This window comes from Rhamphochromis longiceps, linkage group LG19, assembly GCF_057381845.1.
Source record: "Rhamphochromis longiceps isolate RC_006_pf linkage group LG19, R_longiceps_female_GT1.1, whole genome shotgun sequence".
Classification (NCBI taxonomy): domain Eukaryota; kingdom Metazoa; phylum Chordata; class Actinopteri; order Cichliformes; family Cichlidae; genus Rhamphochromis; species Rhamphochromis longiceps.
This window is the reverse complement of record NC_140575.1, coordinates 19,151,567-19,400,364: the sequence shown is the minus strand read 5'-3', so window position 1 is coordinate 19,400,364 and position 248,798 is coordinate 19,151,567. Positions and strand designations below refer to the sequence as shown.

At 40.8% G+C, this 248,798-nt stretch overlaps 15 protein-coding genes across 29 annotated transcripts in view; 6 read left to right on the top strand and 9 right to left on the bottom strand.

Annotated features, from left to right (window-relative positions):
- Positions 1 to 10,809: 10,809 nt before the first annotated feature.
- On the bottom strand, positions 10,810 to 27,818 carry dcaf5 (ddb1 and cul4 associated factor 5). Its single transcript, XM_085391456.1, has 9 exons — positions 27,405 to 27,818; positions 26,249 to 26,392; positions 24,592 to 24,628; positions 24,333 to 24,472; positions 23,694 to 23,823; positions 20,311 to 20,524; positions 16,324 to 16,390; positions 15,453 to 15,580; positions 10,810 to 13,307 (listed from the first exon to the last, which is right to left on the bottom strand). The coding sequence occupies exons 1-9, from the start codon at positions 27,610 to 27,612 to the stop codon at positions 11,970 to 11,972; spliced, it is 2,406 nt and encodes an 801-aa protein (XP_085247582.1). The 5' UTR covers positions 27,613 to 27,818; the 3' UTR covers positions 10,810 to 11,969.
- A 2,195-nt stretch (positions 27,819 to 30,013) lies between these two features.
- On the bottom strand, positions 30,014 to 102,259 carry pacs2 (phosphofurin acidic cluster sorting protein 2). Of its 4 annotated transcripts, none has more exons than XM_085390997.1 (25): positions 101,921 to 102,259; positions 55,894 to 55,981; positions 55,515 to 55,604; positions 52,956 to 53,081; positions 51,152 to 51,314; positions 50,788 to 50,861; positions 50,581 to 50,661; positions 49,758 to 49,817; positions 49,516 to 49,670; positions 48,027 to 48,117; positions 47,602 to 47,661; positions 47,226 to 47,350; positions 46,949 to 47,081; positions 46,377 to 46,481; positions 46,107 to 46,213; positions 45,861 to 46,015; positions 44,033 to 44,143; positions 43,068 to 43,176; positions 42,410 to 42,442; positions 39,142 to 39,184; positions 37,850 to 37,892; positions 37,228 to 37,363; positions 36,328 to 36,548; positions 35,351 to 35,464; positions 30,014 to 34,204 (listed from the first exon to the last, which is right to left on the bottom strand). In XM_085390997.1, the coding sequence occupies exons 1-25, from the start codon at positions 102,037 to 102,039 to the stop codon at positions 34,086 to 34,088; spliced, it is 2,661 nt and encodes an 886-aa protein (XP_085247123.1). In that variant the 5' UTR covers positions 102,040 to 102,259; the 3' UTR covers positions 30,014 to 34,085. The 4 variants fall into 4 exon arrangements, with proteins under 4 accessions (XP_085247123.1, XP_085247124.1, XP_085247126.1 ...); XM_085390998.1 differs by having other exon boundaries at positions 49,758 to 49,814; XM_085391000.1 differs by lacking the exon at positions 42,410 to 42,442.
- Positions 102,260 to 105,625: 3,366 nt separating this feature from the next.
- srsf5a (serine and arginine rich splicing factor 5a) lies at positions 105,626 to 111,455 on the bottom strand. The gene is made up of 8 exons (XM_085390984.1): positions 111,297 to 111,455; positions 110,041 to 110,180; positions 109,878 to 109,948; positions 109,228 to 109,359; positions 108,568 to 108,637; positions 107,074 to 107,147; positions 106,889 to 106,993; positions 105,626 to 106,721 (listed from the first exon to the last, which is right to left on the bottom strand). Exons 2-8 carry the CDS (start codon positions 110,164 to 110,166, stop codon positions 106,412 to 106,414), a joined length of 888 nt encoding a protein of 295 aa, XP_085247110.1. The 5' UTR covers positions 110,167 to 110,180; positions 111,297 to 111,455; the 3' UTR covers positions 105,626 to 106,411.
- Positions 111,456 to 113,326: 1,871 nt separating this feature from the next.
- LOC146646553 (deubiquitinase DESI2) lies at positions 113,327 to 124,937 on the bottom strand. The gene is made up of 5 exons (XM_085390985.1): positions 122,982 to 124,937; positions 119,474 to 119,546; positions 118,603 to 118,696; positions 118,369 to 118,510; positions 113,327 to 115,743 (listed from the first exon to the last, which is right to left on the bottom strand). The coding sequence occupies exons 1-5, from the start codon at positions 123,018 to 123,020 to the stop codon at positions 115,498 to 115,500; spliced, it is 594 nt and encodes a 197-aa protein (XP_085247111.1). The 5' UTR covers positions 123,021 to 124,937; the 3' UTR covers positions 113,327 to 115,497.
- Positions 124,938 to 125,020: 83 nt separating this feature from the next.
- synj2bp (synaptojanin 2 binding protein) lies at positions 125,021 to 128,570 on the bottom strand. The gene is made up of 4 exons (XM_085392203.1): positions 128,395 to 128,570; positions 127,732 to 127,868; positions 127,460 to 127,555; positions 125,021 to 126,776 (listed from the first exon to the last, which is right to left on the bottom strand). The coding sequence occupies exons 1-4, from the start codon at positions 128,456 to 128,458 to the stop codon at positions 126,645 to 126,647; spliced, it is 429 nt and encodes a 142-aa protein (XP_085248329.1). The 5' UTR covers positions 128,459 to 128,570; the 3' UTR covers positions 125,021 to 126,644.
- A 1,231-nt stretch (positions 128,571 to 129,801) lies between these two features.
- lgals3a (lectin, galactoside binding soluble 3a) lies at positions 129,802 to 134,596 on the bottom strand. The gene is made up of 6 exons (XM_085390614.1): positions 134,165 to 134,596; positions 133,784 to 133,801; positions 132,980 to 133,693; positions 131,913 to 132,001; positions 131,336 to 131,492; positions 129,802 to 130,904 (listed from the first exon to the last, which is right to left on the bottom strand). The coding sequence occupies exons 2-6, from the start codon at positions 133,796 to 133,798 to the stop codon at positions 130,749 to 130,751; spliced, it is 1,131 nt and encodes a 376-aa protein (XP_085246740.1). The 5' UTR covers positions 133,799 to 133,801; positions 134,165 to 134,596; the 3' UTR covers positions 129,802 to 130,748.
- A 36-nt stretch (positions 134,597 to 134,632) lies between these two features.
- Positions 134,633 to 148,384, top strand: gmfb (glia maturation factor, beta). Its single transcript, XM_085392243.1, is given in 9 exon segments — positions 134,633 to 134,674; positions 136,002 to 136,064; positions 136,066 to 136,092; positions 142,171 to 142,267; positions 142,877 to 142,926; positions 143,140 to 143,191; positions 143,353 to 143,433; positions 143,544 to 143,617; positions 145,084 to 148,384. Coding segments are annotated over 9 exon segments (558 nt in total). The 3' UTR covers positions 145,156 to 148,384.
- A 420-nt stretch (positions 148,385 to 148,804) lies between these two features.
- Positions 148,805 to 155,897, top strand: cnih1 (cornichon family member 1). The gene is made up of 5 exons (XM_085392522.1): positions 148,805 to 148,965; positions 151,655 to 151,723; positions 154,149 to 154,261; positions 154,377 to 154,520; positions 154,887 to 155,897. The coding sequence occupies exons 1-5, from the start codon at positions 148,885 to 148,887 to the stop codon at positions 154,912 to 154,914; spliced, it is 435 nt and encodes a 144-aa protein (XP_085248648.1). The 5' UTR covers positions 148,805 to 148,884; the 3' UTR covers positions 154,915 to 155,897.
- A 1,279-nt stretch (positions 155,898 to 157,176) lies between these two features.
- cdkn3 (cyclin dependent kinase inhibitor 3) lies at positions 157,177 to 163,064 on the bottom strand. Of its 2 annotated transcripts, none has more exons than XM_085391303.1 (8): positions 163,009 to 163,064; positions 161,971 to 162,071; positions 161,810 to 161,865; positions 161,658 to 161,702; positions 160,844 to 161,066; positions 159,679 to 159,710; positions 159,453 to 159,556; positions 157,177 to 157,822 (listed from the first exon to the last, which is right to left on the bottom strand). In XM_085391303.1, the coding sequence occupies exons 2-8, from the start codon at positions 162,045 to 162,047 to the stop codon at positions 157,733 to 157,735; spliced, it is 627 nt and encodes a 208-aa protein (XP_085247429.1). In that variant the 5' UTR covers positions 162,048 to 162,071; positions 163,009 to 163,064; the 3' UTR covers positions 157,177 to 157,732. The 2 variants fall into 2 exon arrangements, with proteins under 2 accessions (XP_085247429.1, XP_085247431.1); XM_085391305.1 differs by lacking the exon at positions 163,009 to 163,064 and adding an exon at positions 162,913 to 162,931.
- A 681-nt stretch (positions 163,065 to 163,745) lies between these two features.
- On the top strand, positions 163,746 to 171,468 carry LOC146646547 (uncharacterized). Of its 5 annotated transcripts, none has more exons than XM_085391675.1 (15): positions 163,746 to 163,930; positions 164,272 to 164,386; positions 164,596 to 164,640; positions 164,746 to 164,910; positions 165,018 to 165,172; positions 165,473 to 165,609; positions 165,701 to 165,821; positions 165,928 to 166,066; positions 166,167 to 166,271; positions 166,356 to 166,445; positions 166,560 to 166,705; positions 167,168 to 167,275; positions 169,781 to 170,447; positions 170,900 to 171,003; positions 171,157 to 171,468. In XM_085391675.1, exons 3-15 carry the CDS (start codon positions 164,599 to 164,601, stop codon positions 171,260 to 171,262), a joined length of 2,085 nt encoding a protein of 694 aa, XP_085247801.1. In that variant the 5' UTR covers positions 163,746 to 163,930; positions 164,272 to 164,386; positions 164,596 to 164,598; the 3' UTR covers positions 171,263 to 171,468. The 5 variants fall into 5 exon arrangements, with proteins under 5 accessions (XP_085247801.1, XP_085247802.1, XP_085247804.1 ...); XM_085391676.1 differs by having other exon boundaries at positions 164,269 to 164,386; XM_085391678.1 differs by having other exon boundaries at positions 163,747 to 163,930; positions 165,018 to 165,118; positions 171,157 to 171,466.
- A 1,767-nt stretch (positions 171,469 to 173,235) lies between these two features.
- On the top strand, positions 173,236 to 182,025 carry slc39a8 (solute carrier family 39 member 8). Its single transcript, XM_085391680.1, has 8 exons — positions 173,236 to 173,939; positions 174,484 to 174,646; positions 175,596 to 175,765; positions 175,912 to 176,034; positions 176,756 to 176,917; positions 178,415 to 178,622; positions 179,032 to 179,216; positions 181,118 to 182,025. The coding sequence occupies exons 1-8, from the start codon at positions 173,715 to 173,717 to the stop codon at positions 181,262 to 181,264; spliced, it is 1,383 nt and encodes a 460-aa protein (XP_085247806.1). The 5' UTR covers positions 173,236 to 173,714; the 3' UTR covers positions 181,265 to 182,025.
- A 600-nt stretch (positions 182,026 to 182,625) lies between these two features.
- On the top strand, positions 182,626 to 185,951 carry LOC146646545 (N-acetyltransferase 8F1-like). Its single transcript, XM_085392389.1, has 2 exons — positions 182,626 to 182,778; positions 183,946 to 185,951. Exon 2 carries the CDS (start codon positions 183,957 to 183,959, stop codon positions 184,617 to 184,619), a length of 663 nt encoding a protein of 220 aa, XP_085248515.1. The 5' UTR covers positions 182,626 to 182,778; positions 183,946 to 183,956; the 3' UTR covers positions 184,620 to 185,951.
- A 313-nt stretch (positions 185,952 to 186,264) lies between these two features.
- On the top strand, positions 186,265 to 223,365 carry LOC146646544 (dynactin subunit 1-like). 7 transcript variants are annotated; one of them, XM_085392388.1, is made up of 31 exons: positions 189,092 to 189,548; positions 196,290 to 196,541; positions 198,633 to 198,711; positions 202,539 to 202,570; positions 204,568 to 204,588; positions 208,449 to 208,466; positions 210,710 to 210,730; positions 211,982 to 212,152; positions 212,832 to 212,855; positions 213,335 to 213,532; positions 213,946 to 214,150; positions 214,353 to 214,431; positions 214,535 to 214,694; positions 214,813 to 214,917; positions 215,438 to 215,629; positions 215,740 to 215,856; positions 215,996 to 216,148; positions 216,236 to 216,396; positions 216,588 to 216,756; positions 217,011 to 217,079; positions 217,259 to 217,471; positions 217,621 to 217,782; positions 218,217 to 218,348; positions 218,452 to 218,580; positions 218,838 to 218,980; positions 219,050 to 219,216; positions 220,092 to 220,219; positions 220,503 to 220,686; positions 221,070 to 221,143; positions 221,286 to 221,375; positions 221,523 to 223,365. In XM_085392388.1, exons 1-31 carry the CDS (start codon positions 189,516 to 189,518, stop codon positions 221,658 to 221,660), a joined length of 3,819 nt encoding a protein of 1,272 aa, XP_085248514.1. In that variant the 5' UTR covers positions 189,092 to 189,515; the 3' UTR covers positions 221,661 to 223,365. The 7 variants fall into 7 exon arrangements, with proteins under 7 accessions (XP_085248513.1, XP_085248514.1, XP_085248508.1 ...); XM_085392387.1 differs by lacking the exons at positions 189,092 to 189,548; positions 204,568 to 204,588; positions 208,449 to 208,466 and adding an exon at positions 186,265 to 186,398; XM_085392382.1 differs by lacking the exons at positions 204,568 to 204,588; positions 208,449 to 208,466.
- An 83-nt stretch (positions 223,366 to 223,448) lies between these two features.
- alms1 (ALMS1 centrosome and basal body associated protein) lies at positions 223,449 to 236,629 on the bottom strand. Its single transcript, XM_085392381.1, has 18 exons — positions 236,520 to 236,629; positions 235,205 to 235,337; positions 234,759 to 234,870; positions 232,796 to 234,653; positions 232,522 to 232,681; positions 231,183 to 232,352; positions 230,843 to 230,958; positions 229,337 to 230,435; positions 229,121 to 229,240; positions 228,018 to 228,173; positions 226,825 to 227,786; positions 226,369 to 226,486; positions 225,893 to 226,072; positions 224,694 to 224,938; positions 224,351 to 224,516; positions 224,123 to 224,180; positions 223,915 to 224,014; positions 223,449 to 223,702 (listed from the first exon to the last, which is right to left on the bottom strand). Exons 1-18 carry the CDS (start codon positions 236,532 to 236,534, stop codon positions 223,658 to 223,660), a joined length of 6,813 nt encoding a protein of 2,270 aa, XP_085248507.1. The 5' UTR covers positions 236,535 to 236,629; the 3' UTR covers positions 223,449 to 223,657.
- A 9,091-nt stretch (positions 236,630 to 245,720) lies between these two features.
- Positions 245,721 to 248,798, bottom strand: part of LOC146646542 (potassium channel subfamily K member 5-like) — a 16,345-nt gene continuing 13,267 nt past the window's right edge. The window contains exons 3-5 of the mRNA XM_085390966.1: positions 248,780 to 248,798; positions 248,486 to 248,654; positions 245,721 to 248,377 (exon numbers count right to left, since the gene is read on the bottom strand). The exon at positions 248,780 to 248,798 is cut by the window's right edge and continues 148 nt beyond it. Of these exons, the coding sequence (XP_085247092.1) occupies positions 247,452 to 248,377; positions 248,486 to 248,654; positions 248,780 to 248,798 (1,114 nt within the window). The 3' untranslated portion in view covers positions 245,721 to 247,451. The remainder of the gene's footprint in view (positions 248,378 to 248,485; positions 248,655 to 248,779) is intronic.

Here is a 248,798-nt window from a genome sequence, read left to right as displayed (position 1 = left end):
TCAATTGTTTTATTTAAATAATTAGAGGTAATAATCTTTCCGCAAGTCAAAGTATCAAAAAGTAAAATTAAAAGCTGTGCATTCAAAGTGAAGTAGAGGAAAGTAACCTAGAAACAGGGGCGTTTCTAGATATTTTTCTTTTTCAGCGGTGGGGGCTCCCCAGAAAATATTGAAAACAGAAATAAAATTATGGTAGAAAACAGGCATAGTAAACATGATTTTCGTGCTCATGTGCAGCCCTGTTTCCTGTTTCAGACTTCTTATGTGAAGAGTGGAGCTTCACAAGAAGGCATGTTGGATAATTGTTCTGCTAGGGAGAATTTAATGCATTTAAACTTTAAATGCATTAATGCAAGTAAAACCTATAATCCTACTTCAGTAGCTTAATAATGCACAGGTTGTATAATCCAAATATATTCCCAATATTTAATGCACGTATTATGTCCAGTAACACTTTTCAAAATGATATTATTGGATTATGATAACAGATTCATTGATGCATGTATCTCTTTAATGTTCCAGCTGTTGATGATTTTAATCACTTATTTATTGTTCTGTAGCTTGATCTACAATAAGGCAATTAATCTGCAAAAACACTAACTAACAAGACCTTTAAAATAATGCAATGCGGTAAAAGCAGAAAGTAGCATAATATGGAAAAACCACGTGTCTAAGTAACAGTACTCCAGTCCAGTAGCTTTGGTGGATGGGGCACCAGGGGACCAGTCATATTTTGGTAGGTTGTTTTGCAGAGTGCATTGCAGTTATACCAAATGCCACACTTTGAATTTAAAAGGCTATATAGGTATTAAAAGTAAAGTAGTCCCCTCATTATGCAGAATATCATGTACTGGTACTGCTTTAAATGTTTTCATTATTGTTCAGGCAGTAACACATAAGCAGGATATCTTTAAAAATATTTACTACATTTATATTTTAAGCAAACTGGAATTATTTGTGTGACTGTAAAGCAAACATAAAGGAGTGGTTTCAAAGAGGGCTGCATTCATGTTGTGGTGTTGTGTTAAAAATTTCGGTCACTATTGAGATGCTTTCCAACAGTTTTGATATTATCCAGCAGGAACGAAGCTCCTCTTTCAATCTGTTTAGTCATAAGTTGGGATCCAATGACATGAACCAACTCCAACTAAAGTTTGGAGAAAATATTTGACATCCAAGAGGAGGTCATAAGATCGTACTGTCGCTTAAAAATGAAAAGAAGCACAATCCAAGAGAGATCATGCATAAATAATAAAATCATTGCCAAAACTGATGCCTGTTCACACATCACACTTGGCAAATGCAAAGAATGATGCAAAGTGTGGATGAATGAAACCAGTCTGACACTCCATGCAAACGTGTTGTAAATTAGTGAGTGTGGACAAAGAAAAAAATGGTCCTACTAAACAGGGACAATTCTGTGGCTCAGAAACACTTCAGAAATTAGCATCTGTGACACAGTTCACTTAGCCATCCACAACTGAGAGTTAAAGAAAGTTGATTTTAGTGACTTTGAATCTGGTATGGTTATTGGACCGAGTTTTTCAGAAACTGCTGATCTACTAAGAGCTGAGCTCACTGCATTCAAATGGCCTTCACAGTCACCAGATCTCAATCCAACAGATCACCTTTGGGAAGTGGCGGAACAGAAACTTCTCATCATGGATGTGCAGCTTACAAATCTGGAGCAACTGTGTGATGCTATCATGTTAACCAAAATTAGAAAGGTGCAGAATGTTTTCTGCACCTTTGTAATTCTATGCCACAAAGAATTAAGTCCATTCTTAAGTCCAACCTGGTATGAGCAAGGTTGGATAACAATGAGATGTAAAAACAACAAAATTAAATCCAACATCATGCTATAAAAATAATAGATTATTGGACAAGGTGGGTAAGGGGGTTCCTTTTGTCTGAGCCCCAGTGCTGCTAATCTCATAATCCATCCATTTACTACAGTATGAGAGCTGTGAGTAGAAAGATGAGTCACCACAAAGCTCCTGCAAACATGTGAAGAGATGGCCAAGTCTGTCTGCCTTGTAAGGTAAAACCGGCTATATCTTTCTCTGTCACACACACACACACACACACACACACACACACACACACACACACACACACACACACACACACACACACACACACACACACACACACACACACACACACACACACACACACACAGGCATACACAATGCAGGAAAGCGGGATAGACCTGACAGTCTGGAGAAAGTGGAGCTCTTCCATATATGGACAACCTTCCAGTGGTAAGTGTTTGGAAAAGTGATGTCACAGTCAGAGAGCAGGCTGCCAGCTCACTGCCTGCAGTCCCCAGCCAAAAGGAAGCTGCCTGCCACTGCTCTGCACCTACAAAGGAGCAGAAAGAGGCATGCAGCAGCAGCTCTGTGGCTCAAAGATGGAGGCAGTTGGCTGCAGCTTTTACTAAAGAGTTTGGACTCATACACACTCCCATTAGCTAATTAGCCTACAGCCATTTGAAGAGCAAAGCAATTCATTACATTTACTTTTAATATAATTCCAGAAACAGCTGGCTAAAAGGTGAAACAGTGGTTATTATCTATGTGAACTAACTCTGTTTGATAAGTCATTTGCAGACTAATGATTTAATTAAGAAAGCAGAGCCTGCAGCCACACCGTTTGCATCTTCAGGTCTTGAAGCTAACAGTTATATGCTATCCAATGTTAGTAAGCTGATACTTTATATTTAGCATGCCTGTGTAGGTTCTCAAAGTCAGGGCTAAAATTCAAAGCAACTGGACTTCTTCCCCCACTCCTAAATTTTGGATCACATGAGCCAAGATCTAAATCTTGGGGCATTCAATTTGAATTTAGAAATCCGAAATACCAAGTTCCCAATCAGAATTTTCAACTGGAAACCCCTCCCACTTGAGTTGGAGTTCCAACTCCAAAAGTCAGAGTAATGCTACCCCACCCCAGACTCCACAACCCAAGATGACAGCAGTGCACATAAACAGCAGTAAAATTCTACAAAGTCTGTACTACTACTGTTGTATATTACTCACAACACAGACCAGCTGCTATCCATGAGTGTGCTGAAGCACAAACAAGTGTTACACCATATTGTTAGTGAGCATGGCTCTAGTGGTGCAGTGGTTAACATGTTCATTTAGCAATCAAAAAGGCATCTACTTCAGTTTCACCCAGAGATGAAAATTCTCTTTAGGGTTGTGTCTGGAAGGGCATCTGGTGTAAAAAGCTACCTTTGTGGAAAGGAAGGAGCTGAAAGTAGCCATCAAGCTGTATTGCTAGTAATGCATAACTGGCTCTGCTTTGCTAAGGAGCAGTCAACGTGCGAATGATGGGGAAAGAGATTTCAAGAGTGCATTATAGGTGGCTGATATTTTGTGTCCTATAGGGCACCACCTCTTTTCAGCGATGGTGTCCTTTCTCCTTTAGGCGCAGATTTAAAGCTCAGTCTTGCTTTGAGGAGCTGTTTCTATGTAAAGGCCCAAACTCTCTTGCACAGCATATGTTTTATTGTTTAGCTTGTTTGTGTATTTTGTCCTTGGGATGAACCAGATTTTGTCTGAGGCTGTTGCTGGGTCTGAAGCACGCCGAATGTGATGTTTGGACAAAATTTTGAGTTTTTCCGACAAACCTGCCACATAAAGAACGCCAGTGTTGTTCCTCCTGCTGTTCTGCTTCTCCCTGGTTAATATCTTTTCCAAGGCCAAGTTTAATAACCACATATTTTAAGTGCTCTCTTAATGTGCTGTGTGTCCCTTTTCTGTCCCTCGTGCCTAAGAGGAAACACTCTCTGCTCAGCAGTGCGAGGTCATGATAACCAAGTTTTTGTTCCAGTGGGCGGTGGGAGTCAGAGAGTTTTTATATCTGAAGAAGTCTCTCAGATAAGACGTGAACTAAAAAAAGGAACTCTGGTTGCTTTCAATTAAAGGACCAGAACACACAATGCAGCCAAAATGATGGGAAAGTATATTTTGACCCTGAAGGGAAGTTGAGATTACTTATGACAAGCTTCTCAGTCTCTTTCCAGTTTTATGATGTCCTCCTCTTGTAACATGAACAAGCTTTCCAAACTTTGAGAATGATAGTGAAATCAGCTAAAGTGTGAAAAAAAATCCTACCTGGAAAAAAAAAAAAAAGAGCATTTAAGAGGACATTTGTTATTAATGGATGCTGCTGCTATCAAATTCATGGAAAAAAGAAAGTAGACATTCTTTAAATTCTATGATTTCACATTTCTCAACGTAATAAAACAAATCATCTTGTCCTTAGCAGGTTTTATAATAGATAAATACAGCCTCGCTGTGTCAATCAAATAAACTTCCTCAGAGAGTGTGAGCTCCTCTATAAAACACAGATGTTTTGGCAGCTTTCTAGTCTGGAGCATCCAGATATGTGTTGTTCTCAAGGTCTTTCCAAACAACTTGAAGTCCACCATTCCACAGCGAAAAAGAATATAAACAAGTGGAAAACATTCAAGACGGTTACCAGTCTTCACAGGAGTAGATGTCCCAATTTCACCCCAAGGTCAGACTATGCAACACTGCAAAAAAAACAAAAAAACAAACAAACAAAAACAAAAAAAAATCCAATCCAAGAGCTACATCTCAGACTCCCCAGGCCTAAGTCAGCATGTTAAATGCTAAACTCCACAAAAGCACAATTAGAAAAAGACTGAACAAGTATGGCTTGTTTGGACAGGATTACCAAGAGAAAGTGTCATCTGTCTAAAAAGAACTGCTTAGATTTGCAAAGCTGCAAGGGATGAAACCACAATACCTCTGCAACAAAATTTTAGACAGATGTGACTGATTTCTGTCCATAATGCACATCACCATGTTTAGTGAAAACCAAAAACATAGCATATTAGCACAAACACCTCAAACCAACTGTCAGCACGGCAGTGGTGGTGTGACGATTTGGGCTTTTTTTGCAGTCACATGACCCGGGCACCTTGAAGTCATCGACTTGACCATGAACTCCGCTATAGAGGAGAGAGTTTGTCTGGCAGCTATAGCTTGGCTGAAATTGGGTCATGCAACACGACAATGATCTCAAGTACAGCACTAAAGAAAAAAATGAAGGCGCTGCAATGGCCAGTCAAAGTCCAAACCTCAACATGATTAAAATGCTGTGGTGGGACCTTAAAAGTGCTGTGTATAAACAGATGCCTGCAAACCTCAATGAACTGAATCCCATTGAAAAGAAGCCAAAATTCCTCGAGAGTGACGTGAGAGACTGACAAAGTCTGCTGAAGGTGGTTTTACCAGCTGTGGCATTATGAGGTGTACTTTTCACACTCTGTTGCAGTATTTTGACTTAACTTTTCTTTGATAAATAATAACATCCAATATGCCGTATAGTGTTGTCCATCTAAAGTTGGATTTAAATCATTTTAGAATCTGGTAAGGACGAGACAATTTTTATTATGACCTGAAACCTTAGACTTGAAAGAGGGAGTATTTTTATTTTATTCTCCAAAAATCAGGACACTTTAAGTTGTTGAGCCATTTCAAACTAGTGAACTGACCAACATTGTGATCTCTACAGCTATACTGCTAGCAGGGCTAATAAGGTTTCTATTTTTATGCTTTAAAATACAGCCAAAACTAATAGAAGTCCACCCCAGAGAGCAGCAACAGGAGCTCTAATTGGCCGTCTGACAAAAGAGGCTCGTCCTCTCAGTGCTGCAAATGATGGCTTATTAAACGCATCAGTTAACCCATTCTAATTAACCGCTGAAATATGTATAATTACTCTGGTGGCACACTCCACGCCACACAGTTTGGGTGGGCAGACAAGGGGAATTTCTGTGCGGTCCGACTGCTTGACGTCAACATTCAGCAGAATCCCAGAATATCTTCTGAAGAGTTAGTGGTGCAAAGACGCTCAGGCCTGCTTTCTGAGGCACACGGGTCATGTGAAGAGCTGGTGCGTTTGGCTCAGTCTGGTCTCTGGCAAGTTCCCAAGGTATTCCAGTCATGTCGGGAGGGGAATTCTTAAATAGCTGTCCTTGCTGTTAAAGCTGAGCCATGTATGGGATACTGCAGCACAACCATGATAATCCTATTGAGTTGTACATGTGTTTGGGTTTGTGGTCAAACATCAGGAGCCAAAACACCATCTGGGATCAAAAGAAACATACTGCAGGAACAGGATAGAGAACAGCACGACTCGGTCCAAAACAAAAGGTTGGTGCTTTTAGCGTACAGATTTGCAGCAACTTGCAGGAGCTGATTTTAACTGAGAGCTCAGGATCAAAAAATACGACATTGGACAAAGCTCCTAAAAACATGGTTTAAAATCTGTACCTCTTAAACAAAGCAGGACCAGTGTCCTTGGATAATTATGCCTGCAATAGGCCAAGTTTTTAGGCAACTTATCTGAATAAATCTAAAAAGGCTTAGCAGCTCAATTAGATTGATGTTATGAATTAGAAAGTTGCCACCTTGAACAGTGGCTAATGCAGTTTGCAGATTTAAACCAGGGGAAAAAGTGTTTATTGCCTGTAATGTCAGACCTACAGAAATCTCATATTTCAAGCATTCAACAGCCTGATTATGCCATTGAGACTGAATTTAGTTGGTTTTAATTGGACTGAGTTTCCAATAAATATATATATGGAGATATTGCTAAATCCTTACTTGATGATGAGAAAGACAAAATATGCAAGATGCATTGAATATTTCTTTTTCAGTCACCTTTCTAAATCAACATGTGTTAATAAACCTCTCTGCATTGAATCACACTTGTTAATCTCTGTTTCTATTCCAAGGCATGTCTTTTATCCTGTTTTCCTTCTCTCACCCCAACTGGTTGCAGCAGATGGCCCCGCCCCTCCTTTAGCTGGGAGGTTTCTTCCTGTTAAAAGGGAGTTTTTCCTTCCCACTATCGCCAAAGTGCTTGCTCATACCGGGTCATATGATTTCTGTATTTTTTCTTTGTATATATTATTGTAGAGTCTACCTTACAATATAAAGCACCTTGAGGCAACTGTTGCTGTGATTTGGCGCAATATAAATAAAATTGAATTGAAAATATAGAAATCCCTCATCAGAAACGACCAAAACTGTCAGAAAAAGATGTTTTGTGTAAGAGCATAACACTCCACAAGGAGGCTAATGGGAAAATTAGATTTTCAAGACTTTTATGTAACTTAAACTGACACGGTGTCTCCTCCCAGGCCAGTACAATACATGTGATTAAACCCATTCCTGCTCCAGTGGAAGTCCTCAAAGGCTTTGGCTCGAGTGGCCCTCTATGAGGGAAGGAAAGGGAACAGAGAGCCAGTTAACCTTCCCTGAACAAATACAGATAAAGAGTTCACAAACAAGTGCAGTTCTCCTCCTAATGTGACCACCCAAGGACACTTGAGTTTTCTGTGACGTGTGTGACCTTTTTCGGGTTTCTTAACTGTCCACATAATTTAGATTGACATCAATGTGTGAAACAGTACAATTAGCTCATAAAACAGGGAAAGCCCCCGTGTGTGCCTGTAGTCTGTAATTAATCATTAAGCCACATGCACCCAGCAGGCGCACGCCTAGCAAAACAGAAACAGCTCCAAAGCATATAATATTGCAACTTGAATACTTGTACGAGGAGAAGCATGGGTTAAACGAGGGTGTCTACTTCCTGCAGATAAGTGACAGCCAGTAGTAAGAAGAAAAGGAAATTATTTTGACAAGAAAGCTGTGCAGGCAGCTCGATAAGCCTGCCCTCAGATTACCACTTCACCACCAGCCCGAGACTGTGATGCCTTGTGTTGTGCTTTCTTTTGTAATCTTTCTCGACAGCTGCCGGTGAGCCCTCTGTTAGTCTGCTTTCGCCTGGCAGAAGAGTCTCATCGTTCAAGCGGAGACAGGATGCCAGTTTCCTCAGAAAATAATGACGTTGCATGCTTCATGGACAATCGCTACACTGTTAGAAGAGCTGAGTGGTAGTCAGAGGGGGCGTGGTGTGGCTATCTGCTGAAAATATTTGGGCATATGCTAAAATAGACTCTCCTTTTTGTCTATTTCTGGCAAAAAAAAGCTCTAAAATCTACCTTAAAGTTCCTGCTCAGCACCAAACATCTGACTAACACAGCTGGGAGCTGCTTTAGACACAGTGAACCAACCAAGTCCATTTTTGGAGATGGTAGAGACCAAAAACAGAGCTACAGGAGTGTGACGAGACCATTTATATGAATGATAATGTTGTTCTGCAATGCTGGATATACAGAACTTTCTCATATCGGGTTAAAAATGTCATGCTTTACCTCCTGGGCTGCTGATTGATGTCTACATTACAGTTTAAAGAACACAAATATAATTTATTGTATGCGAAAAAATCTTGGTGTTTGAAAAACGGACAGTTTCTGTGTATAAAGAATGTGATTGTGGGGACACTGTGTTTAGGGAAAGATTCATTAAGTGGAGCTTAATACAAACAAGAAAATCTCAGGATCTGAGTCCATCTCTTGTCTACCTCATTTTGGTGGCATGTTGCTTGGCACTAAAGGGTACAAGCCAGATGGGTGACAGCTGTGGCAGAAACCACGACCTGTATCAGAAAGACAATCTAATTGTTTCTAAATGTGAATCCTCACAGTAGCCTGAAAGGCAGAAAACTGCATTACTCATCTTCTTCCGAGCATAAAAACATATTGTGGTAATTATCCAAGTCCATACAAAACTTCCAAAGCCATAATGAGTATCCCACATGGCTGTTTTAAACTTTCTAATGCTGGTTTCCCGGCTGGTATCTAAGCAGCACGAGGCTTAATGAGCCTACTGCTGTGAAACGATTTCAAAACTATTTCAAAAGACGATACAGGAACAAAAACAAATTGCCTATTAATTGCAGTACAGCTTTTTCAAAGTATCTTGATCATGTCCATGACTGAGCTGGCATTTTAGGTCTTGTAAATAATAAAAAAGGTCTAATTACTCAAATTATATATACCTGATATGGCTGTTTATATATAGCCAGATCCCTAGAAATCTGCATTTCTGATGTTTTTTGGGGGGGGTGGGGATTATGCTCCAATGGAAGCTATTGATGTAAAACTTACCATTTATGAAACACTACTGCCTTTAATGACTACTTTTATTACTTTTCCCCAAATCTTTCTGTTAGCACAGAGTTTGTCAAAATGTTGACCAGCTGGGAAAGCAACCTTTTAATTAAATATACTCAAAGGTAGACATGGCCAAAGTACAATAAATTGTCAATGATCAGTCATACAATAAAGTGTAAAGGTAAGCAACAAACAAGCTATTCTGAAGCTTTTGATTGGTCAATGTGTTGTACGCGGATAGTGGGAACAGCAGAGAAGATCATCGGGGTCTCTCTCCCCTCTATTGAGGACATCTACACCACATGATGCATTCGCAAAGCCACCAGCATTGTGGCTGATCGGACACACCCCTCTCACACACTCTTCACACTCCTGCCATCTGGAAAAAGGTACCGAAGCATTCGGGCACACACATCCAGACTGTGCAACAGCTTTTTTCCACAAGCCATCCGTCTCCTCAGCAAAAAGGGACTGACTGATAAACACGCACACATACACACACAAACATTATCACTCAGCTTAACTCAACTACCTCAAAACATTGAGACTGGACTGACTAATCAACACAAGCGCAAACATACTGACCTACACCACCAAACCATCGTACACACCAACCTGTAAATGCTCTTTTGCACAATATTATTACTGGACTTTCTGCACTAACTTCTGCACTTCCTAATTTTTGCTGCTACACTAAGGAATGTTTACTGTTCCTCCACTACCTCAATTCATCATCACAAAACCTTATTATTATGTTACGTTGTGTTTTTTTGTTTTTTTTGTCACACTGTCACTTGCTGCTCTTGTTTGCACATTTGCACGTGCACTTTGTTGTCTGCTGTCTGATAACAAAAAAAAGTCTTCCTTAGATAGTTAGATAGTTTTTTGTTAATTTATGTTGTAATTTATGTTAGGTCAGTCTGTCTTGTCTCTGCTAGCCAGCTAACTAGGCCTCTTAGTTAGCTAGTTTAGAGTTTTCTGTTAATTTATGTTGTAAATTTATGTTGCATGTAGCACCTTGGTTCCTGGAGGAACGTTGTTTCGCCTCACTGTGTACTGTATATGGTTGAAGTGACAATAAAGCCAACTTGACTTGGCTCTCTAATATCGCTTATATTAAAATTGATAACATTTTTAAGTCAAGGTGGATGAAAAGCCATTAAAACATTCAGAATACCGGAACGTATCCATGTGCCAAGTGGGTAACACATCATGTGACGTGAAATAAGAAACATGGAGCTTGTGGTGAATTTGTGTTGTTAGCTGTGTTAAATGCAGCTTTAATGCAGTTGTTTTAGGGGTGGTTTTGGCTCAGGTGGTTGAGTGGGTTGTCCACTAATTGCAGTATTTGCAATTGCCCCCCCCCCAGTGGAAGTCCTGGCTTTTTTTTTTTTTTTTTTTTTTTATCCCTCCCAGAATTTAAGTCAGACTTGCTGCAAATCTATTTTGAAGACAAATCAGAATTCTGAGAATAGTGTTTTGTGATAAAGTTGGACTTCTGTGGAAAAAAATTGTAAATAAAGTCAGAATTCTAAGAAAAAAGTCAAGTCTGTGAAACAAAGTCATATAATAAACTGTCTTCTGTGACTAAATTAGACTTCCACAGGAAAATATATAGATATTTAGAATTTGGCTAATAAATTCAGACTTGCGTGGAACAGAGTCAGACTTTCATGTGGGAAAAATTCTGGCTTTTTTTGTAGTTCTGTGAATTAAGAAGAAAAAAAAAGACTTTCTTCTGGCATTTTTCCTCTAAATTCTGGAAATTCGTGGACTGAAAATATAGTTTGTTTGTTTTTTATCCTTGATCCCAATCTAGTTCCTTAAGAGTGAAATCCAAGACTTCGGTCCTGTCCCACTCCAGTGTTTTTCAGAAATTAATCACTTGTGTTGACATGTAAATCTGCAGTATTAGCAGACTGATCATAATTGACTGAACTCACTCTCCTAAATAAATGCAGCTTTTTGGTTAAGTCAATAAAAGATTCTACTCGGACTGATACGGTTTGCACAGGGTCACGTTTCTTTCACGGGAGAGTTGAGGTTGCGTTGCCATGGCAACTCCGTAAGCTCACAGCAGTAGAGTAGCCGATATCTACAATAAAATGACTCGTTTTCCATTACCTCAGACAGACATGTGTCAGAAAGAGTAAATGTTTCACCCATCGGCGAGTCAGCCTTAGGAAGACGCTGTTGCTTTGTCACTAGAGAACAAATTATTCTTTAATTGCAAGAAAACAAAAGCGAGCTGGCTTGTAATGGTACCCATGGGCTGGATAATGAGACCAAGAACAGCTGGTTGAGACAATGAAAGCATCATTTCAATACACAGCTTATACAAACGGTGCTCCTCAGGATTTCTATGGAGGCAGTCAATTCTTCAGGCCCCCCTGAAGCAGTCTGAGCCGAGAATCACTTAAAAATGAGAATAAGCCTAACCAGATTTACACTCAGTGTGAAATCACAGAAATTAAAATTCCGCCAAGCTTCTTTCCTACAAAAGACTGTTTTGTTGTTATGGTTGGAAGAGCTCCAAATCCAGGGTGGAGTTTTGTGCAACAACCAGAGCTTGAGAAAGAAACACTGATGATGCATGAAAATAAATGCGTCTCACTTAAACACGTCTCACTGTTATCGACAATATTAAGCTTATGTTATACATCTCTTAATGTCATCTGTGGTTCGACCTGAAGAATGACGACAACGTCTGACTGATTTGTTCTCAAACAAAAAACGAATTACTGTCATTTTTTTTAGCTTCCTAGCGCCTTCTGCTCGTAAGCAGTTAGTGTGTGTCACATGACAAAAAAAACAGAGGAGAAAAGCTGAGTTGTAAAAACGCATAGAAAACCCACTTCCCAAATGAAGTCTCTTAACAGTTTCTTTCCAGGGCGAGAAAGCATCACTATGTTTTTAGCTTCTTTTCTGAGGGCGAGGAGGCCGACTCTGCTTCGTCTGATCCCACGTGAGTCCGCTTTAGAGCACTCAGTGCAGGGACTTTTTCTCTCTGTGGCCACTTGTCTTCAGGTGGAACGCCAGTCTCTTCCTCTGGATCTGAGGCAACATGTGGGCCCTCAGTCGTGTACTCTCCCATTGGTGCCACAGTCCGGTGCTGCCCGTTCACTCCGAGGGTGCATCGGCTCTGGGAGGTGCGGTCTACAGCCGGTGAGCTGCCACACGCTTCTCCGCTATCAGAGCTGTCTAAAACTGGCTCTGTAGCAGCCCTCCCTTCAGTCCTGCATCCATCCAGTGACTGAGGAGATGCAGCTGGATGTCTTTCCAGCTCAGTCCTGTCACTCCCTTCCTCATTCTCTTGGCTCTCAGGAGACATTACTGGGCTCAGACACACAAAGTCCGAAGGGCTCAGACATTTTTCCTCCTCTGTGGCGCCGCCGGTTCGGGGCTTGATTTCGAGGGCGTTTTGTTCCTCGCCTGACGAGGAGGAAGACAGGTCATCGATGGAGATTGATGGGTAACTGCAAGAGTCGATGGCGGAAAAGAGAGCTTGCACGGACTCGGGACGATCCCCAGCTCTGGAGACAACATGCATGCGTCTGCGCCTCATGACGTTACGCCGCCTCACGGCGCTACGGCGCTCCTCGTCGTCGCTGCTGGAACTGGAAGTGGATGTGGAGGAGCTAGAGGCTCCAGCGGGAAGCGAAGGAGAGGAGGTGGGACTGGAAATTGTGGAGTTGTCCCTGGGGCTTGGGGATCGAGGCCGGGGCATTGGGTCGAGCCAAAATTCGCTGGAGTCTGAGTCCTCATTCACCAGGAAGCCAGATTGATGGCGCTGATGTCTGCTTCGTCTCCTGGGTCGTTCCTCCCCCTCGTCTCCGGCTTGCTCTTCCGCTCCTGAAGCATCAGGTCCAGCCAGGGAGGAGGAGGAGGAGGAGTTATCAGAGTTGCTGTGGTGACCCACAGCAGAGGCAGCAGTAGGAGCGGTTGGTGTGGTTCGTGTGGAGCGGCGTCCCCGGGCGTGGAGCTGCATGATGGCCTCCTCACTTAGGTCAGTGTCAGAGTCTGAGCTCCAGCCCTCAATCTCCCGACGCACCAATGAGTCGAAGAAAGCCATCATGCGGGGGTCCTCCTGGATAGACTGGCTGACATAATCGTGGGACAGACCACTGCCGCTGTTGAGAACCAGGGTGATGTACTCCTCGTGAGTGTAGAGGCTGCGGGATTTGTCCTCCACACGACCCTCCAGATCTCCCAGACTGTCAGGCTGCTGGTAGGGACTCCACACCTAAGATGGGCAGAAACATAAAAGGGTAAAGGTGGGTGAGTGGAGGGTGAAGTAGAAGGAAGGAAAAGGGAAAGATGCAGTTAAAAAACACACAAAAACATATGAGATGACAGAGAGAAAGTGAGGAGTAGGAAGAGTGAGCCAGGATCAGGTTATAACACCTGTACCTGTATCGACTTCCACTCAGAGCAGTGACGTACAAGTTTGTGTAACCAAAATAACAAAAAAAGAGAAGCTGGCTTTTGTCACCATCAATGACAGAATTTCTTAAACCGAAGAAGCCATTTTTAATTTTTATATAATATATAAACTAATACAAAAAGTTTAGAGCTCAGCTAGGCTATGTTGTATGCTAGCAGTCTGCTTATTATCATGCACAGGTATAACTGTACTGTGCAAAAGTCTTGAGCCACTCCTCATTTCTTTATATTTTGCTTCAAAGCAGCCAAACGTTCCTGAATCATTCAAAGTGGTGCTGAGCAACAGTTTTCCAGGATATTGGAAGGCCTTACAAGGTTATGCCTGCTTTTTCACTGCAGCTCCGATACCCAACTATTTTGAGAGGATTTTTTTTGTTTGTTTGTTTTTGTCAAGCTACTTAACACTGACCTCTGAGTCATTCATGCAGAAATATTGCACAGAGCTCAAGAGATGACTCAGTATTGGGTCTGCACATAACAGACAACTTAGCGAGACGTCTGTTTTAAATTGAAATAATTGTATGTGCATTTGTATTGTTTGGGGTTACAGTGGTGTTGGGAGGTAGTGTCAAAAATAATGTAAAACATTTTACATCCAAAGAAGAGCGCTGAATGTCTTTCAAGAAGCCTGGAGAACTATTCCTGAAGATTCTTAAATTACAAGAAAGCTGCCAAAGAGAGTTCACACTGTGCTGAAGAATAAAAGGTTTCACTTTCTAATTTGCCTGATATGTTTGTTTCCATGAATGTTTGCACATGTTTAAATAAGATGATGCAACCATTTTCAAAACAAATTATAAAGAAATAAGGCGTAGCTCAAGATTATTGCAGAGTACTGCATGTTTACAACCCCACCTCCTCTACTTTCAGGATTTTTTGAGAAACACACATCCAAGGATGTGGACCACTTACACACACAAGCAAAGAGGATAAAACAACCGCTTCTATGGGGAGAAGCAAACTGATGATGCAAAGCTGTGTTATTAACTTTGAGACATGAAGCAAACTTCAAATACTGCTTGCCTGGTTTACTGAGAACATGAGCAGCATATTTTCTCATAAGATAATACAGAAACGCAGCTCTAATTCTAATATTATAAAATCATGCTGTACCAAATGATTCACTATCTGCAGACAACCAGATTCGATGTGATACACAGATGAAAACAAATGGCTTCAGCAGACTGAGAGAACTTAATGAGAAGCCTCAGTTTTTATTTTATTTTAACTACAATATTTAACTGATACTGCAGCTTAATCAAGCTTGAGCTCAAGTGAAGAGTTTAACAATAATACGTGTTTATTTCAACGCTTACACAACCTTTAGCTGCCTTAAACTGCAAAGATTTTAGAAAGCCTTGTTGTATTTCATAATATAGTCTAGCTCTGGTTTCAGAAATACTGTATGTGTAGAACCTCTCACATCTTTCATGACCCACTTTATGAACACCGCCCAACATCATCTGCTTCAGTCGACAATAGTGATCGGGGAAATCCATCCGTTTTCAATCCCCACTGCACAAGCGGGACGTTAGAGCTCAGTCAGTTACTCAGTGGTGTCATTGGAGACCAATGTCTCACTTAAGGGCACGTTTGCTGTCCAAGCAACAGATGATGCTGAGACTCGGATGTTGGGACAGTCCACTAACAGGATCATTTCTCTAACCGCTCGTCACCCTGAAGCTGCAGAAAATGGAAGAGACACATCTGTGCACCAACACGAAGCCCAAAAGAAGAGCTGACGCCAAAAACTGCAGTTCCTCAAACGTCCATTTGAGGTGGGCTCAAAGAGCGAGTCAATCCCAGGAGATTCCCTGTTAAACTGCCTGTTTTATTTTATATTTACAGCCTGGTCAGAATGTTTTAGTGTCTGCAGCAAACATTTCTTATATGCAGTTAGTAAAATCAGAAAACCAAATCACAGTATAAAGGTTCCTTTACTTACCTTGATGACTTTCTCCACACCGGAGGAGCAGATCATGTATGTGTGAGGGTTGAAGCGGACCTGGTTGACTATGGAGCGGTGACCCTTCAGGACCATGAAAGCTCCGTTAACAACACGACCAGGGCCTCCTTAAAAGAAAAGCTTTGTTAACATGTTACCGGCACACAAAACACATCGTTCAGAGCCACAGAAATGAAAGACTACAACAGGGACTCATTAAAGAAGAAAAACATTCGGTTATACAGCAATTCAGCCTGATTCTTGATCTCCTGAGACAGAAAATGCAGACTGTGAAATATAGCAGTTCTAATCTTTATAATATACCATTAGCCTGACAAACAAAAAGGCTCTGTGTGCATATTTCAAATGTGAGTAACTCCTTGAAAAGTCATAAATATGGCAGGTGGTGTTACAGAGCTACAAATACCACATTCTTGGATTGCTGCATTTCTGGGGATTTTCCTCCTGGAGTAATTATATCTGAGGCATTTTCACTGTAAGAATATATCGAGCAGTAATTTCTAAATTGTTTTTAGTTCGTGTGAGCAGGTGGAAACATTCAACGTTAATTTGACATTGCATTGAAGCTTAGCTACAGGTTATTCTGTAGTTACTCGTGCCTGGAAAGTCTATTATAACCAAATGAGCTGAGGGTAAACCACAGTCTGCCCTGATGATGTCTCCAAATGCAAAACGTTGTCAGGCTTAATGTGCTGACTAGACAGAAGACAATCTCACACTGGGATATAGATTATCAAATCATTTCACTTCTTTTGTTGCACCAAAATGTCAAAAATGCAATAAATCCTGCTCAACATAACAGCGCAAAGACATAAATATGCCATCGGTGCAGTTAGATCCAATAACTCACCTGCTTCTGGATCCTTTGGGATTTTCCACATGTAGAGGTTGAAGTCGTCTGACCCAGACAAGATGTACTGAAGGAGAAAGGGGAAAACAAAAGGATGTTTAGATTGCAATCTGCCCCAGTTTGTATGACTTAAACTTTCCATTTCAGCTATAAAGAGAAAATTGCTGACATGCGTATGTATGCTGGGAGTAATGAACCATGGGGAATTTGGGTGGTTGGGCAATACGTAGCACAAAAACAACCGATCTTATCGTGACACCGTGTCTCATAATGTGCGATCAAATGCCGCCTTCACACGACACGGCAGTCTGACCCCAACAGAGCTCCTGCTGCCCGTCTTGACTGTTGTTGGATTTTGGGAACAGATGGTTCCACTTGAACCTGTCGCTTAAGGTAGGCTTTGACAGAGTCGGGGTGGGGGTGCTCTATGTTCTTATACGTATGACTTAAAACAGCATGAAGAAGGAAAGACTAGAATGAAGAATTACTTTATGGTTAAAACCCATTTACAGCTAGCATATCCACTGCATTACATGTCCTGGTGATGTTAACCAGACTTTAGAGTTTTAGAAAAAAGAAAGGGATTTGTGTAGAGTAAGCTCTTTCTAATGTTCAAAAAACCTGTTTCAGATGATTTCAGCTATGTGACAAGTCACATTATCCTGCTGGAAAAAGCCTTCATAGAGGAATGGCTGTGATCCACAACAGTACTCAGGTAGGATGTGGCATTTAATCATCCTCACAACCAGCCTAAACCGATGATTCAAGGCAGGAGGGAAAGATGTTTTCATGTTGTTTATGCCAAATTCTGACCCTAACCTGTGAACAACGCAGCAGAAATTGAGCCTCAGACCAGGCAACATTGCTCCAATCTTCTCTTGTCCAATTGTGTTGAGTCAGTATGACTTAAATCCTCAGTTTCCTGTGCTGAGCTGAGAGGAGTGAAAACCAGTGCGGTCTTCTGCTGATGTAAGCCGTCTGCTTCAAGGTTTTATGGGATGTTGATTCAGAGATGCTCTTCTGCATATCTTGGTTGTAATTACTGGTTATTTGAGTTACTGTTGCCTTCAGCAGTTTGGCCATTCTCCTCTGACCTAAGGCATCAACAATGCGCTTTCATCCAGAGAACAGACGCTCACTGGATATTTCCTCTTTTTCAGAACGTTCTCTATAAATCCTGAAAATGGGTGTGTGGGAAAATCCCAGTACATCAGCAGTTTCTGAAGTATTCACACCAGTCTGGCACCAACAACTGCACCAAGTTCAGAGTTACTTAAATAACCTTTCTTCCCCATTTTGATGCTCAGTTTAAACTTCAGCGGGTCATCTTGACCATGGTTACAAGCCTAAATGCATTAACTTGCAGACATTAGATTTGGCTCATTTTTGCATGAACAAACAGCTTATAAAGCAGCCAGTGAATGCATATTTTGCATATGCAGATGTTACCCTATTCAGGTAACCAGCAGCAGTGTTCAAAGAATAAAAAAAAACAAAATCTACATCTTTGCATTTCTCTGTAGCAGATTTTTATTTAATGGGAATGGCTTTCAAGCCCCATTTTACAAGTGGAGGCAAATTCTTTTGTGATAAAATAATTCACATTCGCTTTAAGGCATCGTCATCTGCTCCTTACAGTCTGTCAAACTGTGGAATATTTTTGTGGTGTTTCATCAGCAAATTACTTTAAATGAATGTCTTCAATTTCCTTCTGTAAACATTCTGCCGGTCTGCGCCGGTGCATTTTTCTTCACAGGGTTTTACTGTCCACTGTTTTTACACAGTTCTTTTCCAACATTATATGCATGCTTTCAGAAAACCCATGTCTTCATCTAAGAGAAGTCCTACATAAAATGATCAACAGGGATGAAAAGTAATCATGCCTGAGGCTGAGACGGTGAGATTAGTTTAGCTGCTGGGCATGGACACATTTTTAGCTCAACACCTGTGTGCTTTGCCTCCCGTTCCCAGAGGACACATCAGGAAAGGAATTTTGTGCCCAAAACTAACTCCCCTCTTTCCTTTCTATCAGCTTCATGCAGCAAGTCACCACTCAGCTCTTCTGCTCTCACACCATTCTGAGAAAATCCTCTACTACAAGCAGAGCCTGCATGAAAAAAAGAGCTACTCGGTTACAGCTGCTACATTTGGTCAAACCTCCATCACATCCTGTCAGTTGCTTGGTTTCTTATACCACTTCTTCTCATTATCCTCCAACATCCATTGTGTAATTAGTACACCTAGTACAAGAAGCTGAGAGTATTCTACTTGGCTTAGGAAATTCTCAAACTGCACTCACACACCTGTAGCTCAGGTGGCAGAGCAGGTCAGCCACTAATCTGAAGGTCGGTGGTTCGATCCCAGGCTACCTCCTGGCTGCATGCCAAATATCCTTGGGCAAGATACTAACCCCATGTTTGCCTACTGGTGGTGGTCAGAGGGCCCGGTGGCGCCAGTGTCCGGCAGCCTCGCCTCTGTCAGTGCGCCCCAGGGCAGCTGTGGCTACAATGTAGCTTGCCATCGCCAGTGTATGAATGTGTGTGTGAATGGGTGAATGACTGAATGTAGTGTGAAGCGCTTTGGGGTCCTTAGGGACTAGAAAAGCGCTATACAAATGAGGGCATTTACCATTTACTCAGAGGCTCAGTAAACTCAGTTTTAAAATATCAATGTAATTATGATGCAGTGCTTTTCCTGGAAAAAAAAAAGATAAACTGATTATGGCAAAAAATAGCTACACAGATGGCTCACTGTGTATATAATAACCCTTTGCAAGATGCCTTCTGCTTTGTTTATGTCAAACAAGTCAGCAAGTAAGTTTTCATGAAAACCTGCTAAATATTAAACACAGGGAAATGATTTGTGATTAAACAGGCCCAGAACAGCTGCGGCACAAACAGGTTAGTACAGCTCAGGTCATGATTATGTGAATGTACACCTGACAATTTGAAAGTCGTTACATCCCTGATTACAAATTAAACATAGTTGGAACCTAATGCATGTTATTACTGCATATGTAATTGTTTTCCAATAAAGTGAAAGGTTGATTTTATCAGTAAATTTTGAGAATAGTTCAATAAAAATGAATCATCTTAAAATATTATCTGGAACTCTGCAAATTCTAGATTAATGAGTCCACTAATGAACTCTGGAAAATATCAGAAAGAGGCAGGAAGACTGTTCAAAGTCTGTTTTTCTTCTTGAATTTTGACACAGAGCAGGAAACAGTTCCTGTCAGATGCATTCTCGCTGGTCAAAAATCAAGCAATTTAGGCAACAGTGTTTTCTGAGTGGAGGGGGTTGAAGCAGGACACGAGAAATACACTTACAAGCTGTGATTTCATTGGACAACTACCTGCACTGATCTCACATCTGTGCAAATCAGAATTTACAGTCTTTGTATTAAGGAGCTAGCAGGTCAAAGACTTAGATATCGGACTTGGCTGGGTTGGAAATTTGCCTCCTCACATGTGCCTTCATCAATTAATGTCTAGAAAAGTTCGCGACTGCTGTGTAGGTATTAAAGAAATTCCATTCCATCAGCAGCTGAGGAAATTCAAACCTTATTGTGCTGTCCTGACCCGATTCTGCACTCTTTGAACTACCTTCAGATCTTTTTTAAGCCTTTCTGAGCCTAACTGACACCAAAGGCAAATGTTAACGTAATAAACATGACTAGAGGCTGATGTCATGTCTGAAGAGGACCAACAGGAGGATCAGTGACTGAGGCCAGGGGCTTCTGGTGCTCCTCCAGCACTCAAAAGTCCCAGTTTCACAGAAGGAACTAATATATTCTATTTTCATTGTGTCTCCAAATACCCTCCTTAAATTTCATTTGAGGTATCCACAAAGTCAGTTAAAACAATCACTGTTCTATGTTTCGTACGTGCTTATTGTTTTAGGAGCTAAATCCCACTCGAGAAAATCAGCTGTCCCGTGTATCATTTAAAACACGGGTCGGTAAACACATATGATCTGTTTACCGACCTGATCCTTGTCCCCGGCGAAGCAGCAGCTCTTCATGGTGCAGGAGTTGAAGTAGCCCTGGTTATCGAACTGGAAGCTGGGAAGCCGGGAGTGCAGCTCGTAGAGGACCGGCGGCAGGCGGCGCCGCAGAGCCAGCAGCTGGGTGCCGGTGCTGTTGAAGCGAACACTCATGGCGCTCTGCAGGGACATACTGCCTCCATAACGGAGCAGCGAGCTGAGAGGGCGAGAGGAGAGAAATGATAATACCCGTCTCATTGTTCACAGTACTACAATCACAGAAGACAGCAAGAATATGTAGGTAACCGCTTTTTTAAACAACCAGATGAGGATAAAACAAGGTGATTTTCACTACATAAGTAATCCCAAAATAAATATCTTGTAGTTCCAATAATGAGAGCCAAAATATTTAAGTATTTATTTAAGAGAAACAACAGTGCTGATGAGTCATTATTCAGACAGATGAATAGCACGACTTTTTCTTGTGGTTTAACTTTAACATGCTGTGAAAGTTTACTAAAACAGCATTACACAATTTCTAAATACTGATCTTCATACTTTTCCACATACTTTGGCACCTTTGAAAGAACTCCCCACGAGAAAACAGCGAGAGAAAGATACAATTCTGTGCAAGACTTGAGTAAATTCTTTATACTTTGCTAAGAAAATGGGAAATGGGTGCAGTGACTTACCCAAACATTTGCAAATATACATGAAAATACAGTATATAAATCAAAAACTGCATTTGTACAATTCTAATGAGCTTGAAAGTCCATATTTGGGATAAACACCTTTATTCAATACACCCTGAACTCTCATAGTCAAGCTTTCTTGTAATTCTTTATAGCCTTCGGGAAAAGCTCTCAAAGCTAGTCTGTGGATGTTTGGATGCCTTTAGATGATCCAAAACTTCAATAATGTTGAGGTTCAGTCTCTGGAAAGGCCACTGACTGATAATGTTCCACAGTGTGTTTTTGTATAAAAGAAAAAGTTAAACTTGGATCCCTCACTCCATAAGAACTGTTGCCACTGATTTTCAATCCAGTTCTTGTGTAATTTAGCAGATCTTAGCCTTTTGTCCTCATTTCCCTTCATTAAGAACGGCTTCTTGCCATCCATCCTTTCACTCACTCCATGTCTACTGGGGCTTTAAGCAAAAAGATCAATCAACTGAAGGGTCAGATACATGTCTCAGGTCTGGAGTCGTTCCTGAAAAGTTTCCTTTTTGTTAAGGACATAACATCCATATGTTATTCATCTGCTGTGGGTTTTTTTTCTTAAGGGCTACCACTGGACATACTGGACACAATGAAGACAAATTGAAAGTTTTCAGCTAGTAGCTCTTTGGAAATCACCTAGTTGGTGCAAACATACTTTTTTATGTCTCTCAAACTTTGTTATCTTTGGCAAATGGGAGCAACTGCTGTGTTTTTATGACAGGCTGCTAGTTAAAGATACAATTGAAAATTGGCTCATTGCTAAGTTGTCTGTGTACACAAAAAAAGATTCATCCCTGGAGTTAGGTGCTTTTTTAGATGGGTGAAAACATTATTCTGAAAATGGTCACATACAATGACTGGACTGAAAATGAGTGAAAAAGCAGCCAAAAAGAAAAACTTTGAAAAACTTCAGAAAGTCTGGAGATTACAGCTAAAAACCACTTTAGAAATTATAAGAAAGTCTAGCTGCAAAATAAAAAGAATGAGGGTGGCTCAGGACTTTTGCACATTACTGTACATCATAATCTCGATGAAAATGACATCATTAGAAAGCATGTCTGCCCTTTAGCCAAGAGGAGACTGTTAAATTACTCTGGCTAAGTAAATTAAATATTTCATGAAACACCTTTTAGCTGGAAGCTATTTTTAAACTTAATAGTGAACTGAGGACATTTCTAAGGAGCGTCTCTAAACATCCCCCTCGCTGCAGAGAAGCAGAGCCAACACCGGTGGGGGAGAAATGACTCAGTGTTTACTTTTACTGGCCATCATCTCTGCGCTAAAATCCCAAGTATGTCTAAACTCACACTCAGCGCCATTCAGTTCAGTGTTTTCACAGACACATTTTTATTGGTGCAAACATTTGTTTTTGTTTTGCAGTGGGAGGAGAGTCCTACGGTGGCCCTGAGAGGCCAAACGAACTGCAACTTGAAAACAAACAAACAAAAAAACACCAGCAAATAGAAAAATGCTGTAAAAGCACAATTTTATGGATAATTAATGCCAGTTAATCCACAAACAGAAGGTGCTGAAAAATGCAGACAGGTTGTGAATGCTAGCATTACTCGCTATATAAAACTCCTGTTCCTTTCAAATCTTTGTTATCCTCAGAGTCATTCTTTTATCTGGTGTCTGGCGAGCAATGAGCCCTGTGCTGTAGCTACATCCTAAGGTTTTAAAAACTGAGCTTTAAAACGTGCTGCAAATGAACAGCGGTAATAAAAACCCAGTGAGACCGACAGTGATCACTGACTTCACTTTTCGGTGCTTGTTCATATTAAACAGAATAAGATACAAAGCATTAAAACAAGTTAAAACAACAACATCCTTAATGACCACAGTGTAGTTTGGACCCATACCTAAAAATAAATGTCACTATTTCTTTTTCTTCAGTTATATGAATATGCCTGGATATGGATTAATAGTATAGCTGTTTGTTGCATGTTATTGCTGCAGATCTTAATATGCTTTATATATTTTGAGGCAAGTTTATCTATAGTGTTACACCATATATTGTAAGGATGTTATGTGTTTGTATCAACTGCCTTCTAAGCCCCATTTAGCAAAAATTAGCTTCTTTGAGCCTCTGATATCCATTCTATATGAATTAAGACACTTATGTTTACTGGTAGCTTTTCACTTCCAGATCTGATTCATCAACTCATTTTGTTTCCACAAACACTTCAGTTTTTGTCGCTTATTTTTTTATAACCTTTTGTTTTATATTTTTGCAGCATTTTTTTTTTTTTTTTAATTTGCTGGTGTTTTCTTAAGTTTGAGTCCGTTTGGCCTCTCAGGGCCACCATACAGTTGTGCTATTGGAAGAGGAAAAGCAGGTGTTAGTTTAATGGTGATGTTACAGTGCCATCTGGTGGAGATTGTCAGGTAAATCTGTTACTTAATAATTTTCTGGCTTAGACTGCTTTATGTGAAACCACAAAGATTTTTTTTTTTTTTTTTTTTAAAGCTAGATTCAGGTTTTTTCCATTTCAGTAAAAAAAGTTTTACTGCATGAAAGGCTCTTACTACAATGGACAAAATACAAGCAGACGCCATCTTATTTTTATGCTTCAACATCATAATAATTTCCACTGCTGAGTCAATTTATTCTTCGAGAAGAACAAATGTTAATCTCTTAAAGACAAAGAAAAGAGAAGCATGTCTGACCTGCGCGGCTTGCGGATGTCCCACAATCCAACACCCTCCTTGGAATTGGCCGTGGCGAGCAATCTGGGCTCCACGGGGTTAAACATTACACTGTGGAAGGCTGAGGGGTAGCTGGCCAAGCAGAAGGGCTCTACAGGGAGAGAAGATTTTCATATTCACAGCAGTTTTTAATAAAGGAATGTTACATTTCAAACAATCACACTCAATCATTCAAATAGCAGCACAGGGCTTTCTGCATACAGTGGAAATTATGATTGGATCCATCATGAGAGGAACGCAAAAACATTTTTTTGGACTACAGCAGGTGAAAAAAAAGCCTGCAGGCAGAAAAGGAAGCCCAATGTTGCTAAATGTATTATCAGGCCAACTTGGTCACAAGGAAGGCTTCTAAAATAGCAGGATGGAGACGTCATGCAAGATGATCCACTGCATTTGTAAAAATATCAACAAGTCTCACCAAGACCCATCACACACACGCACTTAAAATACACCGTGTGACTGGATATTAGCAGCTTTATCAATTACAACCATGACAGCAAACATAAGAGATCGGTGTCTGAAACGTCCAATGTGCGAAATGCATGGGATTTCGAACTGATCTATACAAACTTATTCATCATCTAATCCAACTGCTCTTACCTCCATGAGGCGGTTCGCGAGTGTCCCAAATAAGCACCCGTCCGTCATCGGATGAGCTGGCAAACACATTGTCATTGACCGGGCTGACGGACAAGCTGTACACAGCATCGATATGCAGGAACACGTTCAGAGTTTCCCTCCTGCAGGAAGTCAAGCGTTAATCATTTTGTTAGCGCGGTTAAATCGCTGACCTTTTCATGATGGCTATGAGCTCATCAAAACATTTTGATACTACAGTAACAAGGGTCATTTTACCCACCTCTCCACATCGTGAAGAATCACCTGTTCATCATTTCCTGTTCAACAACAAATACATAAAGCAGGTTACAAGGTGAAGGAAAAGAATACACTTTAAACTTCAAGCTACAGCTGTAGTCAGAAGTTAACATACAGTCACATGCATGAATGTCGTAGTAATTTTGAGCTTTAAGTCGTTTCTTTGAGCTGTTCTTTTTCCCAGGGTGGAATGATTGTATAGCAAATTTGAAAGTGATTTGAATGTTCTCCAGTCCACACAGGGTCAGAGTATACATACAGACTCAAATATGTACAAACACTGCTAAAAAATATTTGGTAAATGTTCGAGTTGCACCTCAACCACATGCTTTCTAAAGCCATGAAAAAGCTTTTGGTAGAATTCTGGCTGGATATTTAACCACTCTCCTTGGTAGAATTGGTAGAGTTCATTTTAACTGGTTGGATTCCTGGCACAGACACCTTGGAATGGTTATTCCAGAAGTTTAATGTTAGCATGTTTAATTTACTCCATAACCAGTTTTGATGCATGTTTAGGGATCATTATCCTGTTGGAACAACCAATTGTGCACAGATTTCAACCAACTAGCTGTTGATCTGAAGTGAAGTTGAAGGATTTGGAGGTGGCCCTCCTTCATTATTCAATCCACTTTGGCAATTTACTACCAGTAGGAGCAAAACAACCTCAGAGAATAATGCTACCACCATCATGCTTTAGAGCTGGTGTACTTTACACAGGTTTCAAAGCCTTACTTTTAATTATCCAAAAATAACTAGCTATTATTCTGTAGAAGGCATCTGGCTTGTCCATGTGGGCAGCTGGAAAGTTCACTCAAGCGTGAATAAGTCCATTTTGGAGTAGGGCCTTCTTTCTTAGTCGACACCCACCCATGACGATGTAAAACTCAGTTTTTGAACTGATGATTAGAGTCTTCAGTTGTTTAGAAATGACTGGAAGAGACCTTACCAATGTATAAATCTGCAGTTCTCCTTCTTAGATCAGCACAGAGTTCCTTGGACTTTAACATTGCTCTGAGTATTGGTCAGTCCAGTGAGTGCTGTGAAATAATTCCTTTTTTATGCTGCAAAGACAAACTACTAGTTGTAATCAATCTTGATCAGTGATTGTAGAACCTTCAGCACCACTTATTAAAAGATTTAAGTAAGTGTAAGATGTATGCTGTACAATCATTTCACTGAGGTAAAGAACAGTTCAAAGAAACCATTAAAAGCTCAAAATTACCATGAAGTTCATGCCCATAATGACTGGATGTAAACTTCTGACCACAACTGTAGTTTTCTTTTAAAGGGTGTGTTAAATACTATAGTTATTTTATTCTCAAATAATAGCTCAGTAAAGCCTGACAGAACTTTAGAGTCTCTGGACTCTTTTGCATAGCAGCCAGACTGAAATCAGCAACTCCTGCAGCTAATTTAATTTTTTCCCCCCATCTATTATTTATACTCAACATCGTTCATGTGCAGTGAATCAAGCTCAGCCTTTTCCACAGTGCACATCAAAGTCTCTATTAAACATTTTATCTGTCTGAATACTTTTTAAATTCTGTTTGCTGTACACGTCCCACAAACACTTCCAGCTCAAAGGTTAAAAAGAGTAGTTACGTCCAGCAGGGATCAGATAGTACTTGTCTTTTTCTTACCACCAGAGAAGACTTTTTTGTTGGTGCTGTCAAAGGCCAGACAGAAGATGTTAGAGAGGTGCTCCCCCTTCAGCTTCACAGGCTTGGAGCGGCCGTGGATGGCTTTCTCCATGTGCCACAGAAGCACCCGACGGTCATCTCCACCTGCAAGTAAAGATGGAGCATTACGACCAAACTTTTAAAAAACAACGCTTTCTCACGGGTTCCAGATAAATGAGCTTTCAGGAAAGAAACTCTTCGTGAAATCAGTGCAACAAGTAACAGAATAGTGACAGAACTTTGAGCAAAAATACTAGATAAAATAAAAATATTTTCTATATGTTGTTTAGCAGACCAAACAAAGTGCTTAGACATACATGGCAGTATTGTATGAATGTATTGAGACTTGCAACAGAAAGTGTTTGGGGTACTAAACTAAGTAGACATGAACTACATATTTACCCTTAACACTAATCACATTTTGCCAGAGAAAACCTGAATGCGACCCCAACAACATGACTGGACCTTGCTTGTCCTGGAACCACTGTTTCCCTGTTACAATATTTTCCTTATCCAAATTCACAGGATTGCAATGAGATACATTTGTCTCCCAACTCCCTTCAAGTCTCTATATCACCGCCTGCATACCAGCAAGACTAAAACACCAGTGATTTGCATTTCATGCAAGAACCTTACATACTAATTAACTCTAGCCAAGTTTGTGTTGTATGCATCTTTTACTTTTTATTGTGGCAGATAAACAGATGCGTGTCATAAGGCAGACTCATGCTAACATGCTGGAATCCCACGGTGCAATGTAAACTGTAGACTCAAAATGGCAAGCCACAGGCTGTCACGCTAGGCCAGATGATTGTTTTTAATCCTCTCAGGACACTAACAGCTTCCATGAGGTCGCCATGATTTGACTCATGAGAGGTAAAAATGTCCACTTCAGAGCCCACATGGGTCGTCTTCTGCACTGACAGAAGATGGGACCGGTCCGAGGTAGCTGCTGCTGCCCCCTCTGACTGTTTGACTCCCACTAGCCATCAAGAAAAGCTAGGCTAACTTAGCATCGGCTACGGTTACAGCTGACTGCCTGGCTAGCTAGCGTTAGCATGCTAACAAATTAAAACAGTGCAAGCTAGAGGAAGAAGAGGAGGGTTTGACAACTTACCAGACACCAGCCATTCCCCGCCGTTGTTGGAGAACTCAATGGCGTTGACACAGCCAAAATGTCCGAGCATATCCTTCTTGTAGAGGCTGGTGCAGCCTGCCAGCCTGCGCCTCTGGAATTCCTCCTTCAGGAGCGGCTGCCCAGTCAGCTCTCTGCGGGACAGAAAGCCCAGTGAGGAGCGCATAGCGCAGCCCTTCAGCTCCTTCATTTTCACCGTGCACGAATACGGCCCGCTCTGCTTTTGTTTTCACTACTGCACCCGGGACATCTGCTCACACTGTGGGGAAGATGTGGCGCACTGTTGGGTCTACATTATGGTGGATACCCCGCTGCCTGCTGATGTCGACGTTATTTCGCACCTCCTCTGTCTTCTCGCCAGTCCCAGCAGCAGCTTCCTGCTCCGGTGGAGGAGGACCTCTCTCTCCCCCTGGCTGTCACTCGGCACCACCAGCCAGCACTCCAGTCCCTTTAATTCACACCATTCAGCTCACATTTTACCATTGAACTACCCTCTGTCAAGTTTGTACCATTTTAATATTTTAGTTTGCTATCCATGTGACGCACAAATGCCGCTAATTATTCTTATTATTCTTATTACAGGTTAATAATTAATGCAAATGTTACACAAGAGAGTGGCAATTAATTAATTGAGATCTTTGTATTTACTTTTTAGTGCTTCTTATTCTGGTACTTACACTATAATGGTTTATCTATTCCCGTATAGGTATGAAGTATATTACTTTCTTCTTATTGCCAAATTGATCAGTATATTTATGTATCTATTTATTATGCAATACCTTGTTATAGATCAAAACTGTGTAGTTTTCTGTAGTTATATTCCAGCTAGACAAGCAGCTGCCGGCCAACCAGCAAGACGCAGTGGTGCTTGACAAGGAGCAGAAGACGTAACAATCCCAGCATACAGAAAGGAGGAGTAAATAGAGGGTTATAAAGAGAAGTACAGGAAACGGAACAACTGGCGTATGTGGAAGGTGAAGTCCAAAGTGATCTCAGTGGTAATAGGAGTGTTTGAAGCTGTAAACCCCAAGTTGGACAAATAGATCCAGCAGATTCCAGGTCTCTGTAAAGAACAGTACAGTCCTAGGGAAGGACTCCCAGGAGCTGAGCTTTAGAAACACATGCATATATCATTGGCATACCCCAGCTTTTCCTCCCTATTTTCCTTCCTTATGAATGGCTTCTTGACAGCCACCCTTCCACCCAGATCGTTTCTCATTTCCGATGAAGCTTCAGTGAACAGTAGATGGATCAACTAAAGGGTCAGATGTGCCAGGTCTTTCCTGGATTTGTTCCCAATTCTTATGCACACACTCCCTGTAGTTCTTTGTATTTGTATCACTTTGCACTTTTTCCACCATTGCTACTAACAGACTGGTGCAATAAAGATCACCAAATTTTTTCTTGCACTTTCATTCACATGGTCCTCACCAGATATGTAGATCTTCACATTTTTGAGAAGTATAATGAATTCTTGGTTTTGAGTTTATTATAGATGTTGAAAACAGCCCCTCAGTTTATTTGGTAGTTGGTCTGTTAATAAAAATTATCAGGTTTGATTAACAGGTAGATGCCTTTAAATAGTTGTTTTTATTAAATAAACAGTGACAAAAGTGTCATCTTTCCCACCTTAGATTTTGAAACACATTAGTAATATAGCTCTTTCTGCATTATTTCCACCTACGCAGGATTTGTTAGCTGTGCCCATTCTTTATAGCTAACAGTTGTGCTATTCTTGTACATGCTCTGGTTGCATCTCGTATTGATTATTATAATTCTGTCCTCTCCATCTAACCTTACCATACAAACTTCTTCATAGACTTCTTCTGCTCGTGGCATTACTAGAATCCCTTCCTTCCTTATTACTCCTGTCCTCCTCCTGTTCCTGTGTAATATCGCATTAATCTTAAGATTCCGCTCCTTGCTTTCAAGTCTCTCCACAATCTCACACCTATACATATCTATGATCTTCTACACATCACCGTCCCTGGCTGTACTCTCAGATCCACCTCCTCTACCCTCATTGTAGTATCTCCCCACCTGACCACCATGGGTTTAAGAGCTTTCAGCTGAGTGGCCCCCTATGCACCACATACAAAACGTAGATCGCCTCGCAAGGCCAGCCTTAAAACACAAGGTTTTCCTTTTCTGTCTAATTTTATTTTTATCTTCCATAGACTGGTTTCTATACCATGATTTTGTTTTTTAATGGCTTGTAAGGCATCCTTGAGTGTCATGAACAGCACCTAGAAATCAAATGTATTATGATTAGCTAGTTATTGTGAATGCAATGCTAAATCTGAAAAAAAAAAACCCTGCGTATTGTGTTGAAGATATCGAGGAAAGTTGAACTAGGGCTGGACGGTACTTTTGTTTAAAACCAGTTTGTACCACAAGATGGTGCAAAAAGTCCACGTAAGCTTTATCACATGGACATTTATATATACAGTCGCAGCCTTTTATAGGTCCTCTTAAGAAGTAGGGCGAACGAGATATATAAAGTTTGTAATCACATATTCTTATTTTAAATTTATCAGTTCTGGAGCACCAACCAAGTCAAGTAACCCACACATGAAAACTACATTTTAGTGTGTATAGTAGTTTTATTACTCCCAGTTGTTGGGATTACAGTGGTAGTCTTTAGGGAACTTTCAACAAGCCTTTTCTGAGACAACATGGGAAAAAAAACATCTAAAATATTCTCTAAACAGAGAAACAACAAATGTATGCTCGCCATGAATGGACCGTAGTGTTCTTTAAACTACTGATAATCAGCTGGTCAAGCGTGACTTTACTTCCCACCGATGCACACCGCACGTGTTTGTGTTGCGAAATCAATGTGCTGTACTGAGATATTTTGTTGTTGTCCGGGCTCGAATCAGCACCATTTCAGCCAGGGATATTTACTTCAGTTGATTTGTCAAAATTAAGCAATTTAGGCACTTATCAAGAAACTGGTAAAGGTTATGATGACACTGCTACTGAAAGAAATTTAAGCAAAATACTACTCAGTCTTAAAAGTGAATTAAAGATGGAGCAAAATCTACAGACGTAATCCACATACACTTTCTAGGCTAACCTCACAGAACATGTAACTAAAATCTAAAATAGTTTGACGAGGCCTCAAGCCGAGCATGAACTTTGCTTTTACAGCACTGAGGAGACACGGATGCTTGTTTTACTTTGCTCAGACATAACGGCAGACAGCCAACAGTACCTGCAGGTTCCCAGGGTGTAACATACTAATCTATACTGGACAAACATTTAAAAGTGCTTTACATTAAGGTACCGTCAATACATTCACCTCTACATTATGAAGTCATCTATAATACCACACAAGTAATGAGTGAGCTGCAGTTCTTGAGCGTTTCCTTTGGCAAAAGTAACATTTGCTTTTAGCGGAACATATGGAGTGTATGGAGGAGTGTGGGGCTCAAGGAGGAAGAATTCATGAATGTAATGTAATACACTCTCCGCTTTTGTTTCACCTTGTATGCTGATCTTAAAGGACAGTTTGGCATTTCGAGAGATATGCTGTTTTGCTTTCTTTGCCGAGTTAAATGAGAAGATCAGTACCACTGCCACAGCTCTACACCACACATTTTGAGATGAGGTGACATTAGTCTGCACCATGCCTAAATATGATTAATCATGAGCGTTGTGCACTGGTATTTGACCTGCCTGCAGATTATGGCTGCTGCATACACACCAAAGAACTGTGATGACTTCTGTTTAATTTAAGTAGGATTCTTGTGTCATACATGGCTTCATTAAGAGTCACATTTAAAAGAGTGATACCGGTTTCATTAAGGAGTCGTGTGTGAAAACATTTTTGCAAGACTGGATTTAATCATTTTTACACTGTTTTCTTAATGACTACTATAGAGTTTATTGACTTTTTCAGGGTTCATTCACAACCAAAATCTACCCTTAGGGTAGGGGTGTCGAACATGAGGCCCGGGGGCCAGAATCAGCCCAGCGAAGGCTCTAATTCGGGCCACTGGATGGCTCTGGAATGGGTGAAGAAGGGTATAAATGTAAAGGGCATATATGTATTTTTGTCCTGATAATGACCTCTCCCATGGCTTCAATAGATTATTTATTGATTTTATTATAGTAAAAAAACAAAAAAAAAACAGGAAGTGGTCAATTTTTTTCCAATAATCAGTGGGGCATTTCCTAATTTTGGCTGAGCTGATGTGTGCCACACTTGTGCAGAGTCTGATTCATTCAGATAACTCTTAGGAAACACAGTGGACATTGGGCTCCAACTTTCTCAAGTACAGTACTGTGCAAAAGTCTTGAACTACCCCTCGTGTCTTTATATTTTGCTTCCAAGGAGACAGATTTTCTTGGAATGTTTTTTAAGTGGTATTGAGAAATAGTTCTCCAGAATTTCTGAAGGGTTTTCAAAGTTTTTCTTTGGACATTGGGTGGTTTGTAACTCCTGTTCAGTTCAGCCCTTGCGCTTGATTATTTTCAGAGGAACGTTTTTTTGTGGTACCAAAAACTGAACTATGAATCATTCAAGCATGAAAAAAAATAAAATCAAAATTTAAGGGATGAACCAGTGTTGTGTCAGAACATAAAAACAAGAAGTTTTAAATTTTTTGAGGCCCTGTGTTACTGTCAGCCTGTCATAAACACATATTTTTTTCGAATTTTCTTTAGCTGAATCTATAAAAAGTGAGTTTATCCATCTGCTGTTTGCTTATCATCAGAAATGTTGGAACGGTGGTTGTCACGAAGTGATTTATAAAGAAGGGAAACAGGGAGAAAAGGCTGAAGTAAGTCAAATTACACAAGAACTACACAAAAAATCTGTGGCAACAGGTCATATGGAGTAATAAATACTCTCAAATATGTACAAAGAGAGAGCAAAGAGGTACAACTGTGAGTGTCTACAGCCATCTGTAAAACATAGTGGAGGCTCTGTCATGGTTTGGGGCTGCATTTCAGCCAGTTGTTGATGGAAAAATGGAGGGAATTATGAACACAGAAAAAGTACAGTCAGATTTTAATCCACCGTGCAATATCATCTGGAAAGCAATGTCTACATCTAGAGAAGAGCTATGAATGTCGTGGAGAACTATTCCTGAAAACTACTTAAATAAATGACAAGAAATCTTGCCTAACAGAGTTCAGGATGTGTTGAAGAACAAAGATAGTCATACCAAATATTGACTTTCAAGCTCATTAGAATGATGCATATTCTGTTTTGTGCTTCGTTTTTCAATAACTCACTGCACATATTTCTCATTTTCCTGCAAAGTATAAAGAAATGAGAGGTGTCTCAAAACCTTTGCACAGTACTGTAGTTGATACCAGATGTGTAAGCAGCCAATTAGCGTAGCTCAGCGCTGCAAACAGAGCAACAGCTACCCTGTCTCATTTTCTATGTGGATGTTTGATAGACGGTGAGATCTGGAGATGCTGGTAAGAAGATTTTGTTCCGTTTGTTTAGAGCCGGGTCAGTCATTAACCATTAGCTTAGCTTTATATAGAATGTATAAAACCTGATTTATTTATTTTGTGTGTGATGGAGGGAGGGTGCATTATGTGCCAGCCATAAAACCACAATGCCCCATTCTTACTCTACTAAACATAGAAACGGTTAGGTTGGCTCAGTTTCTATAGGGGTTAAACATACAAGATATAAGGTTTTAATTAAGTGAGGTTCAGAAGTGCTGGTAAGTAGTTATTCTTTTACTTTTCAAAAGAACAAGGGTACCTATTTACTCTACTGTAAACAACTATAGCTTCAAATTTACCATAAAAAATAAGAGGTATTAATCTTCTCATTCAATTCTCAACAAGATAGCATTTCCCAAAGTTTTTCCTGTAAGTTTGTGGTTAACTGCGCTCGTAATTCTAATATAAAAAGCTTCTCTTCAAACCTTGAACTAGTTTATCAGGAGGGTAAAGTAAAGAAGAGAAGGGATGCAAAGAGTGAAAATCACCACTAAGAGCAGTGTGAAATCTTCTAGCAGAATCGCATTCACACAATATTTCGTCTATTGCACATTACACTTCTTCACGGAGGCCGTTTATCCTTTCTCCCTCTGGCTTAAGACAATGAACTGCCAACAGTCACTGTGGCTGCAAATCCAAAATTTCTTCTCTGTAATTAGAAAATATGACCTTTATTATGAGGCAGATGGCTCTTTTTTATAATATAGCTGTGATTAATTGTGCTGGCCAAGTGTTTAAAACCATCCTCATCGAATTTGAAAAGGAAAGAAACAACAACGAAAAAACTGATGGCCAAGTGAAACCAGGGCACTCATTATGTTAAAGGTTAGAAGTCATTTCTAGTTGTTATTCAATTAATGTTTTTTCCTCAAAAGTCTATAAAACGTCAGCAGGATTTTTGTTTTAAAAAGCCAAGTAAAGAAATATTCTCATAGCAGCTCTGCCTTGAGATGTGTTTACATAAATAGAAAATTAAAAAACAAAACAAAACAAAACAAAAAACACGCAAAAGATTAAATAACGGGGACAATGCAAGTGTGGAAAGCAGGAGTTTAAATTAAGACAGCAGAATAGGAGGAACTGTGCAGGCGAAGGTAGGAGGAAGGGGGTTAAGAGCTCTTGGCACGAGGGAGGGAGGGAGGCAGGGAGGGTGGGTTTGCTGTCCTCCATGTTTCAGTCTCTTAGGTGCTGCTAATAAGGGCCTTTCGTGTGTCCAAAGATCCCAATGGGGAAATGTTTGACGTGTGAGGACCACTGAGCAGCCAGCTGGAAAAACTTGACATCGTTCCACTCGACGCCGTCGATCAGCACTGCGGAGGAAGAGACAAACGGTTACACGCCGAAGTATTTCTACCTGCAAATCTAGCAAGAGGTGACACACTTCACCCATTCATGGCACTTTAGGGTTTTGAGTTAGCAGCTGAGTGAATGTGTAAAAGCACATGGTCGTGGTCTTCTTTGGAGTTCATTATGAAATGGCTTTTTTTAAACTCTTAACGAGGGTCCTTGAATAACAAATATTCCTTCTAGGTATGTGCAAGGCATGCATTATTTTGCATTATCCAGTACTACTCTTCAAATAGCTCACAATTTTTATGGATTCATTTCCTGTTGATATGAGTGACGCTAAAGTTTGGGAATAAATGCTGAACAAGTATTCCTCTTGTCTTAAGATCTGAATCACCAGATATGAACGCCCCTCCCATAAAAATAAACATTGCTTTTCGCTGAAATTCACACGGTCCTCTTCATGATGTAACAGGTGTTACTGCTTTCAAATGTACATATTAACTGCCAAACTGCCACACCGCAGTACACGGAACAAAAAGTGCTCTCAGTATGAAAGTGGTTATTGGTCTCAGTTCCACGGCTCATGCAAATTTTAAACTTTAAACTTTGCAAAGTTGCTTATTGGAGCTACAACAGAAGTTAATAAAGTAGTTCCACAATAGACCAGATAGATTTTTGCATTGATTAGGTTCCCAGAGTTGGGGACACCCCCCTCCGCACACAAACATCCTCCAGCCACACACACCCATATTTTGTTGTAAAACTCCATTGCGGTTTATTTCACACCTCAAAAATTCAATCAGGTAGTAATACACTACTAACTCTTTTACGCTAAGTCCACACCTACACGGGCATCTTTGAAAACGCAGCTGTTTCTATGCGGATCAGTAGATCGGCAGCTTGTGGAATACTCAGACCAGCTTGTCCAGCACCGACAACCATGCCATCTTGTCATCTTGAACATGTCTACATGCCTAAATGCCACCATGTGATTGACTGATTAGATATTGATTAGTACGAAGTGGTCGGCGAGGAACAACTCCTGATCTGATCTTTTTAAAATGTGAGTAATCAGTCAAAATAGAAGCAGCTGTGGTCTGTCTGAGGATGTCTGGGCCGCTGAGCAAGAAGAGTAAACCGAGCAGGAGGTCTGTGCAGAAAATTACCTCTCAGCATGGTCTGCTGGTGCTTGGCAGTGCAGATGAGGCGGCTGATGCCCTCAATCACTTGACTCTTTGACTCCACCTCCTTGTCTTTGCTCTTTTTTGGCAGGAACATGACTGGTAGAAGGGAACAACAGAGATGCACACTGTGATCTCAGAATCTTTCTGGTCTCTCAGGAGTCGTATGTGAAAACATTTTTGCAAGACTGGATTTAATCATTTTACACTGTTTTCTTAATGACTACTATAGAGTTTATTGACTTTTTCAGGGTTCATTCACAACCAAAGTCTACCCTTAGGGTAGGGGTGTCAAACATGAGGCCCGGGGGCCAGAATTGGCCCAGTGAAGCCTCTAATTCGGGCCACTAGATGGCTCTGGAATGAGTGAAGAAGGGTATACATTTTGGACTTTTAAATGTATTTTCAACCTGATTAAGACCTCTCCCATGGCTTTTCATATTACACCAAAGTAATTAATCAATAGATAAACAATTAAATTATAGTAAAAAACAAAACAAAAAATGTGTTCTATCAACTACAGAAATTCATTTTCATACAAAGGGACTACAAAAAAGAATATGACTATGATTTTCTGTGAATTAACAAAATATTTCTGTTTTATAGTTACAAGGCGGTCTGAACAACGAGCTACTATTTTCTGTGATTTTGCACATTTATTTCTCAGTTTAAGCCCGAGGAGTCATGCTCACAGATCTCTTTCTTTGCCACAGCAGCTTTTTCTTTTTCATGTAGAAAACCCGAGATTTATGTTTGAAATTGTGCTTTTTTTATACTAAGATATTATGTAGTTAAACTTCTTTATACTGACAGAAAGGCGGAGTTTCACAGGACCGGCCCCCTTACTGTAAGATCAAAGTGGGCTGTTTGCAGCCCACGATGCAAAATTAGTTTGACACCCCTACCTTTGGGCTTCCCACGACTGCCTCAGCGCACTGTGACAACACAGTCATACAACATACCCTTCTTATTCTTCTCCTTGGTCACCACAGTCATAGACATGGTGGGCTGGGAGCTTGGCTCTGCGCCCCCCAGTGGCAGCCGGCTGACCTGCAGCGAGCGGAAATTGCACTTGAGAGTGTTTTTGGAGGAGGAGTCTCGCTTCTCCACATCTTTCTTCCTTTCTGTCGGAGCCACCCAGTAGTCCACCTGAAGCCCCATGAGCTCCACCTGACCACCAGAGCTGCAGGAAAACAGCAATGTTGATACTGTGAAAAGGCTTTAATTTTAAACTTTATTGCATAAATTACATAAAAACAATATGAGATAATATAGAGAATTGAGCAGTATCGTATAGAAGGAATTCACGCAGTCATTGTCTTTAGGAAAATGTACATAAATACAGCACTATATAAGTACACGAACATGGTATTCATTTTTAAAATAATTAATCTCTCTAGTTTATTCACACTGCTTCTCTCTTTTGATTCTTTGTTAAATAAACAATGACACACTCAAATATTTCTACATTTTAGAAGCTGCAAAAAACCAGATTTTTATATCCTGATATGTGAAACTTCAGACTTTAAAGGAAAGATGTGCTTAAATGAAACAAATGAAAGACAAATATACAGCTGTGGAATACACGTACAAGTCGTAAAACGTTACAGATTTTTGTAAAGAATTTGCATCAGTAGCTTTGAATCTGAAAGCTGGGACCCCTCAAAGAGACTGCGTTGCATAAAGCTTCTTGCAATGTGCCAGTTTTGCTCTTAGACTTTGTATAGAGTCTCAGAAGATGAAATATCTTCTGGCTCAAACATTTAATTTTAAACTTTGTGCAGAGACGTTGCTTTGATTTACAAGGACATTAGTAAAAAAGAACTTGATGTAATTTCCCTCCAGCAGGCAGCACATCTTACCTGTAAGCACAAAAGCTGGTGTTGACAGAGGGAGACGAGGGCGGCGTGGGCGATGCCTCTTTGAAAGCGGGTGATACCTGTGGAGGGGTGGAGGAGAGCAGCGAGGAGCCCAGAGGCGCTGCATCATCAGAGTCTCCTGAGAAAGGAAAAAGCAAAAAAGAGCTGTGAAAGGAGGCAAGCAGCATCAGGAATAACAATTTCTTGCAATTTCTTTTGAAATATTGTTAGATTGCATCATACCTACAATCAGTAAACTAGCCATCTCTCCATTTAAATGACTTTAAACACAAAAATGTCTTCTTGTTGACTTGCAACACTAACATGAAGCTTTTTATTTATTCAAAGTCTCAGCATAACAAAGATGATATAACATCAGGCTCACAGGATTAATTGCTACAGTATAAATCAACAAGTCCTTCTGGAATTGATTATTAATGCCTTGAGAATATATTTACATCTAATAAGCTCATAAGGATCAACAGGAATGTAGATATGGCAATGCTGCTCACTTCATTCAGTAAAGCTGTCTAATGAAGTCTTATATAAAGGTTTAACATGCAGCCTATGACAAAACATCTCTTTTAATATTCAACAACCACAAAGTGGCCAAACAGTGGTGTACCTGATGTTGCAGCTGTTTGCTCCACAATGCCAACTTTCACCATCTGAAGAACAGAATGGAAAAGCAAAGGTTTATCACTTTAAGCACCACTTCAAAGTGCCACAAAAACCCACAGATAAACTGAAAAGTGCAGCATTTGCATCAATCAGACATAACACTGTGACTGCCTGGTTAAAATTGTGCTTGTCACTCATTTACTGCTACAACAGCCCTGAGTACTCGAGGCATGGACTCCAGTAGACCCCTGGAGGCATGCTGTGGTATCTGTCACCTAGATGTTAGCAACAGATCCCTCACACCTACACTTATTTGTCCTGCACATCACACAGATGCTCACTTGGATTGACATCTGGGGAATCTGGACGTCAAGTCAACACCTTAAACTCGCTTCTGTGCTCCTCAAATCATCCCTGATCAAATTTTTTCTCTGTGGCAGGGCACATTATCCTGCTGAAAGAGGATGGGAATGCAATTTCCATGAAAGAGGGTGCATCCTCTGCAGCAATGCTAGGTGTGGTACCTGTCCAAGTAACATGCACATGAATGGGAGAAGCCAAGGTTTCCCAGCAAAACATTGCCCAAAGCATTGCATTGCCTTCGCCTGGTTACCTTCTATTCACAGAAAGATGTTCCCCAGGTAAGCGATGCATACACACCCGGTGATGCAAGCGAAACTGTGATTCATTAGACCAGACCTTCCTCCATTGCTCCGTGATCATCTTTTGTTATTCACTTGGCCATTGTTGGTGCTTTCACCGGTAGACGGGGTCAGCAAGGACACCCTGACTGGTCAGAAGCTATGCAGCCTCACGCATAACAAAAATACGATGCACTGTGTAATCTTTGACACCTTTCAATCAGAACCAGCATCAAGTTTTTCCACAACAGTAGCTCATTTGCGGTCTGTTGGACCACACGGGCCAGCCTTCACTCCCCATGTGCATCAGTGAGCCTTGGCCACCCATGACCCTGTTGCTGGTTCACCACTGTTCCTTCTTTGGATTGCTTTTGATAGACACTGACCACTGCAGACCAAGAAAACCCCACAAGAGCTGTAGTTTTGGAGACCCAGTCGTCTAGCTTTCACAATTTGACCTTTTGTCAAACTCGCACAAATCCTCAAGCCCTTTCCTGCTTCTAACACATCAACTTTTAGGACAACATGTTCACACGCTCCCTGATATATCCCACTGACTAACGTGTGTCACGATAAAGAGGTAAACGTCACCTGTCAGTGGTCATAATGCTATGCCTGATCAGTGTATTTAGGCAGAGAGAGAGATAATACTTACCCCGATAAAAGGAATGAATTTCTGACATGAATCCTCATCTGGGCTGTGACGAGTGCAGGTAACAAGAAGGCACAAGGAGAGAAATTAGAGTTTGATCAAAATAAAGTAGCCAGCTCTAAAGGGAATACATGCTACAAGCATTTCCTAAACTTGGCTACAAAGAGTACTAAAAGAAATTAAGATTATAATTTGAAGAAATGTAAATCTAAAGTTAGTAACATTGAAATCTAGTCATTAGTAGCTTGTGCATAATGACTTTGGGTGATGCTGATTTCCATTGTTTTACATCTGGAAATAACTGAGTCCTCTCTTGCATAGGGGACTATGCAAAGCTCAGCTGCACATGCTGCTTGGCTTTAACCTCCACTAAAACGGGTTCACTTCCTGACGGCAGGCCTCTGATTGGAGTTGGAGAAGCAGAGAGCAAAACATGCAAGCTTTTGGTCGATTTGGGGCCTCGAGCAAAGCCATCAAATCACTGCAGCACCAGACTGGATCGACCCAAACAGAGTCATGAGGGCGTTCAGCAAGGCAGCAAGTCCATCAGGGGAACAAGTCAACTAGAGTCATAAAGGAGTCAATGAAAAGGAAGAGCACCAACCTAAGTCCAAAACCTTTTGGCTCCATGCACTACCTGTCAGAGGTAGTGCATTACAACATTTAACAAGCCTTCTACTGTGTGAACTATTTTCCCGGAAATACCCAGAAAAATAGCCGGAATAAAGTTCTACTGTTCTGTAGGTCTACGTGTTCTGAATGTAAAGATGTTCAGCGACACGAAAGGTCGTTGCTCTTGCCTTGAAGAAACCTGCCATCGCCCCCCCAGGGAAGAAACAGAGAGACTAAAGAGGAGGGGGAGAGAGAGAGAGACAGCCTACAGTAGGTAACAGTTTGTTTTTCCAACACAAACACATCTCTGCTGTAATCACTTCAAAGCAGCCGGAGAGAGAGAGAGAGCCTGATGTCTGCCTGGTATGGACCACGACAGAGTACGTGAGTATTGTTTGAGCCACTTCATCCATTCATTAAATTTAATGTTTGATATCTGAAAGATGCACATGCACATCAACCCATGTAAACAGTTGAAGACAGCTGAATTATGAACATGCACTTTATAGAAGCATTTATACTCCTCTAATTAAAATAAGCTTTTTCCATGTCCAAGAGTGGCACTTCTCAATGATCTCAATAATCTCCAAATATTTTCTTAATAATTCTCACTGAAACAAATTTGCACAATTTCCAGTAAGTTATTAAAATTATTTATTGAACATCCAGCAGGATCGTCTAAAGATTTACCTCAAATTTGTGCATGGATATTTACCTACAGACAAGCGCATAGAAAGAGTGATGCTCTCCAAAATAAATGGATATATAGTTGTGCTTATTGAGCTATTCCATTAAATAAAATAAAAATAATCAAATCACCTGAACCTCTCCAAGACACAGCCTATTAAAATAATTTAGAAATAAATAATATTCATACAATAAAATGCCTGTTTAGCTATTAAAGCCCTACAGACTTGTATGTGTAATTTGTGTGTACATGTATAAATATGTTTGTCCGATATTAAACTGGATTCAACCAAACAATGTTGTTGGTGGTTGCAGCTCATAATTAAATAAAAGAAGAGTGCATCAACATAACACCCTATTTTTACTGACAGTATCCACATCTCATACATCTTAGTAGATAAATAACAGACAGACATGATTGGCCGGGAAGCATGAAACAGCAGGGAGGGAGAAACAAAAGAGGCTGATTGTAAATGTTCACCTGCCACTTTAACAGCACAATTGTTCCTTGAAAATTACGGCGGCTCAGCGCTGAGAATGAATTGTTCTGTTTCAGCAAACGCCTGCATACATGCAGCACTAAAAGCTCTTCAGTGGATGCTGATAAAATTTAATTATTAAAACATTGGTCCAATCAAAAGGAACCGAATCTACTTCCTGCACATTAAAAGTTCACTAATTAAAATATTAAATCATGGTTATTAAATCCATACCAAACCATGCCAATTCCTGGTTTGACAGAGGATTATGTGCAGGGTTATTACTGCTGTAACATCCATTTAAAACAGTTTTCGTTAGCTTTTAGCACATTTAGCACAGAGATGCGCTCAGCTCAGTTTACTAATCACCCAATAGTTGTTTCTTTATGAGCAGATAGAAATGATATATAAATCGTCCCCTCTCTATTACTACAAAATGACTTTTGACTGTTGTGTTAAACACTGCACTACGAAGCTATTACTCTCTCTACCACAACAGCCTTGTTTGCAAAAACAGTGGGCAACTAAAGAATGAGAAAGTAAACAGCTATTCCAACATCTACCACTAAAGTTGGTCAATTAATTAAAGAATTTAGGGTTTTTAAACATCTGATTCCAAGAATCAGGGGAAATATCAAGATGCAAGGCTAAAAAAATTATCTTCAGATGGCACTGCATTAAAAAGAAACATGCACAGCAGTGGAAATAACCACATGGTGTGAAAAGCAGTTCTGAAGAACCGTTAAACCTCTACATGTTAATAAAATACATGAGGCAGTGCTCATTTGATATATGTACCAGAAAGTCTTTTGGCCTGACCAATCAAAACTTGAATTCCTTTTTTAAATTGACGTCCTCTGGACCAAACAAGAGGGGGACCCATCTGGCTTTGTACGAGTTCAGAGCTCAAACGAGAGCATGCATATTAGTAGAGATGCTATCACATTAGTGCACCAGACATAGGGAAATATGCACATGTGTGGAAGCTCCAATGCTGAATGAGATACACATGTTTTTGAACAACCTATGCTGCCAGAAGGGAGAATTGCAACAAAGGAGGATCTGAACTGAGAAATGGGGAAACATTTAACTTTGAAACTTATAGAAAACACACACAGTGGTCACCGTGCTCCTGTTACATATATATTTTACACAACATCCTAACTAATGTGGTTATTTTATTTATTTTTAAATATCTTTATATGCTGAGAAATGTAATCAGTGTATAAAGCTCCTTTGCATCCCACTGGCTGATTTCATAAAAACGTCAAAATCAAAACTTCATCTGGTGCAGCTTCAAACATCTCATACTGCTTCTGTGTCGTTGCAGCTTTACTCTGGAAAGCTTACATTGAAACTTTTGATAATTTAGCCAGCTGTTAAAGCGACAAGATCCAAAAAACAATGAGAGGGTTCAAGGAGAAATGCGTGAACCACAGAGAAAGCGCATGAATCACCAGGCTACATGAGAAACAGACTATCGTTCACAATACCTTACTGCAAAATCAAAATGAAAGCTCTTTTTCCTTCAAAGAAAGAAAACATACAACACAAAGATAAATCATGTTATTCACTCACACAGTGATGGAAACACAGTGATGCTTAGAAGACACACTACCCACCCCCACACAAACAGACAAACCCTGCAACATTAGTGAAACTATTCACTCAGTATTTCTTTCAAAAAGGGGCTGAATGGAAACCAGAAGGTGCACCTCATTTCTGTGGCCTTTAATCTTCGCCTGAGCTAAGCTGGCTGTTTACTACTAGCAAATGTCTAATAATCTACTCTCCGTAGTTAATGTTTGCTTTAAAACCTTCTTGTGCGTGTGAGTAACTTGCACCACAGAAGCATACTTACAGCATATACGTAATAATATATGCAGTGCAGGTATTTTTAATTCAATTTGTAATGTTCAGGGAGATTCTAGTAACTTATCACTGTGGATTTCTCTTTAAATAAACATTTGAAACCCCGTTTAAAAATACTGAAAGCTCTGCATTAGAAGCATATGTTAGAGCAAACATAGACTCCGATTTTTTGACTGTAACGCCTAAAACAAAGGCTTCCATGCATCTCTGATAACAACTAGATTGTAACTTTATTTTGTCATTAAATGAGGGTGAAATCCTGAGAAAAAAAGCACGTACCTCTTCTGCTTGTAGGTGAGCATGGCCTCTGCGATAGGGAGCTGGTGAGCTCCGTTAGCTCCCACCATATACTGTGTTACCCTGGAAACTACATCTGGATTCTCCTGGACTGTAAAGGAGACGGTGATTAGTACCTGATTACAGAGTCAGCAACATACAGTATTCATTCACCAGCCATTTTATTAGGTATACTTTACTGGTACCGGTATGGGTCAACTGTTGCCTTCAGAATTACCATAATACTTGTTATAGATTCGACAAGGTGCTGGAGATTTTGATATGTGGGCTACACACCCCTGATGAGAAAGTCCAGTTCCCCCACATCTCATAGGTGCTTCACTGGACTATGATCCAGTGACTGTGGAAGCCATTTGACTATAGAAAACTTTCTGTCATGTTCAATAAACTCCTTTGAGATGATCTGAGCGAACGTAGGAGCTTAAATTGAGACCACCAGACACGCAGCATTCGTCTGTTGTCCAACTTTGGTGCAAACTGTAGCCTCGGTTTAATGTTCTGAGTTGACAGGAGAAGCATCTGGTGTGCTCTTCTTCAGTGTCTGGCGTGTTGTGCATTTAGAGATGCTCTTCAGTGTTACTGTCCAGGCAGCTCAAAGAAAATCTGCCACTCACTGGATGTTGTTTTTTCTTTTCCCTGACCATTCTCTGTAAAACCCTAGAGATGGTTGCATGGGAAGTAGATGGCATCATCGACCATGACACATTCAAAGTCCCTTAAATCCCCTTTCTCCCTCATTTTGAGTTTAAATTTTGAGCTTCAGCAGGTTAATGCCTTATTAGATATTTGTGTTAACAAGCAAATAGGTGTACCTAATAAAGTGGCTAGTGAGCATGTAACATCATAATTATGTTTCTGGTTAAAATAATTTCAGTGGCTCTTTAAGAGCTCTTTAAACTTTGAACAAATGAGTGTTATGTTGTTCAAAGAAAAGCGTGACAGCCCACCAACAACTGGAGCCTCTGATTTGTGAAACAGGTCCCTCCAGGCAGCATCTTGGAACAAACTGTTGTATCGATAGTCAATAGTGCCGAGATACTTGGAGACTGGATGTGCACCTAAAGCCAATGGAAAAGAGAGAGAGTCATGATTTAAAAAAAACAGTGCAGAGCTGCTGCAGTTTGACATCAATATCACCACCGCGTTTCCACTACAACAAGGTTAAAACTAATATTAACAAGCAGCACTGCAATTTACACAAATACAGCACTTTTAAATATTGAAAAATTAGTAGAGCACAAGACCTCTGAAAAAGCTGCTGGTCTGCTTTTCACAAATGTGCGAATATGAAAAAAAAACAAACAGAAAATTTGAAATATCCAGACGGCTCATGAAAGTTTTTAGCTTTAGTGGTCAAATCCCACAAAGTTGCTTTTGCTTCCTTACAGTGAGGCCCTGAGTGCACGTCGCTTTCTCATTTCTGTCATTTGTGCCTCCTTGTCTCCTCTGTCCTCAGTCCTCCTGCCTGTGCCTCTGTATGCCATGCTAAGAGACGTTACTGGATCCCAACATCTATCTGGAGGTCAGAGGTCGGAGGACAGAGGAGGCTTGCCTGAGGAGATATAATTGAGGATGCACACTTACATCCTCTGCAGAAGTATTTTTGCAGCGTATAACAGAGTTGCACACAGCTGGGATATATAAACCAGGGAAGGAGCAGAATAATTTATGTCTATTCATAAAGTGTTTGAGTTATTTATAAATTGGTCAACTATTTGATTTTTGTTAGAAGTAGCCTTAAAAATAAAAAAGTCACAAACACAGTTATATCAGGGATACAGCAGACTTTGAAGCAAGGATGTCTAAGGATTTTGATAAATGTGTGTCGCCTCAGCTCCTCTCTCCTTCTTTCTTCCCTGGTTGAAGGGACTAAGATGTGAGGAAAGGAATCGAGAAGGCACAAACTGAGAACTGAGAAAGGAGCCTTGTATGACTTCCTGTTTAGCAGCTTCACAGCTGATTCTGACTGACTGACAGAAAATGGGTCTGGAAAGCAAAACCCAATAAAATAACTTATGTGAGAAATCATATAAAGTAATTTTTTCCAAGTAAGTAGCAGTAGTTTCAGTTTGCAGTCACAAATGAATATATCTTTAAAAAGTGTTTACAGCTTATAGAAGGCAAAGATTTCAGCCGATTCTGCTCCAATCATATGGATATGAAGATAATAAATTACATCATTTTAGTATGTAATGCTTCTAGCACATAGGTCAGCATGTTGTTATAAAAACATAAAACATCAACGTTTTAGTATAGCCCTTCGAGGGAAGCTGCGCCTCCTCTTGAAGAAAAGTGGAAGCATTTAGGAACCACAGCAGCTCAGCTCAACTGCAGAGTGCTGAGGTGTAGAGTGTGTAAACGTCGCCCAAGCTCTGCTGAATCTCTAACTGCAGAGCTCTAAAGCAGCTCTGGCATTAACATCAGCACAAAAACTGTGTGCCGGGAGCTTCACAGTATAGCCTCGCAGTTCCTGTCGGTGTAATGTGTAGGTGGCCCAACGCTTCTGTCCATATAGCGTACGTGATGGTTACATGGATAATCTTGCTTAACAGTCTAGCTCCACCTCTAGCCCCCAGTCCTCCACCCATGCTAACCATTTGCTTCTGCTGTAAGCGCCACCTGAAGTTTAATGGGCCTCCGTTTGTCCGTGCTCGACCTCTGTACCAACTTTAAAGAAAATCATCAAAGTAGTTTTTGCCTAATCCCACTAAACAAAAACATGACCTCACTGGTGCACCTAACAACAGAAGAGACGAGAGCTACGCCGTCACAAACCTAGAGGGATGATGAGGAACCTCATGTAGCCGAGCCAGTCAGGAGTTTTGTGGGACAGGTGGTCCACAAAAAGCCTCAGAACTGCACTGAGGTAGTGCTGCGCTCCGGCCACCGCTATCTTTATAGGAACAGGCGTCTGGGAGTTACAGTTGCAGCTAGGGAGAAAAACGAGCAGCGCAGCTCTGCATTACTGCAACATTAATCCAGAGTGTGCGTGCTTTCATAAAGCATGGGAGGCAGACTTACAATCTCTGTATGCGGGAGACGATGGTGTTGAACGCAGCTTGGATGTCAGCCGTGGTGCAGGTGCAGACCACTGGCAGATGGTGGTTTTGCAGCATGTCTGAAAGATACTGAGAGAGGAGGGACTCCATTATAAACCAATAATTAATGCTCTGTAAATCTTTAAACACTTAAAAACTACTGGTCAAAGAAAATTTAATTAATTAAATGACCTAAATGAAAATTGTATACAAGTAAGTAAGACCTTTATCTTTGAAAAGGCCTGCTGCTTACCTGGCCCTGCCAGTCAGACGTGTTGATGAGGATGATACTATCAGGGAGGTGGTTATCAGATACCAGGATGTGGTTAAGTTGGTCATACACTGTCTTTCTGGGAATCTAGGGAAGTAAAATAGGTAAACCTTAATGTTAGGTTCATGTTAATGTAAGATCTCATACTTTTCTTTTCCGGCACAATCTATTAGACATGTCTATGAATACATTAACACACGGACGGTCATTACAATAAGCACCTCTGTCCTATACATATATGCTGCCAAAACAGTGACTCTCTTGCCTGAATTGAGAATTATCTTCATATTAACTGTTTTAACATTCCTGTGCACTGGCTTATGCTTTCTGGCTGAAATTAGGCGGCCTGGTTTTGAGTTCACCCTGCTACCCTTTGTTATGTGTCTTCCCTCGACACGTTTTCCCTCCTTTCTTGTCTATTTTTCCCCGCTGTCAAATAAAGGCTAAATGCCAAAATCTTTAATATTCAGAAAATCTTTCCCACGCCTGTGAATACAAGAAAACTCATAGTTTTTGGTTTGTTTTTGGTTTCCCCTGCACTTCTACCCTCCTACCTGTAGGTGGCATCTGGTATCCAGAGACCGCTCATTGTCCAGGCTGTTGGCCCTCTCATTCTGGGGCCTGCTGGGTTGGCGCTCCTTCAGCGATGTGCTCCTGCCTCGCCTCCCTGCCAACTTTGGTTCCTGCCTAAAAGCAAAAAAAGCAAAGGAAGAGAGAGACAAGTTAAACAATTCTTTGCATTCAGACATGAAGAATCATGCGTGCGCATTTACAGCGTTGCCTTTACAGGCTTGAAATAAGTGTGTTATCATTAAATTATGTATATTTTACCTGTTGGATGAAATGATAAGAGACTCTGTTTTGGTCATTTTGCCACTCGGTGGGAGTCTCTCTAAAAACGTGTCCATGTTGTCCATCTCCAGCTCTGTGGTTGGGGTCACCGCCTCTGGCTGCTCCTGAGGGGAAACAGAAGCAGAGAAAAACTGGAACAGTGTTTATGAGCTAAGAGCTGGCAGATGTGTTTCTGCATTCTTGCTCTTCAACACTTTTTCACATCTTAAATGCCTTAAGGATCGTCTTTGGATTACAGGTTTTATTGACAGTCTTACAGAGAACACAGGAGATCTTCTTTAGCCTTTCTTACATATAATAAAAATACAATATTGAGTCAGTGCATCAATCTGAAAAAGCTTAGATTCACACTCACAAAAGGGATGTTATCAGACACGCCGTCATCCCCGGTGCACTTGGTTTTATCTGGGTCAACCTGGAGTGAGGTTGTGGGAAGAATAATAAACATCACCTGGATTTGATGGACTCTGGGAAACTTTAATTTCAGAGAAAGTAAAGCATTGTCTGACTCGACATATCATCATGAATTGTTAGTTCAACTGAAGCCCTACAGTTTCGCAAACAGGCAACCAGAGGGATAAACCTGAAGGCTGAAGGAAAAACCTGAGCCGGAGAAGCCATCAGAGCAGCTCACCTGCCTCCAGCTGTTCACTCACATGTTACTTAACTCATTTGTTTAAGTGAAGGAGGAGATTTGAAATCAATTAATGTGGAAGATAAGCAGAAACTACTGGAGGCCATTTGGTGTTTCACAATGTACTCGTGTGTCGGGGGTCTCACCGGGCTGGGAGGCTCCCTGTGGCTCCGAGTGCTGTGGATGCTGCCAATCTCAGTCTGAGAGCTCGAGAGGGAGAGACCCTCGAAATATGGCCTGAAACAGAAGAAAAATACATTTGTTTCACATCATGTAAATATACCTGCTGAGGTTTATTGACTTGGCAGTCTCCTCTGAGTGAGGGGGTAAGTACACGGCCAGAAATGAGTTCAGTCTGTCAAGCATCCATTCCTAAGAAAGAGAAACAGGGCGAAACGGCTGATCTATGCCAAATTACACAAGAACTGGACTGAAAATCATTCTTATGGAGTGAGGAATCCAAATCTGAACGTTTGAGTTGTGCAAACTCTGTTTTGACTTGCATATTATATTTCCAAGTAAGTTTGCACATGTCCCAATAAACTCTGCACCTGTTTCCCACACATAAACACATGAGTCTTTTGGACCGTTTTATAAATCGTTTTTAAACATTTTCACTATTCAGAATATTTTTGGAAAAATATGGACCAACTGTAACAAATTAAAAAGAATTTCTGCCAACGTTACATTAGAGCAGGTAAAATAGACGCAGCTGCTGTGAACTGGTTTGCTGACTTACACAGAGAAGCCAGATTTGACTGATACACCAAGTAAATCGCAGATTCACACCTTGTCAGTCACAAAGAGGCCACATCCTAAAGCGCGCCCCTCCTTTGTTGTCTATTTTAAGGAATATTTGAGGGAATATCTTGTAAACGGGAAAACTATTTACAAAATAAACATTGTGCTGTATTAACAAAGAGCTGAAACTTGTAAAGGTACGGTGGCTCTGAGAGGCCAAACAGACTGCAACTTAAGAAAACTCCAGGGAAGTGTTTCTGGGGAGACAATAACCCGACGGACCAGTTGCAGGAACCCAAAACATAGTAGGTGTGTTTTATCACGATTCATATAATACTGATGACGGATTTTTAGGCTAATAGTTAGGCTAACACTAACTTACCTCTCATCTTTTCTTTCCTCACAAAACCAATAGATCCTCCACTTCTTTTAAGTGTCTCCCAGCGCAATTATTAGCATATTTTGGTTCCTGCAACCGGTCCGTCGGGTTATTGTCTCCCCAGAAACACTTCCCTTGTGCTTTTGGAAATCTGTTTTTTCCTATTTCTGTTTTGTTTTTTCCTATTTCCGTTGTCGTTTTTCCCATTTGCGTTGTGTTTTGTGTGCTTTTGCAGCATTTTTCTTATTGCTGGAGTTTTCTTAAGTTGCAGTCCTTTTGGCCTCTCAGGGCCACCGTACAAAGGAGAACATAAACTCAATTGAGGTCACAGATTAAAGTGAGCAAAAGGTGCTTTTCTTACAGATTTATATACAATAAAAGATATGTCTGCAACAAGAGGACTGCCCCCTGCTGGCGATTAGAAAGACCAGAAGCTACATACAGAAGCTATATACAGTCCATGTAGTCTAACCAGCAGGAAATCCATGAACACCATGGATAAGTATGTCACTCACTTGAGTTTAGGTTTCGGCGTGCTGAGGACGCTGTCGTCATCATCCATGTCTGGGCCGCTGTCGCTGGGGTTCTCAAACTCCACGCTGTCCAGGTCCACATCCTCCTCCTCCACATCGGGAGGTGGCTCTGCAGGATCTTGCTCCGAGTCCAACACCTTCACAAATACAAAAACATCACATATCCGATGGCTCTGCAGCTCCACAGTCAGACGACCAGACCAACGCAAGACAGTGACACTCACCTCATCTGAAACTCTGAACCTCTTCAGAAGAGCCACCACACGCTGCTTAAAGTTCTGCTGCTAAAACACAGGAGAACAAACGCAGAACCGCAAGTCAGATTGTGACCTAGTTCTGAATTACTTCGGCCAGTACAAAAAACAGCTGCAGCCACTGCTGAGCCCAACTTAGTAATTTTACCAGCAGTAGATACATTTGCAGTGTTGGCCGGGTATCGATTTTGCAGTGTGTGCTCATGTAAATCAATAATCAAGCAACATCATCCTCCATCTGCTTTCTGAGGCTTTCATCTGCTGCTCTGGCTTGCTGAGCCTTATAACATCCATCATCTGCTGTTTAGGTTTGTTGAAAAGCAGCTAATTATAGGTGTGGCGCTTTTTTTATAGCAGTTTTCTGCATCCAGAACCTTCTTGCACTATGTAGTAGTTTTACCTCAGGTATAAACAAATGAAAAGTAAAACCCATGAGTCAACTGGACTCCCAGGCCCAGTGCAGCAACAGAGCTTCAACAGAATCTGGAATAATTTTTTTGCGGTTCAGGACACGTGCCAAGATAAAGAAAGAAACTAAATTATCTTTACAAGAGAAGCCAATTAACCTTGGTTAAGCTGTTAGAGTGCAGAAAGGTGAAAATGGCGACAAAATTAATCTAAAGCTCTCTAATTAACACGGCTTTCTTCATCAGGCCAAACTCTTAAAATTTAAGTTGTCACGCTGTGGTTGGATGGAGAATTAACCACACATTCACTGTCACAGAGAAAGCTTTGTTTCCCTGCAGGCAGGATGTTCAGAGTAGATCTGCAGTTGCTGTTTCACATCTCTTACTCTGGTGATGGAGGGAGTCCTTACAATCGACCTCCTTTGCTTCTTTGGTTTTCTCACGTCATACTCGTCATCCTCGAGATCCTGAAAACATGAAGGACACATGTTTAAACCAATACAGAGAGAATACAGACTGACCTGAATAATGTAAAACATGTTATCCCCCCAAACTGCAAAAGCCTTTAAAAATAAACAAATAAATAAAATCACCTGTGGCTGCACGGCGTCATCGCTGGCCTCCTGCTCTGAGGAGAAGCTCTCGTACTCTTCTTCTGAGTAGTTATCTGGAGACAGCAGGCAGATTAAAGACTGAGTGTAGAAGATGCTTCATACATTTTTCGATGACCCCTTTAAAATTTGACAACCAGCCAGTTTCTAAATATATGCATGATGTTGCATGCTACCTGGATTTTATTGCTTTCATGGTGATTAGAGAAAGAGAAGTGGGGGAAAAAAACACTCTAAACCCTGTGAAACGCCACTCTGTTTAACTCATCAAGCATATTAGGTGATTGTGATGGCGTCACGCTGTTTTTGCCTCAGAGCATCAGGGGTAATGAGAAGCAAAGCATACCAGAGCATTTGATCTTCTGTCCCCCCTGCAGGGCTGCCTCCTCATGGTCTATTGGCTGACTGGACAGGGAAAAGATCCAGATCTCTGCCACTTTTCCAAGCATGTCTTTCTGGTTGCTGCAGAGAGGCAGAACCTGGCCTCCCTCTGTCGGGTGCTGCATCACCTGCGAGAGGCCAAACATCATGAGCGAGAGAGGAAATGCCCAGTTCAGTCACCTCCTGCAGGTACTACACTACCTAAGAGGCTTCACACAAACAGCTGAAGGTCAAATGCCTTCTTCCACAGCACCTAAGCAGAGAACAAACCCAGGTCACTTAAGGACAATACTGCTGAAAATCAGACCAATCCTTTCTGCTCCAACAGTCTCACGAGACTGCATACATCCCCTTGCAGCAGCTTACACTGTATCCTATGTGGTAGGTTTTGTTCACAGATTTAAATCCTTTAGCTGAAACTGTAGGGACTGTTTCTTTCTTTCGAGTCAGTACAGCTCTGTGCTTCTTCTTTTCCCCCCCCAATCTCAGCTGCATTAATGCTTTTTTTTATCCTTCTCTCAGCTGCCGAGATGTGACCTTAATAAGCTCCGCTGAGCTTTGTCAGCCAAATGGGAACTGCTTGGTGGATCAGCATCATGTGCAGTGAAATCAAGCCATTCATTTGTGTCTTCAAGGTTTTCTTAAAACACAAAAAGCCTGTTTCTATTTTTTCCTCCATTTTTAGCGTCTTTCTGATGCCGCTGTACATATGTTTGATGATTTTACAAATGCTTAATATCTTATGCAAAGATCATGGAACTGCACCTAAAACATAAAAGATTCATCTACTAAAAGTATAAGAGAATAAATGCATTAAACCTGTGTTATTGCTATTAAACTGTCAATTTTCTTCATGGTGGTTACAGAAAATTTTCAAAGAGAAGTTACCTTCTTTTTATTTGGATTTTGAAAAGATGGGGGGGAAAAAACAGGCCTGCTGGACAACATTCAGTACAGAGTCTGTGAAGCAGCTGTTCACTACCACAACGAGGTACAAGGCATGACAAAGATATGATATATTACTGTACTCAGCCTCAGCATAATTCAAAGCAGCAGCAAAGAAACTCAAAATTATTTAAAAAAAACTGCTAAGAAATCCAAAACTGACTATAAATTCTCACCATAAACACAAAAAGAAACTAAAAAATGCCTACAAACAACAACACAATGCACAAAATGACTTGCAAACAACAAAGACACAAAATTTATTAAAGTAAAAGCCAAACCACTGCAAAGAGAATGACCACAGACAACCAACGCAACAACACCAACAGCTTGACTTGTGGTTTGAGATTTGAGGTCGCTGTGTGTTTCTTTAAGTTTGAGAGTCTATATAGGACAGGATCTTTTACAAGTCTGTGCCAAGGGCTCATAATCAGTCACTTGGTTTTTGGATGAGCACAAAAAGCTGCCCAACATCTCTTTGGGTTATGAGCCCTAATTCAGAAGATACTTTTATTAGAACTTATAAGCCTCTAATTTGAACAACAATAAAATGTGTATTTATTTAATAAAAATCATAATCTGGGTTGAAACGGGGGAAAAAAAGAACTGTATCCACACAGAGGGACATGTTAAGGATAATTTAAGGCTTTCAATTATTACTTATTTTTAAGTGTTTTAAGTGTTTTGGCACGATGGTAGAAAAATGACCGGCACTTTTCTGCTATTAAAGAGAGTCTTCAGAACACAAGTGCAGCAGAGCTCCTGAACCCACTGTTAACACTTGAGGCGAAGAACATGAGCATATATGCAGGGCAAGACTGTACCTCTGACATATCGATAGATCCAATCGCGAGAGTCTTGTAGCCTAAAATGGTTCGGTTCTTGTATCTTTTCCGCCGCTGGAGCATGATCTGCAGCTTGTTTCCTTCCCGCTTTAAGAAGTGTGGGTACTGAGTGTGAGAGAAACAGGAAAACAAGGAGGAAAAAGTGTAAGTTACTCATTCATACTTGGACCCACAGCTTGGAGTATAGATTTGAGCAAAGGTCTGTTGATATTCTATATTTCACTCAAAGTCCATAAAAAGACAAAAAAACAAAAACAAATACATAGAAAAAGCCAGCACTGGTGTTCAAAACCATCAGCGAGGCAAACTGGAGCACTGCGGGACAGTTCCTTCATTAGAGAGGTGCTGTAGTTTTCCTTCGAGTCAGCTGCACATAATCATAAACTGATGAACTGTTCACTTAAAATGACAAATGCTAATTACTGCATTACGAGCAATTCAAACATCCTCAATTAAAAGTCGCCTAATCTGCCTCTTCATCACCCTGTGGGTTTGTTTTTGAAACCGAGCTGACTGAAAATAGTCCAGAGACACGCCATTAAAGTTTGCCTCAGCCTCCAGCTTGTAGTGAACGCGTGTGCGTGCACAAATTGATGCAGATTTTGTTGTTGCCAGGCTTTTTTTTTTTTTTTTTTTTTTTTTTTAAATGACATCAGAAACAGCAGTATGCGACATTACGTGATGGCAGACCTTCAGTTCATCCTTTGTCATTTTTTTTTTTTTTTTTTTTTTTTTTTTTTTAATAAATAGGACAGGGGGAATGAATGAGAGAAAGAGGGGGAGAGAAAGAAAGAAAACCAAAGGGGAGAAGAGACGGTGAGAAGGGGGGGGAAGAGAGAGAGAAAAAAAAAAGAACCCCTGGGTCACCTGTATGGAGAAAAAAAAACAAACAAACAAAAAAAACAAACAGAGGAGACAGCAAACAACAAAGAGTAACATAATAATAGAGAAAACAAAGCACCATCACAATAAACTAGCTAGTCATAGATATCAATATTTACTAAATAATAAACGATATTGTGCAGCACGCAAGATAGACAGCGCACAGTGTGCTTTGAGGCAGCAGCCAAGAAAGCTGTAGTCCGCGTCTGTGAATACCCGTGTGTACACCTGTGTGCATACCTGTGTGGATCAGCATGCTTGCATTCCAAAGGTTTCTCCATGTAATGATCTGCTAGGGAGTGTGGGGGGGCCACAGCCCCGTCCTCCAGGGTGTGAAGCGGGTATGGAGGAGATCAAAACTCCAGACATCCAGAGGCCCCCAGAACACAAGAGACCATGGAAGACCAACAGAGGGGCAGCCGCGCCACTGTCCCAGTAAGAGCTGAGGAGAGTCCCAGATGAGGGCTCGCCCAGCAGCCGCGGAGCAGAAGTCAGGGGGAGTTGCAGTGACGCGCCCGTGAGCTCCGCCGGCCCCCAGCTGTGCCTGAGTGACCGAGCCCCAGGCCGAGAGGCCGGGGGCACCCCACCTCCAAAGGGGCCCGAGCGAGCCCCAGGCCCCAGGCCCCGACAAGCGGCCGCCAAGGAGTGAGCCGGTGTGTACCCGGACGCCCACCCCCAGACACAAAGAACCACCAACACACCGACACCTGAGGGAGTCCGCCACCGGCAGGGGAAGTGGTGGTGGGTGGAGATAGGCCTCCAAACCTTGGAGGGCCTGAGGTGTCCCCAGAGAGGTGGCGTCTGATACCCAACCTGACATATAGACACAGACATACAGGCACACACAGACACAAACATCCATTCCCACCCTCATGCTCTCATATGCACTCACTCCACACTCAACCAACGTGGAGACAGACATAAAGAGACGCTGTACACACAATCACACTCCCCAAGCGTACTCTACAAACCGGGTCTAGGTACCCTTGCCCCTGGAGGGGGGAATTGCACCCAGACCCAGGTGGTGTTACCCTTTTCCCTGCGGTGGGGAGAGGCAGACCACCCCGACTCCGCAGCAGCAGGGAGGCCCCACACCCCAGACCGCAGTCGGACGGCCAACTCCTCCTACTAGCCCTCCCGCTCCAGCAGGCCGCAGAGAATGGGGGTGGGAGAAGACTCCAAACCTCCCTCCACCCGCTCATTGTAGTGTTGATGCATATGTGTTCTAAGGTGCAATTAAAACCCAGGAGGGCATGGAGCTACCTGCCAAGGAGCAGCAGGTAAGCGCATAGTCCCTCCTGCTAGCCCTCAATGACTAAGTGTATTTAAAATTGAGAGGTGGGCAACGACGTTGTTGTTGCCAGGCTTAATATCTGTGCACGCTCAAAGACTAATACATGCTTTCAGCACTGCGGAAAATACATTTCTTCATTTCTTACAATACTCAAAATGATCTATAATGGAACTGTGTTACCATGGCAACTATGGCAATAAACCTCATCCCACGCATAGTTAACAATGTCAGATGTTACCTCGGAGAAGAAGAACAAATGCAGAGTTAAGACCTGTTCCCATATGGTTTATTTGGGAACATATGTTTGAGTTTTCTCATTGTTGTTTTTTTTAAGGTGATGATTTTTTTTTTTTCTCCTTTACCTGCAGCGAGAAGGTGAGAGCCAGATCAGTCTCCACAGACCCACTGGGTGGCAGCACAATCTCATGGGACCTTAAAATCCGTTTGGAGCCCTGCAAAAACACACATGAATATTTAAATAATTTAAAAAATACTAACCCTTTGGTGTTTCATTTAATGAGCACTATATGCTGAAAGTATGCACTCTCTCTGAAAGCTGCTACTTACTTTGCAACACTTTATAGAGTGTGCATATGAAGGACCTAAAATGATGCGTACTACCATTTAAAACAAAACATTTCTTTAAATGACCAAAATGAGATCAATCAACATGACTACCTCAACCAGGACACACAAACCACATTCTGTTGTGTTGTGTTTATAACTGTATGTAGAGCGTACCTGGATTTTTACTGCTATGACCACAGAAATCAGCTCTTTATCAAGTTCCCTCATGACGACCAGCTTCTTCAGGGTCAGACTGCACAATCTAAACACAGACACGCAGAAAGAGATGAAGGCAGGAAAACATGTTTAGTTTAGTACTGCTGGGGTGTTTTTAATAAGCACAAACACATGAGTCATTCACAACAACCCAGATGGTGAGTTTACTAAACACGCTCAGGAAAAGAGATGACGGCCAACAATTGCACAGAACACGTACAGAACTGCGCAAAGGTCTCGAGCCACCCTTTACTTCTTCAGGTTTCCATCCATGGAGTCAGATTTTCTTGTAATTTATAGTTCCCCAGGCTTTCTGATGGTCTATCAAAGTTTTTCTTTGAACACCGGCTGCTTTTTATCTTATTTTCAGATCAGTCGTATAACCTGTGACTCATTCAAGCATAAAAACTGCACCTAACTATTAAAAAAAATGCAACACATAACACAGTTTGACAGGCATAAAAATAAGATTTTTGCACTAAGATGATTCCCAAAGAGCTATCTCCAGCAAATGAACAGTATCTAATATTCATGTCATTAAAGGAATAGGAAAAAATCCAGTAAAGACTTAACACAAGACGTGCAAGATTCATCCCGCCCTTCAGTTGATCCAGCTAGTGTTCAATAAAGCCTCATCAGAAATTGTCTCAGTGGCTTTCAAGTAGCTATTTTTATGGCTGACGTATGCCAGATTACACAAGAAGTGGACTCCAATGATGGAAACAGGTCTTTTGAATCCAAATTTTAACTCTCCTGACCTATTAATTGTTATCAATATGTGTGTGGAGGAGGTCAGGAGAGACCGTGAATGTCTGGTCGAAGCTCTGTCATTGTTTGGGGCTACATTGGACCCAGTGGTGTTGGGGATCGTGCCAAAACTAATAGGTTTATGAACACAGAAAAATAATGTCACACTGTTTTTCCATGTTTGTTTGAACACGTTTCAAAAATTTCCCATTTTCGAAACAGAAAGGATCCTCTGTATTTTGCCCAAAGATGCTGCCGGCGTGATCGAGCCACCGACCCACTCTACCTCCTGAGACTCTGTAGAAACGTTTGTGGGTTGTAGCATTGACACATTTAGTAGAAGAGAAGAAGAAAAAAAAAAACTGCCTTTAGGCCATGTTGCCAGAAAGACTTTCATTTAAACTTCTGTTGACATTTTTCTTTTAGAACTCTTTAACTGTGACTTTAATGGACATCTCCTGCATAATAGGCACTCCTGCAAATATTAATAAGTCTTCTTAGAGCTGTCGCTTTCTAGAGTGGGGGATTAGCTGCCATTATATACAGTGTACATAAGACACAAGTGTATGATCGTGTTGATTTTTACCACAGATTTAATGACATATCAGTACAGAAACTCGGGGATTCACAGATTATGCAGAGGGAGGTGATGCAAAAGTATGTCTTTGCTTTGGGTTTTCACTTCCAGTGCTGATGTGTAAAATTTGTCTGAAATCGAGACGTGCACGACCGGCAGACACGGCGGCTTATAACAGCTAATGTGATATTATTTTTATGTAAGCCGGATAGCGGGTATTATGAGCCCCTTACTCTTCTATTTGATCCAAGTGTCAACCAAATATTCACATTTAGGAACTTTGGCTTTTTAATTAATTTCGAGGTTGCAATCAAACATGTGACCAGAAGTGGCCCGTGAGCACCTAAAAGTGATCTCCGTTCAGAATAACGACAAAAGAAAATCCCATCTAACTGAAAGTGAAGTTCACACGAACATTTTCCTACACTTCTTAGTCTAACTTGAAGGGAACCAAGGGTTTTGCAGCAGGCTGAGCTAAATCCTCTTAGTCGTCATCAACCAGTAGAGCAGAAGAGCAACAGTGAAGGAGAACAGTGGCGGGGTAGCATTGTTAGGGTGGTGTGTGTTGAGGAGGGGGGGCTGCTTTAACAAGCCTGTCACGACTTTTTTCAGGCACTTCCTCAGAAAACGTAAGAAGAAGAAAAGTTTTGTGTGTGTGTGTCTGTGTTTTTTCCCCCTAAAGGAGCCATTCTTTCGAGGCACTTTGGCTGCTTTGACTAAATCATTCAGAGCAGGCTCAGTCTGGAGGTCAACCATTTATCATCTGGCTCTCCTTTTTACGGCAAAATTAAACAGTGTGTTCACAGTGCTGCTACTTCGAATGACATCACTCCTAAATTATTCGGGTGCATTCAGGAGTAAAAGTAGCTATTCACCAAGTTTTGTTGGTTAAAACAGCCATGGGAGGCACGGAAGAGAGAAATGTCTGAGTGAAAGTCCAAGGCGACTGCATTATTAAACCATCAACCATATTCAGTATCGTTTAGCAAGACAGCCTCATTGACCTTGTAAGTAATCTCAATCCTCTCTGACTTTCCTATTTTGAGAACAGGAAACGAAGAGGTGAGGCGGCACCGGTATCAGTCAGAAGCTTCCAAACCGCACAGTCTGCTGAGCGACAATTATAAAGTCGTGTCTCTGCAGCGGAGAGGTATCAATCATCCTCGAGGGAAAGGAAAACACTGCGACAGAGAGACGAGATGCCACGACAATGGCAGGTCTGAAGAAGCCCTAGCAGGCTGAATGAAGACTTTTCTGTTCTTCAGCTGAGACAGGACCCAAGAAATCCCAGGCACAATGGAAGCAAACCAAATGAAGGCTCGCATTGTGTGCGAGCTGCCTCACACACAGACAATATGCAGCATTCTTGTACTCCTGTTTTGTATTCTACCCTGTTCCCATTGGTCCCAAGCCAACAACAGCATCTGTCTGAGCTATGCTATAGGTGTCTAGATGTTGATTTGAGTAGGCACTGACAGCTGAATGATACCTGCTGCACAGACTGCACATTTGGCTTTTTTGTCCTATTTTGCAGCATTGGGGTCAAATCTACTTAATGGAACTAAAGTCAACCACTGATATCACACGACTGGTCAAACAACCCTCTGACGTTTGTTTGACTTTCTTCGCTGAGTAACAGTGGTCACATTTTTGGCCCTTTCACTAAGCAGTGGAGTGAAAATGTATAAGCTTTGCAAATGTAGAATCTATTGCACAGCTGTTGCATTGGATTGCATCGAATCTGAAAAAAGTGTACCAAATATACCCATCTATATACAGTACTATGCAAATACTTGGACAACCCCCATTTCTTTATATTTTGGGATAAAAACGGGAAATAGGTGCAATATGTATTAAAATGTGCTAACACATGTGGAAATACAGTATATAAGGCAAAAACTGTTCTGTTATAATTTGGCATTAATCGACCGTTCCCCCCCTTTCCCTACCTTAAGAATGGCTTCTTGTTGACAGCATCCCTTTTGAGTCCTGTGGTTTTTATTTTCTGTTTCTTAAGGACATGACTTTTAGATACCGTTCACCTGCTGCAGATAGTTTTTTTGTTTGTCTGCCACTTCTTTTTTCCTCCACTTGTCCAGTTTCATTAAAAATTTAAAGTCACCCTGCACACTCTACAAACATATGCCAAGCTTTTGACTAATACTTCTTTTGGAATCACCGTGCTTTTGAAATAATAATATTTTCTGTCTGTCAAGCTGTTATCTTTGATAGTTTTCAGAGATTCAATCAAAGAAATGATAAAAATGAGGGGTGGTTAATGACTTTTGCTCTATACGTTAGATACTATATGACAACATTGTGTTGTTCCTAAGAAAATGTATTGTATTTATTTTCGCATAATTCCCATCTCTGCCTGAGCAAACTCCATGTAGCCTGGTACGAGACATCTGTGGTACCGCCTACATATGTCTGATGTTCTGCTCATCCATGTTTTCCCCCCATCGCAGAACAAAACTAAACAAAAAGACAGAAAAGAAAGACTGGAGCGGGCATCTTCTTAGGCCTGAAACTGCAAACCTATTACTACAAAGCCAACAAAAATGCAGCACTTAAGATGTCAAGCAGTAAATCTAAATGCAGACGTAAACGTTACCATTCACTTTGTCCACTTTAGTGTTAATTGGGCCATTTTTACATTATGCAATCCCATTACCGCTCTGTGCTATAACACTGTGACGTATGGGCAGGAGAAACTGTCGTCAGCTCAGCCTTGAATGTTAAGTGCATAATTTCATTCAGTTGAGTATGAAGCCAGGACTAAAAAGGTTAATAGCTCTGTTTCTGTGCAGTGCACAGACTCTCAGGAAGCCTTTAACAGTGAAGCACTGTAACATATTGTAAATCATGATCTGATAATTGCCCTTTCAGAGGGAAGCTTCCAAGTGAAAAGTTACTGGTCATTGATGCTAACAAGGAAAAACGATAGACGTCATTTTTATAATTTCTGAATGTCATATGTTGTAAAGACATAAAGAAAATCGACAATTGCACCGGACTTAATAATGTTAATTGATAATTAATATTAATACAGTGGTTTTACCAATAACATAACTCCAGGAAGCTTCCATTAGTTTGCTTGAAGGCTGTAAAAGTTGGTGAGGCCGTGAGGAGTATCCGACTCAGCCTGAACAGCTTCACTGTTCCAAAGAACAATATATGACAACAATGCACAGTGCTGGCGTTTCACTCAGCAGCTGCTGCCTTTTTCACTCTGCATTGAACTCGAAGGCGTTCCCACCACTTCGCCATCTCCCGCAAGTGAGTGCACACATCGACACTCGTGCTCACACACAGCCGTGCTGCTGGCGCTGGAGCAAAGAAACCTGTTCCCTGTTCTGTCCCCTCTCTGTCACCCCAGGGGAGACTCCGGCCTTAAGAAACACACGGCCTGCTGCCTCGAGCGTTGCCTGCCAAATCCCGATCCAGTGGCCAAGCTCGGCACAGATGCTCTGGCAGAGGGCATGAGCATCGGGCCCAGTGTGGTGCTGTGATAGCACCATCACATTTGCTTCTTCTGCCAACAGCAACACTCCGACAGGAATTTGTTTTGGTGTCACTGAAAATAAACACCATTCACTGGATCACTGAACCTACCCTGTTAAAAAAAGAATAAAGGAGCAAAATAACAGGATAAAGACCCTGATACTGCATAGTGGACAGAAAATCACATTTTCAGATGGAAAGATGTTAAAACCACTTAGTGTAATACCATCGTTTTAGCTACATTGCTCAGTTTGCATCTATTGTTGCCATGACAATGTCTTATTCAAGATATGTGCAGTATCTATCTCAGTACTCTATAACTGCTCTGTTTGTATAGTTGTAAATCTTGTCCTTGAAGAAGGTTCTGGCTGATACGTATCTATGAACTTTATAACATTTAATTGAAAATTATTAAATATCCTGGAGGATCTTTCTGACTTCTGTGTGTGGATAGTACAGATGGATTTTACCACCCACTCCTCTAAGCATTAACATGTCATCCTAAAACAGAGTACCTATTTCCAGGTGCTGATCTTATACCCAATTTGCACACAGAATTAAAGTGTAGTCTATTTGATATTTATCTTTTATTGCTCTCAGGGCTGCAATCAAAAGAATAAAAACTAAAACTGTCCTTTAGACATTAGTTTAATGAAATCCTCAATTTATAATCCATCAGATTCTCCTGTCATTTAAAGATAAGGCTGTGATCTTGATAAGTCTGTTAACTTAGGCAGTTGGCATCTCTTCTCCAGTCTCACTGACCAAAGCACTTAAATTGCTCACTCATTCATTCAGCACTCTTAATGTCAAACTGTAGCATCCCTGGCTGAATGATGGTCTCTTATACTGATGCTTCACAGAGGTTTTATTGGAAATGTTTTTATTGAAACATTCAGTGAAGACACCGTAAGAGCTAGGAGCAAAACAAAACCAGCAATATTAATACCATAACATCAAAGGAAACAAATTTCTCCTGCTCACATATAGCATATACATCAAATTTACATCACTCAATTCATTATATCACCTCACTAACTTACAACTACACATAAAGGTCAAGGTCAAGGTTAACAACATAAACTCTATTAAACGACATTTTGATTGCATGTAACTTATTCCGTTAAAGAAAACATTAACAAACCTTGTGCCACTGTCAGCCAGGTACTAATTGGCAAAGTAAACGTACATATTTTTCACTTTAAGGCACACTATTTATCATATCCTAAAAGAAACGTTACTAACAGCCCTTTAACGGTTTTGTGCCAGTTTCCTGTTTCAAAATAAAAGCATGGATTTCAAAATAAAACCGAAGTGCCTTTCAAACAATCGTAAAAAATATTTACCAAATTTAAAGGTCATTTACACTCCCACCAAATCATGAGTGTTTTAACAAAAGGGAGAACCATAACACAAATGATTTTTAAAAACAAATGACCTGAACCACAAGGCCTTTTACATAACGAAAACAAAGAATTATCCATGCATGAGCCTGCAGGTAATGTCCACAAGTCTTCATACAATAAAGGATATAGTCATTGTCTTAGACAGCCTCTTAAAGCAAGATCAGTTTCTGAATGGGCCGTTCAACTATAGATGGCTTGCCAGAACATTGACCCTCCCTTTTCATTTTCTGGTCTCCAAGACGAATCTTAACTTTCCTCACAAGCCCATCTTTATCAGCGACTGTTTCTTCAACTCTGGCTAATCTCCACTCGTTCCGTGGCAGATCATCCATCCTTTCGATGACTATGTCACCAACTTTCAGATTCCTTCTAGAAATATGCCAACGTTGTCTAGTGGCAATATTAGAGAGATACTCTCTTCTCCAGCGGTTCCAGAATTGCTCTGCTAGATACTGGATATGGCGCCATCTTTTACGAGCATACATGTCTTCTCTGATGAACGTCCCAGGAGGCGGTAAGGCTCCAGTCGGTTTCACAGTGAGTAGGTGATTAGGAGTCAGCGGTTCTGGACCATTTGGATCATTCAGGTTATCCACAGTGAGTGGACGGCTGTTCACAATAGACATTGCTTCGTAAAACAATGTCCTCAAACAGGCATCATCTAATCTTCCAGGTGAGAGTGAAAGAGTGGACCGAAGTACATTTCTTACTGTTCTGATCTGTCTCTCCCAGACACCTCCAACATGGCTTGAATGGGGAGCATTCATAATGAAGTCGCACTGCCTCTCAGCCAAGAATGCAGTCAGATGATTGACATCCATCTGTTTCAGCGCATTATACATTTCATTCTTAGCTCCAACAAAATTGCTTCCTTGGTCACATCTTATTTGTCGTACTGCTCCTCTTATGGAGACAAAACATCGGAGGCCATTAATGAAAGCATCTGCTGACATATCATTCACCATTTCAATGTGAATTGCTCTACAACAAAGGCATGTGAAAAGCAGACCATAACGCTTATTCACCTTACGCCCTTGCTTTGTAAAAAATGGCCCAAAACAGTCCATTCCGCAATAAGTGAAAGGTGGAGATGGATCCACCCGCTCAGATGGCAGGTCTGCCATTCGTTGCTCTTCCACTGATCCCCTGAGTTTCCTGCATTTGACACACTGATGCACATAAGATGCAACAGCTCTGTTCATTCCTGGGATCCAGTATCCATTTGATCTGATCTCGTTGAGGGTTATACCCCTTCCTTGGTGTTTAACCTGTTCATGATGATGAGCTATTATCATCCTCGTTATGTGGTGGTCCTTTGGAATGATCATTGGATGTTTCTGAGAGGCAGGGAGAGATGCATTTTTCAGTCTTCCTCCCACCTTGAGGATTCCATCTTTGTCAAGAAAGGCATCCAATCGAAACAGTTTACTCTGCCGTGAAAGTTGTAAGCCATTACTAAGTAGCTGGATCTCATCTCGATACACTCGTTTCTGTAAATCTCTTATAATGATGCGCTGTGCATCCTCTCGCTCCTGAACTGTGCTGTGACTTGTTGACTTGTCACTCTTGGTTCGGCGAAGAAGTCGCGCAACAGCTTGTTTGACCTTACACCATGAAGAAAACTTTGACAAGCGGTCTGGAAGAGTCACTTGTTCTGCAGACTCCAAATTTAGTGCTTGAACCCTTTTAACTTCAGGGTCCCCAACTGGGATTTCTGGGATTACCTCTACCTCTGGTGATACCTCTTTCTCCCATAAGAACTTGGGTCCAGTAAACCAGTTCGATGTCAGAAGCTTGCTTGCACTAGAACCTCTCGAAGCAAGGTCTGCAGGATTCTTGTCAGTAGAAACATATCGCCACTGCTGAGGAGTTGTACTGAGATGTATTTTCTGAATCCTATTTGATACAAATGTGTGGAAGCGACGTGACTCGTTGTTAATGTACCCCAGTACAACCTTGGAGTCTGTCCAGAAGTATTCATCAATCCCTGAAATTCCCAGTTCTTCCTTTAGAGTATTGCTTGCTGCAACTGATACAACAGCAGCAGTCAGTTCTAACCTGGGGATGGTCACAGCTTTGATTGGAGCAACTCTGGACTTTGCCATAATCAGAGCACAATGAACAGTTCCATTTCCATTCACATGTCATTCACATGAGCACTGGCCATAACCATACGTGCTTGCGTCAGAGAAGTGATGTAGCTCTCTCTTTGTGACCTTTCCAAAGTCAGCTGGTACATAGCATCGGGGTATGGTGATTTTATCCAAATTTGCCAGATCACTCTTCCAGGATCTCCAGACTGGTTGCAGTTTACTGATGAGTGGGTCATCCCAACCTGTACCATGCCTACACATTTCTTGAAGAACCCTTTTCCCAGTTAGCAGGAAAGGAGCAATAAGCCCAAGTGGGTCATAAAGAGAGGCAACAGTGGATAGTATACCACGCCTGGTTTCTGGTTGGTCCTTCAAACGGGCATGAAACCTGAAACTGTCTGACTCAATGTGCCAGTGGATTCCTAAGGCTCTTTCCAGCGATGAATCACTAAAGGCAAGATCAAGAGCCTTTACTTCAGTGGCACGCTCAGGTGGTGCTATACTCTCAAGCACCTTCGCATTGTTACACACAAATTTGTGTAGTCGCAGACCACCCATAGCACAGAGCCTTTGGGCTTCTTTTGCAAGCTGAATAGCCTCATCTACATCTGCTATGCTTGTGACACCATCATCCACATAGAAGTCCCTCATAATGAATTGGGAGCCCAGAGGAAACAGGCTCTCGTTCTCCTTAGCGAGATGTTTCAACCCATAGTTGGCACATCCCGGTGAAGATGCAGCACCGAAAAGGTGAACTTTCATACGGAATTCCTGTGGCTCCACACTGAAGTTCCCATCCTTCCACCACAGGAAACGTAGGTAGTCTCTATCCGCTTCGCGCACATGAAACTGATGAAACATCCTTTCGATGTCGCACATCAGAGCAACATGGTTCTGTCGAAATCTGATAAGAACACCAGTTAGAGTATTTGTCAAATCTGGGCCCGACAGGAGATGATCATTTAGGCAAGTTCCCTTGTACTTAGCCGAGCAATCAAAAACCACTCTGAGCTTCTCTGGTTTTTTGGAATGATAAACTCCGTGGTGTGGAATATACCATGTTTCACCTTCCTTCTCTTCACAGAGAACTTCTTCAGCATCATTGTTTTTAATTACCTCATTCAAAAACGTTACGTAGTGAGTCTTGTAGTTCTTGTTGTTCAGCAGCTTTCGTTTGAGATGGTTGAGCCGGATGATAGCTAACTGCTTGTTGTTGGGAAGGTAGGGTCTCTCTTTAAAAGGGAGAGGCATCTCATAGTGACCATGGGCGTTCATGTAAATGCTTTCCTTTAGCATATTGAGGAAGAGGATGTCATCTTGAGACACTGTTCTGCTGTCCTTGCTGATGTCCTTAAAGTCAGACTCAAGTACTTTAATGGCATCGGATGGCGTCACTGGAGGAAGCTCTTTGACAGTTACTCTATGGCATATGTTGGCGACAGGAGGAGATTCAAGGTGAGGTGGTGAGCAGCCTATGATGCTCCATCCTAGGTCTGTGCGGACTGCATAAGGTTCATTATCTCTTCCTAGGATGACCTGTCTTGGTGCTAGTGCCTGTGAGCAGTTATAACCTATTAGAAGACCAACTTCACAGTCTAAATGTGGTGGAATATCATCTGCTATTGCTTTGAGATGATTCCAATGCCTCGCCGTTTCACTGGTAGGAATGTGCCTTCGATTCACTGGTATGCAGTCTTTGGTATAGGCAGGAGGGAGATCAATGTGATTTGTGGAGGTATAGCCACGCACTCTGAGACCTGAGACTCTTTCACTGTGTGTTACTGTGTCCTTTCCGATCATGGTGGTTAGCTTTAGCCTTACAGGATAGGTCTTGGTTGTCAAGCTACGACTAACATCTTCATCAATAAACACAGTGTCACTCTGGGTGTCAAGCAGAGCATAGACAAGCCTTTCTATTCCTGGGTTGTTGGAAGAGGAAACCCAGACTGGCAAAATCATGGATGTAGTTGTAGATGTGTGCTCAGTCTCTGTATTGAGAGACAATGTCGTAACTGCTTCGTCTGTATTCTGATTAGAGGCTAACACAGCATTCATGTTGGAATATCTGTCGTCATGAAGGCAAGTTGGGTGTCGTCCCTTACAGATATCACATAAGTGTCTGTGGCGGCAGTCTTTAACATTATGGCCTGGTTTCAGACAACCATAGCAGAGTTTGTTTTCCCTTACATACTTTCTTTTCTCTTCCAGAGGCGTTCCTTTAAACTCTGGACAACTATGTAGGCGGTGTTTGTTATCATGACAGAATGTACAAGGGGGCTTTAAGCTTGTCTTGGATGGTACATTCTTCTCATTCTCTGTAAGTGTCTATGTATGGAGAACAGTAGATTTATTTTTCCTTTCTTTCAGATGATGTTTCTCTGCAGGTAAGTCTGATAAACGTAATGCATGGAGGGAAGTTACTGGGTTACAGGCAATCTCTGCTTCTAATGACATGAAGTTGACAAAGTCCTGAAAGGCTGGAAATTCCTGTCTGTCCTTCATAAACTGGGTCACCTTGCGGTTCCACCTTGAAGCTGCCCAATCAGGTAACTTTTGGACCAGCTTTTGATTCTCTTCACAGTCATTCAGAATGTCCAGCCCTTTAATATGAGGCATGGCTTGCTGACATGCATGTAGGAAGTCGGCGAATGCTCTGAGTTGTTCTGCATCCTTTGAGTGGATCTTTGGCCAGCTAGCTAGTTTTTCTCTGAAAGCTCTCTGCAAGACGAATGGTTGACCGTACCTGCTATTAAGGCGATCCCATGCATCCTTATACGCTTCATCATCCTCCCTGTAAAAGATACCATCAAGTGTCTTTCGTGCAGGACCTCCCACATATCTTCTCAAGTAATGCAGTTTGTCAGCTGAACATATGTTCCTTTTATCTATGAGGGATATGAATGAAGATTTCCATTCAATGAACTGGATTGGGTCGCCGGTGAATACAGGTGGCTCTGGCATTGGAAGTCTGTTCATGGCTATGCTGTCTTGTACTGCTTGAGCTAAGTGGGACACATCTGTCTGTGGAGGTGAAGCTGGAAATCTTATGAGATGCTGAACTGGAGCCAGAGACACAGCTTGATGTGGGTGCATATGTTCCTGGTTCCTTAGTTTGCTGTTAGCAGAGCACAAGCTGCCCTCCTGCATTACATCTTGGTTGTAAATTGACAATCTTGCTCGTGCTGCTCTTATATCCTTTTCAGCCCTTAGTCTTTCTAGTTCATGTTTTTGAGCTTCAAGATCCCTTTTCTGTTGCTCTACTAAGAGCTGGATCCTTTCCTTTTATTTTCCTTCCGCCAATAACAACTCATATTCTGCTTCCTTTGCTGCTAATTCTGCTGCAGCATCTGCTCTTTTTACTGCGACAATGGAGTCTATAGTGTGTTGACTTGGAGGTGAAACTGTGGATCCATATATGGAATGAGCATAGTCTCTGTTAAGGAGCTCACGAAGGCGTTCTTTGACTGCTTCACTATCATAGTCTTCGTCTATGCCTGATATTCTTTCATATGCAATTTTAATAATGTCCTTTGTTACGGCCTCACATGCATCAACACGACGTCTCGTTTCACTGGATGGTGTGAGGTGATCTCTGATTTGTACATAAATGTCCGTAATATCATTCATGCATTTCTCTAAGATATCAATGAGAGCTGCGATTTCACTTTCTGGAATGTCTAGCTTTAGCTGATTTCTTGCCTTACGTGCCTGGATCTTCCATTGATCATAAAGGTGCATGAGCCGCTTCTCCCTTTTGTATGCCTCCTCTCTCTGAAATGTAAGCATCTTCTCCGTGGGATTTCTTGGGCGATCAGATCTGCGAAGTTCCTCATCCTTGCTTGCTTGACAGATGTCTTTTATTTGATCTGAGCCTTCTGCTTCTGCAGTTAATATCTGAGATGCTTCCATTTTGAGCGAGTGTCACATTTAGACCATCACAATGAATCCCTCTTCTTTCATCATAGACTTTGGCAGTCAGGTGAAACTCGTGAGGCTGAAGCTCTTACTGTAGCATCCCTGGCTGAATGATGGTCTCTTATACTGATGCTTCACAGAGGTTTTATTGGAAATGTTTTTATTGAAACATTCAGTGAAGACACCGTAAGAGCTAGGAGCAAAACAAAACCAGCAATATTAATACCATAACATCAAAGGAAACAAATTTCTCCTGCTCACATATAGCATATACATCAAATTTACATCACTCAATTCATTATATCACCTCACTAACTTACAACTACACATAAAGGTCAAGGTCAAGGTTAACAACATAAACTCTATTAAACGACATTTTGATTGCATGTAACTTATTCCGTTAAAGAAAACATTAACAAACCTTGTGCCACTGTCAGCCAGGTACTAATTGGCAAAGTAAACGTACATATTTTTCACTTTAAGGCACACTATTTATCATATCCTAAAAGAAACGTTACTAACAGCCCTTTAACGGTTTTGTGCCAGTTTCCTGTTTCAAAATAAAAGCATGGATTTCAAAATAAAACCGAAGTGCCTTTCAAACAATCGTAAAAAATATTTACCAAATTTAAAGGTCATTTACACAAACTACTGCGCACTCTTCCTCTCACCCCAGCTCTTCTTCATTGTCTGCAGCAGCTGTGTCGCTTTCAGTCTGTATTATGTGTTTAATCTCTTCGTATAGTTTTTTTTACTTCATTTGTAACATCAGCTGCTCTTCTGCCAGTGAACTTACACATAACTGTGATTGATCAGATGCTGCCAGCATGACTCCTTTCATGTGTACGCTCTGGGGAAATGCTCAGTTAATTTATGGAGGTGATTGCTAGTTTTCTGTGACTGCCACTCTGTGGTGGAATGAGTTTTGGCTGAACATCCTCCAGTAACTGGTCAGCACTTTATGGAAAGGGTGTGAAGGATTGTCCAATACTGTCTGTAATTTGCACAGCATGCTCCTTTCTGACTCTGCCATCACAGTCAAGCTCCACACCCACAACATTACTGGCACTGAGGATCAGTCTGCTGGTGTGTGCTGCTCTGACTGCTGGCCCAGCACTCCACAGCATAGAGGATCTCCACAGACTAATAAAACATCCAGAAAATCGCCCAGCAGATATTAAAAGACCTCAGTCATCTGAGAAAGGAATGACTTCAACCCTTCTCGCAGAGGGCTTCTACTTTTTCCAAATACTGGGGTATTTGTAATCCTTCATCTCACACAGACCCCTTGGATGGAAACAGGGGGTCACTGCTGTTCTGGTGCTCATCAACCAGCTTCTTCTCCTTAATCGAGACTATAAATAACTTAACAACAAGCCAGCAAACACTGAGGTTACTCAGAATTTTTACAAAATTCTCAAGCACAACTCTAACAAATACTATACAACTGAATATACAGCACTTTGCAACTTTCAAAAAGGAGCTAGGTTGCATTTTATTAATAGACGCAGCTGCATATTGGCATCTTTACACGGGAAAGCATTTAAATTTTACTGGAATTTAAATGAAAGCTGATGTTTTGTTTCTTTAGTCGAGCACAGCATTAGCTTAAACAGGCAAAAGACAAGTTAAGTACAAACGTGGCAGATCAGCTCAGAGAAGTATCTCTCCCTTTTTTTTTAAAGGCTCTGCAAGCCACTTTGCAAGCCGTCCTAACCCCAGCTGCTCCTTTCATAATGTATCTGACTTTTTCTGTGTCATTGCTTTCACCGAGTCCCGCTCTATTATGTGTTCAGAACCGCATCTCAAGATAGAAATAATTGTGTTATGGATTCAGTGAAATAAAATCTATAATTTCTTTTAAGGAATCATTTTAAAACTAAATTCTTTTAAAAAAAGCACACTCACGGAGGCAAGGGAAGAGCACAACAGCAGAGACTTGAGGTTCAGTTTCAACTCCTGGATTTTCACCTTCTGTTAATAGTGTGAATTGAGCAACTGGACACTGGGAGCTCTGCAGCATTGAGCAGCAAACTGCATCGATAATGAGATTTCCTATTTCACACTGTGACTTCCTGCCCTTTTGCCCCACATTCCACCCACACACCAAGGCACTTAAAATAGATGGTAGAGCATGATATAGGAATTAGGTAACAATATCAGATTTCTGATTTCATGAGTGAAACAATCTCAGGGGTCTGGTGGGTTCTACAAGACAGTGGGTACTCTGCCTTCGTGTAAGCTAATACAACGTGTAAGCTAATACAATACAATCCAGCTTCAACAATAATGTACCACATGCTGCTTTTGTAGAAACTGAGTCTTAGACCATGAAGCAAATGACAAAGTAAAGGGTTTACCATATAGCAGTATGCTTTTTTATTAAAAGCTTGGAGAGAACTCAATATTTTTCTTAGAGGAGCGGTGGAGAATCATTTTTCCCCATCAGTGCAGAAATTTTTTATGGTGAAACACAAATTCACTCTTAAATAACAAGCCAGTCAATCTCATCACACGACACAGGCCGTGTCATGCTTTCTGCATCTTTCAATCACTAAGAGAAAATCCAATTTCTGAATGTGTCGAACTGATAATGGACTTGAGCCAGCCTTGTAATGTTCACACTTCAGGGCTGAGCAGAAAGAAGGATTTCAAAGCTGCACAAAGCGCTATAGCTGCAGCTCTTCTACACCTTCAGCACTCCAACCTCAGGCTGGCTGAGCCAGCGAAGCAGACTGCACCAAATTGTACCACAAAACCTTTCCTTTCCAGTTCACAACGCAGTCTTTTCCTCAGAAACTGAAATCTGATCTGGGGTTATTCTCCAGGGTAGTATTTATTAATAAAAAATAATCTCATTACACTCTAATTCCATTAATTGTTCAGGTTTTATCATATTTGAGAATCTACAGGCGGCGGTGGAAGAAGAAGCCACACTTGTCAGCGGTCATTGCTCTTTCCTGTCTTTACTCAGCGTGTGGATTTGATCCGTGTTTGGGATTCTTTCCTCACTAATAAAATGAGTATTTAACTCACAGCTGGGAGCCAAAGGGAACGACTTGCCTCTGCAGCATAAAGCAGCATTTTTTTATTAGCAACACTTAAAAGCGTTTCACCTGCAGTTTGGCTGTTGTTCAATGTACTACTGAGCTCTCAAGACACAGAGGAAGCATGCTGTATCCGTTTGCTTGTATACAGGAGGGTAATTAATGATCTTTAGATGGAGATAAAGTGCATGGGTCTTAAATTTTCTGCCTGCAAAGTTGGTGCATTAGCCCGCTCCATGCAGGCAGACCGAGCCAAACATGCGACAGCTGCGCAAGCATGAACCCAGGACTGATGGGAAACAAACTGATGGCAGTGGCAGTTGGACAGTCTCTGATAATCCTTTTTAATTCAGACACTTTAGTTTGCAGCATGAATTTTCCGGCCTGCCAGGGAATTGTTTTGTTTCTCTGCGTCTAATGTAGGTTAACAGGCAGCCATTAGTTATGAATAAAGTAGAGTGCAGACCATGCGAGCGTGTGCGTAAGCAATGATTTTGAGTGCTCGCTGCTTTGCAGGCTGGAATGCATTAAGAGCCAGTTTGATGTGTGTCATACTGATGCACTTCTCCTGGTCTGACATTTCTATGAGTACAGCCAGCACTGTGAAAGGCTTAAGCGAACAGCTGATATCATATATTTCACTACAGCATTTATGTGTCCTATGTTGCATGTTTATCAAAGTAAATCTGTTTGGAAACTGACACATCCTGAAAGTACCAGTATCTACAAAAAACTTGGAAAAAACTAATATTGGACAAAGTGTGACCAGATGCTACACTGAGGTTTATCCTGTCTTGGTGCAGAATGTTATCCAAACATGTAACTCCCAACTATTTTTGTTAGATATGCTCCCACGGGCCTGTCTGATAAGCTCCAACACCCATCATGCTTCAAATGTATCCATCTGATTTCATATTAAACCAATGCTACCACAACTGAATCAGCTGAAAAGTCAAAGTTTGGATTTTTATTGCTGCAGTTTGGAGGGAGAACAGTACATTATATTTACAGAGTAATTCATGTAACTTTATGTACTGTTCAATAGGTTTTTGACTGTTTCAACCATTTATCTATTTATAGATAATTGGTATCCATTTATTTAATTTTTTAAGCACTTGCAGTTCTGTGCACAAATCCTTATATTTCACTTCCAGGGAGTCAGACTTTCTCATATTATACTAAAGTGGTCTTGATCAATAGTTCTCCAGGCTTCATGAAGGTCTTTCGAAGGTTTTCAGTCCTTGTGCCTGACGTTTTCAAAGGTCAAACGAAATCATTTAACCCTGACATGTGACTCATTAAAGCATAAAGACTACACCTAACTTGTGTTGTGTCAACACAAAATATTTTAAACTGCATGTTTAGATGTTAAATGTTTAGACACTTTGTTATTAGCAACCTTTTACCAAAATACACCACTTGTTTTCATTTTTTAGTATGAATATGTGTGAAGAAAATGCAAAATGTAACAGTTTGACAGGCATAAAAATTATATTTTTGCAGGAAAAAGATTCCCACAGAGCTTTTAGCTGAAGACACAATGTGCAGTATGAGGACAGTGTTCAAAACACAGAGGATATTATTCAATTCAATTTTTATCACAACAACAGACGCCTCAAGACACTTAATATTGCAAGATAAAGAGCCTACAATAATACAGACGACACCTATGAGCAACCACTTGGTGACAGTGGGAAGGAACCAGGCTCAGGGAGGGGCGCATAGACCTCACTGTTACACCTGCTAGTAAGAGAAAGTTTGCACACAAATAATTTTCTAGCAGCTTTTCCAAAATGATTCAGACATCACAGGCACAGAGGGGATGATTGCAAGAGTCCAAGCAATCAGATAAAAATAAAATAGAATTTAAATGTGTGAAATGATTAAAAAAAAAACTAAAAATGTTTATTTAAAGAAAAATGTGATCTATATTTCAGGCGTTGTAAAAAACGTTCTGACCTGACCTCCATTCTGCGTGCAAATAACATCCGTCTGTCTATGGTTCAGTTTTTGCTGTCGTATAATGACTTTTTTGACCGAGGAGATGATATCAGGGTTTCAGCCTTGTTTGTTTGCAATGGGCTAATGTGTCTAAGCCAGCTGGAGAAGTTTTAGGTGGTTATTAACCATGAACAGGAAAGGTTTCTACCCGCTGCGGTGGAACCCTGTTGTAAATTATAACTGTTCTGCGATGTGAGCTCAGCTGCATTGTGTTAATGTCTCACTCGTTTCACTGCCGCAGTGACTTTCCATGTTCAAACTTGCTGTATGTGTGTAGCAACAGTTAAAAAAAAACAACATTTTTTCTTATTTTTTTCCTCTTTTTCCCCTTTTTGGGTGTTTCATCCATGGTACCACCCTGGCTATGGATTTATGTATTATTTTCTGGTAATTACACAGCTTTCGAGAGAATACAAGAAGCAAGACAACGTGTAGGCCTACCGTAGTTTTCAGGTCACAAGCCGCTACTTTTCCCCACACTGTGAACACTGCGGCTTATACTGACGTGCGGCTAATGCATTTTTTTTTCATGCGGCCAAAAACATTTTGCCTGGTAACGACCAAGAAAATTGATAAGTAGTATATATACGGTATATATTTTTACCGGTTGTTAAGAGACATAATGTTTGTGCACTGTTCCGTAAAAAACCATAAGCTACGTAATTGTGTGTTACTGATACGTACGTATACTTAAAGGTAGCCGTGTTACAGGCGCTGTTCGAGGAAAAAAAGCATTTGCAGTATGTATTTTTGTATGTTACCATAACGTTTATGTTACCACGTTTATGTTACCTTACGGATTAAATTAAACGTTAAAAATCCTCACGTGTAACATTTCTGTGTAAATATCTCATATTACGAGTGAAACGCATACAGCTTAAAATCCGGTGCAAGTACAAAATTGATTTTCTTTCTAAAATTAGAGCATGCGGCTTTTAATCAGGTGCGCTCTGTAGTCCGATTACAGTAATTCTCCTGTTAATTCTCCAACCTACCAACCGGCCCTGGAGTGAGAGGGTCCCATGATCTCCGACTCATGTTTGCTGAAAGGGATGAAATGCGAGTTTATTTAGGAATATGAGCTATAACTAATATTTTATTGGTATTAAAATCTGGTTTTAATGTGGAAGCCCTCCAAAGATTTGATTCTGAAGTAGGGAGAAATGTCGCTCCCCTGTCCTTTCACTCGTTTGCCATCTACCTCTGCACAGTCCTTTCTGACCAAAGGTCCTGAACACTGTTTCAATGGCAGTTGTTTGGGGTTTTTTGCAGTCGGTACATTTTTCTTTGTGATTAGGAACAAATGGAAATCTGACTGTTTTCGATATTCTCCGGTCTGGCATAAATACGACCGTATGTGCTAGAGAACATCACGGCCAGGTCCCTGCCTGTCCCAGCCTCTCGTGCAGTGTTGATTTTCCTCCCTGTGTACAAATGCTGCATGTCACAGGGCTAGATTGACCTACATTCTCACGTCTCCCGGGATTCTGGAAAATCCACGTCCTCTTGTGTCAGCCCATCCTTCTTTCATTAAGGTAATCATGCTCTCCCTCTCTCGTTCAGTTAGTCACACTCAACCCATCTCCAGCTTTATGACTCATTGAGAAAGAAGTCTGCAATCACCAACACAACTCCTCAGCTGGAGAATGCTGTGTGCAGTTTAAGAAAGGCAACTGTCGGATGCACTAACCGCACACCTTTCACCTGTCAGAGACCAAAAATGTCACATGGGAGGGACCCACGGTTTACGCTTCATTTTTTTTAAGGGTACTGCCTCGTGTGGCTCTGTTGTTTTCTTCCCATTGTTAGTGTCTGATTAAGTTCACCTGTGGAACATTAAACCTCCCTGTGGCCCAATTCCAATCCAGCCCCTGGAGCCTCTCCCTCCACACACTCACTCTGTGCTTTGAGTGGAGGATCCACCAAATTAAGTGCTCTTTAAAACCAAGTAGTTCTGTGGAAGTGTTACTTAACCATCAAACAGCGAGTCTGCACCGACACAGGCTTAACAAGGCTTACCAACCACAGTCTGGGAAGGTGCAGCATCTGTTTTGTGTGTCTAATAATGCAGGAAACTACGCACTACACACAGAAAGAAATGCCTCATTAATTATTAAAAATTAAACAGGTTTTGAGAAATGTTCTACACGTGTCCATATGTAGTTTTTTTTAAGGTGCCAACAAATTAAATATATTATTATTATCATTATTATTAGAATTATTATTACTGGAAGTTCCTGCTCAGTGCAAGAGACTCACAGCTTGGTCATGACTATCTTCCAAGACAACTAACTGATTTTTATTGTTTACCATTTATTTTATTCAGTTTTTGTTTTGTTGCTTTCTTATCATTTCCACAAGGAAGACACTGACACCATTACTGTTGTCCAATCACCTTCTTGCCTTCCTTCTTAGAGCCAATCAGCCACCACTCTGTGTCGTTTAAATCTGTGCTCTTGGTCATTCTCCCTTTCAAACTCTCATCTCCACCTCACTTCTTTAAAGTGAACTCTCCTTATTTAACCGTTATTGTTTGAGAGCTACACTTGAATTTCCCTGACGGAATTATCTGGATCTATGGATGTTGTTCCATCTCATTTAACTCTACTTGAGTTGGTGTTAAATGAAGGTAAATCATGTTTTTCTCAAATGGCAAAGAGAGCCAAACCATTCAAGGGCTTGATCACTGCAGGCTTTTATTTTTACCATTATTTTTTTATTAAGAATTTATCAATCACCTCACCAGTCCCTAGAGAGTTTGGATGCTGCCCATCATTGTGCTTTACAAAAAAACCCCTGCTTTTAAATACGTGGACCCAATTTCTTGGAATAATCTACAGAAAGAGCTGAAATTGTCAGAACTGGTTACATTCGAGAATGTAACCAGTCTGTGCCTTTGGGTCGGTTTGACTACTTTTAATGTCTGGTTAATGCTCTTGTAATGATCTGTTACTGCACATGATTTGCATGTTTGCGGTCACTTGTCTGAACTGACTATCGGTTCAGGTGCTTTTCTTTTTTTGTTATGTTCTTATGTCCAAGGCCCTCTTGAAAGAGAGATTGTAATCTCAGCGAGACTCAAGGATAACGACCTATATATATAGTCTTTGTGTTAGGGCAGTGATGGGGGCAAAAACTAAAAAAAAAAAAAAATCATAGCTCATAGGTCAAATCCAACCCTACATCAAAAAAAGATGTGTTTTATTATTAATTTTTTTATTTGATATTCCAGAAAAATACTTTTTCCGACAGTGCAAATACATAACATTTCGATCCTAATAAATACAACCTCTTAAAGCATAATGACAGTCAATTCCTGACACACAAATACAGGGCAGCGTAATAAAAACAGTCTGCTGAAAATGCATTTTTTTAAAGTTAGTAACAACATTAAGAGCAGCACTTTCCATCAACGATGAAAGAAAATGGTTGAAGATCGCTCCAATTCGCTTTTCTTTCTCTGACACATAAGTACCACCTGTGCGACCGTATTAAAACTAAAATAATTTCGGAAGAAAAAAAAAACATCCACTCAAACCACTCAACAAGTCAATCTGCAGTCTAACAGGTAACAAAAGGAGCTTGTTTGGACTGAATAATCATGTTTAAGTGTATAAGAACCTCAGCAATGGACAGCTGTATGTTATTTGCAGGGAAAAAATGTAAACGGTGAACAAATCTGTGCAAAGAGTATTAATAAAGTAAAAACTTATGGGAAAAAAAACTATTTTTATGTTTTATTTTCTTTGAGTAGGTCGCAGATACTGTTCAGAACTTTTATCGACAGACTTTCGAGGTGCAGCTGTGGGGTGGAGGGCTTCAGATTTGGTGGTCTCAGCACCTCGTCTCTACTTTTTCGCTTAATCGAGTCATGGCCTCCAGCTCACACTGGAGCTCCGAGTCTGTGGTTGTGATTCTCAGCTGGGAAAAAAGTGGAGTGTCCACTCTGGGTCAGGATTCCCACGCTTGCTCATGAGTTGAGCGTGAGACTGAGGAATGAACTGGTCCACCGTTGGCAGTGTTGCGCACGCTCTAACAATCTTTTGTGATAAAGAGCTGAACGTGAAAGGTGGCGATTTGCCGGCCAATTTACATCCCTACCTTCACCTGGTCATGAACTCTGGATAATGACCAAAAGAGTGAGATCACAGATACAAACAAACAGATACAAGCTTCCTTTAAATGGGGTCTGGGTTCCCCCTTAGCGACAAGGAGAAGAGCTCCACTCTCCCCTGGTTCGGAAATCTGACAAGGAATGCCTCCTGTTTGTTTCAGCCATGTCCTACCGGGAAGAGGTCCTGGGGAAGACCCAGAAATTGCTGGAGTGATTACATCTCTCGTACTTAGCTGGAGGAGGTGACCCAGGAGAGGTAAGTCTGGGCCTTTCTGCTTAAACCTCTTGCCTCTGTGACCCAGATCTGGATGAGCAGCAGCAAATGGATTGAAGATGGATTCTCTGAATCCCTCGTCCGTATATTTTTTGATTTTTAACACATTTTGAGTCATTTTAAACTTTTATATGAAGTGGGTTAGAGATTTGAGTTGCTGACAAGTCGAACCTAAACCTTCATTAAAGTTATAGTTACAGTCTTTAATCTTAAGTGGTCCCACCTGCTTACAAAGTTGTTGTGAATGAGCTAATGTTTCTTCCAGCATCTTACAGAAAGAAAATCAATCCTTTATTATTAGCCACACATCTGTGAGAAAATGGCAGACTTCATAAGATGCAATCCTTTTTTAAATGCCTGTGTGCCTGAAATAAACATTTAGGGTGCGATTGTAATTGCTGCTTGTTCATCTCCCCAACAGCACGACTGGTCTGTTCACACATCTGCGTCTCCTCTCCGATGAGGCGAGGCGGCCACTTCATCACATCCTTTCAAAAGTTAAGCGTTAGATTTGACGAGGATGCGTCTCGCACCTGTCACACTCTGAAGTCAGACATGCAGCGGCTGATTGGTGGGTTACTGTCACTGAGGGCACTGGGATTATACATACTGCAGCATATGGTACATGCACAATACAGTGTAAATACTGAAAGCAGATCTGTTAGCGTGCTGTGAAATCAAAGAGAGAAGAAGCAGCAGCGGTCACAGGGGACACAGTGTCCTGCCTGTCTGCCAGGCTCACAACGAAATCTGAGACACATACGTCGCAGAGGAATACTGCATTCCAGCTATTTAGATTCCCTCTGTACACACACACACAGTTGGGTTTGGTGTCATCCTACTGTAAACATGCCACGCACAAGCTTCTGTAACACCACAGGCATCACCCCCCCCCCCCACTCCCAACCCCCGCATGCCTCACCCGCCTCTGTAGTCAGAAGCTGAAGCTGGTAAACAAGACTGGATGATTTGGATTTTCTAGACATTTCTGGTTGGTGAGCATTACAGACAGGAAAGATGAGTGAGAGTGGTGGATTTATGACAGGAATGATCGACCACGCTTGAAGTTGTGTGTATTCCCCCCCCAAAGAAAAACCCCCCACAAAATATCAAAAACTTTTGTTTATTCTCATCTAAACAGTGTTACGTGCAAAGACTCAGATTATTGACTTAACAACTGACTTAGCAAAAATATAATTTCAAAAAAGATGCTTTCGGTTTAAAGTACAATATTTGGAATATTTCTGCCTACCTCAGTTTTAAGTCAATGCTAAGAACTGAAAGTTCAATATCCATCCTTCATTCAAAAAAAAGAACAAACCTCCCTCCAACCATTTCTCATCACTACCAGCGAAGCTCTTATTGTGAAGTCATTTTAATTATAAATTAGTTGCAGCAGGTAGGTTCAGCTTTTCTGGCGTTTACATGTTGTAGCTGTTTACTGCCACCAGGGGGCAGTGTCACAGACAACTGGACTGTGGGCTACTCTTGCTTCCCTGTTGTTGGTCTATCAGCCAACCACAAAGAAGAGCTAAATTATTATGTACAAAGAGCTGAAGTGAAACAGAGAATTGAAAACAATCTCCAAAGCGGTGTCATCTGAGCTTCTCGTGTATTCTTTATGATTTTCATATAAATCTCCATACGATCAGACTCAGTTGGCCAGTTCACTGACCAGTCTATGAGTAAGGCTTTAGCAATAAATTTCACAGCAAGTACCCTCAATTCCCAGCAACCATTCACAACCAGTCGGGGAATACTGATTCTTCCCTCCACGACCACCAGTTGCCAAATGGTTGCAGACTGGTCTTTACCCCTGTGTAACTGGGACCTTATTCACTTGATCTTCTTCTTCAGATTTGACAGTTTCTTTCTCTATAATAAAGTTCACCACTATGGAAGCATGACATGAGTCATGTTTCAGGTTATGGACGACTGTATGTAAACTCTGACCTTTGTTAATTGCCATGTTAGTGTCTGTCTGCTGTTTCCCCTCAAAGATGAATCAGCTCCAGTTTTTAAATCACCCAAAGCAGCTGTGAGACCGAATGCTTAATTTGTAAAAGCTATAAACCAATTCAAGTCCAGAAAGAGAGTGGTTCAGACTGATGATCAGGCAATTTCTTCTTGTTTTTCTTCTCTCCTGTTGGATAGTATTATCCTGATAGAGTGAGGCACATGGTGAGACGCCAGGAAGCCTTAGGATGGAGGGAGGGAGTCCTCAGCTGGATCAGTGCCCAGGCTGCCCCCTAAAACACTGCTTTTACATCTCTGAGCTTTACAAATGTGCATGAGGCTGCAATTTTGGGAGAGAGGCAGGATGAATTTATACTCAGCGAGACCAGAGAAAGGAGAGAGAGAGAGGGAGAAGGGGGGGGAGAGTAAAGCTAGAAAAGAAAAGCTTTATAATGAGAGTGAAAGCACACCAAAGACAGAAAGAGAAGGAGGGCAGTGCTTGCACAGATGCAACAACTTATTTTAGATGGTGCAAAAACAGATTTGACAGCCAGATGCTCTTTCTCAGGGTTTTGGTTTCAAGCACTGACATCTGCCAGCCTATAACTCTCAATTACTGCACCTTCTTGAGGAAACTTAAAGCAGCAAGTCAAAAATAAAACTTTGCCAAGAAAAGGTTATTTTTCGCTCAGTCTGGGACTACTCTGGGATTTACTGCTAGGATAGCTTCTGTGGCACATGAGGCAGCGACAGGCGGTGAACTAAAGGCTGACCGCAGAACATAAAATACTATAAAGTTCGAAAACCTCCACTGACTCCTGTCCGTTATTAGCCTTGTTGAGTCCTTCTTCTTCTTTCAGCTGCTCCCTTTGGAGGTCACCATGCGGATCATCTTCCTCCACCTCACCCTATCCCTAGCATCCTCCTCCATCACGCCAACCCCCTGCACGTCCTTGTTGCATCCTTCAGTCAAACTATTTGTTCAGTAATTGTGAAAACAATGCATATATTCTAGGAAGTTACACTAAAAATCGAATATACACAAAACTAGATGTGCATACATGAAAACCTTGCACACTTTTGCATAAGTATTATCCAATGAAGAAGAGTGTGTTGCCCTGCAAGTGTGTGAGTTCATGGTTTCACTACCATTTGGTGATTAGTTTGGAAATAAGAGGCATCTTGGATGGGTGACAATGGCAGCCTGGTAGCGATCAAGATAGCCCAGCTTGTGTGACTGAGGTCTAAGGGAGATGAAGTGATCCACCATCCCAGAGAAGAGAGCCATGTAGTGGCTGATAAAGACTGTCAGATGGAGCTGAAGCTAAAGAGACAGAAGATCTAACGAACTATTCAAAGTCAGTGATTGTGTGTAGTCGACGACTATGTAAATTTTCTACCACAGGTCCAGTGGTTACCTAACTTCAGAAATAAAGCGCATACCAGCTTAAAATGAAATAAGTAAGTTATTATGTATTAAAAACTGCAAGTCCCTTTTAAAGTGTGTATTTGCTTTTAATGAGTGCACAAACAAGTTCTCACACAAACTGACATACAGCAAAGTTTCTGGCACATTGAGAAGCATCTGGCAGGTTGTTGGAGACACTAAAGCGAGTCTCACTGGACATGACAACCTTTTGGGTGCTTCAGGAATGAACTGGCAGTGACTAAACCCACAACATCATTAGTTCAGACATCAACCATCAACTGTACAAGCTTACAGCTGTCTCCGTTGACTACACATTCACTCAGAGAGTGTAATGTTAATCCCGGATGTCAGAATCAGAGCAGAGAGCAAACCCTGTGGGCTCCCACTCGGGCTCATAATAACATTTAGTCACACTTAAATGTATACAGTAAAGCATGAAAACATCAGTGCAGTGATTTAAGAAAGTCACTAGTTTTCATGCAATGACAAATGGTTAGGAAAGAAAACATCCTCCATCCCCGCATGAAGATTGACAGCCGCAGTCGGAGAGATAAGAGGGTAATGGATGTTGTCAAAACTTATTAGTAGGATTGAGGAAACCCCCAGCTTGTGCTGTACTAGCATGCTGCAAAGATGCAGCCTGTCACTTGTGCTGTGGAACGACTTGTAAAAAGAAAGTTTCTTTCCAATGTTTGCATGCCTTCCCACCAAAGAAATATGGATTTCTTGTTTTACCCACAGAGTGCAAAGTGTCTTATTTTATTTGGTATTTAATTGACCACAGATACAATTTTCATGCACCATTGAGTCCTTTGCTTCTGTCATGACATCTAAGAAATGCCTGGGAACATCATGGCGCTGCGTCAGCACATTTTCAGTTTGTTAGCCTGTTGGGGAATTTGTCCTTTCGACTTCTCTGAACTGTTAATTAGCAGCAGGCAAACACTGTGCAGAGCCCGCTTCAAGTCTGAGGCCAGCATCTTGGGCGTGGAAAAAGGTTAGAATATTACGAGTAGCCAATCAGGTTGGAGATGTTCATGTTATTCATCATGTTATTTTCTAAATGGAGAGCATACACACAAATGTACAGGATATAATACAAATACTGCTAGCTGCCCATGGACTGGCTTCCAGAAATTGACAAGACACATAATACAGAAGCTGTGTAAAGCTTAGGCCTCAGTTACTCAAAAACAGGTTCGCAATGCCCTGGTAACCTTTAGTTGCTAGGGAAAGATGAGCATTCCTCAACTGTAAGGTGAGATTGTTGCAAGTTTCTGACTGTTGCCGGGTTAAATCAGGTGCAAAGTCAGCAATCACTGAAAAGCGAAACAATCCCATTGCTTCGCTTTTCAGTGACTGCTGACTTTGCTTATGGTTTGCATCTAAGACGCTCAGCTGTTTGCAAACACTTGCCTTTTTGCTCCATTTAGCTGTAGTAAAACTTGAAAAAGTGTGATGCAAACCCGAACGGAGTTTAGACTTCACCTCAGTCGTCTGTTTATTATTCATGAGCAGCTTCAAATGCCTTTGAAGTAAAGTTTACACCAACACATTTCAAAAGGCCAGCTTTTACCCTGATGGCAAACGTTACTGGTTTCCAGTTTGTGTCCAAATTTCAGTGTTTGACTACTATTTCAATACCAGTCTGGACCAATGGTTACCACATGACAGAGCTCTTGGCCTGTGTGACTGAGGCCTAATCCAGTGAAGTCCCACAATAAATTCATATAGTGTATAAAGATAAAAATGAGTGCAGCAACAACTGAAATGATCAAAGTATCTGCCGACCAAGTAGGAGCTGAATCTTATCCACTGCAATGTTAGAGTACCTGATCAGGAGATACTAACACCCTCATTACAGAGTGTCACAGATACATATATGGAAGTTGTAAGTTTCTATACACAATAAAGGTCCAGAGTTTTGCCATGGTAGGCAGACCAAGCAGTCACACCACGCACGCTATAATCAATCTGCTGCGGTTCTTTGCCATTATTCAGGCGTGTGCCGGAGGCCCTCGAGCGCTCAGCTGCTCATGCAATATTCAGCTGCGGGGTTTACTGGCTGGCTAAGGAGAAGATGCAGTGAAGTGACAGAGCAAAGCCTAGTAGGTGTGTGGGTGTGTGCGCGTCTGTGTGTAAGTGTGTGTGTTGGTCATGAAGCTCAGGACAAACAGAGCTTAAAATAGATTTGACTTCAACCCTTCTGACAAGAGAAGACAGCTTTGACAACAAGAGTACAAGTCTGTGAATGAATGAGCGCTGAAGTGCACACGCACGCACACAAACACGCCAAGTTAAACATGTTGGCGATGAGTTAGTACAGAAGATGAACATCATCCTCATCTCTATCTGTTAAACATAAAACTAGCAGAGCCGGTCTAAGATCAGCCATGTTTTTAAGTATTCAGTAGTGACAGATGTGCAGGACACAAATGGAAACTGTGATCAGATCATTCCTCATACAAGCTGAACCCATACAGTCCACAACAAAAGCACACACGCATGTACTCATACACTCATACACATTCATCCCTTGTTTGAAGTCGCTCATGAATAATAAACAGACGACTGAGGCAAAGTCTAAACTCCATCCTGAACCTCCGCGCCCTCCCTCCATATAAATCACGCTCGTATTTGCTCAGTGAATCTGTGTCAGTAGATCATTAAGCTTTGAAGGCCAGCGCAGCGGCAGGAGATACATTCAGCTCCGCTCTGGCTTCTTCACACCTCCACTTCTGTCTGCACAACAGCATGCTTTTATCATGAAAGGTGGTGAGGAGGAAATGCTGGCTGAGGCTCTCCTCAACACTGCCAAACACAGGAATGCCATTACTTATTAGGTCGAGGAAAAAATAGCGAGAAAGAGCACTTCAGATTTTTATCTTTACATGGCAGTGGGGAAAAAACTGTATGCTAGGATTGTAGCTTGGTATTTCCTAATTGGCTCAAAGGGAGGACACGGCATAAAGGGAAGCCAGTAGGAGTGAATGGGTGCACATGAAAGATAAAGTAGAAAGAAAAACGAAAGCACGAAACCATAATTAAAGTAGTATTTCTGCATCTGGTTTGGACTAAATAAACTGGAGTTGTGTTAGTGATTGTGTGAGAGAGAATTTAAATTTTTAATTGCACAGCAGGGTAATAATGAGCACAAAAAGTAATTGCGTAACAACAGTTAAGTCACAGCACTCACAGCTAAACCGAATTAGACTGAAATGAAAGCAAAACTACTTTAAAAACGAACCAAAGCAGCAGCAGCAGTCGCAAGCAGTTTAAATGCAGTTTCATTCATTTTATACATGAAATATGAAGAGAAGAGGAAGAAGGCGGATTTAATTTGGGGACTAGTTTATGCAGAAAAAGGGGGAAAAATGTAAAAGAGGAAGGAGAAAGAAGGCAACAGAGTGCTAAAGGTGACAGTCTCTGAGGATAGACACTCCCTTTTCTACTTAAAACTCTGGCTCTTCGCCTCCCCTTAGCCCTCCAGCTCGTGTCGTCCCAAAAGTCATTTTGACAGCTCAATAATTGACTGCTTATCTTTTATTAATAGAGAGATCCATTAGGCCACGAGGCCACGTCGGCGCTTCACTGTGTGTGTGCTCCGAGACAAAGCACCGCCGGCCTTCACACGAGACACCTCTTTCTTATTGTCTCATATTCTGGCATCTGCTCAACGCTTCACTGTAACACGGCCTCTTAATTAGCCTCACGCACAACAGAGGAGTCTTCACCGTCACTGTGGTGGTACATGTTAGACAGTGCAGAAGCAAGGCTATCATCACAGAAGCAGGAGGGAATGAATGGGTTCATTTCATTTCCTGAAACGTCTCTTTTGAGGTTAAAAAAAAAAAAGAGCTGTAATCATATTTTGCAAAGGCTGCAGAGACTGAGGCAGGTTTGTGTATTCTTCAAAGGGGCTGTAGATATCAAACATATTCCTTCAGCAAAGTAAAGCCTGTGCCTCATTATCTCGAGATAACAAATTCGAGGTTTGCCAACACTCACGCTTGATTGCTTCACTGACGTTGTCCCAGTTCAAGCTGAAAGAAGGAGCAGAGACAAAGGGAGAGACGGCCATCGATCAAAGAGCAAACTCAATCACTCGTGAAGGCTGAAAGTCGACATTTAAGGAGGTGTGATGGGGGACAAAAGAAACAAAGATGTGCTTTTATTACATTTTATGTGTATATTGAGACAATTAAATGGGAATGACTGCGTCAATGACACAGTTATGCCTGCAATCATGCACAAACAATTCTTGCACTGTCCAAAGCAATACTAGCATCAGTGTGAGCACTGTATTAATAAACTCTTGAGACATTCTATGTTTGTTTGGATTTAACAAGTCTAAGCTGAAATCACCTCAAACAAGCATGACCGTTTGGTTTGATTTAGGTTTTAAATCATTTTAAATCAAACATCAGTGAGAAACCCCGGGGTGTGATCATTGAACATGTTAGGGGTCATCCTCTGGAGAACACGAATATCTTGAAAAAGCTTCACAGAAATCCTTCCACTGGTTTTTGAGATTTTTCATCCTGGATTGACAGACGCTGCCACCCTGACATACACACCATTTCTAAAACAGAACAGCAAAAATGGATCCTTACTAGGTGTAACCTCAAACGCATGATGCTATGAAACACTAAATGAGACTGACATGGAAGTTCAAAGTTGTAGTAACAGCCTCCTCGAATAAATAATGCATTACTTTCTATCAAAAAAGGCTTTGGATGCACATTAACTAGCTTCCCAACTGACCAGCAACAGCCAATAGTTGCACTGTAAATTTGTGAACTTAGAAGACAGTATTGAGCAGGCTAACCTTCCCTGCACCCTGAAGTAAAAAAGCCCCACAAAGTAATCAATAGCAGTCTCCCTCCCTATCTCCCAGTCTGTGTACACTGGACGTCAGGCTGATGGTGGTTTATGGCTTTTAGTACCTGCAGACACCAGAGCTGTTGAATGAAATCACAGTAAACCAGCGGGGAGAGGTTCATGCTCCCATAAAAGCATGGGAGAAAAGGTGCACTGAAACAAGAGCACACATTTAGCCATCAAGCTGGCCAGAAGACGTTTTTGGACAAAAGGAGGATCAGATATAGTGCGCAATAAATAGCTTTAATATAAATTTCAATATATCGCTCTTGAAAAACAGCCGCTGTGTAATACTCACTGTTGACTGCTCTTTTGTTATATATCATCAGACTTTCATTATGACAACGCAAGCAGCGGGCTCCAGAGAAGTCTGACGGAGAGTGAAAATCCCCGGAAACTCCAAAGTCAGACGATGTTTCGTAATTAATTTGCTCGACTCTTCTTTACAATGTTATTTCAGTTCATTGAGGTTTGCAGGCATCTATTTGTGCACAGCTGTCTCTACAGCATTTCAGTCAGATTGAAGTCTGGACTCAAAACACCTTGATTTTTTTAAATTTTTCAGTCATTCTGTTGTAGATTTGCACTTGGGATCATTGTCCTGTTGCATGACCCAGTTTTGGCCAAGCTGTAGCTGTCGGACAGATGGCCTCACATTACACTCTAGAACACGTTGGTATACAGAAGAGTTCATCGTCGACTCAATGACTGCGAGGTTCCCAGATTCTCTGGCTGCAAAACAAGCCCAAATCATCAACCCTCCACCACTGTGTTTGACAGCTGGTATGAGGTGTTAGTGCTGCATTGGTTTTCTCAAAACATGTTGTGTGTTAGGGCCAAACATTACTTTGGTCTAGTCTGTCCAAGAGGACTTTGTTCCAGGTGTCATGTGGTTTGTTCAGAAGCAACTTTCCAAACCTAAGCTGTGCTGCCATGTTTTTCTTGTTGGTGTGTTTTTGTTTTTTTGTTTTTTTTAAAGAGGCGATCCTTCAACACAATACACACTTCTTTAGTCTTTTTCTAATTATACTGTCATTAACTTTAACATTCAATATGCTAACTGAAGCCTGTAGAGTCTGAGATCCTGTTTTTATTGCAGTTTCTCTAAGCATCACACAGAAATAGCACACTATAACAGTGTGTTGCCTAATGAAGGGCCAGACAGACAGAAACGGCCCAATAATCAAATTTTCTCACATCTGCTATCTACCCCACGATATCCTCTACCATGAAATTTGATGGTCGAGTGAGAAAACACTGACCTATTAGAGCTATATTCACAATGTTAAAAAAAAAAAAATCTATAATAAATGTGCTCCATTAAATATGCAGGACAGGAAGATTTGAATTCTATGTTTTACATCAGCTCAGAGTCTGAATGACCTAGAAACAATTAAAAGCACGATGGATACGAAAACCGATTTATCTCCAGGGAGATGTGTCTGCTTTGTAAGGAAGAGTGTCTGGGGGAAAAAATGTGTATGTATAAAAGGATAAAGTATATAGGTTCTGAGTTGGCTTTGAGGTACAGAACAGCAGACAAACATGAAGCAGGCAGCCCAAAGCAAAGTCTTTGTTTCATGTTTTGCAGCCAAAGTGCAGAGAAACTGATGCACTAAAGAATAAAATGATCTGTGGCCTCTGGGAGCAGGAAAAAAAAAGATTTGTATGCAGCAACGTGCTGCACACACTCCTCTTATGATGCCAGCTTTCTGGACACCCACTTTAATCATCTCTAGGCTGTCAAATCCTGGTATTTACAGCATGTCTGAGACCAGTGTCCATATCCAGGACTTTTCAAAACAAGATGATCTCGTGAAGTCATTTTAATCCACACGAAACTTTCAGCTGCCACACTACCGCAAAACATTTGCATATGCTGTGTGAGTCTGGCCTGTGGGCTTATCTCTGATATGAAAATTTCGATTTTGGTACACTGAGACAACATATATTGCACAAGATTGTTGTCAGAGTCTCTGCTAGTCCAGAAGGACGAAGAAAAAGCAACTTTAAAAACAATCTGGCTGCTCACATTCAGCCACAGGAGCATTAGTGAGATCCATCACTGATGTCTGGCAGCAATGCCTGGCTCCCACTTGTCCAATTCCTCCCAAAGGTGTTGGATGTGTTTGAGGTCTGGAATCTGTACAGGCTAGTTAACGTCTTGCACAACAGGAAAAAGATCTCTTTAAGTACTTGGCTTTGCACAAACAGGAATGGCAATGCAGGAAAGGGGAAAAAAATCACAAATTTTTAGTTTTTGCAAAATATGACTGAGAATGATTCACTCAATCATTTTTAAAAAGCCTCAGATCTTGCCAGAACTTTCATTTCACCATGCTGGGGTTAAAAATCCAATCTAAAGATGCATTAAACAAACAGCAGACACTTCAGATTCCACTGCAGCCAGTCTGAAGTGTCCAACATAATGATTTTCATACCAGTCGAGAGTTTGGGAGCTCTTTCGCCTGTGTAATTATGGAGCAAATTAACTGCGCAGTCACAACAGAGAAGGCACATTTGCTGTATTCACCATGTTCTTCAGCTGAAGGGCGCTTTCGTGCAGATCTCATATTGTTGCTCTGACAGGTTTCTGCATTATAGGGGAGCTGAAAATGGACGAGCAGGGCGCTCTGTGCAATTATATGAATGTTTTTTGACTGAAGTGGCTGAAAGGGTCACACTGTGGCCACCTGGACCTCTGACTGTTTTAGTCAAATGGCCCGTGAGAGTGTATGAACTGCACGCGAGTGTGCGTTTTGTGGCTAAAGTGGATGTTGAACGTAACGCAGTATGTTCAGAACGCCATTTGAAAATGGATACTCCAAATAAAATAACTTCTGGATATAAATGAGAACGAAAGACTGCTTCATTTACAGAAAAAAAATCCAGCAAACATCAAAAAGAATTCATCTTATTAAAGCACAGAATGCACAAATTTAGTAATGATAAGAAATAGAAGTCTTCCTTTAGGGAAGCTCCTCCCTGCAGTAGCTGATAATAGCAGACGCACAACAGATCTCATGAATTCAGATGGCCAAATGTTCCAGTCAACATTTTAAAAGCATGCTTCACCCTTCTTCTCACCCTCTCATAAAGTCCTGTATTTTTTGAAGAAGAATCAAAAGCTGCAGAGTATTTTGTAGTAAACTAAAAATAGATATTTCAGAGTTGGCCGATAGTAAAAAAAAAAAAAAAAAAAAAGTACTTTAAAATCACACACAAGGAATAAAAGTATAACATATAACAACTTAAACAAAAGACTATCTGTATACAAATGTTTCAGCTGCTTTTTAACAGACTCAGTGGAGTCTATACAACATAAAGGCTGTCTGAAAAGCCCGATCCTCGCCAGGAAAGCAGCAACCTTTGAGCCAATGACGCAAGAGCTCAGGAAGAAGAACAAGGCTTCAGCAGGTCAGAAACATACTGGGAGGCTCGACCACGTAGGGCTCTAAAAGTTAAAACTAACATTTTAAAATGAATTCTAATAATTAACTGTCAACAAACGAAGAATAGCCAAAATATGTGAAGTAAAAAGCCCGTTAAAGGAGTTTGAATGAGAAAAGGTAAAAGCATGAGCAAGTTCATTTTCAAAGCTAGGAAACCTCTGGAATCCGTGCTAAGTGCTATTAACTCAAGCTCAGTGCAACTGTAGTTTTCTGTAACGCTTAAGACAGCTTGTGTTGCATCTAAATGTAGAGAAATTTTAAATGATAGAGGAAAATGGCAACTGAAGCCCACTGGGATCCAGTACTTTTATCTGGATATAAGTAGTCATCAAAATAAACAACCAGTGGTGCAAACTGTGCAGTGGATCACTGGAGAAGGTTAGCATCAAAATCTGCGAATCATTAAAAAAATTACCTTAAAATCTGACTTTATATTATTTGACAGCAGTTCTCATTCCTGCAGCCAATTATTTAGCAAGTTTTAAAACTTTTTTGCAATATAGTCACTTTTTTCTTCAATTTTCTGATTTTCCAAGACAGGAAAGCTATGAGTAAGACCTGCATTAAATGGCCTCGGGGTGGATTTGAACCTTATGGCATATGTGTCATCTGGTGTACCCGGTGAGCTAAACAGTCATCTCCGTTTCATTTTTATAGGTCACCCTCTGCACCATTTTTTTGGACAATCGGCTCTACATTTGTGACCTGCTTCAGCTTCACGGAGGCTCAGCTGCCTTTTGTCAGAGCACAATATTTCCTTTATGGGGTCACACATCACACGGTAACCCATTTCAAAGAACGAGCCTGTCTGAGCTGTAAGAGAAGCTTTTAATGTCGTCTGTCTGCTCAAACAAAAATGGATTAAAGAGGTGAAGCGCTATTTAACAGTCAGGTCAGAGACTAAAAATCCTCTCCTTCTGGACAAAACAAAGCTTTTTTTAAAAAAAAATATCATAGCAGACTTGATGAATAATTTGAATCACTGATCTCCGTTGTTAAAATCCCCACAACTTTATTGACCATCCGTACTGGAGCAGATTAACAGGGCTGCGCTGTCGAAGCTTGCTCAGCGTCCAGGAGGTCAAAAAGGTTATGTTCACAGGCTTGTCAAGCTACGCTTTACTTTTGACTGGCAGTGATAATGAACGTTCATTTCTACAGTTATCCAGGGACACATGAGAGGTTTTAGCTGCTAGTGCCAACCTCAGGATTTTCACCGTGTCCATCTGTCCAGCCATCAGGGAGGAGCTCGGTGGAAACACGAACGAGGTCATATGACTCAACCACCCAGGAGTGAGATGCCAGATGTGGCATAGCAGCTTTCCTAATTACTACAATATGTAAAACCTTCTAAGCTGTCCTCACGGCTGCAAGTTTTCCAGAGAAACCTGACCTACATTTCTCCTGCATGCTCTGAATTCAGAAAAAAAAGTTCTTTAAGTCTCTGTGAAGGGAGAACCGAAATAGCAACTGCTTCTCACGCCAAGTGCTGCAGGAGCCACGCTCACAATACAGCCTACAGGGTCCTCCTGCAAAACCGCAAGAATGAAAGGGCGCGCTCATGAGAGACCGCACAAAAATGCAGGGAAGGAAGGCACGAGGCACATATGACATTAATGATCAACAAACAACGTCAGATTTACCTGCTGCCAAAAGGAAACGCGACACAAACACTGCTGCTAAGGAAATCAGTGATTAATGTATTACGAGGATTTCCCTGGAAGCCACTGTTTGGACACACAAATCAAAAACCACACAGCTACACTGGAAATAAGGTCGTAGTAAGAAACAATAAGTCCGTTCAGCACAGAAATTCACTTTTCTGCAGGATAAAAAAAAACCGAAAACAAAAAACACTAGCATGAAAACGAGGGAACAAATCAAGTAAATCAAAGCTAGGTGCTCGATGAATACTAATGCCGCAAAGAAGCCAAAGTGTAAATATAAAACTTCTTCAGACAGCCAGTTGAGGTTACATCACTAGCGAGGCAGAAAATTTACTTTAAGCCTGAGACATCGATTCTTGTTGTTAATTTTCTGTACATTTTTGTGACAGTAATGATTAAATCTGCATTTCTGTTGTCTCGTTAACCAAACTTTATCACCCTGATTAGAGGAAATAGACTAATCAATATTTTTCCTCTGGGCTACAAAGACATCTTGAATCAGAGCGGGACGAGCTGAAATCTCATCTACATCTAGCACAAATTTTTGACATGTCTCTCGCTCTATTTTCAGCCTGTTAACCTCTTTTTTTATTCCTGCATTACACATAAAAAAATAATACTGGAACATGGGATAAAGTAAACAGGCCCCATGGTGGCCTGTGTAATCACGGAGCTATTTCAATAATTTGAGCCACATTTGGAAATAAGGTCACCTCCAGCAATCACAGAAAATCCAGTTTTACACAGTGATGTTCTTTAGAAATGGAACTCATCTATTAGCAGAATTGTGGATTTGGGTGCAGAAACGAAGCGGGCATTGTTGTAACAGAATGGAGCATTATCACACTTACATAACAGGGTATGAAAGTAATGAGCGCTGCGTAACAATGTTACCTTTTCAACAGAATTAATCAACTCAAGGCCCGGAAACAAGCGTCTTATAGGCTTAAAAACTATGCAAAGGCTAATGAAGACAAGGAGAAACTCTGCAAAAGCAAATGAAGCTACAGGAAACTGTTAGTTTAACCAAAGTACAAGAGCTTTAGTATTGTGAGCCACCCCAATTCTATACATTTTGTTGGGAAAATGGGAAATGGGTGCAGGAACAGATCTTCAGGCTTCCCGAGCCCTTTAAAATCTCTTCTTTGGAAGTCGCTGTCTTTTGTTCTATTCACTGTCAAGATGATCCCACACTGACTCAGTAATGTTGAAGTTCGGACTCTATCACTCTTGTGATAATTATCAAGCTGAAAAATGAAGCTGTTGCCAATCAGGCACTTCTCAGATGGTATTGCACGGTGGATCAAAATCTATTGGGATCTTTCTGCATTTATAATTTCATGAATTTTGACACAACTGGCTGAAATGTAGCCCGAAACTATGAGATAGCATCCACTGTATTTTGCAGATTACTGATGTTGAGTCCAGTTCTTGCGTAATTTGGCATACTTCAGCCTTTCTCCTCGTTTCCCTTCAGAAACTGCTCATATGTTGTAAACAACTTTTTTTTTAGGCCTGTCACTTCTTCTTTTATTCTCCACTGGTCCAGTTTCCTTAAATATTTTAGGACAAACAATGAAGAAAGATTTCAAGTATTCCTCTATTAACTCTTTGAGAATAATTTTTTTGGTGCAAAAATACTTTCTGTGATATGTTTCATAGATTCAGTAACAAAGCGCCAGAAGATATGTTTAAAACTGCTAACTTTGTCTGTTATGTGTAAAAACAACACTGGTTCATCTGTTGAGTCAGATGCATTTTTTAAGCTTGACTCATAGGCCAGTGTTAAGTGGTTCAACAGCAAACAAAAACATTCCTCTGAAAATGGTCAGGTACAATGATCGGACTGAAAATGGGTGAAAAAGCAGCCAGACTCTGAAAGACCTTCAGAAAACCTGCAGAACTATTGCTCAAGACCACCTTAAAAATGACAAGAAAGTCTGGCTCCTTGCAAGAAAATATAAAGTACTGTAAAAGTTCAAGAAGTTTAAAAAAATGTATTTACACCTTCAAGAAATATGAAAAAAGTCATTTATGGCTGTTCTCAATATAAAATCCACAAAGTCCACACTTACAGGAGAAAAGCCTCGTGTTACTAAAGATCAAGCACACACAACTTCAACCACAACACACTAGTTCCCAAAGGGGATATTGAACACACAGTCCACTACTTTAACAAACACTACTTCTAATCGCTTCTCACTTCCTTTCACAACATTAACCACATGTTGCAGGGCAATATTTCCCACCAGCAACAAGCTCCTCCTCCATCCTATCTAGGTTATCACTGCGGTGGGTGTTGCTGACACCATCATAGGATTTCAGAAATGAATGATGAGGGCGCTCACCTCACCGTCACCTACTCTGAAAAGAAAACTTTTGCGAAAGTTGCAAAAGATCAGTCTTTCAAATGATAAAAATGCCACATTCAGATACATTTATCAGTCTGTGTGGAAATCAGTAGTAGACGTAACATTTCCTGTGCCAGTTTTGCTGATATTGTCTTATTAAGACATTTTTATTATGTGTTGGGTTCAGCAGGACACCGTTTAGTCTTTAGACATCTTATTTAGACTAAAAGACCCGCTAAAGACAACGCTGTGTCCCTGGACTGAAGATTTCAAGAACATAGATGGCGGCGATGGTTGTTTTACATTTGTTTCATTGGGGCTCGCATTTTCTTGCAAGAAGAGCCCAAGAATTGTAGAAGAAATGTAATTTTCCATGTTCTGTTTCCCGGTTAGCATGAAATTCATTTGTGGCGCATATGTTAATGCGACATCAGTGCTGCGGGTGCATGCAGCATATTATAGCAGTTTTTTTCTCCTGAACTGTCTTTCATTTTTGAGCTACCCTACCAACCTGGGTTACATTGGGCCATTTAAAGTAATTTGATGTTTATGTCTGCACTTTATCATCTTTCTTCTGCAGGCCTTGACATTTAACTTGTTCTTTAACACAGGCTTGTTCTTCCACCATCTAGATTCAATGTAAGCAATCCCATATTGTGCAAACAGAACCTATACAGGCTGCCATGCAGCATTTTTTTCATGCTCGTAATCTCATTCTGCAGGAAAGCAAAACAGATATTATCAACGCAGGTTCATAGAAATCTAATATTGTCTGGGGAAATAAAAGAGGAGCACAAAAAGCAGGCAGTCAAGCATGGAGCTGGGCGCTGAGGCATGAGTGAAGTCAGCTGTAGGCAAAATTGATCGGCCTGCAGAGTCACAAAGCATCTCAAATGTGTGTTTGGAGGGTGTGTGTGTGTGTTGCAGTGAGGAGACAACTGCCCTTTCCTGTCCTGCCCTGTCTGTCCTACAGGATGCTCTGCATCAGCAAGATTCAGGGGGGATCTCTTACATAAGACCTTCTAAGTTAACATTCAAAGAGCATGGTAGGAGAATGACTCTACAAAGGTGTCTGTTTAAAGTGTGGAAATCATCAGAGCATTTGGGGCTCTGTGTATGGCAGTGTCAGTCCACTGGCGCTCCACATCTTTGCTTTTAAGATCCTTTAGCAGTAGAATCTGCTGCACATCAGTATTGCTGCACTTCTGTCTTCTTTGTTCCCTCAGGGCAGCTTCTCAGGCCTCAAACACAGCTCCTCTCTTTAATCCAGCCAACCAGTGCTACCAGCACAAGCTTTCCCAAACCTGCTCCCCAGCTTCCCATAACACTGCAATAAATACAGTTTCTAATTCCTGCCTCCTTTTCTGTGCCTGTGCGCCTGGCATAAACATAATCAACCAACTGCCAAGAAATTTAGTTCATGGTTTGCACAGGTCTGCCTGGCACCCATCCGCAGCTAGAGATTGTGTATTCCCCAAACAGTTTGGCAAATGTCTGCAGGAGGCTGCCTGCTGATGCTAGGTGAAACTAGATGTAAAGAGGTATGCGATGCTGCGCTGAGCAGCACCTGGTGATTGCTTTCGTCACTAATAGACATTTTAAAAGTTGTAAGGTTTAAAATGTTGATTTCTACAGTGAGGTACAGTAAGACTTTTATTTTGAAGGTGAACTTATGTCAAGTCTGTCAATTGTGTTGTTTAACTGCCGTTCTGTGGTTCAGTTAGCAAATATTTGCAAGCAAGTCGACATCTCCTGTGCAAACTATGGGTGACAGCAGCAATCTGCAAGTGACCATCGCAACCCAGAGATGATTCGTAGTGTAAAACCCTTTATGTGACTAATTTGTATCCAGTGACATCCAGTGATCTCCATACTTTCCCTAGCAACGAGTCTCTGGGGCTGCGTGACTGAGACCTAATCTACAACCACCACTGGGGTGAGATTTTGCTATTTTTTCTTTTAATGAAATGTCTCAATGACTGTTCACACTTTTGCCATGAAATTGGTTCATTCATGGTCCCAAGAGGATATATGAATGTATATACATCTTCTGAACATCTGGCATTTTATATATCACCACAAGAAACTTAAACCCTCTGACTTAACCAATAAAAAATGGCAACACTTGCAGGAAAGAAGGGACAAATGTGCTCCCAGATGATGAAACCTACTTTTTGTTGAAATGTTTTGAAGTTGTTATAATAAGAAAAAAATTCCAGTTGTTACCCTCAGAATAAAAACCATTTGCTAACCTCTGCTATTGATTTTATCACTCTTGCATGCAAAGCTAGGATGGTAAACACTATACTTGCTGGAGATCCGCACGCAAGCATTGTTATTCTAGGCACGTTATCATTTAGCTCAAAAAACTTCCTAAGCACAGCTTCACAGGGCTTCTGGCATAGTTGCAGCCTCTTAGCCTTGTTAAAACTCACAAACATTGGTACAGAACAAGCACCGAGTGCAGGACAACAAGAACAACAAAGGGAACAAAAAACAATGAGAGGCTTTAACTACCCCTCATTCATCCTACTCTAAATTCCCGCAGTGTGACCATCCCAGGCAGCCAGGGGACAAAAGAGCAAGTGTCTCGCTGCTGCTCAAAGCGACATCTCAGCAGTCTCGCCTCCAACAGGCCCAAATATGACTGCCTACTGGCTCCAGCTGCCATTCGAGGGCCCGTTCAATCCCTGCTCTGTCTCTGAGATTGGCCCCGTCTCTTGTAGCACTTAGCCACACGCCTGTGGGCTGATGTGCAGAAATGCAGCTGATGCCCACTTCAAAAATACCAAAATGAAACACAGCTCCTTGCCCTTGGCTCTTAAGAGCAGATGTAGCATCAGCAGCTGATTGATTTTACATGCATGATAGGGGTCTTAAGAGGCTCTTAGAAGACACAAGCATCTTTAGGAACAAGTGTGCAATTATAGCACAGCGTTCAGATGCCCTGAGCAATGAAACAGCGCATTTGGTGCTCATTCAAATGCCTCTCACGATGAGGTGACAGGACTTACCACTACATTTCACATTCAGAGTTGGGATCACTTAAGGAGGATGCTGAGAATATAAGAGGAGCCTTCATTGTACCTATCATGTTCTTTGCTTCCTTTCTTAGCATTATTAGTAAGCACGGATCAGAGCCTCATAACCACTTAGTGCTACCTCATAAAAACTGCGGCCACTTTTAGATCTCACATCTGGATTTTCACAACCCACCAACCTCTACGTTATGTGTTTAAGGCCCCCTACCTCTCCTGAGGTAGGTGATTATGAAGTATCTCAGCGTGGAGAGGCACGTGTCCTGAAGTGACTCTAGGAAACGTGAGATCAGTGCCGAGGCAGCACTTCTATAAGCCTCCCAGGCTAATAGCCTTTGGGCTTCAGAGACCTCCGAGCCACTGCGAGCAGTATTTGTGGAAGGATGAGGAAGGTACAGGATAAAATGATAAAAATCAGGAGAAGAGCACATATGCTAGTTCAAATTAAAAATGCTGCTTGGTCCCATGTTACAAACAGTAGCTTGGCTGATTTTTAGAAATGTAATGAACCCATGTGAGGTAAAGGGATGCCAGGATCTGATTAGCACTGTATACAAGTTTACTAATTTAAATCCTCATTCTGGCAACAGAACAGTATAATGAGTACAGCTCTGTGGAACCATGTTACCGACTCTCTTCACACCAAACCTGATTTCCCCATAAAAAATTAAACTCTGGCTCCTGAGGACTAAAAAGGAGATGTGTTTACAATTTTAAAAAATCACTTTTCATGCTAAGTACTCTTCCCTTCATAATACCTCTGTCTCGCATAGAGAATCCACTAACTTGTCATGGTCGCTGCTGACAAGAACTGCACTGTTTTTCTTATTACAATGCATAAGCTGAAGGCTTGCTTGTACAACTGCAAAAATTAGGATGACAGATGGCAGTTAATAAAACTTAACATGCATTCAGTTTTTATTGAGAGCTCACATTTTTGAGAAAGGAAGCAAATATGATAACAATTAGATTTCAGTCGTTTACCATAGACTGTATGTAAAAGATGTACACAGCTACCATCATCCACTAGTTTGCAGAGTTGCTCTTAACATTTTAGCTATCGACAAAAATATTTCTCAATTTTTGTCACGAACCGGCAGATACTAAGGTAAAGACCCTACAGCATTAGAGAAAAAAAAACCCCTCTAAATTTGATGATTCTCTAATAAGAGCTCTTTGAGAAGGTGGGAAGGAAAAACTCCCTTCTAAACAGGAATAGACCTCTGGGAGGGCTCGGGGAGGGGCAGTCACCTGGTTGGGAGTGGAAAATAGAAGATACAATGCTTGTAAGGGAATTTTTTAGAACAACCTGATAATAATGAATTAAATAGCCACACTAGAAGCAATTAATACATTAGCTAGAATCAAATAAAAGCAAGCAATCTTAAATAGTTGTTTAATGTGCATGGTGAAGGATATATCCTGATTAGAAATGACTGAAAGTTTCCTCACAGCGCTGCTGGAAGCCAAGGCCTATCTACAGTAAGTATCTGGTTAGACATAATGTTGCAAAGATTTTTAGTTGTGTCTATAGTAGGAAATTGGCAGTCATCAGAGGCTTTATAGCTTTAACTGAACTAATTTATTTTGGTCTTTCAACCTCATAGATAAATATAAATGGGTATCATCTGCATAGCAGTGAATGATGAACTCTAGACCCTGACTGATTTGTCACACATAAGGTGCCCATGCCCTAAAGCATACAATTTACAAAATGAGCATTAACACATTTCATGATCTGAAGCTACCGCTGAAGATTATTACATTTAATGCGAATGTATTTACTGGTCTTTTCTCAATCAGACTTCTTTTTGTAAGTGGAAAAAAAAAAAGACCTCCTGCTGACCATTAGGGGAAAGAAACGCAGGTTTAAAGGTCTTCTGCATTTCCCGATCCATCTTTTATATACAGTCTATGTTTTGGAATAATAGAAACAACCAAGTTCATTTTTCACACTATTTATCCAAAGCTAAATTTTTAATTATCATAACCATGAATTATACTACATGAAAAGAAAACTGAAAGAAGAGCCTCTCCATTGTTTCAGCAAAAAACAACTAAATACTAAAAGAAGTAGATAGTAGTGCAGGCAGTGAGGCGTTCAGTTTATTTAGTTCCCGTGTGAGACTGACAGAGGAAGACAGTTGATTTGACACCTGGTTAACAAGCTGAGTTCCTCCTGTCTAAACTCTGACAGACAGCAGTCAATAGAGAGCTACAGCCTTTAAAGGTCTTGAATTCACTTCACACTAGCAGGCGAGTTGCTGCAGTGTCTGAGCCCACGAACACATTAAGCGAAGTAAATCCACTCTGTAAAGCAGCTTCATACGCCAGCCCACGCTGCTCTTGTTGCTGACAGACGTGCAGGGTCGGTGCAGATTGAACCCGGGACTTTTTAGTTACAGGAACCTTTTTATCCACTTGTCCACTCAGCTGAATAACATCTCGACTATGCTATTCCTGGAAATGAATTAGTTTTATTTCAGCTAAAAGCCATGCAATTTAATGCCCACTGAAGGTATTAACTTAAGAGGATAGATCGAGGCTGAAGAGAGAGAGTTTTAAAAAAGTAAATAAACACACAAACATACTCCTCCATATTCAGTATCAGTTGCAGCGTTTTCCCTCTTCTCTGCAGCCTGACAGATGCTGACCGAAGTCTGACAGCAGGATTTTGTCTGTGTTGCATCCAAGTGCTGAATAGTTACCGTATTTTAATCTGATATACGACCATTAAAAAAAAAGATTTCTTTTCTGACCTCCTCTAATGAGGTTTTGGCTCTGATTTTATGGGGGGAAAAATACAACTTTATTTGATTATATGCCTGTAAACATAGATTTATTTACAGTTATACTCGTACTGAAATACCTCATATCTGTTTTTAATTCAAAAAAATATCTAACCACATTACATGCTTGTGCTGATAGTTACAACATTAAATATCGGAAGAGATCAGGTTTAAAGGATAGTTTGTAGAACTGCTGACCAAGGTTTTATACCAAGGCTGTGGTTTAATTCAATGCCACTTCATAATCAGACCGACTATTTTGTGCGATAACCCAGCGTTTGAGCTCAAGGTCTGACACTCAGAATTATTATTCTCAAACTGAACATTTGCATTAGGCTTTCAAACACAGAGTTATAGCAAAACGAAAGTAAACCCTCTTTCAATTATAAGGTTTTATGCATAACGCCACAGTGAACAATCAACTGCTCCTTAGCTGGTCTTAAAATTAGGTAACTACAAGCCAAGATGAATGACAACACATGACATATTACACTGTGTCTATTGAAACAGCATCTGAAAAACTAACAAAACTAAGTACACCCCATGATTCAGTAGCTTGTTGACTCACTTTTAGCAGCAGCAACTTCAAGTAATCAGTTTCCTGTCTGACTTTATCAATTTCTCTAATCATTGTGGGGGATTTTTGCCCACTATTTTTATGTCATTTCAGTTCATTGAGGTTTGTGGGCATTTGTTTATGAACAGCTTTTGTAACGGCCCATCAAAACAATTCAGTCATTCTGTTGCAGATTTGCTGCTGTGCTTGGGATCGTTGTCCTGTTGCATGAAGTTTTGCCCAAGCTGTAGCTGTTGGATAGATGGACTCACATTTGACTCCAGTATACTTTAATATACATCTGAGTTCATGGTTGATTCAGTGACTGTAAGGTCCCAAAGTCCTCTGGGAGCAAAACAAGCCCAAATCATCAACCCTCCACCACCGTGCTTGGTGTGATGTGCTTCTGCTGATGTTTCCCTTCTCTTTTCACTATAACCAGTCATAACTACTTTGGCCTAATTTGTCTTTTGGACGCTGCTGCCAAAGTCTTGTGGTTTGTTCTTTTTAGAAATGCTTTCTCCTGGAAATTTGTACCGTTAATAAGTTTAACATTTAACATAGTAACTAACTTCTTTTTTGTTGGGGTGAATTTGCTGGGATGCCCGTCCAAACGTCTTGTTTTCCACTTGTGAATAATCTTTCTCATTGTAGAATGATGGACTTCAAATCGTTTGGAAATGGCCTTTTAAACAACTTCCTGTCCATCAATCTGTCCACCCAGATTGATGAACAGGAAAGATTGGTTCAGTGGTGATGTAAATTCTCTTTTAAACCACACCTGAATGCTCCAGACCACCAAAACTTTAGCTTTTATAAAGGAGCTCACGTTTACTGATGATCAGTTATTCAAGTGCATGAGTCAAGCTGATAAATAAAAGCATGCGTTTCTGTTCACCTGAAGTTGTATTTACCAAATATTAAGACCTGTTAAGGGCCAGGATATTTTTGTTATGTCCTGATATGTTAGACATTAAAACTGTACTTTCTTTTTACCATGACTATATATGGAAAAGCCTAACAGACAAATATATTCAGAGGAGGAGGAAATCTCATATATTCCTGTATTTACTATAGCCTTAATTATATACCCATGTTCATTTGAATAATGAATGAACCGTTTACGCTACTGTAATTAACTCCAGCATCAGAAAAGTGAAAATTTGCTGGTTTTTTTCTCCCTTTTGAATCACCGTATAATTAGACATTGTTGGGTTTTAGGAGCGCAGTCCAGTAAAACCACAGTGACACTCCAGCTGAGAACAACTACACAAACACTGCTCTGTTCTGTTTGCAACCTGAGGGCAAGGCACAAGTTTAAAAGAACCAAACACACCTACACAGAGCTTTTTTTGTTTTGAGTATTGAAAAACAAATAGGCAACAAAGGAAAATTAAAATTGCTTGTTGCTTTTTCAGCAGCTGCACACACAAATTTAAAGAGAAGTTACAGAAATGACATTTTGAAGTTTCTTGGCTGTTTTTTGTTTTTTACAGTATGTTTACATAGTGGGAGATATGAGGCAGTAAACTAAAAACAATGCCAAAGCCTCCAGAGACTTTGAGATATTATTGTCTGTGAAGGTATTAAACTATACTTTCTGGCAGAAGACAATCAATAGTGAAAATTGTTGTGAGCTGCTCTCCTATCATGGGTGAAATGTTACCAGTGCTGAGATGAGGAACACTAGAAATCATAGAAATGCACCCAAATCGGGGCAACCTTGGAATGCACACTGCATTTAAGTCTCCTCGAGGGTGGAGGGTGGAGGATGGGGGGGGGGGGGGGGGGCTCACAAGAACCCAATGAACCCACTGGGTCTCCATGATGCATGAAGCGGGGCACAGTGATCTGGCACGGGGCTGGTTACCTTTCATTCTTCTGCAGAACACACACCTTCACGGTGGGATGTAACCTTGCACTGAACGTGTTTGTTTTTGTAGCCTACCAACAAGGCACAGTTTACCCTCCCTTTGCAATATTTACATTCAAACAGTGCTGCAGATGGATGGAGGATCCCGGTGCAGGGCCTGCCTGCATGGGCATCCACTTGGCATGATGATACAGCTAGCTGGTGCAAGCGTAACGTTAGCCAACTGACAACTGACAGCTTGCGCGTATGGCACGGTGCAAGCGTCGCATTTAAAGTTTAAAAGGACACCGAGATACGGCGCCAGCCGCGTTTTACCTCGGGATGCAGTTCGGGGACGATCCGTCTATCTCCCACGTTGCAAACAGGTTCATGGGAACCGGTCTGTTGAGAGCCCCGCTCCCGGGGAAACTCAGCCGGCCGCTTCTTTCCGCCATGGTCCGAGCTGCCGGTGGGACTATCCGACACCAAGCTGGGGGGGTTGGAAACAGCAGACCGGTGCAGGTCCTCTGTATACGCGTGTGTTTCCGTGAAAAAGAGCCGTTACGCACTCACGTTAATGCAGTGCAGACGGCGGGGGACGAGCTCATTTCTCCGGTGTGGTCCTCTGTGCCAGGGAGGGACTGCAGCGGAGCCACCGCTGAGCTTGTTGTGCCTACCACGCTGCTCTGAGTGTATGGAGGGCGATTCGTGCCGCCCTGTTGCGGGAGGGAGGGGAACGTTTTACCCACTCACACACTTATTCACAGCATTCATTGCATTGTGTTTTTGTTTTTGCACCAGATAATAAAATGTGTCTTGTAAAGGAAAAGCATGTATGATATGACATATGATGCCAGCTATATGATAAAACTGTGGTAAGAGAGCATGCACTTGTATAACTGCATGTTAATGTAAATATTTAATCAACCAATCAGATGGGAGTAACTCAGTGCTTTTACCAGGGGGCCCTAGTTGCTGAGGTGGGGTGGAGTGAGTGGGAGAGACTACCTAAGGACAGACAGTGGCAGGAGTCCTCCAAAGCCTGTTTTGTTTGCAGTTTTGCATTTCCATATTTAGAGATACAGATTTGAAATCCACCAGCCTGCTGGGCCTTTTCTCTGTGGAGTTGTATGTTAGGTTAACTAGATAAGTGGAAAAGGATGGATGGAAACAGATGGTAAAATGGTTTAGTCCACCCCACAGTTGGACTCATCTTTGCAGTACAGTAAATTTATTTTATCAAGCCGAGTCCTGCAAATATGCACCACGAGTCGTGTCTTTCTCCAAAAAAGCAAAATCAGTGTATCCATAAACAAAAGGAAATTAAATCTATCAGCAGCTGTTAAACCCAGTACACCAACTTCAGATAGAACACTATAACTATCACAACCTTACATCACGAAACCCTCCAACTGATGTGAAACCATAAAAGCTCAAATAGTGGCGTAGTGGCAGTTATTCCAGATAATCATTTCTACCGATTGCAGTTCAGCTAAAAGCTTAGCAACACTGACATCAAATAGCGTTAAGTTTTATTGTATGTTGGATCAGTGTCGCTGTGAGATAAACGAGGCATTTTGAGGAAGTTGGTGCGTTTCAGACTGATGAAACAGCATTTTGTAATACCACAGTGGCACTGTTTATTTAAAAAGGAAAGTGTTAGGATGTTACTTATACAGCAAGAGATGTGTGTTATTTAGTTTTTTTCAGTTCTAATGACACATTTGGATGGTAGGGCCAGAATTAGACATAAACAAGATGAATACCTAATAAAGTAAGTGTTTATTACCATATAACAAAGACCATTTCCTTGAAGGCAAAACGAGTGTCTGAGTATCATACTTCCTCCACTGAGAGACTCAAGGAGCTTTATTACTGCAAAGATACTGCAGTGGTAAGAAAGCATACAGCTTTTAGTATCTCACTAAGATTAAGTCATTATATGCAAAACCTTTGTTTTTGTTTTTAAAATATGGCATTAATTTCCTTCTATAACTCTGGCACTTAAATTTGACTGCCTTTGCATTCATTGCGCTTCAACAGGGCATTAATTATCCCTCATATATTTCTCTCCAGAACAAAACGTCACCGCAGGACTTCCTTCCCTGCAGTGGCAGGTAGAGTGATACCTGAGTGATACAACAATAACAACAACAAAGCTTTGCTGTGAGAGCAGCTGGGGGTGGAGCAACATTGAACTACAGATAGATAATCATATATGGATAGATAGATAGATAGATATGCAAAAACTCCATGTTAAATTCCATTTCAACGGCTCGAGTTGCGTGATTACATCTTTCACTCTTAAAATCACAGCAGTTTACCTGCGTAAATTATTTCCATTCATTCACCTGGAAAATCATGTCCTGATTATTGTCATCCCTAATGGTGGATCACTCATGTACAGCCATGCAGCGACTTTGCAATGCGAGTAGACACTGCCACCATGTGGTGACCACGATGAATGGGATTAAAGCCAAAGTAATAAAAACTGCTTGCATTTAACCAAGACCGCAACAAACATGTTTTACTCTTTAACGGTGAGTAACGTAAAGAGAAACCACTCATCTTTAAAGCACGTGGCCACTTTAAGGATTAGCATGAGCTCCTGGATAAGCTGTTACTATATCAATCCTCAGAAAGCTTGTCTATAATCATATTTGCTCAGTAATCGCCCCTCTGTCCCCTTGAACAAGCGAAAAAATGAACTTTAATTAATTTTTTACTGTTCAAAGTCAGGTTTTTCTCAGTATAAAGGCCGTCAGAGCCAAAGACTGTACAAAAAAGTGGATGTAGTCACCACTGGAGCCAGAAGTGATCATATGTGGATGAAAGGGAGGAGCAATAAGTTATAAACTGCAAAATGCACCAACAGCCCAAACATAGCAGAGAGGTCCAGTTAGCACACACCAGGTACAGATGTCTTTGTTGGAACACCTGTTAGTCAAATGTGTGCCCAGTATTCAGATGTATTCCAAATACATTTGGCCCCATGATGTCGTTATAGTTAGCTTTTATAATCCTGTAAAGTTGGGCCCTTTAACATGGAAGTCTATGGGGAGTGACTCGCTTTTGGGACCAGCCCCAAAAGTCAAAAACAAGTGCTTCTTAAAAAATAAGAGTTGGGTGCACAAGTTTGCATTTATTTAGGATTTGGCACTGCATAAAGCAGGTGGTATAATGTACACAGAAACTTCACCTCAAATCAAAAGCTAGATGGTTGAAACTTCGACACAATCTGGGGTTCCAAAAAAACAATGATCCCAAAGATACATTCAAAGATACTGGTTGTGTAAATGAATAGAGCAAGCTAACACTCTGGAATGGTCTTCCCAAATCCTGATCTCAACTCAAGTACCCTCAACAGGTCAGTAGCAGGAAATGCAATCAATTTAACAATTCTACCAAGAGTAGTGGTCAAATATCGAGCCAGAATTAAGCAAGAAGCTTGTTTGTGGCTACCAAAAGCATCTAATTGAGGTGTAACCTGCTAAGGGGGATTTAACCAAATATCTGAAATATGTTTATATAACTGAGCCAAAAATAAATTCAGAATTGTTTTTAAAGTCATTAAAGATATATTCTGTATCCACACCGAAAAAAGAACCGTTCAAAGAAATCATGGAAAGCAGCAAATTACCACATCCATGCCTATGTGTGTATGTAAACTTCGAACACAACTGCAGTTTTATTACACCTAAGAGCCATTGACTTTCACCCTGTGTGCCTCTTCATTGTACAATACATAGAATATCTAAACAAAAAGCCTTGAATTGTATCAGAGGACTTGAAATAAAGTCAAAATCTTAATACAACCCATAAATGTTTGCACTTTGCTATATCAGCTTCATTACAGCAAGGTTTGAGCCACACGTGTTCAAACAGGATCTTGTGGTAGTTATGAGCTTGGCTTAATCTTCACTCTCAAGCTTATCCACTACTGTATGTGCACACAAGAAAGCTGCAGCACCTGCACTGCAAACCCTCCAATTTTAATTAATGTTGCTCAATACTGACTTGAGAAACGACAAACGAACAGAATTAACAGTTGTGAAGCTTTATTGAGTTCAATCGCAGAAATTTTAATGCGTATGTGAATCTCTTGAACCACATTCACAAAGTATTTTAAAAAACTGACATAAAAAAAGGAAAGGAAATGCAGTGGGCATTTTATTAGTATCAAATTATAAACTTATTTAGAGACAAACGTGTTCAGGCCCTCAACACCCAATAGGGTGGAGATTAAGAAAACTCAGCAGGTGGAATAAGGCCGTGATTTAAAAACAAATCTAAATCCATTACAAAAATGAAAGAAAAAAAATCCAGACAAATAACTAGCTGAAGTCTTTGCAGATTCACATATCAGGGCAGTGAATGAAACGTGTACAAATACGTCATCACAAGCGTAATCACAGCAACAACCGGGAGCTCGCATTACCAAAACATACTCGTCAACATTTTGGAGAATCAATGACGTGACCAAAAGCCAGAGTGCTGGATGGAATCAAAACATGGCAGACAGCTTAGACTGTAACGGGCATCATCACCAACTGAGTATTTCGTATATATGAAATGCCTGTACAAAGATGGGATACATAAATCTCACAAAAACAAAACTTCCTTCTACGGAGACGCATCCAAAATTAAGATTTACAAATAATAAACACGAAAGTGTCATTAATGACAGTCTTTATTTCAAAAGAAGCCATATAAAAAGGCAATGCATCCCCTTCACTAAAACAAAGAAGGAAAAAAAAGAAAGGAAAAAGACTTAGACCCACACCGAGCAACTACAAGTCTATGTTACAACATACAGGTGTACCCATCTCAGTGTTTGCTGTCTGCTGAGGCGGAGCGGGAACGAGAGCGGGACTGGGAGCGAGAGCGAGAGCGGGAACGAGAGCGGGGAGACTGTTTGTCCTGAGCCGGTGCAGGTGAACGCGAGCGAGATCTGGAGCGCGACTTGGAGCGAGACTTGGAGCGGGACGGGGATCTGGCTGAGGCCTTGCCCCCTCCTGACGTCTTCTTCTCGGGAGTCCGGCTGGCGGATCTGGATCGGCTCCTGGAGCGGTTGCGGCTCCTGGAGCGACTCTTTGAGCGGGAGTAGCTGCGGGAGCGAGAGCGGCTCTTGCTGTGACTGCGGGGAGAGAGAGAGAGAGAGAGAGCGCGCAATTACAACACAATGTTTCGGCTTTTCAAAATAAAATATTAAATCTCTTAACAGTTTGTCAAACTGACTTGAAACCTCGCAAATTCCTGAACAATTTATGGATACAACCTAAAATAAATTAAAAAAAACCTTACTTTCTGCTGTCCTCAAACATCTTCAGCTTGCGACCATTCAGTTCTGTCCCATCAAGCTTGGATATGGCATTCTTCATGTCACTGCGGGATGCAAACTCAACCACCCTGCATGAAAAGAGAAATTAGTGGACAAACAGTTCACATTAGGAATACAGAAAGGCTCAACTCAAAAAACAGCAACTCACCCTTCGTTTTTGGTGGGTCTGTGAGCGTCCACAAAGGTAACTTCCCCTGCTTTCCTCATCAGGTCCTTCAGGTCCTATTTTTAAAAGCATAAAGGCGGGTTAGCAACGGGGAATGAAACCTGAGGTGTCAGTGAGAGCCTTCTCAGACCTGGAGGGAGAGAAATGAACAGGCAGCAAGAAACCACTGAAACTTGGGTCATCTAGTCCTGACGTTTGTCACTTAGTGATAAGCTTCCATTTCAGTGGAGGCCACGTAAACAAAAGAGCCACACAAATTGCATTTTGAGAGTGGACAAGTGTTGCTTTTTCATTTATTTATTCTTTTAAATTCCTTTTGTACCCTTAAATTATATTTTTAAGCACATCAAACAAAACCAGATTGAATTGTATTATAAAACGCCTGAAGGGTAACATAGAACTGTGTTTGGTTTTTTTGGGTGAACGGATGAATTTCTGTATGCCAACTATTTATACGATTGAGATAATGCTATGTACTTACAGGCAAAACTATGGGTAGGTGGAAAAAAACCCTAATGTGGACTTCCTTTTTGTTGATGTATTAGTTCTAAAGAGATTTGGCTCAACAGAGATACACTGTTTACGTGAGTCCCCTTTAGGACTGTAACTCTACACCCCGTTACCACCCGACCCTAAACAAACCCAATCACATGAGTTTTATGCTACTTACCGCTCCATACCCAGGAAGATATTAGCATAGAGCCACTTGTCCAAATAGCAAATGGGAACCAATGCAGTGTTAAGCCCTTGAGAAACGCCCTCGGCCTTGACTCAGCATCCGGCCTCCACAAGTAAGGAACCACCAGAGATCAAGGAGGAGGGGTGTGCGCCCGACCCAACACCCCCCACAGCTCCATCAGCAACAGAAAAAGACCCAAATGGGAGAGTGTAGGGACCGTGGATTTGAGGGGGGTTACATCAGTCGGGAGTGCCAGCCCACAGAACCTCCAGACTGTGGCTACGGACCTCCTAAGGCTACCGTATCCTGCGCTAGACCACTCTCACCCGTTACTGGGCCCAGCCAAGACTTTACATCAGCGGCAACTGCGTGTAAGGAAAGGCACCAAATGGACACTATTCAGAAAAACAACCAGCAGAGGGCGCTACACACTTGTGACACCCAGTGGAGGGTGTGCATTTACCTCTGATACAAAGGAAACCATATCAGAGCAGCTGTTTGAAAAAATAAATAAATAAATAAATAAAAACAGTTAAATGTTTTTGTTAGAATGCCTGGCATCAGTAATAACATGTGCTTTTGTGTGGAGAAAAAAAAAAAAAAAAAAAAAGAGTGTTTAAAAGGAAAAAGTATTTATAAACACTAGGGGGCTTCCTATAGTAAATAGAAAATTGCCTGGTATGTGTTGTTTTCTGTACCTTGTGTGTTTAAAGAAACTGACCCGGCCAATAAAATTAATTTTGCTCCTTTACAAAACTAGGTCATTTTTAAAAAGCTTGTGTCCTGTTGTCTCTTACCTGCCAGCTCGTCCGCGAAGACAAGTTCTCCACAACGAGTCTGTGGTCAGTCCGCACTGGAGGGCCATATCTGCAGAGGCAACAAACACCAGCACAGCTTTGATTACATTTTCTGTAAGGAGCACAGATCCGGTGAATGCATCCACATCCGGATCTGCCTTTGTGCCTGAAAACACGGCTGGTGTCTCGTCACGTTCACCGTCTACCTTAGGGTTCTGTAAATATTTGAGTTTGCTTCAGAGGTGAAACTCAACACTGGCCAATCCTATTTTAGTGTAGTCCATTAGAGACTCTCAATCCTACTTTCCTGCCACATGTATGCAAATTTGTATGTGTATCTTTCCAGCTTGTATAATATTGGTTGAGCTGTCACAGGACTGTATTTGACTTTGGACCAGATAAACTATTGTCACACCCAGTTTCCACGTAACAGGATCTGTTATCACGTGTCAGAGGTTTACAACCTAATATCAATATTTAATCTGCATCTGTCCATTTATTAGAATTTTATTTATTTAACATCATTATTTCTTTTTACATGAATATTATCTTTAAGTGCTTTTTAACATCATTATTTCTTTTTACATGAATATTATCTTTAAGTGCTTTTTATAAAATTATTACTTTGTTTTAAAGGAAGCTACTGAAAATGTGCTGTACCTGGATCCACTGCTGCGAGACTGACGATAGCCGCCGCCACCACCACCACCACCACCGCCGCCGCCTCCGAAACGTCCCATTCCAGGGCCGCCACCTCTTCCTCTTCTGGAGCGAGCATGCTCAATAGTGACCCTGATGGGCAAAAAAAGAGGTTCAATCAGTGTTATCAGATTATATACAAAGTAATTATATCTGATTAAATGTGTGTGCTCCATGTGACTCAGGCATGCGACAGCTCCACCACAGGGAGCCTGACGTCATTATTTTGCGATAAGCAAGACTGAGGAAAAAGAAGTTATCAGCTCAGAGAAATTATTCTTAATAACTAGGAACTAGTTCTCCTTTCCAGCCACTGTCTGAATGTTTACTTCTTGTTTTGAAGGGCCTCCTGAGTTGTGTCAAACACTCACAAATGAGCCTTTAAAAGGTCTGTGGCAGTCTAACAGCACAGAAAGAGGAACCGGGACCAGCCAAGGAAATTTACTTATAAAATGAAGAAGCTGCTCGGTCATAGAGTATAAACAGCTTGTAAGGTTCTCAAAAAATAAACTTAATAAGCTGCGATAAAGTAGCAATTATATCTTGCTGGAAAAAAGTCAAATGTAACCGACCCACACCCACCAAATAAGACATAAAGACAACATCATTACCGTTCACTACACAGTTCTTTGCCATTTAGCTCATACACAGCATCATCTGCATCTCTGTGGTCATCAAATTCCTGAAAGGAAGAGGAAAATGTGATTATGTATAAGCAAAAACACTTTGAAAACTCTCACTTTGCACAAAAAAAAAAAAAATGCTCAAACTCACCACAAAGCCAAAACCATTCTTCAAGTTGATCTCACGGATGCGACCATAGCCCTTGAAAAACTTCTCCACATCTCTCTCTCTGGCGTGAGGACTCAAGCGTCCAATGAAGACACGGCAGCCACTCATGATGATTTTATCAGCTGAGATGAAAGAGTAATTAGTTAACAGCATCTAGCTCAGCGCTTTTACCGCACAAAGTGTTTACTCGTTGCTTTTTATTTATGTGCTAGTCATGTGCTGCCTTTTATGGCCAAGATAAGCAGGCCACACCCCTTGAAACAAAGGTCACATCCGCTGCAAAAATACAAGTTAATCAACCATTTTCTAAATTAAATATTAACCACAAAAAGAAAAAAAAAGCAGATAGTTTAAACTACATGTATTTTATGAAACTTTAGCAAAATTAATTATGTTAATCCGTTTTAGATTTGCATGACAAATAACGTAAAGAGACTTGCAATACACTCAAGCTAGGGTGAAAAACAGGCCCCTGGCAAACTGAACAAAGCTCAACAGGATCGGAACACGCACCATGATCCCTCTCCGGTTTAAACGAGTGTAGTTTAGCTTGTAAGCAAAAAAAAAAAAAAACTGGGCTTAGCGTACCCCGACGGTTCGCAGGCTATTTGCATCATCGAGCTCAAAATGGAAAACGGTTTTGTATGGAGCTATTGACTGAAACCGTACAATCATTCTCACGGCTAAATTGTAATTTAAAGCGCGTTTATTAATATTTACAGGTATTTCCACACATTTTCTTCTTATGCGATATGAAATGTGCAGACAGCACAACAACGGCGATCAAGGGGCCCGTTAAAACAGCTCAATGGATCTGCATCAAAGGAGAAAAAAAAATAGTCCGATTGCATTGCAGGTAATCAGTAATGATTAAATAATCGATTCTCTCCGATTATGAGACACCAGAAAAATGACTTGGGGCCTTGCCAATCGGCCTCAGATAAACCATCGGCGTCGATTATTATTGCAATCCTACCTTAAATTAGAGGATCGCTGGTAAGGGGATGTAAAAGACTGCGGATCTGACAAATAATGTGCTATATTAGCTGGGTATCAGTAAGCACAAGCAGGCCTCATCACAATTTCGCTCTTGACGCTCGCCTCGAGGTCATCCCCAGCTAGCCGAAGCTAGCCTGTGACCTAACTTCGGTTTCAGCGCGAAGAACGCGCCAATTTAACGTTTGACAAAAATCGCAAAATCCTTGAAATAACACAAATACGCTTTAATAACCGCTCACCTGTTTCTTTGTTCCTAATAGAGCTGCTTGGGCCTTGTTGCTTTCGCTGCTGGCTCGCTCCTGCTCAAAGTAGGTCACCGACTGTGCTGAATCAAAATGGCGAGTGAGCATAAAAAGAGCAGAGACCGCAAAATGCGTTGCTGCCCTCACAGTGTCACGTGATTGCAGCAGGTAACGCTTAACTAGGTTTACGCTGTTAGAGCCATGGGCTTTACCCCCAGTAATATTTACAGCTAAAATAATAAACCATCCACATAAAATAACAAAGAATGTGTGCAAACGACAAACGAGTACATGCATTAAGGTTAGCGTCTTCGAATACTTGAAAGGAGGATAAGACACAGATTTGGCAACTCATATCAGCCTATTCTTGGGTACGCAGCGTTCTGCATGCCTTAATCTTAAGTAATTTTCATACTAGTTGCAATGATTTTACTCCTTTATGATATTATTTCCTTAAGGATTATTAAAATTTGTACATAATATATCACAAGTAGGGTTAGTTTTCAAGAAAATTAAAACATTTTTTCACATCCTGTATCGCAAGCCCTACAGGCCTCATTTCCTAACCGTGCTGAAGCACAAACCTAAGCGTAAACTTGCCACTCACAAAACTCTTACTCTGTTTATCAATATTGAATTTGTTCTTTATAAACCAATTTATAAGTACCTCTTACCATGGCATGAACAAATGAAAGCCTGGCTGTGTTAGGAAGTTAAAACGCAAGTCTTTAAAATAATTACTACTACTAATAATAATAATAATGTCAAACACGTTTTTCCAAAATACCAAAAGGCAATGCATACAATTGCAGTTAAAATAAAATAATAAGAGTAAAAAATAGAATTGCATGTAAAAATACAAAATACTGCATGTAAAGGCGTAGACTTTGACCTTTTAATTTAAATCTTTTTCTTGTATTCCTTATTTCATATCAAATCTTAAACTAGCACACCTTTCATTGAAAATGACTTTTTATTGCAATCCACGTTCTTTTTTTTCTTTAACTTTATCTGGCTTCCTGTTTATTACTTCCACCAAGGAGGCGATGCGTTCGATATTATTTGCATGAGTGCCTGTCATTCTGTCTGTAAACAAGACAGTTTGAAAAGTTTTGAATTAATTCTGATAAAACTTTGTAGGGGTGTAGAGTGAGTTCATGTTAATGATCCATTAAAATCTGTCTCACATCCACTGATGTCTTCAAGGTGAACTTAATGATTTATTGGTCAACAGCTGACAAAAAGTCTTGTAACCTGTTTCGTGTGTATTGTCGACATATAAAAAAAATACCTTAAAAGATTTGAAATATTATGTCACAATTGACCTCTGACCTCTTCTTCAAGGTCAAATATGGCCAGACTTACAAAAAATGACTTTTATCTTTAACACTATGCTTAAAATCCCACAGCCTTTCTTTGTATTGGCAACATTTAGGAAACAATACTGGTAAACTGGGATTCTAAGTATCACATGGATTGTCCCAATTGACCTCTGATCTCTCTTTTATTTTCACATATGCATTTCTTTCAAGTTGACCAAAAATGTGTTATTCTTACTGCACTGCAAACATTTTTAAATTATTTTTCTTTAACTATTAACACTCCCGTGGAAACATTTTGGAAAGCTGTGCCTTTTTTCTAACTTTCTCTTTGTTTGTTTCAGTTTCTTCAGTCAGACCTTCCTTCCTGTCTTTTCTTAATGGCTTCTTTCTTGCAACATTGTCATCAATTTCTCTGCTTCAACAAACTCATTAAAACTGTACAAACCCTGTTCTTGTATTTCCATGTATCTTTGCACATTTAAATAAATTGCTGCACCTCTTTCACCTTTTCCTATTAAAATATAAAGAAATGAGGGGTGGTTCAGGATTCTTTCACAGTACTGAACATCCAAAAGATAAAAGAATAAGTATTTTATACTAAAAATGTGAATGATAATTTGAAATATACAAATATATGTGTTATGGTCCTCCAGTGCCCATATTTTGGACTATAACAGAAGAAGCCAGGCATCACTTAGGATTCCATCTCTTTTATTCTAGCACTATCATCATTGTTAAAATTGTCCTGGGTTAGGAAAAACAAATACAAGGTTTAGGTTGACACAGTACAACAGAAAAAAAAAAAACCTGTCTGGTTTGCTTTGTAGAAAGTGTTGAAGACTTTTGAGCATGTAGTACTGATCACTGTACACTCCCTCTCCCTATCAACTCAAAATGAACCAAAAAGTTGATCACAGCACACTTCAAAAAAACTAAGAATATGCCAACATATAGGGAGATACGGTAACTTATTTATGAACAAGAAGAAAATAAAATGAAAAAGTTAATTTGCACTTTTGAGCCCATTTATGAACGGGATGACTGTCACTACTACAAGTATGTGATTTCCTTCCTGAGAAAAAGAAAGCTGTCCTTCAACGCACCACAGCAGGAGAGGTGGGGAACAAAGATTCAAACACGTGGCCTCGTCTTCTTCAAGCAAGGAGCAGGTCTTCATCGTTGTAACAGTTTCTTAATCAGGGTCCAAAGTCATTGATGTCGTCTTTTACTGACATGTATGCTAAACCTGCAGTGACTGGAACTAATTTTACGACATCACAATTCCCCCCCTCTGAGAACGTGAGCTTCTCTCTCTCTATCTCCTCATAATGACTCATTATTTTAAAAGGCTCAAATACTTTCTGTAAAAACATCACTGGGGAAATCAATCAATATAATATGTACTTAGTTAACAGTTTTATATTAGGAAAAATGCTCTTTTATACTGTTGCGATATTATCACCAGTCTAATGTTCATAGGATTCATATCTAAGAAACTGTCTACCTCAGTTTAGCATGACAGGAACTAGTTACAAGGACTAGCATGGTTCTGTAAAAAGGTCACATAATCCTCCGCTAACACCTCTAACATGTTGTATATGGCTTGTTTAATACTCACAAACACTGTGTGTCTCTCTGTGACTGGTCCCAGTCAAGAAAAAGACCCACAGGTCTTTTTTTCCAGTCCTACGCCTTAGTCTGATTAAACAAACACAATATAACTGTGAGCTTCAGTGATGTTTACCTGCTGGCTGTAACTCAATATTAACTGTAGAGGCATAACATGGACTTTATGTTGTATTTTAAATCTAGGCAAGAGAGCCAACGGGGGTATTTAAAAAGAACATTATCTTTAATGACTTCTGCAATTTAGAGGAAACACTGAATGTCTGACGTTCTTTCTCGTGGCAGCTCGGTCTCAAAGGTGAAAAAGATGTCATCCAGGGGAAATCTGTCTGTAAATGTCTATTTTCCCTTTCTGTAAGTTAACGCACCTTTATAATATAAAGATCACTTGGATATAAAAGTATAGACAAAATGTGTTCTGGGTCACAAAGTCAATATTTGTCAGAGTAGCAGCTTGACTTTCTTTGTGTTTGTGTCTCTGAGATGTTCACAGGTTGTGACTGGGCTGTCCGAGGCTGTGTGCACAGCGGCACTGTTTGCCCTTGATTGTTTCAAACCGTCTATGTTTAAAACAAGCTTGAACGAAGGTAATCGCTTTAAAAAATAGAAGAAGGAGCTTCTATCTGAAGTAAGTTAAGTGGGATCTTTTGTTAATTTCTTTCCACATGCAGGACTTTTACTCACTCAGATTGAACTCAGGGAACAATCAAATCTTTTTCCTTTTTTTTTTTACCCGTTAACCCTCTAAAATGGCCAAAGAAAAGTTCCAAACAAAGAAAGCCGAATCAACAACATCAGGCAAAGGCCACATAGAGGTTATCGAACGAGAACTTGTTGGAGTCGAGCAGATTCCTGCTGACGTAACCATCCAGTGTCTATGTGGTCATTCTACAAAAGCAGCTCTGAAGGCAGGGCAGGGAACAAGGCTGACAAAGATTTCAAAGTTTGTGGAAAAGACTAATAATAACATACTACAAACTTCAGATCTACAAGTAGTCACTGTCAAAATCAGACACGCACTTCAGGGCTCAGGGAAAAGCACGCCCTCGTCATGCTGTCGTCTGCTGAAAGGACAAACGGCTTCTCTGTAAGTCTGTAGGCCTGAAGTCTCTGGCAGCAGCTCTCTTTTCAAAAAGGAAACTCTTCTTTTCCTGCCTCTTTTACGCAGAGGACAAACAGTATGAGGTCAGGTGGTTGTTCAAGCCTACAAATGCCATCAGAAGCAGTGGTGAGAAGGTCCAGAGGTCACGTCACACTCTGGTGTGACGACAGCTGTGGGAGGAGCCCGAGCCAGCGGCTGTGGCTCCAGACGGCGACGAAGGGTCCTCGTCGCTCGACTCGTTATGCTCCTCTTTGTGAAGGCCGAGGCTGATGTGGCTCTGCAGGGCGGCCGGGGTTAACCACTCCTTGGGTAGGCAGCTCTGCAGGAAAGGGATGCAGGAGCTGAAGTACGCCAGTCTGTTGACCCAGCGGGGGATTTCCCGTCCACACAGCAACTGAAAAAAGTTTGAATAAGTGATGATAAGAGCTGTATCCCACATACTGTCTTTGTTTTAGCTGTTTTAGAGCATAAGGCATTTAAACATTAGAAGAAAATGTGGTTATAGACGGTTATGTGGATGTGTTCCTTATTTCTCTTTATGTATAATGAAGTTAAAGTCTAGCGGCTGACTAGCAGACCTCAGTAAATGGACCATGGCCCAAGACCTCAGTATGGCCTAATAATTATCCGTATTGCTGTTTTAGAGGAGCAGTGCTTCAAAGGATAGTTGCAGATTTCTGTCAGAATCTGCAGATTATACAGTACAAATAAAATGTTCACGTTTCTCCAACGTTGTCTTCCAAACAGTTTCACTATCTACACTGGATGGCCAGGAAGCGTTCACGTTGTCTTCTCCGGCACTGATAATTGGCGTCTGTCTTGTGTCAGTGACGTAAAAGACGGATTTAATGCGACATGACCGTTCAAACAACAGTCGCTTTCTAAAACATCAGATATGTATCGGATTCAGGACCACATGCGAAAGTGACCCAGGTCGGATTTGGACATATCAGATTTGTGCTGTTCACACTGACATACCATGATCGGATATGGGTCGCATAGGGACAAAAAAGTCGGATTTAATGTGCTTTCGCCTGCAGTTAGTATCCTACATTTTGTTTTGATGCACGCTCAATCATCCAGGTAAGGAAATCCCAATTTTTTTTTGAGATTTCCTTACAGCTTTTTGGGGTACATCCTACATTTCCCAAGATGCAGCTTGACCAAGTAATGCAATGCTACTGCAGGATGTTTTTTCTTTAATTGGGTTTTTATTGGTAAGCCACCAATAAAGAGGCAGAAAAAACGACTAAGACTAGTGCATTAGTGCCCTTAGCGATGCTCACATTCATACAGGGATTTCTTTATTTTGTCCACTTTAAGCACTTTATCTACTTCATACCTCGAAGCCAAAGGAGCTTGCAAAGAAAAGCGTCTGGACTTCTTTAAGTTACTTGAAGACGTTTCACCTCTCATCCAAGAAGCTTCTTCAGTTCTAAGGTCAAATGGTGGGGAGTCCCAGATTTAAACCTAGTGGGAGTATCCCCCCACAGAGGGACAAAAGGACCCCCTGATGATCCTCTAATCGCCCATGCCAAGGTGTGAAAATGGGTGTGGGTCCCAATCAGCCAGAGTTTCGGGTGAGTTCATTGTGAAACCTGGCCCCACCTTATCATGCGAATTCCTGAGATCAGATGGCCCAGGATGTGAGTGGGCGTTAAGGCGTCTGGGAAGGGATCTCAAAACTGGATTATAGATGGCAGAGAGTTGGTGTCGTAAACCACCGCCTCTGTTCAAAGATGGTCGCTCACAGTGGACTTCTTTCACTCCTCTTTCAAACCATCTGTCCTCTCTGTCCAAAATGTGAACATTGGCATCCTCGAAAGAGTGTCCTTTATCCTTCAGATGCAGATGGACTGCTGAGTCTTGTCCTGTGGAGGTGGCTCTTCTGTGTTGTGCCATGCGCTTGTGAAGTGGCTGTTTGGTCTCTCCAATGTAGAGGTCTGGGCATTCCTCGCTGCACTGTGCAGCATACACCACATTGCTAAGTCTGTGTTTTGGCGTTTTGTCTTTCGGGTGAACCAGTTTTTGTCTGAGCGTGTTGCTGGGTCGCTTTTCTTTGCAAGCTCCTTTGACTACGATGACCTGGATGACTGAGAACCTTCACAGACATATTTCATACCTCGTAGTTAACTTTGCAGGCACGTGTTTGAAAAGAACATTTGCATAATACTACACGAACCCCAAAACCCCAAATTGCTGACCTCATAATGGTGCCGGAGGAAAAGGACAGCAAGGGTTGTCTTCAAAAAGTTCCTACCTCAACAAATACCATTTCATTCATGACTGAAATTCCTAGTGTGGATTTTGGTGGTATGACTGCTTGACACGATGCTTACAAAGCATTACTAAAAAATTACAAACAGGCAATGTGTTGTTAAACAAAACATATTAAGTTATCTTAGCAAAGGTGATAACCTTCTATCTGTCATAATCCTAGGGTCTTTGCTATTTTTCGATTATTGTGACTCGGGACTTCTTGCATAGCTTTAATTTTGAGTTTCTGTTTTTCTTCCTTTATAGAATGCTTCTGTTTTTTAAATTATTCTTTTACAGACAGTGTTATAGTCTAGTTTCCATGGAATTACAGTTTCTACTTTGAGTTTATTGTTCTTCATGTGTTTACTTCCCTCAGGGTTTCCCTAATTTTTCCTTCCTCTGCCTCATCCTTCTCTTTTGTCTTTGACCTGCAGGCCTTCTTTGTCTGTGTCTTCGTGTTAACGTCTGAATATCTTTATCTAGATATAAAACCCCAAAGCTGGATGCTTTACAACTACTAAACTGTTTGTCCTTTTATTGTTCTTCTCCTGTGGTAGTTTGATGCTGAATGAACCTCCTGAACCACAGAAGGCACTTTTACAACTTTCACTAAGACTGCTTGTAATGACTTAACTGACCTTCGATGTGTAGCTCTAAATGTATTCCTGTGCACAAATTTTCGCTTGAAAAGGAAGATTTCTTTTGTCTTTTTTACAGGTTTTTACTTAGACCTAGAGGAACATAGTTGTATGAGACTGACCTCAGACAGCGAGGAGGAGAAGTGGTTGCAGTTTTTGTGCATTAGATGGTAGGCGTTCCCTTTGAACTCTTTACCGAGCTCCTCCATGATTTTATCTATGTCCTCCTCTGTGAAGTCAGTGGTGCCCAAAACAATGGCCTCCCTGTTTAAAAGCAGAAAGAGTTACGTGAGCACACTCACCTCCACCATTAACAGCATCACAGTGCACTGTATGCTAAAATGGAGCACGCTCACTTGAATTTGAATGTCTCTCCCAGTTCGGCAGCATTGCCGGGGTTGATTTCAAAGATGCCACTGAAAGGGTATGGATGGCCTCCATATGCAAATTCTGTGTGGCAGAGGACAAAGAGGCAAAACACAGGTTAGCGCTTTGAATGAAAGCACTGAGCAACTGTAATTACACAGAAGCACACAATTAATCACAGACACACTGTTCTTAAATCATTAGGCCTGTTTAATTGCAGGTCTCTCAGCCCTTTGTTTACAGCCTTCTTAGGAAAAACTGTGATCAACAAAGTATTGCATAGAGATGCTTAAACATGTAGCTAAATGCAAGTTAGTAAATACTAAGTTAACTAAACTACACCAATAAAACCTCCACCTGATTTTGTCCAAAAGATGGACTAAATGCAACCAAGTCTACGCGTTTTATACTTTATTATTAGGTCCAAAGTAGCGTTAGATCAGTGGCAGTATATTTAATTCATGGGTCATTAATTCAAACTCAGGTTATTATGAGTAAATTCCATTAATGGAGTCATTTCCTCTCCTAGTAAAGCCCATATTTTCGCTATCATCATATTTCTCTGTGCAGAGAGCCAATATTTCCAGTTGCAAGGATGTAATGGATTCCCAGTGATCTGGTTTCATGCTGGTTTCTGCCTCTATTTTAAAACCAAACACACACACACACACACACACAGTGAGTCAGTGATGACTCAACCCAGGGAAATGGGGTCATGATATTAGGAACATAACCCGTTATTCCATTTTTAAAACCAGACTTCATCTGTGCAGTGATGCACCGCTCCGAGTTTCCACTCGTAGTGTTATTCTGATGCCACTAACTTGGATTTCAGAGACATACAGGAAGCTCCATTCTTACCTCTCCCATAAATCTCAATGCCTGAGTGGAAGACACCAATGCCCAGATTGGACGTGTATTCGTTTATCCAATACTGCAGAGAAACACAGAGAGAAGGAAAGAGTCAGGAAGGAGAAACCATGCGGCTGCCCTGCAGAATCACACTGCGATCTATAATAGCACTGTCTTATACTTTATTACCAAATAAGAAGTGAACGGCTTTGACTGCACATGCATCTTTTAGTGCATTTTGGACATTTTTCAACTTTCTTGGCATTTTTAGAATACACTTACTCTCTGTACTGTTTGTATAGGCCTGTGCAGTAAAGCTATACCAGAAGCTTGCTCTGTACAAAGGTGACGAAGCCTTCCCGCCAGCGGCTCTAAAGTTCACTTTTTTATAATGTTCAATTAAACCAACAAATGTGCAGATTTAATTTGCGTGTCAGTGATGTGAGGATTCCTATTAGCACATGTCTATGTGCTTTATTTCTCCATGTTGTGTGCAGGTCATCTGACTGTTGCAAGGTTTTTAGTTTAGCATAAAATGCCTGTCCTGTAGCAGAATACTCCTCCTACTGTTGGTAGAAAGTATTTAATTTAATTTACCTGCACTTTAGAGCACGAATCAGTGCATTTGTTGGCTTTACCTACACATTTCTATTCAGATTGCAAAAGCATTGGCATACCAGCATCCACTGAGAATGCCCAGTGATGGATAGATTTGCCACAGAACAGCATTGCGATCAATCACAGACTGGACTACGGGAGGAAATTTTACCCATCATCCTTTGATGGTGGTGTTGTGAGCCAACCTGCTTGCCCTTCACTGCAGACAGTTATGAGATAATTCACTGAAGGTCCAAAGCTCCCTCACCCAACACCCACCGACACTCCCCTATCCTCAGACACCCCAGGGAAAACATGCTAAGAGCCATCTTTGCTACCCCAGCTGTCCCTTATTAATAATAAATCATGTTTCCGGACGTAGAATAATACAATAAAAGCATTTCCACCGCACTGCTTCGTGTCAGCAGGCTCTCCTCATGTTTTTGCAGTGACCTCCTGCCTTTTAGCTCTCACATGAGGGATGGAAGAATAATACAACCAGAAGGAAACAGTCTACAAGGACAAACATGTCCAATGACTTGACTTCCCCGAGAGTGCACAAACAACTGAGTCCCATTAGCGGAGCTTTCTTTTATTTCCTGCCTTTGCAGATAAAGCATGCATCGCTGCACACATCTACAAATCGCTTAGATTTCATTTCAGAGATGATTGATTCATCATCCTCGTCGATTTACTCTCATCCTGCTGCTTCCTCTTCTTGTCGTGCTGAATTCCCCACAAATTATTTAAGGCTGACTTTGGCTGTCACCGCCCTCGTGATCACTTTCTCCCAGTTTAACAACAACAACATGACCTGTTAAGTCCCAGCACAGTGGAGCCACCACCCTGGAATTTAATCAGCTGTTTAAGCAGCTGTTACTTCTGCTGTCACAATGAGATCCTCATCTGTGAGATAGTTTGAAGTTATCAGGAGGAAGCTGCCAGGTCCAAAGCTGCACCTGGCTTCGTTTGTGGTTGTACGCAAGTGCGTGCCAGTATACACTCTCAGTTCTGGTGTGAATCATGACTGTATTCCTTCTCCAAACAGTCTTAAAGCTTGGAGATGAAAGCACTTGTTGAAATATTTAACTTCACTAAGAATAGAAAAATGTGGGATTCAAATACCTAGTGGGGAAATTTCTTGCTTTAAATATAAGCTCTACAGTTTTATTTTACAAGTGAGAACCTTCTCTTTAAGAAATCTTCAGGAACAGTTCTCCAGGCTTTGTGGAGACCAGTCTATGACTCTTGCATGTTTTTTCTATCCAGGTTTTTACTGCATATACAGTGGGATTACTGTCATGCTGAAAAATGAAGGTGCTGTCAGATGCTTTCCACGTGGTATTACATGGTGTCTCACAATATGATGGTACTTTTCTCTGACCTGTGTCAGGTCTTTGTTGGATTCCCCCTAATTCTTAATAACTTTCACATACTTTTAATCTGCTGTAGATAGTTTTTAAGGCTGACACTTCTTTTGTCCTCCACTTGTCCACTTATCTTATTTTTTAAAGAACACATTGTACAGCATCCTGAGATATGACAAGGTTTTGACTGATAGCTGTTTTGGTGCCTTATTAGTACAAAAAATGTTATGCCTGTCAAATTGTTTTATATTTGCCATTTTTCATAGAGTCAACAAAAGAACAATTTTTTTCATGACAGGCTGTTAGTAACAAAAGTGCCTAAAGATACAGTTTAAAATGGGTTCTTTGCTAAGCTGTCCGTCTGGTTCATCCCTTGAGTTAAATGCTTTTTTTATGCTTGAATGATTCATAGGTCTGTGGTAAGTGGATTAAAAAAAACAAAAAACACTTCTGAAAACAGTCGTGTATAAAAAGTGGCCTGAAAATGAGTGAAAACGCACCAAATGTCTACAGAAAAACTCTGAAGGACCTTCAGAAAGCTTGGAGAACTATTGCTGATGACCACTTTAAAGTTTACAAGAAAGTCGGGATCCTCAAAATATAAAGAAATGACACATGCCTCAAGATTTCTGCAAATTACTTAATTACTCATGAATGTTTTTTATATATATATATTTTTAAAATTCTCTTCTGTCCTGGCTTTGAGATGTAGCTAAAGTCCACCATTTTGCTTTATTATCAAACTTTGTCTTGGATACTGAGTGAAATCCCTGAATTTACAACACATTCTGTGTTTTTTGTTGCACAGAATCGTATTTTATTTGTCTGCATGCTGCTAAATGATAACATTGTTTCAATCTAAATGGAGGAATTCTGCATAAGATTCACACAGGACACTGCTCAGCAGTACAGTCTGCGAAAACAGCCACTGGGTCCAAGTCTGAATGAGGACCCTTGTCCTTTGCTGGTGTGTTTGTGTATACATATGATGTGAATCCCAGGCACAGAGACAGAGGTCAGAAGATTGAGGGAGTCTCTTGTTTCACAGGTCTGTGGTTGCCTAGTGGCCTATAAAACAAAATTTTCCTATCATTCTTCTTTTCTTTCTTACTTTCTTCAATTTAAATGTCAGAGATAAATGATTCCACCTGCCAAATGGGGCTCACAGTTAAATAATGCCTAGAATAAAACAATGTAGTCACGTCTGCAGCAGACCAACCTACATGCTGAGCGGCTACGAAACCACCCAGGCTCTTCTTCACTTGGCGTTGCAGTAAATCTTTGAAGGTGGGTGTAACAGCAAAAAATTATACAAAAAAATGCTTTGTTTTAGTGTGACACTACAAGAATGTGAAGTGGAAACCTCAGCTTTAAAAGTGATACTGTAAGAGTGGACTTTGCTGCAGGTACCCCACTCCCTGGTTTTCAAAGCATGAGCACATGTGGATTCCTTCACTCCCCAAGCCATTGTTCTGAGTGTAAATACCAAACAGAGGACAGTGACTAAAAAGAAAACAGAAAGTGAGTGCACTTTGGTTCAGGTGGATCCTTACCATATCATACACGTTAAGGATGACGGGTTCATTAGCCATGGTTTTAACCTGAGCTGGAAAGGCAAACCTTAGTCCGCGTTTTAAGGTTGTCAGCACCTCCTCACCCGGTGGAGTCACAGGGCCACACGGTGGAAGGCAGGAGCTGCAACGGGCAGACCTCTGCAGGAGGGACGGCCGATGCTCATTCCCCCACAAGGCAACAAAACTGCATGGACGCAGCTCCGCGCGTAAAAGTCTAAAGAAAGTGGGCAGCTGAGGGCTGAGATAGATGTCACAGAGCCATTACGGCAAGTACGGTCAGGAACTCAGATCCGAGCAGGGCAAAGCGAGGTGCAGCAATGAAAGAGGCCCATCTCCGAGCCCCGAAATATAATCAGCTGTTAAGGGAAATCGATGGTGGCAGCAGGCGCCTTTGCGTAATAACAGCAACCACGGCACTCAGCTCACAGCATCAGATCAGGGGTGATGATGTGATCCATAGTCGACACGAAGGCCCTGCATGCGCTGAAATCCGAGGCGGGTGCCCTCCTGTCATCATGAGCGAAAAGGCGACAGCTAGAGCAGATGGAAGTCGAGGATGGAGGCGGAGTGCGGGCCATTTTCACGCGGAGGATGATGGAGCAACTGCGGGAGGGAAAGACTCCTGGGCCATGGCGGTTAATTACAGCTGATAGGGGAGTCAAGTTCAGCAGGAGCATCCCCAGCCGGTGCTGCTGCTACTGCTGGTCAGCATCAAACATCCTCTTCGTAGAGAAGGGAGGACAGCAGACTCAAACCTCCGCGATACGACCCCCAAAACATCGCCGATCCTCTCCCCGAGACCGCTCCACGAAGGCTTCCAAATCGGTTTCACCAAGTCCCGAAGCGGCCGAGATGCATCCGTATTGTGCGGCTATTATCCAGCTCTGGCTCTGCCTCCCCGGTTGATTACATCATATGTGCCTGCAAGGCATCCTCCAACAGCTGATGGGAGACAGAGCCGCTGGTGGGAGTACAGGAGCACATTTTGTTACAAAAGACACCTCTTTACTATTTCTGTCAGCCCGCTCGACAGACTGAAATGCTCGTAATGTTCCACCTCCAACTTACACCGATTTAGGGAACACTCGGTTTAAAGTGAGAGAAACAATTTCAGCGTTTTGTGTACTTAAAAAAAACTCAACTGGTGCTACACTTTGACACAAAAAGGAAAAAAATACTCTTAATATTCGCAAATCCACTTTTACTTTGAAAAACAAACAGACCACATCCGGTGTTGGTCAACGTCCAAAATTCCAACCAAAAAAAGAAATAAAAAGGAAAAAAGAGATAATTTATAATTTCTCTTTAATGTCAAATAATGAAATTATTTGTTTTCGTGTTTCGGAAATCTCAGTTTTTAAAAAACGAAACTCACTAACCAATAACTTTAAATAAAAAAACATGAAAAAAAAACTACTTAGACTACATTAAAAACTTAAGATGTGCACGCATTCCTAATTTACTATCATTTTAGAAACTTAGAAGTAAATTTGGATGAATAAATTAATCCGCTTATGATAAAGTATAATGGCTGGATGGGCACTTTGTTTGGAACAAATAAATACAATTACAGATCAAACTATTTTCAATCTACAGAGAGGATTACATGAAATAGGATAGCACAATTAATACACATGCAGATGATGATGAAACATATACTAACTTGCTATATTTGCTTTAAACGTATATATTTATATATATATATATTAAAACTCAACCTCCCCCTTGAATTAGTAATTCACCTGCTTAAAGTCACCTCAGGTTTGACCCTCAAAGCTAAACACAACATTGTAGTTTATAATTAAATGGCTCACAATTCTAAACATCCTGAATTTGCAGTTCTCTCTGACGTTCCTTATTGAGTACTTTTTATTTTGTGCAATCTTCCACTAGCGTCTTGTTTTTATTCACTTAAGTAAAACATTACTTGCCTTAAAGATCGACCTCCACCCCCCAAATAACCCCAAACTAAAAATCACAACCCCCCCCCCCCACACACACACACACACACACACCAGTTAATTCTTCATGAATTTTAATAGTTGCCTGCTGGATGACAAACACACAGTATTTGCATATTTTATTACACTTTTCACATCTCTTTCTCTGAGATACTTTACATCCTACCGTCTCACTCAGCAGAGCAACATGAAATGTATTTACAGACCACACACCACCACAGTGGACACGATTCACTTCTTCTTTACTTGCACTATGGTCCTTAATGGAGGAGTTGCATGATTGTGGCTAGTGCAAGAAGAAACGTAAAAACATCTACAGAGGCTGACAGCAAATCGTTTCTTAGCTGCGTTTCAGTGTCGAGCTGCTGTTTGGTCCGTCAGACAAATACAAACAATTTCTTTCGTATGTTCATCTATGTTCAAGCTCAGCAGGAGGTTTAGTGTCTTTATACACACTGGCCTCAAATCGCAATAAGATGAGTGTTTCAGCCTGAAGAAATGAGCCTGATTTCAGATCAGCGGTTCACCCTGAGTGGCCTGACCAAGAGTTTTTTTCTAAGGTACCAAATTCATACTACTGAGTTCATATTACCAAACTGTGGACAAGTGTCACAGACTAATAACCAAATATTAGGTGATTTCACTAACCCATCTTCTCATAGGTTAGCTGTCTGAGCCACAGGGCTCTACGCTGTCATCCAGCTGCTCTGTTGCACCAAGTAATGTTAATCCCACACACAACTTCCTGTACTTGGAATGCTCATTAGAACACTGAATGTGTATTCATCTGCAGCTGAAAACAGTCCCCAATAAATACACCATTTCCTCCTGCTTGAGTAAGGTTTTCAATAAATTTCAGTCACCAGAAGTCTTTAAATAAAATATTTTTTTTATGTAATAATATATCTGATGTCTATTTTTAAACATTTAAGAGAGACGACTGGCTCATTATAGGTTCTGGTCTTTTAACAGGCTACAGTGAGGGCGGATGGGTCTGATTTTCATTTTGAGAGCAAAATGAAGCAACGCAATCTCCTCCGTTTCTTTGCAAACAGGAAAAAGGCACACAAAAAAAAAGTCCATTATGAGCTTTTATCACAGCAACTGCTTTCATCAGTTGCCACAGCTGCTGATAAACACCACATTAGGGTGCTGCTCCTCCCACAATTCTGTGCAACACTTCAAAATGAAAATCAAACCTATGTGTGTGAAGCATGAAGGTAGAGTTCAGAGAGATCCCCCATTCAATGATGGAGGCTTAGATGCCTACAAGTGACTGAACCTAAACACTCTTTCAGTTTATAATGATCAGGTTCAAGCAGTCAGACTCTATCCAAAGATTAAATAGTTTTGCATATACAAGCAGCCATTTTTTTCTGCCTGAGAAACTCAGTCCAGCAGTAGGAATGTATACACCCTTCTTTTACTTACCATCGTAAAGCTACCTAATAAAAGTTATCTCATCTCTGTGGTAAGACTTTTTGCATAGGAGGGGTATCAAAAAGCTATCATTAATCACAAAATATGCACGTATGTGTGTGGGGGGGGACCTCATCAGTGACACCAGCACCTGCTAATCGCAAAAACAAGATCTACTTTTCACATTTTGTTCCCTCTCTCATGTAGTTGGCATTTAGCAATGGTTTTTGATCCTAAAAATTATGTACAGACATTGCGCTTTCTAAGCGCGCCGCCTGTAAATGTAAAAGAGGATTGCGGCAGCTCCCGTTAACACTGCCAGTAATCCCAGAATAGACGCAGGAGACTGGTGTTCGGACTCAGAGCCTGTGGAGCCGTTCATGTGGTGGGATTCCTGCAAGACATAAAAAGGAGCAAAGATTAAAGTTGCACTGAGGGGATACTGACACAAATGTTTGTGGTGGACAGAGAAAACGTATCTTCTGTGGTTGTTTATACATGCGTGCACATACGCACACTTATTTTAAGCTCAACAACCGACGGAAAGTAAAACTCACGCGCAGTTTAAAGATGCTTATCTCTACAGGTATGTTCATGACATCACTGATTTGCATAACCGTCAGGAAACAGTTTTAACAGAAAGGATCTGATACGCTTGGAGGCGCACTGTACTGCACTAACTGGTAGCAGTTCTTCTTTATGTTTTGGTGTTTTTTGTTTGTATTGGCATTGCCAGACTTATTTTTTGCTTATTTCTCACTTTGAATTCAAGAAACATTAAAAGATGCTAAAGGGCAATCAGCAATTTAAATTCCTCCAGCAGAGCTATAAACTTTTACAGACTTGTTTTGCATGATGCACCTCTCCGTCCTCCTTAGCTTGCAGCAGTGAGACTGTTTATAAAAACCTGCTGACACTCGCACATCACCACTACTCTTGTTACCAGTGAAATTCAGAATTAATTTTAAAATTGTCTTAATAACATAAAGCTTGAAACAATAATGCTCTAGAGCTACTGAGACCACATAACAAGCAGTCAGTCTCTCTGATCTGAGAGTGTAGCTCCTGACTCCTGACCTTTTTCTGTATAAGGAGCTCCACTTCCTCCCCAGCTGTCCGAAACAGCTCCACCACGGCTTTGTGTGTCCGGCCTTCTAGCACAGCTCCGTTTATCTAGAAATATTAAAGTTAATAAATAAATAAAAGCTCACTTCCAACCCGTTCTGCAGCATATATTTGGTTTCATTTTCTATTAGTGAGCTGTTAAGAGAAAAGGCCATGGTGAATGCATGACATCTCTTCAAATGTGTCTTTTTCAGTCCAAAGCAAAAACATGACGCTTTTATTACCGAGAGGATCTTGTCGCCCTCCTGTAGTCTTCCGTCCTGGCCTGCAGCTCCATCTTCTTTGATTTTAGACACGTATACACCACTGTCATTGTACACATACTGCTGGTCCACGCCCCCAACTATATTGAAACCCAAGCCTCAAAAGAAAATACATTAGTGTAATCAGTATATAATCAGGTTCACCAGACCAGCAGCTGCTGACCCAATCAATAATATTTATCCAAGTAGATCACAGTTCAAGAGGAAATCTTCCAAAGCTGCACTGCTACTTAGACGAGCAGATTAAAAGCAAGACCAACCTGACAAAATGTTACATAACCGAGTGTAAGCGAGTCTGTAAAATAAATAAACCACTGGTGTCTATGAACGAGCTGTCCATCAGCGTGATAGGGCCGATAACTTTTAAAGATTTTAACACTGGGTCAAAGTGCATAAATCAGCTTTTCCTTTGCAAATAAGGCAGCTGCTAATACTCAGTTGGCCTCGATAATCTACTTCCTCCATTTACGCCACAACGACGCGGAGGTTTGGTCGCTTTTATTTGCAAATTAGCCTTTAGCTTCAGGACACTGAGCACAGCCTGACAGCGATGATTTTTGCTAGCTTTCGCAGCTAGCTAGTGGTGCTATCCACTGGTAACAGTCCCACTAATTATCTCCTTACCAGCCGGTCCTCGCTTCAGCCTTATGGTTTCCACGTTGGAAGAAGTGTCCAGAGAGCCGTTCATTGTGTCCAAACGTCAACCTGGTAAAATAAATCTTCAGAGAAGAGGGACAAACTATGTATCTGAAGGTGAACTCATTGAGGAGTTTCGATTTGCTTTTTGGCCACCACCGGCGCAGACAGAGCTGTAACAGTGCCCCCTGACGGCAAGAGGCTGAACTCCAGGCTGATTTTCGAATTACAGGGCAGGGAGGCAAATCAGAGACAAGTTATTAAAAAATACTCAATATCAGAGTTAATGAGTGAAGGGAATGGGCTGAGGAGGTGCAAGGAGTGCTTTGAGGAGTTGATGAATAAAATACATAAAAGAGAAAGGAGGGCAGATGGAGGTCAGTTAGTGAATCAGGGAGTGAAGAGAATTAGTAAGGAGGAAGTGAGAACAGATGTAAAGAGTGGAAAGGGTGTTGGTGACATACCTGTATAGATAGCTAGGCAGTGGAAAATGTACTGGTACAGATTTCCACGAATAAAAGTGATGTGCAAAGCAGTGTTGATGGACAGGTTGACAAATGAAGTCCAGTAGCAGGCTCTGTGAACGATGAGATTGTGAGCCCTACTGAGAGTAGGAGGCCAGTGGAAGAGAGTCTGGAGAGGTGGATGTATGCTCTGGTGTGATAAGAAATTAAAGTGAGTAGAAGCAAGGCAGAATACATGTGTGTGAACGAGAAGGAGACAGGTGTAACAGTGAAGCTGCAAGGGATAGAGGTAGTGAAGTTGGATGAGTTAAATACCTGCAGCCAACCATCCAAAGCAATGGACGGTGCACAAGAGAGCTTAAGAACAAAGTGCAGGCAGGGAGAAGTGGGTGGAGAAGAGGAGGGACAAAGGACATGGAATATGGCAGAAAACCCAAATAGAGAAGGTTCATGAATGTAGTAAAGGAAGATATGTAGAGGGTTAAGATGATCTCTGTGGTGACCCCTAAAGTAACAGTTCTGCTCTCTACCAGGAAATCCTGAAGGAGAACGTCTGGCTATCAGTTTGTGCCCTGAAACTTAAGCTCACTCGGGTTATGTAGCAGCACTGAAAATACCAGAAAACTGTTAACCTGGATGGTCTTTCTGCCCACGGCATGAGGCACCCTGTCATTAAGGTTCAATCAGGTTCAACACAAATGGCGGTTACTGCTGTGAAAAACATCAAATTTGATTTTGAGTTTTTCATCTCAGAAATTAGGTAAAAAATCATCTTGAATGGTGGATGTTTCTGGTCTAAATCCTGTTATAGATACAGTAGCAACCAAAACATGATCTGCAATGTGTGGCCCAAAGACAGCCATGAAGACACAAGAAATACATGCAACACATACAAGAGTCCCTCGTGAGTTGCATAAGTAAGCAAAGTGTCCAAGGTTGAAATGTTTTTATTTTGTACTGAGTGGCATAACTGTAGTCAAATCTATTAACATCAGAATCTGGCACTTGCACCACAGGGGGCACGATATATAAATTCAGTCAAACACACAAACTTACACCATCAGTAACACAGGAACTGATTCCCTGGCTTTAGATTCAGAAACACTACATGGGGTAACCTGTATTTATTATAAGTGCACGTCAGAAGCTCAGGGGAAGTAAACAATCTTCTTCCATCAGTCATTTTTCTTGTTTGTTGCTCCTTTCAATTTATAACCTCAACAGTGTCAGTGCTGGCAACAAACAGAGACCCCATCCCTCCACATTTTTCTTTAATACCAGCCTTTAATATGTCTTTTTACCATCAGGGTTTTGACTTCAACATGAAATCATAATTCTTTAAATCTTTTCTTGACCCTCCAGCCTGAGTACACATTCTCTTTATATTACTCTGTGCATTTTAAGAAACCTCATCATTGTTCCACTGTACAGCACGTCTGCAGGCCAGCAGATAAAAAAGAAATGATTTTCAGCATCACACTCTCATGCAATTACAGAGACTTAGAATGATTACATGTAAACGGAAAAACAAGATACCAGTGGAAAATATTTGAAATGTTTGGGACTTGTCATGCCTTTCTTCTTAGCCTACAATCTTTTCATTAAGTATAAATTAATTTTTCTCCCAAAAATACCTATTTTAAATGCTTTTAAACTCTTTTACCACTAAAAATTCTCATATGTGACCAAATTAATTGGATTGGAGCAACTATTAAAAAAAAAGAGAAAAGGATTATGGCGTACAGCTGTTCTGTGACAAATGTGCCAGGTAGGCAACGATTGCGCTTTGCAATGCGACCAAGTATTTAAAAAGGATTTCAAATACAGTGGTAAAGTTTGACTCAGGTCGCCTGTACAGCATGTGCTTCAGCCGTGGGTTCAGATCATGCTCGGGGCAGCGCTGTAGAGGACGAGGTCTCCGCACACTCGCACGAGGTTCACTTCCTCCAGGCCACCGACTCTGTGCTCGTACTCCAACAGGTGTGTGCCGTCCACCGCCACTTTGAACATGTCTTCTTCCACGAGGATCTTCAGCTGTAGGGGACACCAGTTGCTAATTAATTGGTTGGTAGACTGACAGAACGTAGCTAGTATGTGGCTAGAGTCCAGCAACGTGCATAGTATGCTTTATCTCCCCATTTAACATTTGTACTTGTATCTTTTCATCATCATATTTTCATCAACTCCTTCTCCTTATGTCTCTGTCCTCCATTATTTCTACACCACCCACTTCTTCCTCACCTAAAGCCTCACTTTCTGCACTGAAGTCAGAGCTCTACCACATAAAAATGTGCATAAACATGCTCATTTATGCCCATATCACACTGACATGAAGGAAAAATTATACTGGTGTAAGCTGAACAAAATCCTTGGTTAAATTCAAGGGCTCTGTTAAATGTCATCTCCCTAATCTAATCAGCTAATTTTAAAAAGAAAGAAAAGAAAAAGATTTTATACTAACTTACCTCAAAACGTCGTCCCTGAACAAATGGAAACCCTCCTTCCCGCTCTTCAGGTCCCCAGTATCCGCCTAAGTTGGAGTTTCTAACAATTGTTTGCTCGTTAAAACGAGGGTTGAAGTGAAAGACAACGTCTGGACCTTTGATAAAGTCAACATTGAACCTGCAAAAAAAACCCATATAAGCAAAGCATTAGCAGAAAGAAATGCTGCTGCTAATCAGTTTAACATAATATGGTGGTAAACATTTTAAAGAGTATTCCCACAGTGCAAATCATAGATGTGTTTTAAAGGAGACCTATTACACTTCACTTCATATAACATGGTCATATAAAGGTACCTGCTGTTCAAACAGGGGTAGCCAATCAGAAGCTTAAGGTGTTAAAATAGATTTATCCTATACCAAGGCTCAGTACATGACAAATAAGGATTGTTTTGAACTATTCTACTCTAGAAGCGTCCAAGAATAAACATTTGGAGCTGAAAATAAGTATACTAGGTCCCCTTTATTATGTAAGTATGAGTTGAAGGAATCAGGTTTCGGATTGCTATTAGCAGGCACAGATGTTGGATGATTACTGTACCTGTCTGCACAGGGAAGAGGCTCCCCTATTATTGTGATTAAAAGTCGCGGCATTATTCCAGCATGAAGAGGGAGATCGTAGGGCACCATCTGCAAGAAATACTTCCATTTTAAACCGTGACAATATATGTACTGTTCTCAGTGTAGATATTAAGTTTATGTGTCACAATGCAATTCTATGATTTCCAAGAAAAATATGCACATATAAAACATTTGATCACTGAGTCTTAAATTGGCAATTCACAGCAGCATGCCGAATGACATATAATAGAGAATTTTATTTAAGCACTGTTCAAAACTTTGACCCTGCCCACATTCCTACAGCAACACCCAAGTGAGTCATTATATCCTTCGGTTATTCCAGCACTATTACACAAGTAGCAGTGACGGGTCATGGCAATGACAGAAAAGTACATTCACTATATTTTTACAACAGCTGAGCAAAGTAAAAGAAAACAAAAAAACCCCATTTATTATTATCATGGAAACAACTTACAAGTGTGTTTTGATCAATTCATAATTTTATTAGAGATCATAAAAGGCGTCATGATGCCGTAAACATGGGTCAAGTAAAAGTGTAAATTATATCATATTGCACTTAATTAAGACAATACATTGAGCAATTTAGTTGAATATTATGTATATATTGAGTCTTTGGCACTAATCAAACCATATGTTGATTCTGGAAGTGATGTCCTTGTCCAACTGAAAAGCTGAGTTCATTGCTCATTGCTTAATACGGTGGCCTATATCTGGGCTGAAAGACAAGAATACATTTTTCAGAACTGCTTCTGAATACTGTATTATTCTGTTTTATATTTGTTTAGCACCCCAGCAGAGCCAAAGAGACAGAAATAATCATCCCAATTCCGCCGTTATTGAAAAACATAAATAAATACATTAACCCTCCTTCAGCAGCAAAGAAATAAGACTAACTTCCTTTATCCACCACTTACAGGATTATGTTACTCTAAAAGAATTTCACACCAGATGCTCCACTGCACACCAGAGAAGCACACAAGCAGGAAAATGCAGCAAGCAATATTGCATTAAAGTACCAGTACTCACCAGTGTCCCTCCTGGGGCAGCAGGCCCACCATATGGACCCATAGGCCCCGGACCAGGGCCAAAGGGACCAGGGGCAGCTGGGAAGCCTCCACCTGCTGGTGGTCCCCAAGAACCGGGTGGTATCGGGGGAAAGCCTCCGCTGGGGAATGCAGGGAAAGCACCAGGTCCAGCTGCAGGTGGGAATGCACCTGGACCACCTGGCCCATACATGCCGTTGCCTCCTGGCTGGCCACCTGGGAAAGGCACACTTGGATAAGGGCCAGGGGGAGCTCCGGGGCCCGAAGGAAATGGTCCCATTGGGTAAGGAGCAGCGCCTCCAGGTATCTGTCCTGGAGCTCCTTCTGGTGGATACTGCCCAGGGTACTGCCCAGGAGCTCCAGGGCCGGAAGGAAACTGACCTGGAGCTCCTGGTGCAGGTGGATATTGTCCAGGTATCCCAGGACCAGGGGGGAACCCACCAGGTGCTGAAGGAGGTCCAGGGTATTGCCCTGGTGCTCCAGGACCTGAAGGGAAGGGAAACTGCCCTGGTGCCCCTGGGCCAGATGATCCACCGTGGTAGTCGAGTGGAGCAGAGGGCTGGGTGGGGGCTCCAGGAGCTGAACTAGGCCATCCTGGGTTTGAAGGAGGTGCAGGATTGCTAGTGGGGGCAGATGGGTTGTTGTTGCCTATTTTCTTAGCCTGGCTTGTAGTATCATCTCCTAAGGCATCTGCTAGCTATAAAAGAGTAAAAGGAAGTGACTTGTACAATAAACTGTAAGCTAATTGAACATAATAAAAATAAAATGTGTATTTGTTTGAACTCACCGAGAAATCATCCATGATCTACAACAAAACAAGAGACAAGCTTTATTAGGTAGTTATAACAACTGACAATAACAAGTTGTAAAACAGTGGTGGCACACAAAGGCTCTGAGTAACAACACACTCAATATTTCCATCCTCAAAAACCTTTCTGACAAAACTCCAGCTCAATGAAAGATTACTAAGGCAAGACATACAGATGTTACACTGAGTCCAGGCTACAAATCAGGGCAGAGAGTCACAAAAACTGTCATAAATTAAATTAGAGTTGGCTAGCGAGCTAGCTGGCAGCAGCTAACTGTTAGTTAACGCTGGCTCGTTTGTTTATTTTTAGCTTCATGGTGCCTGAGGAAAAAACTGCTGAAAGCTAGATTTTGATGCTACCTCGCTAGAAGATGGACTCCTCTCCAAAGAAAGACGGCGGGTAGCAGCGAGGATTTCTTCAGCTGTGGGAACCAGTTAGCTCGCTAACTTAGCCTGCCGAGGTACACAAGTAGAAGCTAACGATTTATCTGCTTTCACAACTACAACTCTTGAAAAGGAGGCACGCACACGCGCTTCACTGATGACGTATTGTGAAGGGTGGGCGCGTTCAGGCTGGAAAACACACAGACAGCCGGTCGCCTTCTATCTTTGTAAGAGCTCTCGCTGGTACAGTTTACTCCCTAACCCCTCAACATCACGACCACACATACCTAAAACAAACCAATAAACTAACCCTAACTAAACACGATTGCAGACATAACTTTAAAACTCCGTGTCAGCCTGTTAAGGTGTGTCAGGTTTGCCTTCTAAAGCTGGGGACGACACAGTGAGAGCCAGAGGAAAACTAGTCTAAAGGTTAGGGGACAAATGTCGTCAGTTGTGTTATGTGTATGTATTCTAGGAATTACGGTAAGAAATGGTGGCTTTCGAGCACAAACCAGCACACAAATTGGTTTGCGTTGTGTGTATATACTAAGTTCTACGGCAAGAGAAACTGACACCCGATTTCAAAACAAAAGCAATCTTAAGGCGAACGTGAGTTTAACATTAACCAACACGTTATCAATCATATAAAAAACATAACATTACAGAAATGCAAATATTACAAAATATCAATTTTACTGTCAATCAAAATTACTGTTTTCTGTTTCCACAGAAGACGTCAGTCTGGTTTTTAATTTTAAAATTAGTCTGTTGGACAGTGGTTTTACTTGTAATTGCCGTACACATCTCATTAAATGTTATTTTTTAAATGTGATTATAGTTACTATGTGTAATATTCAAATATTTCTGTTATTTGTAATATCACCTTTTTTAAAATAATTTTTATTTCTCTATTGTTATTTATTTCATGATTATAGGATTCATATTGGACTGATGTAAATGTGCTGGTTAACCTAGAGATCACTTTTATTTTGAAATCGGGTCTCAATTGCTCTACCGGGATCTCTAGTATATGTGCGCACAAAGCAAAACAACTCAATGTTAGCATTAAAAAATTGATGTTATGCTTTAGCGGAAACTGTGTGGAATCTGGTACTCAGCTTTGATTAAAAATAATTAAAATATTCCACATAACATTAAAATATAATAAATTAATAAGTTTATTATTATACTTTGATTAATAATATTACACTCTGAAGAGACTGAGCCTGTAGACATAAAAGGAAATAGTTTTTATATAATGAATATTGTTCTGAAGTGTGGCCACAGACTTGCTGAGCTAATATAAAGGAAATATTTCCTACCACCCTCTATAAAACTACAGAACACTTCTCCTTTTAGTTACAGTTTGAAAGCCTCACTTTTATTCATCCAAACACTGTTTGTCATGTCTTAACATAATTTTTAAGAATAAGTAATCTCACTTTGTTTAAAATAATTACCAAATTAATTTAGTGAAATACTCTGAAGGTTCTAATCATGCATTCCAAGTAAAAGCATAAGTAATCATTTCTCAGTTGAGGTCATATTGAATTAACTACACTGAAACATTATTGATGTCCCAGCAGGAAATACAGCCTAGGTGGGAATCAATAAGCAGAAGTATCAACTGTTATTAAATAGTAACGAGTATGAGTCGTTTAAAAATGACTTAGCAGTGTTTTTAACGTAAGACGCTGGATTTCAAACTCAAATTTAACTCTAAATTAGACTGAGCACAGATTTACAGGAAACTTTTGAAGGAGGGGGCGCCTGTATGGGATTGGTCAAACCAGTCACAAGATGATGTGAGGTGGAAAAAAAACGAAAAAACACTGAAAGCGTCCCTACCATTCAGAACAGCCGCTGCAGCTCCGGGGGAATTTATTAACTCCACAACAATGGTAAGTTACTCGGTTTTCTTTGCAAGTGAGCTGCTGCGAGCTTCGTCGTTGCGTTTTAATCGTGTGCTGTTGGCAGATGCGGAGTTTATTGAGGAAAAAGTAAGGTCGCAGATTGGCTAGCTTTAGCCTGCTAGCATGGCATTAGTTCCACCCTGTCAAGTCAGCCGTAGCATAAGTGACGCGTTTCCTGCCATGAATTTCAAAATAAAAAACCCAGAACGCTGTGCCGTAAAATAAATTGAAAAATATATTTTAATTTGGGTCATTATTAGCATTTCTTAATCTAAACGAATAAATAAATGGCACAAATGGCCGAAAAGGTGAAAGATGAACCTTTATGTACTGCATATTCTAAATCTCGACACTTTTTAAAACTAGATTTTGACACTAAGTATTAAGAATAAAAAATAAACTAGGACAAAACTAAATATTACCTCTCTTTTACCTTTAAAAAAATATAATTACGTTGTAAATAATACAATACTAGGTCCTTATTCCAGTTACTCTACACGCTTACCCCTCTAACAGATATACATCTTTTGTTTTTAAAATATTTTTATTATTTATTTTTTTCCTTTTTTCAGGTGACCTTTCCCTCTGAATTCACACGTTGTCTTTCTATTTTCACACAACATCTGAATCCAGTTTGGATCAAGATTATTTTGTGCTTTGTACGTTTTCACTGTGGTGCTTATCTCCACTAAATTATGAATTTGTAAGACACATAGTCTTAATTTTAGCACTCAATGATTAAAATTGAACTTTCTTGAATATACCACTTATTAAATACAATAACAGTTACAAAAATTAGTCCAAGGGACTTTATATTTTAGTGACTTTTCAATATTAGAAAGAAACCTCAACACTTGGTGACCGTGAGAAAGAAAAGCTCCCTTTTAACAATAAGAAACCTCCAGTTAAACCAAGTTAAAGGAGGGCCAGCCGATCTGACATGATCATTTGGGAGGAGGGGAAGGAGACAGGGCAAAAGACAAGCTGTGGAAGAGAGCCAGAGATTAATAATAACTAATGATTAAATGCAAAGTGGTGGATAAACAGAGAGAGTGAATAGAGGTGAATGAATAAGAAATACTCAGTGCATCCCTCAGCAGACTAACTAAACCAGGACTCAGGGTCACCTGATACAGCCCTACATATATGCTTTATAAAAAAAAAGGAAAGTTTAGAGTCTAATCTTAAAAATGGACGGGATGTCTGTCTCCTGATTCCAAACAGGTAGCTGGTTCCAAAGAAGAGGGACCTGAAAGCCGAAGGCTTTGCCTCCCATTCTACTTTAAGAAACTTTGGGAACCACAAGTAAATAAGTCGTTTGAGAGTGAATTCTGGATTTAACAGGGAGCCAATCAAGGGAAGCCAGTATGGGAGAAATATTGTCTCTCTCTCGCTCTCTCCCTCGTCTCAGTTAACTTATTCAACTGAAACCTTTCCAAGGACATTTTAGAGCAGCCTGATTATAATTCAGGAGAACATTGCAATATATTTAATAATAACAATAGAAAAGGCAAAAAAAAAAAGAGTAGTTTAAGTTCATGAGGTGTAGAAGTGACGTTTCTTTGGTTTTTGTTTTTAATTGTCAACTAAACATTTGTAGTTTAGGTGTTTAAATGAAGAAAACAAGACATTATTTAGTATGAGGTTAGAGCAAGTTTGTGCATGTTTATATTTTGAAGGCGAAGCTGTTGCACTTCCTGCAGCTGGGCGCGGGTGGCTTGATGCAGCAGTCTGCATTGATGTGCTTCAACACGTCTGGGTTTTGGGAGCTGCCTTAACGTTAGCTCGGCTGTTTGTCCAGATGAATCTCGTTTCCCTCTGGGTCTTTCGCTGCGTGTCATGGCAGTTCAGCTATCTTCATTAGAGCAGTGTTACTGATTTACTGCATAAACACACCGGGTCCATTATTAACTGGTGGTTTAAGTTAACTGGCTCTCATTTCCTGGTTGAATTGGCAGCCAAACTCATGAGCTAGCTGTCATTGACTGGAGGAATTTGAACCAGAAGTAACCCTTTGGCCATCCCCAGCTTTCATTGTCCTGGCTGTCCCTAATCCCTTCCCCATGCATCCTGTTTTTAAAGAGTCCCAGCAGCGACAGACACTCCAGCCTCCTCTTAATCTATGAAGATCTTTCCTTGAGCTCAGTGAAATCCCGACTCCCACCAGCCATCTGTTCTCCAAGGTGTAATTATAGATTTCAGAGAGTCTGAAGAGACTCGTGGAGAGTTTATGTCTTTATGATGGTGTTATGTAATGTTGTGTGTGGACGTGACAAAGGTTCAGAGAAATGAAATCCTGTTCAGGCTGGTGCATTGATTTTTCATTTAATTTAATCGATTTATTTGTTTTTTGGATGAAATCCTGTGCATCATATTGGACTTTTGCAGGAAGAGACATGCTGATTATTCGGTGTTCTTAAAAAGCCTCTGTTTTATAATTTTTTCCTTTCTTTCTCTATTACACTACTATACACAAACACAGGATAACATATCTCACAAAGACACAGCAAAGTTAAGCAGAGGTCAAGAAGACGTGAAGCTCCTCACGAAAGTACAAATCTTTTAAATCCAAAACATGGAGTTTCCGTTTTGAGGTTGGAACTGTAAACATGACAGAAATATTTACACAAAACAAAAAATTGCACCAGCATTGGTGGGTTTTTTTGTTCTTTTTTTTTTTTTTTTTTACCCTGGCTCACTAATTCAGGATATAGCTGCTATGACAAAGTAGTAAATTGCATGAAAACCACTTAAAGCCACAATCAGCTGTCTTTCTTACCGATAAGCTGTCTTCAAATATTAATTAAAATTAACACATATAGCAGTAGATTAGGATGAATGTAAAATTTCTGCTGATTTCATTTTCTGCTTGAATGTCACAGTGTGTAAGATGCTCTTTATATGTACTACTGCAACTGTGTTTTGTTACTAATATCACATCAATGCAGTAATAGCGGTGTTTTCTGTTTTCCACTTCATTATTCAATTCAATTCAGTTTTATTTATACAGCACCAAATCACAACAACAGTTGCCTCAAGGCGCTTTATATTGTAAGATAGACCCTACAATAATACAACAGGTAAAATCATATGAGCACCTATAAGAAGCGCTTTGGCGACAGTGGGAAGGAAAAACTCCCTTTAACAGGAAGAAACCTCCAGCAGACCCATGCATCATGGGAATCCCCCGGCAGTCTGGAACTATTAAACCACAGTATCATTGACTATATAAAATCATCTACCTCACATCAGGAAAAAGTCAATCATATATGAATGTTCTGACTTCATCATGGCGCTGCTAGAACATTTGCTTTACAGTACTTTAGGCTGCCCCCCTCATGTCTTTATGTTTTGTGAAACGTGAAATGTGTGTGGCAGTTTATTGAAATGTGCAAACATGCATGGAATTACAGTATGTAAGGCAAAAACAGAGTTTGTACAATTCTAATGAACTTAATTATGTGAATACTTAATACTGCCTTTATTCTTCAGTCTGAACTCTTTTAGCCAAGCTTTCTTGTGATTTCTTTTAGTACTGTTGTGGAAATTTTAATTACCAAAGCCTGCAGACACGATGAGTTGTAACAACACCTTTATTTCAGCTATCTCATGCCTAAGGAGGGAAGTCAGTCAGGGGGCACTGAAAGTCGTCTCTGACAATGAACAGTTCAGGTCCTTTTACAGTCACAGAACAAAAGGCTTTTACAGTTGCAGTTCACACCTTGGCTCTAAACAGACAGACTCTCTATCACCTGTGTGAATCTCCCCCACTCTGGGGTCAAGCCTTCCTGTGTGAGCTTCCGCATCCTGGGAGACATTCACCAGTTTCTCACCGTCTGTTTCCCAGCGTGAATGAGGTGTGAACCAGACATACTAACTAGAGATGGACCGATCCGATATTACGTATCGGTATCGGTCCGATACTGACCTAAATTACTGGATCGGATATCTGAGAAAAATAAAAAATGTAATCCGATCCATTAAATATCACGAAAGCACCTCACAAAACTTGCAACACGCCGTAACTCACCTCAGAACGTTAGCACGTCGGAGCAGTATGCATCACGTGATAGAGCGGCTGTGGCATGCAGGACCTGTCGGTGGTCTGGATAGCATGTGGAGCTTCGCTAGCAACCCGGCATTTCATCTCCGACAAAGTTATCCCCGAGAGAAGTAAAGCAAGTGTGTAAGTCCATCTCTGAATGTTTGTAAAGCATTCCTGCGTTAAGCTTAACAAACGACTGCCTCTTCTTGCTGCTACTTCAATCATGAAACTGCTTAACGATCAGCTGATCGGCTTTTCTGTCGCCAGTCGTGTCTCTAGTTTGCTTTTGGCCCACTTTGCACCAGAAAGAGGAAACCAGCGGCTGAACAACAGCAGCACGTTTAAGCTTGATCAGCTGTTGTTAGAATGTATTTAATATTACTTTCTACTCGAGGATCTTTTTCTACGTAGCTGACGCTGGTAACTGTGCAGGGGCGGATCTAGCAAAGTTTAGCCAGGGGGGCCGATAGGGCATTAACAGGGAAAAGGGGGCACAAAGACATACTTTTCTTTCTTATTCTCATTTAAAATGTCTAGCTTTTAATAAATAATTATCTGACACCCAAAGTTTTAATTTGATGTAAAATGAATAGAAGTCAATTACTGTATATAGTAACTATTAAGTCTAATATACCCTAGTAAGCTATAGTACTTTTTCCTTTGGGAAGGTACCATCTGTGCAGTCTGCAATTTTGTTGAAGAAAGATGTTGAATCTATTTAATATTTCTTGAAAAATAATTGATTTCTGTGCATTTTTTTTCACACTGCATCAAATTAAGGTTGATTACGTCGATTAAGCATCATGAGGTGGAGCGTGAGGGGTGGTTCCCTATTTTTTATTTATTTATTTTTGTTGTTGCTGGGAGTTGGAGCCCTATTAGTTAGGTTGCTTAATATTTATGCTAAGTACTCTTTAAAATACCAGAATAGGGAGGATGGTGTAGGTTTAAGTTTATTAGATTGATCAGTATTGCTGAACTATGAAATATTTTTTTTTTGCATACAGGTATAACAGAATAGCTTTAGTGTAGTTGTTGTTTTAAACTTGAGTATGAACTTATACAAAATGCAGCAAGATATTTAAAAAACAGTTTTGTTGATTAAAAAACACTATATCGGATTCATATCGGTATCGGCAGATATTCAAATTTATGATATCGGTATCGGACATAAAAAAGTGGTATCGTGCCATCTCTAATACTAACTAAGTAACATGAAGGCATTTCATCAAGACAATACATTAAAGAGAGATCCCACAACCCATACTAAACTAAGTAACATGAAAGCAAGACAATACATTACAGGACAATACACTAAAGAGAAATCCCACAACAGTAATTTTCGGAATAGTTCTCCAGGGTTATTGAAAGTTATTCAAAGCTCTTCTTTGAAATCTGCCTGCCTTTTCTTCTGTTCTCTGCCATGATGATCCCACACTGCTTCAGTAATGTTGACAGTTCCTTTGGGATCATTGTCATATAAAAAAATCAGCTGTTGCATATCAGTTGATTTCTAGATGGTAGGATCAAAATCTGACACTAACACTTTTGACAACATCACCAACACCGTAGCTCCACCGTAGCTGTTTTTGTTAGAAATGGTTTCTTGACAGTTGCCCTTCCACTGAGGCCATTGCTGATCAGGATTGAGTGAAAAGTATGAGGATTCAGGTGAAGGGCCAGATGCATATCTCTGGTCTTGAGTTACAGGTCTTTGGTGGATTCCTTTCCTGTTTCTTTAAAATACCATTCATCAGCTGTAGATATATGATAGTTCTTTGCTAAGTTGACTGTAATTCCTTCATAGGTGCCCTTTTAAATGCTTGAATGATTAATATGTCAACTGCTTATCACACAAAATAAAAAATAAAGATAATAAACTTTTGTTTAACTTTGCATCAACCCCCAAAGAAGTAATATACAGTTTAATTTGTGTGTCGAGTGACTTGTATATTAAATTGTTAATGTATTTGAAATTCATTTATTTGTTTCCATTGCCTTGTTTTCCCACACCGGATCAGAGTGAATCACTGGTAGTGTGTGAAGTGGATGAAGATCTGGTTAAAAAGCTGAAGGAGTTTCGTTTCCGGAAGGAGACCAACAATGCAGCGATCATCAGTAAGTCACAGACTCTGAGCAGTGTCTCTCCTGAATTTTTAATCTGAGTCATAAAAATCGGAGTAACTTGAAATTCGTTTTTTGTTTTCCACTAGGGAGCTTTTAATACTCGTAGAGCTTCTAGATTGCTAACTTGTGTGACTCTTGAGATTCAAAAAAGAGTGTCCTCGCCAAGATGGGCAGCAGTTCAATCAGCAGTGGTTACAACGTAATTGTGAGCATTCTGTGGTTTGACATGGATTGTACAATTCTCTGTGGTTTGTTGCAGTTAAAGTCAAATGTTATAAATATAGCACAAAAGAAAATGTTCCTGGTATTAGATACAACTTTAAGGTAGCTGCTGTTCTGTATGCAGGAAAGAATGAGTTGCCTCCGAATGCAGCAGGCTGTGTGTATCAAACCTGATCCATCTCTGGATCAAAATGTCAAATGGGATTAGCCGTTTGTTTGCACGACATGGACTCAGACTCACGGTCACGTTTTAGAGCTTTGCAGCCCAAAATATTGATTTTTCCCCCCTTGATCATCATCATTTTTGAAGCACTAAACAACTGCTTGTAAAATGTGACTGTTTTAATGCAGCTTTTATATTCTTGTTGTACCATTCAGTGAAGATTGATAAAGACAAGCAGCTGGTTATTCTGGAGGAAGAGCATAAGGTGAGCTTTATATTACTCTATCTTTCAAATACATTCAACAATATTTAAAAATCAGGTTTAAAATTTAAATGTTTAATTAGATAGCAGTGTATGGTTTGAAAGAAGTGACGGTGAACTCATTAAGCTCTGACCTGACAGCCTGCCAGGTGCTGGATGTTAGTAGATGATTGCTTTTCTTGATAATGTCAACTGAACTCTTTCTGTTTGTTTTAGGATATTTCTCCTGATGATCTAAAGGACGAGCTGCCAGAGAGACAGCCAAGATATCCTTTGAATAGATCTTATTTTAACAATATTTTATCAGCATAAAATGAATTATAATCGTTGTAAGCAGCCTATATGTCACATGGAACGGTTAGGCGGTGGGTTTGTCTTACATGTGATCTATCTATGTTGGTTAGTTTCAGTCCTTAGCACCAGGAACATTTATCGTCTACAGTTATAAGTACGAACATGACGACGGGCGTGTGTCTTATCCCCTCTGCTTCATCTTCTCCAGCCCCGTGGGTATGAACCTCTCTGAGATTACTTTTTAAATATACGTACACTTAGAGCAAAACTTAGGTAACTACTGTTTGCTAAACTTTTGTCAAAGTTGCTGATTTTGTGTTTGGCAGGTTGCAGACCAGAGCAGCAGATGATGTACGCAGGAAGCAAAAACAAGCTGGTGCAGACTGTCGAGCTGACCAAGGTTAGTAAAGGTTTTAAATAAGACTGAGTTTTGATATTTTTCTATTGTTTCTGTGTTATTTGTTTTCTATTTTTCTGTATTTTTCCTTTTCTGATTTATTCAATTTAGTTGTATAGCACTTAGGTCAATCCCTGTTGTTTCTAAATGTGCTTATATATAAATTGACTTGACTTTTATGATACACCAGTTTAATGTCACTTTGCTGACATCAAACTGGTGAAATGATATAGCCCACTCTAAATGTAATGTGGCTATTTCCTCTACCTATGAAATTATGAGGGCTCAAAAAGAAACAACACAAATTAAAATGTATAAAAATCCATGTGACTTTGAGACCTTGTAAATTTTTAGAAATGCTTAAAACACTGTATTTAAAAAAATCAACTTAAAGGAGGAGGTAGTTGAGAATATTTTTTGTCCATATTTGGGATATTTTTTTCATGAAATGAGCCAGTGTCATGGGTGTATTTGGTGCAGCTCTTATATTCTTGTATTTGCCACATTAATGTTTAAAATTAAATAAACTGGTAGTATAAATTTGAATTACTTCTATCAGTTGTGTTAACTGCATAGATCTATCGACGCGCAGTGCAGCCCACCACTGTGGTCCAAACTGAAATATGTCAAGAACTGCTGTGTAGATTGCCATGTGCCATGTAATGTAGTCATATGAAAAAGAAAGTTTCACAGGGTCTGTGTAGCCTTGTGAAAAACTAAGTACTCCCCTACACACAGAGTAAGTGGGGAGTGCTGCTAATCACTTGATCAACTGATAGCAGCAAATCTGATCAGAGCATGCGATGCTAAGAAAAATTGCAAATAAATTAAGAGCTACATCTCAGTCCATAGAGGCCTCACTATGCATTTCAAATGTTCATCAGAGAAAACTGAAAAAGTATGGCTTGTTTTGAAGGGTTACCAGGAGAAAGCATCTTGTCTCTAAAAAGAACATGGCAGCACAACTTATGTCTGCAAAGCAGAATCTAAAGAAATCACAAGACGTCTGGAACAATATCCTTTAGGCAGAAAGACACACAAACACCTTGTACCAGCTGTTAGCACGGCGGTGGAGGGGTGATGATTTGGGCACCTTTCAGTCAGTGGGTCTGCACGGTGAACTCCTCTGTATGCCAAAGTATTCTAGAGTCGAATGTGAGGCCATCTGTTCAACGGCTAAAGCTTAACCCAAACTGGGTCATGCAACAGGACAGTGATCCCAACATCAGCAGCAAATCTACAACAGAATGGCTGAAAAAGAAAAGAATCAAGGCGTTGCAATGACCCAGTCAAAGATCAGACCTTAACTAGATTGAAATGCAGGGAAATGTGGGGTGGGAGTTTAAGAGAGCTGTGCATAAACTCATACCTGCAAACTCAATAAACTGAAGCAATGTTGTAAAGAAAAATGGGTGAAAACTCCCCCACAGCCGTGTGAGAAAGTGATAGTCCTTCCTTTTCTTTTCAAGGTGTTTGAGATCAGAAACACAGAGGACCTCACAGAGGAATGGCTTAGAGAGAAACTTGGATTCTTTCGCTAAACCCATCACCTCCTCCAGGGGTCTGGGATACGAGGAGAATCCTGATTGCACAACTCGTGACATCTCTTGGAGACAACACACCACAGTTAACCTTTCCCTCCTCCCTGCATCAGACCTGATTTAAATAGTGTTTGCAGTCGTCTGTTTTAGGCCTGCTCGGTGGCGTTTAACGCTCAGTACAACTCATAAGATGCCAGAAGGTGCACACAATTACAAGAGTTTGAATGCTTCTCTGTGACTGCCAACATTTCTGGCACTTATTAAACCTCACCGATCTGGCAGCCTAAAACTGACCATACTGTTTGAAGCAGGTCTGTTATTGTCTCCATACAATCTCTCCATATTTCTCTTACGTGTCTGTTTTGAATTAACGAGGGCTGCCCCCATTAGTCAACCAAAGACTCAAGTCATGATTAATTGACACTGACACTCAGTTATTTGTGCCAGATACTATTGTTTACACAGCTACTCCCTGAGCTCTTTGGCTGATAGTTGCATATTATGAACAGGAAATCTAAAGGGTGGGATTACTTTGAGATAATAGGATAAGTGTTATTACTGTGCTATCACTTTTCTTTCTCAGCCCTCCCTCCTAAAATACACATTTAAATACTTAAATTAATATGAGAAACATATAATTGCAACTTCTACTCGACTAAGAAAGTCTTTGTTTGGGGGGGCAGCCCTAGAATTAATGTTCTCATTGCTCTTCAAGTGCAGAAATTGACCATTTCTACAATTCAAAAGAATTCGAACACTTTTTAACAACACTTTCTGTTTCTTCTAGATGTTTACACTCAGAACCTCCTAAGTTTTACCGTTTTATGTTCATTAGATTTTAATAATCTGAGAGTCTTTTTTTAATATTTAGTTATTTCTGGTGTCTCTAGGGTTAGCTAAGTATATACTTTATATTCATTTCATTTCTTTTATTGTGAAAGACAAACTTCCTGCCAGAACCTCGGAACAATCATAGCTACAATTCTGTTTTGTTTTACTCCGTCTCTCCTTTAGTCAAGGGCATTTCAGTTATAATTTACAGTAACACTAATACATCTATCTATATGATATGCGTTGCACCTTCTCCTGTGCACAAGAACACAAGCTGGCAGAAGCCCTTGAGTGGTGCTTATTTAGCTGCAGATGTAACCCTGTTAGTCTGTCATCAGGTTTTTTTTTTTTTTAAATCTCTGTTTAGAGGAGAGAAAAAACCAGTGTGAATTGTGGGTAATGCGTTCGACCTGCATGTTTATTACAAGAATCCAACACTCCAGGAAAACGATATTTTTCCACTGAAACATTCCAGATGTGAACAGTTACACACAAAAACCTCTGTCTAGCGACCATGACAGTGATGATTACACTGCATTACACAGGGCGGTAGTTCCCGCCCTCATTTTAATCTACTGGGCGACTCTGTTTAAATGGGTTACTGTGTCTTTAGGGTGATTGTTAGCTCCTATCGTGCATTATAGCTCTTACTGTTATTGGTGTTTATGAATGTCGTACTTAAATCCGTATGTAAAGCCACGTGAATTGCTTCATGGTTGTCGCAGCCTTGAGAATGACGGCTGCGATTTCTCCAAACGCCAGATGTGCCAGAATTGGCAGGTAAATGACAGCATCTGGCCGATTTACATTCTCCATGCAGACGCGGGATTTGACCGGTGTAGCTTTTTCTTTGAAAGGCTGATATTTATGTATTGAATGTGCCAGCAGCTCATTTTTGTGCCAATGTCTAATATCCTCAGCTCAGTCTGTAGTTTTTGTTTACCCAATTTTTCTTAGCTTTGAGCATTTTTAAAATACATTGTGCTGGAGCACACAGCTCAAACACTTTACAAACGGATGTATTTGGCTTTTCATGCCCCAAAGGGACAGCATTTTTTCCTGGCTTTTGGTTCCCTGCTGAATATTGTCAGTATTTAAGCCAGTGCAGCACACTACCCAAAGGATTAGTAGCAGCATGACCAGCCCCAGATAGTTAAAGCTGTATAAGAATGTACTATGCATGTATTGCAGATAATACAGACTGGTTTTATTGTGATAAAACAGGAGTAACCTCAGTAGTAAGTGACCCGAGTAGCAGACTTCTTTTTTTTATTTATAATACTACAAATGTCCACTTTTACCCTGAATTATATTGCTGAATTAAAGCCCAGAAATTCTCCAGATAGTGCATGATATTATATTGCAAAGGCTACCATACCAAGGCCATGCTGCAAGGCCAAAACCTGTTTTTCTCTGATGGCGTCTATGCCCTCATAAACAACAGAAACTCTCCCAGAGATCTGGCTCAAAGATGTTTTCATACAATCAAACTGCTCCACGTGCATCATTCGTAAGGGCAGGGTTTTATCCAACAGGAGCAAAGGGGACATAAGTGTAATCACTTGTTTTAATGTCTACTAATAGCAGAAAAACACAAATCCACTAGATTAAATGACCTTTATATGACCTGAAAAACCCTTCAGAAAGTCTGTAAATTCAGGAATATGCACAGCTTGAAATGAACACTGTTTATTCAATGCAATTGAAATGTGCAATGTACTGGGTTAGATGTGAATATATTTATCTTTCTAAATTCTAAAGACCTCTAAAATGTGGAGAGCTACTGTAGAAGAAGTGTATGCTTTAAAGTAAGTAAGCCTTACAGAAGGCTTTACCGATGCTTTCTGAACAGCTACACAAAGTCTCTGACATCGTTTATTTGCACATGAACGCTATAAAAGGTTCGCATCACAGTCGTCAGGTGTGATATCTGAAGTGTGCCCAAACTGACATTAATTTCTCTAAAAGAAAGCCTCTGCTGTTGCTATTTTAAATGGGATGTATAAGAAACTGTCCATTCATCGTGTATCAAACTCAGTCTCCCTAATGTAAGGTCCAGTTAACTAAGAGCCCCCTTTGGTTATGAGCCATGTATCTGGTTATGTCCTGTGGATCTCTAACAGCTTTTTATCTTTATGTGGTGAACGCATATAGTTTTTGGCCTCTAGTGGTTTTTTTTGTTTTTTTTACTTTAACCTGCAATTGTGTTGTCAGCGCTCGGTGTCCTCTGATTAAATGCCTATTCTATTTTCTTTCCTTTTTACTAAAAAAAACCACCTGAAACATCTGTCATAACCAGCTGCCTCGTGGCATCAGTGAAACTTGAGATATTTGTATTTTCCCATACTTTATAAAAGTGTCTTGTCCTGTTGTCCAAATAAAATGACAGTGATGTTTACCCATGTGTTTCCAGAGACTGCTGTTTTCAAACTGAAATGGTCATATGAGCTTCATCAGAGATGGTCTTGGTGTCTGAACACAGAAAAGTACCATCAGAATTTGATCCATCATGTAATACCATCTGGACAACATCTGATTGGCCCTGACTTCATTTTTAGGCACAACAATGATCATAAACACACTACCAATGCAGTAAAAGCATACCTGGATAGAAAACCACACAATGGACACTATTCCTGAAACTGTGGGACTCCAGGAGATAAAGAAAACACCGAAGTTCAGAAAGAAATTCCAGGAGATGGCGCTAATGCATGTTAAAAGTGATTTCAGATAAGTAAATGGTCCAGTAGGTGGCGGTAACGCACCCTGCTGTAAGATGGTTGACTTGCAGCCACTAACACTCAAAGAAGAAGGGGAAGAAGCAGCAGTAATCGGTTGGGAAGCTGCCTGCATCATCTGCCGATCGAGCCAGGAACCGACCAGCAGAACCGGAGAAAAATGGCGTTCACATTCGCGGCCTTTTGCTACATGCTCGCACTGCTGCTAACGGCCGCGCTTATCTTCTTCGCTATCTGGCATGTAAGTACACATTTCTAGGTCGCCTGCCAAACGGTGCGGACGTAAAAGTAGAAAGAATGAGAAAGACGGGCTAACAGTGAGCTAACGAAGCCTGGGAATGAATGGCACACACCCTGTCCGGTCGGCTAGGACAACAAGTTAGCAGTTTTAACACCAAGACGTGTTTTTAATAAACTATTTCCCATCATCCATATAGAGCAAAACACCACTTTTACATGTTTTATACCCCTTTATTTTGTTTGTATCGCTTGCCAGCTCAGAGTGCAGTGTTAGCTAGTTAGCATGCTAAGCTAACGTTTGGCTGTCATGTGTTTATCGACATGTCACATCTCTGCATTGTGTAATACCGCCAGGTTTTGCAGTCACAACCCCAACGTAAGCATGGGGAGTTTGGAGCACATTAAACTAGCTGTAAATAATTAACTAGCTGTTCAGTCATTTACTAGATTGAGGTAATCAGTGACGTGGCTTGGGATAAATAATAAATAAATAGATAAATAAACTTTCCAGTTTGGATATCTTCAGTTTTCTGCTTCTGGCTGGTCATATTGGAGAACTTACCTGTTGTATTGTGAATAAATAACTTGAAGACAGAGAACATGCAATTTGCTTTTGAATGCAAACCAAATACTAATTTTCTTTGATTTTCATTCATATCACTGATTAAAAAGCTTATTTGAAGTAATACAATCATACAAGGTAATCTTACTCCTTTCTGTAAAAGACCCTCTCTAAGTATTTCAAACCATGTTTCAAACAAATCAGCCTCACAAATAAGTTAAATATGAGAATTTAGCTTATCTGATTGTATCCACACTTGAAATCAGGGTTCAGTATTTTGCCGAAGGATACCTGACAAGTATTCTATCACCTGAGCCACAACCTACCCAATACCCGAAGATGTAGTAAATTAATTTTCTATAAAATGACCTATTTTGTTTAGATTCTGCTTTTTTTTTTTTTGTTTTAAAGATGGTGCTGCATCTTAAAGTTTTTTTGTTCCTGTTTTTTAACATGTCTCTGGTTACTGCAAGCGAAAGAATAAGGGAGCAGTTTTGGTGTGAATATTATACGTGTTATTGGGATATTTTACCACTTTAATGTAGAGCATAGGTGTCAAACTCTGGCCCGTGGGCCAAATTTGGCCCGCAGCCTAGTTACATTTGGCCCGCGAAGCCATACCAAATTACTATTAGAGCTGGCCTACAGGTATTATACAGCTAATATATATATATTGTTTAGTATTAAGCTTTGCTTGTTCCATATTCAGTTTTTCAGCAAAACGTGTTTGAGTCCATTAGAAAAGATTCATTCTTATATCTGGAGGAATAAATATATTTCAATAAATATATTTCAATAAATATTAACGTTAACTCGCGACTTTGTTTCAGTTTTGAATTTTGGCCCACTGTGTATTTGAGTTTGACACCCCTGTTGCAGAGGAATCATTTACTAACAAGCAAATGATCCTCTGTTTGATTTCGGGAGGAGATAGAAATCCCTTTGGGGCTGTGTCAGGAAGGACATCCAGCATAAAGACTCTGCCAAATCAAAAAGTAGCTTTTATTCTATGCTAAAGTTTGTCAAATGGCCTGGCCTGTATTTATATAGCGCTTTACTAGTCCCTAAGGACCCCAAAGCGCTTTACATATCCAGTCATCCACCCATTCACACACTGGTGATGGCAAACTACATTGTAGCCACAGCCACCCTGGGGCGCACTGACAGAGGCGAGACTGCCGGACACTGGCGCCACCAGGCCCTCTGACCACCACCAGTAGGCAACGGGTGAAGTGTCTTGCCCAAGAACACAACGACCGAGACTGTCCAAGCCGGGGCTCGAACCGGCAACCTTCCGATTACAAGGCGAACTCCCAACTCTTGAGCCACAATCGCCCCAGCCACAAAGCTGAGGGTATAGCTGAGGGTATAGCAGATGAGTTTGTTTGAGCTGATTATAACTTGGGGTTTAGTCTTTTCTGAAAGCCATTAACCATGAGTGACATGCATAGTCATAGTTTGGTTGGACTAGAACAGATCATTTATCATTTGCCTTTGTTTTACTGAGATGAATTAATATTTTGTCTATAGGAGTGGAATTTTTGCAGTTACCTTATACATGATACATTTTTAGTTTCTCCTAGATGTGTTAAATGATTAGTTGAGCTAATTTCAAACAGAGTCACATTTGGCTAACAGAATTCTACCCTTGTTATGTTTGCAGTTACTGGCAAAAAGCATAACTTCAGTTTTCCTAAGAGGAAGTCAAAGCTTATTTTCCTGTAGTCAGAGGCTAACAGATTAGAATTTTAGTTAAATATTGTTAGGATTAGGGGAAAAAAGTTCACAATACAGAGCTTCAGACCTGTTATTAATGTAGATGGGGGAAAAGTAATAGACCTGAAATAGATCCTTGTGGTACACCACAAGTAACATTTCCAGCTGGTGACCTTTTGTCACCTATTGATTAAATCTATTGCTTTTATATTCATCCACAGTATTAAAAGCCATTTGAAAGTCAGTAAATACAGCACCAGTATACAAGGCATTATCCATATTAAATCAAATTTTTATTGTGAAGGTATATAAGAGCAGTATGGGTAGTGTAACCTGGTAAAATATTATTGCACCTGCTGTCCTCTGAGTCTCTGTTTTTAACATTTTACCATTGATCACCTTGGTCCTTCAGATAATCGCTTTCGATGAGCTGAAGACTGACTACAAGAATCCTATAGATCAATGTAACACTTTAAATCCGGTAAGTGATCTCACCTCTTCAGCTATCATACCTTCCTTGCATGCAGATATGCTCTGATGAAAGATGTTCTCTTTATTTTAGTACAACTTTATCCACCTATCTGTCTTTTTCTCTCATTTCTCTGCACTGTTATGCTAAATAACCTGCCTGTTATAACTTCAGTGATCTTGTCAGCTGTCAAACTCTAACAGCCTTTTTGTTTTTCCTTATCTGCTTTTTTTTTTTTTTAAACCACTTTTAACGACAAAAAGACAGTTGAAAAGGTCAAAAAGATTAAAAGAGTCAAAATTGCATTAAAGGTTTGTACCAATCTTTAAAATGCCCGCTCAAGTCCAACTCAGTCTGCAGTCTTGTCATTTTGCACGGGGAAGTGTTTGCAAACGTCTTTTCAGTTAACTAATCTTTAGGTCAGGGTTCAGCTCGGGATTAGACAACATGCCACCTGTGCCTCACCTGTATCCTTTTTATTTCCTCCCCCCACCTACACGGTCGTTATAGTTTTATTTTTGGCTTTTCAATCTCTTCTTTGTATTTCTCTCCTGTACGCCTCAAAGTTCAGCTTCAGACTGATTGCACTGGCTAACAGGCATGTTTTCAGCTTTCTTGAACTACCTTTTTTTGGCCGTAGAAGCAAATGGATATCTAACAGTGGGTAAGCACTATACTCTTGGACGAACAGTCCTCCTTATTGATTATGAATTAAGAATAGCTGTTAACTGAAAAGACTTGCAAATGCTCAAAACATGCATGATCTTTACTACAACCTACCCTTTGTTTGCATATAGTTACAAGTATAGAGTATTCCCAGGAAACTCTGAGAGATGGGTATCTTGTTTTCCATTTGAAACAGCAGTTCTGGCAGAGCTTGCACATAACTGTTAGGATGGTATAGAATCACAGCAGCCCGAACACTAGTCTTTTGATTTTGTAACCCCCGCCCCTTTTTTTTTTTTTTTTTTTTTTTTTAATACTTTGCGTGTTTGATTTTTCCAAGACAGCTTGTTTTATTCTTCAATCATCGGTTTTCTTAAATGCATGTCACAACTTGTTTTTTTGCAAGGTGAATGCTACAATTTGAGTCAGCAATTAGCAGACCTAGGCCACTGTTTATGATCTCAGTGTTGGCTCTAACCCGCATCACCTGCGGTTCAGAACAGATGGCTGCAGAATCCAAACACTCTCCAGCTCAGCAATATTTAGAGCTCCTGATTGGTCAGTGATTCGTAGCTGAAAAGTGAAGGTTCCTTTACGTTTAAGCCTTGACATGCTCCACAGTCCGATTTGCAGTTTTGGCCTCTTTTTTTTCTCAGCTCAGTTGGCACAATAAATTTATTTATTTTTTTGTGCAGTTGTTTTGTATTTGGCAGCACAGTGCAGGATTTCAGCACATTTAAAGCCCGTCCCGTCCTTCCTGCAACTTCCTCTTTCCCACACACCCCTCACCCTTCCATCTGTGGGCTGTTGGTTGCCCCCTCCTCTCCGCCCTCTGCTCTTATTTTTAATGCATGGCTTCCATGTGGCGCCTCCATCTGCCCCCCTGAACCCCGCAACCAGCTCGAACTCTGTCAACCTGAGGCAGACTGCTGCATCGACAATGCTAAGCGTGCTCACAGCATGGTCCTTCTCTGGTGTGTTGTCCAGTGCGCTTGTCAGGAAGTGGAATGATCTGTAGGTTCACCCTCACTGCAGAAAATGTCGATGTTGGGATGCGCAGATATTCTTCAGAGCAATTTGTCCCCCTTTAATTGTGGTCACACTTGATAATGCATGACATAACCAGGGTGGGAAATTAACCATGTTCTCTATCCATTTGCAACAGTTTATTAAAAAAAAAATTATGCAAGCACCACATGTTTCTTCAGTGACTAAAAGAGGCGATTATACAAATTAATTTTCTCAATGCGTAGCCACATATGGCTTCACTGTGGCACCTTTTGTAAGCATTAAACAAGTGAGGAATGGCTTAAAATCTGCATATGGATGATTTTAATTTTTCACCCTGTTTCATGTGTTAAAATAAGGCAGTGTTTATGTGTTTTACATAATATAAGATGAAGCTGGACCTCACTAAAGGCCTGTATAGCACATGTAAAGCACAAAATTATAGCTTAACCAGAGTTCATTTGTGATTCAGTCCTTCTCTTGTATTCTTTCAGCTACTGCAATTTTTAGACGTCTGCTTCTTTAAATAGCGCCGCTTTCTCCTTGTAAAAAGGACTCATTACCTTTGAGGATTCGTTACATCACATTGTGTTGTCCTCTGATCAGTGTGCTTCAATTTCTAAGTCTCTGCATTTATTCCACACATTGAGTGGATTGATTAACTTTGTTTAGACAGTACATTACTAAGTCAGAATTAGAACAAGAGAATTGAACTATCAGCTGTATGCGAATATTGACATGTCTTCTTCCTTGGCTCCTTTAGCTGGTGCTCCCAGAGTATCTTATCCACTTCTTCTTCTGCGTGATGTTCTTCTGTGCGGCCGAGTGGCTCACCCTCTGTCTCAACTTACCACTGCTGGCTTATCATGTCTGGAGGTACGTATTCGAAAACACTGATCCTAGAGTCAACACCTGGTTTTACTTAACTAAACCTTTGTAAACAAGTCACATCTGCGTGTAACTCGCTGCTTTCATGTTTGCCTTTCTGCAGGTATATGAGCAGACCTGTGATGAGCTGTCCAGGACTTTACGACCCAACAACCATCATGAACGCTGACATCCTGGCGTACTGTCAAAAAGAAGGCTGGTGCAAACTGGCTTTCTACCTCCTGTCATTCTTCTACTATCTCTACGGGTATGTTTTTCACTTGTATTTTTCTGCTCTTTACTTTACTTTTCATTTGTATCTGCTGAGAGAAGAATCTTTGAGACTTAGACTTCATTACGGCGGCTATTGTTTGCAGTGCAAAAAATGTGTGGATATGAAGATATGTTGATCCTGGGGTAGTTTTGTCAGAGAGGCGGACACCACTTTATTTGTTCGTTGAAAGGTAGAGGCAGTCAGTAGTGACAGGAGAGCAACACAGCATGGCTCTGTCTAAAATCTGCCTACCAGCAGCTTTTAAAAAGGCGCTCAGTCTTCCTTTGTCAAACAACAATTTTTGGATTTATGTACCAGTCTTGATGCTTATTTAGATATTCCTCTTGTTCTCTCCAACAGGATGATCTACGTTCTGGTGAGCTCTTAAATGGTGCGATGAAGCAAAAGGACCTGCATGTACAGTAAACGACCAGACACTATGATCTTAGTGCTGGAGCACTGGACCTGCTGGAGACCACCTTTCAGCAACACAAGACGCCATTTCCAAGTGGACAAACCTGTCATTTCAGAAACATTTAGCCAGTTTTAAGAGAATCCTGGTTGCAGTGTTCCTCTCATAGCACTATAGTTACAAAGCTTTTATGGAAAATACGGACAGACCTGAATGGACACATCTTTCTCTCTCTTCTTTTTTCCCTGTTTTTTTTAATAGTGTTTTTTTTGTTTTTTGTTTTTTTATGCTTGGGATTGAAAATAAAGTTTGCTTTTTTTTCATCACGTTTCCCAACTGTTGAGTGTTTACAGACTAGGTAGACATTTTCAGGTGTGCATTTATCTGTGAGAATCTAAGCTGTGTGCTGAACTGCATTAGCTTTTTCTGTGAATAAGATCCCGGGCTTTAAAAGCCAATTTACACCTGCCATGTGACTCATTACCATGACTAAAATGAACAGCGGAGTGTAAAACAGACTTTTGTTCTTGCCCGCAGATGCAGAAGGTCTTATAACGTGACACTTTGAGGGCTGAAGTGCATGTTAACGAAACGTGTCGCACAAGGACGGTAGTAGTCTGGTTGTCGGTTATCACCTTTCAAGCTATCTAATGTATTGTTTCCATGCATCCCTGTCAAACTATTGCTGATATGTTTTCTTAAGTGTGGACCGCCATGTGTGTGATCTGTAGACCCGTCCTTGCAGGTATCTGTAAATAAAAGGTAGACTCAACAGTACTATAATGCAGCGGTTCCCACGGACTGGTTTGAGCCCGACAATATTTTCACGGACCGGCCTTTAAGGTGTCGCGGATAAATACAATAAAAAACTAGTACCGGTACTGAAAACAGATTTATTCATAACACACGTGAAAAGACCCAGGAAAACAGAGTTAACAAAAAAAACGATAACAAAATAACGCTAAAAACCCTGAAAACCATACATTTCACACCAGAGTCTCAACTCTCTCGGGCCACGGACCGGTACCGGCCCGGGGGTTGGGGACCGCTGCTTTAATGTATTCACCGTTAGGAAGGAACACTATCCTCCTCTTTCCTTTCGGCATTCAAGTTTTGATCGACATCAGCTGATGTGCCATACTGTTGAATGTACCTTTGAATTTCTTTTTGTCGTTGTGCGTTTTAATTTCAACACCAAATATTCCACATTGTTAGAAGATCCAACGTTTTATTTTTCATGTTTTCAATTTGACCTTTTTTCTTGTTTTTAGTAATTCTTCAGAATATCAAGCACTCCTTGCAGTATCGCTCATCTCCAGAATCAGAATCTAGACTGATGTTTTAGGCCACTGCAAAAAAAATTTCATTCATGTTAGAGTATTTATTGTCATGTTTAACATGTAAATTTATCAGGGAAAAGGATTATCATTTGTCACATTCAAATAAAGAAGTTTTTATGTGTTAGATCACATCAAATTACATCTAGGAAATTGTTTATTTAAATCTAAATAAACTATCCTGCTCTGTTAATGTGGACTGGAGTGTTATTTCTATGCAAATGTCAACAAAAAACCTTAAGACAGCCCTCATGTCTTTATATTTTGCCTCTAAGGAGCGAGACTTGTAATTATTCAAAGTGGGAAGCGTATCTGTAACCGGAAGGTCACCAGTTTGATCCCCGGGCACTCTGTCCTGGTCGTTGTGTCCTTGGGCAAGACACTTCACCTACCGCCTACTGGTGTTGGCCAGAGGGGACGATGGCGCAATGTGGCAGCCTTGCTTCTGTCAGTCTGCCCCAGGGCAGCTGTGGCTACAACTGTAGCTTGCCTCCACCGAATGTGAGAGTGAATGAATAGTGGCATTGTAAAGCGCTTTGGGTGCCTTGAAAAGCGCTATATAAATTCAATCCATTATTATTATTATAAGTATAAAAAGGCAGCAAGTGTTGTCCACAAACCACGCCCCCCCCCCCCCCAAAAAAAAAAAATTTAGTTACTCGTACCCTGTCATCAAAACACAATGTTCCTATCTTTAGTTGAATCTATTAAAATCTATTGCACTTAAAAAGATAAGGGTGACTGTCAAGAAGCCGTTCTTAAAGAGGAGCAATAGAAAAGGCTGAGGTATGCTAAATTATACAAGAACTGGACTAATAATCCAATGCAAACGTTATTGGCATTTCACTGCTGCAAGTGGTATGAGTCACAAAATGTAGATAGAAAAATATAAATTGTGGGATATTTTAATACGATGAAAAATAAAACATAACTTTGCAGCATTAGATTTTGTGCTACAAGGAAGGAACCATTACAGTTCATACAAGCCTAATTTCATCATTAGATTTAGTTCACAAAGACCCCATTTGAGTAATTTCTGGTTTCAATGAAGAAAGTAACTTAGAAATTTTAGAAATAACTGATAAGCTTCACATTTAGAGACAGACTTGATGTCTGAAAAGCTGTTGTGCAGTTTTATTCCCCTTAAATAAAAAGACCATTGGAAAGTACACACATATATTGCCCAGCTGACATAGCACTTCTAACACACACCATTATTTTATTTGCAATATAAACGAAACAACATTTTCCATCTAATAACATAAAGCAGTATCTCCTCATCAAGTCTTTAATTAATTATAATGAGGATGATAAAAAGCAATATATTACAGTGTTCATTCTAAAGTGCATTTCTCAAGAATATAATCATACCACCACACAATCAGGAAAGCATCACTGGCAAACAAGCAAGCTTGAGGAACTCGAGACTTTTCCAGCTCTGTAGAAAGGAGCAGTAATCACCGAGACACCGAGCGCTCCGAGCGAGCTTCACTTTCACTTTGGTAGGCTGTGTACTTTTCCCGAAACTCGTGAAGGAAGTTGTATTGCTACAAAAAAGTAAAAAGATGCTGGTAAATGGAAAATTAGGGATCACACAACAGAAAGACTAAAGTTTTAATAAATCAGAGACTATATAATGCTGTGATGATACTTTCTTCATGAATTCAGAGGCTTTATTTATAATTTATGGTGTTTTGATTGACTGGCAGTTGACACAGCCATCTCTGGGGTTTACAGAGAATAGACTGAAAACAAAAACAAATCAAATAACCACATCCAAGGAATGTAGAAAAGCATCTCTGACAGTGTACATCAGCAGAAGACCACACTTGTCACTTCTCTTTATGTCACTTCTCTCAGCAGGACAGGAAGTGAAACTACAATTCACACATGCTCACACATCGAGAGGACTGTAAAAATGTTGCCTGGTCTCATGAATCTCAATTTCTGCTGCAAGATTCCTGGGGTAGGGTCAGAATTTGGGGTAAACAGCATGAAAGAATGGCTCTAGTCTGCCTTGTATTAGTGGTACAGGCTCCTGGCGGTGGAATAATGGTGAACGGGACGCTTTCTTGGCACAATTTGAGTCCCTTCATACCTGAATTATTACTGACCATGTTCATCCCTATATGACCAGTGTACCCATCTTCCAATGAGTGTTTCCAGGATGACACCATGTCACAAAGTGTCTTATAAAGGTTTCTTGAACATATCATTGAGTTCACTGTATTCAAATGGCCTCCATAGTCACAAGATGTCAATCTAATCTCCAGGAACTGTGTCAATGTGGACTAAAATCTCTGAGAAGTGTTTCCAGCACCTTGTTGAATCTGATGAATGAAGAACTAAGACAGGTATGAAGGCAAAGGGGTCTGTTGCAAGTACCCAATATCAGGTACTAACAAGCTGTACCTAATAAAGTGACAGTTGGGTGTAAATTGATTATTTTACATAAGCAACATTTTTTCTTTTTTTTTTTCCATTTATAAATTAGATCCCCAAGACTCTTCTAGCAGCAAGTTACCTGAAAATCATGAGGTTCTGGTTTTAATCACTAGTTACAGATCTTATTGCAATCTGTTTAGAGTAACAGTGACATAGCAGTGAATGATCAGACTTAGAATAAGGTGAATAGCAAACTGCTTTCATATAGGTATGTAACAGTATTTACAGTTTCTCATCAGATCCACCACTTGCTTGCGACATCTGCCAAAGCTGAGGCTGAGGTTGGAGGCTCAGTAGCTACATCCATTTTTTACATGCAGTTCTTCCACGTTTATGCTTTTCTTTTCTCGAGCAGATTCAATTGAGCGTTTTGATGTTAGAGTTAATTTTTAACTACAATTTTGTTGTGCCTGTACAATGACAATAAATTCTATCCATCCATTCTCTTTTCGCTTATCCTTGTCAGGGTTGCAGGGGGGCTGGAGCCTATCCCAGCTGTCTGTATAGCCCGCTTAGGGGGAGAGGCAGGATACACCCTGGACAGGTCGCCAGGCTGTCGCAGGGCTAAAAAATTCTATTCTAATCTAATTTATTAATCGCAGCAATTTTAGACCATCAAATGTCTCTGCAAGGTACAAACCAACAAAAACACGAGTTTATAATAAACTAACAAAAGCAGCAAAATGACCCCTTAAAAACTATAGATGAAGAGGAAGAAAAGCAGCGACTCACCCTCACTGTTTGTATTGCTCCTCCTCCTCTGTGGTGCCTGAGGATTTCGATGGCTTTGTTTGGCGTCATTGTGGAAGAGAGCTGAAGCAGCAGGCAGGCAGCGACTGCAGGGCAAACAACAGCCATGTGATGGGAGCAGTGACATTAAATTAGGTTACATGACATTTCTAATGTTGGACAGAGAATGTTCATAGAAAACTTCAAAATAAAAGAATAATAATCTTACTTAATGCTGAGCGTCCCAGGCCCCCGTAGCAGCTGAGGAGATAGGGAAAAGGAAAATGACAAAATCCAATGAAATTGACAGCTAAAGAAAAAAAAAAAAACTGTTGTATTGTATAATGAAAGGTGTCCCGAGGAGCTAAAAACAGATGTATTTGTGGTGATATGATGCCATTTGGCACTTCAAAGTTTTATGATACCAAGGTGTCCTTTATTGGACAGGGAATACTGTGGTAGCGATACCTCTCAGCATTAAAATTAAAACCCACTCATATCATACAAGTTCAGGACAACCAGTTTCCTCCTGTTGCCTAGCGAGCAGCTTTATAAGCTCTCTGGGAGAGTGGAGAGCTTCTCAGGGGCCTTTTAGTAACAACAGTAAAAGCTCTGCTCACTTCAGATCTCCTGGTTTTATAGAGCGACACAAAAACCTCTCTTTACTATCCAATCTGATCTGCTTTTGTAGGTAACTCTGTTTAACCCTGGTCATGTGTAAAAAGTGCTTCTTTTTCACTCGTTTTGAATCCAGTCCTTGTACCTGAACATTTTCAGAAGGTTTTCTTTCATCATATCTACAGAAAATGCCAAATATAACATAATTGCACCAACAAGGTGAGTCCGAAACAGCTATTAAACGTTACACAAGGCAATGATCCAAAATACACATCCATAGCAAGAAAAGTATTCTTGGATAGAAAAGCACACAGTGGAACACCATCGGTCATGGATTGGCCTCCACAGAGCCTGGAGCTCAACATTTTTAAAGCAGGGTGGGATCATCTTGACACAATGGAACCAAAGGCAGCCAACATCGAAAGAAGAGCTTTGAATGTTGTACAAGAAGCCTGGAGAACTCTTCATGAAACTACAAACAAGATATTTTCCTCAAGTTAGCTCAGGATGTGTTGAAGAACGAAGGTGGTCACGCCAAATACTGACTTTCGAGCTTGTTCAAATTGTATAAACTCTGTTTTCTTCCTCTTCTGTTGTGTTTACATGTTTCACATTTTAATACATCCCCCATTTTACTAGCAAAAGATTTAAAAAAAAATCTTAAGATTTTTGCACAGTACTACATGCTAACTCTCCTCTCTGCTTTGTCTGTATTAATTAGCAGGTAGACATCACGCACTGTGTGGAACATTAAACTGAACTCAGTTTTGACTTACTGGATCACCGTCCTCCTGTCATTCTTGAGGCTGATCTGCAGCTCATCAAGGATCTGGCAGCACTGGTTCAGCTCAGGTGCGTCTCCATCTAGAAAAGGCATGTGGTGAACCCTGAAGCCCCGCTGCTGGTAGACCTCCAGCAGTGAGGGAACCCTGTATTTGCTAAGCTCTCCTCTTGTGCAGAAAACAAACACATCCTGCACCCCCTGGTTCTGGAGCTCCTCTGTAAACAAGAAGAGAAGTTTCTCTTGTAAAACGGGAAAACCCCAGGTTATCCACATTTTTTCCACCACTTAAGGCTAATTTCTGCATAAACATACTATTTATAAAATACTGTGAAAAAATGAAATCATAAATCAGATAGCTAAGCGAATAAAATGTTTTGCATAAAGTTAAAAAAGCATCCACTATCAAGTTTGTGCTTGACTTCTGGTGAGTTCAGTTCTAGTATTTTATAAAAATTTTAATGTGCGCTAATTAGAAGGTATCTATACAGTTAATTACTGTAGGCTGTATAAGATGACAACACTCACTGACTGACTTTGACTCAAAAAAAAACATACTCAACATGCTCTAAATTGACAGATTTTTGCACAGACAGGGTTGCATTCAATACTATTGTACATGTGCAATGACAACAAGGATTGTTAATTATTATTACAAAGTCAAGGTTTTCTACATCTTACAGTAAAGACTATTTTTCAACATTTAAAATATATGTTGAAATCTTGCTTCTTAATTAAGTGGTTAGATTCAAACATCTGCTTGTGAATGCTAATTACATCTGGTAAAATCAGGATCAGCACCAACTTACCAATATCTCTTTGCAGACATCTGCGGATTTCTTTGTATTTGCAACCTTTAGTCAACAAAAACAAAACAAAAAAGAGCAAAAACAAAAAAAAGTCAGAAAAAAACCAAAATTCAATATACGATGCAGTAAATACAGTAGACAAATTGTTTCACCTGGTAGTGCACATATTCCAAGAAACTGCGGGCACCCTACTATGGATAGCGGCAACCTTAAAACCAATGAAAACCAATATTAGCAGGGTGATATTTGTTTGTGTCCATGTCAGCAAGAACACGTAGACATCCACACAGCTTTTAAATTGATCAAAACTTACCAGGAGATGTGCAGTGGAGTCAGCTCCTCTTCTCCGACCTCATCTTCAGATGAAGAGTCAAACTCGCTTGTCCTCATTTCTTCAGCCCCCCCCCTAAACAGCTGAGAAGCGACACACTAAAGTTTACTTACGTTTGGCAACTGACACTTTACCGGTCCTGATAATATTCAACAATATATCATGAATTATACCGTCTTGAATAATCGCCACATAAATTCACATCACTGTAATGTCAGACATGCAGAGATTACTAAAAATTTCCATTGCAATACCAAAATGTAATATATTTACTGCCATAACAAGCTTGCTGTAGTAGGTTTTTTTTGTTTTCAAAAAGGCTAGGCTCCCTGCTTTTAGTTGAAGAGTTTTCCAGTGTCACAATGGATTTTTTTTCAGGTGGTGACTAACTGTGTTGAGCATTATCAAAACCCACAGTAAAGGTAATAAATGTGTGTAATCATTTAGCAGAACTCTATGCATGATCATGTTTTTTCTGACCATTTTATTAACAAAAAATATATCTCCACGTCAAGTCATACTGCCAATGATGATGTAAAGTAAATGATATTCAAACACAATGCAACTGCCCTGATATTAGGCCTGCCATTATTAAGGCATTTAAGAGGTTTATGTAGAAGTCAGGTTAATGTGTGGATATAATTTCCTTAGGGATTAATAAAGTATTCTTATTCTGATATATGATTCTCTAAGGAGGCTTCAAACCAATCCTTCAGCCTCAAGGTAAACAAAATATCTACACACTTGATTCTCCAATATTTTGCAGGTATAAAATTTCCGATAAATATAAAGTTTGATTTATTATGAACATTATTATCAGAACTGACGGTTTATTTCACATCGAACCCAGCTAACGCTAGCTGTGCAGCTCATATCAGAACACGATAACAACAAGACCAAAATTAAATAAAACCACCATCTTACTGTCGCCCAAAATAAACAGAAAGCTCCGTAGCTTTAAGGAAATACATGTCTGTGAGTAAGTATTCAGAATATCGGAGTAGTGTCGTGATTTCTCACCAGTCACGCGATCTTCCTCGCGACTGTTTTGACAGCCCTGTAAGTCTGTCGGCAGCTGCAACAATTTAAAAACTCCATGAAGCACGCAGCCAATCAGATTCGAGCAATGACCCTTGGCCACACCCCAGGGCAAAACAAAACAGGGGCTTGTGCGTTCGATTTAACTAGAGGAGTCATCGAGGCGGGCGGAATAAACATACGACTAGAAATTACACAAAATCGGATATTCTTAGAATTAAACAGACTGGGTCTTACAGGGTGGGGTGTACAGTATATACACATATAATATTCCCATACTAATGTTCATATTTCAGTTAAGCGTATTTTCGTAATGTATTGTACACACAATGGGGTAGGTAAAAGAAATTGTGGCCATTTTCTGCATTGTGGTGAATTCTTGTGCGCCAATTTCTGCATCAATTTAACGAGGAAATGTTGTTATTTACTTACTGTAAAACACACACAACAGGCACCAGGTGGCAGCCAGGTGCGCGAAACACATTTTCGTGCTCTTTGCTATGTCAAACTTTATTGTCCCTTTTAAATGAACAAACAGATAAAAATTTGTAATTTTTCCATTTACATATTGAAAACCCTTGGACGTATATTTAAGTGTCATGCCAATAAAATATAGGCATTACAACAATTTAAATATGTTTAATAAATTGAAAAACAGAGCACATTTGCACAACAGCACCAAACGGGCAATCCACTATGAAGCAACACTTGCTTCATAGTTCACTGAGCGTCACGCAGGACATCTGCTGTCTGCACAGAGCAGCACACAGAGCCTCACGACCCTTCACGCTGCAAACCAGTTCTGACGTTAGAACAGCAGAAAAGCGGAGACCTGGAGGTTTTTAGGATTTACTGGACCTCTTTCGGATGTCTGAAGAAACACTGTTGAGGAGCTCTGACTAAGGTGAGCTGCTTTAGCCTTCTTTTACATTGTTTGCTTCAATAATCAGCTTTTCTCTCATGTATTGTGAGTGGTTTGATTGATGTTTGGACATCCCTAACATGTATATGTGTTCATAAATTTTTTTTTATTTTTTTTTGTTTCTGTAAATCACAGTCTGGCATCCTGGAATAAAAAACCCATGATGTGCATTATTTCAAAGAATTAGAAATAATTGTAAGGCTATAATGAATCTCTATAATAAAGTGATCGTATCTGGTTTATTTGATATTTAAAAAATGAATCCAATGCATGTTTAATTTGTCTTTTTTTTTGATGATCCCTGCCTCTCCTTCTGTCAGCAGACTTATAAGGAGGGATCTTGGCTCCTGCAGCCATTTCCCCTGCAGGGCTGAGCTCTTTGGCTGGCTTGCCACTTCCTTAGCAGAGGGACTGCTGGCAGGGGCAACATCTGAGCAGGTACCACAAACAAACAAGACGCAGAAGTTATTAAATCAGGTTCTTTGAATAATAAGAAAAATAGGTTTAGTTTGCTGAAAGAGAGATAGATTGACTTGCGTGCTTGGTCTCCATCTGAGTTTTTTTGGATTATGTAAATCAGAAAGATGACTGTGAGTGTCAGCAAACACACTGATTATTAATGTGTTTGTGTTTGTCTCCCTGCACAGGTCATGAAGCCTCAGGAGGCAGAGCTTGTTACTGAAATCTCCAAGGTACGCTGAACCTTCCCTCATCAGCCAGCCTGGATTTGTGAGACATATTAGTTGAACTTTGATGACCAAAATAGCGTTTAGACGATACTATGTCATCCCCTCCAGTTACAATGCATGGTCTCGGAGCTGAAGTCGGGGTTCACCAGCGCTCTGCTGGAGCTCAGTCAGATCCAACATGGAGACACATACCTGAGAGAGGAGCTGGAGGAGAACAGGAGGAGCTGTCAGAAAAAAGCTTTAAGGCTGGAGGCTCTAGTCGACTCACTGAGGGTAAGACTTAAAAATTAACCCGAAGGGTTTCTCATATTTCTCCACAAGTGATGATGCTCAGCTACTTCTAGATCGAAAGCTCAGCGTCAGTGCTTTGTCAACTACAGGAGGAACTCAGTGTGATGAGGTGTCAGATCGTGCAGCTGTACAGCAACAGACACAGACCTCAGCAGGATGGAAAAAGCTCCACATCCAAGCAAAGAGAAAGGTACACATGTACCACGACCCTGGAAGAATGCATTGCTATTGCTGACATACCTCGGTAAAAAATTCAGCATGGTATCATTAAAGCACAGCTCAGATGATTTTTAGCCTCGAACAGTCCATCATTAACCTCATCCTTACATCTCATCTTTGCCTCATGAGTCGTTTGGACCTTTATTAGTCAATGCAAGCTCATTTCTCCAACATTTTATCCATAGGAGTAACACCTTTTTCCAGTTTTGCAAACCTTGAGTTATAAAGCAATTAGATTCATGATGTGAATGCACAGTAGAGACTGTAAACATTTTTAGGTAAGATTATAAGTAGTAAATGCTGTCATTTGTTCATTGCTGTGCAGCAGCGATCCAGCTGAGCCGCAGCGTGTACAGCGTCAGTGTGATTGTTCATCTGCTCCACCTGCCTGTCTGTCCAGAGGAAAACTGCTTCTTCACTGTTTCCTGCAGGGCCTCAAAGCTGGTCTCAGTGAAGGCACAGGTGAGCTCACACGTCACTTGTATAGATGCAGAGTATTTTCTTCTGATTTTGCAGATTCATCATCCTTTTCTTTTTTCTTTGGGTTTTACAGATGCACGCCATCAGGTCACGATGCAGCTCCTGCACTCTGAGTGGGAATATGTGTCAACCTTAAACCAGCTGTATGACAAATACAAGACCCCACCGGCTCACCACATGACTGCAGAACCATAGTAAGTGCTGGAGAGGATTTGTGACCCTTTTTTCCACTGCGAGTTACAGAAGTTTCCATTTGTGGTAAAAGATTCTGTGTATGCGTGTGTGTTTTCTGTGATCCAGTCAGACCTATTTGAAGTTTGTGGAGCAGCTGTTACAGCGCCATCTGCTCTTCAGAAATACACTGCAGGAGCGGTTATCAGCTGAACACTGGAAATCTCTGATTGGAGACATCCTGGTGCAGCTTATTGGCCACAACGATGTAAGCCTATGTTCTGTTGTGACGTTTTTATGATTTAAGTCTATCTTTCATTTCCACTGATACACAGGTTTTCATATTCTTCCTCATTTGTGTTGTCCAGACAGCTTTTTCAGACATGTACCTCGGATACACAACGACCCTGGCGTCATTCCTCTCACTTGAGTTCAAGAGACTCAATCATCCTGACAAGAGTCAAATTTTGCAGGTATTTCAAGAGATTTACCATTAACATTGTTCAGCTAAAATCCACCAAGGACACCAGAAAGACGCTTTGTGTCTTGTTTTACAGGGCAGCCAGATGGAGAGAGAGGAAATGAAACTGCTCTCCTTGCTTTTGGCACCTGTCGCGCGCATACACAGCTACCTGAGTCACATTCAGGTGAGTCAGCAGCCAGAGCAAATCCAGTTTTGAAGATCTACAGATACTTTCAGTGTTTTAATTTAAGTTAATTTAGTAAGGATTTGACTTGACAGCTTACTCTTCCTTCTCCAGAACCTCTTGCAGTGGACTGGTAAAGAGCATCCTGACTGCAGCCTGTTGTTGGGAACTGAGCGAGCTCTGAGGAGCATTTTATCCCGCTGTCATGTAATTCTCGAGGAAGACGTCCGGTGGGAAGAAGGAGAAGTAGCTGGACAAAGGTAAGAGCATTATCAAAGATGTCAGATTATTTGTTTCAGATTTGGGTTGCTGATGTGGAAGTCTCACAGAGGACCTATTTGCTAGTTTTCATCTCCATGTTTTTATTTTTGGACTTTATTAGACTAGTTTTGCATGAATCATAGTTCAAAATATTATTGGCTGCCCGCTGTAAACAGGTGGTTGTGGTTATGTGCCCGAGATGATCGTAGTAAGGATATCCACTGTCATTCACATGATAAAGCTCCATGAGTAGAAAAACTGTCTAGAAACAAGCATTTGGTGCAGTGCTTTGAGCTTTTCACTCACAGGGATTCCACATATGCTGACCTCATTATCTGAAACTTTTTCCATCATAACACAGTACATTATATGTGTGAGAAAATACAGAAGAGCACAATAGCTCCACCTGCATTTGTCTGCATTTAGAGTTTTGCAAGTAAACTTGTTCTTTGCATAAAAAGCACCTCTGATGCTGGGGCTGGCGTTTCTGCTGCAAACTGTTGCACGAGGAGCCAGCACACCAGAGAGTCTCAGCAGGCCAGGGAAGAGTCAAACGCTGCTGCTCAGAGGTCAGTGACACCCGCATCGGACGTCAGACAATACAGCATGCACGAGAACAGCTGTGGCACAAAGTGTTGCTCAAAATCAAGCAACAGCCTATTTCAGTGGCATTTATCTGCAAAAATGTTTTGCATGTTTTTACTTTAAACTGTACAGGTTCACATTGCTGTGAAAAGGCATTCGAACCTTTCCTGATTTCCTTTTTTTGTTTGTTTTTTAGATATTTGTCACACTTACATGTTTCAGATCATCAAACAATCACATTTTAACACTAGACAAAGATAACCCAAATAACCACAAAAATTAGCTTTTAAATGATGTTTTCATTTATTAAAACAAACCCCCCCCCCCCCCAAAAAAAAAAAAAAAAAAAAAAAAAAAACAACACAAACAAACAAACAAACAAACAAACCAAAAAAAACCCACCCCATCTTGATCATCCCTTAGACTTCTGGGAAAATGTCCTATGGACTGATGAAGCAAAAGTTTAACTTTTCGGAACATCTGAGTCCTGTTACATATGGTGTAAAACTAACACAGCATTTCATAATAAGAACATCATCCAGCCAGTCAAATGTGATGGTGGTAGTATGACAGTCTATAGCTGCTTTGCTGTTTTAGGACCTGGAAGACTTACAGTGGGGCAAAAAAGTATTTAGTCAGCCACCGATTGTGCAAGTTCCCCCACTTAAAATGATGACAGAGGTCAGTAATTTGCACCAGAGGTACACTTCAACTGTGAGAGACAGAATGTGAAAAAAAAATCCATGAATCCACATGGTAGGATTTGTAAAGAATTTATTCGTAAATCAGGGTGGAAAATAAGTATTTGGTCAATAACAAAAATACAACTCAATACTTTGTAACATAACCTTTGTTGGCAATAACAGAGGTCAAACGTTTACTATAGGTCTTTACCAGGTTTGCACACACAGTAGCTGGTATTTTGGCCCATTCCTCCATGCAGATCTTCTCGAGAGCAGTGATGTTTTGGGGCTGTCGCCGAGCAACACGGACTTTCAACTCCCGCCACAGATTTTCTATGGGGTTGAGGTCTGGAGACTGGCTAGGCCACTCCACTCCTTTGTTGCCCGGGCGGTGTGTTTTGGATCATTGTAATGTTGGAAGACCCAGCCTCGTTTCATCTTCAAAGTTCTCACTGATGGAAGGAGGTTTTGGCTCAAAATCTCACGATACATGGCCCCATTCATTCTGTCCTTAACACGGATCAGTCGTCCTGTCCCCTTGGCAGAAAAACAGCCCCATAGCATGATGTTTCCACCCCCATGCTTCACAGTAGGTATGGTGTTCTTGGGATGCAACTCAGTATTCTTCTTCCTCCAAACACGACGAGTTGAGTTTATACCAAAAAGTTCTACTTTGGTTTCAAAGATCGAGGGAGATTATCAGTGGTCTTGTATGTCTTCCATTTTCTGATGATTGCTCCCACAGTTGATTTTTTCACACCAAGCTGCTTGCCTATTGTAGATTCACTCTTCCCAGTCTGGTGCAGGTCTACAATACTTTTCCTGGTGTCCTTCGAAAGCTCTTTGGTCTTGGCCATGGCGGAGTTTGGAGTCTGACTGTTTGAGGCTGTGGACAGGTGTCTTTTATACAGATGGTGAGTTCAAACAGGTGCCATTCATACAGGTAACGAGTGGGGGACAGAAAAGCTTCTTACAGAAGACGTTACAGGTCTGTGAGAGCCAGAGATTTTCCATGTTTGAGGTGACCAAATACTTATTTTCCACCCTGATTTACGAATAAATTCTTTACAAATCCTACCATGTGAATTCATGGATTTTTTTTTCACATTCTGTCTCTCACAGTTGAAGTGTACCTCTGGTGCAAATTACTGACCTCTGTCATCATTTTAAGTGGGGGAACTTGCACAATCGGTGGCTGACTAAATACTTTTTTGCCCCACTGTAATATCAGCTGATGGAACCATGAAATCTGCAGCAGGTCAACTGTGAATGGCTAAAAAAACAAAACCAACAACAACAAAAACAGCATGAAACATTTGTAGTGCCCTAGTCAAAGTTCAGACTTCAACCCAGTGGACATGGCTTGATGTAAACAAGCTATTCATGTTTGAAACCCACCAGTGTGGCTTTATTAACACAATTCTGTATCAGAGTGGGCCAAAATTCTTCCACAGTCGTGTGACACTCTTATTACCAGTTATCACAAATGCTTGATCGAAGTCCTTGTTGCCAAGGGTAGAACAACCAGTTATTAGGTTTAGGGTGAAATAATCTTTTCACATAGGGTCAGGTAGATTTGCATAGCTTTTTTTCTCTTAATTTTTCTTTAAAAAAATAGCATTTTGTCATTTGTCTAGGTCATATTTGTCTAATGTCTAATCTGTTTGATAATTTGAAACATTTCATTGTGGGAAATACACAAAGGAAAAAAAATCTTGTTAGAGCACTCTACATGAGTACCACGCAGAGTGCTTTCTTCCAGTGGATGTAGATGTCATGGTGGGGTCATCTTATTACTTTTGCCAGCAGAGAAGAGCAGATAGCTGTCGGCCTCAGCAATGGCGTGAATGGCTGCCAGTCAATGCGTGTGGAGTGTTGGTCCTGCAGCCCTGTGAGAAGAGACCGAGCCCTCCTGAACCAGCCGGCCCATGACTGTGGACATGCCTACTGCTCCCTCCTCACTCCAGACACAGCAGGATGGGGAGACAACAGCGACTCAGGCCAGGGCACCTTCAGCCAGCCCACGGGGAAAGGCACCAACGAGCTAGAGGCACCTCGCACGAACCACAGCCTGGAAGACTGTGAGACAGACCCCGATGACACCTCTGCCTTTGACTATTCCTCAGTCACCTCATGTAGCCCTGATGGCACTCTGCGCAGAGAAATGACCGGTAGCAACAGCGGGGAGGATGAAGAGGAAGACAGCCAGGTGCCAGTGCTGTTAAAGCCCTCATACAGTCAGCAGCAGCAGGTCAAAGAGACACCAAGAGAGAGGACTGTGTGTCTGAGGTGGCAGATTCCAAGACTGACCCCTCACCCTCCTCTGAGGAACCCATCAGGACCCCACATGGACGGGCCAACGCCGTGTCTCGTCAGCTCCTACGGGAAGAGGTTAGTCAGCGTTAGAAAGGGATCGCCTCCTCTTCACCCGAAAAGTGCCTTCAGGCCAATCTGGGATGATCCGTCAAAGCAGGTATTCACTTTTAATTTAATACACCTTTCAGTGCTGTTTTTTTGCAGAGTTTGTCCCTTCCAGGCGGTATAGTGCTGCAACAGCTCCCACTGAGATCATCTTATTCTTTATTTATGTGGAAAATGCTATCAAAACAACCTTTGATATTCTGCACATAGTGACCTCGATCAAATAGGGGATCAGAAAATTCTCTATAATGTCTTAACGATTTTGCCATTTAGAAAATCTGTTGGAGAATATATCAATATCAATAGTCAGACCATCGATCAAATCATTCAGAACTGTCAATTTGTTTGGGTGTCTTACCTAAACAGATGTTAAAGACAGTCATCTGAGGCATCATCGTGAAATGGTGGAGAATTGTTTTAATTTGAAGTATCTCCACATGACTGATTCTCCAGCCTGTTAATGCTTTAATATATACCTGCACTTCACGTGTCTTCATGACGCAGGCTGATTCAGCCCCAGAGAAAGACAACAGGCAAGGTTTCATTCCGATTCAGGCTCCAGCGAGGCAAAACTTTCAGAATTTCAACCCGAGCAGAGAAAATTTGAGGTAAGAGTATGAAATATGTGATACCAGTGAACCTTTCTCCAAGGCAAGTTGATCAAACATGCTCGGGGAAATTGCACTGCGATTATTTGCGATTGAATGAATCTAAATATGATCACTAAGCTGACTTTCCTAACACATTTCCCATCTCTTCAGGACAGGGCTGGCTCAGCAGCGAGTGAACCATGCAGCAGCAGCCACGAGCAGTGGAGGATTGTGGGATGACAGTGAGGACAGCGAGGGACCCTGCAGCACTGTTTGATAACTGCCATTTAAAAAAATAAACTTTGAAGTTACATCCAAAACCTGAGCACAAGCGTTTTTCCACAAGGCCTCTAAAGTTGTGAAGTGCATGAATGAGCAATGAGCAACTAACAATCAGGGACTGTTTTTGGATTTGATGTTAAATTAAAGCTTGATTGAGCTCTGCAGAACTCTTTGTTCTTTATGTCTTGTCTTTTCAGGATTACACTTTTTTATGTGGGCAGGATCACGCTTAAGCCCAGGTTCAACTCACTGTGGAAGAGAAAGAAAAAACAAAAAGCAGCAATAATCAGATGTTTCATCAGGATTTCATGCTTGAAAGACTTTAATGGTCCCAATGAGACAATTTAAACAGGTTGCATAGCTTAAAAAATGATTTACTTTAATATTTACCTAAAGTCCTTTACTACATAAAAGAAAACAACTCTCACTCACCTGCTAATATCTGTGGTCTTTTACTCAAGTCTTGTACAGCGCTGTAAACCCTTGGCCTTCTCTTAATGAGCTTCATGTGCTATTTGAAAACTGTTAGAATTCATATTATGGCAAGAACCAATCAGCTACTTAAAGAGAAACGACAGTCCATTGTTACTTTAAGAACTAAAGATCATTCAGTCCGTAAAACTGCAAAAACTTTGAATGTGTCCCCAAATGCAGTTGCAAAAACCATCGAGCGCTACGATGAAACTGTCTCGCATGAGGATGGCCCCAGGAAAGGAAGACCAAGAGTCACCTCTGCTGCTGAGGATAAATTAATCTGAGTCACCAGCCTCAGAAATCGCAAGTTAACAGCACCTCAGATTAGAGCCCAGAGAAATGCCTCAGAGTTCCAGTATGAGAGGAATCTCTACAGCAACTGATCAGAGGAGACTGGGGGAATCAGGCCCTTATGGTCAAATAGCTGTTAAGAAACCACTACTAAGGAGAAGCAAAGAGCAGAAGAGATTTGTCTGGGCTAAGAAACACAAGGAATGGACATTAGACCAGTGGAAATCTGAGCTTTGGTCTGATGAGTCCAAATTTGAGATCTTTGCTTCCAGTGGTACTGGTACATTGCACAAGGTGAAGGGAATAACGACTAAGAAGAACTACCTCCAAAGCATTACATTTTTACTTAGATCAGTGGCTAGATGTTTAAAACTTGGACAAAAATGACAGTCATGACTAAACCCATCAAAAGTGGTTTTGAAATGGATCAAGCAGGCTAACACTAAGCTTCTAGAATGGCCTTCCCAAAAGGTACATGCCAGGAACCCAACCAATTTAAATAAATGATCTCAATTCCTTCAAGAAGGATGATCAAATATCCAAACAATTATGTCAGAAGCTTGTTGATGGCTACAAAAAGCATCTGATGAAGGTGCAACTTGTTATAGGACATTTCACCAAATATTAGTGGGCGGAGTTATGAGTGTATTTGAGTTCAAATACATAAAAATCTCAACTTCTGCACCTAATTCTTGTTTTTTTAAAACAACTGTACCCATTATTTAGTTACTGTATAGTAAAAAAAAAATCCAGGATGAATGAGAAACCATGTTGTAACAAATTATATTGGTAAGTTCTCCCAGTTTGAAGATGTGGTAGAGGATAGAGAGGCAGACACAACTAACAACAAATTATCATTTATTGAAATTGTAGGTGGAAAATTCAGATAAATAAACTGCACCACAAGTTAAAAGTCCAGCTGTCTTTCTCCAGATCTCCACAACACAAATGTTTTTTCTGTACCACTAAAGCAGTGTTAAAGTGAGGTGGCTCACGCAGTATTCTATCACTCGTAATTTTTTACATATTACAAACTTACTGCCTGTATCCTGCGTTGTTCATCAGATGCCACCGGAGGGCGACAGAAATACCTAAAAAAACAAAAACAAATCACATGTTTATGTTTACCTCCAGCTGTTTCACCATTGATCAAAAGGACGGGGCCACAGCTGTGAGCTGAGCAACTCTGAGTAAGATATCCCGCATGCGCTTTCTAACACTTCACTGTTACCTCACACAGATAGTCACCGAGACAGAAACACACTATTTTTCCCCTCTTGCGTGTGTGTTTGTGTGGCTCTGTGGGGAGAAAGTCAGTCACAAAAGAAAGTACTCAAACAGTGAGCGCACGCTGTCGACCTCCACCTCCGTTTTTTCCTTTCATGGCTGATCTTTGAACCTCGTTAACTCCACACAGATTACTCAGAGCACCGCAGCGGAAACTGTACCTCTATAATAATTTAGGCAACTGGATAAAACCCCGATATCTCCGACCCTGGAATGGATCTGCCTCTGCGCTGCGTGCGGTTTCCACGGACAGCCTAATTCTTATTTCCTGGAGGATCGGTGAAATGCTTTGAGTAAAGCAGAAGTAAAAAAAGAAAAAAAAGAAAAAAGATTTATGTCCACTAGAAGAAACTACATCGCGTAAAAGTAGAAACTACATCGCTTAAAAGTAGACAATGTTGAACCTCATATGTTTTCTAACGTGCGTCTTGGCTTTTATCACAACTTCCCAGAGTGTGCGTGGGAATGTCACTGATGGAGACGCGTTTTTGGAGAATATTATCCACTACTATGGTGAAAATAATTCCATTACAACAACGAATCTTGAAGATTTACTGCTGTTGATCTCAGCCAGACGATCTGACTTAATAAGTAAGGGAAATCCACTGGAAGAGCAAGAGGTACAAACGTATTCTATTTCCTATATACTGCAGTTTTTATTATTTAAAGTTATTGATCATTAAAGTTGCTTACGACCAAGAATGTTTCTCTGGGGCTTACAACCACACACTATTTGACCTTGCATGTAATCCTTGAAATATTGTGTAGCAATGATATATGAGTAGTCTTGTAGTGTAATTACTCATTTCTTACCCCCATATATGCAATTATAGAACATTTTAACCTTTATTTTATTACTTTTTATTATCATTATTTTTTTTTATTTTTTTTACATTTTTACTCAAGTCCTCAAAGTTTCTCCATGTGCCATATGGTATCATTTCTGCCTTTAAAAAGACTCTAAATGACCTTAAACTTTCATTACTGAGCAGAATTGTCTTCAAATATTTCTTTACTGCATGTCTCTTCTGCCACTTATAATGAAAGTTTTAATTACACAGCATATCCAAGTACATGCATCACAAAGGGCTTCAGAAAAGAAGCCGGTACATTTATATTTAAATGCATGAAAATTATGTCTAATAACAACTTTCTGTCCCTCAGTGTCTCTCTGCAAAGCAGATCTTATCCCAGTTTGGCTACAATAATGTCAGTCAGCTGACTGTGGAACATCTGGAGAAGATCTGCCCTGCTGTGTTGACCCAGGTGCTGCTGCCTTCCTGCCCTTACATTGCCCCCGAGGAACTGCTTCATGTGGACTACTCTGGTGAGCCAAATCATCCCAACGTGTCTATTTGTCAAGACCTCTGTAAATTAAATAATTTGCCAGGGTTTGCTTGTTTACTTGAATTGGGTCAAGAAAATTTTTGTGGACAGTCCCATTTATGGCGAATGATTTTTAAAGCTGCTGTTGATAGGTTTTTTTTCTTATACTGACCCTGATAAAGAAAATGTGGGACATTCTTGATTCTGATTGCTTAGAGATGGTTTGAGAATGGTAATAATAATTTATTCCTGCTGGACAGTGCAGAAGAAGAATGTTGTAGTTGTGAAGCTATAACGCGCCACATTGTCGGACTCACGGAGCCACTGACCTCGCAGATATCGGCCATATCAACAGTCCTGCTCAGTGCTGTTGACACAGTTATAGCCAACTGTGACTGTTGTTCAGCATGTTGTTCCCGAATCATGCTGTTTCCTCTGCTGGCCTGAGAAGAATTTCTCTCAGGCAAATAAATAGTAATAGTATGTTTTAAAATCTCGAAATAAAAGAGGCCTGGCACTGAAAATAAGAAAATCTATTCACCATTAGATTATATTTAAGAAAAGTAATTTGTGCCCACATTAAAATAATAACTTATATCGTCATATTTCACTAAATAGCATTATTGCTGGTCTAATAACAATGTCTGGCACATTTATTGAAGTTCTTTTAAAAAAAACTGGCAATTTTTCAAAAACAATAAAACACACACATTTGCAGATGGTGTTACAAATGCATTTAAGAAGGTATATTTATTTCTGCAGGTGAGTTTGGTTAGCTAGGGTTTAATACTGCAGTGTTTCACAGGTTGCACATTCCAGGTTCTTGTCACATTGCCAGGCCCCATTTTAGTAGGTATGTTGGAGGTATCGAGGCTGCATTTAAGAGTCCAGAAAGAAGTAAAAACCTTGAATTCTCGAGAACCTTTTCTTTTCGTTTTGTGCCGTGACAGTGTGGGGTTATGGGTTTCTGGCCGTTACTGTGATCAACCTGGCATCCCTGCTTGGTCTCCTGCTCATCCCGTTCATCAAGAAGCCTTATTTCCCCAAAGTGCTGACCTACTTCACTGGTCTGGCCATCGGGACGCTTTTCTCTAATGCTGTTCTTCAGCTCATACCAGAGGTTTGTAAATGGATGAGTGAGTAAAATTAAGCTTGTCACTGGTTTTTTGAGAGATGTTTAATTGTTTCATAGAATAATACCTATGAATGCACACACACACTCTAGAAGTCTTCTCTGCACCACTGACATTCTCGTTTTTTCCATAGGCCCTGGGGTTTGATCCTAAAGTGGATCACTATGCGACAAATGCAGCTGCAATATTTGGAGGGTTTTACCTCCTGTTCTTTGTGGAAAAGATACTGAAATTATGCCTCCGGATGGACCACGAGGTAAGATAACAGTGCAGGAAGTTTCTCAGGTTCAAAGAACTATAATGTTCTCATTCCCTCCTGTTTTACATCTGACATTGAGTATGTCTGTTTTATTGGATAATTTGATCACTCTAATAACACTTCAAGGTAGTCATGTGTACATAAATAATTTCTTATCAGAAATGACACGCGAGATATTGAAGTTCACAGCAATTAGGTGCATTTACAGTTTGGACAGTGACACAGTTTCTGCAGTATGTGCACATTACAGTGACTAGACTGACTGTTTTAAAATACACTATGATGATGTAGTGAGGCAAATCTGCAAAATAAAAAATGTGTCATTGTCTCATTATTCATGGATCTAACTGCATGCTGACCTTATTATTTGAAACCCAGCCCATGTTTAGCACGAGTAATCGTATATTTAGGGCACATTTAGGGCAAAAGTCCAACACTGAAATCTTTATCTTTTGGGTCATCCACACATGATCACTCAAAGAGTGTTCAAAGAGCAGTCCAAAAGTTGTACAAAAGGGGAAAAGATGTGGAAAATAACAAAGCGGTAGTATGCAAAATCGAAATTAGAAGAAAAAGAAAACATGAGGAAACCCACCAAAACCATAAATCATGACACAGATAACAAGTAAACACCTAAAATAGCCTAAATGTAATGTGTTTTTAAGTTCCTGAAGTGGAAAAGGCTTCTTTAACCTGAATTTGATGTCTGTCTTTTTAGCACGGCCACAGCCACTTCACACTTTCAGAGACATCTCAGGAAAACTCTATCCACAACGGAGACGTGGTGGCAACAAAGGACTCCATCATTTTAACTGCCATCACCACCGTCGCTACAGACAAGAGCAGCCCAATCCTAGATACAAACGTGGAAACTTCTCAGGTAACATTTGACACATGATTGCTCTTTAACAGCAGAATAAACTGCGCAGGTTTGGAAGCCAACAGGTATCAGCTCTAGGTCACATCAACCTTTGGAACAATCAATTTTATAATCAAAGACATTTTATCTAGAGTAGCTCAAATGTTTTGTTTTTATCAGCTTATGATAAGCTTGTCAATCTACTGAATCTCCGTTGAAATTATATCTACAGCATGTGTTTGATTGATAGAGACTTGCTGTCCAGCAAATTTTGCTATAAAAGACACACCTCACAGGAAGCAATCATGATATGCTGTTAGGATGTGTGATATGCATAAATAAATTGAAAAGGTAGGCAATATTTAAAAATATTTAATAAGTAAACAGCGATAGTTTTTTTCCTGGAGCCGTTTATTGAGCTGTTTTCAGGCTGATTGGCGTGTCTGTTAATATTTAACAACATTTCTTGTGCCATATGGAGGCCAAGCAAACAGACTTGCTGATGACAAGAAGGGACCGAGCAGCGAAACCAAGCTTCAGGTCTTTCCCCTCGGTCTAAACGCTGGAATTGTCAAAGGAGCACAAAGACTCCTTGTGTGCCCACTGCTAGTAAAAGGGGTTTATTGTTACTGCAGAATGTCTTTAATCAAATCCCAAAGGCGCTGTTTGTGTCCGCATGTTCTCAGGTTTCCTATTAACAGCACGCGTGCCATTATATGTGTAAGCGAGGAGTTGTGTGAGTAATGCAGTGCATCCACTTAGAGAAAATATTTCCTGTTTTCAATTAATCAGTATTATTCTGTGGGTTAAAGATGAAGACTCTTTCATGATTAAAGCCTTTAGTACCATCTTTATTTTTGGACTTTCTAGCTGCGTTACTCTTTCTATGACTGTGTAACTATCGCTCAACCTTGAGATCCAACTATTAATAGGACTGCTGATAAATTTCTTAGAAACACACATTCATTTAGCATCATGTCCATGTTCTGTGGTAAATGTCGTAAGAACTGGATGAAATCGTTTAATATCAAGATTTGTGTGTATCCTTTACAGTGGATTGCAACAACATTGGCATTAGCATCATAATTCAGTCAGAATTTAACATTCCAAACTAAGATGTCAAACTATATTAACGCTTAGTTTACTTTTTATAATTATCCGAAACATTCACCAACAGGGGGCAGCATTTTCCTGGTGGGTGTGTTTAGTCTTTGATATGACTTTATAGCTATCCTCATTTCCTCAAAAGACTATGGCAGGTTTGTAAATAATAATAATAAGTTCTGTTGTTGTTGTGTTCTTATTCATGTGAGGTTCTATTTATCTGATCCTGTTAGAACAAGATCATTTTTATTGTGTCATGATAATATAAAACCTTAGAATTGAAAGAGGATGTGCTTTCCTCTCACTGTGAAAGTATGTGATGTAGCTACATGTTGTCTTTCACACTCACTATCAAAACACAATCAGGCATTAGTCGTAGCCGTGTATGTGTAACTTCTCCTGCCACTCTTCCAGGATGCCGAGGTGCCTGATGTCATGTGCCGCTGGTTGCGGGGCCAGCGCATCCGCAGCATCAAGACTGTGGCGTGGATGATAACTCTAAGTGACGCACTCCATAACTTCATAGATGGTCTGGCTATCGGCGCTTCCTTCACAGTGTCTGTCTTGACAGGGTTCAGTACATCCACTGCCATCGTGTGTGAGGAGTTTCCCCATGAGCTGGGTGAGTGATATGTAGCGGAAAATCAGTTTCAGCCTCCTCATGAGTCATTCCAAACTCTGCTGTGCAGCCAAACTTTGCATTGAATGTGCCTGTACATCCTGTATCTATGGGCATGTAGAGACAAGCTGCAGAAGTGCCCCAAGAATACATGTTCTTAGAAATAATGGAAAATATGACTTGCAACTAAAAAACTTCAGAAAAGACATGAGTGGAAGGAACGTATATATTTACAGTTAGAGTTCAAACTTGCTTTCTGGGTATAAAAATGAAAATAAATCTTTTCATGAAATATACTGTAGCTCGCTTTAAAGGGGGAAATGTGACTAACAGACAAGACAGAAAGAAAAAATGTTGCTTTAAGTATAATGTTCAATCTGCTTGTGTAAAAGAGCTATTTTGTCCTCTCAAGGTGACTTCGTCATCCTGCTGAATGCTGGAATGAGCATCCCGCAAGCCATTTTCTTCAACCTGTTGTCAGCCGTGTCGTGTTACATCGGCCTTGTGTTTGGCATCCTGCTCGGCAGCAACTTTGCCCCCAATGCGATCTTTGCCATTGCAGGAGGAATGTTTCTGTATATCGCTCTGGCGGACATGGTGAGTTGAGTTCTCTTGATGGCAGATACAAAAAAAAGCAGAACCAACATTTATTTAGTCAGTCACTGGACTTCCCCAACATGTTCGAGGCTTCCACTCTATTAAATTACTGATGGGTTTCATGGTTGTCTGCATGTAGTTTTTTATGATCATTCAGCTCCATTGTCTTTGTTTTACAATGCACAACTTTTCAGCTTAAAATCGCTCGTGTTGAGTTTATCAGTGTTATTCCTAGAAAAAGTTGTGTGCTATCTGTGTGAAGCCTCTGATACCTGTAAACTCTGTGTACACTCCTCCTGTTCAAACACGCTGTGACCAAAATGGAGCATTAAGACAAACATTTCATGTGAATTAAAAGTAGAGAACATATTGGACCTATCTTTAGCAGATACTGGAGAGACTGTCAGCTGTGGATGGTTTGATAAAAAATTCAGTATGCCAGCTTATATAATATGATAATATATGTCAGTTACACTCTGTGACCACTATGTTAGGTACAGCTATTCAGCTGCTCGTTAACCTTGATTCATTTAGGATCAAAAAAGAACTGCTGAAGTTTAAACCCAGCATCTGAATGGTGATTTAAATTACTTTCAATGGTATGAGTTTTGCAGAAGGTGCTGATTTACTGGGATTTTCCTCCACAACCATCTCTAACATTTAAAATAAAATACCTTGTTGATATCAGAAATCAGAGGAGAATGCTAAGAGTTCTTCAAGTTGATAGTAAGGTGGCAGTAATTCAAAACCAAGGTATGCAGAAGAGCATCTCTGATAGTCTTTAGAAACAAAAGGCAAAATGAAAGAACAGGAAACTGAGCCTGCATTTTGTGTGGGCTCACCAATATTGGACAATAGAAAGGAAAATCTGGTTGGAAGAGCATGTCAACAACTTGAAACAACTATTAACAACTTGAAAACAGTGAGTTTGTGCACATATACAACTTGAAAACATGGGAAGGTGAGGGAGAACATTTCTTGACTCCTTAGTACCAAGTGAGCATTGTTTAAACATGGCAGACTACTATTGCCAACCATCTCCACCCCTTTATGACCACAGTGTGTCCATTCTGATGATGGCTTCTTTCAGCAGGTTAATGCACCATGTCCCAAAGCTCAGATCTTCTGAAACTAGTTTCTTGATCAAAACAGTGAGTTCTCGGTACTCAAATGTGCTCCACAGTCAGAGCTCAATGTAACAGAACACTTTTAGGATGTGGTGGAATGGGAGATTCATATTATTGATGTACAGCTGTACAGCTACAACTGTGTGATACTGTTATGTCAATATGCACCATAATTTATGAGGAATGTTTCCAGCAACTTGTTGAATCTATGCCAGTTTTTCTGAAGGAAAAAGACGCTGAACTGGTACTAACACCTAATACCTAATAAAGTGGCCAGCAAATATAGCAGTATCCTGGTAATATTCAAGTGTAGGTTTAAAATTAAGTCAAAAATACATATTTAATTAAAAGGTTCAGAAATGTGTATGGCACCAAATAACCTTATATTTTCCTGTATTTCTGTAAGCTGTCAGTGCCTTTTCTACCTTTTAAGTTTGGTTAATTAAGGCCAGTGAAATAAAAATATTCACTGCAGTATTTGGTATTATAAGTACAATGTGTTGTGTGAAGAACTTTGTTTTTGTTCCTGTTTTGTTAATCAACTCAAACCTTCAGCTGTTTCATGTAAAGGAACGTATTTAAGAAGGGCAATTTATTTAGTTTTGGTTTTCATGGAATTTGTTAACAATGAGAAAACTTCCCTCGTTTCATATGAACCACATGAGAACAATATAACTGTAGCCATACAAACCTGAATATTTACACTTCTTCTTTTTATATTGTTGCTTCCCAAATCTAAACCTCAACCTTGCTAATTGCTATTCCTCATTTCAGTTCCCAGAGATGGACAGCATAGCACGGGAACAAAAAAAAACTTCTACGAAGATTGTTTTCTTCCTGATCCAAAATGCAGGGCTGCTAACCGGGTTTACCATCATACTTCTGATCACCATGTTCGCAGGAGAGATCAACCTGGGCTAGAGGACACAGAGACACAAGCTGGAAATAAAAATAGATTCGAGCTGCTTCTGTTTCTGCTCACAGCTCACAGAGCTGGACTGCAAAGTAAATTTAAAGTGAAATCCTGATGTTAAAAGTTAAAACAATACTTTTCTACCTTTGTACAATCAATATAGTGGAAGTGTTTACTCCATAAAAAGGGAATACCTTTACATCGTCATGTATGAAATCTAGATGTATTTTAAGGAGACAATAAATTATTTTTTCAGCCTTCATGTATTGTGAACTATTTTATTTTTTAACCTTTTCAGTGCTACACTGTAAACCAAATTTTTTGTTTCCCTTTGTGGCAGGAAAATGAAAATGTTTGACCTCTCTGACCTTTTCCAGGTTGTGTTGCTGCGGCTGTATTTCAAACGTGCAGATTTCTTTTCGCTGCCCTTTCTCGTTTAGGGATTTAACTGAATGATAATTACACCAAGACTGAACTGTGATTGATATAGCAACTCTTTTAATACAGCAATTAATGTAGCACAATATAACCTAGTTATTATGCTCCACTGGACAAAGACATATAACAAAAAAGCTTATCAGAATATGTTTTCTTACTTTTTTATGAGCTCTCTTCATTATCCTCAGGGTGACCTGACAATGGAGTGATTAGGACACATAAGACATGGGAGAAAATGCCTTCAGTGGTGGTTCCTGTTTAGCTGGGCAGTCTGCTCCCCTATCCATCCTCTAAATACCCTCATTTCCCATCTCTCTTCACTGTCTTTGTTAAGTTAAAGCATTCAAATATTTTCAGAAATGAAATAAAAAGTGATTATCGTAATATGTGTGACACTTTAAAAAATAAATTACTTTGCAATGAAAATTTTTAAAAATGGTTTCTATATACAGACTATGAAATCATGAAATGTACAAAAAAATGCTGATTACATAAGTATATGTGTATCTGAGGATATAAACAGTGATTGAGCAGAAGAATACTGCATATTAGGGCTATACATAGTTGATGTGTGAGGACATCTTAATTTTTTAACTCATGAAGGTGAGTCTTCAAAACAATACTCTTAAGCAGTAACATGTATATGCAGTGTACTTCTGAATCTGCAATACAACTTACACATCACAGAGAAGGCTAGGGATACTATTTATCCTTGTAATGTAGTGAAGTTGTTTGGAAACGTAGCAGGAAACCTGGCAGTGCACCACTGCAAAACTGTGATATTACAATGATATTGCAAGTAAAGATTTAAACTTTACCCAACATTATCTCCATATCTGGAACAATATCTCCAAAAAGGCTGTAGCAACAGCCTAAAACAGTAACAGTAAAAATACATTAATACATTAAATGCATTAATATCAACCCTAAAACACTTTCACGCCAGCTTTCAAAGTTCTTCCGACGATCCCTGAATGTAGCACGGTAGACATGAGGAAGTAGTTTAGGAGCCAAGCGAAATGAAGGGCTTTTGACTTGGGTAAACTGAATTTACACTCCACTTTCAAGGACTGGCATAAAACAGGTAAGTCGCATTTATTTTGTGGTTTTTGTGAGTCATAAAATATCAGAGCAAACTGCAGTCCAATCCTCAGCGCCTTTGTGAGGTTAGCACTGATGCTAGCTTCTGTTGGCTAATCTGGATTGTTTATTCACCTTTTCTGAAAGGACACGACGAGTTTAATATGTGAACGTGTCCCGTCTAATATCTGGTCAAATAGCGGACAGTTAGCATTACTAAAGCTTATTTCGGTTTTGGGCTAACTCATGTGATGTGCCTTCAGGTGTGTTTAACGGACATTTCGATCAGAGATGAAACTGTTTAATTTTTAAAATAGCTTCCAACTCCAGCCACACCGTGTTTGTTTATTTATGTTTACACTGTTTATTCTGGTGCATACTTTACGAGTCATTTAAGCCAGCAGGGTTTTCTTAATCTTTGTGATGGTCGACATTTTCGCTTATATTTGGAAATAGACTACAGTCAACAGGATTTATAAAGGGGTTGCATATGAAATAAAGAAGAAACCTGTTCTGCAAGTGTCTTAATGACTCTGTTATTGTACTCACATTACAATAAATCAAGCCATCCGATGGAGGATTTCATTATTATTAACATTTATTTCGAGAATAAAGTCAAAATGTGGAGATTGCATTTGTTGTTTCAAGTGCCACGGCTGTTTTACCCTGTACAATATGCCTTGTGCAGAAGAGTTGGTGAAACAACGTGATCAGCTGTGTCTTAAAAAAGAGGTAACCGAACAGGGCATTTGCATCACGGGTGTGCGACCGATAAATCTGCAACAGCTGTGTGATGCTGTCGTGTCAACATGGACCAAAGAAGAAGAATTAAGGGAATTCTAAAGGCAAATCGGTGTCTAACCCGATACCAGAAAGGTGTACCTAATAAAGCAGATGTTGAGTGTATTATCTCACTGAAATATATTGGTGTCTGTATTTTTAGGTTATAATTTCTGCAAAGACAAAATATATTTTTCTGGAAATTGAATTGCATTCAAGTGTTGATGATTAGATGTCTTTACTACCACTAATTACTACAGAAAATGATTGTTTTCGCCTGAGATAAAGAAAGCTTTTGTCAGAGTGAAAAAAGTGATTTTGTATTGCAGATTTGTTTGATCCCTGCTTGTATTTTGACATCTCTCATGTCTTTACCTCTGTGATTGAAAAGCTGAACGAGCCATGGACAACATTCAGATCCGGAAGTTTAATGATGAAGATGCTGATGTTGTGAAGGAGCTCTTCACCTTGGGGATGAGTGAGCACGTGCCGTCATCCTTTGTGCACGTTCTGAAGCAGCCGCTGACCCAGATGGTCCTCATGTGCATGTTCTGCGCTCTCCTGACCAGCTCTAAGTCCTTCTTGCTTCCCGTCTTGGCCGTCACCTTCTGCCTGGCTGGAGCCCGGCAGATGGTCGTCTACATGTTCAACAAATACATCGAATCCACGCTCAGAAAGGACCTCAACAACATCAGTGAGACCTACCTGAAAGGGAAAGACTCATGCTTTTGGGTGGCTGATAGCGATGGCCGGGTAGTGGGTTCGGTGGCTTGTCTTCCTGCTGAGGATGCTCCTGGTTGCTTGAAGCTGAAACGCATGTCGGTCCGCCGCAGTCACCGCGGGATGGGCATCGCAAAGGCTCTGTGTCGTACAGTGGCTGAATTTACTCGCGACAGGGGTTACGGAGCTGTAATACTGCAGACTTCTGTGGTGCAGACAGATGCTCAGAAGCTGTACGAGCACATGGGCTACAAAAAGATAAGAGAGTTTGTCGTTCCAGAGTTTCTTGCCAAAATCCTAAACTTCACCCTGCTTGAGTACAGACTTGATTTACAGCAGGACTGAAGAATGGACTGAATCAGATATAAACACTGACAACCATTTCAGGGCAGCAGTACAACACATTTATCTAGTTCCTCCACTCTGTGTTTTCCCAGCATGTATTTGATTGAGGCAGAAACACTCTGGACAGGTCGGGCATGGGGGGTTGAGATGGGGGCGTGTTTACTCAACACTTGTAGAGCTGGTCCAGTTGTGTTTTCTCCTGTTTCAAACACACACAAGATCGTTACTGTTTTATTTGTGTGTAAAATAGTTGGTTCCACAAAATGTTAAAGTAGAAAAACTCAGCTTTTGTTAAGGGTTTTGTGTTGATTTGTCATTTTATTTAACTTCTACATGATTTTAACAATAAATGTATACATCTGAACACAAAAGCTGCGATCACTTTTGCAGTGTTATTTCAAATCTGTTGTTTTTGCTCAGTTTGTGATGCATTGATCCAATACAGGAGATCACTAGAGGCCCTTTTAGTAACTTGGCCACAACAATCTCTGGTGTCATTAAAATATTCATAATAGTTTGGTTATAAATTTCTCTCACTGTACTTTTCTGTGTTCATAATTCTATTAATTTGGACAAGATCTTTAACATCACCAGATGTTAGCTAGGTCCAAACAATGAGAGAGCCTCCACTGTTTTTAACAGATGGCTCTACACTCTCACTGTTGCATGTCTCTCCTTACCTCCTCCATATATGTATTGAAACATTTTCTAATTTGGAATAATCTCTCCATCATCTCCTTCGACCTGTTACCACTGATTTTCAGTCCAGTTCTTATATCATTTGCCATACCTTATCCTTGACAGCCACTTTTCCACTGGTCAGGTACAAAGACTGGACTGAAAATACACGAAAAAGCAGTCAATGCCGACAGAAAACTTTAAAAGAACTTTAGAAACCTTGAAGAAGTATTCCTCAAGGCCCTCTTAAAAATGTTAAGATAGTCTGGCTGCTTGGAGTAAAATATAGATAAGTGAGGGGTAGCTTAGGACTTTTGCACAGTGGTGTGTAATGTTACAATGCATGCACTACTTCTGTTTTATCCAGAAATACACTCATATATGTACAAATCACTTAATACCTCTATGCATGGAAAACTACCTGAAGTCATCTTTATTTCTATGGTCCTCTGAGCAGAGTGTTGAGACTATAGATTGTACTGCTGGAGGCCCAAAAAGGAAGCTGACAGCTGTTCAGCCCAACAGTGTCTACTGTGGGCCAGGGGGAGGTTGTGGCTGCAGGGTGAAGAACCCAAACAGATATTTTGGGTCACTGCTTTGGTTTGAGTTTATTTTACATGCTATATGCCTCGCTGTAAATGACTACCACCTCAATGATGCTCACCTGTGTCAGGTTGTTGTTTTATTCCTTAAAAAAATAATTAAAGCTGTGAAGAGTATTTTTGTTTCATTTAAAATTTATACTTAAATTGTGATATAAGGTACTTTTGTACTTGCCTGTAATCAGGAAATAAGTACAAAATAATGCCACGATAAATAGCACAAAAATGACAGAAAAAAGCAAAATTTAAATTAAAAAGTTATTTCATTTTTTATTGATATAGCCTCAGTCTGTATGTGTTTAAACCGTGTCATCTTTGTGCTGCTGAGCTCGTTTAAATACTTGAGTTTTCATCGGGCCCCTGAGTTTGTGTCAGGCGGGCTGAGTCAGGCAGCAGCTCGGCCACCTCGAAGCGGATGTGTCCGGCCAGACCTCCATGGATGGATGTAGCCTGTCAGGGACGAAGCGGAGCAGTTAGCCGGATATTTTGACGTAAGCAGGTAGGTATTAGTGCATATTTATCATCTGACCGTCGGGGTTTTAACTCAGAATACACACACACACACACCTGTCTTAAACTATAAGCTTGTGGGGTTTCTTAATATTATCTCTTGGATATTATTATTTTTATTCATTTATTGAAATTGCCAAACGAAGCTAACGAACGTTGCTGCTAGCAGCTGATCAGGGAGTGTCTGCCTGACAGCTGACAGCACCAAATGTGAGCGTTAAAATTAAGGTTTAGTATTAGTTACAGCTGTTAAAATTAAATGTTCTCACATTAAAACGACTAATAATGAAGAACATGGCAAGTGTAATGAGCCTTGCTTGCTATTAAGGCGGCTGTGTCGATATCCAATCCTAAAGGGATGATTATTCTCGGTTAAATTAAATAATCTTCTAATCCAGATTGTTTTTCTTAATTTGTCATCCAGTTTGGTTAATCTGTCGGGAGAAAATGTCCTGTAGGGCTTCAGCCACACCCATGCTGTGATTTATTGTGATTACCAGCAGAAGCAATACGCAGAAATGTATATAGTTATTATTTTAATGTGTAGTAGTATCTTAATTCTTTCCCAGTAATACATGTATAAATAAGATATCATTGTATGTCCCGATTATTGCAGCAGAATTTCAGCCTTCAGTAGATTTTATACACACTAGATGGCACCAGATTACATATGTAAACATATGGTACAGACTATAGACATGCACACTATAAATACTTTATACCAGTTTATACTAAGGGTGCTTTGTGTTTTATGCACTCAAATCCTAATTGAATGCATACAGGGTTGAAGTGCTGGCTTTACACAACTATTCAACTGATGACCTACTTTTCTTTTATGCATTGCTCAGTGATGAGACCATCCTGAATATCATTGACATGCAAGCATTACAGGCTGTAATTCCCCCAGTATTCTCCAGCAATTAGACACATTTAAAAACATTGTTTGAAAAAAGGTTTGCATGGTCACATCTGCTGTTTTAATCTCACTTCAAATAAACTTGAGTGACACTGCTCAACTACACTGATTACAATTTAAATGTATAATTCAGTGACTCAAGTAAGTCCATTAATTATGTTTGTTATTCACATAAAGATTAATAAACCAAGCTAAAAATAATCACAGTAACCTCAATATTTCCTGACCTAAAATGAACAAATTATTTATTCAATTTATTTCAGTTAGTTTCTTTTCTTTAACGTAGTGTCTCCTTTTAAAAATGGTCACCTCTAAAACTCTACCTGGATGATGCTGCAGTTTCTTTTTCAGTCGACCGTCAGCTGCTGTGTCCATATTGGCAAAATTTGTGTCATATAAGCCAAGCTTGTGCTAAATAAAAGCTGCCTTGGAGCAATAGTTATGCTCGTTTTTACCTTGTTGAGTGATATTGATTTGTTCCTCCCGGACAGACAGACAGAGGTGCAGTGTGGCTGTAATTTTCCTGCTTAAAATCCCAGAGTGTCACCTCTGTTCCTGCGTCCTTCCCGTTCGCTGGTCTGAGTGGGCTCAAAGCAGCAGCACCGCCTCTTTCTCAGTTTCTCTTCCATCATCTTCTATAAGGAGGACGAGCTTTGAATTAGACTGTCTGCTAGTCTTTAGAGAGATAAGAGGCTCCCCTTCTCTATTTCTTCCCACAAATGCCCAACACCCCCGTTTTTTGGTTCTGCCTCCATCATTTGCATAAAAGGGTGCAAAGACACTGCAGAGGTTTGTTTTGTCCCTAAACATCCCCAGCTATCCCCCAGCTGAAATATTAGTCTGTGGATTGCATATATGGCTGGTTTTTGTTGTTATCCTGGCCCATGTTTGTTGCTGAAGCTTAATATGTCCTGCATCATTTTGAAAGGAAAAATATTCTCCTCTTGAAGGCTTGGGTGCCAGCGTTTCTCATCAGCCTCTAAGCTGAAAGCTTTTACACAGAAACCCTGCAGCGCTTGCTTCCATTGCAAAGAGATGACAGCAGAGAAACAGAGATGACTGGGAGTTGAAAAGCTCCAGCCATGCAGTTAGCAGATAAAAGAACTAATCCTTGCTCTGTGATGGGCCACAGTTTTAGGCTGGACCCTAATGCAACCTCTGCTGCTTTTTGCTTACAATGTGCTGTGTTATGGAGCATCACCTGGACCTTTTGTGTTCAACCACAATGAAACAGCAGTTGATTAACTTGAACTGGTTCACCTCCCACTGGATGAAAAATGCTTAGCACCTGTTTTTTTCTTGACTTTCCCCCCTCCCAGTTCTCACTCTAGCAGATGAAAGAAAGTGGAATGCTTTGTAATAAAAAAAAAACACACAAAAAAACCCTGGAAATCCATTATAGGCTGCAGTGCAGCGAGAAATTAGGTTTAGTGTAATTTCAGCCTTTTCTTTTGATGTATTTACGACCCCGTATGTTTTTTCTTTTTCCATTCCCTGACTGATTAATCATAACTTGAGTCAATATTATTAATTTTTACCTTAAAAGTCTGTGTTGCCGAGGCTGAAAGTAGCCTTTGATCAGTGCACTCATGATAAGAAGTAAAAAACAAGCCTGAACCTCTGCATCATCCTAAACAATGAGGGCATGCACGGGAATAATAGCTGTCTATTTTGAGAAGCATGTCTGCAGGCTTTAGGACCCAGCAGCACTGTCTGGGCCTAAACCACCCTCCCTCCTGCAGAAGCCAGCTTAGACACAGCACAGTGCAGTGCTGCCCCTCAGCTGATGCGCTCACAGCAGACCCAGCTTGGCTTTATTTTTTTTTTCCCCCGTCTTCATATCGCTGCTGTTCGCCTTTGGCACCTTTAATCAGAGGGCTGGATTGGCAGCATCCTCCCCAGCAGAGACTTCCTGATATGGTGAAAAAAGCTCCCGCAGACTTTGGCTTGTGGGCAGCAGAGAGGCGGGACGGTGGAGTTTTGGGAGCTCGGGCTGTACTGTGAGCAATAGGAGAGGGATGGTGTGATTCTGCAAGGAGACAGAGAGGAAGAGGGAGACGCTCCGGCAGCATCACTGAACCCCACTCCCCTCTCCTCGACCCCCTTCTGTCTGGCTGACGCTCTCCCCAATAACACGCTCTTTCAGTCAAGACTGGCAGTTTTGAGTGGGGGGCTCAGCAACCAGAAATCATGTCACACACTAGGAGGAATACGTACACCCGGGTGAGTGGATATATATATACGCTCAAGGTAGTTGAATGAACGGTCTGAGTGGCGTTTAAGTTTGTCCTGCTCAGCAGGCCATTGTTTCTGTAAGGTTTCTTTGATTTGTTTCACTCTGTCATCCCCTCCTTGTCAATTCCTGCCTTCAATAGGAGGGTTTCTAATCCATTTCACTGCTGCATTCCTCTGTCTGAATTGTCGCCTCTTTGTTCGGCTCAAATGCCCCTCTGGGGCAATATCAACATTGCTGCTGCGATGTTGAGAGCTCATACCTTTGCTATGACTTGACTCTGACGACCTGTGAACTAGTAGGTAGGTAGTTGGCTCGCTTTTTGTTATCAGCTAAACACACAATCCATGAGCCCAGAAGACTTCCTGTTTGTCATCCGTGTCTGAGTCAGGCGACTTTGCTGTCAATGGGAGGGATGACATCAGTGTGTGATCTTACATGTCAGCTTACTAAGCAAAAATAGCTCCTAGACTGTATGGATTTTAACTTATATGGAGGCGGTCTGTGGCAAGCACGCATATGACAGCTTTTCTTGCTTAAATACAACATCGTGCTGACAATCAGAAAGCTACATGCGTGTTTTTCATCTTATTTCAGCTTTAAAGTCAGTGCGAGCCTTGCGTGTGTTGTAAGAGTAGAGTGGCACTAAATAATTCAGCACGCCCTCCTTGGGTCTTCTGCCTCCAGCACATGGCAAACGGTTCTAAGCAATGACTGAACATCGGTGAATACATCATTACAGACTCGTTAGCTTTCAAGTTTTCATTATGACTTCAAGTATAATCCCCTGATGGATGTGTGATTGCAGATTGTTGAGCTGTGTTGCCCTGTGAAGCCATGTAGACTGAAGTGATTTGACGCTTTAAGTAAAAGCTTCAAGGACTCAGCTGTGACGTAGAAACTGTGGAAGCATCATTTATTGCTCATGACTAGTTAAAATGTCTCGCTCCATGTTGGTCATGAATTATAAGAGGAGTTAATTCGACTTTAAACAATTAAGGGGATCCAGGCTTTGAATAAAAGCTGCCACTTAAGTGAATATCAGCAGTGACTGTCTGACTTTATGTGTGAGGAGCTATGGTTGTTTATAATAAAGATACATGTATGTAACTTTCATTCAGTGTGAGGTGAGTGCCTTTAAATCATTGAAACACCAACTTTATACTTAAATATGTTTTTCAAGCCAGGATTTTATGACCATTAAAATTCTTGGAGTGATTGTGCAAAGCGCTCCTTACTTTACAGCATTCCAATGTATACTTTGCAAAGTTTCAGTGACCTTACATTAGGGTACTGATTGTCTAAGACCTTTAGGCATGTGGTTTAACCAGATTTTATGTTTTAATGTTTTCATGAATACTGAAACTCAAGAATAATGCACAATGTAGTGGAAGCTTCATGCTTTATGTGGAGCAGATGATCAGATTAGATTTTGAAGACCTAAAAGCTAACAAGTTCAAACTTATACCAAATATGTAGTACGGTAAGCCACATGTTTGAATAAAGGGGTTTCCTTGAACGCATGAAATTATAATCCAGTTAACAAAATGTGTGTCTTGGTCCATAAATCACATCAACTGTTTTTGAAGCTTTTGCTATCTGAAGAACAAATGGCAGTCCAGTGTACTTGTGTTGATTTCTTTTGAAGAGAGTAGACACCTGTTCATAATACGTTTTGCCTTTATTGAGGACCTTCACTGTAGACTTAGACGCCACTTTAATCACCATGCAAGCCAGAGATGACATTAACTGAGGCTCACTAAAACAGGACTGGAAAACTTGTTCAGCTGGTGTTAACTGTTTGGACATTTTTGGAGCGAGTGTGTCACAGAAAACAAGAAGTAAAGTCAAATGTTTGAGGTTTATGTTTAGAACTAGAATGACCATAATGTACATTTGTGTTCAGAAATTTACATCGACTCATTGTGGACATACATGTCACAGGGCTTTGAATTATTTCTTTAAATTGTTCTTTTTGCAGAGTGGAATAATTGTACAGCATACATCTTCATTGACTTTAAAAGCAAGAACTGGGAACACAAGTTTAAATTTATTTTGGACTTTCTCTATTCCACACAGGGCAAAAAAAGTTACAACCACCTCCAGTTTGGTTAAATGTCCCTTGGCAGGTTGCACCTTGACCAGGTGCTTTGGCTGAATATTTGACAACATTTCTTGGAAAAATTGGTAGAGTTCATTTACATTTTAAACTGGTTTATTGCCTTCCTTTTGGGAAGGCTGTTCCAGAAACTTAATGTCAGCCTGCTTTTTTTAAATTCCAAACCAGTTTTGATGTGTGTTTGAGATGATTGTCCTGTTAGAATACTGTGTTCAAGTTTCAACCGTAGCTGTTGATTTGAGGTGAAGTTGAAGGATTTGGAGGTAGTCCTCTTCCTTCATTGTTCCATTCACTTTTTTCAGTGTACCAGTACCACTGTCAGCAGAACAGCCCCAGAGCATGATGCTACAGTTGGTACAGTGTACTTAGGTTTGAAAACCTCACCTTTACTCTTTCAAACATACCTTTTGTCGTGACCAAATAGTGCTGTCTTTGTTCTGTCTGACCAAAAAACCTTTCTCCAGAATTAGTTTGATTTATTAATGTGGGCAGCTACAAATTTAAATCAAGCTTAAAGGTGTTGATTTTACACAGGCCCAATGTGTAGTGGATTTGAAGCAGAGGTTTCTTTCTTGGGTGGCACAAAAGATGGCTCTTAGTCCATTGCAACGTGAAACTGGCTTCACTGTGGACAGTGACGCTGTCATGTTGTGCTGCGTGGAAGGCAGGAGATTGGACCCAAATGCAGGACTCGGAAAAGGTTAAACTAAAGTGCAGCATTTATTGCTGGACGAACTCTTCATGAATACAGGGCAAAAAAACAAGAACTCAAAGCACTAAGCATTACCTTGGAAACTGGAAAGCTAAGCTTTGAACGGAGAACTAGAAAACTATCGTAACACAGCGGTGAAGACACAACAGGGAAAGGGTACGACGTGACAACAAGCTGGGGATGACAGGGGTAATCAAGAACGGGAGACAGAAGGGAAACACAGCTGGGACTAATTCTGCAGGATAAGACAAGGGAAGCAACACAGAATACAGACACAGACTTTCAAAGTAAAACAGGAAGCACAACAACTGAACTTACAGACTCAGAGACCCGATACTGACACGGTACAGAGGGAACTTAGACAGGAGATGTGGGACCAGGGCAGGCACCGAGACACAGACTAGACACTAAACAGAGGGAGCACAGAAATCAAACCTAGGAACTAGCAAATCTTAATAAGAATTAACCAGAAACATAAGCAACTCTTAATCAAAACAAAAACAGTGAGTCAGCAGTCCCAGGACCATTACAGATGCTGGTGTTCCTGTAGTTTTCAGCTCATGGCAGGCTTGAGCCTTGGTGGTTCCTGGGTTGATCCTAACCAATTTTCCCACAACTGATGATAACAGTTTAGGTCTTTTTCCAGACAAAGGCAGAGTGGTGACTCATCCAAATAACATCGGGATCATCAGGTCAAGCAATTGTACTCATTCTTCGATCTTCACTGAGTTTGTTCGACTTTAATACTGTGCCTATATGACTATTGGGCAGTCCAGTGAGATGCAGACAAAGCAAAACTATCAGTTCCTGTCAGTCATGATCGCTAACGACAAGTTAATAGGGCTTGGCATTATCAAGTTAAAAGACACAGACCTCTTTTTAGAACCTTCATCACCACTTGTTACCAGATTTGAGTGAGTTTATGTATATATTTAAGGCTGTATACTTTTCAACATGCGTAGATTACAGTTATTCCAAATCAAGACCTGTGCCCCCCAGCTGTGTGGAGTCTTTCATAAACTGTTTATGCTGAGTCTGAGTCTGCAGAGGGTCCCGGTGATGTGGAAGACATCATGCCTCGTCCCTGTACCAAAGACGCCACGTCCCAGTGGCCCCCAGGATTACAGGCCCGTGGCATTGACCTCCCACATCATGAAGACCCTGGAAAGGCTCATCCTGGACCAGCTGCGACCCATAGTAAGACCACACCTGGATCCCCTTCAGTTCGCTTATCAGCCTCGTCTCGGAACTGAGGACACCATCATCTACCTGCTCAATCGTGTCTACACCCATCTGGACCAGCCGGCGAGCACTGTGAGGGTCATGTTTTTTGACTTTTCCAGTGCTTTCAACACCATCAGGCCGACCCTCCTGGGTGATAAGTTAGCAGCGATGCAGGTGGATGCTTCTCTGGTGTCCTGGATTGTTGATTACCTGACAGGAAGACCACAATATGTACGTCTCCCACAGTGTGTGTCTGACAAGGTGATCAGCAACACAGGGGCACCACAGGGGACTGTCCTCTCCCCCTTCCTCTTCACCCTCTACACCACAGACTTCAGCCACTGCACAGAGACCTGCCATCTTCAGAAGTTTTCTGATGACTCTGCGGTGGTTGGATGCATCAGCAGGGATGATGAGACAGAGTACCGGGCTGTGGTCGACTCCTTTGTCACGTGGTGTGAGCAGAATCATCTGCAGCTCAACGTGGCAAAGACCAAGGAACTGATCGTGGACTTCAGGAAGACCAGGAAACACTTGACCCCTGTTTCAATTCAGGGGGTCAGTGTTGACATTGTGGAGGACTATAAATACCTTGGAGTACACATTGACAATAAACTGGACTGGGCTAAAAACACCACAGCACTTTACAGGAAGGGCCAGAGTCGTCTCTATTTTTTGAGGCGACTGAGGTCCTTCAACATCTGCCAGAAAATGCTGAGGATTTTCTATGAGTCTGTTGTGGCCAGTGCGATCCTCTATGCTGTTGCATGCTGGGGGAGCAGGCTGAGGGTCGCAGATGCCAACAGACTTAATAAACTAATCCGTAAGGCCAGCAATGTTGTGGGGATGGAGCTGGACTCCCTCAAGGTGGTGTCGGAGAGGCGGATGCTGTCCAAGATAAAGACAATGTTGGATAACACCTCCCACCCACTCCATGACATGTTGGTCAGTCACAGGAGCACGTTCAGTGAGAGACTGAGATTACCGAAAAGCACCACTGAACGACACAGGAAATCATTCCTGCCTGTGGCCATCTCCCTGTACAACGCATCCACTTAACACACTGTTTGCTGCTACAACTACACATGTTTCTTTTCCAAATATTTATTTATGAGTGACTTATGTATGTATGTATGTATATATATGTATATATTGTACTATTCTTAGTTAGTGTATTGTCTGTCTTGTCTTAATGTTGGTTTAAAATGGAGCACTGTAACAAAAAATAATTTCCCCCAGGGATCAATAAAGTATTCTGATTCTGATTCTGATAAACTAGATAAAAAACTTGTGCACGCAACTCTTGTTTGTTAAAGTCAGTAAAGATGTACGATGTACTATCATTCCACTCTGAAAATGAACACTTCTAAGAAATCATTAAAAGCCCCAAATTAACATAACAGCACAGCTTCTTGCAGCAGTAGTGACAGCAGAGGATACAGTGTCTGTCGAAGAGTCTTCATGCTATAGGTGTTTTTCTGTTTTTGGTTAAACTTTCACAAAGGTTTTTGTGTAGTTTAACCTTTAAGTTAAACAGCAACACATAGACAGTGTGTGTTTAGCTGAAGCAGAGAATGATATCTGCTCCTCTCTGCACTGTTCTGCTGAGTCACCATCAATTCTAGGACATTGCTCTGTAAATTGGGTTATGCAGTATTATTTGATTACAAAATATTGTAGCTGAAGCCAATTTGAAAACGTTCTTGTGTGCATTTTGTTCTTCACACATCCAAATTGCATTGTGACGTCTCAGGTGTTTGTTGCCATGGAATTACCATAAAGTTTGCCTCCTCAGCTAGAAAGAAAGAGCAGTGCTGTTCAAGCGTGCACTGACATTTAGAGAGAGCAGCATCAGGATGAGGCCTGGTCCTCCGTCCCTCAAAGGTGAGCCACTGTGTCTCATAAAAGCACCCGCTGTTGTATCACCCAACCAACCCTAATCCCTGAGCTAATCGGTCTTTGCTACAGTCACACAGTGATTGAAAACAGCAACTTGACCAAAAATTACTATTAACATGTGCAATCATCTTGCAATATTGTTGCCTGTTAAGGTCGGCGACCACGCCTGTGACCACTCGCGGTCAGTTACTCTCTTCTAAGGGTCTTAGGTGCATCAGGAGTGCAAGAAAATAACAATAAGACTGAGTCAGTTTGCTGTCAGTCTGCTATCAGATTAAATTGGGTTAAGTTGGTAGTTACATGCAGTTGTTTGTTATAATGTGATGATTAACTGTGATAAATTGGGGAAAATCACAGTTTCAAATTCATTTGAACTTTTTATTTTATTTTTATTTTTTAAAGAAATTCAGACGTTCCCTCACAAATTGTGACAGAGTTTCTGCATGACTATGATTTAACTGCAAAAGGACACAAGTGTTTGGCGACCTTACTTTTATATAGAAATATAACCAGAACACAACCAGTTCAGTCATCTTGACAATCTATTGAATGTGAAACATCAATTTTTTGCAAACCTTTGCCAACACAATGTGGAAAATGGTTCTTTCAAAGTAAACTAAACAGTAGCATTTAACATAAATACATTAACCTAAATCTAATGCTAAACATTAAATACCTCTTAATACCACTCAAACTAAATCACCTGTGATGTTGAGCTGATTATAAATGCCTGTTTTAACAGCCCAGGTCTGTGTTTTCTTTCCTCATCCCACCCAGACCACCAGCAGTGGCAGCAGCAGGATGAGCTCAGACGGGGGCGGGCGGCCCGTCAAAGTGGGCTCCCTGGTGGAGGTGATTGGGAAGGGGCAGCGTGGCACAGTGGCCTACATCGGGACCACCCTCTTTGCCTCTGGAAAATGGGTGGGGGTCATCCTGGATGAAGCCAAGGGCAAAAATGACGGCACCGTACAGGGAAAGCGTTACTTCACCTGTGAAGAGAATCATGGGATTTTTGTGAGACAGTCACAGGTAAATACAGGTGTATTAAGTAAATGTCTTTACCCCAGTTATTTTTTTTAACACATAAGAGATTTTGTTTTCCTTTTATGTGGCACAGTGTGCTGTGTGTGTGGGCTGATATTTTCCTTTATTGTCTTCTGTGGTGCTTTTGGTTTTTGTTGCTTCGGGGTCTTTGGTTATTCTTTTTGATCTGCAACAGCTCCGAGTTTCTCTCCCTCAAAATTCTGCATAATGTGACCATAATTCAACTATAGTGACCTGGAGGAGATGATAGAATAAACTAAAATTACAATAGTTTAACTTTTTTGCTACTTATGTTTTTTGGTTTTTTTGTAAATTAAAACTTCTTTCTTGTGAAACCGTCCATCTATATTCTTAACTGCTGAACCTGATCAGAGTTGCAGAGGGTTTAATTCAGTTCCATTTTATTTACATAGAACTAATGCACAGCAACAGTTCAAGCTCAGAGAAACGGGTATAGGTGTACAATATGCTCTAAATAAAGAGATCTTCACTCTGTCCTTACATGCATTAAATATTCATTAATGGAAGCTTGGTTATGATTACATCATCCAGCTGTGCCTGTAAATAACTTTGTCATCCATCATTTGATCTATAATAACATGTTCAAGATATTTGACGTTAATATCTGAGTATTCAAATTCTGGAAATACTAGGTGTTTATCTCCTTGGTTCTATAACCATGTGTATATGTTCCACACCATGAGGAGAACATATGTGAAGGAGCTGCTGGCGACCAGCGGTACGAGGACACAAGATCATCTGCATACATAATATGGTTCAGAATATCTAGAATATTATCAACCATGCACACAGTTTTACAGGCACGCAAAATCTTCAACCAAAATATTAAAAAGAACCGGGATAAAATTCTTCCTCCTCTAACACTATTAGGGCTGAAATGCTGTCTCTTCATTTTACTTGTAACGTCTGTTTGGAATAGAAATAAATCAGAACTCTCACAATGTATTCAGGCATCCCTTTATGACTCAGCTCAGCAAAATAACTCTGTTTTACACAATCAAAGGTTTGCAGGCATAGAAATAAAACAAATACAAACTGATGACTTCTTTTCTTGTGTTTGTTTATAATTTCCTTCAAAATATACATACACAGACCAGTTCCATGTTTGGGTTTAAATTTAAAAAATGTATTTATCCTGCAAAAGTCTTTCTGAAATATTATACTGGCTAAGGTTATGGACCTGTGATTATTACGATGGCTTACTTTACCTGTTTTATCCTTCATAAGTAGCGCTAAGAGAATAGGCCACACTGAGTCTGGCAATAAATAAATAAATCTGTTTGGGAGGAGCAAGTTTACAGTGAGGTTTATGTTAATCATATGACTGTAATCTACATCTCTAGGGTTGCCAACCTAATGTGGAACTGGACTGTTACTACTAAAAAGAAAAAGTCAAAAGATTGGAAGAAATGGTACCTGCAGGATATCTCTTATGTGCGGGCTCACAATAATAAACAGTCAGTGTAATGTAACTTGCAGTATTGTCATATCTGTCTTTGTGACTGTCAGTTTAATTCTATTTGTTTTAGTGCTGGGACAAGCACCATTTTACGGTAGCTTATTATGATCAAATTACACAAAGTTGTTGCAGTCATCAAATCAGAACGAGATGTCTACATTGCTGAATCCAAACACATCAATCACTCTTTGGCTGCTCGTCAAATCCATCCACTTCAGGGCTAAAAAATCATTACCAATTAATGTGATGGTGGTTGTACTTAAATGTTAGCAGAGAACAGTTTATACTTTGTGTGTTCTGTTACAGTTACCAGTAACTGTTAAAGCTTTTTACCTTTTGACTGTGCTGAAAAAAAGTGATACGAATTTAATGCTAAAAAGAAACATCAAACCTATGTAGAATTACACGTTTATGCATAAGATTCAGCTTTACTGTAGATTAGCAGTTGTGTCACTAATCCTCTTCAGCGTGTCTCCTGCTTGGCTTAAAAGGCTCGCTTGTGCCTCTTCTTCTCTGTCACCTCTTTCATTTAACAGCAGCACTCACAGTTGTGTTTTTGGAAGACATGACTAAACGTCTCTCTCCCGCTGTCTCAGATCCAGCTGGTAGATGATGGGGCAGACACAACGTCTCCTGAGACACCTGAGCCCGGCACTGGCAAGGTTCCCAAACGAGGTGAGAACGCACACACACATCCAGATGGTCATATTTGCAGGTCGTCTTTAGTATTCTGCTGGTACTGCTTTATCAGTAAAATTAAAAAAAATGCCCAAACACAGTAAAATCCAGTCTATCCTGTCCTTATAGAGCCTGATAGTAAGTGTGCATGCCATATTTGAAACCAATAAGCAGGGTTTATTCTCACCTGCTCTCCTGCTGTAGTTTAGATAGACAGCTGAAGATCTAAGATATAAAAGCACTTTGGTACATTTAGTATCTTATTACAGGGATGCTGCCTGGTTTTACTTATGTGATGAGTGAATAACAAGTAAAAATTGTGGATTTGAATCCCACGTACGGTAAGTTAGCCACCACCAGATGTCAAAATCTTTATCGGTGGTTGTTTTAAAGTGCTTTATAGATAAAGGTGATGATCATGCCACAGTTTAAACAATAGCTGTGTCTTTATTTAAGAGTACTTTGCTATATCTTGAGCCACCCCTCATATCTTTGTATTTGTCTTCTAAGGAGCCCGACGTTTTTGCAAATCTTTTGAGCAGTAGTTCTCCAAACTTCATTTCTCTGGCTGTTTTCAGAGGAATGTTTTTATATATTTATTTTTTTAAAGTCACGTAACACTGACCCGTAAATCGCTCAAGCATAAAAAAGGCACTTAACTTGTGTCTATGTCTCTACGCATTACAGTTAACTTGGCACAGAACAAACTTTAAATTCCCATTTTATGCATGTTGTTACTAACAGCCTGTCACAAGAACATGTAATGTGCTCCACTTCTTGAATCTATATAAAATGTTAAAGATAACATAGTTTAACAGGCATAAAATTGATTTTTTTTGCACAAATAAGGTGATTTCGAAAGACTTATTAGCTGAAAACTTGGTGTGTAGCATGTCCTTAGAAAAATTAGGAAACTGGATAAATGAAGGACAAAAGAAGTGGCAGGTCTAAAAAACATAAAACGATCTACAGCAGATTAACATTACGAGGAAATATGTTATCATGTCATGTCTTATCAAGTGAGGGAATTATGAATGTGGATCCCAATGTGGATTTGAGATCTTAACACACATATATGTGGATAACACATTATTTTCTCCCCACTAAACTCGTGATGTTTCAGTGGTAAACACTTTTTTTGTGAGATTTTTGATGGACATCTGGGCCATGAAAAGGCAGATTAAATGAAACTGGACAGTTGATTCAGATGTAACCTGGCAACAAGACACTTTTTCTTTTTTTTTTTCTTTTTCTTAAATGACATCAGAAACAGCAGTATGCGACATTACGTGATGGCAGAGCTTCAGTTCATCCTTTGTCATTTTTTTTTTTTTTTTTTTTTTTTTTTTTAATAAATAGGACAGGGGGAATGAATGAGAGAGAGAGGGGGAGAGAAAGAAAGAAAACCAAAGGGGAGAAGAGACGGTGAGAAGGGGGGGGAAGAGAGAGAAAAAAAAAAAAAAAACTCCTGGGTCACCTGTATGGAGAAAAAAAAACAAAAAAAAAACAAACAAACAAAAACAAACAGAGGAGACAGCAAACAACAAAGAGCAACATAATAATAGAGAAAACAAAGCACCATCACAATAAACTAGCTAGTCATAGATATCAGTATTTACTAAGTAATAAACGATATTGTGCAGCACGCAAGATAGACAGCGCACAGTGTGCTTTGAGGCAGCAGCCAAGAAAGCTTTAGTCCGCGTCTGTGAATACCCATGTGTGCATACCTGTGTGGATCAGCATGCTTGCATTCCAAAGGTTTCTCCATGTAATGATCTGCTAGGGAGTGTGGGGGGGCCACAGCCCTGTCCTCCAGGGTGTGAAGCGGGTATGGAGGAGATCAAAACTCCAGACATCCAGAGGCCCCCAGAACACAAGAGACCATGGAAGACCAACAGAGGGGCAGCCGCGCCACTGTTCCAGTAAGAGCTGAGGAGAGTCCCAGATGAGGGCTCGCCCAGCAGCCGCGGAGCAGAAGTCAGGGGGAGTTGCAGTGACGCGCCCGTGAGCTCCGCCGGCCCCCAGCTGCGCCTGAGTGACCGAGCCCTAGGCCGAGAGGCCGGGGGCACCCCACCTCCAAAGGGGCCCGAGCGAGCCCCAGGCCCCAGGCCCCGACAAGCAGCCGCCAAGGAGTGAGCCGGTGTGCACCCGGACGCCCACCCCCAGACACAAAGAACCACCAACACACCGACACCTGAGGGAGTCCGCCACCGGCAGGGGAAGTGGTGGTGGGTGGAGATAGGCCTCCAAACCTTGGAGGGCCTGAGGTGTCCCCAGAGAGGTGGCGTCTGATACCCAACCTGACATATAGACCCAGACATACAGGCACACACAGACACAAACATCCATTCCCACCCTCATGCTCTCATATGCACTCACTCCACACTCAACCAACGTGGAGACAGACATAAAGAGACGCTGTACACACAATCACACTCCCCAAGCGTACTCTACAAACCGGGTCTAGGTACCCTTGCCCCTGGAGGGGGGAATTGCACCCAGACCCAGGTGGTGTTACCCTTTTCCCTGCGGTGGGGAGAGGCAGACCACCCCGACTCCGCAGCAGCAGGGAGGCCCCACACCCCAGACCGCAGTCGGACGGCCAACTCCTCCTACTAGCCCTCCCGCTCCAGCAGGCCGCAGAGAATGGGGGTGGGAGAAGACTCCAAACCTCCCTCCACCCGCTCATTGTAGTGTTGATGCATGTGTGTTCTAACAAGACACTTTTTCATTTAAAGCAGTGACGCGAAGAAAAGGCCTTGAAACGCTGAGTGCTTCTGTAAATGCTGCTATGCACCAAAATGCAAAGGGAAAGATGAGCAGTAAGTGTAGCTGACAGGTATAAGTAATAACATTCAAAAGGCTCCAGTCTATTTAGGTGAGCTACTTTTTTTTACACCCCATAAATATATTTAAAAAATGTCTGTCTCTTGTTCTGGTACCTTTTTCAGTGAGTTTTATATCCACTCTGGCTTTACCGTTATCCATTCAATGTTATTGAATTCTTATAACATGCCTTCCCAAGTCTTCCCATATTACATCTTCATATCTTCAAATATATTCAGCCACTGTGGGTCTCAACTTTACAGTTTTCTCTTGTTTTGCCTGTTGTTGCTAATTTGCGGCAAGGCACATTGTACACATTGTACACATTGTACACATTGTAATTTTACCTCTGCCTTATTGCCAATATTTTCTTATTTTTAAACATGAAGGGCCTCCAAGACACAAATGAAATCAATCAGCCAACTGAAAACAAGAAAATATCGGCATTGGAACATCCGGTTCTGTCGCCCTTTCATAATAATCTCTGACACGCAAGTTTGTAAACCACAATCACATTTCTATTAGTTTTATTTTGTGTGAGTGGAAGAAAGAGACATTATTCAGATTATTACGATTACACAAATCTTCCAGGATGCAGATTTTTGTCTCTCTTACCTGCTGCTGCAGCCATTATGTGAGTTAGGGCCTTTAATTTGGAACTCTGCCAGCCTGAAAGCCAGAAAGAAAAGTTATTGTCTTACGATCTGGCTTTTGTCTGAAAGTAAATGGGGCTCTGAAAGTGACGGTGAGATCACCAGCATGCAAATAACACTTTCCCTCAATAACTTGAGTAGGGAAAAAAGGGCATGGAGAAGTGAATTTTAAATAAGGGTGCATACAGGTTTCAACAGCTGCCAGTCAGGTTTGACCATCTGGTGAATGAACAATAAATTATGTTGACTCTGTTTGCGCCATAGCCTGCTGTGGGACTTTTATAACTCTTAAAGATTTTTATCTTAATGTTCTGGGAATGTGTTTCTTCTTTATCTCGTCAGAAATCCTGGAGTCAGCCAAGTCTGCTAAACTGGTGAGTCAGATAACGCTGCACTGTGACGCAAAGTTTGCAGGAAAGCCGAGGCAAACGTGCCGCCTGACACCTGAATACACACACACCCACACTGCACGTACACACATTCATGCATACAGACTTCCACCTGCACACACACACACACACACTCACACATAGACGTACTAAAGTAAGTGCTATGTGTTGGTGTTTATTGTTTGGCGATTTGCACTCTGCAGGGAGATTCATATGTGAGATATTTAATTTATTTCTGACGGCTGCTGTTTTGTTAGGTTTTGTTAGGATCAGGTGTTTGGGGAAAGTGCCTGCAGTAGATTAACATTTAATTTGGCTTCATCATAGCATGGCTGGGAATTTAAAAGGTGATTCCTACATGAAACTAGTGTAACATAACACTGTGATGTGGTAATTAGTTTTAATTTACAATAAAAAAAAATAAAGTAATGGGATTATTAAACAATATGCAATATTATATGAGGCTCTTGCATATTTACATCTGTAAATATTTCCATTTAATTCATCTTAATGCAATTACAGTTTAATCTGAGTTTACCAAATTCAGAAATGTGCTAAACCAAATTGTAGCTCTAGAGCTGAATGAGTTCTCTATGTCCAGTAGAGGGCGCCGTTTACTCACGTAAGTCCAGTGTTACTCTGCATGTTTGGTAGACACTAAGAAAAATGTAGAAAGAATCCAGCACATCAGAGCCATGACTCAGGAGTAAAAAAGCACTGATCTAACTAATAATTTATTTAGTGTGCTTGACTTTTGCCTTCACGTCAAACTGACACTTAAATCCATTGCAGTAATTTTTCATAGGAATTGTTATATGTTTTAATAGAAATCTGGTGCTGAAGAGAAGTATACTGGTTAAATTTACCTTAAACCTGCAGTCTGTTAATATGGTGTGAGTTCACTTTTGATGAAAAGAGCAAAAGCAAACATGGTTTATGGATGTGACTATAGTGATGTATGGATATCTGGATTTAAAGGAATTTTGAGAAGTTTTGGGTTTGAATTAAACTTTAAAGTTGTACACATCAAGGAAAAAAAAATCTCTTTGCTGTTAAAGGTTAATCCACTGACAGTCCTGGATTCAAATGTCAGCATTTTGAGAGAATCTTTGCACAGGGAATAACCTGTAATGATAAGTTCACTCTGTCAAGTGGAAACCAGAACGGAGGCATTTGATTTAAAAAGTATATTCCAAATTAGTCACATTTAAATGACTTTTTTCTATGACCAGATATGTTGTTTTATTTATGCAAATTGTACGGTCATTGTAAAAAGAAAGTTAACTGTAAGGTTTCATGTATGAGGACATAATGAAAATAATCTGGTCCTTAGTAAGTGATAAAGTGAAAACAGTCACTTCAGGTTTTTGTTGCTGTTGGTGGTTTTACAAGGTACTGAATCATGGGGTGTGCTTCTGTTTTTCACAGGCTGCTTCTGATTTTTCACTCAGTTTTTGTTAAATATATTACAACTTGTACTGTGTCCTGTTTATTGTTCATCTCAGGTTGTGTTGATCTAATTTTAATACCTGGTAATGACCAGATAATCTTTTATGTCCTAATATGTAAAACCTTACCCTTGAAAGAAGTAGTACTTCATGTTTACATATACTGTATTTGTAGGATCTCATTGTTTCCATTTTTATTGCTTGTGTCATAGAAAATGGAAGAATAATTTTTTTTGTTGACCAGCCATGGGAGAATGGCTCAAATTATTTTAATAATAGGCAATGAAAATATTTTTACACGAAAGTGTAGTTTAATGTGTTTTTAATGTGGAGAAAATGAACAAAATGAGAATGAAGAAGTGAGTATGAAGAGATTTGTGTTTGTGAAAGTTATTGAGGTCCAACACACAGGTCCAAACCACCACAGTTCCCATCACCTCTGGCATGCTGCTGACAAACTCCTGATCTTTAACCTTCACCCTCCCTCCCTCCTCCTTCCTTTCCTCATCTCCTTACCTCCTTTGACCGACGCAGCGAGGAGTGAAACCCAAAAAGGTGCTGCATGTTTCTCTAACCTCGGTACAGTGGTAATGTTATGATGATGACCGTAGTAACCGTGGTAACCGTGGCTCTGAATGGCCTCGCTGCTGCATGGCAACAGAGCCTCACCCCTCATTTTACCCATGACTCCTCGCAGCCATCTCTGGTCTCTGTACTGAAGCGCTCTGTGTTTGTATGAATGAAAGCTGTGTCCCATCACCTCACCGCCCTCTCTGCTCTCTGTTCGGTGCAGCTCTGTCCAACATTGTCTGCTTGGTCTTCTGCTTCTGTGCACATTCAAACATGCTAAGTTTGCTAAGTGTCCAAAGGTTTTTCAGAGGCTCTGTGAACGTGCAGTGGTTCCTGCATGGAACCATTGTTTTTTAACAATAATGGTTACCACTTACCACCTACTTCCTCTGCAAGGTTGCATCTATAAAAGTAAAATGACACACACGAGCTAACAAAAAGGACAAAAAGCAGTCCATCATTATCATGTAACTATCTTAGGCTTCTGACCAGGGATGTCAAACAGATTTTACATTATGCACCACATACAGCACTTTTTGGATGGGCCACAGTGGTGAAAATCCTCTTTGTGTCGATGTAAAGAAGTTTAACTGCACATTTAATCTCCGCAATATCAAATTAAGAAAAAGAAGTATGATTTTAACAGTATGTCTCAGGTTTTCTACATGATAAAGAAATCTGTCAACACAACTGTTACGATCTCCCCCCACCCGTTAAAGCCATGGTCTGCTGTTTGGTTTGTATGGGAGGGGAGGGTCACCTGTGTCTTACAGGCTGTAAAAGGTGTAGAAGTTGTGGCAGCATGTTACCCACACTGTCCTGTAATTGTAAAGCACAATGTTTTTGTTAATTCACAGACACACTTTTAAAAAAAAATGTATAGTAGACAATGAAAAAACAGGAAATTGTCTTACTTAACTGTTTTTCTATTGGTTAATTACTTTGGTGTTGAATGAATGGCCATGGGGAGGTCTTTGTTTAGTAGGAAATGTTGTAAAAAATACTTTCAAAAATGTATATCCTCCGTCACATTCTCCAAAGACCGGCCAGATTTGAGTCTTTGCCAGGCCGTTTCTGGATCTTATGTTCTACACCTTAGCTTTGGACTTTTTGGTTGGCAATAGATATTTTTTGCAGCAGATTAATTGCATGAAATAAAAATAACTGTAAAGATCAGGACATGTTTTGGGGTTCATGGGTTTTGGTCCTGCCCTCTCATTCACTCCTCTGTCACTTTTGGGATATTTCTGCTCAGTCTAGATACTAAGTTGTATATTCACGCATTTTTGATAACATTAACATATCTTGCAACCTATTATGGAAGTTAACACTTTTATATTAAACCCTGAAGTCTCTGTTTTTGTGAATGAGATGGATTAGTTCGGTTGTTGTTGAAAAGTCCAGTGATTCAGACTTTGATTCTTGAATGAAAGCCTTACTAAATCACTTTAATTTATTACTAACTAAAGCATTAGTATTAAGAGAACAAACTAAATTAAACCAGTCTTTGGTGTGACCGTCACCAAGTTTCCAAGGTTGTTTTAAGCATCTTAGAGAACTGCAGTTCTTCTGTCTTTTCATGTAATCCTACACTGACTGCATGATGCTGACTTCACTGCTCTGTGAGGGCTGGACCATCTGTTGCACCACTCCCTATTACTCTTGTTAATAAAGGTCTTTATTAAAGACAGGGTGGTGTGTACATTATCCTGTTACACAATAATTTTGAGACCAGCCACAAAGTTAGAAAATATAATTTCCTTATAATATTGTATTTGTTCCCACACGTCTATCATGAGATCCAAGCTGGCTGTCCGCTGCTCTTTGTCATTCCTGGCTGACTCATACATGCAGGCGTTCCTTGAAAATGTCAGAATGCGACTGAGGTGAAATGAGCTGCCCTCCTGCCTGCAGTAACCTGCAGAGTATAGATTTCCCGTCAGCTCGGTTCTTCTTTATCGTCTCCTGGTCTGCATCTCCTCCTTGGCAAGCTGACTTTGAACATCAGGAGGGAACTTTAAAGCAGGAGGATCAAATGTTCAGTCACAGAGCCGGTGAAACTGAGGAAGAGTAGGAAATGTTAGACAAGACCAAAATGGAAACTCAGCGAAGGAAAAGCAAAGTAAAATGCTTTTGTACTGCTGTTCTGAAGCTTGACCCATAAGCCATTATTTTTCTCAGCTAAGGTTTTGGGCTTATTTATGCTTTCTGGACAGTAATTTTATCTCCTTTCGTTTCGTTGAAGCTGCATTGCAGTGACCTCGGAGGCAGCGATCCTCCCTCTGTGTGCTGGGAAAGCAGGAACCTGATACATCTCCACCCATCTCCGCATCCACTCTGTCTGTCGGCCGCTCTCACTCCATCGCTCTCAGAGTAGCACTTAGTCTGTGTGCTGGAGAGAATTTGAGTGGATTATGAAAAGATATGTTTAATATTTGAACAGGACAGTTTTCTCTAAGCTGCTCTGTAATAGATACTCATAAGCTGTTTTTCTTTCTGCCTCTGCTGCCTGACGTCCTGTTGCTTGTTTTGTTTTTTTCTCTCCACAATCAGATTCCTAATACTCTTAAACATCGCCCATTTACTAAAACCTCATTGGACATTTTCTCCCCATGTTATTTTTGCCCATGACGTGAAAGTATTCGAGGTTTAAAGCTCACAACTAATCAGAGTATCTTATACTTTGTGGATTAATCCTCTTAGATATCCCTCTCTCTTCCTGCTGAGCTGTTGGTGCAGAGCAACAGATTAGTGAGGAAGGTATCACGATTGCTTCCTTAGACGGCTCTTTAGGAGACTGTCGAACTATTAAATCTCCCTTTTAAATAAAAAAAAAAATCCTTTTGCTACAGTTAATGTTACTTTTAAAGTTCGGATCTTATCTCTGGCTGTCATGATGTTTGCATTTCTGAGTTTTTATGTGAGGCTTTCTTAACCTCTGTACTCTGGGTATGTGTCTATGTAAAGCACGGTTAGGCGCAGTTCAAAAATAGCAAGACTCACTAAGAAAGGTAGACCTCATAAAGCCGCTCAGGTGTCGCCCCCCCCCACCCCCCACCCCTTTTGTTTTCATCAGCCTCATTTTAATGAACCTTTTTGAGGATCTGCCAGCGTTGCTAGGAGATAAGAGAGGCTTGCATCAGCATGGCTGCTCATTTTCCCCTCTCACCTCCATTTACAGTCCCGCCCTCCTCTCCCTCACATCATCCCTTTCCTCCCCTGTCTGTCCCCAATCACCACTTTACACCCATCCCTCCCTCCCTCCCCCCTGTCTGTCTGTGTTAGAGGTGGTGATGAGTGGGTGAGCAGCAGGGAGGGAGGAGGGCACACAGTGATGTAATGCAGGAGCAGCTGACAAATCCCAACAAGCGAGAGAGAGAAGAGGGGGGGAAATGAGACAGAGGGTTGGAGAGAGAGGTTAGGGGAGGAGAGGCGTCTCCGGTGTAGCAGGAAACGGCAGCAGGCTGGAGGCTCGTGGCAGAGGGATGTTCGAGTCCTAATCAGAGGCGAGAGCAGAAGAGAGGTGCTGACAGAGGGCGCCGGCAAATGGATTATGAGAGAAAGAGGACATAAAGGAGGACGATAGCAGGAGGAAGGGACGAACAGAAGGAGGGAGGGGGAGCCTGGGAATAAATCGCCGCGGCCATTTGCACCACTGCAGCTCCCCGGCCTGAGCCGCTGCCTGTCTGACTGTTCAGCTTCAGCTTTCCGCCTGTCTGTTCTGAACCCGCTGTCTGTGGATCTTTGCCTGTTTTATCAGCTTCCTGTTTGTGTGTGTGTGTTTGTATGTTTCTGGGTGACCGTGTGTGTGTATGTCTTCTTCCCTTGCAAAAATGATGAGACAGACTCCTGCACCCCGGAAGGTACAGAACTCCATGTGATGCTCTTTTTCTGTTGGGTTTCTTGTGTTGATGTTATCATCCTTTTCGTTTTGTTGGCAGAGCTGTTGTAAAGGTCATGTGTCCTCATTTTGTTTAAGGTGGAATTGCCTTTTTTCCCATTTTTTTCCCCAGACCATTGATATTTAATATTCCCAGCATAAAAGTAAAAGTGTTTGCAGCTCAGCTGTGCTCTTTCTTTGACTTCTAAGTTTATTTTGCCCATGCTGTCGGTAGCTGTCCATGCTTCTACATGTGTTTGCAGTTGTTGAGTTGCCTTGTATCATATTTATTGTTTTATTTAGCCTCATCATACAGAAGCTATGTCTTACTCAAGACTATACGTTGATTTCCATCACTGTTGGCAGATGTGGTTTGAGTACAGTTTGTTCTGGCAACTATAGCACAACATGGTGGTTTAAGAGGACTGACAGATCTTAGGTGGTACAGCTATAAGCTTGGGCAAGTTTCTGTTGGATGGTAGTGCTTTAATCCAATAAAGAACAATAACAAGCCAAAGCCCAGATGGAGATGGATATTGATTGAGTGTACTGAGGGCAGATAGTGGAAGATAATTGGATGCAACAGATCATTTTACATGAATATGGTAGAAAGTATACAAGTGTCTGGTCAGGCTTGGGTTAAGTTTAAATCATCATCATAGACGTACTTTAATATGAAGTGATAGTCACAAGAAAAGATTAATATTGTTAACTGTAGATTTATTGTAGCAGTGCCTGAATGCTTCAGAATTTTCTGGTATCGTCAAAGATTGTTTCCTCTGTAATTTAACACTAATTACAGGTAACAGAGACAATGGTTAATTGGTACATTTGTAATATATTAGAAATCTTTTCCATGTGCAAATCTAGACTTACTAGTCGCAAGACTTACTTCCAGGATCTTTAAAGAAAATAATTTGAACTTTAGTATGTTGTAGAAAAACAGACTATGATTTTAATCTGCTGAATAGCGACTCAGTTTCTCAGTTTCATGTCGCTGGAAAATAATTAGGTCATGTAACCTGGGCCTAGAGATCAGTCTATGAAGCCCTGATAACCTTTGGTTAGTTGGGGAAAAATGTATTTCTACCAGTCGAATGTTGGAGGTTTTTTGCTGTTAGTAGGTGAAGTTGGGTTACAGTGCTGTACCGAGCACCTCCTTGCAGACTTATGAAAGATGCCAGCTTGTCTGCATATACTCCCCAAATACTTGCTAAGCAGTCGTAAAACTACAGAGTGTAACACAAACCATAAATGGAGACCACCAAAGTAAAAGTTTTAAAATGTATTGCTTTCAATCTCTTATTTTGGAGGCATTCCCAGTTTGCACAAGTTTTACTACTGGTAGTGGTTAGATGGCAAGTGTTTGCAGACAAGTTGGTATCTTCCATGAAAACTGTAGTCGGCCGTGGTAGTCTGCTACCAAAACCAATCACAAGGGCATTTGTGTTGCAGCAACTTTGCAACTGGTTTCAAAAACCACTCTCCAACCCACTGAGGAATACACATTCCTCACAGGGGATTGTTGGCTAGTCTATAGGCCTGGGTGACTGAAGACTTGTGGACAAGTTACCAGGGAATCTATAGTTTAACTGCATTTGTCATTGTCATCCTCGAGGTAGGAAATCAAAAATAGTGTAACCCATGTGTGTTATACAGTGCAAAGTGTTTCTTTACAAGCTCAACTGCAAATCTTGTCATCCACCCTGCGGTGTAGCATGTCTGAAACACATGTTGTACCTGAATGCTGCTGTTACCTCAGCAGTATGAGTGTAGTTCGACATAGATGAAGCTAACTGAGATACAATGCGGTCATTGAGGTCACAGCGGCAGTACCAGTCAGTGTCTCTGTTGTTGCCAAGACTGTGGTCATATGGGTGGATGAGATGAGGCCCAGAGATGAGTTAAGACAATAAAGATCATTAGAGAAACAGAGCAGAGATCTGTGTAGATGTTATTATGATAGATGATAGTAATATAAGTAGGGGCGTCTTGTCAAGAAGAATACATTAACAGGGTTTCAACTGTGAGTGAAGCAGCAAATATTCAACAATGGCCTAAAGTCATATCAGCTTCATCCACTCATTCTTACTTTTTATTTTTTTGGAATCTTTCTTTACTATGACTTTGCCTTGAATTACTAACCCTGGTTGTTTGTTTCCTTCCCTTCCCTCCTCTCCTCCTGCTGCCCTTTGACCTTTACCTGCTTCCTCTCCTCTTCTTCAGACCACGGCCAGAAGGCCAAAGGTGAGCCCAGTCTTCAACATCATCAGGGTTTCCACCTTTTGTCAGCCTGCGTTATTTGAACATGCGATTATTATTTTCACTTCACGAGGCAGATCAGATTTATGCACATAACTCATAACACGAATCATATTTTTGTTCAAAAGCATAAAAGATGGTCCACTTTAATCTTACAGATTTTACACTTTTTAAAACATCTTATGTTTATGTCAACACTACATTTATTCATCTAAAGTTTGCTTTATTTCTTATTGCTTTCCATCTGCTGCACACCTTTTTTCATATATTTTTAGCACTTCTCATTTAGTATTACATCGGTATTTGTTTTCTCTATTTTAAGGTCTTAATTGTGTCTGAGGTCACTATTGAGTTCTACTGAAGAAGGGCCCATTTGTATATTTCTTTGGGAAATTTACAACAGCTAATAAACAACTCAGTCAATTTTTAGATAAACTGAAATTCTCTTTTTAAGGTCTGAAGCTAACAAAACAATGAGCATGAATAATCAAATATCTGTTAATATACTGTATAGACATTTAATATTATACAGATGTTCAGGTCTCAGCTAGTAGAATAAAAAAATGTAATGATAAATAATTTAACAATTATTTTGATGTAGGTGATTTTATAGAGAAGCTAAATCCAGCCCCAAAGTTGAGTTAAATTAAGAGCACAGTGCAAAAGTGGTGAACTTTACCCAATGTCTTTACATTTCGCTTGGAAAGAGAAAGAGGTGCAGTGATTAATTAAATCATGCACAAACATGAAAGAAAATGCAGCATCTATGGCAGAGTTCGTACAATTTTAAAGACCGTGTTGTTATGACCATGTTTTATTCTTCAACATATTTATTTTATTGAGCTATACATTTTTTTTGCAGTCTGTTAGTAACAATGTGCTTAATGGTACAGTTTAAAAGTTGTCCTGTTTAATCGGGATCCTTGGAAAGAAAATATAAAGAAATGAGGGAAGACTTTTCCACAGCACTGTAACTCAGTCAGATGCAGCTATTAACATTTCTCATGGTGCTTCTTCTCATGTTGCTTGTAGACACCACATCCTGAATCACAGCTGTCAAGCCAAAAAAAACCCAACTACAATAATTAAATGCAGTCAGCTTGCAGAGGGACACCTTTTTTGGCCTCATCCACACAAATGATTTACTCTTAGCTGCTTTTTGCAAAGTGTTTCTCTCTTTTAAAAAAAAAAATGTAATTCTTGTTGTTGATTGGACTTTTTTCTCGATTCCTTCAGCAGCCCAGCCGACCTGCAGGAGGGAAGGGGGCCGCGTCTGGCTCGGCTTCAGCCTCTGCTGGGGAGATGAGCAGCAGCGAGCCCAGCACGCCGGCACAGACCCCCCTGGCTGCTCCGGTCATCCCCACCCTCCACTCCCCTGGAAACCCTCCAGCTCCCATCCCCAGCAAGGTCAGTGTGTGTCTGGATCAGAAGTTCTATTCACCCTGCGTTGGACAGATCTGATGTGTTTTACTGTTTATCTATACATTTTTCTTTTCTTTGAATGCTTATTGACCCATTATGAAGGAAGCTTCTGTGGCAGCACTTAGTCCACAACAAGTATTTATGCGAATGAGCAAAGCCTGCTTAAAAAGGCACTACCCATAGTCACATTAATTCATTCATACATTTTGTTTAGCAGGATTTAATGTACCACCACTGTCAGTGGACTCTGAGTATAACCCACACAAGCCCAGCGAAGGAGTAAAATCAGATGTGACAACGTTGTCAGTATCTCTCCTCTAAATTTAAGTGTATTTTTTGACCCAGCTGTCACTTTGTGTTGACATCATCCAGCAGAGTCAGAACGAGAGCCGAAGGCCTGAAACGCTTTTTAGGCAACGTGACAGAATTTACCTTTGTTTTTGTGAATTATCTGCCTGTTAATGTGCTGATAACAAATCAACACCAAGATTTTATCTGTGTCTCTCGTTTTCTTTTGCATATTAAGTTGTATTTAAACATCAGAGATTATCACATCAACCTTTTGTAAAAATCGCCTTCTGAGTGTGTTGTTTTTTTTTTTTTTTTTTTTTAATGAAATGTTAAAGTCGGAATAATCAGTCTAATTGGTATTTTGTCCCCTCAGGAAGATGTCACTATGGAAACACAGGTGCAGCGAGGTGGTGTGATGTGATGTTTCTGCACTTGAAGTATTGAAGTGTTGTTCTGCTCTCACTAACGTTTTAATCAGCTGAGGCGTGGCTCCTTTTTTAACCTGTGTGTGTGCAGTGATTGTCTCTGCTGCACGTTTATCACAAGATTCAGAGAGTGTTTAGAGGAGTGTGATTATCTGTGTGTGCACACTGGATGTGTAATACAGCATGTGTGTGTGTGCGTGTGTTTTCTCTCCACAGGTGAATTTTCTGCAGGTTTAATATTTAATGCGTAAGTGCTTCTAACACAAGACTTTAAACCTGATTCACTGCTTTCGGTCTTCACTCTGAAGAATCATTAAAGAGAAATGATTCATAAAAAGAAAAGAAAATGGAAGTTTGAATCCTCCTTTTGTGTTTTAGAGAGTTTCCTCTAATATGTGTTTATTTAAATCTCACTTTTCCCCTTCATCTTGTCCATATAACTGTTACCCAGGAAGAGGAGGCGCTGCGCAATCAAGTGAAGGATCTGGAGGAGAAGCTGGAGACCCTGAAGATGAAGCGCACGGAGGACAAAGCAAAACTGAAGGAGCTGGAGAAGCACAAGATCCAGCTGGAGCAGCTGCAGGAGTGGAAGACCAAGATGCAAGAGCAGCAGGCCGAACTGCAGAAGCAGCTCAAGGAGGCCAAGAGGGTAAGGAGCCACAGATGGAGGAGGGAGGGGAGTGTAGATGCTCAGGCTCAGCTGAAAAAGTGTTAAAAAGCAGCAGTTGACTGCTAACAAAAACTATCCAGCAATTGCATTCCTTCCTTAGCTTCCAATGAACTACAAATTTAAAAATCTTATTAATTACTCTTAATTTAAGTCTGTAGGTTTTGAGATTATTGGGCCTAAACTCATCTCAACCTTTATTGCAGATTATTTATTTATTTTGGTGAAGTGTTCACAGTGTGTTTGATTAACAGCACCTGGCTGCCACATACCTTCTTACTTTCTGTAAAATTATTATTAAAGGGGAATAAGGGGAAAAGTATACGATTTGCATGCAGTTTAAATAACATGCAGTTATGTAATACTTTGTTGAAACTAAGCTTTTCTGTGTGTAGGAGGCTAAAGAAGCTCTGGAGGCAAAGGAGCGTTATATGGAGGAAATGTCGGACACAGCGGACGCCATCGAGATGGCGACGCTGGATAAGGAGATGGCTGAGGAGAGAGCAGAGTCTCTGCAGCTGGAGGTGGATTCCCTCAAGGAGAAAGTGGATGAGCTCACCATGGACCTGGAGATCCTCAAGCATGAGATTGAGGAGAAAGGTACTGAAGAGCTGATTTTATCATTGCAGATGTTGTATCCAGGCCTCATTTCTGTTAAATCAGGACATGAACAATCAATACAAATACTGAAGTTTGAGTCTGGGTTTTAAAGTATGTAAAATGAACATCAATTTAGAGTGAAAAGTTTGCAAGCTTTAATGACGAGCTTTTCTTTTTTGTATTGTTTTTGGGTTTCTGTCAGGCTCAGATGGTGCCGCCTCCAGTTACCATGTGAAACAGCTGGAGGAGCAGAACAGCAGGTTGAAGGAAGCTCTGGTCAGGTAGGTCCGCTGATGTCTTCATGAAAGCCACAATTATACTGAACTGAACTTTAATTCAGAACTTTACAAGCTCCAAAACACTGATGCGTGTTTTTGTGTCCAGGATGCGTGACCTGTCTGCGTCAGAGAAGCAGGAACACGTGAAGTTGCAGAAGCAGATGGAGAAGAAGAACGTGGAACTTGACTGTTTGAGAAGCCAGAAGGAGAAACTGCAGGAAGAGATGAAAGCGGCAGAAAAGACCATCGATGAGCTGAAAGAGCAGGTCAGTGGACCTTATGACTCAGCTGTATGTAGAGGAAGTGAAAGGTAGCTCCCCCCAGGCCTGTGATCTTTTAATTCGTGGGATGGATAACAGCAGAAAAACATGTGCTCTGTTTCAGGTGGATGCAGCCTTAGGCGCAGAGGAGATGGTGGAGACTCTGACAGAGAGGAACTTGGACCTGGAGGAGAAAGTCAGAGAGCTGAGAGAGACAGTCACAGATCTGGTGAGTGACAATCGCCCAGAACAAACATGGCTAAAAAAAAAATCCCAAAGTGATTTTCAGTCCATAAACACTCTGATTTATTTCTCACTATCTCGTTTTACTGCTCAGACTGGCCTACCTGCATACATTCATAGTAATAAGGTCTGAAAAAATTGAAGTATTGCTGTTTGCTGACTCATTTCATTAATAATATGGGGCCGGGGTCATTAATATGCATTTGGAGCCATCTGGTGTTTGTCATCACTGCAGCTTTTGTTGGATTAAAGTGCTCCTTTGGTGTGCACTGACCTAGAACAATGATCATATGATCCTACACAAGAAACTCGTCTGTCTTGTGCCTGTCATTAAAGAACGTTGTTTTTTCCAAGAATAAACAAAACATGAGTTTATACAAGCTGCAAAATCTCATTATTATCCCACAAGAATTAATTGATCTAGAAAAACAGAGACAGATTTCAAAAATCAAATTCAAAAAAAGGAGGTGGCCCTGATTGTTTGTGTGCACATCTCCTTTGTGCAGGAAGCTATAAATGAGATGAACGACGAGCTGCAGGAGAACGCCAGAGAGACGGAGCTGGAGCTGAGGGAGATGCTGGATCTGGGAGCAGCGAGAGTCCGAGAGGCAGAGAAACGAGTTGAAGCCGCACAGGAGACCGTAGCCGATTACCAGCAGACCATCAAGAAGTACCGCGAGCTCACAGCTCACCTACAGGTAAACATGTAGAGGAAATATGTAAAATGTGTTTTCACATCTAACCTGTTAATCACGTGTTGGTGTCCTACAGTCAGTCAGTCACGATTGTTCTCATGTGTTTGCTGCAGGAGGTGAACAGAGAGCTGACCAGCCAGCAGGAAGCCTCAGCAGAGCTGCAGCAGCAGCCGCCAGCAGAGATGTTTGATTTCAAGATTAAATTTGCAGAGACGAAGGCCTACGCCAAGGTCAGAAACAATCACAGGGTTTTGGTCTGAATAATAAGTAGCTCTCATCCTCTTTTCACGTGTTTACAGGTTTTAAATCAAAACTTCTGATTTTAACTTTGGAGCTAAACAAAACTTCTAATGTCTGTGTATGTTTTAGGCTATTGAGATGGAGCTGAGGAAGATGGAGGTGGGTCAGGCCAACAGACACGTTTCTCTTCTGACCTCCTTCATGCCAGAGTCCTTCCTCCGTCACGGTGGAGACCACGACTGCATCCTGGTGTTGTTGCTCATCCCCAGACTCATCTGCAAGGTAAAAGCCACTGCATCTTTTAGAAACTGGAGACTTGCTCTTCGTGAGGTTTAAATATGTTTTTGTAACTGTTTACATGTCTTTTAGGCCGAGCTGATCAGCAAACAGGCACAGGAGAAATTTGACCTGAATGAAAACTGTGTGGAGCGAGCCGGCTTGAAGGGAGCTTTGGGTGAGCAGCTGAGCTTCGCGGGTGGTCTCGTCTACTCGCTCAGTCTGCTGCAGGCCACGCTGCACAAATATGAGCAGTAAGTTTCACCACAGACTCTAAACTAAAGATTAACAACTATTCTATCAGTTTTTTAAGTTGTAACTGTATTTTCAGTGTTAATGTCCTGGCTGTGCCGGACGCTGTTTCACTGCTTCCAAATAAAGAATTTTTTCAGGGGTTGCTTATCATTAGAGTAACTCCTCCATACGCTCTTCTTGTGCTTGTCAGAGCTCTGTCTCAGTGCAGCGTGGAGGTCTATATGAAGATCGGCTCTCTGTACCCAGAGATGAGCGTCCATGAGCGATCTCTGGACTTCCTTATTGACCTGCTGCACAAAGACCAGCTGGATGAGACGGTCAATGTGGAGCCGCTCACCAAGGCCATTAAATATTATCAGGTACACACAAACAAACGTAATGCGTGATTACTGCAGTTTAATATAACTGTGTTTTATTAAAACATAAAGTATTTAATGTCTAATATTCTGCCTTATTTTCATTATATTTATATTATTTATTTTTATACTATAATACATTTTCAATATATTATGGTATATTTTTCTATATTGTATTACAAAATTCATTTGCATTATGATGAAAACATGCAATTTATACTCCTACTGCTTGTTTAATGATATTTGTCCTTTTTCAGCACCTGTACAGCATCCACCTGGCAGATCAGAATGAGGACTGCACCATGCAGCTCGCTGATCACATCAGAGTGAGTATCGACATCACCTGCAGTCTCCGAGGAATCTGTAGGAGGTTTATAAACCCCATCGGCCCTCAATCCAGCTTTGTTTCAATCTTTTTTCATGTATTTTTATTAAGATGCTTCTGTTTCTGCTGCCTAAAGAAAATAGACTTCACTGGTTACTCGTGGCTTATGTTCATGTGCAGTTTACCCAGAGTGCCTTGGACTGCATGGCTGTGGAGGTGGGTCGTCTGCGGGCATTCCTGCACGCGGGTCAGGAAAAAGCCGATCTCGCCGTGCTGCTGAAGGATCTGGAGACATCCTGTAGTGACATCAGGCAGTTCTGCAAGAAGATCCGTCGCAGAATGCCTGGAACTGACGCGCCCGGCATCCCAGCGGCACTTAGCTTCGGACAGCAGGTAACCATAGTGACCAAACCATCAAGTTAAAAAAAAAACCCCAAAACAACAAGAACCCCAGATCTATGGTGAAAGTCACAGTAAAAAAAATAAATTTTTTTAAAATCTTTTTTTCATTTCATGTTCGTTTTTACCTTTTTACCCAACAGGTGTCAGACACCCTTTCAGACTGCAGGAAACACCTGACCTGGGTGGTGGCAGTCCTGCAAGAAGTGGCAGCAGCCGGAGCTCAGATGATGTCACCTCTCGGTGAACAGGAGGGGCTGTCGGCCGTCAAACTGGAGGACGTGGCGTTCAAAGCTGGAGAACAAGTGCATTACATTACATTAGTACTTAATTAATAAAGGCCAAGTGACCTGACTGAGACGTATGTCCAGGACACTGCTTAGAGTCCTTTGTAATTCAGAATTGTGGCTGACAACAAAAAGTAATATTGATTTAGGTGCAAAAATTCTTTTATAGCAGAATATTTCAATTAAATGAATTAAAAACAATGCAGTGACACAGTGACAACAGTTTCCATTAGAAGTCATCTTGCAGCAGGAATTATTGGAAATTTTGCAAGCCAGCAATTTTTTGAATGAACTCAATGTGAGCTGAGAAAGTGTTTATGTAACGGAAACTATTATAAAAGTCTCACCTGCTAATCGAGGAGTTCATGCACTTTGACTTTTGTTGTGTGTCTGAGCATGTTTATGGACAACTGTTTTGACAGCCTCCTGGACAATCATACTTTCGTTTTCAGATCTATGGATCCCAGGGTGCCAACCCCTACGAGTATCTGCGACAGTCCTGTAGCATCGTCATAGCAACCATGAACAAGATGGCGACTGCTATGCAGGAGGGAGAGTATGACTCAGAGAAGCCTCAAAACAAGGTAATTAGCTCAGTCTGGGGCCACTGTGAAGGTGTGTCGGTATTTTAGTTCTGGCTTTGTGAACCCAGAATATTATTTTCATATTACTCCGTTTTTCTTCCAGAACCCTCCGCCAGTAGATGTGCGAGCGGCAGCTCTTCGAGCAGAAATCACAGATGCAGAAGGACTCGGCTTGAAGCTGGAGGACAGAGAGACGGTCATCAAGGAGCTGAAGAAGTCTCTCAAGATCAAGGTAGAGAGAAGCAGCAAATTCACTGTGAATAAAAACATTAAAAACACAGAACTGCCGAATCTTTTGTCAGGTTAGAGCTCATGCAGCTGAAATGATAGGTATGTATCTGGAGTTTATTGTGTAATCGTGTTTTCTGAACTGGTCAACGTTCACATCTGTACACACTGAGGGAATCTGCTCCAAAATATCTGAAGAAAAGTCACAAATTCTGCAGAGACACAGTGTTTTGATTTAGGGGGGTATGTGTGCTTTTTCAGGGAGAAGAGCTGAGCGAGGCGAACGTGCGTCTCAGTCTGCTAGAAAAGAAGCTGGACAGTTCATCCAAAGATGCAGACGAACGTGTTGAGAAGATCCAGACTCGACTGGATGAAGCCCAGACTCTGCTGAAGAAGAAGGAGAAGTAAGAATAAGAACACGTCTGTAGATTACTGAGATCTACAATTGTGTGATGTTGTCCTCTCCTCTGCAGAGAGTTCGAGGAGACGATGGACGCTCTGCAGGCCGACATCGATCAGCTTGAGGCAGAGAAGGCCGAACTGAAGCAGAGAATCAACAGCCAATCAAAGATGACCATCGATGGGCTGAGAGGAACCGGGCCGTCAGGAATCGCTTCCATTGTCACAGGAATGGCCGGAGGTGAGTGAAGCAGCTGCATAACATGCTCTTAGTTTGGTGGTTCTCTGGTAATAGATAAATTCCCACTTTAACTAACCTACCTGATAATCACACTGCAGGATTGATACTGAATTTTGTGGTTATATATCATTATTTTAACTCCAGTTTAATACCTTTCCTCAACAACCAATGATTCTTCTCTCCGTATAACTCTGCTTTAATTCCTCTTATTTTCACCTACTCATTCTTCAGAGGAACAAAAAGGTATCTACTTGCTTCTATTGGCATCTGATGTGATGATGCATGCTTATTTATTTTATTTTTTTACCTTTAGTGGTTCACTCGCATGATATGAGAGGAGTTAAACATGACATGCATGTGTCACTACAAATAATAATACCACTAAACCAGGACGTTGTAGCACAAGAAAGAGCTTTGAATTAAATTGAAATAAATAATCTGACGGTGGATCAAACAGCATCATATTGTTTGTGTTGTACTCAGTATCTAAAAGTCTTAGTAAACCTTGTAGGAACTCATTTTTGTGTATATGCATTGTTTTGGCATGCACACCATATCCCTCCCATGTCTTTAAGGACATCTGCTTATTATTTATGCATATGTTTGTATGCAAGTCAGTCAGAATGCACAGGAATGGCATCTGCCAAGTAAATGCAGTGGAATAAAAAGTCAAATGTATTTTTGCTTCCACCGCCGTGCACCTCTAGCATGCAAGAGGATTATTTACTTTTTCATCAGAACTCAATGTTAAAGACGAGAGTGCAAAGCTGTGGTCAGAGGGTCAAACGAATGTGAAAATACTGCCAACATTCAGGTTTAAATAAAGCTTTGGCTGCACTCAAATACTCATAAGGCGTTCCTGTTATCGTTCACAGCAAACATGGTGTCAGGTGTCGGCTCTGGATCGGGCGTTCAAGTGATCGACTCACCTCTGCTGACTCAGCAGATCGAAGCTCAGAGGCTCTGCATCAAACACCTGAAGAACGAGAACAACAGGCTGAAGGTAACGAATGCCTCTCCACCACCTCAGCATGCGACGGATGCAACAGTGAAGTCACACTTTAGAGGTCAAAGAACCTGCAGAGGCTACACAAATAACTGAAGAGTGAAATTATTCCTTCATTAAACACAACAAATATGGTTAAAAAAAACCCCAAACTTGTAGATTTTCAAAGCTGAGATTTTACTTCGACTTCCACATGGTTTGAGGCTTTTTGAGTTAAGATCACCACACCTAAAATTAGATGGATTATTTTTATTCACCATCAACATGTGTTCTCCAACAGGCGGAGAAGATGCGTGCTCAGCTCGCCTCTCTGCCTCCTCTCAATGTGACCAAGCTTCCCTCCAAAGACGGACGTCCTGAAGTGCTCTCCAGCGCCCTCTACCGTAAGACCGATCAGCTCCTTGAGACACTGCTGCAAATGAGTGCCAATGTCAAGGTGGTGGACATCACTGGAAAATCTCCTGGTATGTGACATTTCTTCCTCGAGGAAAGGAATTCATAAATATTTGACACGACAGTGTCAAAAGCAGCACAGTTAGACTGAATAACTTTTAGCTGAGTGAAGAATTAATGTGCAAAGAAAACTAAAATGTTCTCCTACCTGATATCTCACCACCAAGAGTAATTATTTTGATTAAACTGGCATTTTCCCATTTCTGTAGGCTAAAGCAGGTTAGGTAACAGGAAGTCTTCATAATATTTGCCTTGTATTGTTTGTGTTGTCTGCTAAATCTATAGAATCCTGGATGATCTTAACTTAATTACACCAGAAATCATGTGCAAATATTTAGAACTGATTGTTGGGCACTGATTTCAGAGATTTTCTCATTTTGTTTTTGCCCTGCAGTGACCCCTGGTGCTCAGCTTCTGGAACAGACAGCTAGACTGCAGTCCCTGAATGACACTCTGGACAGACTGAAGGTGCAAATAAAACACAAAGCTGTGAAGCACAGAGAGAATAAGCTGATAAAAATGCACAAAAGTTACATTAAAACATTACTGTTCAAGCTGATGCTGAACTTGAAGTACTCACCTTAGTCTTCATCTCTTCTGCTTCTGTCAGGACGAGGTAGCAGAACATGTCGTCAACCTGCAGCCCGGAGCCCGAGTCTCATCTGATTTCGCCACGTTCCCTTCGACCTCATTTGTTAAGGTAAGTCTGCTGGTCCATGCACTCTGGTAAAGCTCTGTTTTGACTTGGAGGTGGATGAATGAAAGCTTTTGGCGGTCTCACAGTAGCAACAGGGTACAAATACTTGTGAATTTAAAGTTCTAAAGCCGACTGCTTTTCTGTGTTTAGGTGAAGGAGGAGAAGAAGGGTGACACTGTGCTGGTGGGAAGGGTCATGGTGCCGTGTCCCCGCGGTCAGGAGCAGGTCCACCGCCTCGTCCTGTCACAGTCGGAGCTTTGGCGAGTTCACAGTCTGCTGCGGACCTAAACATCACATGCCCCGCCTTCCCGCCAGCCGCACCAAAACACTCCACCACCATCAGCTTTTTCTCCAGGGCCAAACAAGTCAAACCAGGAGGCTTTTTAGGTTATTAGCTATGAGATTACAACCTGCAGCTCTGGCATCAAAGTGCACAGGTGAAGGCTAAAACGTAGAAATATAGAAGTCTGAATTTGTTAGTCGACTGACAAGCAGCTTATTGGCAACTGTGTTAGTCATTGTCACATTAAGTTTTGAAGACTGAGAAGTCTTCCTCAGATTTTTAGCGTTTTTAAATGTCGAGGGTTTTCATGTGTTATTTGAATATCAGTGGAATCTACACTGATGGCTTGAAAAACATTTATTGTAATTATTCCTATTTTAAGACATTTTAAAAGAACTGAGAAAATAACTGGGGAGATTAACTACTAGTGATTACTTTCAGTCCAGGTCAGAGGCTAAAGAGAAGGACTGTTGTTTTTTCACACAGCCAAAATCAGACTGCACATCTTTGCACATGTGACTTGTTTCAGGCAACTCTGCATTTGACTGAGGCCTTGCTGGCTGTAAATTGGAACCTGGATGATGAGATTGTGATGCCATCCTTGTAATTTACGTCTAGATTTTGTTTTATGGCCAGAAAAACAGAGATACAAGCGACAATGCTCTTGCATGCTGCCCAGATTCACCAAATCTATGTAGTAGAAAATGAGCCAGCCTCCTCCTGCACCCTGGTGTGGTTTATATTTGGCCAGAACATTGGATGTTGTTTCATATTTCCCGTTTGCAGTTATTGCCTAACGAGATGTGAAGAATCATGAGCCTGTGCTGTAAACTTTCATGAGGTGTCACAGTGACGTTCTCCGTTTTAAGAACATTGCTGTAAAAGGAAAGGAGCACTGAAATGATGGATTTGCCAGTTTAAGTGAGCGGGCATTGACACGGTTTTTTTGGGGTTTTTTTGCACATTTAATTTAAATACTGAGCCTTCTGAAGTTAAATACAAACTGAGGGTTTTAGTGTTTACCTCTGTGGCTTTGCTGGCTGCACAGAACAGAAAAATAAAACAAAAACATTAAGCTCAGTGGTTTTCCTGAAATTCTTCTGCAGATTTACACACAATCTGGCTGCACTTTAGCCAGAGCATTACATGGTTTAAATGATTTCACATATACTACACTTTTGGTGTAACCTGTAACTGTGTACTTTATTGGCTTGGTATAAATGACACACTGGTCGCACTGGTGATATTCGACTGCATTGCTTGTGTTCTGCCGAGCTTCCCGTTGCTGTAGATTTTGTAAACTTTGTCCGAGCCTTAAACCTGCAGAGAGCCTTTTGGTAAAGATCAGTCACCTGTCTTATTTTCAATTTGTTTCAACCAAACATTGTTTAAGCAAAGCAACATCTTTGCCAAAGAGTCTTTGTTTTTCTTCTCTTCACATCTGCCATGTTTGATTTTCAAGGAGCTTTTAATTTATTATTAATTTGTCTAATAGACTGTTTTGTTTACACAGTGCTGTCATAACTTGAAGTTTTATTTATTAATGGGAATCTAAGTAACTGTAGTTAAAGAGGGAAATGCAGACATCTCTTATTTATTGGTTGTAATATTTATCTGTGCTCTCAGTGAGCAGCTGATGTACTGAAACTGCAGCTTGTCTTACCTTTTTCCTTGTGTGGCTTCTTGCTCATGCACAACCAATAACTGATCAATAAAGACATTAAAACAAGCATTTCACCGTCTTGAATCTACTGTGGGTTAAGCAAAAACAATAATTTACATCTAAAACATGTAAATTTGTTCAAATTTTGTTTATTTTAACATAAAAACATTTTCTAGTTGCGAATTTGACCTTAAAAACAAACAAACAAAAACATCAGAGATGTTTCCATTTAAATGTAATTCTAATTTCAACATAATCTTTAAATTAAAAATATGTACATTAAAAGTGTAAAAAAATAGTTTCACGTCGTTGATTTCAATATCCAGTCTCTTGTTCTGATTATTGCCACGCTGATCTTCTGCCCAGGAGTCTGTTTGTGATTCTCTAAAAGAGACACAAAACACAGTCATTGATTCGATTCACACAACGTTACAGTTTGACACAGCAAGCAGTCTTAAAGACATCTGTGGTTTCAATCATACAAACTGCTTTAACACACAACTTTCTTCTAATTTGAGCGCGTGAGGCTTATTTATAGGAACATGTAATTGGAGTGCTCGAAGCACGGACACATGAATGACAAAAGGTGTTTGTACCTTGTTGAAAAGTTGTGCATTCAGTCGGTAAGTGTGATACTCTGCTTTCCTTCGTTCCTCCTCTCTCCTCCTCTGCACCTCTGGCAGATTCTCGTATATCCTGACGGAGAGACAGTGTTCAGTAGAAGATAGACTGACACTGATACTGTGTGAGGTACAGTTATGGTTCTGATGTCGTCACATAAAATGAATCATAACAGCAGCTTACTGTTTGGACCTCTGGATCATCTCCTTCCTGGGAACGGCCCTCTGGAGCAGAGCAGCGCCTTCAGAGAGAGAAACAAACTAACTGAATAACTCTCTAAGCTAAATCAAAAAAGACCTTATAGTCCCTCAGGTAACATTTACTGGATATAAGAAGGACAAGTGGACAGATTATCAGCTCAGTAAACTAAAAGTTCTTTGAGCAGCATCCATCCCCTCCACTGTTTGGTACCTGCAGGCCTTGGCAGCCTCCCAGCTCCTCCTGGGTGGTTAAATAGATCCCCCCTCTCTTGGATTAAAGCAGCTTGTAGCTTCCTCTCTTCCACCTGCAGAAACAGACGATTCACCCTCTGCATGGACCGGGAAATAAACTCTGGACGATGCATCTCCAAGGCCTCCTGCAAAGTAACAGGAAACCGACAGTGTTACCTTTTTAATTGGTATTATGATGGTAAAGTTTATCTTGCTGACACCCATGATAGAAGCCTTTAAGTAGGTAAGTTACACGTCTGAAATTCAAATCTTTTCATACAATTCCTACGACTATAATTCTCTAAAGAGGAATATAAGCTAACCTGAAGTGACATGTATGCTGGACCAGAAGACATCATGTGTTTAGGATCAGGCTCCGGCTCCAGTTCAGGCTCAGAGTGATGTTTGTTTGTGTCCTCATGCACTTGTCTCTGTCTGAGCGGCTGTCTCCATGGGTTGATTCTGCTGTACGGTTCAAACCAGGCGATGTTTGGTCTCTCTTCCTCCGGCTGGTTCTCCTTCCTTGCCTCTGACAGCAGGCCGTCAGCAGAGATGAACCATGAAACGGCTGAAAAAGCCCACAGAAAAAATTTAACCAAGAATAAAACAGGGATTTAATTTAGAAAATGAAAATTTACAGTTAGCTACAAACAGGGATGGGCACCGGTTCTAACATAAACGGTAGTAACCAGACCGAAAAGCAGCGCACATTTCCTGAGATTTTTTTCCCTGAGATGCCGTACACTTTTAATTCTAGCCAATCATTTTACCCTTGCAAGCGTAGTAGGCGGGCCCAGGTACATACGTTCTTTTAGAGCAGAGCTACAGATTAAAAATGTCCAAGGCGAAGCGGTCAAAGTCTGGCTGTACTTCACAGCAAAAGATGCAAACTCAGCAGCCTGCAACAAGTGCTTTAAGGTGATACTGTGCAAAGGAGGTAACACCTCGAATCTGATGAAACACCTGGCGAAGCATAGCGTTATTTTTAAAAGCCGAAAAATGCACCGTATTTGATAACTTGCTGCAAGACCTCACACCGAGTGCAGGTGTGGGGTGTGCACCTGTTATCGGACCCGGAGTTAGCAACATCCCCCAAGAACCCGAAGACGAGAGTCCTGGTCCCTAGCCCTGCCAGTGTAGAAGAAATGATGATGGATGATGATGGCAGCAGCAGCCGTTCTTCTCTGCGTGAGTAGCTTAATGTTGTTCGTGTGTATTTTACGTTGAGTAGGCTAACCACGTTATTACATTAATGCACGTAAGGTGAACTAGCAAACACCGTCGTAGTTACATGCGGCTGTCTTCTTGTTTGATGGCAGATACTCTCTTCACCCTGGCCAAAAAGGCTAAAATGACCAAAGAAAAAGTAGAAAACAGCTAAACATGAGAGGTTTTTGGACAAAGTTTGTGTTCTCCATTCTTTAAGCACCGGCACCGTTTCAAAAGTGCTGGTTTGACACCGGTATCGATAAAACCTAAACGATACCCACCCCTAGCTACAAATCGTTGCTAGTTTACAAACCTTTAGGGTAAGGCTTTGGTGGGGTTCTCTTGCTCCTCCTCCGCCCTCCTCTTTCTCTCACTACGCTGGACGAAGACAACGAGATCTGCTTGAAAGCTCTAGCTCCTCCCGGGGAAGGGAACGTGGTTCCAACATCTCTGGTGTGTCGTCGAGTCCCGTTATGAACAATCTCCAGGTCACCTGTGTGAATTTGGACTGAATGTATATTAACTCCATCACATGTGCTTCACTCGTGTTAAAAAACACTCCTGCCTTATTTTCAGGAGAAAGCCTTAAAAGCGTGACAAACACAAATGAATACATTTTATGCCAAGGAATTTTAACAGAAATGTAATCTTAGCACAGACGATTTCACAAAGATTTTACAGCACCAGCAGCTGGTGCCAATAAACCTTTACAAAAAGGACCAGAATGTTCTTGTATATCACAATTTTAACTAAATCTGATGAATCAGTGGGACATGCGTCTTCTCTGACCTGCCTGGATTCTTTTGTTCACCAGTTTAATGGCCTTCCTACCCGGCAGACTCCGGGAAGGCCCGTGGTGTGAAGGGACGCTGTAAGTGCTGGTCGACGATACAGAGTCAGCAGCAACCTGAAGACGAATACAGTAACATCAAATGTTATAAAAAGTTATAATTTTTCACTCACCTGCCACTTTGTTAGGTAATGTTCAACTACTCATTATTGTAAATATCTAATTAGTCAATTATATGGCAACAACTTTGTGCTTTTAGGCATGTGGAGATGGTCAAAATGACTCGCTGAAATTCAAACTTGTTGGTACCAGACGGGCTAGTCAAAGTATTTCAGAACTTGCTGATCTACTGAAACACAACCATCTCTAGTGTTTACTTTTGCTTTACAGATTAGTGAACATTCCTTAAGATCGGTTTAATAATCTCTTACTCAGCAGCACGCAGATATACATACCGACTGATCAGTGCTGGTTGTCACTGACAGTGCAGAGGCGTGAGGAGGCTTTCTGTTTCTTCCTCCACTGTCCTTCCTCTCTTCTTTTTGCTTGTTGATGGTGTTGTACAGTTTACTGAGGCTTGGGGCGCTTTTCAGGTGCTGTACTTTGTGGGGGCCAAAGACTCGGATCAGTCGGGCTGTGTCCACAGTGGACATGGAGCCAGACGTGGTAGACAGGGTCTCCAACACATGTCTGTCTCTGGGAGAGGCGTACTGGCTCGGGGAGGAGCTGTGGGAGAAGCTGGAGGTGAGGGAGGCATGGCTGCCATCCTCTGTAGACCGGCAGGTTTCATCAACACGAAAGCTCAGTTGAATGGGAGATTCAGTTTTTCTCTGTCCTCTTAATTTACTCCCATCTTCTCTGACTTCACCTCCTACACTCCTCTTAATCTCCCCCAAAGTCTGCTTTATTTCTTTCTTCCTCTTTGACACATCCTCTCTCCTCCTCTCCTGTTCTGGATGATAACCAGTCACCTTCTGTGCATCACACACATTAAATCCCCTTGCACTTTGAATAAGGCGAGAAAGGTGCTCTAAACGCTCCAGAAGTGATGCTTCTCTGTCACTGCTGGGATGCAACTCCTCCGTGGTCCACTGATCGCAGAACTTTTGCCACAACTGGTCCAGAGGGTGCTCAGAACCCCTCTGCTGCTCGCTTCCTGTCTGAGGCTCAGAGGTTTGGACCCAGTGATTGTTTCCTTTACCGTAGTCCATTTCAGAAATAAACGGCTGAAACCTCTCAGGGTGAGACTCGCTTTGATGGTGTTGGGTGAACTGGATTGGGCTGGTCCCCTGGTCTCTCTTGAAGGTTTCTTGATTCCTCAGTAACGATTCCTCGATAAAAGTGACAGAAACCTGAGAAGAAGGCTTTAGTCTTTGGCTCACAGTCTGCAAGCTTTTATTCGATGTTGTAGAGGCATCTGTCAGGAGACACACACACAGAAAAATTACACACAGTAACAGGACACCAAGAACCAGCTAGTTTTCAGACACAAAACTGTCCAACTTAACATTTACAGCAACTTCAAAAAAATTAATGAACTCACATGATTACCTTTTTTCCACATACTAGTAACATAATGTTTCAGAATCAAACCAAAGAAATAAAGGAGGTATCCAGTGTGAATATGCATGCGTCGTGTTCAGGTTACCTCTCTTCCTATTTTCTTGCATGGTCAAGTTGGCAGTTTTCAGCCTCTTGCTGTAGATGCCCTCTGTGTGTCTGATGGTCACTCCGCGGTCCAACCCTGGGTCCTTGTTCCCGAGGACGTCACTGCTAAAGTGAGGAGGCACGGCGTCGTCTGAGCCTAGTTAGAATTCAATACTCTCTGTTATCTCATGAGGAGTGGCATTCAGAGCAAAACACGACTATTCTTCTTGTAAAAGCAAAACAACAACAAAAAAAACCAGTTAAAAAAAGTAAGCGAAATATTTTGGGTAAATATTTTGAAAAGATGTTCAGGGACAGCCTGCGCTTGTCGTCTCAGGGTCTCAGCCCTGCCTTTGTTTCACCCAGCCCCTGAACATGAATAATTAATGTGCTGCTTGGTGTACATTACAAAGAACCAGCTGCTACCCATTCAAGCACAGGAGAAATGAGAGCTCACAATTCAATTCCCAGCATGCCTCTGAATTCTTATTTCTAATCCTTTGAACATGTTTTACAGCTTGCAGTGTGATTTACGAAAGCATTAAAGATGCAAAAATGGCCCCAAAAATTCACGTTATAGACATAAATAATATATTTTATTAATAATATATATTAACAGACCTCTCTGCATTGAATCATATCTGTTATTAACCTCTGTCTCTCTTCCACAGCGTGTCTTTTATCCTGTCTTCCTTCTCTCACCCCAACCGGTCGCAGCAGATGGCCGCCCCTCCCTGAGCCTGGTTCTGCTGGAGGTTTCTTCCTGTTAAAAGGGAGTTTTTCCTCCCCACTGTTGCCAAAGTGCTTGCTCATAGGGGGTCATATGATTGTTGGGTTTTTCTCTGTATCTATGAAGCGCCTTGAGGCGACTTATGTTGTGATTTGGCGCTATATAAATAAAATTGAATTGAATTTTGTTCAAAGAAAAGAAAAAAACCACCCTAAACTCACCAGGTATGAAACTGTGGTTTAAGATCTAACAGTGTGAACAGACTACAAGCTGCGAGCTGAACTGCAGATGTTAAAATCCTCATCTTGTGACACTTCAGCACAGCAATATGGGAACAAGGCTGAAAAAGAAAAAAAAATCTGTGATAAATGTACCTGTGTGGGTGCTCTCCATGGTGGTGTCAGATGCCTCTGTGGAGGAGAGATCAGCCTCTATGTGAGGGACATAGAAGACCTCCTCACTGCCATGAGGTTTATAAGGCAGCAGGACAGGCACTGAAGTAGGAGGGAGATGCAGTTGGAATCAGTTGGTATTATGACTGATGTATTGCTGAAATTACAGACAATTAAAAAAGGGAAAAAAAAAACTACCTGGGGTTTCGGTGTTAAAGGGTCTTGTTGAAATTTCAGATCTTTCATGTGGTGTAAAGGGCTGTGCAGACGTGGTGGTCATCCTCTCCTGAGGCACAACAGTTTTAAAAACAGTAGAGCTGTTGGATCTTTCAGGCAGCCGCTGTCGTGATGGCTCTCTGGTGTCGCACCACTCAGGTGGACTGGACAAACCGACACCTTCATCCGGACTGCTGGCGGCTGATAAAGAATTTGTCCCCCTGAGACATTCATTAGGTGGCAGCCTTGAGATTACATCAGCCTGACTGGAGTAGACTATAGAGGTGAAGCTGGGATCTGTAGCTTTGGGGGGCAGAGTGAGATCGACATGTGAGCTGTGACCTGTATGGGCGGAGGTTTCAACTACAGATGAGCCTGTGGCCTGATCTAAAGCATGACTAACACCCATACCAGAAGCAGATAACTTACTATCTGGCCTGAATGACTGTGTGCTGTTGTATCTGACAGTCACATCTACTTTATCTAAACCCTGTGAGGGAGGAAGCGGCTCTTCAAACTGGCCTCCCTCAGTGTCTTGCCTCTTCTGATTGGCTGGTGCAGACTGAGTCACATTTTGATTCGTGTTGTGCAAACTGTTACTAGGTCCATGCACTGATGATTGTTCCCTGGTTGTTGTTTGTAGTAAATCAACCCCATGCTCTTCAGTCAGTTGCCTGTCTGTTGTTGTGGTTCTGACGGCTCCTGATGAGAGCTCGGTCAGGCGGAGGGGCTCTGGGGCTGGGCTGATGGGAGGTGGGGAAGTGGAATTTGAGGGGGAGGTGGAGCTTCTGTGGGTGGCGATAGTGATGGATGTGAAGACCTGAGGTTTTTTAGTAGGAAGCGTCACTCCTTCTCTGGCAGCAATTTCACACACTCGAGCTTCTAGGTCTGACTGAAGAGCAGTTTGTAGCAGTGTCCTGGAGTCGCGGGTGGTCCTACTCAGGCTGTGCAGCAGCTGGATTGGCTCATTTATAGCATCCCTAGGAACAGCAAACGTCTCCGCAGATTGAGATGGATCAAGCTCCCTCGAGATTTTAACACTGGATGCTACACTGCTCTCTGTATCTGTGCTGAACTGGCTCTGAAAGAGGCAAAAAACAAGTCTGTGTCAAATAGGGAGACCAGGAAAGGACATTGTTGGTGTTATACGTGTTCTTCATTCACCACACATCAAATACTTTTGCACTGCAAACCTGCATGTGAACCATAACTGGTGACAGTTTTATTATTATTATAATTTGTCTACAACAAATTAACATTTGCCCACAGCAGTCCTGCAACACACCAGTTACCTTGAGTATGAGAGCTGTCCAGACACGTTTAGCAGATGATAAATAAACGTTTACACAAATTTAGTTTAAAATGCATACAAACGTACGTATTTACATTTTATAATTCACTATATTTAAGTACATTGCTACAAATTACATACGGCGGTTGCCTACTTTGTAAAGTGCAGTAATTAAGAGTCATTCTTATAATAATTACCTTTATGGGATTTTTTAACAGCAGTTCTCGCTTGATCTCTTCTATCCGCCTTCTATCTTCTTCGTCCAGCTGCAGAGGCTCACACTGCTGTCCTGATAGCTTCAGCTTAATCCATTCTGCAACATTAAGACACGCTTTTTCATCTGACAAAGACGTCTTTGATGTCTTAAGCTACAATTTAAATAGGATCACAATTTAAACTAGATCAAATCTAAACAAATTTGAAGGGTCAAGTTGTGCAGCTAGTGGTCAGTGCGGCAGGTGAATTTTTGAAATTATCTAAAATGTTAAAACCTTAGATGTAAGAAACTCATTCATGAGTGTATGTTAATTGTTTTACCTCTAGCTTTGCTCTCCTCTTGGTCTGAAATGCTCGGTGTACTGGAGACCATGGTGGATGGAGATTCACTCTGCAGCAACTTGGCCACTCTGGCTGTCAGTGAGCTTTCACAGCTCCCATCACTCATCACTCCTTGATCAGCATCCTTGAGGATGGGTGAGGAGGACCTGCTCTGTGAAGCACCTTCAGAGGGAGTGTTTTCCTCCTCCTCCTCTGGGACATCAACTGAATCTGTAGGCGTAGAAGTGAGCTCTTGTGTACTCACAGCTGGTGGAGGTTTGATGGCCACCGGCTGTGTGGGGGCTTTGTCAGGAGGTGCAGCACTGCAGCCCTCAGGCTCTGTCCGGAAGGCTGATTTGGAGAGGACAAGTGACATCCCTGCACCATTAACATTGCTATCTTGTGGTGTTTTGTATGCCACTTTGGTTGGTGCAGTAAAAACAGCTTGTGTGGATAAATAATCAGATTGCAACGATCGATTTACACCTTTCTGACCAAAAGAGCTTTTCCTCATCTTCTCTGAGGTCAGCATGGAGTCAGAGGAGGATCTGGTCCAAAGCAGTGAGGAACATGTTCTTTGGTCTCCAGTTGTAGAGGACGAGGACAAATCCTCAAGTCTGCTGGTTTTCTTCTTCAGTAATGGGGATATGTCCTGATCGGGGAGAAGACGGGGGCTAATGGGGGAGGTTGAGGAAGCCGCAGAAGACCCAGTGGACATTATGGTCTCTGTATGAGAGACCAGTTTACGGATTTCCAACAAGGCCTTGGAGCTAACGAAAGAATCTTCTGCACTTTGATCTGCACTACGACTCGTTTGTAAAAGCAACTCCAAGCTTCTTTCTCTGTGCCTCTCCTTGACAGCTGGTGGCATGTCAGGGTTAAATTTGTCTTCTACCTGGCTGATTCCCCCACTGCTGCTTAAACTGCTGTCCTTCTGCTGTTGGCAAGGCTGCGGTATGGAAGAACGAGTGTTTTCATTGGGTGAGGTGTAAGGTGCCAGTTTGTGTTTACTCTGTCTAGCTTCTGTATGTGATGTAGGAGAAGTCCACCTGGCCTGCTCTGGGATAGTTGCCGCTGGACAGAGACTGTCCAGGCTGAACGGTATGGATATGCTGGAGTCTACTGACAGAATGCTGGACTGGGAAAACTCCTCTTTGTGGGGACTGCCACCTGAAAACACAATACCATATTTCAAACTGTAAAACCCCTCAAATTTGGGTACTTAAATGGGTGTGTGAACAGGATATATGACCATATTTTCATTGCCTGAGGAATTTTTAAAATCTCAACAGCTTTTCATAAAAGTAAACTTGTAATAGTAATTGTTGAGGTTAGATACCCTCGGAGGGTTGAGTGCTTTTAGTTGGGGTTCCAGTAGATCCTTTAATTGTGCAGAACTCAGTGGGAGAGAATTCAGGCTCTCTGATTGGTCCCCTGGGCACAAACGGAGTCAGGATTGTAGATGGAGACTGGTCTATACCCAAGTTACGAAGATACAACTGGAAAAAAAAAAAAAAAAAAAAAAACAGAGAGAAGACCAGATAATAAAGTGTAAGTCTAAACATAGAGTATTTTTCCCAGGTTGTTTTTTTTTTTTTTTTTTTTAAATTTACCGGAATTCGTTCATCAATGTTGAGCTCTCGAGGCTTGGGGAGAGGTGGTGTTGACAGTTTTGAAGTCCACGAGGGTACGTAGTTATCAATTTCTAGGCTGACAACAGATGACGTCCCAATGGAAGTTCCTAACTTTACTCCGCTGCAACTATCTTGAGAACTCGAAAGTGTCAAGTCTCGATCAAGTGACACATCACTGAAGTGACCGAGGCTTGTGAGATGTGAGGTTTGAATTGTATTGGTTTGATCATGATGATGAGCATCATCATCCTGGTTTTGACTCTTGTCTCTTTCTGAAGGGCTGTCGATCTGCTGATCTTTTTGAACTGACATCACAACTGTGCTAAGAGAAGAGTGAGACTGTGACCTGCCTAGGGGTGAGGCAGAGGGTGGTACTGCAGACCCCGTGTTCTCCTCATCAGCAAGAGCACTGCCCACTGCCTCCGTTCTTCTTGGAGAAGAATAGCCAGAAGGTGCTGTTGAGGAGGTCTGTGTGGCAGCACCTGAAACAAGAGGCTGCTGTAAACTCCTAATCTTCTGACTAACCAGTTCATTCAGGCTGCCAGATACTGCGTCATAACCTTTCTGTTTAGAGGGGATGCTAGAAAATCCCTGCAGTGACAGTCTATCAAACAAAGACACCTTGCCTGAACTCTGATTTGCCCTCCACGCATCTACTTTCTGCATATAGTTTAGACTTGGGAGGGACTGGACTTTTGCAGAGGCAGCATCCTCTTGGCACTGAGTGGCTGTGTTTGTGTTATGGGTGCAAACTACAGGAAAAGCTGGTTGTTGAGAAATTTTTGTGACTGACTGATAAGAGTTCTCTTTACTAGATTCAATGGAGGAAAGGTGCCCCAATTTATCCTTAACACTGGATTTGGTTGGGGCATTAAAAATCCCTGGAGTGGACTGAGACTGTGGAAGAAAACCCAGGTAGGAGCCATCCAACCCTGTATGGTTTCCTGAGGACCAGAGGTCTTGCTCTCTGCAAACCCGTTCAACACCTGTTGAAAATGGCCCTGTCCATTGCATACCAACCACATTTGTTCTACTCGCACTTGGCTTCCCCTCAGACATCTGTTTGAGATTAGGTGTGAGAGATGGACCAGGTGGCGTAGGACGTTTTTGCTGTTTGTTTTTGGATTCAGCTTCAATCCTGCTGCGTTTCTCTACTTCAGAGAGCAGCTCTCTATGTAACATTTCACTACTCTCATCAGGCTGAGTACTGCGGGAACCCACAGTGATGTTAGACACTTCAGATAACACTGTTTGTGGTTGGTCAGGATCTGAAACTTTGTGCTGCTGTTGTGTCTGCTGCTGGGGAAAAGAGACTTCACCTGGAGGGTGTTCTCTTACATCAGTAGTTTGCTGAGTGGTCAGTTCACAAACCTCAGTACTTTTAGACTCTTCTGTAGAAGGCTCTGTTCTCTTCACAGAGGTTTCAGAGGCAGAGGAAGTAGCACTGCTATTGCTGCTAAGCATCCCAACATCTTTCTGCAGGAGCTTCAGAAGATGCTGAGCAGGTATATTCTTACTCAGAAAGAAAGTCTCATCTTCAACAGGTTCTCCTTCTAGCTTTGCTCCAGGTTTAATCAAGGTCTCTAGGTCCTTCTCTCTGCTACTCATATCAATGACAATCACTGGGGGATGAACCCTTTCCTCTCGTTTACTTTGCTCCCCTGGTGATAGACTGTGCTGAGAGAGGGAGCAGCAGCTGCTTTCTCCTTCTTCAGAAAGGATGCTTGCCTGGGCCAATGGGTGCTGGGATAATGAGCCACGCTCAGAGGTACAAGTGGTGTGATCCTGGGATAAAAACTGAAACCGCTCTGAAGCCATGGAAACATCAGGGTATGCCCTTAAAACGTAAATAATAATTATCCATCTACATGTTATACATTCACACAATATGTAGAAAACTATGCACACAGAGCAAGCGATTAAGATGACTTTTTTTTCTTACCTTAGAGGGGCAAATTCTGTCTCACTTTGTTGTAATAAAGAAAACTCAGTGAGGTTGTGATCAACTCCAGGTAATAGGGAAAGGGCTGGAGACATGTTACTGTCCTGAAAATCTAACAGAAAGTGCAGAATGAACACACACAAATAAAAAAAGCAGCAATCTAACATAAAACTATGGTAAGACCCATCAGTGTTGGCAGCCTCCTGTTGTCATGAATAAATCATACATCAAACAAAATCTGTTTGATGACAAAGTCAGAGTTAAGTGGGCTGAGACACTTGCAAAAGATGAAGAGATTAAAGCTCTGCTGACACTCCAGTAGTATACAATCTGCAAACTCTACTTTGTCTATACCAAATCTACCAAATGTATCATGCAGAGGAAATAGGGGTTTAATATACTGATAGCATTGCAATCTACAATCATTACTGTGTTAATATCCATACCTAACTGTAGAGCAGGTGTTCTTGGCTGCTGAAGTTCAGAATGTCTTTGTGTTCCTAGTTGGCTTATGTGTGTTTGTCCAGCAGAACGGCTCACATCTTCATCTGCTGTCAACTCAGGAGATGCTGCCCTCCTCTGTGAAAAGAATCACACTTTAATTCTGGCAGCATTTCATTTACAGGAGGTCCCGCATTACTACATGGTGGTTTGAGGGCATCAAACGAAACTGAGCAATCAATAACTCTGCTTGAGACAAGCCAATGTCTGTTGAGAAAAACGTCTGTTACTTGATGAGCAAAGTGGAAAGCAGAAAGTTCATACATTCATCCCATGCAGCTCTGATTCCAGTTTGATTACACCAGTATTACACTGTTGTCAGTCAGAAGTCAGAGCTGATAGGAAGGCAACAGCAACTCAAACAAGTGTTTGTTACAACCAAAGTATGCAGAAGATGTACAACACATGAAACCTTTAACAAATAAGCTACGGTAGGACCAGCAAGACCAGACCACGTGCCTTTGGTATCACAGGAAAGCAAGAAACTGAAACCAAAGTCTGCAACGGGCTCACCCAAACGGGACAAAATAAGACGAGAAAAACGTTGTTTGGTTTGGTTTCAGGTGGGTCCTTTCTTACCAAATGAGCATCATTTAAACACCGCAGTTTACCTGAGTATTGTTGCTGATCATCTCAGTACATAATACAATTATCGACACTCTTCTATTTTGGATAAAGAACACGCTCTTCTCCTCGTTTCTTCATTCGTAAAATTTTTGGAGTTCTTCCTTTTAGAAATGATGGTGGATAGCTACAGACTGTAATGATCCTCATAGCAAGTCTGTGTTTTTTGGGGTTTTTTTTTAACTATATAAACAAAGCATTATTGTAATCTAACATCTCTATCTCAGTTAATTTTATAAACAAATCTGCGGTTTTTCGAGTCGGCACATTAGCAGCATTTAGTCATCAAAGTGATTTATTTATAACTAACAGACTAAATGGACTGACAAACTAGAAGCAACAGGTTACATTTAACCTGGTGTAACTCAAGAGACTAACCATTGACTAATGTGCATATTCTTTACGTTTGTTGCAACTGGACATGGAACAAGGAACATTATACTGGAGAGACTTGGGTAACGTTAAATGCTGGTTAGCAAAGCGGTTAGCATTTAGCTAGCTAGCCAGCTAGCTACTAATATCGCCAACACTGTGATTATATTCACATTTCCCGCCTTGAGAATTACTTTAAAGGCTCCCGAACCACGAGTTCCAATATTATCACACCAGAAGACAAGCTGCAATCGTGCAAATTACCTCTGGAGGTTCCATGCTGTCGTTTTTGTTGTTGTTGTTGTTGTTGTTGTTACTGCTGACAGTCCGCCACAACGAGCGCGCCTCCACCTTTTCCTAGCAACAAGGGGCGTTGCTAGGAAATACAAGCTCCTCAGCAAGGGACGTTCTTCTTCTTCTGTGGTGTTGGCACTTGGCACTTTACATCTCCTTATGTTATCTTACTGCCTCCTTTTGATTCTTTCAGTCGTAATTTATATTCGTGAAAAAGTCCCATTCCCTCCACTGATCCATAGACAGACGAGCTCACTTTTAGATTGATGTCCAGTATCTCCGAACTTTGTATAGTTGGGTCTTGTTTTACAGCACTCAGGAATGAAGACATGCTCCTGATACATGTTATAATAGTCATAAATGATTTTTTATTATTATTTTTTTGTGCATACTTGTCCCACTTACATTATTCAGATAATCAAATAAATGTTTAATATTAGACAAAGATCTATCTCTCTATCTGGTAGTTAATTAGTTTGAGCAGCAGGTGGCGGTGCTGCATAAAATAAATGAATTCACCTAAGACTCAAACATATTTCAGCTCCTATCCTTAATAACTGGTCCCAAATCAATTACAAGTCATGAATTAGCCCGCTTAAATGATGAGACCAGCTAATTTATCAACACTAACACAGCATTGTAAATCTGAATATTTCTATTTTAAAATCTACAACATTATGAGTAACTAAAACTTTAATAAGTTTACTCAGAAACTTTTCCTTTTGGCTTGTCAGAGTAAAAGTTTGATGTACCAGATGTAACATCTGCTACATCTTTTTCCAAAACAGCAGCCAAGGGCTGTGAGTGAGCTAAGGGGTAAATTGAGTTAGCAGTTCACCTTATCCCACCATAAGCCACTGAAATTGAATTAAATCTCGGAAATATAAACTGGTATTTTAATGTAATATCACATAATTGGCTTGGTTTTAGTAATTTATTTTAGTTTACTGGGTTTATTTGATTGGGACAGAGCACACATACACCAAACTCCTCCTGTCATGAGAAGCAGAAGATGCTTTGAACCAGATTATAATCATAAATACATTTCCACCTGTAGTCCTTAATAGCCTGACAAGTTAGATATGACAGAAAAGCTATTGTGTTAAGAAACTAAACAATAAAAGACTGGGGTTCATTGTCCCTTTATACAATCATTGGTTTGAATCTTTGTCTACTAAAGCTGTGTGACTAAGAATCAGCTGCTTTTTTTTTTTTTTTTTGCAGGTTGTAGGCCCTTGTCTGTATTTTTTCCAGCCCTTGTAAGTTTATAAATCTAAGTGATAGACACACTAAAGTCTCAGGGTAATACAGTGCAATACACCAGTGATCAGCTATAATCCTTAACTTTACTAAAGGATTTATGCAGCACATTAGGTTCTTTCAGCGTGTTTCCTTTTCTGCTTTTTTTAACTTTACTGAAGACATAGAGCATAATTTCAGTGAGGATCTTGTCAGGTCAAAGGTCAAAGCTGCCACTTCCCTTCCTGGAAGCTTGTGGTCAACATAAGCAGCTGTTACCGGCAGTGTTGAAAGCTGCTCCATTTCTTTCTTTCCCATCCCTTTCTTTAAAAAGCACTGGGCAACGTGCCAGTGTACTTTTTGCGTCTTCATTTGCACTCTCTCACATCCACAGCATGCTCGCACACTAACGCCCGGTGGAGTGCATGAACACATGAGTACACACATGCAAAGCAAGCCCCCGAGGGGTGCCCAAAAGTTTCCGGTCCGGAAGGCCGGACACAGAAACTCAGGAAACAATTGGGTGTCAGAGAGGTCCATGGAGTATTCGCTCCCTCCTGAAGTGTCGTTGCTGTTTTCCAGGCAGCAGAAACAACTCTCCATCTGGTTCCCCGTCTTCCTTTGTTGACAGGAGAGCGTGCTGGCATCATTCTGTCTCAGGATGAATGTGCTGCTGATACACAATGGAAGATGGCATTTATGTATTTATACATGCTATTAGCCACCGCTTTGAGCTTTTGGCTTTTGTTTTGCAGGTTCTAGACAAACATGTGTAACGTCATAGGTGCCATTCAGACTTTTGTTGTGTTATTAAAATAAAACAAAATAACTAATTTTTTTTAATGGCATGTTAAGTTGTTCTCTACCACATTTTGGGTTGGAACAATGTGTAAAAAGTAAATAGAGGTAAAAAAACAAACAAACAAAGTTTTTTTTTATCACTTTGTCATTAAAATTCCACATTTGATTTAAAACAGTAAAAAGAGAATGTGTAAAAATCTGAAACTGACAGAGCTATAGTTTTATTAAATAATGTACACTCTTTGTTCTAGGTTTACTTGCTCATATGCTCATTGTTCTAAATGCAGTATGTAATTGCATGGCAGCAGCTCAGTGCATTCAGGCATTTAGACATGATTAGTCACATCTTCCTTCCTCATCTGCTTGACCTCCAGTTTCCTTCATGTTAGTTTTGTTATGCCTATTTCCCATGCTTTTTTTCAACTCAGTATTTTTGGTGTAATTACTTTTTTGTATTTGGCATCCTAGTCTGCCATATGATGGCCCAATTTAAACTACATCTTAACAGGAAGACGTCTAAAAACCATTGTCAGTGAGCATAGTCCAAAATTTAGATTCAAACTTTAGCGTGCAAACGGAAAACAAAGACTAAAAAGAACATGAAATGCTATCAGCCACCTTCTCTGGAAACACGTCCCATGGATGCTGCAGAAAAGGGACCAGCTAGCTTGTTATCAGCATTGGTGAAGGTGTGGCGGGTGGTCATTAGTACACTTTTCATAGATAACTTGTACATCTGCGAAGGCACCATTAATGCTAACTGATGTGTACAGGTTTGTGGGGAGCATATGCTACAGATGTGTTTCAGCAAGACAATAATAAACTTAATAATAAAGGTTTTCATGCATTCTGCACAGTAAAAGACTCCAGGCCCATAAGAAACATTATACAAAGTAAGTAAGGACAAGGGAGGCACCAAACTGTCAAGCACCTGATATATCAAACAAGGTAAAAGTACAATACCAAGCCCCCACTTAAACAACTTGTTTTTTTTTCTATTTACCCCCCCCCCCCCCACACACACACACACACACACACTATTCTGCTTAACTCCAAACCCGTTTTGTAACGAGGTTACCAAAGGTTTCAGTTTTCTGACAGAAAGAGCTTGCTAAGCAGTCTTTGACATTTCACAATCGTTTCACATGAAATCTGCAATGTTAAACAAAAACCTTTTAAGGAAACTCTGCAGGGTGCAGGTCCTTGCATAACCATATCACAACCATATAATTATATAAAGTAAAAAAGCTGTGCAGCTTTTAGGTGTTCTTGAGTCTCTTCATTTGAGTATTTAACCTGATCTTTTCTTTGTTTTCTGGTCTTTTGAAACAGCTTCAAATAACTGTCGCAGCAGTGCAAGGAAGGAAGCGCTTTTGAAATGAATAATACCATTTCAGCTTCAGTCTATGATATGCTGTCATTATATCTTAAATCACTCTATCTCGCTTGAATCTGCATTTTACAAAGCGGGTAAACTTTGTAAAAGGTGATAGGCTTCAGTGTGATTCTAAATGTTTTCCCAGAAGTCTTGCAGCTGCTGTCTTACTGTAATCTATTACACAAGCTAATAAGGAAGCTGTGCCAGAAGGTGCTTTGCTGATGGGATAGACAGAGGAGGCTTTGAAGCGTGGTTTAGGTCATTCTTGCATTATCGTACTCCCTAAACGAACAGCACAGAGCACACCCATGAAGAATGGAAAACATGCAGGTCATTTGATGTGCTAAACAAGGATAAAGTTAAAGTTTTACTGTAATATAGATATAATTATTTGAGTATTAGCAGTTAAACTTTATCTCATCATTGCTACTTTGTGGCTATCCATGGAGGACCGATACAGGTTTGATTTTCCACCACGCCCTCTACACCTAGAGAAAGGTGTTTGTGTTTTTAAATTCTCTTATAGTCTTGATTTGTTCCACTGTTTCATGTAGAAAGTAATTTTATGACATTATATAGAGATATTAACTTCAAATTGATACACATGATTTCTTTTTTCCATGATGTGATCAGAATATCTAAAATACCCGCTGAATATTTGATCCTGTTTTGTGCGTCTTTGTTCTTTATGAGCTTATAAAAAGCTGCAGGAATGTAGATTCAAAGGTCAGACTCTTTTATGACAGGTGAACTCTGAACTTTACAAGTTGAGATTCTAGGTGACAAGTGCCAATGTGCAACCCTTTTGCTTTATATTACTTCTAATTATAACATAAACTTTATAAACTTTGGACCATAAACCTTAGGGTATTTAGTGTGGCTCAGATTCAAGTTTCCAGATAGAGCCAGCACACTTGATGGAGGCATGTTCTATCTAAAGTGCAAACAAACCTCTCACCCTGATCTAATCTGACTCCAAAAATCCCCTAACCATATAAAATCTTCATGGCTGACATTGTGATAAAATGTGTGAAGCGTAAGCACCATGAAACCAAAGACACGAGACCCTCTGATCCTCCTTCACCTGTCCTTTTTCTAACCCGGTCACTTTTTGTTACTCCCCCCTCACCGCCTAGACCCCTCAGGGGAACGTAACAGTTATCGCCCCATGAACATGACGGCACACACAGCCACCAAACAAGCTGCTCCCTTTTGAGCCGAGTGCCAGACAACACTGACTCTTTGAGTCCGATCACAAAGACCAACTGAGACTTGTCTCAGACCAAATGCCAAGTATCCCGAAGGCATCTTGCACATTGCAGTTACTCTTATGATGAAGAGAAAAGCCTTGAATACACTCTTTGCACACATTTGTACTGTGATGTTCAACACGTGCTGCCTCTCCACAACTGCCTGGTATTCCTGGCTCTAATAATAAAACCATGAAATAATTGCTCACGTACATGCAGTACGATTGAGGCTCTTTTAGCTGCACATTCAGATGGTAAATAGACAGTATTTCAGACTATATTTTTTTCAGACTTGCAGACAAAGTGCTGTTTTTCTGATCGTAGCTTTTAAAAACCTTCCAATTCAATTTTGTTTTTGTAGCAATAATTCATAAGAGTTGCTTTCAGGTAAGAGGATCAGATCAGTCAATCAATCCACTTTGAACAGCAGTTGGTGACAGTGGGATGAAGAACTCCCATTTAAGAGAAAGAGATCTCCAGCAGAGGCAGACTTGTGAAGGGCCAGCCATCTATAACAACTGATTGGAGGGTGAGGGCAAAGAAAAGAGAACAAATGGATCATTGAATAAATGACATTAATTGATTTTCTTAATGAATATGTCTAAACACAGGAGGAGTGATGATGTTTCTCCATTTCACAGCTTTATTTGCAAGTGTTAAACGATGCCTATTTTAGAATGGAATCACAACTGGAGGATAGCCGGGTAACAAACTGTAGGTAAAAATGAGGCCTTTCATATGATAGAACCTGTTTTAACCAGCAGCCCATCTCATATGGTGATGTGACCCTTGAAATGCACTTTTTGAATCTTCCTTCAGTGCATATCAGAAACTGGATCGAACATCCAGAGCACCAAAGCTTGTTTCTGTTACTCCATCTCACAGCCATTATACATCATTGCTGTTTAATGTTTATGTTATAGCCCATTATTTTGATGCTTCGATTTATGGTGACGATTGGAGTGAGTGTAAGACTTTTTTTCTCCCTGATTTTTAAAGCGATTGAAATCTTTTTTTTCTGTCCTGACCTTTTTCATATGGATAAATCATGTACTTATTAACTTATAAAGGACTAGATCTCTAGAAGTGGTAAACTTTTACCTACTCTTGTTTGGGTATAGTAGCTATATAATATGTAAAAGTTTAGATTTGAGATATTTAATAGTTTGTTACATATGGCACAGGGAGTGTAAGCATTTACGCAGATGGTACTTATATTCCCCTTTGTTTTAATTTGACTTTGAATTTGTTTTCTTGATATGAAAGTATCCACAGAATAAACCAAGATAAAACAAGAATCTAAGGCTCAAAAATACTCAAAGTTTGAATGAAAAAGTGGAACATTTCAAGCCACCCCCGTATACTTCTGTGAGTTAGATATGCAAGAGTTATTGCATAGAAAATGTGCTTATTTAGAGGTGGCAACATTTGTTTTAAGACTTTGTTGATTTTAATTGAACTGACCACTTAAGAAATTGATTCAAAAAACTCAGACTGAGTCGTTTTGACGAAGTTGCAGAGTGATGATTTAAGTTTTGCTTCAACCGCACTGTAATAGGAGACGTTTGTGTTTCTGCCACGCTCAGCACGTTTTCATGCTGAGCTCTCCTTTTAGTTCGGTTCAGTGAGAATCATCAGTGCTCAGCATCGGCTCATATTCAAAGTGTGAGCACTTTCGGATCTTTAAATTGTGTTTCGGCTCCGCTACCCAAACGACAGATACGGGAAATCTATCACAGCTCATGCAGTAACTCTACAGTGTAGCAGATATGTATGAATAATAATCTGTTCTCACGTTAATAGTTTATCTAAGTGTTTGAACGATGAGTATTATTTCAGTGATTTCATTAACTATGTAATTACACTTGGTGCCACTTGCAACATTTTCTCCCATCAAGTGAGAAAGACAGGTGTTACGACCCCTCCCTTATCCGTGAAGTATAGGGGGCACACTGCATGGCTGGCCACAAAACAGGAGAAACAAACTACGTCCCACAAATTTGCCACCTTAATCTTCAATAACAACTGAAGCTAGACAGGACTAACGCAACACTTCCCAGCACTTAATGGTTAAAAGAGAGGGCGAAGCACTTGTTGCTAGAGCTATATGTACTTTTCCACAAATGATCTTGATGCTGCTCTGCTGTGGCAAACGGGTGTGGTAACCTGGAACAGAGAGGGAGGGAGGGAGAGCAGCTCTCTTCTAAGAAGAGGCTAAAAGGTCAGTGGACATAACAACAGTTAAGAAACTCATTATTCTCACTTCTGAGTAAAACCCCCTGTTATAACCTCTGAGATGGTGGATTTGAACCCATGACCTTGTTAATATGATGCAACAGTTCTAACCACTGCTCCACTATTGCTCAGTGTCAGTGTGCTGTTTTATTAATTTCCCCCAACTACATGATGTTCATCTTACACCATTTTCACACACCTTCAAACGGAGACGCAACAAAAGAAAAAGAAAAAAAGTTTTAAATAGAGATTAAAAATATCAGCCGCTGTCCGTTTTAAGCCTTTTCTACAACTTTTTGGAGGCTCTCTGAGCAGATTTCTTGTAAGTGGAAGACGATCATAGTTTCTGTGGGCGACTGTGCCAACAAAAACTGGTTGTCAAGCAAACATTAACCTTATGTTCTTTTAGCAGATCAGATGTCAGCAGCCTGGCTCCACCCTTATGAATAAACTGAGTGTCATTATCATAGCTGCTTTTATTGCTTTTAGCTGCTGTGTCTGTGTTTACTTGTTGTCTGCCAGCATGACCATGACCCTGTACAGACTGAATTAGTGTTTCCAAAAAAAGGGGGGAAATAACACAATTACAGTATGTTTAATACTGTAAATGTAACTTGAAGTGTTACGTTCTTATAATAAAGGACAGACTGTAGAAGATGAAATGAAAGTATCATTAAACCTTTGAAGGATACTTAAGATGCATTCCAATATGGATTCAGTTTAAAAGGAAGTCATTCTGCTCATTTCCAGAGTAGCTTTGCAAGATTCACAACTCAAAGTAAATTATCAATTTAGTATTATTTATCTCATAATTTTATTGAATCCTTAGTTTAGTATTTTAAGCCAACTTTCTTCTGATCGACTGGCTCTCACTATCATAAGATAGAACAGAAAATGGTTGGAACTAGTGAGTGTCCTTGACTCACTCCATAAATTAGGTGTTGAGAAGGAAAAACAAATTATGCCCACTTTAATGGATAGTCTATGTGTGCTACACAACTTCTGGGGCTGCATAGCAAAGATGGTGTTAAAAACATGTTTGCAATCCATTTTTTTGCTCCTAGCATAGATAAATAACAGAAGAAGAAGAAAGCTATAATGGGTGCACAATGCCAAAAGCTGGACTTTTCCCTCTAACGGCCACTTGAGGCTGGCTCCAAAAGTGAGTCAATGCCCAGACTTGCGTGTTTAAATGTCCAAATTTTGCAGCATGCAACACCAAATGCTTTAGATCTCTGACCAGTTTATATTTAGGCTTGAGCTACAACTGGTATGAAATTGTTACAAAATGGGAAATGGCAGATTACACGGTCACTCATCATTGAAATGATGCCATCCCTGGAATTTATTGTCTGCAAACATGGAAGCATTCAATTCATTGAGGATTCACCATCCAGTTTAATTTTGTCATTCATGGAAGTGGGAATACTGTGGAACTCATCTGGCAATTAGCATGGCTTGCTGAAGTATAAAAGAACATTAATCCAAAATTTCAACTTCTCTCATAAATACATAGGGGTAATTATTTTTTTTTTTTAAGTAACTTGCCCTCTGAAGTACATTTAGTCGAGCAAGTGTTACCAAGAACAAAGCACTTTTATTTTTAGCTATACAACCATAACCTGCATGTTATGGTTGCCAAAATTTTACAACAGCACAGTTTTTAAAACACCGTTCGTCTATTGTGGCATGACTCAAGAGCTGAGACATGAAGACGTGAGGAAACCATCTGAGATCATTTCATGATATGAGCAGGAAACCCCCCCCCCCCCAAAAAAAAACAAACAAACACACACAGTGGGGTGACCAGGATAGATTTGTGGTCATTTTTGGGCAGCATACACAAAAAATACAGGACTATTTAATCCCCTAAACCACCCATGACTACAACATTTGGAATGCAGCTAGTGATGGAAAGGATATTTGGTGTATCCAACTGTTTTTCCTTATTTGTGAAAATAGGGTTTACAAATGTAGCATAATTTGAACTGTGTATTACTACCTGCGCAGAGGAAATGCCCTTCAAAACAAAGGGCAGTGCAAAGTTACATTCAAAAACTTAAAATATCTGCACCAAAATGCCCCCCCCCCTCCCTCTTTCAGTTATATGATGCATGGCCACAGCCAACCATGAACTAAGAGCTACCTCATACCTCCACCACTGGAAAAGACATCAATGCATTACCAGTCCAATAAATGGAGGGGGAAAAAAAAACAAAAAAAAACAAAAAACAAAAACAAAAAAACAAACCTCAAGATTTCATTCAGTGTTTATTTTTAACGAAATATACAGTTTTGTTCAGAACTCATATACAAAATTTACACAAAAACATGAATAACTTAATCATAACAAAAAGAAACTTACAGACGAGTATAATGGAGTTTTATTACACCATGGAGCAACATTAGGAAGGAAACAATGAACAATGGCCCTAAATCTACCTAACTTGTTCTTAAGTAATCATTTTTTGCTAGAAATTCAGTCCACACACACACACACACACACACACACACACACACCAATGCTGCACTAACACATCTCAGAAAATGTGAAAAGAAAGAAAAATAAAAAGTGGCTCTGATGAAACACAAGAGAGGAAGCAGAACTTATTTCCTCATCTTCTTTCACCCAGTGTGAAAGAACTTTTCAGTGAGTCACATTCAACAGATGTTACAGTGATGTTCATCTACTGCTTCACAGTGGATTTAAAGCCATTTCAGGTGATGGCGGTCACCTGCAAGGCAGTTTTCATGTTTACATGAGGAAAACAAAACAAAACGTTTTAATGTGTATTTTATGAGTTTTTAATGAACTTTACTAAATTTAGTTGGCTTTAGATTTAAAGTAGCCCTTTGTGGCACTGGATCTCTGCCATTTTACCATTCGGAGTAATACTGTTTCAAGTTTGTGTGCCAGTTCACGTGCAAAAAAGGCAGAAATAATTAAGGCTGAGACGCATCAGACATCAACAACTGACAGGCCTGTGCAGGCACGGCTGAAACATGCGTCAAAGAGGATCGATCTGCTCCGAGTTAACCTTGGCTCCCTTTCACAAGCGGCACTTCAATCATTAACGGCAGTGCGAGCCCCCCGAAGGCAAACATGAGTAGCAAGGCCGCGTCCCAAGCCCGAGCCATGTTTGAGGCTACTGACGGGCCTTCAGCCAATATTTACATGGCAAATAAAAATCGTGTAAGAGTGGTAAGGAGGAATGTTTTTACTGTTAAAGGCTTGTTCCAGTCAGGCAGCGCCATCCCAAGTCAAAATACCAACTTTAGGAAGCAAATGCCTAAGGAGGCATCGAACAGATGTGCACAAAACCACAACACCGCCCCACAACTTCACAAGTTTGGAGTCTGTTCACAAAGACGTTTGTTCTAGGACGCATGTGTAGCAGAGTACAGTCATATCTGTTTCTTACAGTCAAAATAAATTGAAATCTCAGACACAGCAATAAGATTTGGCCCTTCATTTTTTTTAAGACATGCTTGGCTCAGATTATATAAAGAACAATGTGCACTGGGATGAACTTTGGTCTATCCTCACTTGGTGGAATTGTGCAACGGGAAACATAAACCCACGTAGCCACTGAATAAAAGCTACCCTTTCCTTCATTTGAATAAATATATTAAAAACCAAAACAAAACACCAATATGGTGATTATAAATACATGAAAATACAGGAAATCAGAAGAAATCCCATGTGAAAGTAGAAAAAAAACAAAACAAAGAAATACTTGCTTCTTTGGACATGACAAAATGTTGCTTATAGTTTTTCCAAACCGTATAAAACAAAGAAACAGATCAGTCGTTAAATACTCCTGGGGTTATGTGTCACGTACTTTGCAGTTCAGATTCAGCAAGACAAAGAACACGTGCTCAAGAGTTTGATTTTAAATTTGATCTTGACTTCTCATGATCAGACCCCTTCAAAGTGCAATGCAACTTTCCTCTCAAACACTTCACATTACAATGCTTCACGTGTGTTGCCTTCACGTGTCAGGAGTCTGTGTTTTCCTCCTTTGCATATTCCTCTACCAGTTTCTCGTACGAGTGGCTGTGTTCTGAACCGTCACTCGTGAAGACAGATCCTTCGGACTCGGAGCTTTGCTCCTCCTTGGAGTTCGTCTCAATGTTTTCGTCGCACGTGGTGATGGAGAGTTTTGCTTTAGAATCGTCGTCGTCGTCCTCGAGCTCCTCAGAGTTATTGCTGAGGAAGTTCTCCTCGTCGATAAAGGTGATGTTGGCATTTTGGAACATTAGAGAATGGTACTCCTTGGAGTCCCACGCCCTGTGACCGACTGATACACATTCTCTCTCTCCTCCATTCTCCAGATTCACATCCTTGTCAAGCTGGTTCTCAAACATTTGATCATGGTTTAGTTCTAGGTCACCCTCCACCTGATCTTCCTTTAGCAGTAAACCATTGTCTGAGCCCAGGAGGTAGTTCTTAGACTTAGAAAATGCAACAGTGACGCAGTCACTAAAGCTATAGCGCCTCTTTTGACGTGGCGAGCGGTCCAGGCTGAGGATGGTATGGCCGTTAAACATAGGAGCATCGGTGCAACTCTTCGAGCGACCGATCTCTTTAGAGTTACAGACCGTTTTGCTGCCATCTTTTTTGTTGCCAATCTGTTTAATCAGGTCATTGTAGCCTTCCTTCTTCTTGGACAAGAAGCTGAAAATGTTGACATCATTCAGAGTGGGAGGCGAAGTAGGGGAAACTTTGTTAGACTCTTTGTAGTGGCGGAGCTCTTCGAGAGATAGCTTGCGCAGCTTGCGGCGTTTCTTCAGGGCTTTGTGGGCTTCAATCACCATCCGAACTTTCCAGTTAAAGAACAAAGAAAGCCAGGCCAAGCCTAGATAAATCCAAACCTCCACAAAGTAACGATACAGAGGTGGATATTGTTTGTTTGGATCCACACCTGCATGGACAAAGAACAGTGTGAGTGATTTGCATTGAAGTTCAAGGTCATCAAGAGGCACCTTTTACTATACTAACTTAACTGTCTAAATTTTAGAAGCCAGCTTACCTGCCACCATGTCTCCAAATCCAATTGTGGTCAAGGTAACAAATGAGAAGTACAAGCCATCAATGTAACTCCAACCCTCCTGAGACATGAAGACTAAAGGCGGGAGGACTAAATGGATCAGGACACCCCAAAGAAGAAAGATAGCCGTGCAGGTAAACTGAGATTTCCTCTGGAGGGAAGAAAAAAAAAAGTTACTTCAGCTGAACAACAGATTAAAGTACTTTTCAAAGAAATTAAAGAAGGGAGTGAGGGAAAAAAAAAAAAAAAAAAAAAAAAAAAGGAGTATCAGCATACCAGTGATAGGCCTTTTTTG

Coding starts and splice junctions, on each gene's coding strand:
- dcaf5 (XM_085391456.1), bottom strand. CDS start 27,612: ATGAAGGAGCTGAAGGGCTGCGCTATGCGCTCCTCACTGGGCTTTCTG. Junction 16,391..20,310: donor TCGCCGGGGACAAGGATCAG/GTCGGTAAACAG, acceptor TTTCTCCTTCAG/TACATCTTGTCTGGGTCAGA. Junction 13,308..15,452: donor GTGTGGAGAAAGTCATCAAG/GTAAGTAAAGGA, acceptor TGCCCATCTTAG/GTGTGGAGTCCCTACCAGCA.
- pacs2 (XM_085390997.1), bottom strand. CDS start 102,039: ATGGCGGAAAGAAGCGGCCGGCTGAGTTTCCCCGGGAGCGGGGCTCTC. Junction 51,315..52,955: donor GATCTATCGATATGTCAGAG/GTACAGTCTTGC, acceptor GGCCTCTCGCAG/GTGATGCAGCACCCGACAGA. Junction 37,364..37,849: donor GCAAACAGCTGCAACATCAG/GTACACCACTGT, acceptor TTCCTTTCTCAG/GAGACTCTGATGATGCAGCG.
- srsf5a (XM_085390984.1), bottom strand. CDS start 110,166: ATGAGTGGCTGCCGTGTCTTCATTGGACGCTTGAGTCCTCACGCCAGA. Junction 108,638..109,227: donor TCTCGCAGCAGTGGATCCAG/GTACAGCACATT, acceptor TTGCCTCTGCAG/ATATGGCCCTCCAGTGCGGA. Junction 106,994..107,073: donor AGACCCACCAAAAACGAAGG/GTGAGTTGCTGT, acceptor CTTTTCATGCAG/GGTGGTTGAGTTTGCATCCC.
- LOC146646553 (XM_085390985.1), bottom strand. CDS start 123,020: ATGGCTAATGAACCCGTCATCCTTAACGTGTATGATATG. Junction 119,547..122,981: donor TCCTTAACGTGTATGATATG/GTAAGGATCCAC, acceptor GTTTCTCTGCAG/TATTGGATAAACGAATACAC. Junction 118,697..119,473: donor CATTGAGATTTATGGGAGAG/GTAAGAATGGAG, acceptor TCTGCCACACAG/AATTTGCATATGGAGGCCAT.
- synj2bp (XM_085392203.1), bottom strand. CDS start 128,458: ATGAACGGCTCTCTGGACACTTCTTCCAACGTGGAAACCATAAGGCTG. Junction 127,869..128,394: donor GCTGAAGCGAGGACCGGCTG/GTAAGGAGATAA, acceptor TTTTCTTTTGAG/GCTTGGGTTTCAATATAGTT. Junction 126,777..127,459: donor AGCTCCTTATACAGAAAAAG/GTCAGGAGTCAG, acceptor TATGTCTTGCAG/GAATCCCACCACATGAACGG.
- lgals3a (XM_085390614.1), bottom strand. Junction 132,002..132,979: donor CTGCCCCAGGAGGGACACTG/GTGAGTACTGGT, acceptor TATTTCTTGCAG/ATGGTGCCCTACGATCTCCC. Junction 131,493..131,912: donor CCTCTTCCCTGTGCAGACAG/GTACAGTAATCA, acceptor TTTTTTTTGCAG/GTTCAATGTTGACTTTATCA.
- cnih1 (XM_085392522.1), top strand. CDS start 148,885: ATGGCGTTCACATTCGCGGCCTTTTGCTACATGCTCGCACTGCTGCTA. Junction 154,262..154,376: donor CTGGCTTATCATGTCTGGAG/GTACGTATTCGA, acceptor GCCTTTCTGCAG/GTATATGAGCAGACCTGTGA. Junction 154,521..154,886: donor TTCTTCTACTATCTCTACGG/GTATGTTTTTCA, acceptor TCTCTCCAACAG/GATGATCTACGTTCTGGTGA.
- cdkn3 (XM_085391303.1), bottom strand. CDS start 162,047: ATGAGGACAAGCGAGTTTGACTCTTCATCTGAAGATGAGGTCGGAGAA. Junction 161,703..161,809: donor TGGAATATGTGCACTACCAG/GTGAAACAATTT, acceptor TGTTGACTAAAG/GTTGCAAATACAAAGAAATC. Junction 159,711..160,843: donor GACAGGAGGACGGTGATCCA/GTAAGTCAAAAC, acceptor CTATCTCCTCAG/CTGCTACGGGGGCCTGGGAC.
- LOC146646547 (XM_085391675.1), top strand. CDS start 164,599: ATGAAGCCTCAGGAGGCAGAGCTTGTTACTGAAATCTCCAAG. Junction 164,641..164,745: donor TTGTTACTGAAATCTCCAAG/GTACGCTGAACC, acceptor CATCCCCTCCAG/TTACAATGCATGGTCTCGGA. Junction 166,446..166,559: donor GCTACCTGAGTCACATTCAG/GTGAGTCAGCAG, acceptor TTCCTTCTCCAG/AACCTCTTGCAGTGGACTGG.
- slc39a8 (XM_085391680.1), top strand. CDS start 173,715: ATGTTGAACCTCATATGTTTTCTAACGTGCGTCTTGGCTTTTATCACA. Junction 174,647..175,595: donor GCTTCATGTGGACTACTCTG/GTGAGCCAAATC, acceptor GTGCCGTGACAG/TGTGGGGTTATGGGTTTCTG. Junction 176,035..176,755: donor GCCTCCGGATGGACCACGAG/GTAAGATAACAG, acceptor CTGTCTTTTTAG/CACGGCCACAGCCACTTCAC.
- LOC146646545 (XM_085392389.1), top strand. CDS start 183,957: ATGGACAACATTCAGATCCGGAAGTTTAATGATGAAGATGCTGATGTT.
- LOC146646544 (XM_085392388.1), top strand. CDS start 189,516: ATGTCACACACTAGGAGGAATACGTACACCCGG. Junction 212,856..213,334: donor ATGTCACTATGGAAACACAG/GTGCAGCGAGGT, acceptor ACTGTTACCCAG/GAAGAGGAGGCGCTGCGCAA. Junction 214,918..215,437: donor GAGAGACAGTCACAGATCTG/GTGAGTGACAAT, acceptor TCCTTTGTGCAG/GAAGCTATAAATGAGATGAA.
- alms1 (XM_085392381.1), bottom strand. Junction 234,871..235,204: donor AACACCTGCTCTACAGTTAG/GTATGGATATTA, acceptor ACTTTCTGTTAG/ATTTTCAGGACAGTAACATG. Junction 224,939..225,892: donor ACCAAAGCCTTACCCTAAAG/GTTTGTAAACTA, acceptor GGGCTTTTTCAG/CCGTTTCATGGTTCATCTCT.